At 41.9% G+C, this 288,358-nt stretch overlaps 4 protein-coding genes across 5 annotated transcripts in view; 3 read left to right on the forward strand and 1 right to left on the reverse strand.

Moving 5' to 3' along the window:
- The window catches only part of FLVCR1 (FLVCR choline and heme transporter 1), a 15,933-nt gene extending 11,354 nt beyond the window's left edge, over nucleotides 1–4,579 (forward strand). For both annotated transcript variants that reach the window (XM_063391026.1, XM_063391025.1), the window contains one exon: nucleotides 1–4,579. This exon is cut by the window's left edge and continues 576 nt beyond it. The gene's annotated coding sequence lies outside the window, so the exon portion shown is untranslated.
- An 8,841-nt stretch (nucleotides 4,580–13,420) lies between these two features.
- VASH2 (vasohibin 2) lies at nucleotides 13,421–48,133 on the forward strand. The gene is made up of 7 exons (XM_063391030.1): nucleotides 13,421–13,991; nucleotides 19,020–19,108; nucleotides 21,391–21,447; nucleotides 29,791–29,865; nucleotides 38,160–38,541; nucleotides 40,399–40,514; nucleotides 45,041–48,133. Exons 1-7 carry the CDS (start codon nucleotides 13,692–13,694, stop codon nucleotides 45,108–45,110), a joined length of 1,089 nt encoding a protein of 362 aa, XP_063247100.1. The 5' UTR covers nucleotides 13,421–13,691; the 3' UTR covers nucleotides 45,111–48,133.
- Nucleotides 48,134–48,356: 223 nt separating this feature from the next.
- On the reverse strand, nucleotides 48,357–63,863 carry ANGEL2 (angel homolog 2). The gene is made up of 9 exons (XM_063391029.1): nucleotides 63,638–63,863; nucleotides 61,606–62,042; nucleotides 59,210–59,463; nucleotides 57,936–58,005; nucleotides 55,786–56,207; nucleotides 54,681–54,807; nucleotides 53,964–54,024; nucleotides 52,229–52,392; nucleotides 48,357–49,133 (listed from the first exon to the last, which is right to left on the reverse strand). Exons 2-9 carry the CDS (start codon nucleotides 62,033–62,035, stop codon nucleotides 48,979–48,981), a joined length of 1,683 nt encoding a protein of 560 aa, XP_063247099.1. The 5' UTR covers nucleotides 62,036–62,042; nucleotides 63,638–63,863; the 3' UTR covers nucleotides 48,357–48,978.
- Nucleotides 63,864–66,367: 2,504 nt separating this feature from the next.
- Nucleotides 66,368–152,320, forward strand: RPS6KC1 (ribosomal protein S6 kinase C1). Its single transcript, XM_063391028.1, has 16 exons — nucleotides 66,368–66,932; nucleotides 71,490–71,525; nucleotides 75,825–75,945; nucleotides 83,518–83,633; nucleotides 85,582–85,675; nucleotides 89,307–89,366; nucleotides 90,159–90,521; nucleotides 104,339–104,457; nucleotides 111,889–111,981; nucleotides 122,776–122,823; nucleotides 124,401–124,533; nucleotides 132,503–134,080; nucleotides 134,352–134,441; nucleotides 145,711–145,793; nucleotides 146,490–146,585; nucleotides 149,702–152,320. Exons 1-16 carry the CDS (start codon nucleotides 66,828–66,830, stop codon nucleotides 149,810–149,812), a joined length of 3,246 nt encoding a protein of 1,081 aa, XP_063247098.1. The 5' UTR covers nucleotides 66,368–66,827; the 3' UTR covers nucleotides 149,813–152,320.
- The last annotated feature ends 136,038 nt before the right edge of the window (nucleotides 152,321–288,358 follow it).

The following is a 288,358-nucleotide window of genomic DNA, read 5'->3' on the forward strand; positions in this document are numbered from 1 at the left end:
TGTGTGTGTTTCATACTGGCATCTGACATTTCTTTTGCCTTGAAACGTCTTTATAGGCGTCAGAAGGCAGACAAGAGAGAACACTGTTCTTGCTATAGCTTCATTGTAGCATTTCTGGGGAGATTTAAAAAGTTTCTTGATAGATAAACTGGAGAAAAAACATTTCTTATTAAATACATTAACAAGGAGGACAAAGGCCTTTGATATCTCTGGTGTGAAATATTTATAAGCAGTGGAACACTACCACACAAATTTCCTCTATGGAATATTTTGAGTGCTTTCTCAGTTAAAGAGAGCAGAGTATGTGTTTACAAAGAGCCAGTGCCTTTACTTTGTAAAGAAGATCCCTGCCTCATCTTGAGTTTAATCAGTGCTGCTGAAGAAGTTCCATTTTGTGTGTTAAACCTCTGAATATTTGTGGAGTATCAGAAAATGTGTTCTGTCCTTTTTATGAATTGTATCACTTGTCGCATGTGAAATTCCTGTGCTTGTGTAACTTCAATCATGTCTTTTGCAGTTTGTTAAAAGCTGTAAGGATGACTGAAAGGAAAATAGTGATAGTTTCCCTTTCTCTGATCAAATATTTTCTTTATACCATCTTAGCTGCAAAATGACCAGACTTTATTAACAGTGACTTTTTGTTACCTCATTTATTTGTATTTGGGATGGAGGTTTCTCACTGCAGTGCTTTTGAAAATTTTCTCCTTTACCTTGTGCTCTATCTACACACCCACAGAACTGGCAGCACTACAGTAATACTGTTGCTGGGAAAGTCAGACCTGGATCAGTGGACTGTTTACAAACATTTAATTTTTAGCTCAGCAAACTGAGCATGCAGGTTCAGTGCCATCAATGATGCTGTGTCTTTGAGTTCCCACAGATGCAATGCCATCCAGAAGGTGGAATGCCACTCGAAGTTTTCCCCAGATTGTTACAGCTTGGGAGGGGGAATTATTTAACTCTGTGCTGGTTTCAGCTGGGCTAGTTAATTTTCTTCACAGTGGCTGGCATGGGGCTGTGTTTTGGATTTGTGCTGAACATGGGGTTGATAATACTGAGATGTTTTTGTCATTGCTGAGCAGGGCTTACAAAGAGCCAAGGCCTTTCCTGCTTTTCATATCTCAGAAAAGGTGAGGAGGCTGGGAGGAGACACAGCCAGGACAGGGGACCCCACTGACCAGAGGCATATTCCAGACCATGTTCAGGGTATACAGTGGGGGCAGAAGGAGGAAGGGAGGGATATTTGGAGCAATGGTGTTTTCTTCCCAAGTAGCCATTGCACTTGATGGGGATGGCTGAGCACCTGCCTTCTCATGGGAAGCATTGAATTAATTCCTTGTTTTTCTTTGCTTGTGTGTGTATGGCTTCTGCTTTCCCTATTAAGCTTTTATCTGAGATAAAGACATGAGTTTTCCAACTTTGACCCTTCTGATTCCATCCTCAATCCCATTGGTAGGGAAGGGAGCAAGCAAGCAGCTGCCTGGGGCTTGGTGGATGGCTGAGGTAAAGAACAACAAACTCCAAGATAGTCTCTAGGTACAATAAATATCATTAAAAGCTTTTTTTTGGTCTTGTTTTGCTGTAGACTCAGGAAAATCCTTTTGTATAAAAAGGGCCCTGAAACCTTATCTTTCTAAGCTTAGCCTCTAACTGCTATGATCTTGATTTAAACATTTTGTATGATTAATGCTTTAGGCAGGGGAAGAACTGTCAGAATAAACTAAGCAGGCTTGGAACACTTGCCTTGCCAAAGAGGGTTCATGTCTTTTGCCAGGTCCAGTGCTAGGGAGAAAATAAATGGCCAGGCCTTGCTGCTTCTGGAGAGGTGAGCTCTCAAAGAGTCCACGGCTGAAGTAGCTGAGTATAGGGAAAGTAACTCCTGGCTATTTAAATGGCAGGCAAGGGTATAGGAGTGAAAGTAGAGATGCTTTCATTATGCCAGTCCTTGACATGGAAGCTGTCCCCTCAAGGGATGGACACATTTTCAGTCTTAGTGAGAAAAGTGAAAGTTTCTGCCTTGTGACATGTGTGGGTGGCTTTTCCCCTTTGAAAAGTGATAATAACGTGCTGAAATATATATATTTCAGCAAGATATAGAAAATATTTATGTTCATGCCCCATGGTTGCTTTGACTTCTGGTGTTGCAAAATCTTAACAAGATAAAATTTTGTAGTTTGGGGGAATTGTTTTTGAATGTCCAGTAGAAAGTCTTTGTCAGTGTTCAGGGTATTTGCTGACCTGTTCAGTACACACTGTTCAAAATTAAAGATTGAGTATTTTTCTTTCTTTCTTAAAATTTATTTTTCAGTCCCTTTCTTCACTACTAGTTTCCAGTTTCTTTAGTTATGTTCAGCTGATTATTGAAAAAATATGGCTCCTTGTGTTTTTTATCTTCTGCCAAATTTCTTGGCTACCTTCTGAAAAGGTTGAAACAAGATTTTGGCTTGTTGGAAACCCTGCTGGGTCCCTGAAAAGAAAATATTCCTAATAATGAAGGCTTAATTATATCCTGGATTTAATATTCCCATTCTAAAAGGAGCTTGAAAGTTGGAAACCTGCAAGCTATTTTCAGGCAATGATAAAGTATTTAAATGAAAGGCTCAGCAGAAGAATAATGAGCAAATAAAGAACAAATCAGTATTTTTTATGTGATAGCCTTATCATCTGTCAAGAAACTGAGGTTCTAGCTCATGGCAGAAATAAATTTGGAGTAGTTGAAGCTTTGTGGTTTTTGCTTTTAACTTTTGGGTTTTAGCAGACAGCATCCACTCAGTCAAACATAGAATCATAGACTGTTAAGAGGTTGGAAGGGACCTTAAAGACCATCTGGTCCCAACCCACCTACCATGTGCAGGGACATCTCCCACTAGACCAGGTTGCTCGAGGCTCTATCCAGCCTGGCCCTGAGCACTTACAGGGATGGGGTATCCACAGCCTGCCTGGGCAACCTGCTCCAGTGTCTTACCATCCTCACAGTGAAAAATTTATTCCTGATATCTAAATTAAATTTCCTCTCTTTTGGTTTGTGCCCATTTTGTACCCTCTTGTCCTGTCACTACAATTCCTGAGAAAGAGTCCCTCCCGCTTCCCTGTAGTCCCTCTTCAGATAATGGAAGGTTCCTCTTCAGATACTGGTGAGTTCTCCATGCAACCTTCTTAGCCTGGAAATCCCACATGCATCTGGAACTGGAAATAGGGTTTCTGACTCTTAGCCTTGAGATCCTGGCTCAGCCCCCCAGCAAGAGTACAGCTGGGGGCTAAAAACCCTAACTTCTTTAAAAAAGTATTTGTATCATGAATGGGACTGCACATCAATTAGGGAGCAGATGCTGCAAGAAACCAAATGAAGAGAGGCATCCCAATCCCATGCATCAGCTTTTGCTTTTCAAGTTGCTTTTTTTCCAAGTGCTTCAGGTGAGCTCTTGAGGATGCAAGAGAACACACAAAAGTGGGTAGCAAAAACAAGGGGACTGCCCCTAAGCTCCCAGGAGCTCAGCAGGTTGTGCAATTGATAACTTTCAGCTACAAAATTCAGAGATTAGCCTAAAAATTAGTTCTTATCTTTGTGTTTCTTCCCAGCCACATTAGACTTCTGGTAATTTCAGTGGAAGAGACTCAGAGAATATTGACACATTTTTATTTAGGATTCTTACCATGGCCTTAAACCCCTCTTTTCTAGTGGCTGGGTGTAAAAACTCAGACCTGTAGGGCATAGTCTGGAATTGCTGGTAGGTAAGTCCCTCAGAACAAGTATTTTTAGATGGGTTGTTAGTATGTTGTTAGTAACATCTCTTTCTGTTGCTAAATTCCAATGTTTTACAAGGAAGAAAGTACAAGGGGAGAAGTAGCAAGAATACATGTGAATCATTTCATATGATTAATAGGACTTTTCTAACTTCAGCCTCTTGGTCATCTCTTTTGTTCAAGGCAATCTGTTGTTTCAGAGACAATCAGTGGAGCGTGTAATTAGAGCTGCCAGCCCAGGTTGCCTAATGAAAAAATGTTTTTCTGAGAAATATTTGGACTACCTTGTGCATGTACAACCAAGTGAAATTGGGTTGAGCTGTAAACATTTATCGTTTTCCATTTTGTGAACTCACTAGTTTTCCTGTGTGAATGGGAGTGTGTGACCTTTACAGTTGTCTTTCAGCACATGTATGTACCTCCTTCTCAAGTGTTACAGGCTATTAATGTTTAATGGAGCACAAGCTGTCATTGTACACAATAATATGTGATTGCCCCAGCCCTACCATTCGGTCTGAAGTCTGTGAAGAGCGAGAAGTGACATTAATGCAGGAACTAGAATGAATTAAGCAAAAAAAAATCCTAAGAGAAATGTATTTCTGTGTAAGACCCCTGTTGTTTACTGCTCATGTCATTGTTCTACTCAATTGAAAATAACAAATATTTTTTGCTGTAATATTTTGGTTTTGTTAGTGTCCAGTTCTTTATTTCAAGAGAAAATTAAAAGTTCTTAATGAATATCCTCTGATTGCAATACTGTATGTATGTGTATATGTGGATGGCATCATTCCTTACCATTATATGTTACTAATAAAGTGTATAATGCCTAAATTGATTGGAGCCAAGAGTAACATTTCTGACAGCTGCTAATACAGCTGCTAATCTAAAAGTGATTGTTTTTTTCCTTTAAACCTGTCTTTTAATGTAGGAAAATGTGTATGACTTACTGTGCCATTAATACATGTACATGTATAGTACCATGTGTGCAGGCTATAGAAATTTATTCTACATAAGAGTATTGGCATCCAAAGCAATTTTCCCAGGGCATGGAATTAAAGTACTAGCATTGGTAGTCAAGTTGTACTGCTCCAGCACAGAGATTGCTCCTTTGCTTTGGAAAAGGTCTGTGAGGAAAAGAAAGGGCAAGTTAACCCCTAAAGCAGAGTGATCCAAAGGCAGCTTCTTGAGGGTGGTGCAGATATTATTTTACTAAAGCACTTGGTTGCAGAGAGGTTATCTGGGGAGACAGGGTGGGATAACTTCTGAGGATAAAAGTGAGACATTACATTCAGGTATGGCTAAAATCAGAGTTGTTTTCAGTGGCAGCACAGCAAAACCCTTGTGAACACTCTGCAAGGGTTCTGTCACCTACCCTCAGGCATTTAGCCCAGGTGTGAGCCAGGCAAATTTGAGGAACCTGCTTCAAAGTAAGTAGAGTCGTGGTAAAAAACTCTTTTAGTTTTTTTTTTTATCTCCCTTCTCCACAAAGCTGGGATTCTCTCTCAGCTATTTTGGTGTAGGAGATTGTTCACAGAAGGAGGTTGCATGGTGCTGCAGAGCACAGCAAACACAAGCCTTGTGTCATAAAGCAACACTAATATGTAGTTCAACTGGGTTGAGCTTTCAGGTTGACTCTTAATTTTACAGCCAGGACCACAAGGTCATGTTCCTCTTATGGTACCTCTATGAAAGCTGCAGGCAATATCCCCATTTAGCACTGTAATTTAAACATTCCCACAGCTAGGAAGGAACAAACTCAGAAAATTATTATTGCCTTCAAGTTTCTTTGGCTTTGGAGTTTTGGGGTCGATGTTTTTTTTCTTTTTTCTGATTAGATTCTCAGTCCTTCAAAGAGAACACTAGAAACCTCATCAGGTGGATGGGAGATGTGAAACCATCCTGACTATGATTAGTCAGGTAATCATTTCTATAGCTGGGAGGAGCCCTGTGATCCAAAGCTAACAAGTATTACCCCTTCCAGAAAGTGATGTGGTTTGTGCATGGATGAAATAGGCAGATACCAGCTGCTTCCTGGGCTGGAAAGGTTTCTTAGAAGTCTGCTGGATTTCCTTCTGTCTGTGCTTCACAATGAACTAACCCTATCTGACCATGTTCTAAGTCAATATTTACAGCTCTATTAAACAACAACTTTCAGAAAACAAAACAATAATATCCTGAACTTTGTAGAAAGGACTCCAGCAGATATGTCACAAAGGCTAAGTATTGGCAATGGTTAGGCATAATTACTGATTTGTGAGTAATTATACATTTGTGAGTAACGAGCTAATATCTGCTTAATATCAGAGATCAAAGTTCAGCTGCTAGGATTCCAACTTCCAGTGCTTCCTCAGTAAACTGCTTCTGCTTGTAACACTGTTTAGACCATTAAAAAGGCAGTAAATAGTAACTAAAGGGCATTGTCAGTATTGTGGCCCTGTGTTACGAATTTCCAGAAATAGACACAAGGTTGTACAAAAGCTATAAACTCCATGCAGATGGAAAAATCCTGGGGAAGTATTGAAGGCTTCAGAAGTTTTTCTAGCCTGCATTAGGCTGAACCAGAGAGTTCCCACTTTTTTTTTCAGAATGGGACAGTCCTAAGGTTTTTTAGATGTTGATCACTAGTTTGGTTAAGGTAATAGAGAGACTGCAGATGACTGCGAAGTCAGTTACTCTTTTAGAAATCAGCTTACTGCCAAGAGAAAAAGAAGTTAAAACATAACAGCGCAGTTTCCAAGGCTGTGCATGGCATTTTCTCCATTAGATATTGGAAAGCAACTTGATTTTCTCAGAATAATTCATCAGCTGGTTCTGAACAACCCTGCAGGCATTAGACAGAACGTACATCCTGTGTGGAATGAAGAGCCACTGTCCCACAGGAGTGAGAATGACTCACCCAGGGATCATTAACTGGCTCCAGGAGACTTGATTTTGTGTTATCTTCTGCTCCCAATGAACAACTGAATTTTCTTTGGGCCCTCATGCTAAAAGCCTGAAATTCACATAGAGGTTGATACCTAAAGCCTAGAAATACCATGATTTCTCATCTTGTCATGCCCCACTGAAGCTTCAAAATGGTAGAGAAGCCCTCAAAGGCTCGAAAGTTGGATGAAGTTGTCCAAATCAGACTGTTGCCAGGGGAGATAGAGGTCCCCCAGCTTTTGGGGAGCAAAATGCCCCATGGTCAGTGTGATTTTTCTCTGACCTACTCCATCTGCTCAGAATGTGAGAATCTCGTGAGGGTTGAAATGTCTGTCTGCACTGAGAGCGTTAGGGAGTCTCCTTGAATTCTGCAGCTTGCATGATTACACAGCATTCCTGGGTTTGATTCCAAAGCCAGAAGGTGCACTGTAGGCTACAGTTTGCTCTGAAAATTACTATCATTCATGTCATGGCAAATAACGAAGATGGCTGGAAAAAAAAGTGATTTTTCTCAAGATGACTGTATTTCCTTTAAGAGCTTTTTTTAAAAAAAATTGACCACGGCATTTGAATTTTAGTGTCACCTTCAGGTGCTTCTGCAGCATTTTGATTACTCTTCCATCATTCTCTGGAAAGGGGGACTCTTAATCTGCAGAGCACTGTCTCCCAGGGATGCTTGAAGTGATGCTTCAGATCAAAAATTGTTTGATGAAATCATCAGTGTCGTGATGACACCTTGTAGCACCATGGCATTGAGAACAGTAAATCCCTCATTTCTCTTTGCAGGTTTCAAACAGCATCTCAGTTCAAAGGCTTTTGGTGTTTGGGTTTGTGACATGTTCTATTGCTAGGCTTAATAACTTTTCCAGTCCACTTCTCTTTCTTCCTGGAAAGAAAATGCATTTGAGGAACTTCAGTACATAGGGACAACATTTGGCCAGTGTTTCCTAACCAGAATCATACAGTTCCTAGAGGGCACAGCTTATCTCATAGCAGAACTAGATTGCATAATTTATTTCTGATCAGCAACAACAGTTGTGCTTCTAACCTCAATCAGGCAGAGGTTTATTGCAGTACATTCCTCTCTCCAGCAAGCAGGGATGACTCAGGTGCTCATTTGGCAGTGGAAGTAAGTCCTGACTCTCACCTTTGGTGCCACCACTGGCAGCTCCTTTGTGATAAGGCCTGTGGGTGCTGACGATTGCTGAAAAGAAATCTCATTTCCAGGTAAAAGATTTTTTTCAGCCACTGCCTTTCTGTATTACCTGTATTTTTGTTATGCAGTTCCACTGAAAAAAACAAAAGAAGTGATTGTGCTGGGTATTTTACCCTCTGACTAAAGGTTAGAAGTAATTAGTAAAAAAAAAAAGCTGCCAATATTTATGGAAGGTTACGTTAGTGTTTTCTTGTTTTTGTAAGCAGAGCTTGCTGCAGAGAACAAATCATGTGATATGGTGTCAGGTAAGACCTTCACAGCAAACTGTATTGATGTAATTATTTTCCCGAGCTACTGCAATGTTTGAGACAGAAACTTTGGAACAAGACAGGAGTAAGGCAGGCTAATTGAGATGCTGATATTGTACCACTCAGAAACAACACTTTCACCTGTACCTGGTGCCATCAGTTGTAGACCAGAGTGAGGTGACTGTAGGAAGTATGGAAAAGGCTATTTCACTGTCAGCAAAGGCTCAGGCAGGTTACTAGGACATGCTGACCTGCAGTGGGGGGTGGAAAGTGAAAATTTGCTAACCAGTTTTGAGGAAGGTCTGATTTATAGGCCTTTCATGATGCTTTGACTTTTTTTTTTTAATGCAAGGGAATCTTGCCTGTTGGACTAGTCTGAGCACAACTGGAGTCCATCTAGTCCCATCTAAAATAAACACTGTAATGATTTATTGCAGTAGAATTATTGCTGGAGTTCCAGGACTTGCTGAGGCAGAAATCAAAACACACTGCTGAAGTTCCTCATTGGTGCAGCCAAAGCAGCTGATGGCTCTTTTTTTCTGCTAGACCATTGCAAAATAAACAGTGTGTTAAGAGTTCTCAGAAAGGGCTACCTTGGGGAAAGCTCCAAGGAAGCACACCCTCAAGCATTTATTTTATAGCTTGCTTTTTTTTTTTTCCAAAGTCTGCATTACATATTTATTTTCCCAGTGATCACAGGGAAGTTTTATGAATACAGAAAGCTTTTCTTATTGGTTACGCAAATCACTCCTTCAAACTTGTACCAACAGCCGTGCCCACATTGCCATGGTTACATCCTTATCACAGTTTGACCTTTAATTTCATTCCTAAAAAAATCCCATTCCAGCATAACATTCAATTCAGGAAAAAAGCCCCAAACAAACAAATTTTATACTCCTCTCAAAGGATCAAATGAGGTGACTGTGGTCTTTTCAGGAAATGGGCCAACATTTTCATTGCAATAATGCCATTTACTTAGAGCAGGCAAACTTTCTTGACCTGTGTTTTTCTGCTGCCCTCTGCAAAGCTGAAGCACCTCTGTAGGATTAACCATTTTGGACTGCAGCCGCTCTGCAGGCTCCTAAATGCAGAAAAGGCCGAGGTACTAGAAAGGTACAGCCTTCTCGAACTGCCCACCACATACTCCCCCCTTGAACCCACTATTTTACCCCAAAGTTCAGAAACTCAGGCTTGTGCAGACCCCTTCTTGCTTGTTTCAAGAGCCCAGCTGTCTGGGCTCTGCACAGAACCTGCTGCCCAGAGTTAGCAGAGACATTAAGTCTCCTTTCAAGGATGCTAACATACACACCTTCAGCCATCAAATTGTAAAGGCATCAGGTTTTCTCTCACTGGGAATGTGCCCAGGCTTCAGGCCTTTGCACTGAGTGCTGCCAGCTGGAGGTACTGGGCACATTTCCTGTTCCACCAGTAACTGATACTGGCACAGGGACCTTCAGGGAGTGCAGAGCACTTAGTGTCCATTCTACTGACCTGGGAAACAGCCCAGGTCCAGATCTGTCCTTTTACCACCTGACAGAAGGAAAGAGTAAAAGATAAACAACCTTTTGCTTCCCAGCATTGCCTTGGATGGCAGCAGATTTGAACACCCCCTTTCTTGCACAAAAGAGAACTCCCTAGGAGAGCTGGAACAAAACGTGTCTCCTGCCCCTGCTGGCTGGATTTCTGGAGCAGCCCCGCTCTGCCTGCCTGCAGAGGCATCAAAGCAAGTGCACCAGGGCCAGCTTTGTGGCATGGCTGTGCTCTGAGCAGGGTGCCATTGTGGACTGGGACATGGGACATGAGGAATTGCCTCATGGCCTGGCTTGGAGGGGTCCAAGGTAGCAGAGCCAGGGCTGGTCAGGCAGGGCAGGGGCACGGGCAATCTGCTGATCAGCTCATCTTTTGCTGCAGTGCTGCTGCTGGTCTTGTTTCACTTCTGAGTTTGTTGCCCCCCGTTGTAGCTCTGGTAGCACAGAGTGGCATTTCTGTTCACAGTGAGAAGTATTTTCACATAAGAAGGTTTGTTGATAGCAGAGTCTGGGCAAGGCCTTACAAAGGTCTTACAAAAGGCTGGAGCTGTGCTGGCAAAAGATATGCAGAGCAGAAAACCCCTGAATTTCAAAGCAGCAAAGCAGGAGTATGAGAGCTCGCAGGCCATGAGACAGCAAATGACACCAGTCATTCGTGCCCCAGCCTGGCTGCAGCTCCCTCTCCTGAGGGAGGTCAGGCTGGAGCTGCTGCCCAGGAAAGCCTTCTCCTGCTGGCTCCTTGCCCACGAAGGGCTGTTTGGAAACAATGCGTAATAGAGGAAGTGTTTTCCCAGACAAGCCCAAATAAATACATGAATGAACTTCCTCTGCTCGATATCACAGGGCAGTGAGGGTTTGCTGTGTGGCCAGGCTGAATTAATTGGTGTTTGCAAGAGGATGCTTTCAGAGGAAGAGGATAGTGGGACTCCTTGTGGGGGCATGGGGGTGGCACCTTGGAGAAGAAGTCGACTTGGAAAAAGTGCTAATGCTGCTATCACCTTGCTGCCATGGTGCAAATTAAGAGCTATTAATTTTCCTGCACTTGGTTGTGTAATTGCACTGCAGGGCCTTTTGAATGCTGCATTTCAATGAGTCTGCAATTGGAAATAATGAAGGTTAAAACCCTCTTACATGATGATTGTATGATCAAATTAGTTCCTTTGACCCAGAAAGCAGCTGTGGTAGCAATGAGCTCTGCATTAGGAATAAGGCTGTAAGATCTGAGGTGCTGTTCAGAGCTAGCTTTAGAAAGGTACACCCATAAAGTGACTGAATTTCAAAGTCAAACAGGTCTGGCACACTGGGACAGAGGCTGGGCAGGAACCTGGTGTGAGAGGAAGACCTGCAAACAGAGCAGGGAGTAAGGCAGCTCTGCTGAGAGTCACGGTATCAAAATTAGGTGACCCCACAAGGTGAAAGCCATTGGATACTGGGGGCATGATGCATACCCCATCCTGCTTTTAGTCATCTTGAATGTCTGTTCATAACTAGTACTAGGGAAGACTTTGGCTAATTCAAAGCAGCATTATTCTATTTTTACGCTTAATTTGTAGCTGGTGAGAGGGTTATGAAGACTTTCCCCTAGTTGTAGGGACTTAGGGACTCTTATTTCCTTAGAGTGTTGTTTCAAAGTTGCCTTTAGCTCCAGGACCTCAGCTAACTTCTGCCCTTCCTGTCCAGCCCACAGCTGGCCTTGGACACACTGGCTGATCTCTGGGAGTTCAACTTGTCACTCTTCTGCCTGAGCATCAGGGAGGAACTGGTAAGAATTTTCTTTCTTTCAGTCCTGATTGGAAGTGGTGTGAATGCTTCAGACTGCTATGAACAGAGCTGTGGTGTCCAAACCTTGCCATGCCCCTTACCTGTCTGGCCAGGGAGAGTCCTTCCCTCTGGCATGGAGCACACCCTGACATGGTGGATACAGGAGGCTTTAAATATCAAAGATGTAGCATCACTGTAATCTTCACCCAGGCTGGCTAAGAAGTGGGTGGGTGTAGGAAAACACAATCTGAAGGTTCCTGGCTGCTCTGGGCAATGAAGCAGCACTGAGCAAGGCTGTGACAGCCTCAACATGGTTGCCTGTTTCAGCAGGGAGCAAGGCTCTGGGATATATGTGACTGCCAGCTCGTGTATCAGCATCCTTGAGGATGACATTCTGCTGTGTAATCCCAGCACTCCAGGCTCTGTCACATGCAGTGTGTGCCTCAGCGACTCACACATGGATGCCACCACCTGCACAGTCCCATTAGTTCTAAGAGCCAGGTCTGAATGATTTTCAGGCTTTCCCTTGGCTCTGCTCCAGTGAACTTGCAGACTTTCTTGGCCTTCCTTTCCTTGCACTGTCTTGCCTGAGCCTCCCTTGGCTCCTAGAGAACCGTCTCCTCTGTGTCTGCAGCCATCTGCAGTCTCTCTGGGTCTCTGTGTTTCATCATCTCCCATCGGGAACTCCTCTTGGTGCTCTCACATCTTGCTGATGTTCAGCATCATCTGCGCTCCAGAAGGAGAGACTGTGCTTCCCCTGGGATCCTGCTCCTGCTTCCAAACCCAGCAGGGTGAGGGGGTGTGTCTGTTCCCAGCATGGATGCACATTTTCCCTCCAACTGCAGTGTTTGCTTGATGATTGGGGAAATGCAGGACACCGTGGAGAGGGTGAAGACTTCTCAGAAGCTCTAAATCCACTCTGACCTTTACCCCATTCCCCTGGATTATGCTGCCATTTACACACAGAGCACCCACATTCAGCTCAGGGGTTTCCTACACCGAAGTCTCTTGAGCTGAAAGCTGAGACTGGGCCAGCCGTGTAAGCTGAAGCCCTTGATTTGCTTTAGCTGATGGAACAGCTTTTCGCTGTCCTCCTTCCTATTAACCCCCCTGATGAGATCCTGGCATGCCATGTGGCCAGGGGACAGCAGGGAGGATTACCGGCAGGACTCACAGAGACATCGGCTCCTGTGGAGAGTGATTAGCAACTCAACATACACTCCTGGCTCCCGAGAGCCTTCGGGAAGCTGATTAGGGCACCGCAGAAATTTATTCCTGTCTGGGAGCGGGGGAGATCAGAGCGGCAGCAGTATCTGAGCGCATGGGCAGGGGACGGGAGCACCGCTTTTCAGACTGTTTGTCTGATGGGGGGGTCTCTCAGAGCTCCAGGAGATGCATGACACTGACACTGTCGTGCTTGATGTGAAGAGCTGAGAATTCCCGTCCGAGCGTGCCAATGGGCATCAGGGCACGGTGGGCGCTGGAGAGCGCAGCACCGCCGGGTCCCTGCCCGGGCCTGGGGCGCTCCCCTGCCCGCTCCTCACAAGCGCCTGGTGCCTCCCTGGCAGCGCTGCGCCCTCAGGCCGGGGTCTCACTGCCACCGCCGCAGTGCCGAGTGCTTAACGGGGATCTTCCGGCTGTGTCGGGAAGAACGGAACAGCGCGGCTCTCCGGAGTTTCATCCTCTGGCGTCCAGCAGTGGGGACCAGGACGCACGGCTGGGCTCGGGCTGGGCTGGGTTCGGCTTGAGGGGATCGCCTCGGCTCGGAGGGGCCGGGCTCTGCTAGGTTCAGCTGGGCTGGGCTGGGCTGGGTTGGACCCGGCTCGGGTCGGTTCGGTTCGGCCGCGGGCGAGAGCGCTCGGACTGCGCCGCCCGCTTGTGGTGCCTCGGGCTGTCCGGCAGGGGGCGCCCCCGCGGGGTCCGGGCCAGTGGCGCCCGCCCCGCCCCGCCGGCCCCGCCCCTCTTTGTTGCGGCGGCCAATGGGCGCGCGCGGCGGGCGGGCGGCCGGCCGGTCGCGCGGTAACGCGCGGCATGGCGCGCGGCGCGGGGCGCGCCCCCAGCGCGGCCGCGGCCGGGGCCGGGGCCGGTAGCGGGGTCGGGACGGGGCGCCCGGAGCGAGCGGGCCGCGGGCGCTAGCGAGGGACCGCCCCCGCAGCCTCCTCCGAGCGCCCTCACGGGCACACACACAGATACATAGAGAGCGGCCGGCCGGCGGCGAGGCCGCGGGGCGCATCCCGCAGCGGTCCCGGGCTCGGGCATGGCCGCGGGGCCATGACGGGCATGGCGGGCGGCGGCGGCCGCGGGAGCAGCCGGCGGGCGGCGGCCGGCAAGGAGGGGGGCCGGTCGCGGAGCGCCCAGCCGCGGGCGGCGGGCGGCGGCGGGAGCGGCGGGGGCTCGGAGGAGGAGGAGCAGGAGCAGCAGCGGGACGGCGGCTCGCTCTTCCTGGTGAACAAGAGCGGCTTCCCCATGGACGGGCAGACGTGGGAGCGGATGTGGGGGCACGTGGAGCGGGTGCATCCCGACGGCAGCGCCGTGGCGGCGGCCATCCGGAGCGCCACCCGCCTGGCCCGGGTAAGGCGCGGCCCCCGGGAGCCCCCGGTGCGGCGGCTGCCGCGCTGTGTGCGCCGCGAGCGGCCGGGTGGGAGGGCGTGACAGCGCAGCCCGGAGGATGCTCCGGGACAGCGGGGACAAGGACGGGCCATCTGCTGTCCCCAGACCGGGGTACCGGGCTGCCGGGTGCTTACGGGCTGCGGTTGGTGTCCTGGGGAACAGGCGGGAAGAAGATTACTCCTTTCAGCTTGGGGAGAAAAAAGCAGAAAACAAGAGTTAAAAGAAATCTTCAGGGACTGAGTGAAGCACTTTGTGCAATTTAAAGCAGGTTTTTCTTTTCCTTTTGGAACACAGGCGTTTCCTTAAACACAGCGTTGCTCCTCAAGTGTAACAAGGGATTTAAAACTCAGACATTTCATTTCCAGTATGTGGAAAGATTCCAAATGCTTTTGTCTGGTACGTTCCTCCGTACAAGCCCCGAACAGCTCTGCCTCACCCAAGTCTTTTTCCTCCAGCCAGCAAATGAAATGTTGATGTCTGCTGTTGTTCCAAGGCTTGTCGACACTGTGCTGCATTACTGATCACAATGTCTTTAACACTCTCTGCTTTGGCAGACTTTGAGCTTGATTCACTCCTCGTGTCAAGCAGCGTTAATGTGAGCTGACCACTGAAGTCTGGGTTGATTCACAGCCCTCTGAGTGCTGGGTGAGATGGCTGCACTGCTGTTGTCCTGGTCCAAGCTGTCAGTGATACTGACATGAACCACATGCCTGTTCTTTGCTTGGAGTAGAAAGGAAATTCTGTGCACAGGGAAGTTGAAAGCTTATTGCGTAGGGCTGTACTGAGAAGGTGCTTGTCAAATAAGATGTGGGCTGAAAAGGCCTTTCATCTCTCTTCTGCCATGTTTAGGCCAGTGCAGGTGCAAAAGGGACGATCTCTCTCCACTCTGCTTTCCTTGCTCTGGAACCAGCCTTTGTTTGGATAGGGGAGCATATCCAGCTAAAGGTTAATCAGGTTATGCTGAGTTTGTGGTTCCTTGGTGTGGCTCATCTTGTACTTGCATGAGCACTTGAGGTGGAAATGAAGGGGCAGGGAGAGGGCAGAACTTCTTGTTTCAGCAGCCTGACCAGCCTATGCCAGTCTAGATGGCCAGCAAGCTCGTTTGGTGTTGAGATAATAAAGTATGCACTAGACTTGACTTTCATCCTTTGCTTCCCAGCTCTGGAGGCACTGGTGACTGGCACCCATGGTGACTAGCAAAGCATCTGGTGAGAGACATGCCGGTGTGCTGGCCTGCACGCTGTATTCCTGTGGGAATGTCCCCAAGAGCATTGCCTTCTTCCTCAGTGCCACAGCTCTGGGCTGACTCTCCGTAGCATGTGTGTAAGCTGGGCAGAGTAAGAAGCGTTTTGAAATCTGCCTGGCCAAACCATTTGATGGTGATGATCAGTGCCTAGTGCTGTAGGAGCTGTGCTGCACTTCCAGCACTGCCCAGAAGCAAAATCCCTGTTACAGTGATTAATTTCTTCAGGGGCAGGAGGTACCCTCTGACTAAGTAGCTCTTGCTGGCTAAGTGTGGGACCTTGGGGTCAGAGTAGTTTGAGGACTGCCTGGTCCTTATTGGTGCCAACACAGCTCAGGTGAGCAAATGAAGGTTAGGAGCAGGGTTTTTTTGCCACAAAGTGATAGTGGGGGATTACAAAGGTCTGATGGTAATTTCTGGGTTAGAGGAGGAATGTGAGTAGAGACTTGTTCCTTAAATGGTGGTACAAATTTTCTTAACTGCTTGTGCTATAGGGTATATGTCACCCTGCAAAAGACCAGGTACTGCTGTTTGGGAGTGATGAGGGATACTTGTGCCTATGAGAGGATGATTTATAATCTGCTTGCATTGATAGTTGGTTCAGGCTGAGTGAGTGGCGTGTACAACTGCTCCATTTCTGCATCTCATCTGTTCTTAATCCCTAGTGATGGGAGAGAGTTTTCATCCCCTCTCCAAGAAGCTCCACTTGATTGCTCTAATCATCTTGGCATTAGTCTCAGCAATCATACACGCAGGGTGGTAAGTAGCTTCTGTCTGTGTCGGTGAGGTTGTCCTTACTGGAACAAATGCAAACTGCAGAGGTGCAGGGCTGCGTCTCTCCGGGAGGCAGAGTCCTTACCAAAAGCTGGCTTGTCTGCAAGGGCAGTTTTGGAACCTGTGGGGTCCCCACCTCTGATTGTTGGCTTGGGCTCTGGGAATAGTGCAGGCTCAGAGTTTGGAAGGGTTGTGCAGTCCTTTGCCTGTACTGTGATCTTGGAGATCGTAGTAAATTAAACTCCTCAGCAGCCTTGAGGACTCTTGCCTGTCAGCTTCATCCGTGCTGACTAACAGTGTGCTTGCAGGGGGAGCTGGTAGAAAATTACTTTTCTGGTCATGAAGTGAGACAATGGAACCAGACAAGATGAGTTTCAGACAGGATGTCTGTGGTGAACTGAGACTACAGAATTTCCAGCCATGGGATGAGTCTCCAGCTCTGCCACGTGGTCTTGCACTGCAGCGGCTCCACTGTCTGGAGCTGCTATTCCTTGGAAAGACTGACATAAGGTCAAGGCTTTTCATCTGACTTGTCCCTGAGTTTCACTTGCTTTACAAATTCATGGTCTGCAGTGCTGTGTCTGCATTTCCTCTTGCCATCCATTACCTCCTGCTACAAACCCTTGCCTGCTCCTTGCTGCTGTGGATGCATACCAGGAGCTGGAGGGCTGCATCCTCAATCACAACAAAGCTGTGCTTTTCTTCACTTGTTGTATGGTGCAGCCCTGGCTTCTGCTGAGTGGGTGCCCAGGATCAGTCGTCCTGCAGCTGGGGCAGGAGTCAGGGAGGGAAAAATGTTAGGAAGGGGTGGGAGTGGTGTGTGGCTCCCCAGTGCCTGGCTGGCAGCATGGTGTGTGTACTGCCTGCCCTGCACTGGAGAGAGGGGAGCAGTGCTGCCCTGTGTGCGCTCTGGCTTAGGGACACTCCTCCCTTCTTGCCTGGGATCTGGAGGGGCTTGGGCCTCCTGGCTCAGCAGGCCTGCTGAGTAACTGGAATATGTTCTAACCAGTGGGAAATCCCTGCTTCTCTTTTCTAGGCTGTGCTCTGGTATCTGACACAATCATCCTCCCTGGATGATGTGATCACCTGCCTTGGAGATGGGGAGCACCTCACTTGGAGGTGTGAACCTGTCCCCTCTGGTGAGGGTGGCCACTGTGGGTTTCAGGAAGGGCTGTGTCCATTCACACTGGTGCTGTCCCTATGGGGTGCTGTCCTGGGTCCCACAGCAGGGTGAGGGCTGGGAAAAGGGTGAAATCCTCACCTCTGCAGCAGCCAGGCCCCTCACTCGCTGGGGCTCCCATTGCCTCAGTGTGTTGTGTAAGTGCAATGCATGCACCTAGAGCTTCTCCATCTTTGAAGGGAAGGACTGAGTATATTGGAGCAGAAATGGCCACCCTGGGAAGGTGTGACAGCCCCGCCATAATTCCCTTTGTCAGCTCCTTGCTGCCTCTGAAACTTGAGCCTTATCTGGTGTGTTGAGTCCAGGTCTGCCTTGGTGCTGGAAGGGACAGTGAATAATTCATCCAGCCCAAAGGGGCTGCGTGAGAAAGGAACCTGTGGAACCAAAAAAATGCCTCTAATGAAGAGCTTAGGCATGAAAATCATGATTAAGAAGTGCTAATGAGTCTTGCTCATAACTCCCACTGGTGAGAGGAAAAGACCCATGTGTGCCCCATGTAGCACTGGGATGTCGGGGGCGAGCTGGAAGCCTTGCCATCTGCTTGCCACTTACAGTATATCTGTGTGCCAGTAGTGTAGGAGTCTCTGGTTTGGTGTTTTTCCCCCCCTCTCCAAGGTGTATTTACTGTCTGACTGTAGTAACTTGTGTGTAGTAAGTGCTGGGTTTTGTTACCAGTACTTGTTCTCTGAAAGCAAACACACAATCTTAACAGAGGGGGGGAACTGGAGAGGAAAGTCTGTGTGGCAGAGATGACCCCATACCACCTAAACTTGCTGTTGTTATCAGTAATTGCTGTTTTGAAGTGTATTAAGGACAGTGATATGTCTCTTTGTGAGCTTTAAACTATCGTTACGATGATGTGGGCCCGCAAACACTTTTCTTTGCACCTTGTAACAGCTACCCAAATTGCTGGTTCCTGAATTTCAATCTGTTAATATCTGTTGATATTCAAATAAACTGCTTCCTCCACTGTGAGAATTATGCTAACTTCTTTTTAACTATGCTGCCCACTATAATATCTGCTGACCCCATATTTTGCAGTCTCACCCCTGAAATAAGTGGAGTTGGGACACAACTGTGCCCCTTTCCTGCATGGCTGCAGGCTCTGGAGCCAAATAGCTGTGGGGATTAAACATGGATTGAGGGCCTGCCTTCTTAAAATGCTTAGGCACAAGCAGATGTCTTATGAGATTTTGGAAAAATCCCATTATGTTGCCAGTCTATATCTTTAAGTGTCTTAATGTCATTAAATATTTGGGTCTCAGGTGGTCTTCTAGGTACTGTGCTCTCCCTCCCCAGCAAGTGTGCTGCAGACACATGGCAGATGGGAAATTATGCAGCCTGGGATCCTTGTCTCCTTTTATCTTTCTCTTGCTGTAAAGAAGGCGAAAAATTAGACTTGAAATGGCTTCCTAGGGGAGGAAGAACAGCAGAGTCAGTGCTGGGACTCTGCTCATCCAGATTGCCCAGTGCTGGAGGGGGAAATGGGAAGCGTAGGCTTTCTGTGCTGGCCTACCTGACTGCGTAGGGTGGTGTTTGAGGGATGCTGGCAGCTCTGAGGATCAGCCTGCCACGGCCTCTCTGTGCAGGGACGGGGCTGGCTCTGCTGCTGGGGCAGCCCCTGTGCTCAGCAGGATGACTCTGCCTGATGCTGGAGTTCACGTGGGGTTGAAGCCATCTGTGCTGCCGCGTTGTGTTGCACTGAGCACATGCCGCTGCTCCAGGAGATCACTTATCTGCTCTGCGGGGAGCCGTGGCTGTCTAACCTCTTTATCTCTTCTCTTGTGTCCAGCCCTCAGTGCCGCCAGTGCCAAACTACAAGCTCTCCATGTCAATCCCAGAATGGCTCCAGGCAATACAGACCTACATGAAGATGCTGCAGTATCCTTCTCGAGCGTGTGGTCTCCGGGAATAAGGGTGACTTGTGCCTGGTGTCAATTAACAGAGCTTTGCTGAAGCTCTAGCTGGTTGCAAGGGCTTGGGATCATTTGGGGGTAAAAGGATGCCTCCAGGGATTTGTGATAGCACTAGCAGCACTGAGCTTGTCATAGCAATTCTATGGGAGATGTAATTAACTTTAAATTATACTGAAAAATTTAACTGAAGTGTCATTGGTAGGAATAGAAGTGCTTATTTTGAAGTTGATTTATGAGGATATTATGATCGGATCATGATGCCTGGAAAAATAATATGGCATCTCGTCATAAAGCGCCTAAGGGAGAGCCAGTGTTGTGGCAAACCCTTTCTCCCTCTGCCTTGGCAGCCCCTGTGGGTTCCCTGAGTGCCCGTGTGCTCAGCCTGTGGGGAATGCTTGTCACTGGGGTGGGGGCACAGGCAGCTGTCCTGGCCCCAGGGTGGGCAGGCTTGCCTGTGACACAGGAACTGACCAAAGGAATCTCCCCTCCAGATGTCCTACCTTGCTTGGGGGATTCATCAGGGATCTACACATCTGTCTGGCCTCTCTGCCACTGCCCCACACCCAATTCCTGACTTGACAGATAGTTTCAGAGAAGCTTGCTGGCCCACATGCTGCTCTTCTGTTTCCCTTTTTTCCTGAACTCTGCCTTTTTGTGTATGTGTGTGTGGGGAAACTGGGGGTGAGGAATGAGTGCCAAGTCCTGGTCAGGATTAAGAGAGGATATGGGTGGCAGCTGGAAGAACATCCAAAAATAGCAGGCGTGGTTAGCTTGGTGGGGAGTCCTGGCTGGGATCAAGGTGGCAGCCGGGCCTGGAGCTGCAGCAGCTGCTGTGGGGAGGAGGCTGGAGCCTGCAGGGGCACGGTGCATTTCTCTTCTTTATGGCAGCCCCTTGGCTGAGACAAGGGGCTTGGTGCTCGCTGGGATTGTGCCAGAGAGGATACCGTGTCATACCGAGCTCCAAAAATCACATTATCCCCCACCTCACCCCGTAGTGGGTTTGAAATCCTGCGTTCTGCTACGTAGCAGGAGCAGGCCTTAGGCACGGGTTTGGGTCTGTGTTCAGAAAAGCTTCAGAGTGGGCTGGGGAGCATTCTGAGCTTCCTTTGAGGGCTGAAAGAGGATCTGTGCTTTGTGCAGAGCACCCCAAAAGGGCCTCATGAGGTAGGTTTTGAAGGCAGGAGGGAAGTAAAGCTTTGTTTGTTGAGCACTCTGAACTCTAACTGAAGCCAGTTCAGAGCATCCTGGTGAGAGCTGGAGTTTTTATTTAGGCTATAGTTATATATCCAGCAGCTGTGCTGTCTATGCCTTGCAAGTGACTCTTTGCTTCCATGGGGTCACCTGCTTGTGCCCATGTATTTGCTGTGGTATCATCAGTTTTACTGGCATGAACATTCTGATGGAAATAGAATTTGGGTACTAGGTTAGGAAAAAGATTCAACTGGAAAAGTAACCTAGCAAAAGTAAGGATGGTGTGATTTTTTCTTTTTTTTTTTTACAAAACTTTTGTTTTGGTTTTTTTTTACTGAACAGATTGTTTTCCTGGTCTAATTTATTGCATTGCTGCTTGAACAGTAATGCTCAAGGAGCAGGGAAGAGGCTGCTTTTGGTGATGCTGCCTCGTGGCAGCCTATGCTTCTAGGCAGGTGATGCTGAGATTTGGTTGACTGTCTGCTGGCATCATTTGTGATGAACTTTTCTACTATTAGTGTTAGCTGATGACCTTGACTTGCCCCCAACTGGTGGTTTTCATTTCAAGGCCATTGTATTCTTTAGAGAATGGTTTATAGTTTCTGAATGCGAATGGATCCACCAGCAATGGTTTTGGTTGACAGGTCATAGGTGAGCCATGTGGCTGATGGAGTTAAAAGACTTCTAAAGGAAATCAGTTTTTTCAGTCCATGGGTTATGTTGATTGGTTTGGATAGGCTATGAAAGCTTTCCCTTGCCCAAGTGGGAGACTTCTTTTCAAACTTGCAACCTAGTAGAGAGTGGAACCTAGTGTCATTTTAAATGGTCAGCCTTAATACCTGACTCTGCACCTAGTGCTGTTAATAGGTCATATAAAAAGACAAGTGAAAAATTCTGTTTTATTTCATCTGCCAAGTGTTTCATATCTGAGAGTCAATGGCTTTTACTGCCTGTTTTGTGTTTCAACAGGAACTCAGAACTGAAATTCACCCTTTGAGCAGTGTTATTTTATTGCTTGACTGTTCAAGTTACTTTCCTTTAACAGACAAAATACAGATACAATCATACAGGAACACAGTTCTTCGAGATCAGAAAAACCAGACCTCTAAGTGGGTAAGTGTCACTGGAATTGGTCTAGTGCCCTTGTATCACCTGGTATTTAGGCACTGCAGCACCATGGCATGGGAGGGCTGTATCCTCTGTGGCACAGCTCCTCTGGCAGGGCCAAAGCTCTGTTGCTGCCTTTGCAGGGAGTGTCCCAGCTTGCTGCTGGGTGCCAAATGGACCATCGAGACCAGTGAGTGGAAGGGCTGTTCCTGCTCAGCAGCTGCGTGGGAGCTGCTTGGCTGCAGGCCAGAGCTGCATGCACAGGGGTGGGAATACTCTCTGCTTGTTGGTGTTGTGCTGGGAGGGCTGGGCTGTTTTTCTGAAAACTGAGTCCTGATATTCTGGTTGTGCTGAAATGCCCTTTGTGGGGGTAGGAGGGGATTAGCTGTGCAAAATGCAGCAGGAGTTCTGACATCCTGGGCACTGTAGTTTTCCCTGAGGCTCACCATGGACTGTTTAAGATGTCTGTGCTTCTGCCTTGCTGCTCATCTTGCTGTTCCATCCATGTGGTGGACTTGTGCTGGTTGATGATGAGATGTGCAATGGAAGTATGAACATGGAGCCTGGCAGCAGAGACCTGGGGTCTCTTCCATGTTAGAACTGCATCATACTTAGGACAGCTCTTTAACAGAACCCAATAAATTAGCAGGTTAGGGCAGGAAGGGTGTTGACAACATTATGCTTTTATTTTAGGGTGAAATTTAGATAAGCAGAATATAGTTACTCTCATAGCCTGGTCTGTCTCTAGCTCTTCCTAGTTCTCTGGCATTAAACTCATGGTACCTCACTCTAAAATTCCAGTTCCCATCTCAGCTTTGTGCTTCAGGTTTTCATCTTGCTGAGAGCAATCTTTCTCACCTCCTTTATCTAATGTTCACTGCTCTGGTGGAACTAGTTTAAAACAAATCTTGTGCCTTGAATGATAGATGGGTTTATAGAAGCTTAAACCAATTTTCAAGCTGTTCGTTCATTTTTAAATTTGTCCCATTACTTTTTTCAAAGGATGAAAATGAATTATGCTCAGCACTTACCACTTAAAAGGTCGTTGTCTTCCTGGGCTGGATAAAAGCCTGGCTTATGAGGATGGTGCTCTTTCCTAGAAGGGAACAGATACAGTGACTGCAGCTGGAGATGTGCCTGTGGCTTTGAATCACCTCCCAAGTGGAGCCCTTTCCTCTGTTTATCTGCCTTAGTGTTTGCTTGGGGCCAAGTGTCTGACTCCTCTCCTTTTTACTGCTTGGAACTTCCTGGAGTGTGGTGGCAGGACTTCTGTGCAGTTAAGGATGGTGCCTCTGGAAATGGTCCGACCCCTCAGGGGCTGCCAGCTTTCCAGGCACAGTTGCCTGAATGTGCTGTGTGCTGGACTTAAATCGTGTAAAGTCCTAAGACCTCTGCTGTTTTGCTCCTGGATGGGGTAGATGGGAGTGCTGGGAGGAGTGGAGCTGCCAGGAGCTTGTGTTGCTGCCCCAATCCCATTGTTCTGCTGTAGGGCTCTTAACACTTGCTTGGTCTTGGTTTCTCCAATTTTGAGAAGGAGAATGTGTACAAGGCTGTCTGAAGTTCCTGTCATTTTTATGAAACCAAAATTCCAATTGTTTTTATGGAACTTACAGTTTCTGGTTTAGATTTGAGATCTTTTAGAATTTACCTGGCCAAGTCAGGAGGATGGGACCAGACACTGTTTTCAGTGGTGCCCAGTGAAAGGACAAGGAGCAATGGGCAGAAACTCAAAGTTCCATCCAAGTATGAGGAAAAAAAATTTTACTTTAGGGCTGACAGAGCACTGGAACAGGAGAGGTTATGGAGTTTCCTTTTGTGGAGATACACAAAACCTACCTGTGCAACCTGCTCTAAATGAACCTGCATTAGCAAGAGGGTTGGGCAGATGGTCTCCAGAGGTCCCTTCCAACCCCAGCTTTGGTGATTCTGTGTGAACAATGCATTGATTGCCCTGTAATGTTGAGGTGTGCACAAAAGCTTCCCTTTCCTTCATCTGGTGTGCAGGCCAGTTTTCATCACAACTGAAAAATCACCTACACCTCCAAGTTTTTTCTTCCTGGGAGGTATATCCTACTTAGGAAGAAATCTGCTCCCAGCGTGGCAGTGACAGGTGTCTTGTGCCAAGGTGACACCTGTCACTGTCACGGTGACAGGAGTTGCTCTGGGAAATTTCTGTGGTGTGAAAGGCCTCCCTTGCTGCAACACAGCATTTGCAAGTTGGTCGGGTGAGATGCTGAAAGCCTCCAATTGCCCCTGGCTCTTGAAAAATGAGGCTGTTCCCAGAGCTTTATTGACACTAAACATATTGCTGATTTCATAATGTGAGGGCTCAAAGCTAATGAAAGTATTACGAGATCTTTGGCAGCCTCTCTTCAAGACAGCAGTGGCTGGACACAAAGAAGCTGAGTACTAGATGGAATTTGAATATTCATAAATTCATCTGAAAGTGTCCTAAAGCAGCTGGGGCATATTAATGAGTTTTTCTATTATGTAGGGAGGACTAGACATTGTAGAGATTTAGTGCCAGCATCAGTGTGATGTATGAGAAAATAAAAATGCATGGCTGAGTGTAGGAAGAAGAGCATGAATTATCTATAGGAACTCATAAAGGGATATAGACTTGCTATAACTCAGTATTTACAATCTCTTTAAGAAAAAGTCACTCTTGTTATCAGCTTAACTTTTAGAGTGCCAGACACCACATGGATTTGTCTAGACTGCAGACCGCACTTTTGGAAATGCTACATTTCTGCTGTGCGAGTCGGGGTGGCAGAGCTGTGAACCTGTAAACTTTGTGTGCTGCTCCTGTTATACTGGCAAACTGTGTCTGAAAATGTGCCTGGGTCTCACCTCTCCTGAGTTGGCTCTATTTGCAGAAAATCCAAATTTATGGGTGTAGCTACATCCACCGAAGGAGTGCTTTGCTAATGCCTGGGACAGGTATCCTGGGACAGTGCCCTTCACAGGCTTCAGGATGTACCCTTGTGTACTAAATAGGTAAAGAGCACTCTGTGAAGTTCAGCTCTGCTGATCCATGTGTGTATGCATGTGATATGAATGTTTCAGACACCAGTAGGACTGGTTTTCCTTTTCCTATGAAGGATTATGCTGGTTAAACCTGCATTAGTCTTTTGTTGGCATGACCAGTCTGATAAAAAAATGGTACTTTTGACTGACATAGCCATTCTTTTTAAAACTTCCAGGCTCAGATCATGTAAGAGCTTTAGGAAAAAAGCGTATGCCTGGATGTCTAGTAAGATCTGTAACTATGAATTCAATGTCAACAAGCTGCTACTACTGGGTTTACAAGGAGAGATAAGCCCTCTGGAAGCTTCTGTTCTAGGATGCAGGCGTGAGGCACAAAGAGAAACAAATCTCTTTGTCCTCCACAGAGGATCTAGGGAGGTGCAGTATTGTCCTATTCCCTCCAGTTAAATGCCAGCTGAACAGGGGGACCTGCAACTGAAGCAGAAACTGATGTTTGGGTAGGTTCTGTGGTCTTTGAGAAATTAGAGCCAGAAGCTGCTCTGTGAGGAGGGAGAGACGTTCAGTGGCTGCAGATACAATGTGCAATCCATTGCAGTAATGCGATAGGAGCTGCCACGTGGCAGCGATGCAACCAAATAACAGGGAAGGGGAGATGGGGAATAATACTATTTCCACATACCATGTTATTAAGGAACACTGATGGGGCTGTAAAGAAAAATGGGCTTATACCATTCCAGACAATAGACTGCAGAAGGCATTTGAGCATCTGCTTCTCTCTTGCACAAAGGGAGAATGTTACAGATACGGAGTGGTGTTCAGCATGTGGTGGAAGTGCTTTTGCTGTTGAAACACTGTTTTTGAGAAGATTCATAAGATCCCTATCTGCTCTGTTGTTTTATCTCCTTTTGCTCTTGCTGGTGCCTTTCGCTTCTATCTTGGCTTCATTATCATAAATGAAACTGTCGAGAGCCTTAGGAAAACTTGGGAGAGGGAGATTTTATGGACCTCATGCAAAATACATGGGTCGGTGCAAGGAGAATTTTGTGGAAAAATGTGCTGGAATATCTCAATAATAAAAAATTTATTCAGTCTTGTAGGAGTCTTTCTGGTGAAGGTAATGGGGAGCCTCTCCTGAGCATGGTCATCCCTGAACGGACTCCAGTGTGGTCAGTGCCAGCTGGTGAGATCCTCCTGAAAACACTGAAAGAAATTTGTATCAATTAACAAGGAAATATCGCTGTCTGCCAAGCACTAGGTCTTGAGGGAGGAACAAGCTGTTGGCTACATTTGTTAGAGGCAGAAGTGTTCACTGTGGTCTGGAATAGAGGTCTGCCTGGCAGACATCAGACAGTGGTGTAAATGCCACAAAGAGGGGAGCTGCAAGGTGCTTCTCTTTGACTGTAGCAGTTTCCCCTGAGTTCCTGGAAGAGATGGGCTGTCCCCAGTGCTCACTGGAGTGTGGGCAGAGGGTGACTGTGGGCTAATTCCCAGCTGTCTGATATATAACACTGTAAAGAATAGCTAAATACTTGGACTCTTCTCAGGTAACTGTCAAGATTTAAAGAAAATCCCAGAAGCAAACCCTGCTAAGGCAGGGAATTGAAATACTTGATGCTGTTTTTTAATTATTTTCCACCTTCCTTAAATCTCCTTTCACAAGTTTGACTGCAGACTTTCTGGCCAGTATTAACATCTGAGACAGTGTGATAGGAATTTAGGAGTGAGGGGAAAGAGGGACAGGACAAATCAAAGAGCACCTGTAATGAGCTGTTTTCAAATGAGCTGAATGCTCTGTCATTTGCCATAGGTCATTTGCCAAAGATCCCTTAGAGAGCTGACAAGCAGCCTTCAACCATTAATGTTTGTGTTAGAGAATGTGAGGAGGGTGGGTGCTGGGGAAGACAAAGATAGCAGTCTTTAAAATGAGTAAGGGAAAAGATAAATCTAGGAACTTTGAGTTTATCTGCAGTTCAAGGGAAGGGAAAGGCAACATTAATATTGCTGGACACAGTTTGTTTCTGAGAATTTCCTTCTATGAATGTGTAAGAGCTTTTGTCAACAAGGGAGAAGACGTGGATGTAATAACTCCTTGTTTTAGTGTGGCTTTTGATAAGGCCACATCTTATCTCTGCAGATAAGGCAGGACCTGGAGTCTAAATAAAATTATTTTATGTATGTTTCAACCTGGTGAAAAGCAGCACGTAGAAAGTGGCACTTTGCCAATCTTGCCCAGCAGAGATTGTCAGTTGGGGTGGGCAGTGTCTGTCCCAGCTCAGTTTTTCCTTAATGTTGGGTAAGACTAGTTGTTTGCTGATGGATGATTTGCAGTCCAGGCTGGACAAGGTGACAAGGCTTTGGAAAGGGAAACTGGGATATTCAGAGTGATCTCCTAGGCTGGAACAAATAGGAGATAATTTAGTGAGGGCAAATACGTAGAAGGATTTGGGAACAACCAGCCAGCTTTGTGGAGAGCAAAAGGCTAGTTTTGCAAAGAAGAAGCTGAGCTTAAAAAAATGAAAGAAACTGAACAAAATTCACCAAACAAGTCCAGCCAGAAAATCCCCACCTCTAACAAAAAAACTTCCCAACCAACCCACAAAAAACCCCCACCAAAAACACCAATAAAAAAAACCCATAAAAAACTGCCAGAACCCGATTCAGGGAGGGCCAACTGGGAAAAGCCAACAGCACACTGGCTTGGTTGCAAATATGCACTGAAAGATGGATTCAGAAGGAAATTGGTCTGTTTGTACTGTTGTGGGCTTAGCCAAAGGACTGTAAGAAGTGAGTTGGTTGAAGGGATTGCAAAATTGAAAGAAACAAACATTGTCCTAAAATCATAACCTAAGGGGGAAGCTTTCAGGGGGAGTGAGGGAAGAATTAAATAAAAAATTGGTGTCTGCTTTCTCATTTTTACAGAGGAGAGGGTCAATTACAGTATTTTGCATATACAAATGTCTGTAGCAATAGGAGAGATGATGAATGGTCTCCATGCCCACTGTGGAGAGCAGAAACAGCTCCTGATTTAATTTGCACAATGAGAAGGATTTAGTTTAAACATTAAGGGACCTTCTTAGATGCAAGGTTAACTATAGGATAGATTAGCTGGTGGGTTCCCAGGCTTTTGAGAAGCCAGTTGAAAGTAGACTGAAAAATAATCTCTGAGGAGTGGTTTAGATTTGGCTTGTGCTGCTGTCAGGAGAGCAGTGGCTTGGGGATTCTCCAGGGGCTCTGCTTCCAATACAAACACAGGGTTTAAGGCCATGCTTCGACTCAAGCTTGTTAAAAGTGGAAGAAAAACTCCCAGTGGCTCTTGAACTGGGTCATGCACATAAACCCTGCGGTCTGTGCTGTAAAGGCAGAGAGAAAGCAAACTGTTTGCAGAGCACTCCCAGGGTTCTGGGGTGGATGTGTGTGAGGGCACAGCCTGCCCAGAAGTGTGGGTGGATGCTGCTCTGCTGACAGCTGCTGGTGCCTCCTGAGCGATGCTGCCCTCGCACAGACCCTCGGCACTGTCCTGCTCCACTGGTACCTCTGGGCTGCCAGCTCCTGCTGGGGCTCCTGGATCAAGGTGCGGGTTGCTGTGTGTGCCTGAGGAGGAGATGCTGGCCCTGCCCCTCAGACCATACTAACCAGGCATAGGTCACACCAAATGGCTTGCAGATAAATGGTTTTGCAACTTGACATTTTTCCTCATGCTGCACATTCATAATCAGCCTTTTTTTTTTTTTTTTTTTTTTTTTTTTTTTTTTTTTTTGGTCACTCCCGTGTAGTTAGAAGATAGGAAATGCAATGGATCATCTTGTTTATGGATACCTCCCTCATCTGCACATAACACTTCTGGGACAGAGACAGGGCTCTGCAGTGGCCACTGTGGTGACCAGCAGGGAGCCTCTGTGGGGGATGAAGGAGCCCCATTGTGTGCCCTCCCCAGGGCTGCTCTGTGCTTCCAGCAGTTCTCTGGGCTTCTGTGGCTGATTGTGAGTGTGGAGGAGGCAGGCAAACTCTAATTAGTCTTCTGTACTGCAGGCACAGTGTAAGGGGTGGTTGTTTACAAATGAAAAGATAATTTCTGACTTGGATAAATGGGACACGAAATGGCTGTGACAGGCTGTAATAGCAGTGGAAGCTCTGTTGTCACTTGCATTCAACACAAGGTTTAAAATGCATGAGGTGGGTAAATCTGCAAGTGGGGGAAACAGCCTCTGACAGTTTCAGATGCATATTTTCATAATCTTCTCTAATACAAATATTTTTGTTATTTAATGTTGTATTTCCTTAGAGTAGGGATATGTTTACAAAGCTCTTCCCAGAGAAAGGATATGGATAGAGAAGACTGCAAAATAAAAGTTATCCTTTGGCTTAGTTTTCAGCTGCACTTTTTTTGGGGGGGTGTTTTTTTGGTGTGGCATTGGATGTGATTCTTCTGGCCTTTTTAAGGCTGCTTCCAGTATTTTTTTTTTTCCTCAATCTGTCCAGGATTTCAGGATCTGTTTGTGGAAGAGGGAGTAGGTTACCTATTAGGTTAATAGTGCAGTGTCAGTCTGGCACAATAGCTTTCTCAGCTGACCTGAGGTTGCTTGACACATGTGTTGTCTCTATCAAATAATTGTACTCCAGAGATAGCGTCTAGATTGTAACTAAACTTTGGGAACTTGCAAAATCCTGGGCATGCGTAGTTTCCTGTACTCCTGCAGGAAATGGTGTGGATTTTTCCACTTTTCCTGTCCATAGGAGATGTGGAGCAGCAGCAAGACAATAACTCAGTTTGCATGGGTGTGAAGTGTCTGTGTTGGTAGAGCTTTCTGCAGAGCAGACTGATAAAAAGGCAACACATTCTGGTCTGCAGCTGTAGCTGTGGGATTATGGAGGCATTTGTGGCTTTTAGGGGGCCATGTAACCATCCTCTCTCCTGGCTGGTTGGTTTGTTTGTTTTTCCTCCAGAGGAGAGCCAGGGTTATTTTGAAAATAGGCTGAACTCAGTCCTGCTCTGGGATTTCCCTGATTGCCAGCTGGTGCGGTTCAGCGGGGCTTTGTGTTACAGTCTGAAGTGATGCTCAGGGAGTTGCTGCGAGGGGCAGAGAGGACTGCATTCCTTCTGTCCACCTTCAGAGGCTGGAAGGCACTGGGATGCCAAATGCCTTTTTTCTTTCCTCTTTCCTTTTTTTTTTTTTTTTTCCCCTAGTCATTCTCCAGAAGTTAACAGGACTCTGACAAGTCACTGAAGGGGAGAATCAAGTTCACCAGCTCTTGCTGAGATAAGAACTGGAGGTGCCTGGCTCTTGGTATATGAGAGGACCTTTGGATTCCTGTCAATTGCTCTAGCTGGAAGGACTAAAAACTGTTTTGTTTTTGTTCTAGGTTAATGGAGACAGCAAAAGAAATGACCAGGGAGTCCTTACCTATCAAATGCCTTGAAGCAGTTATCCTGGGGATGTATCCTTTCACGTACCTGTAACTTTTTCCACTGCAGCTCTGTTTAACACGTTGCCTCTCACGGATGGTGTTGGAGAGGCTTGCAGCGAAAGGTGAGTGCCAGCAGCTTGGGGAGCTGCCCTGGTGTTCATCACCAAGCTGCTGAATTGCCTGGGCCTGTAGGTAGGAGTTGGGATGCTGTGTGCCAGTTCACAAGTGTGGTTTGGCCATGCAGACTTTGCCTCCTGCCCTGGTAATCTGCCTAATGTCAAGATCTGACCCAAAGTGCCCAGATAAGTACCTGTCTACACAATCCTTGTTTTCTTTGTTAGCACTTCTCTGTTGGTTGTTGTTGGAGCTCGGTAACACCCAAGGAGCGTGGGTTCTGTTCTGTGTTTGTCTGATGTTTCCGTGGCCAAGTCATGTTAGCTTTTGTCTCTGAACCCACAGCTGTGCTTTGTCTGAAACGTGTATTACAGTGAAACATCTGAGCTTCCCCTTAACATAATGCTTGCTTCCTACTCAGTCTTCACTCATTTAGACACTCAAGTGCTTCTCCGCCCTCTGGTGCTGTCACTGATAAATCAACCTGCACCATCCTAAAACACTGGAGGAGGGCAAGGCAGGGCTGCAGGAACAGGTTGCCAGACACATCTTGTCAGAAATGATCAAGTTTCATTTAAAACAAATCCCAACTAAAAATAAGCCCCGAATCAAACCATCTCCCGGGATGTCTCTGCAGCGTTTTGCTGGCTGCTGCTGCCCCCTCCCGTGGGAGAAGGAGCTGGCAGAGCCTGGCAGGTAGTGCCTGTGAGAATCGATGGCTGCTGGGGGCTGGGAAGGGGATGGGCTGAGCAGTGTGTGCCAGGGATGGGCCTCGGATTGGAGTCTGAGTCTGTCAGCATTCCCTGGGAATGCTGACAGGCTCTGCATGCCACTGGAGGGATCAGGGTCTTGGGAGCTTGATGTCAACAAGACACTCAAATCCCCTTCAAAGCCCTTCCAGAAGGACAAATTATAGAATCATAGAATATCCTGAGTTGGAATGAGTCCGCAAGAACCATTGAAGTTCAGGTCCTGTGTTGTGCAAATGCTCCTGGAGCTCTGTCAGGCTGCCTGGTGCTGTGACCACTTCCCTGGGGAGGCTGTTCCAGTGCCCAACCATCCCCTGTGTAAAGAACCCTTTCCTAATATCCAACCTAAACCCTCCTGACACAGCTTCAGGCCATTCCCTTGTGCTCTGTCAGTGGGCACCACAGAGAAGAGATCAGTAACTGCTCCTTTGCCTCCCCTCATGAGGAAGTTGTAACTGCAATGAAATCTCCCCTCAGTTTCCTCCAAGCTGAACAAGTGAAGTGACCTCCGCCATTCCTTGTATGGCTTCTCCTCAAGGACCATCTTCATTGCCCTCTTTTGGATGCTCTCCAACAGGTTTATGTCCTTTTTATATTGTGAATTCCAGAAGTGCCCCCAGCACTGGAGATGAGCCCACCCCAGTGCAGAATGGGACAATCCCCTCCCTTGCCCGACTGGCAATTCTGTGCCTGATGCCCCCAGGACAGGGTTGGCCCTGCTGCCTGCCAGCACTGCTGACTCGGTTCCCTCTCTGTGGTGGTGCTCTCCAGCCTCTCATTCCCCAGTCTATCCACAAACCAAGTGTGCCCTGTCCCAGGTGCAGAATCTGGCACTTCACTTGTTAAACTTCATAGGCTGGTGAATGCCCAACTTTGCAAGTTGTCAAGTTCTGTCTGCAGGGCCTCTCTGCCCTTGGGAGAGTCAGCAGCTCTTCCTAATTTTGTGTCATCAGCAAACTCACTAAGCATACCTTTGAGTCTTGCATCCAAGTAATTTGTGAAGATGTTGAACCAGCCTTAAAATGGAGCCCTGTGGAACCCCAGTAGTGAGTGGTTGCCAGCCTGATGCAACCCTGTTTGCTCTAACCCTTCATGTCTGACCTGTGAGCCTGTTGCTCACCCACTGTGTTATGTATTTCTCTAGCTGTATGCTGGATATTTTGTCCAGGAGAGTACTGGGAATAACAGTATTGAAAGTTTTCCTGAAGCCCAAAAAGTTTACATTAACTGATTGCCCTTGAAGTGATGTCAGTGGATCTGTTACGCTTGTGCTTGTGTCAAGGTTGTGTCCCAAACTATTATTTGAGGATGAAAGGAATAGGGAAAAGAATCCCCAGGGGGAGTTGATGCAGCTCTGCAGTGTCAGTGTGTCTTGCAGCACTGTATTTCTAGCAGTGAACTGATTGTTCCACATATCACAGGAGCAAAGGGCAATTAGTGGCCTAAAGATAACCATGATAACCTGAAAGTGTTGTTGCTGGTTTTTTGCTTGCCTCAGACCTGACTTGTGGGTTCAGTTTGGTGGTTTGTGGGGTTTTTCTTTTTGAGAAGTGAAGGAAGCAAAATAGTCAAAAGCTATATTTTATACTATTTGTTGTCATTTGAAGTTTCTTCAGAGTTGTCTACGAATTTTTGTGTCTCTAGATGCTAATTAAAAAACCTCAAACTTAGGGCAAACTTTTTTTTTTAATTGAGAAGGTTTAGCCAGGGGAGAGTATGGAACAGGCTTGTCTTTCTAGGACTTCTGCTTCCTGTCTTGAAAGCCTCTGTCTGAGAGCAGGGACTGTCTGCTGGCTGGTGCTCCAGTACCAGATGCATTTAAGTTTACAAGATTCATGCCCTATAAACCCCAGGAATTTTGCTTGAGGTGTGGGTACACAAAGAGTGTAGCAGTGATGGGTCACCAGAATTTGTGTGCCTGGGAAGTGGCTGGTATGGAGCCTGTGCCCATAGGGAACCTCGTAGTGTTGTGATGCATGTGCAGCATGAGGGTTTTGGGGAGGCCTCTTTGGCATGGCACATGGGGAAGTTTGCTGGGTTTTGTCAGCTGTGAGATTCTGATCTTCATCATAGCCCTCTGGATGCAGCTACAGTGAGGCCAGCAGCGTTCCAAGGTCAGGTGCTTTCCAGGGAAGATGTGCTCACCCTCTCGCCTGAGTTTCCAGCCAGTGCCTTCACACAGGCCTGAGCTGAGCAGCCCTGTGTGGTTAACCTCTGGTTGCATTCGTGTATCTGGAAATAAGGTCCTGCTGTAATCGGTGTGCTGGCAGGCCTGGGTGTTGCTGGGACACTGACAAAGCACAGCCCACTCCAGCGGGCCCTCGGTGTGAGCCTTCCTTCAGAGCCAGCTCGCGCAGAGCGGCTTCGCAAGATGGGCTTTTAATTGAGCTGCTCGCTGGCTTGTGCATTTGCCTTCTACTGTGTGACTGCTTATAAAATGCCTCTATAATCCCTCTTGGTGCACAATTAAGTTTTTCATAATTGCCTATGCACTTGATCTTGAAGCATTTTTATAGGGCAGTGAGGTAAAGTACCCTGTCTGCAAACACCAAGGAAAGCAGCTGCTCTGAGGTGACCGAAAGCTCAAACAGATCTTCCAGTGTTATTTTGCAGCAGTCTGCACAGCTCTTTTTCTCTGTGTAGCTGTCTGAACTGGCCTCATATCTCTCTGCTTATGTGATCTGCTTGTCAGTGCCTAACCAGAAGCATTCCTCCTGCTGTCTTCCCCAGGGCATTTCTCAGTTCAGTTGTAAATCAGCTGAGTAATGGTGCGTTCAGCCCACTCTTTCTGAGCAAAGATCCAATTGATTTGAGCTCATGAAAAGGAATAGTAAACCTAAAAGTGCCAAGGGAATTTTATCTGTGCTGCATTCACTTTATTAAAACGTGGAGAGCAAAATATCAGAGGGGGAGGGGGAAGCTGCACACTGCATCCCTCCTTGGGGAGTCTCGCGGAGCATGTCTGCATTGGCTGAGCAGAAATCACTCCTGCTGTCTTCAGCATCCCTCTCCCAGTTCATGTGAGGTAACACTTGGACCTGTGCAGGGTATTAGAGCCCCTGGCCAATAATATCATTAAACAAGGAAGAGAAGAGCTGAAGTGTCTCAGGAGTGAGAAATTATTCAGTAGCTTCTGCACTATTCCTTCTGTGGATGCAGTCAGTAGATGGTGTTTATCACCACTGGACACCTAGGTCCATCCATCTCCTCCAGGCCAGCAGGTACATCCCTGGGCTGGCAGCGAGTGTTTTCAGTAAGGGAGAGAGTTTCTTGCCGTCAGTGCAGGATATTGATGTCCATGTAGGGCTCCTCTTTGCCTCCTGTGTGCTTGTCTTCAGCTTGACCCTCTTGTTAACTGAAATATGGGAAAGGAAGATCATACTGAATAGCTACAGTTCCTGTGGTGGCTGTAAAGAGCTGGGAGAGAGCTTTTAATTGCTTCCATTGTCATGATCTAAGCTTTAGCTAGTCACCTCTCACTGTAGAGTAGTTTCTCAATCTAAGGGATGTCACGCTGGCAGTCCTGCTTTGGGAAGCTGAACCAGCTGTTTGAGCCTTTCCTACATGGACCCTGGAGCTGCCAGGGGGAACTCTGGGCCCTCTGTGTAGACAACACCCACATGTGGGCTCAGCAGCACTCTGCCTCACAGTAAGCAATCCCAAGCCCGTGGGAAATGCTGTCTGACTCCAGCTGGGGAGTCAGAAACCTCTCTGAATGTTTATTGCTGGTGGTTGGGGTCCCTCTGAGCAGTTGCTTGGAAAAACAACTCTTCTGGTTTTACTGAAGCCTTATTGATGGTTTGGAAGTGCGAGATTTATTTTCCTCCTGCTCCACGTGCTGCTCTGTGCCAGCAGCTTCAGCATTGCTGATGTAACTAGAGCTGCTTCCTTGCTCCCCAGCCTGCTGCCATCCCTCCAATTTGCTGTTGCCCAGTGGCACTTGCTCATGGCCCCAGCCTATGGGAATGGCAGGAGAGGGGAGAACAGACACCCTGTAGTTTTCTGTGCTCATCTTGACCAGACTTCAAAAGCCCTACTTGCTGGGCTCTTAAGATATGAAGCACTGCCCCTTTTCAGGTATAGATTCCAGCACTTGCTCTTGTTAAACTTTATGTGGTTGCTGGTTGCCTGTCTCTCCAGTTTAAGGTCTCTCTGCAGCGCCTCTCTGGCCTTGAAGGAGTCAACAGCTCTTCTCAGTTTGGTGCTGTCCCCAGACTTACTTATTCCTTTGAGTTCTGTGTCTGTGTTGTTAATGAAGATGTTGAAGGGACCTGGGCTGAGGATGGAGCCCTGCAGAACCCCTCTAGTGACTGGGCTCTGGGCTGATGTTACCAATTTGTTAGGACCCTTCTGTACCTGACCTGTGAGCTTCTTGTGCTTCAGCTTCTGCCTGTTGCCCCTTGTCCTGTTGGTTGGCACCACTGGGAAGAGCCTGGCTCCATCATCTTGATTGTCATGAAGACCCAGGATTAGGAGGCCACTGAGCTTTGCTGCAGCTGCTTTTGCCCTCTCCTGCTCTGCACTGCTTCTCTATTGTGACATCTAATTCACTCCCTGACTCTCCATCCTGCAGTTACAGTCCCAGCTCAGAAGTGTGATTACAGCTGCAGCATTGCTGTGTGCTTGCCTTTTGTTTGCCACAATACAGCTCTCCTTGGGCAGAGCAGAAAGGAAAAGCTGTAATAATGATGCATGGACAGAGGGGAAGATCTGATGTGCCTTTCCAGCCCATTTGCTGTGTATTTCATCTCGGGTGGGGACTCTCATTAGCAGTCCCTCAGCAGAAGCAACCTGTACCTAAAGGTTAATTTCCACAGCAGTTGTTGCTGGGTTATTTGATGGTGGGTAATTTCTGCCCTCAAAAGATTCTTTTACTCCTAGTAAGTATTTAATGAGATTAAATTGCAACTTCTCTGAGCCCTTGTGGCAGAAGTGTGTATGTGTGGCAGGTGGCCACCAAAGCTTTGTATGGACTTAACAGAAAGTCACTTGGGGAGCAGAGTGAAAACCCTTTCATAATGAGGGGGAAAAATAGTGGCGATGTTTGAAAGCTTCCTAGGTGTTAATAAAAGATAGTGCTTTTTCAGTTACACAGAGGGATAAATACAATGGGCTTTTGCAAGAATCGATCTGTAGGACACAAATTATTGTAGCATGACTTTGATGTACACAGGATGCACCTTTTAAGGCCCTAAGCAAGGTGACCTTTTAACTGAGGTGAGTGTGTGCTGAGTTTTCCAGTTGACATAATGGTGCTGGGCCCCATTCTGCCCTTGCAGTGTATTTATAATCTTTAATTATAAATCATCTACTGGTGGTGGGGTGGAGGTATTTTTCTAGGAGAAGCTAGTCCTAAAGCCAGTGATCCACCACCTAAGGCAAATAGAGCTGTTTCTGTTCTGTGTAGGTGATGTCAGGGTGTCTGTGTTTGATGGCAGTGGGGCAGGAGGTGGGTGCACGTGGCCTTGGCTGGGTGACACGTGTGTGTGGTAGGGAGGTCTGTGCTCTGCTGGGCACAGTATTCCAGACTCATGGTCATACAGCCAGTGAAGTGCACTGTGAGCTGAGCCCACAGTGTTGTCTGTTCCTTTACCCTCTAACACATTTTCTCCAGGCTGCTAAAGCCAATGACATCTAGCACTGAATGCAGCTAAACATGTTTGACATGGAACTGAAAAGCTTCCCTGTGGCTGTTCTGGAAGTTCTGTGCCAATGTGTTTTTCTTGCCTATTTTTTTTTTTTTGTCTGTGAAACTCCTCACTCTTGACCTCAGATTCTGTGTAGTTCATGAATCTCTTATTAGTTGGTTTCTGCATTTACCCAAAAGCCAGAAGTTTGAACTTGTTAAATTCAACAAACAGTGGGTGAAATAGCCCCCTGAGAAAATGGTTTAGAGTGAGATGAGAACCACTGGATGCTTTTCATGCCTCCCTACAGAACAAAGAGGTGAAATGTGGGGTGCAGGCAGGGGTCAGCATCCCAGGGAGTCGCACTGGTGGTGAGGTGGTGGCATGTCAAGCTGGGCCGAACCAGAACTGAGCCCAAATTGTGTTTTATAGTCTTGATACAAAGGCTTTTTTGTGCTCTGAGTTTCCCAGCAGCTGTCAGGCAGCCGTGCTATGCAAGCAGGGGAGGAAGGCTGGTCACAGTAACATCCCAGGATATCTCAGCTGTGTGGTGGCTCTTGTTTCACTGCTGTTAAATACCTCCTTTTTGGGCATGAGCTAGGGAGAGGAAGGGATGCTGGTGATTCCCAGAGCAGAATCCTGGACAGAGCAGGTTCCTGCAGCTTCAGCAGGAACTGAGCCCACTCCTCCATCTGTCAGCATGCCCTGACACCATCCTGGCAGTGCTGCCTTTTGGGCTGCTGTATTTTGTAGTGGCAGAACCATGACCAGCTGACTCAAGGGATGGCTCCAAGGTTACAGCAGGTGTCTCTGGCTGGAGGAACCCCAGGCTGGAGTGTTTTGCTACAGCCTTTTCTGGTCATCCCTCCTCCATGCCCCAGGTGTGGGTGGGGGCCTCAGCAGCAGAGGGGAAGGGCACCTGCTGTCCCGGGGGCCAGGTGCCAGCACGTGGAGCCAGGGTGAGTTTCAGCTGTCCCAGGATTAGCAGCAGGGAGCTGTGTGCAACGTAGATGCTGACGCAAAGCTGCCTGTGCGAGGGATTCTCAGCCTGTCCTTTCCCTGGCACGGGCCAGCAGCCTCCCAAGGAGGTGACCTGCACGTAGCTCCCCTCTGAGATCACACCCTACCCTGCATGGAGCTTGGTCCTGGCCTCTGCACGTGGTGACTTTGAAATGGCCAGTCATTGGTTCCAGGGACAGGGTTTGCTTTTTAAGAGTGTTGTTTCTGACCATGCCTCTGTGCTTATCTAATTAATTATTCATCTTGGACCTTTCCTTTGGTTCCTCTCAGCAACATGTTACAAGGGTAACATGCTAAAACATTCTGTATGAGGAGTGGCAATGTTGAGGGCTAGTTTACAGAAGGAAAGGCAGACTGTCACCTTGGAGGGGAATGAATCCAAAGTTCTTGGTACTATTTGAAGAAAATAAAGCTCAATAAACTAAGTTGTATGAAACGCTCAAGAAAGGGAGGTAAACACTTTTCCCTTTGGAAGCGTGGGAGTTAGCTGTTGGTATCAAATGGGGAGATCTAGGGAGGGTGGTCTCTCTTTCAGGTGTGCTGACCTGAAAGTGTTGTGGTTTTTATCTTTCCCCTAAGTGGGATTAAGAGTCATGCCCTTCCCCTTCTGAACCATTGCATCTTATTGTCCAAGCAGTGAAATGAGCTCCGGCAGCACTGGCTGTATCTGGGCACAGTGAGAACAAGTTTGTGTTTACAAGACAGCCCTTTGCCCTGGCAGTTAAACCCCCAAACCTGCTGAAGATGTCTTACAGGTGCAATTGTGCCTGCTGCTTTCCCAGCACCGTTGTTGCCTTGATGCAGTGCACCCCAGCTACCTAACAAACGGGCAGCCCTCCGTGGAACGATTCCCCATCAGCTTTAAAACCCACTTCTCAGGGAATTACTTTCATCACGTGGTGCTTGGGATTTACTGCAATGGCCGCTACGGCTCGCTGGGCATGAGCAGGCGATCGGATCTCATGGACAAACCTCTCACGTACCGAACTCTGAGCGACCTCATCTTCGACTTCGAAGACTCCTACAAAAAGTACTTGCATTCAGTCAAGAAAGTCAAAATCGGATTGTACGTCCCGCATGAGCCGCACAGCTTCCAGCCCATCGAGTGGAAACAGCTGGTCCTCAATGTGTCCAAAATGATGCGCACAGAAGTCAGAAAGGAGCTCGAGAAGTTTGCCAGGGATATGAGGATGAAGGTAGGTCTGTGCACCCAAGGGTGCTGGGCTCAGGAGGCAGCTGTGCCCTGTCCCATCCTGCAGAGATGGGTTTTGCTCTGTGTCAGCCTGAGATCATGCAGGTATCAGGTGGGCTGAGGGGGGTGCTTGCATCTATCTTGGTGCTGCTTCCCCAGGATTTGGTGTGCTTTCCACCCCTTACAGCAGTTTAGTTGAAGGATCTCCACTTTAGCCTGGGAAACACTTGAACCCATACTTGTCCCTGGCTATCAGGGAGCTGTTGCACAGTTTGCTTTCCTCAATGACTCCAGAAGAAGGTGGTTGGGAAGAATCAGCATGGCTGGGGTTGGAACTGCTGGGAAGAGTGGCATGGTCGCAGGTAGAGGGGGTCTGCATTTTCCACCTGAGCTGCAGGAGGTGCCATGGCACATCTGTGTCAGTGGTTGCCTCTCCTTGCAGGACATGCCAGGGGCTGATGTTCACTACCCTCAGCTAATTCACAGAGTAGGTTATGTGGGAAAGACGAGTAAAGCAACTCCCTGACAGACTGGTGCTTCCCTGCTGGCTGATTGGACTGAAGAGCTCGTTGGGAAACAACGGGGAGACAGGGCAGGCTGCCAGGGGCCTGGAGGGTTTGGCTGCCCTTGGGCATGAGGGGTGTCCCTGACCGTGCCTCTGAGCCTGGCATGGGCAGGAGCTGTTTGTGGTTGTGGTGGAAGTGGATTTGGTGCCTGTCCAGCTGGCTGCCAGCAGCGAGAGCAGAGCAGGTTTGTTGCTAAGTATGGATCTGGCTCTTGTGGAGAGGTATGTGGCATCGTGTCCAAGTTATTCTGGGTTCTCGTCCCCTTCCCTGCTAAAAGAACGGCTCCTACGTAGCAGCCACATGCCTCTTTGGCTGAGGCACCTGCCCCCTTGCCCTGACCTTGGGGTCAGCCTTGCCAGGGGCATCATAGCCCCTATGTTCTGCTGCCATCTCTCCTGCCCTGCCAAAGAGTTTTGAGGGCCACCTTGTACCATGTTATCCCCTTAAGCATACAGGCTTGATTACTGATGTAATTGAGTTTGGGTTTTTTCCTTCTCTATTCATATGCTTTTCATATTATCCAGAGAGCAAACAGCTGAAGCAGACTTGAGTTGAAGAAGTCCATATGGGTGGATGACTTACTGAGTTTTGTACTTGCTTTTGATAGAGGGATCAGCTCTCTGTGTGCTAAGCTGTGCCACTGGGTCTAGTCCTGGTGAGTGCCTCAGGGCCAGGACCACAGCCCTGAGCCCTTGAAGGCTGAACGCCCTGCATCTGATCTTTCCCTCCAGTTACTACAGAATTCAGAGGGCTTCCATTGTGAGCAGGCTGAGTTTGGAGGATCAGGTCTTTAAAGCAGTCCAGAGTGTGAGTGCAATGCTGATGGCCCTCTGACGCTGGAGGGCCTGGAGCATGGGGGCAAGTTGGAGACCTACTGAGAAGCCTCAGTGTCAGAGTTCAGCTGCCAGCCTGAGAAATGGTCACCTCTGTTTGTTGAGAGAAAAGCTGGAGAGGGTGATTTGGCTGCCTGAGTTTCTTTCAGCTGAGGCTCAAAGCCATTTTTCTTATCTCTTGCTGTTGCCAGCTCTGAAGAAAGCCGTAGATGAGACAGTATTCATCTGGGAACTGAACTGGTGACACCAACTAATTTTGGAGGGGGCCCCTGAACAGCTATCACATGATAACAGCTTTGAGTTCCTCTTAACCTGAGCAGGGTTTGAATAAGCCCCAAGGGACTGAAGGCTCTTTGTGTGCCATCCCTGCTACTGTATGAGGCCCTTTATTTTAAATTTTTATTTGCAGTGAATCATTGCCTTTATTGAAGGCCGCTTCCTTCCCTCCCCCCTCTCTCACAGATTCTGAAACCCTCAAGTGCCCATTCTCCGATGAAGGAGAGATCCCGGGGTAAGTCGCTGTCCCCTCGCCGGAGGCAGGGCAGCCCTCAGAGACGGGCCTGCAGGAGAGATAAATCGTGAGTATCCATCCCTGCCACCGGCCCTGCTGGGGCAGGAGGGGAGGGTGCTGGTGTTACTTGGTTGTACAAAACTTCCGTGCTCACTGGCTCATACAGGAAAACTGCACCAGGTGCCTCAGTTACCAGAGAGGCTCCAGAAGCTGCTGGCACCACTGATGTCCTGCCATTGCGTGCTTCCTGTTGCCTGATGGCCCCTCCTTGCAGGGTCCTGGACTGTGCAGCTTACAGAGACGGGGAGAAAGTCAACTTGTCTTTCCAAAGTGGCAACATCACTTGAATTGTATTGTTTGATTTCAGTCAGCTTAAAAAAACCCCAGGCCACTTTCCATGTGTATTGTAGCTAAGAGTTGTTCTTTAGCTGTGTAGGGAAGGATGAATGCAATACCTCTAAATAGATAAAACTGTGCTTCCAGATCCACAGGCCTTTTACAGCCACTGGCAATTCACACTCCCCTACCTTAGATGTGGAAGAGCTGAGTTCTAGCTGTAGTGCTCCATGCCAGGAAGCTGACAACTGTGAAAGCCTATACGTAACCCAGATTAGTCTCATATTTATGATCATTGCTTTTTAAATAGGTTCCCCAACTACTGTCTCAGCACTTATTTATTTTAAAGCAGCTAACAAAGACATTAGACTAACCTTCTAAAGATAACGTCAAGATACATTAGCAGCAGATGATTTCGCAGCAAGCTTTTGTTTTTAAATGTTCATTCACACTCAGTCCACGATGCTGCACTTCAGGCTTCGTCACTGAGAGCTCCTTGTTTAGTGCATAGATAATTATAGTTCTAATGGGCTCAGCTGCTTCAGGCTTCTTCACCTCCCAGATTTTCTTTGAGGAACAGTTTCATTTTTGAGTTTCTGATTGAGCTTCTGCAGTTGCTGGAGTGGATCAAGTATTTCTGGAGAGGAGTGAGTATCACTGGGCTTGGAGACTCTTCAGTTGAGGTGGTTTCCTGAAAGAGCTGCTGGGCACGTGGCTGCTCTGCAGTGATTGATCTCTGCTTGGCAGCTTTGCTTTTCCAGGACAGAAAGATAGGGAGTGTACAGGTGGCCTTGCAGTGGCTTCAGCACCTGTTACCTGCTCAGTGGTTCTGCTCTGTTGCTCCGTATCAAGAGCAGATTATGTGTAACTCTAAAATAAACCCTGGGTCACCATGACAGAAGATGTAGGACCCAGACACAGTGTGATGAGCTGTGAGCCCTGAAGGGGGAATGGCATCCCCTGCTCAGGGGTGACACATCCCAGCACATGCAGCATTTGACGTAAGGCGAGAGACACAACAGGAGAAATGGGGTATTCTCTTCTCCATATTGATGGATCTCTGAGAACCTGATGGAGTGAGAGGCCTTTGTGTTACACACAGAATAGGAGAGAGTCAGGTTTGCTAGGCTTTAGGCTGGAATCCTAGCTACAGAATGGCTGTGCTTATCAACACTGTGTTTTGTTTCTTTGTGGATCTCTTACTCCCATGCTGTAATTACAGCTTTCTTGAGCTTGCTGGGGAGGGGGAGAGAAGTATTTTGCTCCAGTGTGAGCTGGCAGGGGCTGAATAACACATTCATTTGAAAGGCTTCACCTGCTGATGGCAAGCTGTTATTACAGCCTGGGTCACTGAAGGATATGTGGAGTGCTGAATTAGAGTGTCTTGGCTGGATTGTTTCTGGAGAACAAAGGCTGAAACTGTGCTTAAGGATGGAAGAGGATTTCACAGCTACAAACATTTAACTTCTCATCCTTGTTCCTTCAAGTTTATTGGGTAAATGTTAGTGGTAGGGGCCAGAAGCCCATGTAGCCTTTTATTCTGGAAAGGCAGCTGCGAGGCAGGTGGGGCACTTTGCAGGACAGGTGGCAATGCAATACCCAGTGCATGCCTGCCTAGGAGGCTGGTGTGTAGTCAAATTGCAGCTTGTTAACTGAGCTATGCAGCAGTCCATGTGCTCTTAGCCCACAGCTGGTGTGATCCTGCTTGAATACAAGAGGATATGGATAGGGCAGTGTGAATCTCTGGTAAGTCTGAAGCTTTACTGTGTCCACTTGCCCATCCTCTGAAGTCCCAAAGTAGGAGGGTGCAGTAAATTGCAGACCTGTGCTGGAACAGGCAATGCAGTGTTTCATCCTCACCAGGAGTGCTTGGAGCTGGAGGGAGTTGGCAGAGATGCTATGAGTTTGGAAGGGAGGGCCATGCCTGGAGAATCTCTGCTCCTAAATGTCAGCTCACCAGATCTGTTTCCTTTCCATTTCATGTTGAGGCTTAACGTGCTCTGTGAGTGGCATGGCAACACTGGCCTTGTGTGCTTCCAGCCCAGTGTAGCTGCTGAAAGGGAAATTCTGCTAGTCTGTTTTATCAGGATGTGCAAGGGGGCAGGATTACATTAGGATGTGTAAAATCAGGCAGCTGCAGTGCAGACAGCTCATGAATACTGTGCCCAGCAGCTGGACACAGCTTCCTCTCCTGTTCATGTCCAGGGTGCTTTGGACAGGAGGTGTGATCTGATGGGCCACTAAAGCAGACTCCCCTCGCCTCAGAGGGCACGTTTGGTGTAAGGTCATTTGCCAGCCAAGGAGAATGGAATCTGTGGTGCCTCTGGTCCAAGTCTTGTCTTTTCCTGAAGCTTATGGAAGACAGTCTGTTTGTAGCTAAAAGCTACAGACAATTGTGGATGTGTGGAAATAGGCACATCACCATGGGTGTACAGTGACTCCCCATCTCTCCTGGATAATCAGAGAAGGTACTACTATCCAGGCATGCTTTAATTAAAACCATATTGTGACCTTAATTAAAGGCAGGGAGAAAAAGGTGTGAAGAGGATCCCTAAATTGGAGAGAGGGAGGGATGAAGGAAGGAAGGACACTGGAAATTTCAGACAGTTCATCTCTTGCTGGTCTCTGACTCCTACGCATCCTACCCCTCTGAGGGATGCAGCTTGTAGCTTGTTTACTGTTTAGTCAAATCCCATCTGCTCTGAAGGAATAATCTGGAAAATGCAAACTATCTTAGAGTGATTTCTTTAAGTGTTATCCCTTCCTGCAAGTAAGAGAGACCAGTGAAGACTCCTTCACTTCTGTGAAGTACTTAAACTGAGACAAACACAGTGCAGGGCAGTACTGCAGTGAGGATGGTGGGCTTACTGAGAGAGGTGATTAGGTAAGTGGCAAAGCAACAGGTTTCACTCAATGTGCTGCTAGCCAGAAGAACATCAGCAACCCATAGCAATGCCCCCAGCTCTCAAATGCTGTGCAGATTCTCAGCAGGGATCTGCTGTTAGCAGTTCTGCTCTTAAAAAGAAAAAAAAAAATCCTCATTGAATCAAAGAATTAAAAAATATTCCAGAGGCTCTGTTGCACATGTGTATGTGTGAGCTATACACCCCCAGTTCTTGGGGCTGCAGCAGTACAGCTCTTCCCTGGTGCGTGCCCCAGCAGTGTGCCACAGGCAGGGCTGGGCTTTCCCTGGTTTCCAGCTGCCTGTGGCACTGCTGCCTGCCCTGAGCCGCTCCAGTGGGAAGGGGCTGGCAGCCTGCAGCGGGGAGATAAGCACCAGCCTGGCTGTGCAAACACAGGGGTCACATCTGCTGCAGAGTGAGCACACAGAGCTGGAAACCAGGGCTGAGGAGCTGAAAGCACTGGAGCCATGATCAGCCTCCCATTGTACTGCTGGGGCTTTAGCTGTGTTTCTGCAGGGAAGCAGACATGCTGTAGAGTACTAGAGAAATGTGTGCTTTAAACAATGTCTGTCTTTAGAAAAGCAAACAGACGGCTTAGTGTGAAAACAGCCGAGAGCCGGCAATAAGCTCTCAGATTAGACACTTCCACAGACTATAAATCAGCTGGATAGTTTTGGTTTGACAACTTTGTTGCAAGAGTTTTTCCTTTGCTTGCTAAAAAGAGAGAGACTGATAGCTCAAGGTTTTCTTTGCTTCAGGCTGTTGGGATATTTAAATGGCCTATCAGCATCCCTGTGTGTGTCATTATTCAGGTGGATGGTATCAGAATGTTGGATGCCAGGAGACTGAAGGGAGTGCACCCTGTGTTTTCTGTTTGGTGGGCTGCAGCCCTTCACACAGACCCAGCCAGGAGGAAAAGGCAGGCTGGGAGAGCCAACACGCAATGGCCATGTAAGAGGCCCTGCCTGTTTGCTCTCAGCTGTTCCAGCTTTATTCTAAGAGCTGCAGTCCTGCTCTGGGGTAGAGGACAGGTGGGGTGCCTGGTCTTAGCTACTCATTTAGGCCCTCTCTCAAGTCAGGAGGAGGGGGTGCTTCAGGCTCACATCCTGGATTCCAGCATGGCACAGCTTGTCCTTCACTGTTGTGTAGCTTCAGAGTTAACCCACAGACAGCTCTATCACAGATTTACAGGAGATTTACCAGCAGATTTACCAGGAGTGCATTTCAGATGACACCACCAGTTCTATTGAGCCCTCTGAGGCAAGCTCTTGCCCGTGTGACTGCCGTGCTCTCCACACTGCACGGCCGTGCGGGCTCCTGGTCAGCAGCGCCCTCTTCCCTCCCCTGTGCGCAGGCCGGCGGTGCTGGACAAGAAGGGAGACCTGGCTACACTCAACGAGGTGGGCTACCAGCTCCGCATCTGACACGGCCACACCTGGGCTCCAGAGGGCTTCCCGCTGCTGCCGCTGCACTTTACCTGCGCTCCCTTGGAAGGAAAAAGGAATGGGACTCTTTATTAACTTATATACTCTCACAATAAAAGTCTGACCTAGAAAATAGGGGGTAATTTTTTTTGGTGGCAGTATTTATTTCAATTTATAAAAAAGGCATCAGTGAAGAGAACCTAAAATTAGATTTGCCAGGATGAGATTTTTTTCTCTCCCATCATGTAGCAGGTGACTCCAGTGGTGTGAGTTTCTTCAAATATAATTTCCCTGTACAAGTGTTAATTGAACTTGGCCTTGTGCTGGGTGGTAGCATTGGAATAACTAATGAATCATATTCTTAGTATTAAGATGTGCTGGGGTGCAGTGCAATTAAAAAAAATCATATTCACTAAAACTCTTTAATTCAGCAATAAAAGCAAGCAGTGCAGAAGTGGCAAAAGTTTTTAAAGTATCAATATTACCTCACTAGACTTAATAGATATGCAAAACTGTCAGTATTATCATTTTCTAACTAATTTGTACTGTTTCCCAGCATTACTGGGAGTATTAAAACAGCACTGGATGTTTTACTGCCACCTGTATTATTATTTTCTGCATGTTGCCGAAAGATGTTAAGTAATAGTAATATGCAAGTGTATTCTTAAAACTGACATCTTGTTAGGCAAGATACGGGGTTTGAGGTTTTTTAAATGATGATAATTGATGAATAATGAATTTTTAAACTTTCGTAATTTTTTTTATACTTTTGTCACAAGCTTTTAGTCTTTCTGAACTACACCGCTGAAGCACAAAACATAGAGATTGCTGTTTTGTAGAGACAAGCCAGATGTCTTCTCATATATGTAGTACCTGGAATAAGGGAAAAACTGTGGGAATTGCTAACCTGAGTCTATGTGCTTTTTTCTCCACGTTTATGTGCAAATTTGAACCTTGTCTTGGAAAAGCTGAGCAGTCTCTGATGGTGATGCCTTGACACCTTGTATTAAATCAGGCACGGCAGGCTGAAGTTCTGCTGTGCTGTGCAGGGAGTTTTCCTGCATGTGTTGTAGTAACAACTGCTTAGTCAGCCTTGAATAAGGAAGTATGGCTGAAAGAGATGAAAATCAAGCTTGTCTGCTTCCTCCCTGCTCAGTTGTTTTGTTGTAAGGCTTGGCTAAGGGCCTGTGATGGACAGCAGTGTTCTCGAGTGACATGGTAAGACTCGCTGGGGTCCACCATTTGACTCAGTGAAGTTCTCTGGAAGCATTTGAGCGCTGCATTCCTGGAAATGTTTCATTAGGTGCCTAAATACAAACTGGATTATTGTACATGTCCAGCCTCTACCCTTTGTGCTGTGCTCATAGATGATGCTGCCATGGGCCTGGTGTACCTCCCCTCCTGGGCACTTACTTTTTTGGGATCTTGATGAAGATGGATGCTGTTACTGACTGACAGTAATGCTTATTCAAACGGAATGATTTAAGCTTCTAGAACACCTCTATCAGCCAGAAAATGAATGAATACAGAAGGAAAGAATTGCTTGTACACAGACCTCATTGCTCAAAAAACTGAATTTCACCTGCCTAGGACAGGAAGAAAAAGCCAAGACCCAGCAACCTTCTACAGCCAGTGAAAAGCTTTCTAATTTCTGAAATTAGGACTTCAGAAGCTCCAGAAAGAAAACTTCTCAAAAGTGAGAAGTTCACTTCTTTATCCAAGTTTACCATATCATGAACAGGAAGGCCTTTCCTATCCCTCTTTTCTCTAAACTTTTCCACTCCTGTGTTCACAGTAAGGATTTTTTTTGGTTAAGGAGTGAAGCTGAAGAGAGGGAAATACTCCTTTGGTAACAATTTTTGTGTAATTTGACATCAGCTGCAGAGTTTAGGTTTCAAACTTTGTGCTGCCCAGTGTCTTGTGACCTAAACATTTTTTTTATGACTTCTCATGGATAAAATGATGTGGAAAAAATTTTGATCAGCTGTATCCTATAGCACAATGTTACCTGATATGTTGCAAGTTTTTTCTATGAAACCATGGTTTACTTCAGCTCAAATAATGGGTGTATGTAGTTTCTACCCTTGTCCAGCACAATTTATTTTCTGTTAACTGATACTGAAGATTTTTAATGCTGTAGAGGTGTGTTGACAAATTGCTTTTGGTTCTTGTTTAAAGTTCTGGTGAAATACTCCCTTGAAACTTGCTTATGATGGAATTTGTCTTAAGTGTGGTTCAAGTGACAGCAAAGTGGTCAAATAGTATAGAAAAACATGCATGACTTTTTGGGCTTTTTCTCATAATTTGTATATGCACAGCATGAAATGTCAATAAAAGTATCATGGTAGTCTTTTTTTTATGACTTACTTGTTTTTTTGTCCTTGCTCTTAACAAGGGTTGCTACAACTGAACAATATTATTAGCTGTAACCTGGATGGACTTAGAAATCTGTTGCCTCTATCTAAGTAAGTATGCTGGCATCTGTGAGATTACTCAGGTGCTTGAAACCAGACAGCATCCAGGATTAAACATGCTGTCATCCTTAGCATCAACCTGACTGCTACCAGGTAGAGGAAAGGTCTACAAGTACCTGTGACAAAAGTAGCCCCCTCCAAATTCTCAGCAATGTAAGCTGAATGTTTTGGCAGGTGGTCATATTTTGTAATGGAACACTGAGGAACTCTTTGGTTCAAGGGGTTCTGTGGTTAGTACCACTGTACTTCCTGCATTATTCTCCAAGAACAAAGTAATTGCAGTTGTCTGCAGTCAGGGAAAGGGAACACCAATGAAAACTCCACTACTCCTTCTGGGAGACAAATGTGTCTGAAGGGTGTGGGTTTTCCAGCACTACACTGAAAGACAATTGTGTTACTTCAAAATTGGTTCTACATCCACATCCATGTGTAGTTTGACCAAGTTACAAGGTTTGTTTCCAGCCCCTCTGTTTCCTATTCAAGCAGTCTGGTGGTTTTTAAATTGTTTTGTAAACTATATTTTACACAGGATGTCTGTGAGTGCACAGTGAGAGTAAATACAAAATTTTGATCATTGGGTACCTGGGGATCTGGCATTTTTAATAACAAAATGGGAAAAACCCCACCCTGTCACCAGTTGCTCAATATGTATAAAACCTCAAGATGTCAAGGGCTAATATTTCTTTTCCTCCTATAATAGAACAATTAAGTTTCCTGTGATGTGCTCATTAAGTTTAGCTTTATTTCAGATATTTTTAAAAAGATTTCAGTGAATCCCACCTCTATTTAAGCCCTTAGAATTTTAAGCAGCAAGTTCTTAAAACACAAATATTTGCCTATATGCCTTTCTTCCTTTGAAAGTTCAATCTTGCAGCCTCTGCACTGAGGACACTGAATAAATTCCTTTGCAGAAGTGTTAAGATGGAAGTGTCCACAGAGAGCACATTTGTAGTAAAACATTATTTTCAACTCATTATAAAATGCTGCAGGCACACAAACACATTCCCCTTTGCTTGAAGAAACACACAGTTCTCAGAATAGTCCCTTTTACTGTGATTTACAATAAAAATCATTTACAACATATCCATGAAAAATAATGCCATTTTGAGCCTGGCACAGATGTTGTCCTTTATCAAAGAGGAAGCTAATGTAAAATCTTCTCTTTTTCTCCCTAAAAGACTTCATAAAGTAAATGAAAGAGCTTTGTTTTTTTTAAAAAAAGGAAATTCCCTTTAAAAAGTCTACTTTACACAACACTAACAAATCAGCATGCAGGCAAGCTTACTTGAACTGGACCAGCAGTGCTTGAATTAACCTTTAAAAAAATAATAATAATCATCCCATGAAGAAAGAAGGTAAAGGGAACTTTACCTACACCAAAAGTCCTTTGGATATTACCGTTCAATCAGCCTGAACTCTGCTAGCAGTGGCAGGTGGTCAGAAGAGTTTTTTTCATTGGGAAGGCCATTAACAGTCCAAAGGTCTTTCTCTGTTAGAAGTGCCAACCTGCCAAGAAGTTTCAGACCTCCACAAAAAGGATCCTCTGCTCCTGTTAGAATAAACAAACCAAAAGGAAATGTTCATCAGTGTGAGCTAAATATCACACGTTCATACAGATGTAGAAGGAAGAAAACAGTATGGCAGCAATAATCCAAAGTTGTTACTGTTCCATGCAAAAATCACCAAATGAGACAGTTCAGAAACTCTTTTATGACTCAGAGCAGAGTTTCATCAGTGGAGCTCAAAGTATTCAGGACACTATTTTGCGGAGGGTGAAATAGAAGTAAAAAGGAAAATGCATTTATTTGTTCATTGTAACTTCCCTGAAAAAGCTTCATATAATCCAGTCCATTACTTTAGACAACAGCATTGCTAAACAGAGCTGACACATGTAAAGGTAAGTATCTTTTTAGAGATACTGGTTCACATAACATTTTATTTCTGTATGCTCAAGCACACAGTTCCCCAGCAGGCAGGTCATACAGACACTTTTGCTCACAAGGACAAAGATATTCTAGCTTTCTATTCCCTTTCTACCTGTTCTTCATAAGAAGGGGATCTCCCTTATCTCCTGCTGCCTATTCCTATAACTACCTAAGAAACCCACTCCTCTCTCCTTCCCCAGACGAAACACCACACTGCTCATGCACGAGTGGAACGTGACTCGAACCTTCCAATTACCACACAATTACATAGAGTGGTTTGGGTTGGAAGGGATCTTAGGGACCAGCTAGTTCCAACCCCCTTGCCATGGGCAAGGGACACTTTCCATTAGACCAGGTTGCTGAGAGCTCCATCCACTCTGACCTTGGACACTTCCAGGGATGGGGCAACACTGGTCCCAATATTGACCCCTGAGGAATGGCACCTGTCTCCACCATTGATCCATTGACGGCAACTCTTTGTTTCCAGCCAATTCATGGAGTAGTGCAGCCACCAAATCCACCTCTCCAGCTGTTGGGCAGGACCGTGTCAAACGCCTTGCACAAGTCCAGGTAGATGGCATCAGTTGTTCTTCCCTTTTCCACAATTGCTGTAACCCTGCTGCTGAAGGCCACTAGATTTGTCAGGCACAGTGTGCCCATCGTCATAGAGCAACCAGTTTTTTCAGGTGGAGAAACTTCACTGGGATCCTTCCATGATGGGTAAAATTTAGATTTCCTGAGCTATGTATTCAAGTTAGACAACTACTCAGCAACCCTACCTATTGCTTTCAGAGTGCAGAGATGATACTGGGCAAGTGAGTGCTTTCAGAACCAGCACTGAAACTGCAGCTGTAACTTTTGACAGAAATACTTTCTGGGTGAAAAGTCTCAGCAAATTCAGAACTTCCTGGCTGAACCTGGTACTGGCTTCCCACGAAATACTGTAAAGGACTATCCAGAAACTGAACTCCTCAGAGAGTTCAACAGCTTCACCCTTTGCCATCTGCCAGCTTTCCAGACCTTTAGCAACCCAGCAGCTGTTTGCTGCTCTAAAGAAAAGCTTTTTTACTGCAAAGATCTCTTGGTGGCTCCAGAGCACACATCCACCTGGTCCTGAGACAAATTTATCCTTTGGGACAGCACCTGCATACGTACAAAGGAGCAGTCTGCCCACAGAGAGCTTGCTCTGCATGCAGTGGTTAGTGTCGCTCAGAACACTCAGCAAAATTGTGCCCTGCAGGACTGAGGTAGATACCAAACCCTGATTACAGGAAATCCTGAATACAAAACCAAATGTTTGACTAAACATGACAGAATAAAGCATGAATATTTTAAAATAAAACCCTTTAAATGGAAAAAAACCCAATCAGTGAGCCTAGACCATGTTTAAAATTCACTTGTAGAGACTTTGGCAACTTAAAATACAGAGGCCCAGGTCATTAGAAAACTGAAAATACAAACTGTGACTTAATTTCTAAGAGCTCATGAATAAAAACGATACTAGTTTAAAGGAGCTGGAATATTCAAGTTTGGTTCAATTGTGTGCTCTGATGTGGGAACAATCTATTTGAAAAACAAGTGCAAAAAGAAAAAAGTGCTGTATCTCTGCTGGGGCATTGATGGTGGAAAAAATATATCAGCAGGTGAATTAGGATTGAATTTTGTGCAGGGATGCACTCTGCAATCACACAGCACTCTGTTAAATCACATGGCATTCAGATGTCATTTAAATCCTTCCCATGTCGTGGTTTTCCAGTCAAAGCTTTTGTATTTGCCATTTTACATTAAGGTAGCATTTACTGTTCATGTTATGACAAATGAGACTTTTGTGAATTGACTCAATGAATTTTAACAATCTAGTCTCAAGTTACAAGAGATGAGGGTGGTGTTTTCATTCCACATACTGAAAACAATGTTAATTTATAAAAGTCAGTTGCACTCTACAGCAGGAGCAGGAATGGAATCCAGGTTTCTTTGCTCCAAGTTCTGCAGAGACATTTATGTGCTAGCACTGCACTGATGTTTGCTGATGGCATAAAACACAGAACTGGTGAGGGCACGGAAAGCAAACTGCTCAGAGGCACCCACGGAACGAGTCCCAGAGCAGCAAAGCACGGAGAAACACTGGGATACCCATCAAGAAATTCCCACAGAGGTACCGCGACTTTCTTGCACCATCTGGTGACTTGTAGCTGCAACTGCAAACCGGAGAGTGACAGCTGGGCCTGTGCCAGTGACCGTGCTCAGAGCAAAGGCCAGGAGCCTGTTACTTGGCAGAAATGACTGCAAGACAAGCCGAGAAGTAAATTGCCAGGAAACAGCTCGTTTATCAGTTTTAATGCACATCATAAACTGCTGTTCCCCATTGAGTTGATCAGACAATTGGGAATACTGCCTTGCTGTAGGTCTGGCCTGCATCAATGACAGCAGTGTTTCTCTGGTGCCACTTCCACTGCAGCTTTCCTGCACCTCCAGCTTGTCTCCATGCTGAGACAGGAGCTACAGAAATGCTCAGTCAGATGAAAAGGTTTGCCCTTTGTGGCACTACAAGTCCAGCTGTGGTGAGTGACAAGGCCAGCCACATTTCTCACGTGGCAGCTGACAATTCAAACTACTACTACAAGCCTCTGAGGTACTTCACGTGGATGAAATTACCATTACAAGAGTAAACAAAGAATTTTCTTTAGCATTTATGAAAATTAAAAGTTTCTTTCTTTACCTGGCTGGGCAGCAGTATCATCATTTGCTGCAGAGTAGAAAATATAATCCACGGTGACAGCACTTCGGGAATGACAAGTTGTCACTTCTGGTATCCCAGTTTCAGGGAAATAGTGAGAATAGACTGAGGACAATTTAAAATGGTGCCGCAATTTTGAAGACAACCTAAAGAGACATCAAAGAAAAGAATTTTATTTTCTTGCATTACCAAGGAGGAATAAGCAATGAAGAAATACCAAATAGTTCCTGGTTACAAACAAAATGAATTATCTGGATATGCAAACTAGGGTTTCTCTCCTGCAAGCCATCCCATGGCCTTTTGTGTGAGAGGCCTAAAACTCTGAAGGCAAAATGCAGGCAGCATTCTCAAGTAGAAGAGCTGATCAGAACTGGCTTAGTTGACACTTTAATTATAGACAGCTTTCAACTCCATATTCATTCTGTAAGCATTCATATGTCCCCTTTCAGCAATCTTCCCCTGACACACAGGCAGAAATGTCTGTGAAAGCAGCTCATATGAAAGCAACAAAACACAAACTCATCTAACCAGGCCCTTCAGCATAAAGAGAAATTCAGATTTTTAGAGATTTTTTTCCTCCCCCAAGCTAGAGGTATCAAGCTTCCAAGTTAGGCTATGCTTATGTCTTTCTTCCACTCAGGCTCCCATTTTCTGTCTCCCCATCATTTGTCTATTCCTCTTCAGTTCAGCCCATCTTGTCTCACCTGTCTTTCAATCTTGAAAGCAAACTGCAAAACTGCACCTTTCAGCAAAAGAACTCTTGTCTCTCAGACATTTGCTTCCATCATCTCTGCAAATCATCCATTCCTCAGCTGTACCTGCCTCATCTGGCACTTTAAACCTGGGCTGCAATGTATTCTATAGTTGAAACCCAAGCAATTAAAAAAAAAATCAGCATGTTACATTGCCTGATTCAGAGCAGAGAAAAACATGCCAGTTGGTACAACACAGACAAGTAGTAATTTTGGTAAATGCAAATATATTCTTGCTTTCAAAAAGCAGTTACATTTTTCTCCTCAGCATTCCAGCCATGGCTCCCTCCTTCTGAGTGAAAATTGTACTAACAAATCCATAATACCTGTTATTTCTCAGACTCAGGGAACTTAAATTCTCCCACAGAACTCATGACAAGGAAGATTTTATGACCTTTCCAGCTCCATTTCCTCTTTCATCCCAGTTTCACACTGTATTATAGGATTTTACTACATCCATAAACCAGTGTATGAAAAAGAATAAAATGACAGAGAAGTGCCAATACTTTAGCAGCTGGACAACACTCGTCTATTTTTTCCTCTCCCTCTTTTAAAAACATGGCTTCTGCAACTGGACTGAAGTTCACATGTTTCTTGCAATGTCCCAACAGAGGATGATGTTCTGTTTATGTCAAGAAGTGACAAAAAATGCCAGAAGCATTCTTTTAATAAGCAGACAGAAAGTACCCTCTAAGCAGCACTGACACCTCAGCCCTGCATTCTGAAAAAATATCTGCAAGTTCCTGAAAGGACACATATATTCCATTATTGCCAGCTCTAGTCTTTTGCTGTCTGATCAGCCTTTTCATGTTTAAATGAACAATGATGTTTTTTGCCAAAAGGGCAGACTGGGTTGGGTGATCATCAGGTATCCACAGCTGGAATCAGATATAAATTTGGTCTAAAACCAGAACCAACCCCCAAGTAACCAGCCAAGGGCTTCCATATTTTCCCCCAATACATACTTTTCAGATGCTATTGCAATCTCCTGAGTGTTGTCTGGTTTTGCTGCTTTCATTTTTTCTTCTGCAATATAAAAATAAATTCAATTTATATTTTAAACAGAATATGAGTGAGACCACTACTGAAGAGCTACAGGAAAAAAATGATCTTTGAGTATGCTTATTTTTTGCAGCAGGCAAGATACAATTCACCAAGCTGTATTAAATTCTCCTGTTCCACTAGTAACATCCCCTCTGAAGACTCTGCTATATTATGTCTCATTCACTTCAAATTACTTTTTCTGTCAAAGAAAAAAATAGTGGATGAAGGCTGTAGCCATACTCAGTGAGGAATCACTTGCTTTTCCCCACTGTTCCATGAAGTGCCAACACTCTAATTCATAAACACTGAGGCAGAATGCAGGTTCACACTATGTCCATGTGCTGCATTCCGTCACCTCCCTCCTCCCAGTCACAGCACAGCTGGCTTTCAGGATGCAAACACAGGAGTTTAAACATTATACACCAACTCCTGAAGGGAAATTTCTAGCTGTTATCTTGTAAAGATTAAAATTTGCAAAGTTTATGTGAATAAATCCCTTTACACTTTAATGAGCCCAACAAGGAAGTTTTGTAAGCTCAAGATTGTTTTTCCCCCACTAAAACAGAACATATGGTTTTCAGTACTACTGAATGATACTTTCAAAGGCTCACAAAAATGAATTAATCAAAAAAACTGACCTGCATTTTTTTCCTTTTGTTGCTGTTTGATTTCATACACACAGTTTTGTGAAATACCTAATTTTTTTGGCCAAATTGGAATAGATAAGATTCTTTGTCCCCTTGGAAACTGTTCTTGTCCAGAGACCTGAGAAAGACAAAACAAGCTTTTCTCAGACAGAAATCTGATTTTAAAAACAAACAAACAAACAAAAACAAACCACCAAACAAACCTGAAATAAGTGGACATTTTTGTAAAGTTTAAAGAAAAAGGCCCAGCCCCTTAGAATAATTCTTTTATAATGAGTCAAATCCCTGTAAAAGTAACACTCTTTATGTACATCCACTCTGTTTATCCTTAGCAAGTTCTTTGCAGGTACCAAATTTTTCCAGGTGGTTCTTGTGACACTGAGACACTTCCAAGGACACTTTTAGCAATGACAGCACTGGCTCAGCATACAGAGCTACCCAGCACAGCTTCAGGATGCTGTTCCTTCTGGGAGCAAGTCAAGTCAAATGGGGGCTTGAATCAAGTCCTCACTAGCAAAGAACACCCAGCAGGGCTATTTTTGTTGTTATGTTTTCTCATTTTATGTAGTTCAGTCACTCCTGTTACATAGCATGTGACACATCCAACAGCTGCATACAAGTGCTCACAACAAGACATCTCTTAACACAAAACAGTTGAGGTTGAGCATCTATTTGCAGCTTTGCTTTTACAATTATGTATGTAGTCACCAAGTTTATCTACAGTAAGTCACCTTCCCACAGAGCACACAGTAGGTTTTCGATTAAGTGGTTGTTTTATCCTACTTAAAAGACTGGGACACTTAAACACAGTGATAAAATCATCCAAACACAGTGATGCAATCATCCTGTGGCTTCACTACATTTCAGGAATGATTGTTGGTGAGTTTTTCCTTTCAGAATGCTGCGAGAGGATTCAATATTCCCTAAGGCACAGCTAATATATCCAAGCTTATTTAACTGCAGTAACTTTTGCTTTGCAGGCTGCAGAGAGGCACTAAGAGAGTCCCTGCAATTGAAACAATCACACCACCACTCAAATATTTCTCTTTAATCAGCATTAACCATTTTTTGGTGAGAAGTGAGAAGCAGAGCCTACCTTCCCTATAGCAAGTCCTTCGTAATTTAACTTTCCTTCCTTTATAAATCTGTACAGCGGGGAGCCAGGAACAGAATTGAAGTCCCCACAGATGATAATTGGGCAGAAGGAGCCATCCTTCTGAGGGGCAACACTGGCAATCTCTGCCAGGAGCATTGCAAGCTGGGTCAGTTTGATGTCCCCTCTCCTTGGGTTGTACAGCAGGTGTGTATTGGCAATACAGATGGCAGCACTGGCTTTACAGTGAAATCTGGGCTGCAGCAACAACACCAGTCCAACGTTGTCCCTGTCCAAGAGTGGGATATCACGGCGAAAAAATTCCACAGGGTTTGAGGAAATCAGGCTAAATTTGGAAGTTTTGAAGCAAATGGCACAGCCATCAGGTTTTCTGCCTGTCCTCATTTTATACTCACAGTGATACCCTGCAAGGAAGGCAATTAAGAACGTAAAATACTATTTTATCAATAGAGATTTTAAAACAATAAAAATCAGAAAATCTCATGCTGCTTTTCTCACATGACAGTGAAATCCCCAGTCTGAAGTACCAAGGTCTGTATGGACTCCACACAGACTCTCATGTGCACTTTTCTTTCTGCCCTAGTCTGAGCTGAAGGGAGGCAGGACAGGAAGCCTGGTCCAATACCTTTTGCAATGTGTAAACATCTGCCTACTCTAAGATACCAGTCATGTTCTTATCTCCTCACCTGCAAAAAACCCCAAAACAAAACAACAAAGAAACCCCCACAAGGCACATAAAAGTAGGCTTGTGCATTGAAGGTTTTTATGGATGTTACAAAAATCGTTTAGGAGTAATACTAGTGAAGCATCACCAATCAAAAGCCTTAATCTCACTAACAATGTCTAAAATGATTCATGGAACAAAGGTCTCAAACATATTTACATAATTATGCCATTATCCAGTGAGCAGCAAGTGACATGCTTTCACCAAGGAAACAGAGACACTTATCAAATGACAGCACTGGAGTTCAAACAAGTCTATCTAGAAACAGTGATTTGCCAATTTCTTTGTTTTATGAGATGATAGAAGATTTAAACAAGACCTGATCTATGTAAGGCAAAAAAAATAGATCTTGAAACAGTATCTAGTTTTTGCTATTTTTAAATGTTCTCTGCCCTGCCCAGACCATATGAATTCATGAAGTACAGCCTTAGTGAAGTAGTGAGCTCACACCAGTGTTGGAACAGGGGATTCTCATTCCCCTCTCCTAGATTGAGGCCATATTGTTCCTGCCACTTGTTGTGGCACTTACTGCTAAATCAGTAAGCCAACAGAAAACTAACCCAGAAAAATAAAATTATTCTGGACAGTATTCTGTTGGACTGGTGGATTTCAGTAGTGAGTGCCAGAACTGGCCCAGGATAAGGGGCAGGACACACATCTGGAGCTAGGGATGGGAAAGGAAGAGCTAAAGCAAGCTCCAGATCCTCCTGTACAGTAGCTACAAGCTCACTTGCCCCCAGAAGCCTGGCCTGACAGTGTTGTTTCACATTTCAAGTGGATTTCAGTCAGTATTGCCATTAACTCCCTTCTTTGCAAACACTCAATTCTGGGAGCTAGACTACCTCAACTGACCAAAAAAGAAAAAAGTATCAGTCCAGTGTTCCTCCTTTACCATGTCCTCCTGGCATCACACAAGAACCAGTGCCAGGATGGAAGCAGGGCCCTGGGACTGGAAGGTGGTGCAGGGCACAGAGGATTTAGATCAGTTTAAACCACCATGCAATCAACCCTTAGCAACATGTTCCTTCCACAAAATCACATGAGGGATAAGTGACAAGACAGTCTATTCAGACTGACTGGCAGCACTTGTATAAAAACCTAATGAATATATATTGACCATGGAGAACATTTAATGCTGATATTTAGAAGGTTTCAAGGCAGAAAAAACATGCCCTTGAAGAGCTACCCAACAGAAACCTTGGTAAAAAAGATTAAGATAGTTTGGGGAAAGCACTTGATGAATTTATAAAAAAGGATACACAACATTGTTGCATGTGATGGCAAAAGACTTGATTCTATATCCATGGGAGGGTTTTTTTTGAAGAAACTAGTACAGAGTTCCCAAAGGGTAACAAGTTACCCTTGCAGGGGAGAAGACCATGTATTGGCCCTAAGAGTTTCATCATACCCAGGGATTCCAAACTTGACTTGATCTCTGTTCTGTAATGGTCTTCTTGGACTTCTTGTAAGCAGAGCACCTAAGGCAAAGGTTTACAATTAAAATATATTAGTAAGTACATCAAAATGTTACAGCGTATCTCTGTTGGCCAGTCTGTACATTAAAAAACAAACTCAGAAGATTTTTGACTCCATAATCCCACAATAGAATTCACTCTTCTACAGAAAATGATTATGAATAAGGCCCCAATTCCTCCCATTCTTTTACAGACAGACATTTTCAGAGGTGAGATTAAATTCAATCAAAATAGTAACTTGCTATTCTAGCAGTTCAGGGAAAGGCTCAGGGAGAAGGGATGAAGAAGCAAATGGTGTACTACAGGGTGGAAAACAGGCTTCTGTGTTACAAGAGCCTGAACCAAAGATCAAACTCAAAATATTCATTTAAGAGAGTTCACAGAATCACAAAATATTTTGAGTTGGAATGGACCCACAAGAACCACTGAGTCCAACTCCAGCTGTGAGCATCTCTGAGCCTTCCCCCAGCACGCTGCAGTAACAGATTTACAACACCACTGGGATAAAGGACTGAGTTCCCAAAGGGGAACAAGTTACCCCTGTTTGCTGAACTGCAGCAACACATTCCACTTGCCCAGCTGACATTAGCTCATTCAAGGTCTCAAGGGAGAGTCAATTCTCAAGCAACACTCCGAAATCTCTACCTCACTTAAAGTTACAGTTCCAACCAATTGAAGAGTTAAAAATCTATGTCCTTGAGCAAGAAATTTCTCTGTGGAAAGGGCACCTGCATCCACCAGGGTGTGACAGCAGCTGCTCCTCTCAGAAAGCTATCTGAGGTATCTCATTGTAAAGATATACAAATACAGGATATATAGATTTATTAGGAAGACAAGGAAGAGCTTGAAGGGGACTTTAATTTCCAGATTCATGGCTATGTACTAACATAACTGCATTTTTCAAATGGTACAAGGTTGTTTTTCTGTGGCTTCCCAATACAACTACTTTTTTCAGTACCATTTTCTGACACAAACAGGATGGATTCTATCACTGAACTTTTGTTGGTCTGAACAACGATTGGAGCAACATTTTACTGACTTGACTTCCTGATTAAGACTTACAATAATTTATGTGTCCTCAAAACCAAACAAACTCTACAGACAACCAAAACCACAGCAGTGTTTCTTCAGACCCCAGTACAGAGTAGCAGAATTTGCTACTTCAGTTTATCATTAAGAAGTATCCACATGCTCATTTGCTACTCACATCTGCATCCAGCTCTTTGATTTCTTGTAGGATGTTGGGAAATCTGTATGTCCAGAACAGCAGTCGCTGCCTGCAGTGTTTGTACAGGTGAGAGTTGCCTTCCAACAAATTCTGTGAGAGAATATTGTAGGACATGACTGTGAAATCAAATGTTGCTTCACTTCCTGTACTGCTTTGGTCAGATCCTTTATTTTTAGCGATTTTCATTGTTTTACTCTGCTGACAGAAATATTCCCAGTGTCTTTTGATGGTTCCTGTTAAAAGCACATGAAGCAGAAAAAAGTTATGTTATAGACTATATGACTTCTTACTGCTCTTGGAAATCATTCTACTGACAACTATCTGTCTTTCAAATCTCTTAAATAATTCTAAAAGCATACTCAATTAGCAGTGATTCAGAACCTCTGTTTAAGATGGATTTTACATAAAAATCAGTAAAAAAAAATCAAACAAAAACTCCCAGCCTCAAAACAAACAGCACAAAAACATTATAGGCCCTGGATTCCAACAGTTTTGAAAGTGGGGAACTGGCATGTTCTAAGGAGATTGCTGCAATCAGACTACACCCCCTGCTCCTGGAGAAGGGCTGCCAAACTTGTGAGCCAAATCCAGTCTGTTGAGAGTCTTACACTGCCCTGTGCCACTGCCTCCTCAGCAGAGATGGTGCATGCCAGTCTGGGATACACTCCTTAGGGCAGCACATGGGCACTTTGTTATCTCTCTATCCATGACCAACAAAGGGTTAGGAATCCACTGGTCACCTCTAGCCTGCATGCAGTCTGTAAAACTCAGCCATAAGCTGCAACAGGGTCTACTACAGGAGTCCCAAATCAAATAATGAACCCAGTTTTCCTCAGTGAGTTGAGATATCAAGAAATTATTAAGGCTCAGAATTGCCACTTCCTTCACCTTTCTGCCATTTTTAATTTCATACTCACTATTAGTAGGAAAATTCATAACAACATCTTTGTCCATCATTAAGTATCCAATTACTTTTTAAGCATTTTTTTCCACTTAAAAACTCACAAAGATGCTTTTCACCCTTTATGTCTGACCTCATCTGGGAGTTACCAGGTCCAGTCACCTGTGCTAACAGCCAGTGGCAGAGTGCAGCTATAGCTGTCACCTCCTGTCCTATTTGGGTAGTAATTTTCATTGCTGTGCTTAGATTATTCAGGACTTTACAGTGTTTGCAGTGAATACAGCAAGGCTTTAAGTTCTGTTTCTGTGGTGGGAGAGAAGCCACACTGCTCCTCAGCAGGAATCTTTAATTAGCATCACCTTACAGAGGGTGACTGGCAAGGACCACAGTGCCAAGCACGCTCTCAGATAAAGGTATGTCAAGCAGGGTTAAGAGAGGGCTCAGTAATTAAGGCATGAAGCAAAGTCCCTTCTTTTGGCTCCCAAAGATGGATATGATGTTTTTAAGCCTTATGAGTATTTGAGTCCGAAAATCCCTTTGGGATGCTGATAGCATCTACTGCCCTTTTTAGTCATAATACAATTTCCAGTTTATTTTGCTAAGGAAGTGATTTATGCAAGAGGGCAACAGTTTTGACTGTGTCCCTGTATTTGTCTCACAGCAGACAAAACTGTAACCATACACAAGACTCGGTAAAATATTTGGATACTATGTACAAGATTGTATCTGTATTAAGCTAACACAGACACTTTGAAGTTTGGTGGAAGTTTGTCACTGAGCCCAGCAGACAACTCTGCACTTCTTCCTGCATTTATCTGGGTAAGCACACGTGCTGCTTGCTTTGTCAGAGGTGATCTGACACAGAACTTGCTAACATGCCAGTGGCAGAATACAGCTGTGAGAACAAAATCACACAATCACACTGGCAGCAAGCACCATTAAAACCCCCAGTCCATTAATTCTCAGTTTTCTAGGTCACGAATAACTCAACTGGTCTGCAAAGAAACCAGTTCAGGTCCAGTAGGGTTTATGAGCTCAGGTAGAGCAGAAGAAATGAAGCTATACAATTGCCAGCCCAGCCCTACAGCAAGTCAGCCAAATCTTTTTGCTTTTTAGAGCTTCCAAGTTAATAGACATGGCTTGGTGACAGAGACATGAGAGAAGGTTGTCTAAACATTCTTGGTTGTCTAAACCAAGCTCAGGACGCCCCAGGCTGGGCAATCCCTCACACAGCTGACTGTGTTCTACTGCCAAGTGCAGTGAACCTAGTTCTGGTAGACTGATAGCACAAAACACAAGTTTTCAGACCAAACAGCATTACAAAACTGGACCATTTTTAAGACATGTTTTCCTGAGAGGGGTGCCAAGAAAAACAGTAATTCAAAAGAAGCAGGCACTACTGCTAACTCTTAACTAATTTGGTGTATTTAGCATTACAAATAAACATAGAAAATGAGCAAAGAGCATCTTCTACCTTTCTTGCTGCCATGTTTTTCTTCATTCTGTGCTCCAGAAAGACAAGATACTTCCTTCTGATTAGACAAGTTTGTTTCTTGTTCAGGAGTTGAAGTATCATCCTGGCCACTGAGTCTTCTCTTCTTTGTCAATGGTTCTTCTCCCTCAGATTTCATACTGGGGCTGGGGAGGTGAAAGCAACAACTTTGTGTGTAGTTATCCAGATGCCAATTAGAATTCTGAAATTGTCTCCAAGGTCCAAAAAATGGAGGGAATCTCCAGTTTGCTGAAAAATCAGCTGGAATAGGGAGTGGAAAGGAGGCCCAGGGAGGATAGTGTCCGGCCCATCTCATACAGCTGGAAACTGGGCTGTTGAAGGCGAGTATCTGGGAGCCATTCCAGTGGGTGATCCAGTCTCTGCCCAGCCTCTGCACATGGCGGGGCAGCATGGAGTGTCTACCAAAAAAGCACAAGTTTCATTACTGGAACAAATACATCTGCCCATAGAAAGCTGTGGAGGCAAAGTCATCCTGGTATTTCCCTATAGGTTAATGCATACAAGATGTTCAAACACTTATAAACCAGGCACTTAAATGTTTATCTAAATAATATGCAAAATGGGATTTTGCATCCTCTTCCCCTCCCCTCAGATTTACAAGTGTCATTTAGTGTCCAAACCCTATCCATCTCAGTAACTATTTACAATTTATTTTCTGCTTTGTTCAATTCAAGTGTCAGATCTTTCAAGTGCTCAGAGGAATGACCTTTACAAAAGGCCATTTTTGCATGCTGCATTAACTTTATCATAAGGCTATTTGTATGGAATAAGAAGACCACTTTCCTGCAAGCAGGCAGAACTTTGTTTGGAAAGCCACTGATTTGGCTCAAATCCCAGTGCCAACACAACAGGGAAATAAAGGTACTAAGTCTCGAGACGTCACTAGCACCAGCCTAAGATTAATTCTGTATTCTTATTTCTTTTCCAGGAGAGCAAACCACAGCTCAGCAACTAAAGCCATGAAAAAAGGTGGGTTTTTTTCCTTTTTTTTTTTTTTCCATTAGAAGAAGAAATAAATCTCTCAACAAAATCACGGGAAGGAAGGCTGTATGACAATAATATCTCAGCTTCCTCACTGTTTAAATAAGGTGTATTTTAAGCTTATAAGCAAAAGATAACAAATCGTATGGCTGAAGTTTCACTAAGTGAGAACGCTCCAGCTGCCATTCAGCTGAGAAAATACGCTGAAATACAGAATCACCGAATCACAGAACACGCTGAGTTGGAAGGGACCCACAAGGACCATGGAGTCCAATCCCTGGCCCCGCACAGGACACCCCAGGAGTCACACCCTGTGCCTGAGAGCACTGTCCAAAGGCTCCCAGAGCTGTCAGGCTGCCTGGTGCTGTGACCGCTTCCCTGGGGAACTGTTCCAGTGCCCAGCCACCCTCTGGGTGAAGAACCTTTTCTAATATTGAGCCTAAACTTGCCCTGACATAACTTCAGGCCATTCCCTCGGGTCCTGTCACTGGGGACCGCAGAAAAGTGATCAGTGTCTGCCCCTTCTCTTCCCTTCATAAGGAAGTTGTGGACTGCCATGAGGTCTCCCTGTCTCCTCCAGACTGAAAATTACCTCGGTTGCTCCTCACACAGATTCCTCTCAAGGCCGTTCACCATCCTCACTGCCCTCCTTTGGACACCCCCTAATGGCTAATACACCTTCCAGCAAAACCCTGAGCTCGTTTTGGACGAGCTTGTCCTGAAATAACCCTTTTCCGGCACAGCGCACCAGGCACAGTCCGGCAGACACAAAAACAAAACACTCCCCCGCACACCACAGCATTACTAGGGAGCAAATAGAGGCATCGCTCCTTTACAAAACCCCCCTGAAACACTTGCTTTGCAGAAAAGCCCTAAGAAACTGTTCTTTCCTAAAGCCCCGGCCCCGCAGCCCCCAGCCCGGCAGCAGAACGCCCCACGCCGCTCTCTTTTACCGCGGCCCCGCTCGGCCTAATGGCGGCCATTTAACACCAGCGCGCCCAGCCCCGCTTACCTCCGGGCGGGCCCGGGCCCCGCACCCGGCCCCGCGCAGCCCCCGACGGGGTCAGCCCAGGGCAGCGCCAGCTCCGGCCGCCGCGCTCCGGCCGCCCCGCCACCGCCGCCTCAGAGCCCGCACGGGCTGCGGCCGCGCCGCGCCCTCCCGCTCGCTCCTGGGACTTGTAGTCCGAGAGCCGGGCCCGCGGCCATGTTTAGTGCGGGCAGCCGAGGCCCAGGCCCGGCCGCCATCTCGGCCCCGGGCGGGCGGCCCCCGCTCCGGAGCGCGGCGCACCCGGCGCGCCGGCAGCGTGAAGGCGGCTTCTGAGGCGTTTAAATGGCCGGAACGCTGTGTTCGTGCACAGGGATCTTCACCCAGAGGGTGGTCGGGCACTGGAAAGGGCTCCCCAGGAAAGTGGTCACAGCACCAAGGCTGCCAGAATTCAGGAGGCCTTTGGACAATGCTCCTGGGCACACGGTGTGGCCCTCGAGGATGTCCCGTGCTGGTCGAGGGGTTGGACTCTGAGGATGCTTGTGGGTCCCTTCCGACTCAACTCTTCTCCCTGGGATCACCGTGTGTTCCTGCAGGGTAAAAGGGGCTGGGAAAGAGCTGCCGGATATTTCAAGATGCCGTGCTATATTTCAAGAACAGCAGCACCATGCTTTGTGTTTGCAGAAAAAAACCAAACCCCACTCACCCAAGCAAGTATTCCAACCTTGTCAGATTTTAAAATGCAGCTGAAGGTGCTCTGCTGAGGAGAGCTGGCCGCCCTGCAGACCCCGCTGGCAGACCCACCGCTGCTGACCAGCTGTAGAAATCTTTCTGCCGATGTTGCTTGAATAAGTACTTAGAAAGCTTTCTCGAGGTCTTCTGAGGACAGGGGAAATGCTGGCCCTGTTTGCTGTAAGGAAGTGTAGCACAGTGTACATGAAAAATTATAGTGCAGATGCTGTGCAGGAACTGTAATCAAGTAAAACTCTTTCTCTGCATTCCTTTTATATCTGCCATAAAAGTGACTTTAAATAACATTTGAAGTTTTCCCAGGAGTGGTAGGGAAGACTGGAACTGAAATAATGCAGTGATGAGCATGCTAGTTAGGTAACATGCCAGATCCACTTTGGGTTTTCCATTTCTTGAGTGCAAGTTACTGGTGAAAGATAAAAATACCCATCAATTTTCTGTCAGTTTCTTCACCATATGAGAGTGAAACCACTAGCCCAATAACACATGTGTAGTAAAAGATCTCCCAACTGCATTGTCAAGACCATCTTGTTTTGGTGGTTTGTTCTTTTCTGAATTTTTGTATTCTAATCTTTTAGATGTATAGATGTATTTCTAGGACAGCAGACAGTAAGCCATAGCTATAGCAACAACAACTGCTGTTATTTCTAGAGGCAGAAGCTACACATAACATGCAGTTATTTTCTGTATTTTGACCTGCACAGGGACACCCAAATTGATCTGTCACTTCAAGGGTTTTTATATAGTAGTAATTTCAGTAGTGATGCTGGAAAAAAAAATAAATCACAGCAGCTTTGGGTTTTAAGGAAAATGAAGATGTGCTAAAAAGCATGGAAATTGTATAATAGACAAAACAGAAGAAAAAGACTAACCTATTAATATGATAGAAATTGTTTCACATCTCAAGTGCTGCTGGATTTTCCTGCCTTGACCTAGAGAAGTCTTAATAAGCCAGTAACACCTTATTTTGGATTTTTTATTCCTGTCTAATTACTATTTTGTGTTGGCCATACCATGTGAAAAGATATTTTGCAGAATAAGGTATCTCCAAATTCTGGTTTATAAGTAGAAGCCAAATTATTTTATGAGTCATTTGAGCTTTAGAAACTCCCTAGTGAATGGAGGCTACTGACTCACTGAGGGATGCTTTGATTGATGGCGCTGCACATAAGAACAGCCACGGTGGCTCAGATCAATGGTCCACTGAGCTCAGTTCCCTGCTTTCTAAACGTGGCTAGCAGCAGATGCCTCGAAATGTGCAGGGACTGGGCAAACTTCAAATGAACACTCTCCCTGCCTCTCGCTGTTTTCAGTTCCATGCATTTCCTAAGCCTGATGTTTTTGTCTCTTTATTACTCACTGACTCTCTCCCCCAAGCACTTGAATTTGCAAACTTTTGATAACTTATAGAATTTCCATGAACTTCTATGTACCGGCACAAGATGTAAAAGACATGTTCTTCCCCTCTCAGAAGATAAGCGAGAGTGATGAGCTGCTAACAACCAATGAACTCTTTCTTCCCTTTTCCTTAAGAAAATGTTCCTCAAAGGAGAGGCATTTGCTTACTATGAACTTCAGTACAAGGGACTCCCATCTTTCACAAAGACGTGCAATTAAGTATTGTTAAATGCTTTATGTCAAAAGTGTGCATGACAGCAGAGATATTCATAACCTGGTAAGGAAAAGCTGGGTTTTAACATCTGCAATTAAATGAATGAAAGCACAGTGATTAAAAAAAAAATCGAAACAGTTTATATAAGCTGAGGTGTGAGATCGGCATTGGTACAGACCCCACTAGAGAGGAGAAACTGAAGATATTCTTACAAAGGGACAAGGTCCTGTGGCACAGTTATGCTGCTTAGAACTGAAGCAGTGCCCTCAAACCCTGGAGATTTCCTAACACCGAAGTGTTCCGCAGACCTGTGCATGCACGAGAGCCCATCCGCAGGGACAAGTGCAGGTGCAGCTTAAAGAACCTGGAGGAGACACAACACACGAAACATGGGGACTCGATAACCATCAAACTTGCCTTTCTGGCAGCATTCCTCTTTAAAATCCGTGAGTCATTTCTGCGTTACAGGCCTATGGATTTAGGGCAGCATAGCTTAAAATAGCCCACGGTAGACGCTGGGAGCGGCGTACCAGGGGCTCATTACAGATTTGTAGAGGCCGCGGGCGCCCGTGTGAGCGAGGGGCTCGGCGGTCAGTCCCCTCCAAGTGTAAATACCCCACGGCCGTGCCCTTGCAGAACGCCTGGAACGGGGCTGCCACGTCCGGGCCGTGACACCTCGGCCTCATCCCTGCGGCGCGGGCAGAGAGGCGAGCGGGGGATCCCGGCACCCGAGCATCCCGCGGCGGCCGGGAGGGGCTCCCCAGGCCGGGCTCCGGTGCCGCCCGGGCGGGCGGGGCGTTCCCGGCGCCGCTTCCGCCTGTGCCGGGCGGGCGGCGCGGCGGGGGCAGCAGCAGGATGCTGAGCCCGCGGGAGCGCGGCGCCGACCTGGCCCGCTTCTACACCGTGACGGAGCCGCGCCGCCACCCCCGCGGCCACACCGTCTACAAGGTCACGGCGCGGGTGAGTCGGCGGCCGCCGCCCAGCCCCTCGCCCCCGCGGCTCCCCGCGCCGGCCTGCCCCGCGGTCGGGCTGGAGAGCCGCGCTGCGTGCGGAACAGCGCCCGCGGCCGCCGAGCCAGCCCCTGTGAGGGACACGGGCGGGAGGGAGGGTAGGCGGAACACGGCGGCCCCTCCCGAGCCGAGCCCCGGTCGCCTCCTGCAAACTTGCACGCTGGCAGCGTTGTAATGGCCTCAGACGCGCTTTGCAGTCCACTCTCAATTTCCCTGCCGTGCGTTGCAGGGCATGCGAGAGTGGCTCAAAGACAAGCAGCTCCTTCTCTTTCCCCCCGTTCTTCCGCCCGCGATCCCGTGGGTCGGTGGCGGTGGGGTTGCCCCTCGCTGCTGCGGGAGGAGCCGGCGGGGAGCGGAGCGGGGGCTGTGCCTGCCCCGCCGCCCGCGGAGCTGCCCGAGCCCGGGCAGGGAGGCTGAGCCCGCCCGGGAGCGTCCGGCCCGGCCCGGCAGAGCGCTCTGGGGAACTCGGGCCTAGCACGAGAGACAGGAAAGTTCTGCAGATGTTGGGAGAGCTGCTGTGGTGCTGGCTTTGATGGAAGCTCAGTCTGTTCTCCTGGGGAAATTCTTGCCTTCTTTTCTCTTCCACATTCCTGTTAAAGCAAAAAAGGAAGGCGAGTAAGTAAATGTGTGGAGATAGGTTCAAGAGGAGTGGCAGTTTAGCTCACAGGTGTGGTGGGATATATTGAGAGCATCAGAAAGTGTCACAGAGAGAGAGAGTTTCTTCAGGTGACCCGTGATCTCGTAGTTACTGCAGCTGTAGGCATCCTCCCCGTGAGAGCAAGGTATGCTTATAGGCACCCTCCTCTTAATTCAAAGAACACAGCGTTCTGTATATGTATAGAGATCATAATGTCAGGTTGGTAGCCTATGATCAGTTTGTATGACTTGTAAAACCAAACACAAGTATGGGACAAATACGTTTAAACTGTTCTTTTTAGTCCAATACAACTTAGTAATTGTGAGGAGGAAGAAAAGATCTGCTTTTTCCAGTAATGCTGCCATTTAAAAAGCCTTTCCTGAAATTGACGCAGAGAAAAAACCAGTGCTATCACATCCTTCTGCAGTTGCTCTTGATGGCTCAAATGTGTGTGTGTGTACTTGTCTTGAGTTGAAAAATGTAACCAAAAATCAAACCAAGACAGTACTGAAGAGCTGTGTCAGTGAAATAAGGACTAACAGAAATGAATCAAGACCTCTGCTGCTTGTTTTGCTCTGGTGCTTTGTTCTTATTGGCTAAAGCCATCACATTTCTCTGTGATGTTTTGGTTTCTGTAGAATTGTTCAAAATCAAATTGTGGCTAACTAATTGGGATGTCATTCTCCCTCCTTGTCCCATAAACTGTGGCTGCTCTGGTGCCTTTCCAAGTGAGGCCATGCTGAATCAGGTGGTGCCCTTGATTTAGCACAGAACAAGGAGCTGATCAGTCTGTGAGCTGTCCAAATTCAACTGACCTAACCAGAGATCATTATTTCTTTACAGCGTTTTGATAGCTAAAATCCTCAAAGTGAAAAATTATTTCTTTTTTTTTTGCAGCAGAGTATGCTTTGGACTCACAAGTGCAGAAATATAAATAGCTTTTGTTTCAGCAGGGCTCTGTCTGGTACTCTGTTGTGTAGTACTCGAAGTGAGGATTTGGGAAATTGAATAAAATGATTTAAAAAGGATTCGGTGTACATATCAGATAGCCTTTCTGTTTCTTTCCTCCTATTCCTCCCCTCTGCTCCTGTGGTGATCTGGCTCCGTGGTTGATATCATAGCACTCCAGCTGTATTTGCTGAGCATCAGCTCAGCAACTTTGGGGGACCGCCAGGAAAAAAGTGAGGTGGACCTTCCCGTTGTGTTGGATATCGTTCTGGCTGAGATCTAGGGTAGTCACTACGTGTTAGTGGAGGTTTGTGGTTCCTTGGTGCGGTATGTGAGTGAATCCTTTGTGAAATGAAGTTAAAGGAATTTTCTGTTTCAGTGTAAGATAGATAAAGAATCATGGATAAGAAAGCATTTTGTTGAGTGTGTCCTAAACATCTGGCTCGAGGCACAACTACCCATGCAGTCTCTTCTGAGAGAAGAGGGGGTCTATCATTATTGCAGCTTTGTTCTTCAAAGTTTTGTTTGTATAGCAGAGAATATTTTATTTATTTGTAAACTATAACTTAATTGTAAATGCTGACAAGATTAAATGAATACTGGCTTTTTAATACTCATTTCCAAATGCTAAGAAACAGAAAGATATTAGCAAGTTGTGATATGAGGAGTGTTCTTTAATGATAGCTGAAAATATAGGCCACTAATAAAAGTTTAGAGAATTTGGAAGATTACAATTATTAATGATAGTTAAAATTCTAATGAGTTACACTGGATATCTGCAGGTCAGATGAAGAGTGGAGTAATCTGAGATACTTTTCTTGATGTTGAGGATCCTTGTAGGATCTCTGTTTTCAGAATCTAGTGCAGTAATTACCCATTGCTTAGCTCATTGTTGGGTATCCTAATGATATTTTTGAAAATAGGTTAAAGTTGCTTGTGTTACAGATTTGCAGAAGGAACTGACTGCATTGATCCTTGTGGAAGGATTAAAAAAAGTACATGGAAAGTTTGCTTTGGGATTGGGTCATCTTTGCTAAGTCTCTGGGTTGGCTATAGATTGGATGGAAGGGGCAGACCTCTTTCGAGATTGACCTTCAGAAAAGGATATGAAGAACAAAGTAGGACAACTCATAAATTATTACATAGTGACTTAAAGTTGGCATGGCTGGGAGATATAGAAGGCGGTGTAACATAAGAACAAGTGGGAAACAGGGCCTCTGGGTTTTATTCCAGATTCTTACTAACTGGCTGGGTAATTACTCATCTCTCTGGGTCTCCTTCTGCCCATCTGGTAACTTACCTAGCTGCCAAAACTGTTGCAAGGCTTTAACTAAAGGTGAACTGCAAAGCAAAGCAGTTGGTGTCTGCCCTTTGGTGTTCTCTGTGATGTGTAGCCATGCCTGGGATATTTTCTTCCCCCAGCTCTACACACTCCTTGCATCAAGTACGCCAGCTATCAGAAAAGGAGGTTAGAATTATTTCACCAATTGTACTTGTAAACTGCCTGGTAGTGAATGAAAGAGCAACGGCCACCAAGGTTAACATTTGGTAAAGTTGCCAAATGTTAGATTACTCAAGAGTGAGGAAAAGTTGAGAAAGGTTTTATCAATGTAGACTGCGCTGGAAGAAGAGGACTTTGGTGTGCAAGGTGAGAGAAAGAACATAGAGCTGTGAAGGAAAATGTTTCAGGTCTTTTGGGAGATTGCTAGAGAAGGAAACGCTTCTCTTGTCCATCTTGTCTCCTCCAAACTGTGTGAGAGATGAGTGGCTGGGCTGTAGTAAATGGATGGTGCAAAATCCGGGAGGCTTTGGCAAGGATTCTTGCAAGATGGAAGGGAGGAAGAGAGCTAAGTTTGTGCGAGATATAAGAGGTGTGCTGTTGTCACTTAGCAAGAGGAGGGTGTGGGTTGGGTGGCTTCCCTCTCAGAGCAGCAGCTGCGCGGTGCCGCCGGGGCCGCGGGACGGTGCGTGTGTCTCTGGGGTGCGAGGCGCTCTGGGCTCCCTGCGCTTCCCTACACGCATCACCTCTCCAGGGCATCAATTATTCCGGGGCGTGTCGCTGAGCACGGTCCCACTTGGATTAGGAATGCCCTATTTTGCTGTAGGTTACAATAGACTAATTATTTTGTTAAACAGCTTTGGCTTTTACCATGAAGGGTATACTGACTCGCACAAGATAATTGCAGTTATGAATTAAAGATGTGTCTATTTGTTTTGTGTGTTTGTGGAGAAATGCTCTTACTGCTGTTTATAAGACCAGTACAAAACTTGGATTACAAAGGCTTTTGTGATCAATATTTATTTAAAGAAGAAAAAATCTTAACAAAATGCAGGCTTCTTTATGGTGCGCAGCCAAGCCTGATTTTCACTGCAATTTTCCCCTGGTCAAAGTCATTTATAATTAATTAGGCCAAGAGTTTTTAAGGAGAAACGAATACGCAAGGATAGTCAGATGTGTGTGCGCTCTGGTGACTGTAAGTAAAGTGGAAATACTGTCTGACTAAATACAAATCCTCACTTCTCAGTGAGGTTGTGTGCAGCTTATATTAAGCCAAGTAGCCTTACTGAGCTCCTGTTATTTGGAGTAATGTGGCCCTAATATGAATTAATTGGAAGAGACTGGAAAGATGATAGGAGATGTGTTCTATGTAGCTTTGTTTTGAGAGATGCCTTTTGTGCCATTCTGCCTAGAATGTACGTCTGTCTTTATGTGTGATCACAACTGACTGCTGCTGAAATCCCTCACTGTGTTGTCTTTGGGTATTAGACTTCTCTAAAACTAAATGAAAACTTTCTGAGTGCACAGGACCATGAAGCTGTTTGCCTTTTTCTCTTCAGCAACAAATCATTGTATGTTACTCTTTAACTTCCAAACTGAAAATCCAAGGACTTACGTGGTTTCATTTTTGTTTTGCTTTTCAGATTGTTTCAAGAAAAAATCCAGAGGATGTCCAGGAGGTAACAGTTTAAGCTTGTGCAAATTTATGTATCCCACTATGCCTTTTGAAGCATCTTTGATGTAATTTAGCAGTTTCTGTGTGTTTTGTCCTTGTAATTGAGCTAACAATTTTTGTATGTTTCCATTTTGCCTTTACCTTTCATAGTTAAAAACAGTAGCTAATGTAACATGATGCATTTCATCCCTCAGTGATGAATGGTGACTTGAAACAAAGTCTTAGGGAGTAAAGTGTCTTTTGATGACAAAACTGCTTTGATAACTTTACAAGCTCTTTTCTCGGGGCTGGAATAGGCAAATTGGTGGTTACTTAACTCCTACTGGTAAAATTAGAGATCAGTCCACAATTCAAGTCTTAGGTCTCAGCTGTAGGTACTCTTTTCCTCTTTAACCAATACTTCACTGCAAAGCCTACACCATTACTGTCTGCCAGTGAAGAGGGAGAATGGAGGAGTCTAGGAGTCATTGAGGGAGATTAGGCTGCAAGTCATATGTGTTATGCCTATCTCTCTGAGGCTCCTTTAGCATTTTCCAGTGATATACTTTGACAAAACTTCAAAATTGCTTATTCTTTGCCTCTTCTGAGGAGTCCATGAGTAAGGATCTGCTCTATTCTTGTGCCTCTTAAATACCTCAAAAGTCTGTCACAGGAGTCATTTACTGAGAGAGAAAAATACACCATGTATGTGTGCATTGTGAATTTTTTTCTTTTTAATTAAGAAATCTTCCTCCCCCCAGTTGATTTTTTTTCTGGACTAATGACTTGACATGGTTACTATTATACTATGTACCTGCAAAATCTTCCCTCAAAAGCACAATCTTATGGCTTTTCAGACATCGTGTAACACGTGCATGTGTTCAGTTTTGGTGCAGTCTCTTAGTACAGTGGAGGAGAACCTGCATAGTTGATGAAAGAACAGCTCATAGCTGAATTCATTGCATCTCTGTGTGGTCAAACATGAGCTACTGATTAGTGGCTTGGCAGAGGTGAGAATTGGCTAGTACATCTAACAACCCTTTACTGCATCCTTCTTTGAAATCTGGAGAATCAAGCAAGCATGAACATTTGTGCTTTTTGCATTTTTTTTGCAATCTCTGGGAGATTAAAATAAACCTGTCAGAATCAGAGATGATAATGGATCTGGTTTAGAACTGCATTACTGTAGTTTGTAGCTTGATGTTCACCTTTTCCAGGGAGACTCCTGAATTGAACCTGTCCATGTGCACAGGATTCTGCCATTACTTTAGTCTTCATTTGTGAGGAAAAGCACTTTATAAGAGCTGTTGAAGTGTCCATTCATCAGAAAAATATATTGTAAGTGTCTTTCAGCTAGAGTATTGCATGAATATGTGTTAAGTAGTTTTGACACAATAGCAAAACCATATCTTTTAGTTGTTGCTTTGATTTGTGGCTGTAGGTTACCCCTGCAGAGTTTCACATGCTCTAGACAATAAAAGGACATAAATATGAAATGAACTTCTTAATAGTTGCCCTTTTCCACCCCGCATTGTACCATATTAATTATTCTGCATGTGACAGCATGTTAGGTGCAGGGTGATTCTGTTATAGGCATGATCTGGAAATATCTGGTTATTACAAGGAATACCCTAGATGGTAGTTGCCATAAGGGGGAATTGTAGTCAGAAACCCCCATATATTGAGAGCTTTTCTGTTACATGGCTTCTTACAGAAAGAACTGTGGGGATATTTATTTTCTTTGAAAGAAAAAGGATATGCCCCTAAATTTACCTCAGTTTTCCAGAGTGCTCAATGAGGAATTCAGTGGGAAATCTTGTGCACACAACCTCCCCGTTTCTTTAGGATCTGCGACCCGCTTCCCACATCCATGTAGGACCACTTAGTTGTGCCTGCCTCCTCCTCCAGGTGTCTCTTAATGCCCCTGCTGTGATGTTAATACATTTTTTACATATGTACAGCTGCTCCTAAGGCTGTGTGCTGTGACCTCAGCTCCCCTTGCCAGTTTTCTGTCACGTCTTTTGGCTGCTCTTTGGGATACAAGTCTCTACTACAGCACCTCTCCCACTGCAGCCAGCTAGAACTCACTGTAATCCCTGCTGTTGCTGTTGGGGCAGGAGGGAAGAGAACCTTGTCAGGGCTTCCCGCTCGAAAGAATGAAAGAAATCAGTGTGAAGCTTTGTATGGGGATAGTAGATAAAGGCCAGAGGACCTACCTTTAATGTCCTTGCTTCTGGGGACTGATGGTGGCAATGTGGTGTCTAGAACTGCATCTAGAGTAGTCCTGTGGGTTTTTTTCCTTTTCATTCAGGAGAAAGGCTTGTTCATTGTGGAACAGATGAGGTGCATGAGTTAATAGAGATCTACTGGCTCTTGCCATGACAAGCACCTTATTGCATTACAAGTCTAACATATGTTTTATGATACACTTGCTGTGCTTCGTTGGGCCTCAAAGTACAATGTGTCCTTCCTCCAAATTTAATTTTTAATGAGGATGTTAGAGTGAGAACTTTGCTAGGCCACATGCATGCTAAGGCATGTTTTCCATGAGCTTCTGAAAGGTTTTAGGATCACCTTGACTGCTTTTTTTAATGCATGTTACTTAGGGATATTTATTCCTCTTGACTATTGAGTGATCACTTGAAGCAGTGAAAGATGATGCTTTTTTTAGTGGAATGAAATCTCATGCTCTTATTTTCTGGCAGCTTTTCATGTTGTCTCTAAGTACTGACAGTACAGTAACTTAATGTTTAAAGAATTCACCATCTTAAGCAATTTTGTGTTCTATATGCACACTGCTCAAGAAGTGCTAATCATCCACTCTGGCTATTGGATTAGATAAAAGTATAGCATTGAAAAATTATTATTTCTGATAGCAAAATGACTAGTTTGCCTTCTTGAGATTCCTCACTTGTGTGTTACACTTCACTGAGTACCAGCTGTAATTAAGTCATGAAAACATGTGCCAATAAGGGAGTCTGAATCAGGACTGCTGGTTCCAGTATAGCTAAATTTATAGGTGGTAGAGTGTTGCCACACTAAAGCTTTGCATATCCACTGTTTACAATCCTCTTACCTTATATCTGCATCGTTCTGTAGGTAGGACTTACACCTGCTGAAACTTAAAAGGCCTTTGATTGAAGTATTAAAAAAAACCAACACAAAAATGCTGTAAATCTAAACATTTTGCTTAGCTCTAAATCTGGATTGCTTGAAAAAAAATTCAACTTTTTCAATTATGATTGCTCATGAGAAGGCAACCTGGTAAATCATCCATCCAGAAATATGTGGAATATTTAAAGTTTTGGTTAGTTGTATTAAGTTACTTGAGACATTTGGCTGGTGCAACTATGGAATCAACTGCTGAATTCATGTACTCTCTCCTTGTTTTTTTCCCTTCTGTTCTACTTTAATCACTTTACATTAATGTTGAGGTTTGTTGTGATGGCTTAGTGAGTCTGACCTAAAATGAGGTCAGGATATAAAAAAAATCTTTGTTAATATCTTTTCCTCCTGTTAACAAATGCAGTAGCAGTCAAGAGTAAATTTTATTGTTTACTTCTTTTATTGGTTTGATTTTTCCTACTGGGTTCTCTTTCTTTCTTGAATGGAAAGAATGGGATGGAAGAAGGATAAGGTGAATGACTACTTTCTGGAAAGGATAGATCAGGAATAGCTGGTATAATGAACCAATGACATCTTTATATTCCTAAGATGAGGTTTTTGTCTATATTACAAAAGGAACATACTTTTTTTTTTAGTGTTTTTACAAAAAAAACCCATTTAAGATGGGGGCTTGCATGATCAACACTTTGCACACACAACTTAGGAGCTGTTTTGTAGTCCTGGGTGCTTAATGTGCCATCCCTAAAAATCCCTTGCTGGTATTGATTTCTCTTCCCTGTTTTTCTCTTTTGCTGTTGTGTATCTTCCCCACCTGCAGCTGCACCGGGCACTGCAGGTTGAATATTGAGTACTGCAATACTCCTGTTCAGCATTTTCTCCTCTCTTACTGGCTCCCTGTGTAGGTCTGGGTCTCAGAGTGACTGAAGCAGTGCTGCCTTTGCCCTCCTTCCAACTTCTACTTTTTTTTTTTTTTCTATGCACTGTAGTGTTAGCCAAAATGGGGGTTTGGGGACAGCTAATGACCATTTTTAAATGCTTGTACAGTCTGAACTGCATTGTTTAAATGCAGTTCAGACTGTATATTTTTATTAAACAAGTTTGCTGGAGTTAAGGGTCTGATGTGATTAAACCAGTGTATTTGTGGTGTAATATGAACAGTGAACCTCACTAATACTTCTCTCTGGTTTCTCTGCTTCAGATAGTCGTTTGGAAGAGATACAGTGACTTTAAGAAACTGCACAAAGATCTTTGGCAAATTCATAAAAACCTATGCAGACACACAGAGCTCTTTCCACCTTTTGCCAAAGCAATAGTGTTTGGTAAGCATAATTTCCTCCTGGCCTCCTGAAATTCTGTGATAACTCAGTATCTGTAAATACATCTTGTTTTGTAGCTGGATGGGAAATTTTCCTTGTGCTTTTATTACTTAACTTGTAGATGTGCTGGTATCATAACTTGATACATTTCTTTATTTTTGTGATATTTAAAAGTTATTTATGTCCTTGCCTCCATGTTAGACATAGCAGCTGCGATATTTATTGATGTATATGTTCTGTATCTTTACAACATGCATTCCCTGTTTTCAGGAGCAGAAAGTCTGTATTAGCTTTGTGAACAGCACTTGAACAGCCAACAAGTGATTTTATATATGAGCAGTCTGATTTTTAGTGATGAGCTGTATTAAAGAGTTAAATGGTTGTTACAGAAAAAAAATTTATTATGGGAATTTGATTGCAATTGCCAGTTTTACCTAGCTAGGCTTTTGAGATCACTTTTACGTATTTCACCAAACAGTCTGCAAGAGGATTGTGACTCTACAGGACAAACAAAAAGGAATTAGCTCTTACAGGTCTTAACTTCATCCTGATGTGTATGTCCTCATGAATGAGCTGTAGGTGGATTTCCAGTAAAGTGGTGTGACTGTATAGAATTCTACCTACTACACTTTTTTTTAACAGTGTTGTATTTATAAAATCACCTTTTTTAGTGTGTGTTCTTTGTGTTCAGCACAAACTGGTGCTACCTTTTTGGTGTGCATATATATCACACAATATCCACTGCATTTTTAATTATTTTTCAACTTTTTTTTTATTGTGCTCAGCATGTTTGGCATGTTTTTTGCATGCGTCTCCTCAGAATGTTTCTGAGGCATTTCTAAAATGTTGCTGACTGTTGCTTTTTGTTGTGCATTAACTACCTGCTTTTGAGCCTTATTCCCAAGAACTTTAAAGTTATTTTTTAAGTATCCAACAAGTGTTTGACATTTGTTTACCTGCATCTGTCATATGCATTTGGTCTGGTTTAGGATGAACATTTTGGTTTCTAAAGTGCTTCTGGGGTTACTAAGGCATTTCCAGGCACTTACTAGTTGTTTTAGTGTATTTTGTTTTTTGAAGCATTCAGTCTGTGGTGGTTGTAGTTGTGTTGTTTCTGTTTTGGGTTTTTTTGTGTAGCTGTGGGCGTCTAGCATGTTGGATGTTTTTTGGTAAATATCTACCATGTACTCACTTCTTTGGTGTGAATTCTTTCCTCTTTTGGCAAGATGTTGGTTCCTAGTGCATTGCTGCAGCATTTTCATGTGGGATTATTTTCCCACATGAAAATGGATCCAGCATTTCTTAGGTGTAGCTTCTTCTTTTTCATGCATATACTGCAGGTTGTTAAGCAGTTTTTAGCATTTTTAGTGAGTCCAGCATGTCTGACATTTTTTTGGCATATACCTACTGTGCTCTTTGTAAGGGTTTCTGAGCCATTTCTCACTCTGTGCAATGGTTTTGGTGGTACTTTTTAGTTTGTTGGGTTTTGGGAGCTATTTCTTTGATGTGTTTTTTTAGTGTCCAACATGAGTTTGGGCTTTCTTTGGGTGCATCTACCAGAGAGAATTACTGGGAATTTTAACAGGTTTTAAGTATTCAACGTGTTTTGTATTTTATTGGGATGAATCTACCACGTAGTGTTTTTGCTGTGTTTTTTTGTCAGCCTTTTTGGTATAGATATAAGGCATTTTTGTTGGACTTGTTGTTTTGTCAGGTGGTTTCAGGGTTACTAAGGCATTTCCATGGGGTTTTCAGCTTGGTTTGGGGTTATTTTTTTCATAATCATCCAGCCTGTTGTTTTTGTAAGAACTTTGCATGGTGTTTAGTGTCCAGTATGTTTGTTGTTTTTTGGCATGTGCCCTCTTTTTTGGCAGGGTTTCCAGTGTGGATCTGGACTGTTTTTAGGTGTGGTTTTGGTCCCTAGGGCATGGCTATGCTGTTATTTCTGCCCAGGATTTCTTTAGTGGTTTTTTTTACATACATACATAGTATAATTTTTCAGTGTCTTATTTTATGAGTTATTCAGTGGGATTTTTTTATGTATCCAGTATATTTGCTGAACCTTTTTAGCATGAATGCAGGCTTGTCAGAGCCTAAGGCATTTTGGGTTCATTAAAGCCTTTTAATGGTGTTTATAAGTTGGTTTATTTTGGTGGTTGCTTTGTTTTGTTTTTTACTTAGCATTCAGTTTGTTTTCTCTATGCACCTTGTAAGGGGTTTAGTGTCCAGGATGTTTGGCATTTTTTAAGTGCATCTGCCATAAGCTCTTGTTTTTTGGTGTGGGTTTTGGTTCTTACAGTGTTGTCCCAATATGCTTGGCATTGTTTTTGGTGTCTAGTATGTTTTGGCATCTTGTGGCATGAATTTCCAGTGTGCTTTTTTTTTTTTTTTTTTTTTTTTTTTCTCCCTAAGCTTTTTTGCACTTTTTAAAAAATAATTTTTATTCTTAGGCATTGCTGCAGTGTTTCCATTGCCATGTGTTTCAATTGGTGGCTCTTTAAACACACAGTACACTTCAGCATGGATCTTTTTTCCTTTTGCATCCTGCTACCACATCTCTTTTTTTTTATTAGTTTTTTAAATTTTTTTTTCCCACCCCATATTTTTTAGCATTTTTAGTGTTGAGCTTGTTTGGCAATTTTTTGCCACACCTCTAGTGCATGCTTTATGTGTATTTGCAGTTTCCATGTGTTGTGTCTGGTTTTTGTGTTCCTTGCCATACGTTTTTGCATGGTTGGGATGTGTTGTGCCCATTTTCGCACCCAGACAGTATTTGATGGCTTTTGGTGCATATCTGGTGCTGATTTTTGCAGGTTTTCTTTGTGTGGCATTTTTTGGCAGTGTTGGGCAGTCATCTGGACACTGTTTTCCCAAATTTTCTGTGTGTCTCAGCATCCAGTATGTTTCACAATTGTTGGCCTGCATCTATGAAGCTGAGTTCTGGTGCAGATTTTGTGGCTCTCTGCACAGAGCTGGTTGAAATTCCTGAGTTAAATTGTATTTCACGTCAGCCAAATTGTACCCAAGTTTTATGTAATTTTATTTTTGCTTATTTATGAAGTTGGAAGTGGGGTAAGTTTTGGTGCTATGTCAGAGCATGGACAATAATGGCTAAAATAAAGCATGGAGTATTAGTTTCATTCTGAGATTATTTTAAATCTGATTTACAGAGTAGGGTTCTCACTGGACAAATTATTTACAAAGCTAGTATTTGCAAAACATAATTTAATTTCAAGTAGAAGATATGATAGCTATTCATAGGGGAGAAAAGAGAAGCATAAAAGAAAATTAGAGTGGAAGAGAGTAAAGGTGTCTAATATCTTAAATAATTTAAAATTGCTGTAAGTGCAAATTAACAGTTTTTACTCTAGCTCTGTAAGCAAGGGAAGAATTGAGTGAAATCCCTTCTGAAAAACATCCTTCTTCTATTGTATTTAGTGAACAAAAGTGACTGAAATGTACAGAAATGTACAGGAAATCCACAGAAACATTCTATGCCGTTATTTATTAAAAAACTCTTTGAAATAAAAGCTAAATGAAAACAAACCCCACTACATTTAAATGAAACTTAGACACAGAAGAATACAGAAAAGTGGACGTCATGTAAAAACAAATTTTAAATGGTTAGCACATAGCTGAAAGGAACAGCCCTATCTGACTCTCCAATTTAAGATTTATTTTTGTTTTTATGACATAAAATTATAGTAACTGCCATATGATTTATTTTAATTTAAAATAAAAATCCTATTTTTTTTTTGTACTGGAGGAAAAATACAATCATACTAGATAACAAGGTTTTGATAAACTCATTTTCAGTCTCATTCTGTGAGTGATAACCTGCCAGGTCCATTTCTCTCAAGATCTTTTGTTTCCATGCTACTTTGATGGACCATTTCTGCAGTGTTGCTTCCCTGTGGTGATGTTACAATTGTTGCAGCTTTTGGACTAGTTTCTAATTAAACTTGTGAGTAGAATTGCTGGCAACTGGTGGGGTTTTTATTTTTTTTTTATTATTTTTTTGGATACCTGTGCTTTAAATAATGTATGTACCTATTGTTTGCAAAATGGACAGTGGTGGTTCTGACAGTTGATCTTAGTTGTAGTAGAAGGGTTAAACGTGAGGAGCATCTCCAGTTCGGCATTCAGAGTTTCAGGTGTGGAGAACTGAGATGTATTTAAAAACAAATGTGTCCTGCTGTGCTTCCATATTTCATGCTGCTAAAACTTGCCACAAAGTGTGTGTATTTTTGTGGTGTTGCAGTGGAGCTGCTTGAATCAAAGCAGAAAACTTGCTATGGATAGGAAAAAGAAATCATCTGACTTTCTCTGTACTTCACTTGAACATTTTCCACTTGCTGTATAGGAAAAACCTCTGAACTTGATCATGGAAATCTAAAATGCCCCAATATATCCAGCTGCTAGAATTATGCCACCTATATCTGGGACATGATTACTGTCCTGTCCTAGTATGCATCAACATAATTTTCTTCAGTACTTTCAAGCTACTTCTTTGTTGTTGTTGTTGGACAGTTTTAAGTGTTTTCATGTGTTGACCATCCCTGGCATTTTACCAGAATATGGATAAATCTACATGTACTGTATCTAGCAACTGCAGAAATGTTCTCTAGTATAAAAAATACCACACTCCTCCCTACCCACCAAAAAGGAAACATCCCCCCCCAGATATTGATAACTTGCCAGCTGTGAGTCAGAAAGATGATTTACATTATAAAGCTCACATAAGGATCCTGTTTGTGTTTGAAGACACTGAATGAAGTAATGTATTTATGAATTTTGTGTAACGTACAGTAGGAAATCCTCTGAGAAACTAACTGAAACATGAACACACGCTTTGCTGGGTGTTTAGTTGTTTAGGTCTGCTCCACCGAATTAATTGTGGATTCTTTTTACAGGAATTTACATTTGGTTTTTATGTAAATAGGAAATTTTGAATGGATCATTGCTTGAGGAGTAACAACTGTGTTATATACTAAAGTTATAGTTGACACTTCTTAAAAATATCAGAAAGATGTGATCCCTATCATGAATTTGTGTATGTCTGAGAGTTGTAAAGACTAGCAGAAATAATGTTGATTTAGATGCAGAATGACATCCTGATAGAAATGTTTGAAGAGTCAGCTGGCTGTGTAAGCCCCTTTGAGCATTTCCTTGAGAAGAGTGATAATGAAAGTGTTGAGCAATACAACATTGCTTGAAAGTACGAAAAAGGGGAAAAGGAGGAAGGAGTTAGTCAGGGTTGCCTGGGAATTAAACTGCCAGCACAATGCCAGGAGGTCTGTGAACTGAACCAGTTCTGAATAATCGTCTTCCTTCCCCTAAAGCCCTCTAGTTCCAGAAGCAGTTTTCCTGATAGTGTGTCATGATGCTAATGGGCTGGAAAATGCAACAGTGACTAATGTTTCAACAGCTCTGTTCAAACAAGTATTTTTAATTTTTTTTTAGCTCAGCTTCCTAAGGAACTAAGGCTTGTGTAATTGTGCCATTAGAAAGTTGAACCTCTTACTGATGTGGCTAATATCAGCTAAATTTGAGAGTGAAGGTGGTTGCAAATGTAATTACGCTTCTGCAAAGTCTGTGAAATGGCAGCTGAGTAAGAAGGGAGGATGTGTTTTGGTGCTGCTGGGGGCCAGGCAGGCTCAGCTCATACCTGTGAGGTTTGCAGCTGCCTGGCAATCAGTGAATGTACAGTGGTCAGCCTGGCAGGCCTGGTCCTGATGTGTCCTATCTGGTGCCCAATGGAGACCCTGAGAAGAAGTGGATAAGGAAAATTAGTTTTTATTGAGTTTGAGGAAATGAAACAGGGAGAGAATCTTGAGAAACGAGTTAAAAATATCTTACAGAATTTCTGTCTTGCAGAAGTTTTCTGTTTCTGGTATTGATAGGTGTTTGCTCCTTCACAATTGATTTTCTGCTGCATTGTAACAGCGTTTTGTGTGAATTTGTAGATTCATTTAGCTGGCTCATGCTGCTGTGCTTTGCTGAGGGAAGTTGTTTTCTTTCCATGATGTCCAATTTTGCATGGAATGAGCCAAGAGCCCTAATGCACCCCCAGTGTTGCTCTGAAGACTTAGGAAGTTTGGTGAGCAGTTTAATAGGGCCTGATTTCAATGTCACCACTCACCGTGGCAGCATTGCTTTTGCCTTCTTTCTGCTTGCTTGTTGCTCACTCTTTTGTACAGCTGCTCCTGTTTGTACAGCTGAAACGGCAGGGTGAGCAAGGCACAGAACCAGTCCAGCTGAAAATTAGCCCAATGATGTCTTTTCTTTTCTTTCATGGGAAAAAATAAGCCCCGAAAGCTTTGTTTGTGATCTTGTGAGTATGTGTGTGTCTTTTTAGTTTTATTTTCTTTTTTCTGATACCGCATGGGCAGGAGCTATTTACTTGAAGAATTTCTGGAAAGAATCCTGCTTTGATACTTTCTTCTGGGATTATTTTTTTGCTTGCTCTAAGTATAAATGATTTTTGCTTTTGTATTCAATGTTTCTTTTGTCCTCTTCAAAGGTTAATGCCACTGAGCTGTCACAGGTGGTTCTTATTTTTCTGGTCATGCTGTTATAGCAGTACTGTTTCTTGAACTTGTCTTCCCAGTCCTTTTTTCCCCTCTGTATAGCTGTTGCAATATCTGTTCTATTCTCCTCCAATTATTACTGTTAACCTCTGCCCTTTTTTCTTTTGTAAACTTGTAACTATTTCAACAACAAAGTGATGTTGATATAAAAAGCTAAAATAAGTTGCGTGCAATTGTGAAGGATGTGAATTTAAGGTAGCAATCCAAGGGTTTTCTCCCGAGAAGCAAATCTCTTCAGGTGAACTGTGGGATTGTTTTTTAAGTATGTTTTTTCTAATTGGAATGTTTTGGGTGCTGGGTAGAGAAAAAGGAAGGTTCACACGTTTTAGTAAATGAGCTGCTTCCCAGCTCTGTTTACCTCTTGAATCCAGAAGGAGATGAGACCCTGTCTGCATGGAGCTACTTCAGAGGAAAGCTTCAGTACCTGGTAGCAGGGCTTCACCATCTCCCCTACACTTTGTCTCCTCCATAAATGGCACCTTGGAATTGAAGATCTGTTTGGGGGCTTTTAGCAGTACTTTGTTTACTACCCGCTCATATTGTGCATTGTTCTTGAGAATATGTGAAGATTGCTCAGCTCCTTACAGGATTTGGGCCATAATCAAGGCTGACACTGACTGGCATATTGTCAGATTGTGCATGTATCATTTATTGTCAGATAACACTGGACATCCGTTAGTGTCTCTTGGCTAATCAAGAGTGTTGCCTCACATATTCTTACGATGAGAGGGCGAAGGATTCTTGTCGTAGCTGCCAGCTTTCATCATCCGAGCGGATTGCAGAAGACGGGACTCTAGGGATAATTGAGAATAGGAAGTTTGAAGATTTGCTATGTTCTCCTGAAGCGTTGGAGTGACTTTCATAGACTCAGGGCATTGTCTCCAGAAGGTTGCTTTTGTCTTGTTTGTTTTCTTTCGTTGTAGTTATTGTTGCAAAATAAATGTGTAGTTATTTCTAAAACTGTCAATCTATGTGTCTGTTCCAGGGCGATTTGATGAAACTGTGATTGAAGAAAGAAGGCAATGTGCTGAAGATCTCTTGCAGTTTTCTGCCAATATCCCTGCTCTCTATAACAGCAAACAGCTGGAAGAGTTTTTTAAGGTTGGTTAGTATTTGCAGAAGTATTTGCTTCTTACTGACGTGACTGAAGTATAGTGCTGATTCTGCTTTACTGTATAAACCAAGGAATGACGGGGAGCTGGTCTGTGAAGGGACTGGGAGTTTTCTGTTCACTCTGGAAGTGTGGCTTTAAAAAAACCCCATGCCACACCTCTCCAAGGCAGAAAGTTTTCCAGGAACTTCAGGTGAAGGGATTTGAATTTTTTTTACTGAGTGATGAGCAAAACTTGTGATGATAAATTCCAGTGGGAAGCAATAAAAATATTATCACTGTTCCTGTATTTTCAGTAGGTGTTTATAGTTTCAAGCCAAAGGAGTCAAGACTGTTTCCTTATGGTCTTTTGTGGACTCAGGTCCACAGCAACAAATTTGGCATGTAACTAGTCCAACGTGCTGCTTGTACAGTGTTGTAAGAACCAGTCTCCATAACCAGTTTTAGGGCAGTACATTGATATGAAGTACCTCTTTGTTACAGCTGAAGCAGTTTCTTTTCAATAGTTCCTTCAAACCTCTTTATTTTCAGTAGCTAGTCTAACGTTCTGCAAACCCATAAGTATAAATTTACATGTACCCATGATAGTAAATCTCTGAAATTAGGGAAATGTTCATCTGGCTGAGATGGGACTTAAGCATGTTAATTTATTTAGTATATTTTAATGTTTTATATATATATGCAAGGGCAAAGTTTTATCGAAGCTTAAAATTCTTCACTTGTTTTCATGATGAAGTTATTGCAATGTTCTTTAAAATACTGAAAATAATTTTCTTTAAGCTTTGATGTCAAGAAACGAGTGGGAGACCAAGTTGGACTATTCTACTTTTTGGTTTATTTGCATTTGCAAATTTTCACTTCTTTGGAAATACTCCTGTGATTTTGGGTACTTTTTCAGACCTCTCTTTCCATCCTTTGCTTAATAAAAGTATTAGTTTTAGTCTCCCAATGGACGTTTTCTAGCTTTGCAGGGAAATGAATGAAACTAGAAAACCGAGGGTTTTTAGGACAAATTATTTCTTCAAGGGGGGTTATGCAAATGCACTAATTTAGGCTTATTTGTTAGCTGATGTGGTGTCATGCTTTCCTGTGAGAGAGCCTTAGGTTTGGTCTGTCACCAGCTCAGCCTGAGTGCTTTTAGCTCTGTCCATGGGTGGTTTTGTTCCTTTTCAGATTTTTGTGCAAGTAGCCGTGGAGAGAGAGACTTGGACAGTGAATTCTTAGAAACATCTGAAGGGAGTGTTCTCTGCCTCTGTGTGTTACAAACTCCAGAAGAATGAGGTGGCTTGTGTGAAAATGTGCTGGGCTGGTTCAAGACAGATTAGCTGTGCCTGTTTGTAACAAGGCCTTGAAAGAGGAGCACTTTCTGTTAAAGTGGCATGGAAAGTGTGCACCTGAGATGTGAAGCAGAAATTGAAAACAACACCAAAAACATTCAGGTGGTTTCTAGTGCTATTGTTACTTCTCTTAGCTTTGATTCCTTTCAGGCCTGGGGAGGAATATCCTCCGTGTATCTTTAAGTCTCAACTACGCCTGAACTTAAGGTAGTGGCTCATGAGTGGGACATTGCATTAGTCTGATGGACAAACAGTCCTGTGCTTGGGAGCACCACTGAAGGGCACAGATTATGTGTGACACGAGAGATCAGGAGCATTATTGTTCTCTCCCTGTTAGGCTTGGGTGTGGAGGTCTGTGTGGTTCAAAATTCTGAAGCTGCAGTAGGCTAAGTACTTAGATATCTTGTCAATCTGTGGCAACCAAACATGGCTTAACCAAGAGTCCTTGTTTAATTTTGCAGGCTTATATGGTTTAATTGAATTCATTAAGGTAGTGGAGCACTCACCGATTAGGAAAGATTATTTTGGCTGTCACTTCTATACAATGAGAATTTCCATCGAGCACAGCAGCTGAGTAATTCCTTTCCCTCTTTCTTTCCAGGGTGGAGAGGTGCATGATGGCTCTGAACTGATTGGTCCTGTTGAGCCTCTGGCTGACTCTCTGGCTGACAACCTGTCTGACTGCAGCTCTGAAGGTTGGCCTTCTCTTCCCACATAACCTCATAGCATGATCTGTTTTAAAGCAGGTAGTGAATGACAAGTGACACATTTCTTCATGGAGCACTGGCCTCCAGTTTCTGTTTGCTTGTTATGGCAAAAATGTTGAGTCGGATTGGCAAGAGAGAAATTTGGCTCAGAGAGCTGTCTGCACTTCTGGAAGTTTTCTTCTAAAGGTGTACATGCTGACTTGGGATACCACGTGTAGAGTAATTTTAGTGGCACTTCTAATGGCACTTCACCTGTACTAAATAATAATATAGCTGTAAGGAAGGGTCAGTCAGCCCAAATAAATACTGCACTAGAGCTTCTTGCCTGCCTCTAGGCTGAGTCAGCTTAAGCATTTCTGTTTACCATGCAATCTTTTAGATATTTATGTATTTCTGAGTTATGCTTGGTCCTTGTGATTTCTAGGAAATTCTTCTCCAACTTCTAAGTTTTCCTTTGGAATTGCTTAGCACTCATGTATAAATCCACATTATTATACTTATTATTTATTAAGCTTATTTAGCAATTCCCAAATTTAGGAAGGGATCTGATCTTTCTGGCATAGAATTTGTTTTGATAAAACAATCCTTGCATAACAAAAAATGGGTTTTCTCTTCTAACAGGTTAATTGTTTTTTCTTGAGATTGTGTGACTTGTCACTGGGATCTCTCTATGTCAATAACTTTGTGCTTAAGTTGTGCAATATATTCTACGTAGGAAGTGAGCTTTGCATTTTATTTTGTAGTACCCCCTATGATGTTAATGAACTAATGTCCCCACAATGTTTTGTTCTCAGATGGGAAAGGTACAGAAGTTGTTTATGTATATAACATATATGTTTATATATAGCTGTTTAGTTGAAGAGGGCAGCTATGCTAAATAGCACTAATAGTTTTAAAGGGTTTTAACGATTTCTATGAAATTTAACATTTCAGATTCTGACAAAGCACTCACTTTACACTGTGCCCTATAAAATAAAGAGTGCTTCTAAAAGTGCTTAATGTGAACGTTTCTATTCATTATTCACAAGGGCCTCATTTTTAGCAGAAGAAAACCACTTCCTTTATGTCAGATAAAATACTGAAAAGAAAAAAATGCTGTAAAGTAGAAAAATTCTTTGATACCCTTCTGAATCGGCTGGAGGGCTTTTACCAGATACTTGGAACCTGTGAGCACAGGATTTGGAGATGCTGAATGTGAATTTTGTGGAGTTATATTTCTAAAATCCTATGTGTCTTCCAGCTCATCTCTTCTTATGTTTGAAAGCAGATTTTGGTGTGGGGGAGGCTATGGACAGAGGGAGACATCTATTTTTAAAACCTCTAGATGGCAGTGGCGATACTGGGCATTGAGTCCTCTCTCTCCCTGGCTCTCCTCACAGCCTCCTGCTGATTTTTCAATCTGATTTTTCCCAGCCTGATTATGGCAGTTAACTGTGGCTGGTTCACTGTGATCCTTTCTGTGCGCACCCAAGGGCCTCCACGTGGGCACTGCTCCTTCAGGCTCTTGTACTGAAAGTAGCAAATCCATCTCTCAACAGGTGCTGCTGTTTGCTTTTAAGGGTGGGTTGTTTTCTCACTTTTATCTGTTCTTTCTAGACAAAGTTCATTTTGCAGAAGGTGTGCACATTAATGGTGGAAGATGCAAACTGTCAGCAGCACAAATGTTTTAATACCCAAATAAGCAACAAATGTCTTGCTTGTAAAAGGAGTTTGGCAGTTTGTGCTTTCATAGGAATCTGCTTTTCAAGAGGCCAGGTTACCCAGGCTTTCCACCAATTTTTGGAAACTGTGTTTACTTTTCAGATACCTGGTGAAATTGCACAAGGCAGAGACAAGTACAGAGCTTTGTGTTCAATTTCAGCATCATTATTCTCATCTTGTATTCCTGACAGTCACTTTGTCTTCTTCTCTAAGTACATGGGGTGATGTTCAGATGTCCAACTTTCTCTTCATAAGTGTTTCTATATCAATTACCTTACCAGACTCTTTAGAGAACTTCATCAGGAAGTAATTTTTTTTTCATTCTCTTTTTTCCTCTCTCCTTCTGTTTTTCCATGTACACATTATCTTCCCAGAAATAAGCCTTGTGCACTTGAGATGCTTCCTACCCCAGGAGCTGACTGGAAATCCTATGACTGTTGTTGTGTGGTGCCAGCTCTGGGCTCTAAACCTGACCTAAAGAAAAGTTGAGGCTCTGTGCCATGCTACCTGTGTTCATACAGCTTTTGGTCCAGTTGGCTACAAGACAAGAGCAAACCTGGTTTTGTTTGGCCTGTAGGGATGGGAACTTGAGTCTGTGTGAAGTCTGCTGTGTGGATGGGCTCTAATTCATCTCATCTGGGTGGCCAGAACACTCTGCCAAATCCCCCAGCTTTTCCATTCATGCTTTTTCTCTGCCTTCTTTGTCCATCAATCAGATCTGCTTCCACCATCTGATACTTCTCAATGAGGTTTAATAAATGCTCAGTTCTCCACCCCCAAATTTGATACTGCTGCCCCCAAATTGAGCAGGTGAATGGCCCATTATTATTATGTTAGTTAATAAATCCTGTCTTCCTCCAACTTTTCTGTTGTGAGTTTTCCTTCTTTCTTGCAGAATTGGGGACTACACCTGCAGTTTTCTTCTCTCCCTGTACACTTCACTTTATGTCCCTTCCATGAGAAGATGAGGAGCATTGTCTTCTGTGCACCCTGTCCCTTCCTCTAAAGTAGTCTAGGTTATGAATATCACTGTCCCTTGCTTTTCAGACAATGGCTGGTAATTTGTTCTCCGTGTCTTTTTCCTCTCACTGGTGTTAAAGAACTGCTGGCTTTTAGAAAAGCCCTGTTTCCTCAGTGCCTTCTTACTCCTCTTCCATACATTGTAAACTCCTATAACTCTACAGCTGCAAAATGTAAAAGAAAGTTTGAGCTAGTTGCCTTTGAGTCACCTTCTTGCTGCTACCACATACTTTCTGAAAATGAGTCAGAACATGTTATCTGGAAATGTGGTTAAACTCTTCACTCTGACAATAGTATAGCAGAAAGCAGACACCAGGTTTTAGCTCAGAATTTACTTCCTCTGTGCATGCAAATAGCTAAATGTCTTGACCTTGTTGCCTGTTTTATTACCTCAGTGGGTACATGTGCCAAGGTGATAAAACAAACTGCTACTTGATATCCAGGTGGCACTGCCAAATTTGTGGCTTGCTCCATATGTCTCATGTAGGGTACTACTCTGGAATGACGTCTTTGAGACTGAAATCTGGCTTTGTTTTTTTCCCTTGGTGTGTAGGTACCAACTTTGAAAACTTTCCTAAGTCTCCTTAGCCATAAATCGTCAGAGCAGAGAGAGATAGGGACTATCTCTATAGTTTTGCTGCTGTTCAAATGGACTGGAGTGTGATGTTTTGTTTTTAAATCTTGGAAGCAGTGAGAAATGGCAAACATAATGCCCCTCTCCCAATTGTAATGGTGTGTTAACAAATGGATATCTCTGATAGCCAGTCAAAGAGCAGTGTCATATTATATACTTCTACCTGTAGGAGGGTCATGCTTTCTCATTCTGATGACAAGGGAACTTGTAATCTGTTGAACACATGGATGTCAGAAACATTTTTGTCCTTCTTCTTCTTCTCAGTTCGAAAGGATTTAAGTGGGCTTGATGACGTGACACTTACGAGCCAGTCGGAATGCGGAGGTGAGATATAGAAGGGGTTTTCATTACGTTTACAAAAATTAAATCATTAGAAAATCATAATTGAGTGAAAGCCTTTTGTGCATGATAATCCTTATGGAATGAAATAGTATATATGTAAAATACCTTTGTTGCCATTTATCCCCAAATAACCATGAAAAGTTCCTGTGGTTTAGTTACTGAAGGTCAGCTTGTAGTAAGGGTGTAGCGACTTATGGCAAATGTAAAATAAAATGTCTTAGCTCAGATCTGAGTGGTGAAAGAGGTGTTAAGTAATTTGTTTTACCTTGTGTTAGCAATGAAGGAAGATTATGTGTTACATGTGAGCTGAGTGCTGCATGATCCATAAGCTGACACTAACTCTATGTTAATTCAAACTCCTAATTTACTGTTTTGAGGATGCTTCATCTTACTGATTTTAAACAGTGTGCTGGGATTTCTTGCAACAGTGATTTGGCTCCTGCTGGTTGAGTTTTCTAATAGCACTCACACAGGTCTAGTTTTGTAATTTCCTGGAGCCCAATGGTGAGCTGCTTTGGAAGTTTAGGTTGAGTGTTAGATGTTGGTACTGAAATGAAGAGCAGTTGTTCTGCAGAGTTTGTAGTTAATTTTTAAGAATATGTTTCTATAGGTACTAAATTTTTTAGAGATAGCATTGCAATCAGGGAGTTTCTGTGGGCATTCTGAGGAAACTGCGTAAGTGAAAAGAGCTAAAACTTTGAATGGGGTAAAGAATTTTGAAGGCTTCTAAGGTATATGAGCATCTAGAGTAATGGAGGTCTTTCTGACTTTCAGGCTTCTCCAGTGACAGCGACCTGATCTCTCTGACAGTCGATGTAGATTCTCTTGCTGAGGTAGATGATGGAATGGCATCCAACCAAAGTTCTCCCAGTAGAGCTGCTGGCCTTTGTGGTACTTCTGAACCCCCAGTCCAAAGCACACTGGCATCTGAGCAGGAGTGGAGCAAACCCGAGGGGGAAAAGGAAAGCCATGGTTTGTTCACTGGAAGCTTAAAATCCAAGCCAGGCAAACAAGATTACTTGGAGAAAGCAGGCGAGTTAATAAAACTGGCCTTGAAGAAAGAGGAGGAGGAAGATTATGAAACTGCCTTAAGCTTTTATAGAAAAGGGGTTGATCTGCTTCTGGAAGGTGTTCAAGGTATGGATCTTCCCATGATGTTTGTCTTCTCCTTGGTTATGTGTGTTTGTTTGTGGCATTTCCATGGTTAACATCAGCTTACTGCGTTGCAAAGAAGTTATCTGAAATGCAGAATTACGTGTGCTTGGCTTTCATGTATGTGATAGCTGTGTGCCCGTGAGAGAGGGCAAAGCCTTTCTCTCCAAGACTGAATGATAATTTAGGGTCTCATCCTCCAAGTGCCCAATATCTCCTCTGTTGAAATTGCAGCACAACCTTCAACTTGCAGGTAAGTAGCAAAGTGCTCCACTTTTGCCTCTTTCCTTTTTATTGCCTAGCCATTAATTAATATGTGGCACTTGCAGCACTGTTGAAACATTATTTAATTTACATGGTTAAGTGAGGATTAATTATCCCCATTTTACGCATGGGGAGAGGCAGACTCAGGTTAACTTCCCAATCACAAGAGGATTAGATCTGCTCTTGTCTCACAGCCTCTGGCTTCTTCCACTAAACTGTTCTCCTTTTCTAGCTGAAGGATGTATAGAGACTTACATGCATGCATTGCTAGAGAAGAACAGGTATTTTTTTCCTTTTCAAAAGACTTTGGTCTGTTAGTATATATCTGCAAAAGCTGTTGTTAATGGACTGGATGCAACTACATGCAAATTTCTGCCTCCTTGCACCTTGTCAGTAAGGGAGAGAATTTCATCCCTTCTCTAGCTCATTCCCTTCTCTACTTCATATAATTTGCATTTTGTCCAACAGTGGCTTAAAACTATAAAGTACAGGGGAAGATTTGTTCTTCCCGAGAGTGAAATCAGGATCAGTGTATTGTGCTTCTGTCCCACACAGATCAAATGAGTGAGATCAGAATTGTGCTTTTGTTTGACACTGTACAGCACAGGTGCATTCTGCTGCTCCAGATCTGGACTTAGACGTGAACGTACCAAACACACACGAGCAAGAAGCCTTTGCTGCATCCCAGTAGGATGCACAGCAGTGGTCCAGGCCTTCTGAACAGTTCTAGCAATGGAAGTTACTTGCTGAGCTGATTTAATGGGACCTGGCAAAAAATAATGGGGAGATTACTGATGAGAACTAGAGGTATGAGCCAAGATATGTGCATAGCCTTTGCTTAAAATGTCTTATACTTTTTGGCAAAAGTAAATCCGCCTCTTTTCAAGTCCCAGTCATGCCAGTAGGGTTGCTGCTTTGCTTCTTGTTGAGGCTTTTCAATAGCACCCTACCTTTCCTTGCCTGTGTTGTCAAAATGTTTTTCATTCTTAGTGTTGAATATGCTGGCAGCCTTCTGTTGGAGAGCCCAGCTATTCTTTCTTTGCAAGCACACTTTTTCATAGACCTGTGGGCCATTCAGTTGTGATCCTCTGAAGCATATCCTATTTTGTCATAAATACTTAGGTCTGCCAGCCATGATGCAAGGCTGCCATGATGCTGTTTTGAACTGACAGTTCAAACTTCAACTTCAAAAGCTTTCTTTATTAAACAGTTTCAAACTGTTAGGGCATGAAAACAAGTCAGTCTATTGCACATCAGTTTTTCTGTGGTAATTACCGTGTATACTTGAGTTGTGGCAGTGGTTAAACATGTTGGCTTTGAATTCATGGTAATCCTTAGGGTGATACATTTGCTTTAAAGTTGTGAAAGACTTGTAGGTGACTTGCTCAGCTCATGCATACGAACTTGTTAAACCAGAGTGGGTTGAACTTCTTACTTATATTTGCCAAAATTTCCTCCAAGGATTTTTTCTTTTTTGCTGTTGACTAGCCACTCTTCCAGCTGCCTCAGATAACTGTTAATCCTTTTCTCTCACCCACTTATCCCTGCTTTTCAGGCTAGGAAGAAATTCAGGGAATCTTACTGTGATATTCTGCCCAATTTTCTAGATGCCACTTAGTGCAATGGGAGTTACTAATAAATTTGTAGTGATGGTACTTGTGTGGTGTGTGTCAGCGTTCCTGATGGATGAAGAAACATGTAACCAGCACCAGCACCTTTTTCTTTGCAGTCCCTGACATTGCATCTGTACAGCACACAAGAGGGAGCAATGGGAATGAGTTGCATTTTAGGAGGCATCTTATCCCTTGGAATAATTGTACACAGGCTGGTTCCTAGCAGTCAGCTCTTTTTCCATTTCTCTGTGTTACTCTGCATGGCTGTGAAGGAATATTCATTCTCTTCTGGGCATTCGCACTACATTTGGGTAGGTCCAGCTCATTTTGTATCCTATTCTCCTTGAAGCTGCTGAAAGCTGGCAAAGAGACACTGTTGCTCTCTTCTTGATGACAGGGCTGGTCCAAATGTCTCCCTAAAAATGTGCCGTCTCATGATCTGTGAAGACAGTAAAAAAAAGCAAAAAAACCCCAAACAAAATCTTTTAATGTAGCTGCTTTGTGAAGGTAGTGTGTTTAGCATTAATATGTGAACATGTAATGTGTATTGCCATAAAAAGCCGCAAACCTTCTCCGTAATCTCTTCAGTCATTTAAACACCCTTAGCTATGTATTTCACACGGATAATAACACACTCCTTTCAAAGATAAGGACGGTGCAATTATTACAGAACACTTTTGGTCTCCTGCCACTGATTCTTTTGCACCTATTCAGTGTAAATGAGACTCTGCAACAGCGGAGAGTGAAACACGGCGTCCATCGATCCGTACACAGCCTTGTCTCTGCGCACAGCCCCTGCAGGACGCGTGGCCTCGGGAACGGGCCGCAGGTGCCTTTTTCCTGGAAAATGCAGAAAATCCGGGAATGCAGGCTTTGGCCACGAGGTGGCGGCAGGGAAACAGAAATTGCCGCCCGAGGCTCGGAGTGGAGTAGTACCAGCACACGGGGATGGGGGAAGGAATGCCGCCCGTGCTCCATGCCTCCAGCCCGGCACTGGAGGCGCTCTGTGCCCTGCTGGGTGGGTGGGAAGGGTGAGCCTGTGTCTGCTCCAGCCGCTGCTTTGGCCTCAGCGCAGGATCTGCTGCTCAAGGCTGCCCCGTCACAACCACGCACCAGGAAAGTTCAGTGCTGCAGGTTTACAGACCCGTGCTGGTTAGTTCGAAGTAGGGGGCTCCCCTAAAGGTGGTTGAGCACACTTGAGCCTGTTATATTCCTGACGGCTTTCCAGCTCTCTGAGCTGCTGGCACTGGTGTTGGGCGAGGCCGGTGTCGCATGGTTGAGAAGTGGCCACCTTGACTTTGTTTTCAGCGGTGTGCAGGTGCTTTCAGATGTACGGTGGTGTTAATTATTCCAGGCAAGGTGCAGATGTGGTTTATTTGCTAGTCTCTTGCAGAGTTTACTACCAAATCCTTTCATGTCCTATTTGTAGTCCTACCAAGAGACCCAATTTGTGTCCCTGGGCTATGACTGCTGCCTGCGTGCTCTGAGACTGGTGTATACCTTGGGCTCTGGGCTTCTGCTCCTTACACATATTTCTGCTCCATACACATCTTTAATATGAAGCAGTTGTCAGTGGGAAGAAGAAGGAAATCTTGGACTTGCAGTATAGCCCTTGGACTGCACCTTTTGTGCCTTCCTATTTAATTTATACCAGAGTTGTCTTGCTTGCAGTGACAGGGAGTAGCTGCCATAATTTCTTTTTTCTTCTGAATATGTACCAGTTCCCTCTTGTCTTTTCTGGGCATTGCTGCGTGCAGGGTTTGGAAGCTTTTGGAGGACAGGTCTGTAAGAGTTGTGTAGGATGGTTCAGCAATTCTGTAGGAGCTGAAACCTAGAATTCAAGGTTTTCTGCCTTTTTAAGCATACCAAGTATGCTAACTGAAAGAAACTTTGCCTCACAATTATAGCTGTTCCTTTGTTTTGTTAGCATGTCAGAGCACTTTGAGGTCAGTGCATTGCTTCAGGCCTAGTGATGGAAAAAAATGCACTAATCAATAGCAAGCCACCAACTTCTAGCTGGAAGTTAACTCTGTTTTATGCAAAGTAGTGCATTCCCTGACTTTGGTATAGGGCATCGTTTATGTTAGGAATGAGCAGATCATGAGGCTGAAATTATGGAGAGTTTTTTGTAGTAAAGAAAGGAGTCCTGTTTGTATATCCTCTTCTTACAGCTGCAGCCATTCTTTAGTTACATCCATTATGGATCTGGGCAGTCTAGGATGTGTGATAAACAGAGTTAACACTGCTGCTTATTGCTGTGTTTCAATAACTTCAGGCATGTGAAGAAGCAAGAATGCTGCACAACATGGCCAGCCTAATTCATGTAGAAAAGTACAGGATGTCTTCCATGTGTTTTGGAAACCAAATGTGTTCATTGCTGGTCTGTCCATGTTGCACTTTAACATCCGAAGGGAGATGATCCATTTACTCTGTCTGAGTTTTGGGATGTTTATTTTCACATGTGGAGCAGCTGTGGCTGGGCAAAATGAATATTAATTTATTTTAGGCAGCATGAACCTTGTTGCATGAAGTATGTGATGCTTTTGGAGTGTCAGCAGCCACAAGCTGTTTTCCAGGTATCTCTGTTTTGTGTTAGGGGTCCACAAGTTCTGAATAAGCTGCTGGTGTCTTTGAAGGCAGGCTGTGAATGTCAGTTTTGCACTGCTCCATGCTATTTTAATGTTTATCCAGTAAACAGAGCTGGAACAAAAATTACACAAATTACTGGAACCTTGCTAAAATGACTTTGACTTTTAACCCAGAAATGCATATACAATGAAATGCTGGGAATACTTTGGACAACTAGATGATATTTTTGGATATACTGAAAACAAACCAACTTGTGCCTAATTACTGGGATTATGATGGGCTATGATTTGAACTTGTGATGGAGCCAGGGATGCAAACAGGAGCATGTTTGACAGAATGCCAAGAAGACAGTACTTTATGAAAAGGGAAACAGCCATGGCGTTCCACCAGCATATTTCTGGCTTCCTTTGCTTGTTTGTTGAATGGCACTTATGAAGACAACTTCTGTTACCACACAGCAGCTATTTTAAATTCCTTTCACTCATGAAGGCCTCTGAGTAGTGTTCCTTATTGATGTTAACAGTTTCTGAGTATCCAGCAGATGTGTCTGGTTGTGTCAATGTCTTTAAGGAAACAACAGTCCTGTTTTCTGAGAAGGGGAATTGGGGTGTGAGCTGATGTCTGCAGGGAAACCCTCAGAGTTTTGCTGGACTCCACAGGGTTGGTGATGGGATGGCTGATGGAACTGTAATTCCCCCTGCCCTGGTCTTAGGCTTCTGTGTTCCTGTGGTGTATTATCACTCAACCCATTTGCTGTTGTAGTTTTATACGTCCACTAAGGCTGGAACCAGTCAAGGCAAAAGCTTCCTGGCCTGGTTCCTACCAAAGGAGCCGAAAACCACTTCTGTTTCCTGCTATTGGACTGTGAGGATGTTGTAGAACTGTTTGGGCTGAGCTTTCTGAGCAATGATACAAAGTGCTCCCTCTCTCCTAGTGCTTCATACAACCTTGAAATCACAGCTGCTGCTTCACAAGCAAAGTGTGTGGCAGAACTTGTCTGTTGATCAGCAGCTGGATTAAGAATGGATGTTGGAAATCCTGTGGTTGGTTAAAAAAAGAAGTCATATCTCACTGTGCTGCCAGTGATGCTGAAACACATCCTAGTACGGACTATGAACTGTTCATAATTGGAACGTGTTGTCTTCCAAGACATACAGAGCTTCAGAGCAGATTGGTGCTGTAGGATGGATTACCCTGAGTGATGTCATTGCCTGTGTGAAAGTGCTGGGTTTAGACACCTCGTTGGGGCAAAGCAGTAAAATACAGCCTGTGCCAGTGAGGTATGGTTAGTGTATATAGTTAATGCCAGAAGCTGGTTACTATATCAATACAGCCAGACTCAGCTATGTAAAGAAACACTCAAGGCAAAGTTCCATTCAAACTGTAAGGCTTCTCTGCACCAGGGGAGTGATAAAGGTCTGAGATTTAATACATGCTGCAGAGCTTAGAGCCTTGCAATTCATGTGAAGGTGAATTGTGGCAATGCCTGCAAGCCAGTGTGTAGGGTGTGATGCAGAGATGACTCTGAATGTGGTTACTTAGCATGTGGCTGTTAAAGAATTGATGAATATGTGACCAGGTGAGCCTTAGAAATCTCATTTTTCTTCGCTCTTGGGACACAGCTAGCTCCATTGACTTGATGGTGTTCTGACCTTTCCAAGTCTCCTCATAGCAGTTCCTTGCCAGGTTGCTGCCTGCGCCTGGCCTCTTTGACAGACATCTCTTCCAGCCTGCACTGCCTTTTATCTCAGCTGTTGTTAGCCACAACACTTAGCTGCAAAGTGCAGGAATCTTTTTCTGACTGTAGCTGTGTGGGGTTTGTGCCTCCCATCAGGAGACGCGGTAGGGCTGCCACACTTCTTGCAGCGTGCAGGGTACACAGGGCAGACTGATCTCGGTTACAGTGCCGCTGCTGTCCGCAGGTGAGAAATTTGAAGTCTCTGGCTGCAGAATTCAATGCCTTAGGCACTGTAGGTGAATTGAGGCAAATTACTAGCTGAGATAGAAAAACTGCATAGGTAGGTTTAAGGGCATGAAGCTGCATGATAATCAGTGCTCTGATTCTCTCCCAAACAGTTCTTGCATATACAGCTTCTCTCTTTTCACATCCTCCTTTTCTCTTTTCCTGTCCTCTTTCCCTCTTAACTCTTCCAGTATCTTAAAATAGCCTCTTTAGCTTCAGAGCTCTGTAGAAGGACTAGTATAGGTTTGATCTCTACAAGGCCTGCTGCTGGCTTTTCTGTTTTAGAGATTTTTGTGATTGCTCGGGGAAAAATACCATTTCCCATAGTAGTATATAAAAGTACATACGAATTGCATTTAATACGTAAATATGAGCAGAATTGCATTTAATACATAAATATGAGTAGTATTAGACTGTCAGGATTTATGAATCTAATAACTGGGTTTTTTTAATCTGCTTTTTTTTTTCCCCTGCAGTACTCTACTTCAAACTGTTCTTACTTGAAGGGTTAGTGGTCTGTGGGCCTGGGTTCCCTCTGCTCTGAAGCAAGGGATATTGGTAGATGCTAATTCTAATTTGAATTTGTCCTTTTAGTCAAGAAGGAGGAGTGCAGAAAACTTGGAAAATTCCTCTCTCCCATGCTGGTGGTCTGTCTAACTTCTTTCCTTGCTCTGACTCTCAGTCCTCTTTCCCTGTTCCCCTGGTGCTTATGTTGGAGGACTTGCTGCTGCTGTCACCATTTTGTTCCCTCCTTTGTGCTAGAATGTGCTTGTCTTTCTGTCTTGAAACACTTACAGGGTTTATTGCCTTCTGAAGTAGTTCAAAAGAATGTTCAAGAATACTTGTCATGTTAAGCCTTATTTGGTGAAATACCTTCCAGTTAAAACTTACAAATATTAGCAGATAGATGGGAAGTTAAGAATTTCCTCCCTGAAATGCTGGGTGCTGTGACCATTCATTTCATTTTTTTCCAGGTAGTTGCACATGCACATGAAAAGCTACCACCACCTTTGTGTTTAACATGAGAGTTTCTCTAGAAGCACATGTTTATTGGTTAACATTTCTGGCAAGTTACATTTCTTACCTCCAGTTACTGACTCCTGTTTTACTGGTCACTCAAACACATTTCACCCACACCATTCTTCTGTGTTAGCTTAACTTTGGCAAATATGCCAACATTTTTTTTTCCCTAGAGAGATGTTTACCTAGACATTTACATGACAAGTGTGTAGCCATAGGTTTTCTACAGGATGCAGAACTGGCATAGGAGCTTCATAGGAAATGTAGATCTCTAAGGGTCTCAGGCAACCTGCAGTGAAGATGGTGTATGTAACATATGGACATAATAATTACCAGCACTCTGGAAAGCTGGAAGAAGAATTTGTAGGCATTCACTCACTGTCACAAATGTGTATCTTTAGTGTGAAAGGTTTAACTTTTGGGTAGCTTTTCTTCTTGGTTGATAGAGTGCAGTACTGTCCTGAATCTTAAGAAAAGCAAGAAAGAATGGTTCTGATACATGTGTTGCACATCTTAATAAATTTCAGCTCTCTCAGAATGTTAAGGAAAAAAAATAGGAAAAAAGATCACTTCAAGCTATTTTATCATAATGGGTTTAACCTTTGTCTTATTTTCTATTATTTACAGGTTTTTTTTCAGCTGCAGAATTTGATCAGCACCTCAAAGGAACTTGCTGTTAATATAATGTAAAGCATACTAGAGCTGATGAAGTAGTGGTCTTATTTCACAATTCCAAACCCCCACCTGCTGCTAAAATCTATAGCTCTTTCCTTAATGCTGCAGTATCTGTCTACCCCACCACCTGCCACATTTCACTTAAGTAATTGTTTGAAAATTAAAGGTTACCCACCCTCCTGTGAAAGTTGGTGGAGACTCGTTCCAAAATCAGCAGCTTTTCCCCTTCCTGAAATAAATTTTGGGGTTATAAAACAGTCTCCAAAGTCATCACAAACCTGTGCTGGATTATGAGTCGCATTGTCACTTACGGTGTGCCTGAGCTTTTGTTTGGCTAATATGGACAAAGGAGTCTGCTTCACATGATGTAAGAAGTGTTTGCCCTAAGAAGAACAGAGGTCCTCTTGAACCAATTAGGCAAAAATAACAGCTGGGCTACCCACTAATAAGGAAGGTGCTGCTAAACCTCTTTTCATTGTGAGAAGAAATAAATCTTTTAAGGCTTACTCCCTTGCATTTTTATAGAGAGCAATTCTTTGAAAAATTCAGCAATCCAGCTGGGTGATATGTGCAGGAAGACTGTGAAGAAGATAAAGAAACTTTTAAAAATAAAAAATGGTATTATAGCTGTTAGATTTGGCAATTATAAATGTCTCATTGAAGATTTCAGTATTTAGAGAAAGTTTTACTGTTTAAATTGTTAAGAACGTGGAGTTTGGGGCCAGCACAACAGGCAGTCTCGCACAAGTTCCTTGTACCTTGTTCTGCTAGAGGATATTCCTTCCTGGAGCAAATCTCTTCTGATATCTTCTTTAAAGGAAGGCAGCCCACATATATTTTTAGTAAGTCTGAGAGAAAAGCAGGAAGAGGAGGTCACAGAGGATTGGGACAGGTAATACTAACTTTATGGCCTTACTTTTTCTGTGAAAATATCCCTGTCCTGGCTAAGCACCTACTCAGGGAGGGAGTGCACCTGTGTTGCCCTGACAGATAAATTCTTGCTGAGGAAAACCTCTTACCACCTTAAGGGGCATGATTTGGAGCTGGTCAGGCACAAAGAAAGGAAGGGTTATCTGGAATTCCTGGGTCAGTGCTACATGTCATGATTTACTGATTATTTTTGGATTTTTTTGTGTGTATGTTAGTAGTGAGTGGCAACTAGGGCTATCTTTATCATCCAGAGAGAAACAGATTTTCACCATGACTACATCTTGGATCCTTGGAGGAGAATAGTTACACACCAGAGCAAGTTTGACAGCACTGCTATGCATCTGAGATGTGTTCTCTTTGTAGTATCCCAGATTGTTTGAGGAAAAAGGACAGATTTTTGTCCACAGTCTTTACTGACCAAATTTTTTTATTTGTCTAAGTTTATTGAATATGGCTCCTTTTCAATGGCGTTTTGCTGTTACTACCTAAGTATAAGTAATTTTCCTATATGATAGAATTACAGAAGATTGATGTGTGAGCAAGCATTTAACTGAGCTGAACACTTCAGCGTTGAGTTAGCTGATCTCTCAAAGGTGTGTCCTCTTGTGAGGTCCTGTGAAGTGTGAGTGAGGACTCCGAGCAGAAGACAAACAAAAACACTGCTAATTTTCCAGATGCCACGGCTGTACATTGTGGAAGTGCTGCTGCTTTGTGTTTCTCATGCAAATCAGGGCACTATGGGCAAACAATCAGACAAGTCACAGAAGAGCTCAATGGCACAATTATTCCGATATTTGTGGTTTTCCTCTGTCAAAGCCTCAAAATCATGTGAATGTTGTTAGGAATATCCATCTCTGTAAATATATTGTAGCTGAGCTGTCTTTAGAAAAATAAATTAAAGAACAAATTTGAAATCATTGGCTGCTGTCCTAATGTCCTGGCTTACTGTTACTTTGGTCAGCGGGTGGCCTGGTCAGCCTTTCCAAAGCCAATTTTCATTTTAAGATATTTTTATTTCTTTTGAAATACGCAAAGCCTTTGGAAAATGAGGGAGCAGCCTGCTTGTGCTTGTGTGTGTGGATGAAGGCTTATATGTGCAACAAAGTAGCTCTAGAGTTTTTTTATATTCTGTTTGCAGTAATAGTAAACAGAGCATCTAAAATAACCACTTGCACATTGCAACAAACACATCATCATTTGCTTAAAAAGAGTTATAATTACAGTTGACGAAGCATGGACACCATAAAAAATGCATTAGTTTGGCTTGACACATTAATTACCTGTTTTTGCAGATGTTTTTATATATTGTTGTGCGAACAGTTTACAAAATAATTACAGGAAAGTCATATGGAAAATAAACTAAGTGGGTGGTTTCTCGCCTTAATATTTTCATTCATGTGAATCTGTGTGAGGCACAGCTGCTCTGTAGCAAATGCAGAGGGAGAAAGAGAGACAGGGAATCTTGAGGGGTTTTTATTCTAAGGTCTCTATGAACAGCCTTGCTGCACTTTTATATCTTGCTTTAGCAGTGTAGTTTTTAAAAGTGTAAAATGACATTGCTGATTTAATCCCAGTGTTCAGGAGGAGGGAGAAGCTTTGATCCTGATCAGATGCAACATAAATCTTCTAGTATCTAGGAAAATAAATGAAAAATCAATATTATTTTAAGCAGGATGATCTTTTATGAGCAGTTGTAAAGATTCATCAAAGGCTTTGACACAGTTTAAACATTTCCTGTTTGCTGCCATTTAAAGAAAAATGCCTTTCAAGTTTAAATTGTAATTAGAGAGATACCTCTTTAGATTATTGTGGGCTAACCACAGAATGGAAATAGGAGCTCAATATGCTCACACAATATTTAAATCAAAAGTTCATAACTAGGAAAAATGATTATTATTTCTAATTTATTGTAAAATAAAATCGATGGTTTGAAAATACACATTTTGCATAACTAAAACCAATATTTCATGGCAAAATCTAACAATGCATTTAAAAAAATCCATGAAGTCTGAAGTACAGCTTTGACATCTGTCAGATATAAGGATTTGTTCTAGTACTGTGTTTTAGTGATTTATTTGGTTTTAAGTGAACAGTTCTATGACCTCGAATTTGGCATAAATGCTAAAGATTATTTTTAGCTTAATGGGGTCTTTATTGTTACTGTCTGTGCTTGTGGCTTTTTAAGTAGCATTTATTTGTTTATTAAATTTATATCCTGTATTTATTTACAGATTTTTGTGAGATATTGGCTGTTTAAATGGGAATTTGTATTGCAATGTAGTAACTGAACTGTTAAAGATCTCATCCAAAAATATGATGCAAAACTTGAATAAATGTTATTTTGTGAATCCACACCCTTTTTTATGGCTAAAGGTTTTAATGAGGGGAACAGTTTGCAAAGCTTATTTAACAAATTACTCGGGAAGGAAAAGTAGAAGGAAAACTGAAATTAATGTCTTGTGAAGGTAGGGAGAACAAAGACAGCTCTAAGGGGACATCCTAGATGGTTTTTGTTAATTACTGTAAAATTACTGAAGCATTGGAAAAATGCAAGAAACATCCAAACTAAATACACGTAACTAACAATTAAGCAGTAAGCTTGACTTTTATGATAGCCTTAGCCAGTAACCTGGCAGTTTTCTAGCAGCCTGCTTGAAGGAAATGCTGGCTGAAGAGTTTATTGTTGCTGTGCAGATGTCTTGTTTTCCCTGAGCAGCTGCAGCTTGGTGTGTCTGAGAGGAGATGGGTGCTCACCAGTGCCTTGGCACCAGGAAGTTTCGTGGTGCTTCAAATCTACGTGCAGAGATGAAAGCAGGAGTTAGCGGTGTTTTAGGAAATTGCAACACACGCTTATAAAAATAAAATACTGTGTATCTACTGTCTTTTGATAATGCCAACTTCAACTTCAAAGAGTTGAGTGATGTTATTTTTTTTTTATCCTAGGTGAGAGTAAGACTGGCAGTCTTATCAAGGGAACTTTTTACCAAGATTCCCTTAGGTCTTTAGAATGAGAGAAATTACTGAGATATTGATAAATATCCATAATATTGTATGCTGAAATGCACTGAATTTCTGTCTGTCTCAAACTAAGCATAGACAAAGGTTTTTGCAGAGCAGTCTTGTGTCTATATCCAAGGAGGGGACAATCACTTTTCCCTCCTGCTTTGAGGTGGATAGTAAAATTTACAAGAGATCACTTACTCCAGAACTTGGAGTAGACCCAAAGTCTCTTCTGCTTACTTTTGATGGAGTATGGGTGTGATGGTTCTGTGTGTTTGAGTAGTCTCTACTCGTGGTATGAAAGGAATGGGAGTCTCTGTTTTAAAACAATCCACCTTGACCCCTACCTTTAATTCTGCCCTTGAAAATCAGTGTCTTACACATAGCCACAATTGCCCCCTGAAAACCTCCCTCAGTAATTTCTGAATGCAACCATTTGTACAGTAAGTTCTCTATCAGAAATTCCATAACAAGCTTGCCCTTTTTTATGAGACTCGTTCTTGATAACCCACAGTAATCCTTTTTTTTTCCTTATCAGTTACAAAGTTTCTGGTTGAACTCCTTCAAGGTTACACTCGGGTTCCTTTCATGGCCCGGTGATCAGTGTCTAAGAGTTCCAGCCTTCGTTAATGTCTGTTATCTGCCGTTGCTTGGGGTTTGTGTATTTGTGTGTTTAATTTATTGCCTCCCCTGTTCCTTGCCTTGTCTTTCATGTGGAGTAGCTGTTGAGCAGGTACCCTTGCAGTTCCTTGCACTGTTTGAGCATCGGTTTGAGAGGTGCTGGCTGGCACCTGGCAGCGCAGAGCCCGTCACAGTCAAGTCTTTGTTTCTGCAAGCCTTGGATGGCCTCAGTCAGGGCTGGGAGAGACTGCCAGGGCCGTATCAAGTCTTTGCTGTCCTTCAGTCTTCTTCTGGGACAGTTGTCTCTGCCTTTTTTTCACATAATGATCTCCTGTCTCTGTTATAGCAATTGTGTCTCACAGTGTGGTATCTTTGCCTGGCAGTTGGCTGGTTGGGTGTTGCCATCACAGGTTCAGTCTGTTATGGCAGTATATCACTCAGATGTGAATGCCTAACCCAAACTGAAAGCTTTGGAGTGAAATCAGGGTTTGTGTGGTATCATGTGGTTCTCACCAAGAGTTTGGGTAGGTCAGAAATAATGTAGTGATCGTTTAGCCATCTGGAAAGTGAAGTAGTTGGTGCAAGTGCTTATTGCTTTCTTTCCATGTCACCCCAAGACAACAGGCTAGGAATATCTACCATTGAGAAGCTGTGGGCAGGAGTTCTTCGTGTCTCTCCTCAGTTGCCTTCTTGCTTTTAACAGCATTTCTAGACTTCATGTATAATTAGGAGAGTCCATACTGCAAACCTGAGAAAAAAATAAGTCTGTTTTTTGTTGTAATCATCCTATTCTGTCTTTCCTAATGATTTTGCTTTTTGGAATACAGGATTTGGATCAGTGGTTTGTTTCCATTCTTAATTATGTTACCACAGGAACATATACCAAATCACAGAAATATTAGGAAAGGTTTTTTATTTGCCTTAGTCTATAGCAAGGCTTAATTTGTTATTTTTGTAGAACTCTGAGATCACAGTACTGGATTTTTAGAGGATGCGTATCTTTAGGTTTGATTATGAGTAACCCAAAGGAAGTCAAAAAGGTAGAATCAAAGTAGTCATGTGCTTTGATACTTAGCACCTCTCTCTTTATAGAAAGCATAACTTTTTTTTTTTTTTTCTCCATTGAGGTGAATCAAGTCCAACTCGTCGAGAAGCAGTGAAAAGGAAGACTGCAGAATACCTTATGCGTGCTGAAAAAATTTCCAGTCTCTACCATAAAACCTCTGAAGATGCCTCTGTTTCTATGGTAGGCTTTAATTCATATTTTTCTGAATTAATTTTTTTCAGGAGTGGGTATAATTAGCAAAGCATATTCAAGCTTAAGGTTCAAAAGCTGTCCAGAATACCTCTTTTGGGAGGCCCAAAGGGTATTTTGATGTTGTGTTTCTCCTAAGTTGCCAGTCTCCCTGATTCTTCATAATGTTGCGAGGACTGCTTGGTTTAATACAGGACTGCTTTTCACATGTTTTCCTACTGCTTGTGGTTGATGATGTAGACATTTTTCATCTTCATGCTGAAGAATCTAATGTAAAGCAAAAAACCACACTAAGATGTAACATTTCATTTGACTTTTCGATGAGAATGTTGGTCAGTCCTGTAGGGAGTGAAAAACCTGTTGGTTTCTTTAGCCTAGCACATGGTGAGGTACCACAAGTGAGTCAAGCACAGGGTAGAGGGGATCAGATTAATTTTCCACAGAACAAGTTCTTAATAGAGCAAAGGTTCTTCCTGATCCTTTCAAATACCTCTCTTGGATATGCTTGTGTGATCAGCTCCTTCCTGATTTTTGAGATGTTTCTGTGTTAATTTCCAGTTTCTTGAGCAGAATACCCTTATCTGTGCTTGTACAAAAGACAAACAAGGCTTGTTTTAAGATACCCTCAATAAATATCTAACTTGCCCTTCCTTAAACAGTTCCTTTGGGATTTATCTGTTTCTTCTACTTTAGACTTTTACTGCAGTCGTGTTAAACTGTGTTATTGTCAATGACTGCCCTATTGCAGTAAGTATAAAAGCTACAAACTTCCTGACTCTCTAATATCAAGGGATAACAAAAGGGATAGAAGATTATTGCTTCTTACTTTGCACAGATCTAAAAATGCTTTAAGGAGACAACTGCTGCAAAAATTGGAAGCCTTCTAAAAGCTTTCCATCTAATAAGTAATTTTAAAAAGCAAAGACACTGATTTTTTAAGGGTAGATTTTTTTCATGTTGAGAGCCCACAAGTACAATTTTGAGGATGTTCCAAATGGGATATATTTTGTGAGGCTTGGAGTCTTGCTGTTGCTATGAACTGTACTTTGAACAATTTAATATTTTGGACAGATACGAACTCCTACTAGGTATTCTTTCTTTGGGTCAAACACCCCTGAAAATGGGGAAGAAGCTATATTGAATTGAATCCTCAGTGTGTTTGGAAACTGAAGAACAAGAGAAAAAAATCCACGAACAAGCTATTTTTGCCTTTTTATAAGTTTAAAAACTAACTGTGGTTGGGAAGAAGGAAGAAATAGGTTGCATTTTTCTGTGTGAGCTTGAGAGGTAAAGTATTTCCTCTTTCATGCTGTACTGAATAAGACATGCCTTCTTTGCAGATCCAAGGAAAATCAGATTTAATTGGGATAAGACAAGGGAAAAAAAGCAGATAGAATAAAACCCCATTTTCCTTCTGTTTCCTTCCAACTCAAAATTGACAAATTATGGGAAATTTTGTTTTGTACAAAGTGTTGCACCTGGCTGATTCCCTGTTTCTGAAAAAGGCCATGCAGCCATGATTTAGCTTTGTTTTTTTTCTTGTACATGTATTTTAGTGCCCTTTATTTGCTGCTCTTCATAATGCATAAATTTTACTTTTATCTTAGAGCTTCGGAATTTGCTGATATCGAGGGCAGATGGTGCTTATGGGTGATGATGGTTGTGGTGAGGAACAGCTTGTCCCTTCTTCATAGCTGAAAGTTACCTGTGAGAAGGACTTAATTCCCAAAATTATTGTGAGGGTAGTGGTAGGGACCACAAAGAATTGGCGTGCTCTGTGCTTTTGCTTAATGTATTAAGGAAAATGAGGAATGTGACTGTTCACACACGTTGGTTACTAAGCAGATCTGAATTCCTGTACCTTAGTTACTGCTTATTATTTTTACTGCCCAAGATAGCTTATATTGGAGTTTGCATGAATTATTCCACCCCATGTGGACAGTGATAAGTGCACTGAAAGAACCTACGTCTATAAACAGCGTGATTCTCGGGAGCTACCAGTGGCATCTTGCAGATACTTTGTGTCCTTCTCCCAAGGGCATTAAGTCCGTGATGGGCAGGGTTAGTGCAGTACCTGGGCCCCTGTTAGGGCTGGCAGAGTGCAGTTTTGTTATGGCAAGCATGGTTCAGTGCACAGAATGTCATGGGCAGTGGGGGTGCTGAGACCATATGCACCTCGGAGGAAGGCTAAGCAAGTGGGTGTGGGCATTTAAGGCCAGGTGCTCTTGTTCATGGCCTGGTGTCACAGGGCAGAACAGCTTTGTCACCCCTGTCTGCTGTAGGTGGCTTTGTGTTTCCCACTGTACCCTTAAAAGGAGCAGCCATGGGCATCAGCATCAGAACTAGGCTGACCTGTTCTTCTTACACATGGAATTTTTCTTCCTTCTCCTCCACCAGGCCAGCAAGGGAAGGGGTAAGCTCAGAAGTGCAGGTTCAGTTGTTGTCCTGCTCTTCTCAGCCTCTCAGATCTCCCAAAGGCTTGGGATGCCAGCCACGTGCTGAGCCACCTGCAGCAGTCTCAAAAGGCTGTGCCCACTAAATGTGCCCCAAGCCCCTTTGCCATCTGAACACCACGTGAAGGTAAAGCACAGGGGCTGGCTGTTCTCTGGGCCCTGGGGCAGGAGGAAGTGAGCCATTCTTTCATGGCTGGAGATGCCAGGCCCACTCCTCTTCCAAGACCAGATTTCCCTGAAGAGGCAAAAGTCTGATATTTGAGAGCTGAGAACAAAATTGTCTTTGATGTCATGGAAACCAAATAAAGAACAACTACTTTGTTACTTCTCAGCAGTGTAGCTCTCAACGATAGCATCCTTAGCAACCACCCTGCTGCTTGCAAGTGCAAGTGGGGAAGAGAGAAGCACAAGAAGATGGTGTTTGGAGAATCCTTGGCATTGTTAAGAAAAGGTTTTGGGTAGAGGGCTTAAAATAAACATAGGGAACTGACACAACTGTGACCTTGGGCTGGGAACTCATCTGCCTGTCTTGTAAACATTGAGAAAAGCCTTGCTATATGACCCGTAAGAGTAGAAGATGTGGAGACAGCTTCTGGAGCTTTTAAAAAGGCATATGAACCTTCTGGAAAAACAAACTGCAGCAAGTGCTGTCCTTTTCTTCTTACTTTGGTGCAGCACAGCAGCCTCAGGGACCGTCTCTTGGACAAGTGCTGCAGAGCTGTGTAAGAGCAGCACTGGGTCATTTTGCAGATTCTCAAGCTGCATTTGCTCCTCTGCCCCTTTATAAGTACCATCTCTGGGGAGCCATCCCCAAGCCTGAGCTGCAGCAACAGCCTCTGAATCACACTGGATTGACCAGAAGGCTGGAGTCTTGCATAGCTGTCAGCTGCAAAGCCCAGCACAGCTGCTTATACAGGCTGGGGGCCATGTTAACTTTGGTAGTTTTATAAGGCCTATTTTTTCCCTCTTTGAAATTAGTTCTGATTCCACTTCCACCTAACTTTGTATATTCAGAGTTGTTTCTTTTTACTCTGTTATGAAAGCGGTTGTCTTTTAGAATGTCAATTATTTTTGATTTTCAAAGCAATTTAGTAACAAGAGGTACATGCAAACCTGATGCCCAAACAGAAGAAGCAGTCTTTGTGGTTTCTATAAGATATCTTCCTAAAATTCTCATTAAATGTGCATGAAAATTGCATGAAGTATAAAGAAAAGGCACTGCTGTAGTTCTGTGAGATATAAATTTAACATAAAGTAAGAGATTCAGTCTCAACTTCTAGGATCACATCCAAGGTGTGTCCCAGCTTTGGGAAAGGTGCATTCCCCAGCTGGTGCTCACTGAGAACCTTCTGAAGCACACTGTAGTTCTGTCTAGTTCAGATGCAGGCAGAAATCCAATCTGGTTTTCTCCTGGTGCAGAGGGAGGAAGGAGCCAGGATGTTTGCCAGACCAGGAGAGCTAGAAGCACTGTCACACCCATGAGGCAGACACCAGTGTATCTGCATCAAAACTAGGCATCTCCTTGCTCCCAGTGAAGATCTGGCTGTGCTGCAGGTAGACAGTTATTGAAATCATCAGACTCAGACCTCTGAATGGCACGGGGAAATTGCATTTTGATGTGCAGATCTGCACTGGTGTTCGTGAAAATTCTTTTTTCTTATCCTGAGGATCTGTGGCGACTGATGTCAAAGGTGGCAGCATTAGCAGTTAAATTAGCAGAGCTTTCTGGGTGAAAGAATGAAGAGGGGAAAATAAAGATCAAATATTTAATTAGTGAGAAATCCAGGGAAAATAGCAGTTGTGCTGGGAAAACTTGGAGAAATCAGTGTGAGGGGCCTCACTGCTTGAGCACATGGACTGCTTTGAGCAACTAAGGAAGGGCCAGGACTCCACCATTCCTCATGTTTTGCTGCATCCCAGGAAGTAAAGGGGTGCACCACAGACACTGGGGTGCCCCAGCCTGACATGTACACATGGTGTGGTTTTTGGGGTTTCCCTGTGCCTGGCCAGGAGCTGGACCCTTGTGAGTCCCTTCCAACTCAGGCTATTCTGTGATTTCCCATCAAGTGGTATTTGTGTCACTGGGCTAGGGATAGTGCTCTTGCCTTAAATGAGCTTAACATGGAATGCTCTTTCTCTTGCCTGACTGGTACTCCTCTGTCTCCCACTGCTCTTCTACCTGCTGGCAGTGATGCCAAAGCTGAGGCAAGGGCCGTTGCCATATTCCTTGTGTAGCTTGCAAAACCAGAGCCTTCCAAAGGCAAGCAGTGGCCACAAGCTGCTGGATCTTTGCAGGAGCATCACAGTCAGCATCAACCTTTTCTACTTGAAATTTACTCACGGTAAAAGGTGATGGTGGAAGAGGAACTGGTGATGCCTGTCCTAACTCTGGATAAATCCAGCTGTGCAGCTCAGAGTGTAGTCTGGAAATAGAGATGGCCTGACCACAACAGAGAAGATCCTGGGAGACTTGAGCAGCATGCTGAACATTTGGACAAGCTGCCGAAGACCTTCTGCAGGCAGAGGTAGCCTGACACTTTGTTCAGAATATTTGTCTCATTTCTAAAGGCAAATGAAGCTTTTGGAGTTTTTTTGTTATCCTCCTTCCTGTATTTTTTGTGTTCCTCTGTTTTTTGATGAGAGAGACGGTTTTTAGTTATTTTTCTTATTGTTGCCTAGATGCTGAGCTTGGATTTTTACTCTATTCAGAGGAGCAGGCTGTTTCATAGAGTGCTTAATTGCTGTAGTTTTGGGAATTGTTCTGGGAATTTAGAGTTTGCTTCCAGCCTGCTTCACAACAGAATGTGATGCCTCCCCATCATTGGGCACTTCTATTAGACATTGAAACAGTGAAACCAAAGTACTGTAAAGAGCAAAACTGATAAAAATGGAGAGCCTGCTGGGAGCTGTGGATATGACTGTAAATCCCTTTAAGGTAAGAAGTGACTGTAGAGCACACATATGAAAACCAGTGTGTATACACAATATTACTGACTGCCACCACTGGCCATATTTTAGAGAGGGACCTAAAATATATATACTGGGGTTTTTGGCTCTTTGGACAGGATGGGTGCAGAAATCTGACTGTATAGCATTATTAGACAACTATTAACTTCTGTAGAGATGTATGAACTTAATTCATGGTTGAAATGTTATTCATAAGAGAATGTTTTAAAAGCGTGATTATTGAGGAATGATTATAAAATGTAATAGCAAGCAGATAGAAGTGAAAATCTTTTATAGTAGTCTAGAGGATTAGGAAATGTTCTCTTCCTTTAAATGCATTCCTTAGAATGCTTTTGAAATCTTGTCATGAATAAACTGTGTTAGCACAACTCTTTGTTTCAAAGGAAGTATTTCATTATTGCAGAAAAATTGCACACTCTCAAAATACTTACAACAGCTTGCTGGAATGTGGAACCGAAATTAGGTTTGGAGAAAAAAGTTTATGTAGAGTTTTCTTTTTTAAATTCTTCTTCCTGTTAAAGCCTTCAGTTTTAGATTGTAGAATCTGGGCTGTTTTCTCTTAACTGCTGTTGATATTCCTACTTGGCAGGGTTTACGTGACAAAACAATTATCAGAGCCATACAAAAAAATGAAGATAACTAATAAACTCCTAAACACTGAGCCCAGAAAAGCACACATTTCTCCAAGCTTTTTGAACATGTATTTATGGCCTTTTCTTTTGGATTTTGTGTGCAATCAGTACTTAAATAAGTACTGATTTTTAGGAAGGAATTTGGAAGAAGAGAATGTTCTTGAGTGAATGGGCCCAGTTTTGGGGAAGGCTTCGAGGAGTTACTTTAGCCTTTGAGGATAGCACAGTAAGGATGCCTGAGGGAAAAACAGGGGGCAGGAAATTGCCTAGTTCAGGATCCTGGAGTTTCTCATCACAAGGGAAAATAGTTTGATTTTTCCTGTTAATCATTTCATCCACACCATATTTGCTTACCAACCATTTTCCTCTGTGACATAGCTGTTAAATATTGCCTCAGAATGCTGATCTTCCTCTTCCTTTGCACCTTTGTGTGATAGAAATCTACTTGGGGAGGCCAGGTTATGCTTAAAAGGAGTTTGGCATTCAACAGCTCTGCAAATGAAGTTACCTTATTTGTGGGGAAGAATACAGGTCTGTGATTCTACTAGAAGCTACATGTTGAATTTCTGGAGGGAGATCTAATGAATTCTCTCAGCTGGCAACTAGAAACTGCTGAAAATATTTGTTCCCATGCCAGAGGTATCTGGGTTGCTTAAAAGGTTGATCTTTGTCCCAAAAGTCTTCCAGTTGAAACGTTGTTCCCCCCTCTGACATTCAAGCTTTGAGTTTGCTCTGAGAAACTACAAAACATGGTATGGACAAGCATCTATGTATATTAGCATATTACCTACTTGGATAGTTAGCAGCTGCCAATTTTCTTGCTGTGGTGTTAATTTCTGGATTAATCATACATAGCTAGCTACTTTTTTCTAAGGCAGCTTTAGGAATCCTTTCTGTTGTGCATCTTATTATTAAAAGGATTTCATAAAGCCCACCAGAGAGCAAGAGAAGCCTATTTATAATTCTATATTTTATGTTCTTCAGACTTAAAAAGCCTCTAATTTGCTTTCTCCTCCTCAGTGATCTTTGAATTATTTTGTAGCCAGAATACCTGTAAGGCTTTGATTGATTATTATTATGTGGCAAGAACTAAGTAATCAATTGCTGGGTTCCATTAAGCATAGAAAATATAAAAATTCATTGCTTTTTTCTTTTTTAAATTTTTGTTTTCAGTGTTATCTTGACTTTTATTTACTTGCAAGTTGTTTTTTTTTCCCCTACTAAGGACAAACAGAAAACTTCTCCTTTCATCTTCAGTCTCTCTGATTTATGATAAATTTAGCTTCCTTCGGCCTGGCATTTGCTTCAGCAGGCAGTCTTCCTTCAAGTACCACCCTGATTGATGTATAATCTTTGATATCTTCCATTAGCCTCCAGGATCACTAAGTTCAAGGCCCTCTTGGAACCTAAGGAGCCCTGCCGAGGAACTGAAGACCTTCAGAGTCCTTGGGGTGATTGACAAGGTAATTCTTCAGTGTCTCTTCAAGAATTCAGTCATAAATCGACTGCATGCTGACATTTTGTCTTTGAAGCTGTGGATCTTAAGGATATGAAACAAAAGGGGAAAATGACTCAAATGCATCTGCACTTTAAAATAACAAAAGTAGAAGAAAAAAAGGCTTTTATCTAAGCAATTCATGTAAGGTCATGCAAAATGTATTTGAGCTAAAGAATAAGGTACATGTTTGGTAGCATTCAATAGGGTGAGGCCTGTTGTTCAAAAATGAAATCATGGTTGCTGTTCTGGGGTAAGGACAAGTTGATGTGTTTTCAGTTGAGCAAGCTGGTGGATACTGGAAATATAGAAGGGTAGAAATTCTCACTTTTGAACTCTTACTTGAAATGGGAACTGGGTACACACACGACTGTTCTCCTTCCCTGAGAATTCGGAATTGAAATCCCTTGCCAAGACAGAGATTCAGTGAAGCCAGGCTTATTTTTGAGTCATGCAAATAATGTCTTCCAAAATCCCAGGATAATTCCCGTCTGTAAACAGTAAAGGACCATATGGATTTTTTTGCAAGCCTAATTAAGAGACCAGAAGAATTGTTGGGTTGTTTTGATAATGCTGATTAGTTACCACCTTACCAAATACTTTTAAGATGATGCATTATTCAGCAGTGTGACAGTGGCTAATGCAGACTGCAACGGCTCGTTTCCTTTTTGCTGTGCCAAATCCCTTGTGCCTTTTGATAGTTCCTTATGTAGTCCCTGGATTGTGCATGAGCTACTGATGCATGGTCAATTTATGCATTTGTAACGTGCATCAAAAACCTGTGGCTCATCCCTTGAGGTCTGTGTTTCTTGGTTTCTTTTTCTTGTTGGACTGAACCTAGCTATTGGGACTGGGTTTTGTTTCTCTTTGCCTGTTTCATTGTAATTGTGTACATAAGTTGATAACTTCTCCTTAGAGGGCTGTGTACATTAGGTATGGTTGTTTTTATAGCACACAAGGTTTTCTGAGCTCTGACTTCTTATTCCTTGTATCTCCTTTTCTCAGTTGTAAGTACAGAATTTAGCCTGTATTCCACCCTGTATACATATCAGAGAGACATGTTGGAAAGACCACCTATCTGTAGCACATTAGTAGGTGCTAACTAAGTTAGTAGCCACTAAATGGATGCAATGTGCATGGATTTTGTGAATTATTCTGACAGAATGAGCCTGCAGAAATACTGGAAATGGATCAAGAAAGACTTTCTCAGACGTCTCCATTTTTGTGTAATGCTAATGAACAGCTACTGGAAAAGATGCTAGATCAGAATGAAGCTTTTGCAGTCCTGGTGGTACCAGATCTCCTTAGCTCTCTGTGAGCAGTTTCAGTAAGCGTCCCAGGTGTGAGCTGAACATGTCCAGGTCTTTGAAGCTCAGCTGGGGAGAATCAGGGTTCCAATGATGACAAAACCACAAGATTCTCAGCGTTGGAGATGCATGCAAGGAGCAGCAGGCCTGTGCATACAGCTGGAATGCTCCTGTGTAAACACAGGGCTCAGAGTTCATGTTTAATTATTGTGTAGAAAAGGGAGCCGGGTTCTTTCAGGTGTCTTTGTGCTCTGCATTCCTGCTTCGAGATTCTCTCATCACAATCTGAGCCTCATTCTGAGTATGCTGCTTTTTGGCATATATGTCTAGGTGTTTGTAAAGTTGTGAGGGAAATGAAAACCTGCTCTAAGCCCAGAGAATATTTTATTGGGTTTTATAATGCATTTCACAAAATGCATATGAATTTGAAACAAAAGTGTGCAGATGTATCTGTGGGCTGGAGATGATGCCCCTGCCTTTGGTTTAAAGCACCATCTCCCTTCCTTCCTCACCATCACTGTCATTTCCCTCCTTCTCTGCTTCTTATGCCCTAAAGCTCACATCATGGAGAAATCCAATCAATGTGTAAGTACCCTTGCTGCAGCCAAGTGGATGACATAGCGTGCTTGTTCCTGAAAATGGGTTTTGATTTTCAGGGCCAGCGTTGAAGATGCTATGCTTTTGGGCACGAGGCTCTAACTGATTCAGCACCATGCAGAGTTTTGCCTGAAAATAATCTTCCATTCTATCCCTAAGGTAGCAGCAGAAAGTGGGGGTGTGGGTAGTAATGAGCCACTGGCATTGTAACTGCTGGCTTGACTAACCCTGTGCAAGACCGGCTTGAACACACTGACTTGAAAATGGTGTTGGTTGGTTTGCAGACTTGTTCTCCCACTGCTGCAGCCCAGAGTGGTGTCTGCCTGCTACAGTGCTGCCTCGAGAAAACCAGCTGTTAACCTTCCCTCATTCAAATGCTGGAAGGTTCAGTGCTTTCCCTTGCAGTAATGTCACTCTTTGTTCTTCTTTTGAAGCCTCTTCAAGTGTTTTGAATTGGCTTCATTTTCACGGACAAAATGCTTGTTGCTACCTGAAACTCTGAGTTTTTCCAACTATTTTAGACTAGGCAGCATGATTACATATTTAATTTTAGCCTAGTTTATTCCCAATGTGCAGTCTTTCTTTCCCTGTCTGCCCTTTCACTTTGCTTGTCACCTCAATGATTTTTGTTGCCTTGACCCTTTTCTGCTAAATCTGAGAGAGTTAGAGATCTTAGCATTACTAAATTACTACTAACTTAAGTTACTAAACTCCTTAAATTATTGTGAAAATTCAGGAAAGAATGCCTGTATCTGCCTTGCCTCTCATGTTTCTGGTTTTGCTCTCATGCAAAGGCTGTAGAATAAATCTGACTATTTTAGTAGACCAAAGGGGACTTATGTTTTGCTTGAGGAAGCCATTCTTGTGTGGGTTTTTTTTTTTTTTTTTTTTTTTTTTTTTTTTTTTTTTTTTTTTTTTTGAGTTCTGCTGCTGTGTTTGCTTGGTTCATGGTGTCAAAAGTTAACGAGGTGGTGTTTGCAGGTATTTTATATGTTTAATATGTGAAGAGCCTGCCTGTGAGTAGGTTTCTGAAAATAGAGGTGTGATCTAATTGTAAAGGTGGCTTTTGTCCTGCAAATGTTGTGGAATGTGAGGTGCTGCTGTTTGGGCACCAAAGCTTTTATTAATGTTAGCAGAGGTACTGCACTGAAAACAAATACCTAAATATTGTAGGTGTTGTTATCACCATCTACGAATGATCAATTATTTTATCAGCTCATGTCCCTTAAAGTAGAAGACTTCCTTTTTTTTGGAATAGGGAAGAGTTTTGCTTTCAAAATTTGCCTAATTAAAAATCAAGGTTGCAGGTTCTGTGCTGAGTTTCTGCCCTAGGCAAATCTTTCCTTTGAAGCTACAGCCGGCCCCTAAAGAAACGACTTTGTTACGGTGCTGCTGGATACCTTCACAATGCTGTTTCAAACCCAATTTCTTATTCTTTAGAACCTTCTGTTATTTAGATTCATTCAGTTTAAAGATTCATCTTGAAAGCAGAGTGCATTAAGTAATAACTATGCCTCTGTAACCAATGGCTGTCTTTTATGTCTCTTCTATCCCCTCCCCTGGTCCCCCATCAAGGCACACTCTCAGTGCTGGCACTGGCTGTGTTCAGTTCTTCCACAGCTGTCCATGCATTTGAGCTTGTTGTTCGATACACTGTTTGTTAAGCTTTATTATGAAACCTAAAAAAAAAATCACATACTCTCATCAGGGCCTTGAGGTAAAATTACTTGTGGAGTCTCTGAGATAGTGTTTTTTACAAAATGGAAGCAATTCTGTTGATTGTAAATATTGCGGGGTTTTGTGCCTCCCATGGTGTTGTGAGAAGTCCTAACTCTGGTGGCTGTACATTTTGGTGAAGTGACTTTAAAAAAATGCAGGAAAACCAAATTAATATTATTAATCATTTATAAAGTGTGATTACTACTTTTCTGCTTGATGAGTGAAAGTGCCAAAAAGCAGAAATACGTAGAATATACATCAACTTCACATGTATAATCTGCAGACCCAGTGTTGAATTCAAACAGGTTATGGCTAGTTCTAATGAAATTTAATCAGAGAGGAATAGGACCTTCTTATGCTTATAGGCAGCATGTGTGTTGTTGTGCATGAATAACAGACATAGCTAACTATGTCCTGTGAGTGTTTATTAGGAACTTGACTATTCAGCCTTTTATTGTGAGGTGAGATTAAAGACTGCTGCAGCTGTGAGACCGAGTTGACCGTAGCAGATGTTTTCTCTCCCCTGGCTCTCAGGTGCACTCTCTCGAGCATCTTGAGATCATCTTAAGGATTTGAGTGAGTGGCTGTGTGTGCCTAGGAGCTGGGGGGGAAAGGGGGCTGGAATGAACATGCAAACGGGGCATAATGGAAAATAGCAGTGGCAAAAACGCTGAAAATCTGAGGCTGAGTAATAACAGTAACTGTTCGTACAAATAAACTTTTAAGGGCTGGTTTTATGTTTTGATAACCTTTTAGTTTCTTGAGTGGCTTGCCAAGTCCTACAAAATCAAACCAACTACAGAGTTATTGTCGAAACTGATTTCTTGGCTCACTACCTTCCTTTCCCTACTGCTGTGGGATTATTCCTAAGCTACTGTCAGGTTTCAAGCCCCAAGTAACAAAGCTTGCTCAACTTAAAAACGCAGTCTCACTGCCAGCCAGAAAGTGTCCTGTCCCTTCTTCCCTGCCCCCAAACACCTGCCGCTTGTTTTCCTGAAATCTTTCCTTTTACGCAAATCTGAACATTTCTGAGTGTTTGTTATTGTAACCCTTAGTTTCTCTCTAGTATCTTTCTTGTTTGTCTCACTAGAATTTCTTTTGACTTGAGTGAGATTTGGTAGAGTAATGCAAATTTTGCCCTTGCCTTTAGAAAAATGAAATTACATTGTTGAACGTTCTTCTGCAGGCTGTATGTCTTCTGGCCTTTAGAAAGAAATAAATTATTGAGATATATTCTTTTAAGCCAAAATTATTTAAGTTTGTCTTCCTAACTGTTGCTAAGTTTCTTAGTACATAATTTGGGCCAGGCAATTACTCTGGAATGCCAGTAGCATTTCATATTGTAAAATGCTTTCACTAGTAAAACCTGCCAGATATATTTTCTAGGTTAATATTTCACCATTTGTAATTTATTGGCCAGTTTTTGGTTTACTTTAAAAAAATGGACTTTCCTCTCTGTTACCAACCAATGCAAAGTATTTAAAAATTGGAATTTGAATTTATGCTGCTTTCTTAGCATTTTCATTATTTAAAGCTGCCCCGTTTGTCTCATAAGTACACTATCATTCCAAGTCACAGAATATACAGGCTGTAAGTTCCTTAAAATAACGGTTTGAAAGGAGGAATAATTGCAAACTGAAGATAACTCATATTGCACAGGTACAAGGATAAGGAATAATCACATTTTTCATACATATTAGCCAAATGTAATCTCTTTCTGTAACGACAGAGGGAGACGAGTGAGAGTCTGGGTGGTGTAATCTAAAAAGTGACAAGAATAAATCTGTGTTAAGTAGATCTTTTAATCCTGGTGGCCTTGTGACAGCCAGCACAGCTGAGGAGAGCAGGAGGAATTGCACCCCTGCTCCTGCCCATCAACACAGCCGTGTCCGAGTGCAGCACCCAGCGGAGCTCCGGCCCCGGCTGGAGTTTTCTTGCAGTCCCAAATACTCATGCCAGGGATCAGGTGGACAGCTTGTTTCCTTCCTTGTCATCTGTCACTACGGCATTTTCCAGCTGGTGGGGCAAACTCAAGAAAAAAAATCCTAGATGATCATCTGATACATATTCAAGTTTGTAGGACTTTTGCTGGAGTATCTATCCTATGATAAGGGTACATTTGTTGAGCAGATAAGGGCCAGAGTTAATAGGTGGCCCACTGGTGACAATATTTAAATTCTTTGGTATTAAAGTAATCCCTTAGCTTTGGTTTGTCTTGGAAACCTTTCTACTGTCTGGTACTGCAGTAAGAGATCTTATTCCATTTTCTTTGATCAGGCACGAGCTATTTTTCACTTGTGTTAGTGAACTTAAAGTCACATTTTTGTAAGCAAATATGTTGACGTGTTTGTTTTGATTAGTGTTAAAAGCTGCTCTAGTAAATAAAAAGTACAGATATGTTCTGTGCTACATCCTGAAAGAAGAGAAACTAGGAAAAAAATCAGTATTGAGATGCTGGGCAGGGTAGAAGGAAGGGGAAAAATCTCCCAGAAAAGGCAGGGGAGCTGGGGAAGCAGATGTGTGCAGCGTGGCAGGGTTTGTGTGTTGGTGTTGCAGCCACCCGCAGGAGAGCAGCGCGCCTCAGCGCAGCCTCGCTTCTCCCAGTGCTGTCCCCCGTGACCTTGGCGGGTGCTCGGTGGGGTGGCTGCTGGTTCACCGTGCTCTTTTTTCCTGGTGGCTTGCCTGTTGCCTGCCCCTGGGCCTGTGCTCCCCCTTATGCTGACTTCTGCAGTATTCCTCCAGTCTCTTATCTCAGGGCTTTGATGCATATGTTCTGAAGGTGGCCACCGTGACTTTGGGTGGCAGCAGATGGTAAACCTTCAGGCTGCCACCGGCTATACTGGTGTTAAGTTGGAAACTTAATGTTTGATGAAGAATCAGTAGTGCATATGAAAGAGCTTTTACTGCAGAAATATCTTTTAATTAAAAAAAATTAGCATACCGAAACATTTGCTAATTTCCGTGCATTTAAAGGATCTTAAAATTAACTGTTTTCTTAAAGCTAGACTGTGGTTATTTACCAAGCAGGTTTTATTTTATTTTTCTCCAATTAATTGTATCTACTATATTGAATTGAATTTAATTTATTTTCCTCTAAGCTGCTGGATACACTGTAAATCAAATCTAAGAAGCTAATATTTTTAAGTAGCTGCTGTCAGCATCAGAATTAACCCTTGACTTAGGAAAAGAAAAAAGGAATTCACAAGTAAGAAATCCTATTTGGCATCCTAGAGGGCTATTGCTATCTGCGTTTTACTGAGATGCTGTCGTGCAACGCTGCTGCGTTCACTTGTTTTTTGGGAGACTCCTGAGAGCTCCAGTGCTTGTACAAAATTAGGATATCTGTGCTGCTGAAGACACTTGCTTACATTAGATATTTATTTGTGGTAATTGCTATTTGTGTGTCAGTGGTTTTGGCCGTGTTGAGGTTGTCATCAGTGCAAAAACACAGAGAAAGAGTGAGTAGGCAACAGAGCTGTAGGAGCCAGTGTGATACGTGGACCTTGACTCTGTTTGTCCATTAATGTCACAAATAGGATTTTGCCTTGTCTCCTTTTGTGTCACAGTAGTTGCTCAGTGCCCAGGAGTGCCCTGCTGTGCCTTCTTCTCCCTCCTCTCTGAGGCAGGATGCTGAATGTTCCAGCCGACAGCTCGTTGTTAGATGTTAAATATTACAACTTACATGGTGGAAGAGGTTCTGTCAGCTCATGTGAGCTAGAAGCAGCCTAGGCTAATGCCAGCATCTCTGTGTGATGTGCTCTGGAGAATTGCTGAGTTCTGTCCTAGGGAATGCTCCATGGAATCCTGTTTTGTCCCATCGTGCCTTTAGGGTGAGAGCTTGTCACTTTGCATTTTACAAAGAGGAATCTTACAACTACAAAAACACTTTTTGCCACTGGAGAGAAGTGTGAAGGAATGCAAACAGGAGATTTGGTGCACTGCTGTCTATAAGTTGTCTGTAAAGAACTACATGAGAGAGTAAGTTGGCACCTTGGTCAGTTGTGCCCTTCTGCAGCACTGTTGTGTTGCATCCAAGAGCTGCTGACCTTCCTCTGCTCTGGGTGACTGATAGAAGTCTAGCAAATATACTTGTGACCCTCTCTTTCCTGGACCTATCCCTTCCTGAAGTAGCTTTCTGATAGTGACTTACCCAGTCATGTTGTCCTTTAATTATTTGGGAGAATCTGGTTAAACCCCATCTTTGTAATAATGCATGCAGGCTGCTTTCCCTAGAAACAAGTTTTTGATTTGGTGGGCCCATGTGAAGTCTGCAGTCTGCCAAGGCCAAATGGACCATCAGTACACGAATTTCTGAAGTTACTTCCAAGGCTCTTCCTGGGCTCCTTGGAGTCCCTTTTGAAGTAAACAGTCTTTACAAAGGTTGAATCAACAAAGAAATGGTTGTCCCTAAAATGGAGTTGTAAATGAGGTGTTAGTCACTCAGGGAAGGTAAGAGGCTTAAAGGGAAGCAAAAAGAAAGGAGCTGGTTAGTTGGACTGAGTAGTCCATGTAGGTAGTTAACCTCAAAGGCACAGGGATATTAGTTGTTGTTATTGCAGGTGTAAAACTGTAGCTGCTGCTTTCATGTTGATGCTGCAATATAACAGCAGCTGAAGTTACCCTACAGGGACCCGCTGCCTGCTTTATTGGCGTTTGTGGTTGTGGTTCTGTTCCTCAACTTACTGGGAGAGGGCTCAGTAATCTCTTCTGTTGCACCATATGCTAATGCAGTGCTGATAAGCAAGTGTGAAAAATGAAAGGGAGGAATACATTAATTGTATTTGTGCAATAAGGTATGCTATCAAAGGTAATTATTTCATGACAGTTTTAGTTATAGCAGTTGTTTTATCATGGAATAAAAGATGGCTTTAGGAGCCTTTTATTGGAAAGACAATTGTACCAAATTAGTACCAAATTAGATTTTTGTCTTTATAAAGGTGAGCAAACCCATGAGCAGTTTTTAAATTGGTGTCTTCTACTCTACAAATGAACAAATCCTGTTTGAGGGTTAAAGAAGCTATTATTCTGTCCTTTATGCTGACAGCTTCATTACTGATTGGCCTACTGTTGGTATTAAAAAAATGTTTGGCTCCTTATGATCTTTGTGCATGCAACTATAATATTAATACAGACCACGGAACTGTTCATTAAGAAACGACTTTAAATGAGGTTGATGCTTGTAAATCTGGAGAGATGCAGATGTTAAATGCTGCCTTTCCTTTTCGGATACAGCCGTATGGCTAATAATTTCCAAGTGGCTAAAGCTCTTGTTAGCAAGAGTGCTGGTGTGTTAAGAATGGCCCTATAAATAACTTCAAGAACTGAAGTTGAAGGTGCTTCTTTTAAAGACTATTGTTAACTAAACATTATTGCCAAACAGATGGAAAGCATTCACCAGCCTGATGTTTTTAGGTCTAATTATATTATCGCCAGTCCTGTATGGCTCAGTTGAAGAGGTGTATCCAGAGGCCAATTTATAATCATTTAGCCAACACCTGTTTGGGAGATATTGACAGTCAAAGGGCACATTTAAAAAAAAAAAATCACATATGTTCTCGTATTTATTGCCTCAATGTGAACAGTGTCTGGTTGCAAACAAACTTGGGAGAAGAGGAAGGAGAGTGATTGTAAACACAAAGATGTTTCCAAACCATTTTTATCTTCTTTTGGCACCTCTTGTAAAGTGGCTTTTATTTTTCTCTTGTTCTATTGATTTTCTTTGGTTGGTTGGTGTGGTTTTGGGCTTTTCTTTAATTTTAATTTAACACCTTTTGGTTAAGCAAGGACAACAAAACCACGTTTACAGTTGTTATTTAGTGAGTTGGTTTCCACTGTTTCTGGAAGCCCTGTGTAAGAGGCCTAAAAAGTTGTTTGGCAAACTAAATAGTCTGGGAATATTTGCCTTTCCTTACTATGCCCTTGACATGGAAAGTGTGTGTCATTTCTTTGTCCAAATAATCTCAGTAGCACCAAGTTCTGTTGATTTTTTTCCCCCCAAAGATATAAAAAAGCTTTTAAAATTGTCTGCAACCCTAGCAAAAAAGAGGTCTTTGAAATGGGGAAGACTCTGTGACTTCATTTATTTTGGTGGAATATGGTGAGAGAGAGAAGTGATCAGTAGAGACTTCAGTTCTCCTTCTCGTGTTTGAGATGCAGTGGGGACAGAAGTAGGTTTTGGATGCTGCCATCCAGAGAGAGCAGAGCATGGCTGCATTGCTGCCCCTCTCAGCAGGGAGCCAAGGGAGGCTGTGTGGCGTTCTCCTTCTGCCACCTGATGAAGCCATGCTGCTCCTGACCTGTCATTCCTCTGCAAGAGGCTTTTTTGGATGCAGGCTGACCTGGTCTTTGCTGTGCCCTGTCTGTTCACTTGGAGCTGCTGCATCTTGTCTGTTAAGCCAGTGTTAGGTAATGCCAGTGCAGCATGGGAAAGAAGCCCTTCAGGAGTTTGATTTTGCAGCCTAAATATTTTGGTGTAACTGTATGTGAATGTTTATACTGGGAGCTTACAATGTCTGCTGTAAATAAACAATGAGGGCACACTCTTGTTCCTAGAGGAGGGCTGAGCTTGTGCTTGTGCTGCTCATGTGGCTGTCTTGCAGCTGGTGCTTTTCAAGCACATCTGTGTTCTTAGTTTGGAAACACTTAATTCCTGAACAGGGTGGCTTGGAGGCGGAGGGTTCTTGCTTTCTAAAGATGCAGTTTCCTAAATGTATATACACATATATATTTTTGTTTTGTTTTCAGCACATAAACAAATGGAGCTTGCTAAGAGTGTAGTTAGTGCTGTTTAGTGCTTCTCTAATTGCTGTGTTTAAAGTGCTTTCAGTAGAGGTGAGGCCCTGCTAAGAGATGCTCTTTGTAGCTGTAAGTGTTCTTCTCTCTGCAGCAAACCCATCCACACTTTTCTCTCTAAGAAAGTCCTCTTTTTTTGTTGTTACCCTAATTTTAGAGATCTATATCCTCAGTCATGTCTTCGCCAAAAAAAAGACTGCTTATCAAGTCTGTATGCTACAAGGGTTTAATTTTTAAATTGATTATATTACTTTCTTTGTAAGAATATTCAACATTAGATTTAAGAACTGTGTTTTGTTAGCTTATTCATGTGAATCTTAAATAAATTCTGATTACTTTTTCCTTAGGTTTTGCTTGTAATGGACACTAGAACACAGCAGACTTATATATTGAAGGTGAGTAAAATATTTTTTTGTTTGTTAATAATCTTTTATTATATGGCCTCCTAAATTACACCACCACACAAAGATCAATTTGTGTGTAATTTACAGAGGTATCTCTGCAATGTATTTTTATCATGGTAATACGTGTTAAGTGCCCTGGGATTCTTTTAGTCAGTGTTTGGTTGCATTCCTTTCCTTTCTCTCTAACATCCCTAGTGCTCAGATGTGCTGGTTTAGTCACCTGAGATGCCTCTGGTTGTTGAGGCCAACACCTTTCTGGGCTTTGGTAAACAATCACACATTTAATGTGCTGCTTAAAACATCTGTAAAGCCCTGGTGGCTCAGGACTTCTGACAGAGGTGAAAATTCTCCCTAATCTAAGCACATTCACTGCACTTTGTGTTTAGTCCTCTTTAGCTGAGGAATATCCTGCTGGCCAAAGTGAGTTCTGGATGAAATGTACAACTGGCCTTCTTCAATTTTTTTTCTTTATGTTTTACATCAATAGTCTGAGACCACTGAGTTTAATGTTACTAGCCCAATACATTTATGAACAGTTACTTGGTCAGAATAAATTTTTTGTGTTACTCTTTTATGTTTCAGAAAGTGTTCAGATCAAGACTCAAGTGTGCTTAGAGCATCTGTGATGCTGAGAATTGGTTTAGTTATGAATATTGTTTTTGTGGCCATTTACTTCAGGCTCCCCTTGACATGAATTCCACTGCTAGTGGCAGGAAGGATGGAAAAAAAGCTGTGTCCCAAACATGAAGCTTTAGTTACTTGTTAACATTTTGTAACTTTGCTTCAAATCTGGCTTACAACCCTCCTTAACTTTGTGCATCGGCCTTCAAAATTGTATGTGCAGGATACAGCAAACTTGTTTGTTTTTCATAAAGGTTCATTTGTGAATATTGTATATTAGAACCTCACATTATCTACTGGCAGATAGGGTAACATTGAATTTCCCATGTAACTGCCTATGTTTATCAATATTGTAATAGGTCACACTATTGACTTAATTTTTTTTCTCTTCCTCTCTCCCCTCCCTTCCACCCTCCCACATCAATTTTTTCACTTCTGGCAACTTCATCCCTGCGCTACCTCCCAAAAATCATTGCCTCTCAAGGAGACTAATCCTTTCCTTTTTTATTGAGGTTGTTGCTGTCTTTAGTAAAATAAAATGGAAATGTGAGGATTACCTGTGAGGCTAAGGCATTCTTTTGTCTTTAAGACTTGAATTGAATTTTTTTAATAGTGTCTTTTGGTCACACGCAAAAATAAAATTTTAAAAAAGGGTCACAGGGAAATAAGTGAGTGTCATCCTGATGACTTAGTTTGAGAGAGATTCTAATAAAAACATTGACCCATGTAATTGATTTTAATGGCAGCTTTGTGCCATCTTCTGTTCTCTGGAAATGCGCCAGATGCCATCAGCACAGCCTCGGGGGACCGAGGGGCATAGAGCAGCAGATGAGTGGTTTCTCTGAAGCCCAGAGTAACTCGGATAGATTAGTTTGGTTGATAAACACAGAGCACAGCAGGCTCCAAAGGCAACTGAGGGTACAACTGACCTTTTTGTTCTCTGTCAGGGTCTAAGGAAAAGTAGTGAGTGCAGCAGGAGCAGAACGACCATCATCCCCCGCTGCGTGCCCAACATGGTGTGTCTGCACAAGTACATCATCTCCGAGGAGTCTGTCTTCCTCGTGCTGCAGCATGCAGAAGGTTTGTCTCTCCTTTAAACACATCATTGAAAAGAGTCAAAGGTTTTCAGTTTTAATCGATGGTGCGTTGTCAAATTATTCTCTCATACATCCAGCTAAAATACTTATAGTGTGCCAGAGAGGTGTCGTGTAAGACACCCCACTCTGTTCCTCTGTCCCTCCCCCTTTTCCCCTCTCATTCTGCAGTAGATCTGATTCCTGCTTCAAATGGCCTCAAATCCTGATGGGTTACTTGAATTGTAGCAGTATTGAAAGCTTCCAACTGTTTATTTTCTACAGGAGAGGGAGTGCTTTGACTCCAACCACTATCTGCATTATTTACAGATTTTTCTCAGAGATAAAGTCTTTGGCTACTTTCATAAACTTTGACTACTAAATCTTTTTAGCATCTTCTAGTTAAAATGACAAGTATTTGCACAAGAATTTAATAGCTCTGCTAAAAACCAAGAACATTTTCCTGTTGGTTAATATTGCAGTGATCTGGATATTTAAGAAAATAGCTAGTGGCATCACACCAGAGTTCAAAGCAGAACCACGGAGTTGTACCTTCAAACTATTTATAAAATTCCTGTTAAATGTACAGGGAACAGGTGGCACAAAATAATTACATTTTGATTATTTTGTCTAACACCTGGATTTAAATATTCCCTAAATGTAATTACCCATATTTGTTTAGAATGAGTGCAGAATATAAATTTTGGGATTGCTAATAGTTATTTTTTTTTCAGAAATGTTAATAACTCAGACAGAATGAATATGAAGGAACTAAGCTGACTGATAGAGAAGATAATTTTATTACATGGAATATTATTTCTTTGTTTCCCTTAATAACTTAGATTTTGGCTTTTTCGTGAACAATTTGTCGTATGAGGTCAGTTCAAGTTAGCTTTGCCACAGAAATGAATGTTTCTGCAATGTGTGACTTGGTTTTGCTGTAAGCACTGATGCAGGAAGAAAAGCCTCACATTTCAGTAGTGCCTGGTGGTGATCTTGGGAGTTCACAGTGCTGCTCTGTACAGTGCAGCACTTTTTCTTGATGAGTGTGTATAATAATATACAAGATAATTGGGAGATTCTCACCTGAGCTGCAATCCCCACAGAAGCTGTTACATTTTGTTGGGAGAAAAAATATTTTTAAAAACCCACAACTAAAGAAACCCCAAACGAAACAAAAACCCTACCCATAACCCTTGTCAGATACCAGCTGCCCTGAAGGCTAGCACAATTACATAATTTAAAAAACTCTTCGTAATATTTCTGCAGTTTCTGAAGTCCTACGGTTTTCCTCTTCTCTTTAGGAAGAATGTTCTCCCTTGAGACAGATGGAAAAGTGAGTGGGGTAATAGTGGGGCAATAGTGGAATTTCGTGGGAGAAGTGGTCAGATGTAAGAACAAAAATTTCAAGGAAAGCCTAATGTGAGCAGTTGGCAAAGACAATCTTCTGGAAGTGTTAATTTTATTATGGTACCAGTGAGAAACATGGAGACATTGCATGATCAGAGCTCTTTCATTTTCATGAACCTACTGTCTGGGCTGAGAACAGGCAAAGGGAGAGGAGGAGTGATATATTCTGTTGTAAAGAGGGGTAGCTGGGGTGCACACTGGTGAGTAAATTGCTGGAGAATGCATGCAGAAAGTGTATTGCAGGTGTAGGGCCTGATCCCAAATCCCAAACTGGGGCAATGGCCACTGCACCTCACCCTGCTATGAGACTGATGCTGAAAAGGGATTCAGGAGAAAGGCTTCTAACTCTGTGTCAATAAAGGATAAATAAAAATAGGGCTAAAGTGATGCTGCATTATATGCAGGCTAGTCTTGCTCAACCTGCTGATAATGGTCTTGATTAGATTAATCTTATGTTAGTCTATATAGACAAACCTATCTTAAAATTTTGTCCATCTGAGACCAGATATGCTTGCAGTTGATGCTGGGAAAGGATAGAAATTTCTAAGGCAGTACTTTTTAAATAAGTCTTTTGAAATTTTATTTCATGACTTATGAATGCTCTAAATATTCATACTCCAAGTAATTGTATTCCAATAAGAAAGAAGATTGTGCTAGTCAAATTTGTAAGTGATGCTGTTTTATGATGTTAGGTATGTTAGCTACACCACTAGGAGTTTGAAAGGTAAAATATTAATTTGAATGGGCAGTGGCTCATATTATAGCAAATTCAGAGGTTTTAATGTTATGAATGGATGATATATGTTTGCTAAGCTGCTCACTGTCTCCTGTTTGTAGTAGATTTTAACTGTGTTATTAAGTGCAGCACTATTGGGTTTTGTATGGAATTCTGCAAGCTTGACCATAGACTCAAGAAGAAGACTTTGGTTGGTTGGTTGGTTGTTTTGGTAAATTGTAATCACATGCCTAGAATCAGTGAGTGATATCTTGGGTTCTCTTGGAGATTTTTCTCCTGGCCACAGTGAGAGGATTCAAGGATGCATCAGATGCACAAAAGTCCATAAAGTTATCTTGTAGCTTTGTTGGAAAGCACTTGGCAAGTTCTAGTGTGGGAGAGAGCCAATCTGATGTTAATAAGGCCTCGCTTCTTCCTGGCACCACTACCTACAGAAATTTTAGAAACAGATGCTTCAAAAATAGGCTGGGGGGCTTCCATGGGACATCAAAGTTTAAGTGGCTGTTAGAAGCTGTCAAATCTCTTTAAGCATAAACAAGCTGGAGTTCCTATCAATCTGGAGAGCACTCAAGAAACTTCCTGCTGAAGAGGCTCGCTGCACGCAGCAGTTGATAGACAGCACCACGGTAGCGCTCTGGCTTGCAAAGCTGGGGATTTGTTGTTGGGAGAGGAGATAATGCTTGCTGTAAATATTTGACAGCAATCAGAAAATGTAGGGAAGGTGATACGCTCCTTGGCAAGGGACTTTTTCAGGAGGCTGCTTTGGAATAATAGCTTTTGCTCCAAGTGCATTGGGAAGTGGGAGCTTTGCCTAAACCAGCAAACTTTGCAGCAGAGGTTCACAGCAGCACTGGAAGTACAGGAGTGCAGATCCAGGACTCTGGTGCTTGTAGCTGCTGTCAGGTTAGAGATTAGGCAGGAGGTCAGCTTCCCATTGACCTGCAGCTGCAGCTCCACTGCGGCTGCTGTTGGGATGCTGTGGAATATTGTTGTACCATGGCAGTGCCTGTGTGTCTGCTTTGCTTTTGGCCTAGGAACTGTGCAAGCCTCATTTTTTGTAGCCATTGCATTAACATGGTGAAGTTTACCATCAGGCATGTCTCTGTTCAAAAGGAGAACAGTGATTCTTTGAAAACCATGATATTGTTCCTTTTCCAGTAAGGAAGACTATTAATTCTCACAAGGTGCAAGGTTTAGAAATGGAAGTCCTGGCCATACATGAATTCTTATGCAGTGATGTAGAGAGCTGGGCCCAGTTTTGGAGAATAACTCAAGCATATGTCTTTCAGTACTCTGTTTTTCTTCCCTATCACGTTACAGTTATTTGGAAGCCTGGGTTGTTCACTTTGACTTTGTTTGGGATTTCCTAAATACAGTGACTGCTGCATTCTTACCCGCATTCCAGTTCTGCAAGAATTGCAGTACTTCATCCTTGGGAATAATCTCATGGGCCAGGCTAGCAAAAGCTATTGATTTATTTTGGAATATATCTCCTTAGTCAGCCAGTCTTTCAGGATGTGAAGCTGAAATGGGAAGTGTCTGAGCACTGGGTGAGGAAAAATACAACTGGTCCTGAATTTTTCTTGTCAGCTGGAACAAAAACATACTTAGGAGACTAAATTTGCTGATCACTTAGGTTTCATTTTATCCTGTTATGTATACTGTATAGTCTCTGTATTTTCTTTTTGGTGTCCCTACATTAGTGCTATTAATAAAAAAGCTGCAGAAATGTATGAAAAAACATAAAAGATTCCTAGTGAGCTTCATCACTTGGTCTCTTTATGCTGAATTTTCTGTTGATTATTTTGGACACTAACCTTTTAGATTCTGCCTCTAGAAGCAGAGGTATAGGCTCCAGAGTGCTGGAAATGTGGTCAAGTAGGGCACTGCTAATAAGTTTTTCACTGAATAACTGCAGAAGAATGTGGAACTTGATGACTTTCATGTGCTTATAAAACCAGAAAGATTGAACTAGGCTGGCTGTAGAGTCAGCTCATGGTAGAAGAAAACAAACTTAATAATTAATTACGTTAATAATATAGTTCTGAAATTGTATTAAACACTAATAAACTTTATCTTAATACTGTAGCTTTTATAGTTATTTAGTCTGTTGGACTATTTGACAATGACTGAAGCTTACTTGTTTGGATTGATTTCTGTAATTTTAGTTTTTATAGATTCCTGATACTGTATTAGTGTGGCTTGCTAATGGGTTTTCTTGATCTTACACAACACGTGGGGAGAGGGGGAAAGATTATTAGTATGTCATTCATAAAGGCATAATTACATACGCAGATACAAATATCACTTTTGTTTGACCCTGGATTGGACATTTTCAAAAAGGAATAAAATTGTTGTTTTTCACCATAGAACACAATTATTACATGGCATTTATTTACATATTTCCACTTGACCAGGAGGCCAGTCTTGAAATATTTGTATGTTAACATATTCGGACATATTTGTTTTGTTTGTTTTGTTTCCTTTACTTGTGTTTAACTCTTAAGTTGAAGTTGCAGTAAGTAGTCATTTCCACTGTGGTTTTTAAATACAAGTCATTAATAATGAACAACTTCTTGCTGAAAACCTAAGATAATAGATTTGCAAAAACAAATGAGTTGTTGCAGTTCTCCCTGTTTTCACAAGTGGACAGTGGTGAATTCCTGAACACTGTAAGAATAAAGAAATTTCTTTTTTTTTTGTCTTTTACAATTTTTATGTTTACTGAATCTCTCAAATCTGCTAGTGATTTTTCTGTGGATTTTTGAAGTATTGATCCCAACATGTCTCTTTTTCCTTCCTTAATCTTTCTTGGATCTGTCTTCTTAAGCTGCAGTAAACCAAGTAGAAGCCCAGATCTCATGGAGACTACATGAAATCTTGCCTGAGGTGAGGTGGAGGGAGCAGAAAGACAGGAATTATCCTGAGAGCAGCTTGACATGTCAATAAGTGAAAAACTTAAGTTGTGCAAGGATAAATCTTGCATTTTTCATATTGCTGGGCAGCCCAGCGCCTTCTTATCTTAGTGTAGGGACACAAAACATTTGGGTCAGTGAGAGCTGTTCAGGTGTCACATGTAAAAGCACACCTGGTGTCCGGTAATGACACAGGGAAAAGAGAGGTGACAAAAGATCACAGGAAGAAAGTTTTGATCTTTCTGTGTCCCTGGGTCAAAGCTCAAGGCAGGCCTCTGTGAGAAAGACCTTTCCTTACAACTTCCTTCAGAGCATGCACTGATGGTGCTCATATTGCCTTAAATCCATTTCTGGAGGCTGGGGTGGTGTTGTGCCAGGCACTTCCCAAAGCTCCAGAAATCTTTTGTGAGTCTTCATGGGTCATGGTGTGTGAACATGCTTTGACCCCTGAGATTTGTGTATTCATAACAAGTTTGTGAAGCACAAGTAATAAACACTAGTAATATGTAGATGAAAATATTTAACTTGTACTAATTAATCTTAATGCAGGTGGGATAGGGAGACTGTATAATTTTTTTATTAAATTATGTGTTTTATTAAATGCAGTAAGATTGTTGTTCGCAAATTAGATTTTATTTTTTGGTATGAAATGGACTTGAATAATTCCATACCTAGTTAATAAACTGGGCCAGGTTCTTTTATTATACTACTTGAAGTAATTTAATTGAAATTTTAAAGAAAATTAATTGTTATGGATAAAAGTGTGAAAAAGAGGATAAACTCTTTCACACATATATAAAAATTATGTATGTTCTTATTCTCTTTTCCTTTTTTTTACCTGCCTGCCATTTTAGAGCAAAAATATGAATAAATGTAGAAATGTAACATTAGAAAATAACTACTGGTGGTAATGGGATGGACAACTTTTATTTTCACCAAATCAGCTGAAGGCCAGTAATCCTGAAGTGCTGCTGCAGGGCTCAGAGGGCAGGGTGCCTTCGCCCTGCTGCTCTGCTGTGTGACATGTTGTGTTTAAAGCAAGTGGCCTCATCTGAAGATCCTGTACGGACTCCCTGCTTCTCACAGGGCTGAGCTGCTGTTCCTGAGGCAGCTGTGGCAGGGCCAGGGCCCTCGGTGTCACCAACACAGGGCCTGGGTCAGCTGTGCCCAGGCAGGCTCTGAGTCCATCCCTGCCCTGCCTCTCTGGGCTGAGGGGCTGCTGCTCTGCTGCAGGGAGCTGGGGGCTGTGCCCTGCTGCTGTGGCAGGGCACACTGTGGTGCACACTTTGAGTGCACCTCGGGGTAAGAATTCAGAGTGCTTGTGCCATGCAGTGGTCAGTATAGCAGTTCTTGTTCCTTTCTCTGTGGGCACTGCCTCCCTTTGCTCCTGTTGGTTTCCTTTCTCATCACACCCGGTATCCTTTCTCATCGCATTCTAGAAGGTGGCACGGGTTATCCTGACCTGGTGCTAACTCTGTTTGTACTTATGCCAGAAACCATGTGGATTACCAGACCTAAATTTTCATTTTTACCATTGGACTCAAGCTGTTAGAATTCCTTCTTAATGTTTTTAATATACTTACTTTCACCATAACCAGTGAGATTTTTTTTTTCCCCTTGAAAAACAAGTCTTGTCTTAGCCAGGGGGGATGGAGGGCAGGAAAACTTCACATTATATTATTCAAATTAATTTTTTAAAGTGTCAAGGTTTTTCTGTCTTTGATAAGTTTTATTTGAAATACCTGGGAGTATAGAAAATCTGTTCCTAGGCAATGATAAATAGTTTCTTCTTTTATTGTACTTTTTAAAGGAATTTTGCCCGATAAAGGGAGTGTTAAAAAACCCCCAAACTAATAAAGAATGTATTTTGGAAAAGTATAAAACTCTGTTTTATCCAAATAAGTAAAAAAAAACCCCAACAACTTTGCAGATGCCCAGTGGGATGGATACTTATTTTTTCTTTTACAAAGATTTTGTTCAAACTCCTGCATTTTCCAGAGTTTCTGTACAGTCTTTTAAGTTGAAATGTCTTGACATTGCATTTCTCCCTAAGTTATCAAAGGAGACTTTCTAGCTTTAAGCCAAATTCTTTCGCACATATAAGAGGTACAGTAACCTCCTGATTTATTTTGCTAAAATTATGTTGTGAAATCTGTGAGCTTTTTTTAATATGTGCAGCATTTGGAAACATGAAGAATCCTGGTTTGTATTTTTTCAATGTAACTTATTTTTGGAGATGTAATTTTCTTAGATGGTGTGAAGGAGCTGTTTGCCTGTGTAACTTAAAAGTACTGATAAATCCTTGTGTGGTGCAGCAAGGCATAAAAAGATTTTTATGAATTCTAAAGTTAATGGAAGAATTATATCAATATTTAACTAAAAACCTCAACTTCTTCAAAGACAGACACAGACCCTTAAAATAAATACCCTGCTAATATGGTAATTTCCCTTACTGATCTTGCTGTTCAGTTTTCAGTCCGTTTCCACTAATGTTGCTGATGAGTTTAGAGCTGTGATACAGAATTACTCCGTGTAGGCAGAAGTGGTGATGGGCACTAAACAATTTGATCTTCCCTAGTGTTTGCTTCTTTTGAGGCAGCAGGTGGAGAGTGGTGACCACTGTGCAACTTGAGATACACTCTGAAATGAGACTTTACTGGAGTTTAAAAACAAAAAAGCAGCAGCTTAATCTCAGATGCAGCTCTTTAAATATTTATGTAATAATACAAATCTACGTGAAAGGCAAGTTGTGGTCCCTGTAATTATTTCCTGCTGAGGTAGTGGATCCAAACAACTCTGTAGACATAAGAGTAGAGTGTATAGTGACAGTGAGGATATTTTCTTCTTTCAGAAAAAAAAATTCTGTTTTGAGTAAAATTAAGATATCCCTCCCTTTTTTCTTTTTTTTTTTTCAGGAGGGAAACTGTGGTCTTACGTCAGTAAGTTCCTAAACAGAAGTCCTGAAGAGAGCTTTGAAATTCCTGAATCCAGAACATCCAGTTCAACTAAAATTTACCTGGAGCAACCAACACCTAGTCCTAAAGAAACGGGTAGCAGCACCGATTCCAGAGAAAGCTACGGGGAGAGCATGCTGAAGGTGGTCCCACTGAGGAGCAGCCTGACACCAAGCTCTCAGGATGACAGCAGCATCCAGGAAGATGGTCAGGAGAGTTCCAAGTGGATGGACTCGGCATCCAGCTCAGAAGAAGAGTGCACCACTAGTTATTTAACGTTGTGCAATGAATATGGGCAGGAAAAAATTGACTCTGGCTCCCTAAACGAGGAACCAGTGGCTAAAGCAGAGAGTGAGGGGCTGCATTCCAAAGAGGGGAGTTCCTTGCAGAAGTGCAGTGTTGTTGGCAGTGACAGCTTCACCGCCCAGATTGCACCTCAGGAACGAAAGCTGTTCATCGATGATGCCGAGACGGAAATAGCCAGCCCTACGAGGATATTGGACTCGTTGACTAGATCCAAGAACAGCCCCATGGAGCTCTTCAGGATAGACAGCAAAGATAGCACTAGTGAGCTCCTGGGGCTTGAGTTTGGAGAAAAATTACATAATCTGAAATCAGAGCCCTTAAAGCCATTGTTTTCTGTCCCAGATCATGATAGAAGCTTAGATGCCCTGGAGAGCAAAATGGGTGTGAAAGCTCATGACACTGTGAGCAGGGGTTCAAATGACTCTGTGCCAGTTATCTCTTTTAAGGATGCTGCTTTTGATGATGTGAATAGCATTGATGAAGGAAGGCCTGATCTCCTAATAAACTTACCAGGCATGTCTGATGAAACAGAGGAACCAGCCGTGTCAAGGCCAACAAAGTTTACAAAATCTGATAGGGACGTGTCAGACGTTAAGTTGTTGGAAACACCTGATGTGTTGCAATTAAATAATTCTGCAGAGCCATGCAAAGCATTTGGTCAAGAGCCAAATCATGTGGCACCAGAGGTGGGTGATCCTGCCCACAAGGAAGCACATGAGCAAAGCAGTGTCACTCAGGGAGCTCTTGGGAGCCTCTTTACCTCAGACCAAGAGGTAGGTGCTTCAGAAGATGAGGCTCTGTTCCAAGAGCTTGGGGCCTGCTCCTTAAACATGACAAACAAAGAAGGAAGTTCATGTGTTTCCAACCCGCTCTCAGGTGCTCACGAGGTTAGCTTGGACACAGGCGTGCAGAGGAAGGAAGGAACGTCGCTGTTTTCCAGTCAAGCTGCAGAGAGCGGGAAAGAGGAGACAGACTCGGCTATGTCACCAGCAGCTGAAAGTAAAAAGACTGCACCAAAGAAGGAAGACAAAACAGCAGGAGCAGGGCAGAAGGAAATACATCAAATTTTTCAGGACCTCGACGAAAGATTAGCGCTAACCTCCAGGTTTAACATCCCAGAGGATTGCATTCAAAGATGGGCAGCTGAAATGGTGGTAGCCCTTGATGCTTTACATAGAGAAGGAATTGTGTGCCGCGATTTGAACCCAAACAACATCTTATTGAATGATAGAGGTCAGGAACTTTTGCAAATGCATTTCTTTTTATTCGCTGTTGCTTCCAATTAACTGAGTAGGCGTTTTATCTTGTAATTAGTATCTTCATTTCCTGTCTAGAGCTTCATTATCAGTGCAGCAAATTCACCCCCAGTAATAGCTTCTAGTACTTAATGATGCCATTATTCTTAATGATACTGTTTTTAGCTACAAAAGGAGTAATTACAGTTCACTTCTGCAGAAAATGGAAGGGAAAAATGTTTTGATTTCTCCTGTCGTTTTGTTTTTAGGACACATTCAGCTAACGTATTTTAGCAGGTGGAGGGAGGTTGAAGATTCCTGTGACAACGATGCCATAGAGAGAATGTACTGTGCCCCAGGTTAGAGCAATCACCTACAATGTTTCACTTGGAAAGTAGATTAGCAGCTTTCATTTTCTCATATAGTCTCTGTAGCATACAGCTTGAGATCATGCAATATCTGAGTTTTCTTTGCTTCTTTTCCTTAATGTCTTAAAAAGCGCGCATAACTGCTTTATTGTTGAACTGTGGTGGTGTTTGTTATGTCATTTCCATAACGTGTAATTGTACTGAATGTCTTATTTAAGCAAGTTAGGAATGTTCTGTTTTCTTCCAGTTATTTCCTGTGTGTGAGTACATCTTGGTAAATGAGAAGAGTAAATGAGACTGAAAAGGTGGCACTAAGACACTTAGAAATACAAAAATTTCTACATGCAAAGGACATGGGTGGTGTGGGGAGAACCACAGCAGTTTGAAAAATACAACCCTTATAAGCTCAGAGATGCCTCTGACATTTTTGATGAGCTACAGTGGGCTTTGAAATAGTTTAGAGAGCTCTTTCCTTAGAACTGCTTTCATCAATCATGAGGGTGATAAAATCAATATCTCTTGGGTTTTTATTGCAAGGATGGCTCTTGAAACTGAGCCCTCCCTCTTTTCCTTTATCCAATTTATTTTCTCTAATATAGTGGTCTATGATTTTTGGCAGTGACAGCCAAAAATCAGGTGTTTCACATACAGCTCAATATTTTAAAAATTTCATAGTTAACTTATGAAAACTTTGTTTAGAATTGAAATTACTACGTTTTTATTCGAACTTTGTAATGCCAACATAACTTTCTGCTGAGTGCATGGTCTGGCCCGGCATTGCAGCTTGGCATGCAGGTAGTCCTCAAGCTCAGAGTCTGCAAATGTGCTTAGAAAAATTTAGAATAAGAGTTACCAGCCATGGAAGTTCTGAATTTAGTTTGGCATCAGGTGTTTCTTCTGTGTTTTTGTTCTGCAAGTAAAACGCAGCAAGGAACTGCCTCTGTGAATAAAGTTGGTAGGGTCTCAACAAACTTTGAATATCAGCTTCTTGATATAAATTTTAAAAAAGTCTTTTCTATGTAAGTCAAAAGGGCAGGTATTACAGAAAACAATTCTTTTCACCTATCAAAGTAAATCCAACACCTTCGTTCTACCCTCGTGCCACTTTCATTCAAGAGCAGGATAATTGGGGAATCCCAGCAATTACTGTGTTTGTTAAATAGATGGTTGTCCTGGTTGCCAACATGTGTGACAACCTGTTAAAGAGAGGTGTTTTCCTGCCTCCCTAAGCCAGCCTCGAACAAAGCGCTCCCCAGTTGAGTTCCAGCAAAGATGGAAGTGCAGCCTTTTCCCACCCTGTCATCATTAATGAGCTGTGAAAGTCAAAGCTTAATTTTTCTGTGCTTTAATGAGGATCCAAAGAGAGGCTTTTTTTGCCCCCTAAGCCCCGACCACTCAACTCCTGGAATAATTAAGTGTTTAGGGAGCAGTTTAAATAATATTTAGAAGTCCCTGAATGCAAGAATAAAGTTTTCCACACCGTCATTATTTCCACCTCACAGCACAGGTGTGGTACCCATCCGGGCTGAAGTTGCCCTCTCCTCTCTGCCCTCTCTGCCCTACCCCAGGCTGCATTTGCTTTGTGTGTCTGCAACTGGTGAGCTGCAAGGTGAAGATTTGTAAGTGCAAGTATTAGATATATTCAAGGTGGATGAGTTGGTATTGCTTCATGATTCTTGCCTTTCATATTTCTTGATCTTAATGTTATCTCTGTGAATCATGCTTGTATTTCAGTGTAGCTGTTATGTGGTAATTTTTAGTAGGAGAGTAAAACTTGGTGTAACTTAGCAGCACAAAATATATTTTGGAGTCAAGAGCCATTCTGTTACGAGGAATGATTCTGTAATGGTGTGTAGCTGAGTCCACAGCAGCTTTCTTAGGGCTACTGCTGCTGGTAAATATTGCTTTAGAACTTTTGACCAGTGTTAAAAAAAAAGAATCACATTAATAAGCTTTCTCTAGGTTCCAATATTGCAGGGGGGAAAAAAAGCTTCATTTGGATGATATTTTTTTTTCATTTTGAGGAGTGTACCATGGCCCTGGAACCCCTTTGTCATGAAAGCATTGCTCCTCAAGCTGCTTCTTGGAATAAGGACTTTGAAATTATATTTGTGCTTCAGTTCAGTACACTAGGAATACGTTTTGAGATTTTAATATTATTTTTAAGTTTCTTTTTAATACAAGTTGTTTATCACAACTTGTTGGGGTTTTTTTTTCTGCTGAGAGAAATGCTGTAGTTTTGTAGAGGTAAACAATTACCTTCATAAAATTTTATCAGGTCTTAGGATTTCTTACCCCCATAAAACACGGTGTCTAAAATAAGTGACTCAAAACAAATCTTTCTCTTGTTTTGAATTTTCCTGGTGTTTTCAGGATTGTGTGCTGTGTTGCCTCTGGTTAGTCAGCCTTCCTTCTCCTTTTCTCTCCTGGCTGAAGGATGCAGTGGAACTTGGCTTGCAAAAATTTTGTGTTTAGCTTGCTGTGTCTTTTTAATAAGAGTTTGAGATAGAATAGATTTGTGTATGATACCTTTTTTCAACAATTTAGTACACTCTTTCAATGTATGTGAGAAATGGAAGGTGTCTGTCAATAAACATTGCTTTTTAGGGTCTGCTCTCAGAGACTGGGAGCAAATAATGAGTTCAGGGCTGCAATTCTTTTTCGGCATTGATTTTTGAGGAGCAAATTTTGGAGGCAGAAAAGGGAGAGAATGAATGTGAAATTTAAACATTTTGCAGGATAGCTTCAGCTTAAAGTAGGTAGGAATTCTTATTGCAGATTTATGTAAAAATTTTAAACGTACTTGAAACAGTTATGTCTTTTCAGTTCTTGAGGTTTCAGATGTTGCTTTTCTACAGTGTAATTTGTAAAGTGATTTGCACTGAAGGGCATGAGGATGTATTTAAATCTTGTTTTCTTTGTTGAAGAAAAACATAAAGTCTAAATTCTACAATTTATATACTGAAAGCTAATTGCTGGATGGGCTAGGGATAGTAATGTGTTAGTGTGGAAGCTTTTCGGAGCCAAGGGAGAGCAGAGGTCCACGTATGTGGAGATCTAGGATTTTGTGTTTAAGGTTTTCTGTATACCAGAGCGTTACCTTGCATTAAGGTAAAGCAAGGCAGTGTTAGTACAGCAACAGTGATCAGATCCCTGCCCTGGTGAAGTGCAGGGACTTGTTCAGCTCCTGTTGTCCTACGAAAAGTGGAGAGGCAATTTGATGGCGTACGTCAAAAAGACATTATGCAGCGCAAATATAAAACAAGAGAACAACTGCAACGATTATAAATGCAGAAGTGTCTAAAAGACGAGGGAAGAGAATAGCTGAAAAAGCTGCATCCCGCTCCCTGCGAGCAGTATAATTAGTTTTGTGTGAAATAGCAATTGTCGTTTTACATCGTGCCTAAATTACGAGCAGGGCTGCAGGAGTGGCACTTCCCCGCTGCCGACGGGAGGTGGCATTGTACCATTAATGGATGGTGCTGTCGCGCTGGCCGCCCCTAATTTGCTTAACTTCTCCTAAGAGCTGGGGACAGAAGATGCGGCTCGTTTGTGATGATGTGCACATCAGGAATTGTGCTCGCAAGCTCGTGTGGTGTGTTTCGGTGCTGTTGGATGTGTTGGTATGGCTGGGGAACTCTCTGCTGCTGTATAGTTCTGCTCGGTTTAAAAAAACAAAAGTTCCTGAACCAACTCTGGCGCCAACAAAGCTGTCTGCAGATGCTTAAAAGTAGTGCTTGTGCTGTACTTTGATTAATGGCCAAACTAAATCTTTGCTGTTCACCTATGATAAGTCAAATATTGTTTCTTTAATTCACAAGGGGAAACACTGCATTATAAATCATACCATATAAACTCAACACCATATAAAACTGTGGGGGGTTGGTCAAGAAAGACCTATTTGCTTTTAAAGAAGAAATTAAGCACATGGAACTGAGAATTTCTGCTGTGTTAATACAGCTAAGGTGACTATTGTGAGGTTTATGTGTTTCCTTTCCTTTAACTTTCCTCTTCTTTACAGTAATTTTGTTTTCTGAACATTTTAAAGTGTGCTGAGCAGCTGATGTCTGAATACAAAGTTATTAGCAGATCAGATGAGAATGATTCACTTCTGTTTAAACAGCCCTTTGCTCTTCATGCCCCCTGAGAACTCTTATCGCATATTTGTCCAAAAAATCCCTGCAAAAACTAACAAAAAAATCCCTTGCTTTATCCACCTGCCTGGTGGCTGATTGTATCAGCAATGTATCTCTTTATCTCTTGGTTAATGTGCCTTGGTATTCTGAAGGGGGGAAAATTCCAGTAACAGATTCAATTTACATGGACAGAAACTTGAGCAAATGCCAGCCTAGCAGGGGGGCCATTATTCTGCTCTATAAATAAGTTTAAAAAAGAAACACACACACACATACACAAACCTGTGAATCAACATGTTTTGGTCTAATTGAGAGAAAAGCAAGATAGATGAATTTTGAAATGCAAATTATCACCTTCTGTTATTTTAAGTATTGACTTTGCCAACATTGTGATCTTAAATGTAAAGTGTTGTTAACTTTTAAATGCAGTAATAATTGTATTCCATTCTTGACAGTCACAATTTAAAAAATAAAATTGGTAACTTTTTTAATAAAAAACCCTTTTCAATATGCTTAACACCTGTGAGAAAGAGAGAATTGTCTACAGCCATTGCCTAGTCAAGGGTAAAACAGATTTAAGTTGAGGATATTCTCATGAAGAGAAATCTTTAAGGTACTTTTTCAGTCTAACCCGTGAAGTGTCATGCTGTAGAAGCAGCTTGCTGGTCTGACATCTTGTGTAAATATGATGTGTGAATGAGATGTTTTATTTACACTCCCTGAGTTCTTGTTCCAGCAGCGGGGATGCTTTCTGTTGCATCCCTGTAGTGTTTTTGGAGGACGAGGTTTCAAACCTGAGCTGCCTTTAGAGTCTTTTTTCTTTCTTGTTTAAACAACAAGTTTTCACCAGACTGTGTTTACTAAAAACTGGAGATTTGCTGCTTGAGATCCTAAAGCCAAAGGGAGCTTAGCTTCATAGAAAATGTAAGTAGGAAACTGGCCATCAGTAATGCATCGTATTATTCTGATGCTTTCATAAGCTGCGTGCTATAATCAAGCCTTATTTACACAAACTAGCATTCACAAAAGCCTACACATAAATATATGGTAAATTTGGTTTTATGTAACCTGCTGTTACTTGTGCACAGTGCAAAACCTAAGCAAAAAGAAGGCTTTGTGTGGAAAGAATATTGTTCCAAAAAAAAGAGACAAAAATGTTTCAATGTGCAACCTGATTTTTGTACTCCCAAATGAAGATGTCACTTCTGCTCTTAAACAATCGAAAATACAGATGCAAAGTGCAGCTGGTCACCTAAAATATATGGCATGAAAATAAAAATTGCTAGTTGATATTATTAGCCTGCATGCTATAATTTTTATTTACTGAATAAGGAAAAAGATTGTTTGCCTCTGTTTACCAAATAGACATTTGATGCAGGAAAACCTGCATATTATTTGTGTATGTGTTTTTCAGCAGGAGTTTGCAGGCACTCATTAAATCTGCTATTCTGTATTATAGTAATTTAATTTGAGTAGATTGTTTAAGAAGCAAAATAACTGTGGTAGATTAAAGTGCCATTGACCCTGAGAGGTGTCGAGGGGTGGGCTGGTCTTGTGGTTATAGTGTAAGACTGGACTTCCTGCTTTTTATCTCTGACTGTCCTAGATTTTTGTGTGACATTAATGTCTCAGGATTATCCTAAAAAGAAAAGAAAGAATCTGGATAGGTGAGGGAGCTTTGGGCATCAAAATCAGAGGGATGGGCTAACTTGATTTGAAAAGCCCTGACAATAGGAAACAGGATCAAACATTAACATGAAAAATACATGGCTGGTGTGAATAAGGTCTGGAGGTGCAGAAAAAGGAGTGATTCCTGTAAGGCTGGGAGTAACAGTTTTACAGAACCATTTGGAGTGGGACAGATCTCTAGAGACCCCAGAATGTCCCACAGAAAACAGTGACAACTGACTGTTCCCAGAACAGCAAAATGTCAGAACTTGGAGTTGGTAATTGAAAACATAGGTTTGGGGAGAGGATCAGGTACTTTCTGAAAAAAATCTAATCTCAGGCTTGTTGTAAGTACACGACATGTTTCAGGTGAAGTACATGGTCTTGTGGTTTTTCTTAGACTCTAACTAGAGTATGTACCCAAGCTGTTGTAAAAACCTGCTGTTTTAGTCTGGTTGTTAACTCCAGAAGAAACTGTACTTTACCTGTGTTTATTTATGTCTAGTAGTAGTAGTAGTAGTATTACAGATGGGATTAAACCTTGAAGATAGTATACAAGATGCTTTGTGAAAATAAATGGTAAATGGAGCTAGCTATGAGGTTAATTAATGTTTGCTTTGTTTTGATAACAGAACAGTAATAAAACTTTGGCTCTTTTGTCACATGATTATTTTAGAGGAAGTTTTGATTCCAGAAGAAAAAGACATAGCTCCCTCTTTCTTCTTCTTTTTTTTTTTTTTTTTCCAAAGAGGAATATAGATGCTCATATGTTTTTGAATAACTCTTAAATGAAACGGCCTATTTTCATACTCCATTTGATCTTAGCAAATGTTCATTGGACTTGCCTCACTACTTTATTGTTTAAAGACCATGATAAACTTCCTATACTTAAATATAGATGGTTCAATACTATGCTTTATAAATTGCTGAAGCATTTTAGGCAAAGCATTATTGCCAGACTGCTTGTGGGTTGTTTTATTTAGTGACTGTATCTTATGATGTCTTGGCTGACTGAGTCTGATGAGAGTGAATTAGGTTGGAGTTACTTTATTTGATTCTCTGCAAATGTGTCTTTACATATATAGATATCAAAATATGGTAAAACAGTAATCTTTTAAAATTAAGTGAGTGTAAGGTAAACAGAATTTCCAGTGTCTCTAATGGTTTTTTGTGCAATGTTTATCTTAATGGCCAGAAAGGGAAAACATGGTGCTTCTTTTCAGGATGTTGAACAAGTCCAATTCCTCATGAGCCATTTCAGACACCTGATGGTTGTTCACATGGGTCTCCTTATTTTCTTACCAGTGCAGAAATGATACTTGAGAGTATTCTGTTTCTGCTTGCAGTGTGGGGTAAGGGAGAGGGCTTCCTCAGGTTTTGAAATTCTTAGCAATCTGCCCCTCTTAATTCCAAAAGCCATCTCAGTGCAAAGCCTTTCCTGACTCCTAGGTGTCTGGGGAAGCACTACATCCACCTAGAGCCGGTTTTCCTGTGAGCTGGCCGGAGATGCAGGGTTTTTTGGTATTACAGTTTGTCCTACAAAATTTTTGATTAAGTTTTTGTTCTTGATGATTCACAAGCCATCTGGCCAGAGTTGCACAGTGAATTTCTAAGGCCTCCTGTAAGCCTGGCTTCTTCCATGTTAACTACTGTGTGCGCTAGTCATGAGGCATTATTGTCAGCCTTGGAAGAAACTATTTTTGGAAGAAAATGTGGCAGGTGTGGTAGTAAAAGCCTTTGAAATCCATTAGCAAGAAGGGTATCTATTTCAAGTTAAGGTGCTGTGTAAAGAATGAGAAAATAAGCCTTGGTTTGCCATCGATAGCTTTATTGAGAATGTGTGGTCAGGAGAGGGGAAGTTCTGCCTTTTCTTCAGAAGTGGCACCTCTGTTTAAAATACAGAGTGTTGTCAGCCATGTCTCCCTTATAAGGAAGTAAGGTATTGCTGTGTATAATGCAAATATTGAGATAGGTATGGAAACCATAAAGAAATGGCCTTTCAGTTGAGAGCAGCTGCTCTGGAAGAAGAACAGTGTAGGGTAGTGAAGGTGTTTACCCACACCATCTGTCTGCCTAAACCTGATAGCATTTGACAAATCTCCCTCCCTTCAGTTATCCCAGCGGCTGCTATTGGAATTGCGTTGTGCTGGAATTTAGTATTGACTTGGGCTACTTGGTGCTGGATGTCATGGCCATGCTTTGGGAAGGGAGAAAGAGGAAAGCTCTCTCTTTAATGAAATTGCAGTAAAGTTGGAAGAGCTATTGACTTTTTTCACCCTACGTTATTATTTCTCTGATTTTCTATTTGAGGATGATATGAATGTTTTTTTCTGCAAATGTTGTTCTGCCAGTCCTAGAAGCACCAACACTGTATACATGTGTACACATGTTTATTTTTGTACAATTCCGGGTAAGGTCCTTGATTTCAAGGTTCATGAAGGAAAGATTTGGCACAAATATCCCCATGTTATTCACTTAAGCTTATGTGTCACTACCATTTATTGTCTAAATTACTTTGCTGATGGATTGAGATGAAAATGTTTTCTTAGTGAAGGCAGATATTTTAGTTCAGATTTATTGCAATATTGAAGCTTTAAAAAAAGCATATGCCCTGTGTGGTATATTACATTAGCCAGCTACTCTGTATCCTTCAAAAGCACTTCATAATCTACAGTTTCTAAATTTTCCCATGATGTTTAGTCAAAATAACATGCAGTAATATTGATGTGGTATCCTGGACTTATTATGATCAGTATTGCATAAGAAGTCGTGTGACCTGTTCAAAGTAAGGAAATGTAAACAACACATGTTTATTTGTAGTATACACAGTGATTTTATTTTATTTTTTTAAGGAAGACATTTATTTTGACCTGAAATAAGGAAACTTTGGAACCTAGGGAAAGGAGCTGAAAGGCAGACACTGAATAATACGAAAAAAGTTGAGCTGAAATTTAGTTTTTGTAAAAAAAGGGACTCAGATGTTGTCCTCAGATGAGTTTTTCCATTTTCTGCTCTGTGTTGGTTCAGATGACTTGTCTTGCAGGTTCTGCTTGTGCATGAGAACCTAGGCAGAGCCCTTCAGCCCTGGGAGAAATCTGTGTTACTTGCCTGTTCTTAATTTATTCCACCCGTGTCATTTTGGTTGTGGCCAAAAGTGGATGGAAGAGTTCAGTGCTGCTCCTGTCAGAGAACTGCAGTGACATTTGTTTTGGCTTGGCATACATTGAAAGTGTTCTTCCAATTGAAAATATGAGCTTGGATTTTGAGGAAGTGGACTCTGGTTTGCTTTTTGACTCTTATGCTGTATCTGTCCATTTTCTTCATCAGTGCTGCTTCCTGTAGTGAACCGTTCTGTGAAAGAAGGCAGTGTAACTTTGGTTCTTTAGAGAACTGGATCAGCATCTCTGATTGCCAACATAAAGGGAAATAACGCCAAAACTGAGCAAAAATTTTTTTAGTAGAATTTCTTTTTCCTGTGCTCTGAATGATGCGTTTTTTTCACATTTAGGTAGTTTTCTGTTTGGCTATAACTCATGAAGCCCATTTCCACTGAACGCCTTTGGGAAAAATTGATTATTTCCTTCTGTGGCATTATCCTAAAATTTAAGGTGTGTCGATATGGGATGGTTAATGGAACTGAGAATGTAGTAGTCAATCGTATTAATTCTTGGCTTTGCCATCCTTATTCTGTAATAAGTGTATAATTTAATTTAGAAATAAATCTTTACTTGTTGGGAGGAAGGCTCCCTTGAACTGAAAAGGCATTTCCATTTAGTAGGTTTCACTGAGAAATGCTGTGAAAACCTTTCACCAGCTGCTTTGTGTGGAAAGGCCCAACTTTGGGATGTTTTTGTTTTTCTTTTTTCAAAGGATAGTTACCTAGAAGGTCTGCCTTTCTCAAGGGCTTTAAAATGAAATTGCAAGAACAAATTTTGATTTTTACACAAATTCTCTCTATTTACTGTAATTTCAGCTTCATCTGGGTGCTCACATGGGATCTTGAAACATTTTAAAAATGCATATAATTATCCTGATACAGTTCCTCATGTGGTTGCTGTTACATCTTTGTAAAAGTTTCTTGGTGCTGATAGAGTATTAATCTGTGAGGAGTGGAATAAATTCTGATGTGTGGCACCCTTATAGTAACGTATCGGTCATTCCAAGGCCATTAAGTGTAGTAAGCTTTTCAGTGTGAGGAATGTGCTACCTCAAGAAACAATGACTGAGCAATCCTTCCTTGTTGCTCTTGCAGCAGCAGCCTGAGCTAAGTTCTGTGAGGTGCTGAGCCTCTTCCAGCTTTTGTGGCAGCTGCCTGAGCGGCAGCCCCCTGCACATCCCTGAGCTCAGCGTGGCTGTGCTTCCCTGCCTCTGGGGAGCTCTGGGGTGATGCCTCCCTCTCCCTTACCCTGGGCTGGGACCCATCTGGAGCTCTCCTTGGGCATGCTCATGCTAAGCTCCATAAAATGATGAGCAGGATTTTTCTGCCCATACTGCACCACTTTTCCCAGCAACAGCTATATGACTGTATGCTAATTGTTGTCCTCTGCTGGGGAGCTGTTGTGGCTTTTGCCACCAAAGCTATTTTAGTGCAGCTTCTGCATTTTTTGACAGTCAAAATGAAGATTTCATCTTCGTTGCAATCTGGTTTTCTGCCTGTTTTAGAGCAGACAGCGTGGTCTGTCTGTGTTTAATAATTTTTGTGGTTTAAAGCCTGAGTCAGTGCAGGCCAAGTTTTCTGCATGCATCATGCTACTGATTATGTGTGTGTGTATGGCCGGGACTGTCACCCCCATCTCCCCTCCCTGCTGTCCCTTGTGCCTGTGCAGCAATAGCAGTGTTGGGCTGGATGCAAGGGGAACCAGCTTTTCATCCCAGTGCACAGTTTGGGCTGGAGCAATACACAGTTACTGGCTGTGGTTATGCTGTGGGAAGTAGATTTGATATCTCTCTGTGGGACCATTGTGAAAAGCCTCCCGTGGTATTCCCAGTAAAGGGTGTGGGTTAGCCATGAGACAAGTCCTGCCCTCTAAGAGAAAACTGAGGCGTGCAGTACACTACTGCACCCTCCCTTGTGCCACTTTTCTGGATGTTTTAGGCCACTCTGATCTGTCCTGCTCTTCTGGCCAGGGTAAATTCTCTGAATACGCTTCGCTTTACTGTCTGTCATTGTCCAGTTTTGTCCAATATAGAAAAACAATAACTCTAAAGCCTACAAGTCTTGAAAGTGCCTATGTATGCATGGAAAAGACAAATTATGCATGAAATGTGTGGTGTTGCTGTGCTTGAACAATGCAATCTGTAGGTGGCTAAAGGGCTAACTAAATTGCAGGCATAATGAAAGCTCTGTGGTATTTAGTATATGTTCTGTCAGCATTAAATAGTCACCTTGTAAATATATGTTAATTTTGAAGGTGTAACTGACCTTTTTAATATTAATTGAAATGTCTCATCTTTAGAGGTTGGTGCTATCCTAGAAGAGACAGAAGCCTGTGACTGGTGGAGCCTGGGTGCCATTCTTTTTGAACTCCTCACTGGGAAGGTAGGGCTGGGGGCAAGTGACACCATAAAAGTGACTTTTTGGCCAGTAGTTTCTCACCAGTGGTGTGCCCAGGTGTGATTCTTATGATTCTTTCTCAGATGAGCTTTGCCAACCTGAGCACTCTCAATTTGCTTAGTCTGTGTGGGACCAGAGACACAAAACATGCTCAGCCTTCAGCAGAACAACTTAATAGAGCTGTACCAAACTAAGGACTAAAAATCAAAGCTATGCTGCCCTCTTAGCTGCAGTGAAGTCCAAGTTCTCTAACATTCTGTCTGTACATGAACAAAACTTTTGCCCTAATTCTTCCAGTATTATTTCTGAGACTGTATAGAAGTCATATGTTTCTGTTACACATTAATTCAGTATTTTGAGACAAAGAGTGCTTGGCCAAATCAAATTGGTGATTGGTCGACAGCTCTGCATGGAGAAAGCAAAGTCCACCAAAAGCCCAGGCTCTTCAGATTTGAGCAACAGAACAGAAGCTTTAAGATGTAAGTGTTGTAAAGCTCTATCTCAGGGAGCTCATCAGCACCTGTAGACATTCCTTCCAGAACCAGTACTCCATACTAGGGAGCACTGAATTTTGGCTTTGTTAAATTTGCGTGGATATTAGGACATAATCCAACACTGCAATTTTGAAATTAATAAATATGCCTTCCTGCTTTGATTTATTTTTTTCCTTTTCTCCTCCAGTCTCTGGCTGAGTGCCATCCATCAGGAATAAACACTCACACTTCTTTGAGTATACCGGACCATGTATCGAAGGAGGCCAGATCACTGATTCAGCAGGTAAGGGAGGGGAGAAGTTGTTTTCTCTATGTACATGTGTGGATGAGACAAACACTTACCCACCTAACTTGTTCTGGTGAAGTAAATGTAAAGCCAGAAAGCTGCTGATAGGAACGTGGATGGCTCTTTCGTCAGCACTGATGAATTTTGCCCAATTGTCTTGTTGCATTTGCAAACTTTGACTTCTGCTGCCAGCTGGGTATGTGGAAAACTGGAGTGCTTTGCCATTTCTTCGAAGAACAAATTGGGCAAGTGCTTTGGAAACACCTACTGGTGATGCGTGAACATTTTAGGAATTCTGCCCTAAGTGTTTGTGGAAACATTTGTAATGAACTGAAGTAGAAAATGCTGATGCCAATTCAGCAAGATAGCTCAAAGTACGATGAAACCTGTAGCACACTGATTAGAAGTTATGACCTCGCTGTGTTTGAAAGTCTGTAGCTCTCCTCCAGGAAACCTTTTGGATGCCATTTGTTAAGAAAAGTACTTTAAAGGGTGAGTCAAATGACTTTTCTAGTCAGAAGATAAGTGGTAGGTTGGACAAAAGGCAAAATTGTAAAATATAGACAAACTTCCAGACTGATACACCATTTTTAAATTAATGGGAATAGTACTGTTTGATGGTTTTAGTTTACTCTTAGCTTTAGGTAGTCATAACTGAATTTATTAGTACAGGGTCTTGAAATTCAGTTAATGCAATCTTCCTTGTAGTTAATTTCGACATAACTGTGGAAGTGGTGCCTAGATCTGACCTGTTCCACTTGAGAAGAATAAGTGATCTAAGTGAATTGTGCTGTTCAGCTTTGAAGAGTATCTTGCCTGTGGATGCATAAATAATGTAGTTTTGAACAGAGCAGAGTGGACAAAGTATTTCTTGAAGAAAACAAAGGGAACAGATTTTGAAAATTCAGTGAGTGGAAAGACCTAGCAACAGATTGATTTCTGTGCTGTTACTGGGAAATGATTAGTGGAAATGGAACTGTATGTTTGGACACCACCTATTTTGACTAAGTGACGTGAAGTCACTGAAGGTGAGAGTACATGTCTATGTGTTTCTGGCAAAGGTAGAAAGGGAAACGACCGAAGAAAAATGCCATTTTTATATAATCTGCACTTCTGTAGTTGGATGGTAGCAAATTTTTACCCTCACCCACAGATGCTATAAGAGACAAATAGCTGAGGGAAAGCAAAATCACATTTAATGTCGGGAATTCTTCCCATGAAGACTAGAAGATAAATGAAGTTGTCCAGTCCATGTGTCCCTGCCAGTGCAGGATTGTGTTTTGCTGTAGACTAATGTAGTGCCTATTTTCACATATGCCAAAAAATGTCTCTTTTGCCACTGGTGGGTTTAAGTGGCAAATGTATTTCTGCCACTCACAGCTGTGTTACAAGGCCATGTCTGTTCAAAGAATATTCTCCCCAGTGCCTGTTAGGTCAAGCTCTCTAGTGTAGGATGGTGACTTATCTGGTGGAGGTTTGGCTATATGAAGCAGTAAATCACATTTTTGTTGTGTGACTATCCAAGGAAGCTGCCATTCATTGTTGAGGAAGCCTTGTCAGGAAAAGGAAGAGAGCTCTCATGGCATGGATAGCAATTTGTCATTGCGACTTTCCTTCCCCCCACTGCCAAGGGTAAACAGGTCAAAACATCACAGAGTAACTCTCCGGGATCAGTGTTCAGCTATACAGAAAATTGTGTCAGGCGTTGTCTCCTGCTGTGGCTTCCAGTCCAGGTGACTTCATTGTAAACATCTTCTTCATTTAGCCAGCATCGAGAAAACAGATCTGTTTATTTCTGCTGAAAGATAAAGTTCTTTTTTGATGTTGGTTTGGTATTTTGCACTCAGGTTTTTTTCAGGACCCTTCAAGTTCTACTACCAATAAAATATGCAATGTGACTTTGCAATAGGTCTCTGTTTTAGTTTACATTTGTTTTCTGAGATTAAAGTTATTCTGGAAGGACAAACTCCAGAAAATAACTGACCATGCAAGACTTCCCTGTGCTGGTGCTGCCTGTATTTCCAGGAAAGCCAGAGACACCCTGGCTGCATCTGTGGCTTGTGGGAGCTACCAGAGCAGCCCCATTCACTGTCAGCAAGCTACTTTTACTGTGTGACACTATGACTGCAAGTAGCAGAGCCATCTTAAAATGTGTAAATTCCTATGTTTATGGATGTAGGCTCACTTAGATGTTGACTGCATCAGTATATGAATACACATTTTTCCAAGTGACAACTGGGAGAAGTTATCCTATTAGCTGTTGAAGAAAAAGCAAGCATGAGATCGTGCCTTTGTACTGGCTGTAATTGAATAGAGGATAAACAGTTCTTGAAAACTGCAAAATATGTTTGTGTGTCTTTATTAGTCTCTTTGGAGTTTACCTTTGCATTCCCTTTTATATGGATTGGTATCTTTAAACAGATGTAAATATTGTGATTTCCTTTTCACATGAATTCAGCATGTGATGTACAACTAAAAAGCAAACGAGGTGCTGAATTTTAGGAAATTTCCATGAAGCCATTAGGCTGTTTTGTTTCTTTCACTGGGGTTTTGATTTTTCAGTTTTAGGCCATTTGTAGGACTCTTTAGAACTCTCTCTTTTTTTTTTTTTTTTTTTTTTTTTTTTTTTTTTTTTTTTAAGGAAATGGAGAGCTGGCTATGTTATCCTGATATTTTTTAGGACCAACTCAAAATTTATGAAACGGAAAGTTACAGACCACTATCCCTGATGTAGCCATAACACAGTGGTATGAGCAAAGGTTAACATGAAGCAAATGCAGCGTCCAGAGTTCTACTGATGCAGGCTCTGGCTGCTGCTGTCTCTTTTTAAAATGAGGTTATACTTAAAATGAAGTCCCAGTGTGCAGTGCTTCAGGGAATTGCATGCTGTGATCAGTAGTCTCTGAAGACTGTAAGACTAAGACTCAAGGAAAGGAGAGTCTTCTTCCATTTACTGGATTTTAGGAATTTCAAGTATGCTTTTGCACTCTTGAAAGTAATTCATAGAGCAGGAAAACGGTAGGATGTCCCTTACCTTAGACCTTTCTGGAACTTTTAAGCGGTTGTTTTTGTTCTTACTCACTGAATCCTGTGTATTTTTCTTTTATGTCAAGCTTTTGCAGTTTAATCCTGCGGAGCGTCTTGGTGCTGGCGTTGCTGGTGTTGAAGACATCAAATCTCATCCATTTTTTGCCCTTATAGAATGGGCAGATCTGCAAAGATGAGAGACACGTGCCCTCTGAACAAACTCAGGTCAACTGGACAAGTTTCTCTGGCACAGGAGCACCCTGACTCGCTTCCTTTGGATGTCTCAAACCACTTGGACATAATGGCTGAAGGATGCTGGAGCCAAAAGTGAAAACTTTTAACAGGAATCACTGGTTGTACAGGGTGCTGGCTTATTTTTACCACAGCTGGTTGCTATGTGTGTGAGTCCTTTCGTCAAAGGAAGGTTTGTGAGGCAACTCCTGGGCAGCATGTTTGGCACTGCCAGCTTTCCAGATAAGCAGGGGCAGGAATGTCCTCCTGGTGCTTTGGCTGGTGATGGAAATGTCTATAGACTGTGCCAGTTGAAAGTATTTTTTTATTGTGTCAATGGACCATTTCCCTATGCTAAGTGCAGCTCTTGGGGGGTAGGGAACGAAAAAGCAAATAATTTATTAATGGTATATGCTAAAGAAAATACTAAATAAAATACTAAAATGCTTTATGCAAAAGTTGACACATTAAAAATAATATATCCATTAAAAATTAAGAAAGCTGTTGCATAATACTGTGGAATGTGTCTTGAAAATAGCATATCATTTCCCACTCTGGAAAGAACATATAAAAGGCAAATAATGCTGTCAAATGTTGTATTTTGTTGGCTGGCAATGTCTGTTTAAAACTCTTGGCTCTGTTGTGTTTGATGAGCTACATGTTAAAGTCACTACAGAAAGGGAAATCATCTTTTCCTCAGCTGGATAAACACTGCTTTAGCACTCTAATAAGGAGCAAGAACACATAACACTAAATAAATATATAGATAAAAAAGGAAAAACTCTTCTCTCATCGCTGCAGCTACTGCTTTATCACTTAATGAACTTTACTTCCTCTAAGTGTCCTATTTTTAGCTGCTACTTCAGGAAAAAAACCTTTCTGCTCGTGTTCTTGTGCTTAAGGAAGCTTCTGAACTCCCCTGTTTGTTTGTTAATAGTCTTAATAAATCAAAGAAAGCCTTCACCCACTCTGCTGCTTGGACAGGAAGAAGCCTGGGATTTGCTCATGCCAAATGACTAAGTGACATCTCTGAGCAAACCCTAGTGGGTAAGACTTGGGCAGGAGCCAATTAGCTGACCTGTTTGTTTGCTAGAAGCGTCTGGAGAATGGGAGTAGAATATAAGACAGGCAGAATATTTTGCTGACTGCTGCTAAGCAGCCATGCCTGTATGGGTTCCTGATGTACAAACGCTGTACACTGCAATGTACAGATTATGGATCCATGGGTTTTTTCCTAAATAGTCCCTTTGCTTGCACTCTTTTTTTCCTCCCCTTTTCCTCTTCTGCCCAGCTTTATCCGGAGAACAAAGGGCAAATTCCTTTGGGAAAGTGAGGTGACAGCAACGATTATTGAATTTACAACTCAAAAAAAAAAAAGTATCCTTCCATTTTGTACTTTAGCCGTGTATTTTATGGGCACTCCCAAAAGTGCATCTGTACAGTCTCCATCTGTTAGACACCAGGTCGATGTATTCAAATAAAGTGGAAAAGGAAAATGCTTCACTTAAACAAAGGAAATCTGGAAACTTTTTTTTTTCCTTTTAAAATTATTCCACTCCCCTCTTTTTTTTTTTTTTTCTTCCCTTTCTTGTGATCACCAGGCCAGCAGAGGGGCTGTCACAACACTGCAGGTTGTAAGCAGGTCACTAGTATCACTGCCTACCCAGTGCCGTCCAAGATTACATCACTTGCAGAAACTGCGTTTCAACCCGCCACCCTCTGGCTTCATAACAGGAACTCCCTCAGGTGAGCCACAGGAACAACTTCCTGTGCCGAGCGGGTCGGAAATCTCTAATGCAGAGACCAAGCTGATCCCGAGCTTCCTTCCAGCACTGCCCTGCCTGTGACTCTGGAGAGGGCTGGTTGCTCAAGGAAAGCCTCCCTCCCCTCGCCACCTGACTGCCTCCCTGGGGCTCTCTAGCCCAGCCGCCAGATAATGCTGCTGCCTGTGGTGATCTGTCCCATTGCGTGTGCCTGGTGATAACTGTACAAAAAAGTATTTTCCATGTTACTTTGAAATGCTGTTGTGTTCAGGTTGTGCCTGTGTGCTGGCTGTAAACAAAGGCAGGATAAGATAGCACGGGAGCACAAGCTGCTTTCTGTGAGCAGCAGAAGAAAACCCTGTTCTGGCAGAAACCAGATGATCAGTCACTCTCACTGCAAAGCATTCGGTTTAGTTAATGACACCAAAATATATATATATTTTAAAGTATGTTAGTAGTGAGGAAATTTAGATCTTGGAGAGTAGAAGGAATGGCAGTATGACTCGCCAGAAATGAGCTTTTGAAATGCTACAAGTATTTGTAACATTACCATTGACTCAGACAATTGTTTTATCAAGGGAAGCACGGTCTGGAGCTAATTGCACAAAACCAATCCTGCTTCTATCTTTATTTTTTTTCTCCTTGAACATGTATTATGTTGTATTGGTGTTTACATGTATTACTTTAATAAACAAAACCTTTTAAACCTAATTCAGACTTTGCCTTTCTGAACTTCCCACGTAATTCTTAAAGACTGACCCTACCTGATCAGTGCGTTTTGTCTCTTGCTTTAATGTATTGAAATGCTCTAGATACTTTCTTTTGGTGCCTGTTGCAAAGCCCTGTGGTGCACATCTCCATTTGGATGACTGTTCATTCCCACTTCCTTCTGTTACACCTAATAGCTAACAGCAAAACAAATCAGTGCCTTTTTTTTTCCACAGGAGTTAGCGACAGTCTATGTAAAACACAATAAAAAAACCCCTGTAGATGTTCCTGTTCTCCTGTGGGTGTTAAGGTACAGCGGATTACACACTTGGGGCATCTCAAAGTGGTAATTCATTGCACCCTCTTGAACCACCCTGTAATATTCTTTGTGTCCTACTAAGAAAAACTGGGATACAAAATGTTTGGAGTCTTGCCCTGGGTAGAATTGCTATGAGGTGAGCCTGGGCCCCTGCCCAGACCTACAGGAGAAACTGCATCTCATGAAATAGAAGGGGCATAACTTTGAATGGCTGTACTCACAGCTTCTGTTCTTGTAGCACAGCTCCCGTGTCTCCTGTGAAAATCACCTCGCAGACAGCAGTCACTGTCACGCTGACTCTGGGCGCACCTTTGGGATGCTGAGTTGGCAGGGTTACCCGTGCCGGAACATCCCCCCGGCTCCTCTCTCCAGTGCTAGCCTGTTCCTTGGTGTGTCCCCGCAGCGAAGGGCACTGGGATGAAGAAGGATGGGGAGGTCAGCCCTCTAAACGAAGCACTCAGCATAACAAGGTACAGAGAAGTGCAAAGTAAACCACTGTGGGATTTTTTTTTTTTTTTTTTTTTTTTTTTTTTTTTTTTTTTTTTTTTTTTTTTTTTTAGTGTAGTGTCGTTTGTTTTCTCAAGGACACTGAGTAGAAAGCTGGAGAAACAGAAACTTTCCCCGTGGTGAGATTTATGGCCGGGATTTTAGCACTAACCCGAAAGAGTACAATTGTTAGTTTCTTTGGGTTTGTGCTTTCTGTGAGGGCTGTGCTGTGAGCTGAGTGCTGTGGCTCCTGGCTGCTGCCTGTTCCCCTGCTCCATGTGAGAGGCCATTTCCTGGGCCCACCATGGGGCCTGGGCACCCATGGCTTCCAAGTCAGAGCCACACGGCTTTTTGCAGGCCCAAGAGGTTTGGTGTGTGGGATTGAAGGTTGCCCATTCCCTCCCCTCAGCAGCTTGTTCCCTGAGGACTGCAGCACTTGCTGCGTGGTGTCCTGGGGGACAATGGGAGCTGCTGCTGGAGAGGCCCTTGTGCAGCCAGGGCCTGTTGTTTCCCTCAGTCATGCTCCTGCCCAGCAGCCTCCCACGGGCTTCGTGGCACCACGGACATTAGTGGTGGTTGTTTGGCATGTACCCACCAACAAAGGGTAGGCTGGGGTGTAGTGAGGAGCAGATAGGAGGCTTTGTCCTCCCTGGTGCCTGAGGGCCTTCCACATGGTTGTGCCCCCAGGGCTGGGCCCCCAGGCCTGGCCCCTGTGGATGTCACACCGTGGCTGCACGGGGACGAGGGCTGTGGCAAGGTGACCAGGCTGGGGCGTAGCTCCCGCCTAGGGGAATGGCTCTGGGGGCATGGAGGGGGAGTGAGGGACTGGGAAAAGCAGCACAGGGCTGCTGGCAGCCCCCAGGACAGGGTGCCTCGTGTGGCTCCAGCTGCCATTTGGGAAGGGGTGGCAGAGCCAGCTCCCAGAGGGGGAATGGGACTTGCTTTAAAGGTGCCGAGCAGCTGCTGCTGGCAGCAGGGCTTGAGACTGGCAGCGCAGGGCTGGCCGCTGCGCCGCGGGGCCGGTGCAGCGCTGGTCGCTGCCTGAGCCATCTGCGTGAGCAGAGCTGGGGAGCCCTGGCCCAAAGGTTGTGGTGTCCTCAAGAAAATCCCAACTTGTGAGTGGCAGAGCTGTGGAAGTGATCCCAGCGCCTGCTAGTGCTGTGCAGTGAAATCTGCGCCCCTGCTGCGGGGCAGAGGAGGCTAATCAGGGTACAGCAGAGAGGATGCTCCAGACTTCTGGCACTGGGTGACAGCTTGATGTGCTGCCCCAACAGGACCTCACTGTCTCTTGGCAGATCAGAAGCTCTCCTTCTCCAAAGGCTGCTGTGTCTCCATCTTCTTGGCCCAGGGACTCATCAGGAGGGATTAGTGCTGCTGCCAGAGGACTGCAGTGGCTCTGTGATGCACGGGAGGGCTGGGGACACGTGCAGCTCTGGGCAGTGGGGAATTGCTGTTGTCTTGGATAGGCTGTGGGTGGTAACCTTGATACCTTGCTGTTGAGATCTTAAGGGTGGGAAGTTTGAGAAAAGTCCTTTGGGGTTAATAAGCTAGACTAGGCTGTTGCCAAGTGGTGGAGCTGGATAAAGACGGACCAGGAAAGGAATGAGTAGTTGTTGGGGTCAGAGGTTAGCAAGGCTTTGCAGAGCCTTGCTAACCTCTTTCTGCTTTGCCTTGGAGAGGAGACATTTTGCCTTAATACAACCTCACTTGTGCCAGTTTCTCCCATCCTCTTTTATGAGCTGAGCCATTTATTTCCAGGGTGTTTTCTAAGTTTGCTCAGCTCCCTCCATCCGTGTCCTGTGTTACTCAGCTCTCTTCATCCATGTCCTTCAGCCTTGGTCACAGATTTTCTTGCCCTTTCTGTGCCCCTGATTCTGAAATGCTGCCCCAAAATGCTGGGACACAGGAGCAGATTATTAAATGCAGCTGTTATGCTTATGTCCTGGTGAAGCGAAGAGAGAGGGTTACTCCCACAATATGAAAGCACAGGGGTTGGAAAAGCCTTAGGAAATTGGTTCCCCCAGCAGTGTGTGATTAACCAGAGTTACAGCACCTCATGCAGTGGTGGGATGACAAGGAAGGAGCCTCCATGAGAGGGACTGGTGGGGTGCCATGATTTAGAGCACGGCTCTGGCCAGTTATGCTCCACTTGGGGTCTTGCGTGGCTCTGTGGTCTGACATTTGCCAGCTCTTAATCTTCCTTTACAAACCAGGCATGGAGAAGAGCTACTTCAACAGCATGGATCATGAGCCAAGTGGCACATACCCTTTCTCCAGATTTTAAAATTTGCTACTCTGCTGCCTTGGTCTCTGTCCTTTCCAGCCTCATGTCTCCTTTGGCTTCAGAGAACTCTCCTGTGACCAGCCTCTGCCAGGCCCAGCAAACACAGTAGTGTGAGGTGAGAGGGGAGTTCCCCTGAGAAGGACCCAGGCTGCTCTGGCTCCTTGCAGACCCCTTCACGGGTGCTCTAGGATACTGCAGAGTCCTGAGTTAATCACCTTTCCAGCATAAAGCAACTGCACAGTGTGAAGTCCCAGCCCCATTAACATCACCGGGAGTTTTCCCATTGACTTTTCTGGGGTCAGGAGCTTACCCTTCAATTACAGAGAGAAGCCAATTTCATGGAAACAGGTACAGAAAGCTTGTTTGCTTTTCTACTTTAAGCACACCCATGTAGTTTCAGTCCTGGTGTTAGTGAAATAAGCATGGGGGATTTTTGTATGTTTGTTTGTTTGTTTGTTTGTGGTTGGGTTTTTTTAAACTGTTGTTTTGGTTTATTTGCTGTTCTGGTGGATGCAGTTAATCTGGCTGTTCAGTTACTCTCCCTGGCAGGGGTGAGGTCTGCTGGCCTTCCCTCAGCCTTTGCTGTGCCTCTGATTTACTGTGGGGGCCTCCCTATAAAACGGGGACGGCATTTTGCATGGTGGCAGAGATGGGAAGAGTTAGCGAGAGCCTGCCCTGTGTTGTAAGGCTCAGAAGTCTTTGATGAGCAGGGTTGCACATGTCCTGTTAGGGTGACTGGAGCACAGAGGGCTGAGAAAGGCAGGCATCTGGTTTCCTCATTATTTCTTTTCATAAATAATCCCTTGTCCTTGCACCCTGGACTCTGACAGCATTCAGAATATGCCGGGTGGGTTATTTTTCTCCTCCTCTCCGAAACTTACTCATTTGGAGAGCAATGAAACAATAGGTTTTTGTCTAAATCTTTACCAGTGAAATTGTCAGGAGAGATTTCCGCCCCCCTCTCCCGTCTATCTTCCTTTTGTCTCCTTCAGTTGTCGGGGTCAGGATTCGCCGCCAAACGGAGCCCGCAGTTGCTTTTCCAGGCCCCAGATGCCAATATGTGGCAGCATCTGGCTGGTTGGCAGGCGCCGGGCAGTGGTGCTGGCTGCGCTGCCAGGCGGCGGTGGCGGCGCTCAGTGGGCGCCCTGCTTCTTTGAGGATGTGGTCCCAACCAAGAGCAGGGATAATAATTAAATCTGCTAAAGGAGGTGAATTATCGGCTGGGGTGGCGACTGTCGGGAGCTGCGCCGGCTCCCGGCCCTGGGTTTTTTTTGTCCTCATCGGCAGCATCCCGTGTAACCTCACCTTCTTGTGCTGTGAGCGTTTCAGGTGCCTTAAGGCATGGAGCTCCTTGAAAGAGAAATACAAATCACTAAAAATGTAGAGATAAAACCTTCTCCTTTGAGGCCATGTGTTTGGCATGGGAAACACACGATAACAGCTTGCTTTAGAAAGGTGACATTTCCACTGAAGGCTGAATAATAAAAAATGCATTAGACTTTTGTAATGAAGACAGCTTCTGGGACCGGGGAATCTACTGCTTCCTTGAAATATATGCGTGGGAGCTCTCCCTGGCCCTAATGGGTGTCACATGTGGCTCTGGCTACATTAATGTTGCAAGCTTTATTAAAAGGGATTGTCAGTAGCCCTTCACGTGCGGTGAATCAAAGCTGTCTTTCCTTAACTTTGCTTTAGCTCAGGCTTGTGCGTGTAGACTGACTTGCCCAGGGTTAAGTCACTTTTAATATTAAGATGGATAGAAAAGACTCTTAATACTTTTTTTTTTTTTCTTTCTCTCTTTTTTTTTTCCCCTCTCCCTTTTAATTCAGAGCTTGCTGGTGAAGGACTCTGGAGGGATGGGGAAGGAGGAGACAGCCAGGCAGCTTAAAGAGGCCTCTGAGGGTCATGTTGAGTCTGTGCTATTATGTTCCAGAGAGGAGAATAGCTTTATTGACAGACAGCTGTTTGACTCCTGCAGCCATACAGTATTTGCTGCAGAGCTGCATAAATACCGAGCCCATGTTGACAAATTCCTCGTCAGTGCAGATAGTTAAACCTGCTTGTTTAATCATTTGTGTGCTCTTACCTCTGCTGCTCTGAAAAGAATGAGCTGCTGTTTTACAATACAATGCATGAGAAACCTCTAAGTGCTCAGAGCTGTTTCAAGTGAGGTTTTCAGGGTGTTTTTTTTATTTAGACCCTCTTGGAAATGCAGCACTCTATATTTTTTTTGTTATGTCAATTAGGTTTTTCTCTTTTTCTCTCTCTCTTTTTTTTTTTTTTTTTCCTCTAGAAAGTGTATAATTTTTAGTTTTCAAATAAAAAATCTGGCAAACTGTCTTTACAATGGAGGTTGCAGTTCTCTTGGCAGACCTTAGGTCCTGTCTGTGATGTGACACCAGCACTGGCACGGCCCCTTTAGGAGTCCCACACCTTGGTTTGCAGCACGTGTGCACAGGCACGTGAGGGTTTGTGTTTTGGTTTGGATTTTCTGGCACAGGGATATGGAATCTGTGCTACTGGTCACCTCCTGTCCTCCTGTAGCTCAGGGGTGGCTTTTTGACCTCCCACCCATTTCACAGTAATATCCACCTTCATACCAGCATACTATCTTGTCACATTGTTGGCCTCATCTCTGGAAATGTAGTATCTAAAATTAAAGATTTGTTTCCGTTTTGGAAATTTTCTGTTGACCTTTGCCACTTGAACAGGTAGAGAGCTGTAAATCAGGGCTCCTGACACACAGTCAATGGAAAAAAGAGAGATGTCTTTTGAGATTTTCTTTGGACCCTCTTTACAGTGTGCCATCTCTTTAGTCCTTTCAAAATGTTTCGGGTGTGTGAGTGATTTTCTAATCAAAAGGTGTATTATTGAGTGGTGACCAAAAGAGAAGGCCTCACTGAATATGGAACCTCAGTTGTATAAAAAATGTAAAACTGTCAAGTTAGTTTTTAGAGAGATGGGTCACTGTATGTTTATGTGGAAGTGAAGGAGACTTGCATTTCTTTCAGGATCACAAATAATGCTTGAAGTGGCTGGCACAGGCAAGCTGTCTGTCCTATTCCTCTGCAATTACTTACAGAGCTGAACCTGGTGCTGCTGCAGGGTTTTGAGTCTTTTTATCAGGTTCCTGTCAAATGCAGGCAAAACCAACATTGTCTGATGTTTTCATTTTTTTTAAGTCCTGGTGTTGGTGCAAGACATTGGTTATATTGAGATTTACACTTGTGTCATGATGCTTGTGCCCTGTGGAAGGTCACTTTACCAGGCCAGCTACAGAGATCAACATGTGAAGAAATCAGGTTTCCACTGATTTCAGAGAGTACAGGTAGGTGTTTTTTTATTGATTTAACAATAAAAAAAATAAAGCATAAAATACAGTCTTAGGAGTATGGCACAGCTTTGCTCATTGGCTGGACCAGGCACCCTCACTCAAAGCCTTAGGAGCCTACATTACTTCCAAAGGAATACCTCCTCCTTCTCTCTCCATAAATGTGCTTCCTGAAGGGGTTCCATTTACAACCAAGTCATTCACTGAATGTTTTTATCATTCACATGATAGCAGTTTTGACTGTATTTTTCAGTCCTTTTCTAGATGGACTTGGTTCTGGCTTGTCTCCTAGCCACCAAAAAGGTGGTTTCCTGCAGAAATGTTGGCTTTCATTCCATTCTAACATTTTAAAACCATATTCCTTTCTTTTTAGTATATCCTTATGGCTTGTACGTTGAGGCCCAAGAGCTGTACAAGTTTATGTTGATATTAAAATATTTCTAGAGAAATGAGAAATATTTAAAAAATCCCAATATGTGAACTAGATTAGGAGCTTTGGAAGAATTAGAAGCGCTTTTGGCTTAGAGCATAAGTCAGCCTTCAGCTAGAGGCCTCTTTAAACAAAAGCTTTCTTTCTGTCCTTCATCTTTCATTATTTTGAGAGACTAACTGCAGAGCTCTGACACACTCAGTTGAATTCAGAGTCCACCTTCAGAGCTGGGTCAGTACAGCTTCCAGAAGATGACTGAAAGCAGATTGTGTTTCTTCAGGTTTCCACCTTTTAACCCTGCTGTTGATAGTATGAATGTTGTTCCCACTGGTCTTTTTGAACAAGGTTTTTTGGCTGGAGGCTAACTTTTTATTATGCAAAACCCAAAGCACCAAGAATTCCTGCCAGTAGTGGGGCTGGTATAGTCCCCATTCCAACTAAGTGAGAATTGGACCAGCTGGAGAAGGACACCAGCCCAAAAGTCTGATGGATAAGAGAAAAAATCCTGTTCTGTGTTCAGTGAGGTGGTACTGTTTTGTTTTTATGCTGTGGTCTCATACAACCCAAGTGGAAGCCTGAAGGAAGGAGCATCCTCAGCCCCAGAAGACTGACAGTTCAAATGGCCTCCCATCAGAGGGCCTGAAAAAAAATGGGGCTGAAGCCACAGTGTTTGGTACCACTGATCCTGCTGGGACTGAGCTCTTCTTTGGGTGCTGGATATTTCCCAGATGCTCCCCAGCCCATTGCCATGGTCACCCGAATAAGAAAGGTGCAGATGATTTATATCCACCACAGCTTTCTTGCTTGTTTTCCTTGCTCCTGAATGATGAGGACCCCCTGTGCTGGTGTCCAGGTGCTGCTGCCATGGGAGTCCCAGAGGATGAGCTACAGCACATCCACCCTGAGCACTGGGCAGCTCTGCTGCAGGAAGTCAGAGATTTTCTAGCATGGAATACAACAGGCCTTTCTGCAGTCATCATGGAGAGAGCGTTTTCCTTGGACGTGGGCAGTTCATTTGTTACAGAGCAAGCTGTGTTACTGGTGTGCCACTCTGTGCACAATGCTTATTTATTCCAGCCCTTAATCAGAGCTGGGTCAACTCCCTCTAAGGAAAACATAAAGATCTTACAATGGTTTTTGTAGGAATTAAAGTTGTAACTCCTCCTCTGAAGTCTTGATTCAACAGCATTAATGTCACAATACTGTAAGAAATAGCTATTATCAACCAAACTCAAACCAGGTAAAAACCACTAAAGGAATTTTGTCTGCAGTGGTCAAATTTCAGTGCAAACACAGAGGGTCAACTTGTGACACTTGGCTCCTGTATTCTGCTCGTAAGCATCCCGGTGTATTTGCTTTCTCTCCCTGTCTTTTTCCTCCTCTGTTCCCCTGTCCATATATCAGTGTCAGGGAGTTCAGACATCACAAGGGCCGGTGGTTTTTTTATTATTTTTGTAACACCTAATGTGGAATTTTGCATGAGCAACACTCCTTCCTGTCGGCTCTTGGAAACTCTTTTGTGTTACGTCCGTCCTTTCTCTGAAGTAATCGCTCAACTATTTCTAGCAATAAAAGATTCCCCTGTAGTGCCATCAGATATGTTAGAAAGATTAGTGCAAGATCTGAAAGCCCTGTCCAGGTAAATTCAACAAAACTTCCATGGGTTTCAATGCTTTCCTTTTTTTATTTCACTGCAGATATTGCCTGTGGACATGGAGTGGGAAAATGGCTCCCAGATACTCCCTGAAAGTCACAAGTTATGTACTCTGCAGAGAGGCTGCACACTGTCTGTGACATGCCAAGGGTCAGGAACAGCAGTCTGTGCATATCTACAACCTTCTTTTCTGTATGGTTTTGTTTGCTTTTTTTTTTTTTTTTTTTTTTTTTTTTAATTAACTTTAAAAACACTACACCAAAGATTTATCTAAAAATTGTTAGGCTACTGGGAACGGGACCTGCCTCTTCTGTTGGCTGAAAAGGCAGTGGGGTTTTTATCTCTGCACTGCTGGAAAAGTGAGGGGAGAAGCCATTCTCAGGCAGTTTGAAAATCTTACTTGGTACCTAAGATGCATTTGGGAGAGGGAAGGTTTTCCTAAGACATTTAAACATTCACCTGACTAACAGTTCCTTTGCTCTCCGCTCAGGATTTGACACTAGCTGAAGTAGCTTTGAAACTCCTGACGATTATTAAGAAATCCTTCAAGAATGGAGAAGGGACAGAATTGATGGCCATACTGTTTTCTGTGTCACCAGTTGCACCAGCTGCAAGTGTGCATGCAAGCTGAATTTATTTGCAGTGGTTGCTTTGACCTGACTTTGGGAAGCACAGAGTGGGTTTATCAGCACTTGTTTGTGGAAAAAACCAGCTCCTCTGGCTTTCACAGGGGAATCAGCCCCTCCATGAGTTACAGTGCTAGGGATGAAACAGCTGCTTGTTCTTTGGCTTTTCTTCAGTCTTTCTTCAGCTGGACCATCTGGGGAGGCTTCCTCCTGTGCTCCAAAGTCTCTGCTTCCTGGGAAGGAGCCATGTGTGTGCAGCTGCCCCTGGCGTGGCAGCCTGACTGCCCCACTCGCTGCCTTGCTCCACACTGCCGTCTCCTGTGGCTTTGGCACTAAAAAAAAGTTTACTTCAGATTGGGGGTATTTTTGTGCAGCACCTTTTTTTTTGTTTTGTTTTTGTTTGACAGCCATGACAGCCTCTCCTCATTATTATGGAAAATATAGGGTTGGTGGTAATTACTATCTGAGTATGAATGGGAGCAGAAGTGGGCATAGACTGCACTGGCCTTTCTTTGACAAGGTATAACTTTCTTCTGAATTTCCGTGTTAATTAATGCTTATTTAAAAACCACTTTAATTGGCAGTAAACATCTCAACTTTTTGTACTCATTAAAATGCACCCATTGATGTGTGATGGATTTTTTAAAGCTTAATTAACTTTCTTCCTGTATATATAACCTATAATAATGACAAATACTGAAAACTGCCTCCCTTTTCCCCCTCCCCTATTTTTTGCCTTTCCCCTGACATTTTTATCACTTGAAGAAAGGCTATAAAATGTATCCCGTCTTGGCCAGGGTGGGGGGTGCTCCCTGGGCACAATAGTTCAGCCCCTCTCAGAGACCCTACAGAGGCTGAGACTGGCCAGGAGCCTCAGGCAGCTGCCCTGTGTGCCCATGCCCTGTCCTGTGCCTGCTCTTGCAGCCTGAGATGCTCACCATGCCCTCACTCTCCTTGCTTGTGGTCAGTGTTGTTCTTCAGATTTTTTTTTTTTTTTTTTTTTTTTTTTTTTTGTAAAATTGCTGTGGAAACTTTTTCTCAGGTAAGCTTACAGACCTTTTGTTCCCTGAAAAAAAACAGACTCTTTCAGTGAAAATTGATTTTTCTAGTGCACTTTTTTTTTTTTAACATAGATTGAGATGGGTTTCTGCATGCATGTGTGAATGCCAAGTCAAAAGAACCAAGGAGCCTCTTATAGTGCTTTCCTCTTCCTACATTTTTCAGCCCATATCTAAGGCACTGAACAAAACTTTCTAGTGCAAAACTTTCTAGTGCAATGAAGAGAACAATGATTTCAACTTCTAATTTTTAAGTGTCTCAGCAATTGAAACTATGAAATTAGACTCCTGAATCACTTTTGAACATGAAATGTTGGTACTTTTTGCAACTGTGATCCTTTGTATACATATGAAATTACCAACAAGCAGAGCACATTACAGTAATTCATGAAAATATGCAAATTGCTTGGTTCAGCTATTACACACAGATCATTGCCCAGTCTTTCTTTGCAATTTATGAAATAGTCTTGTTTAAGGTGGGTAAATGAGAAGTTTTAAAGTGGGCAGTCTGGTCTGTGAAGTTACTTCTAGCGAGTAAATTTTAAATGCATGAAGCAATGATTTAATTTCCACAAGTGCCTAATTTCCAAAAACTCCTAATATCTTCATCCAAATGTAAACCTGTTTAAAATACCTTGTGAAATGCTCTTCATTCTCCTTTGCTCTGTGTGTTTTCTCTTACCTGGCTGATAACTGTGCTGCTGCCCAGTTCCTTCCTCTTTACCTGCCTCGAAGAGCGATTAGGGTGACTGTCAAAATTCCCCACCGTAATAATAAATACACCAAGATATTCCCTCCTGCTTTGTAATGTGTGGCCAAGCTAGCACTGATATTTACTGGCAATTATATCTTGTCTGCTTCACAGGAATCTTCCACTCCGTGGTGACCAACACAAATCTTTACAGACACAGCTTATCATTCACCTAAATTAAAGGCACACTTAAAACCATGGAGCTTGCTGAGTTCCTCCTGCTGGGTAGTTTTCCTGTACAGCTTGAGAATAGGACAAACAAGATTTGCACTGACTGAGAACTGGATTTCTCTCACCTGCTCAAGGTAACTTAATTAGAGTAACAATATTTATTTATTATTTTAAAATATACCTGCATCTGAAAAAATGTAGATGGCATGCAGTATTCTGAACACTAATGCTAACTTTCTTCCTGGGCTGATTTCAAGGCTATCATTAAAAATAAATGCTGCTGCCTGTTAATTTGACCATGTCAATAAATAAAAATGTCCATAACACGTGTATGAGGCTAATTAGGATTTTATAGCTGTGTTGTTTTGGTTGATAGCTGTGCTGTTGGCTTGCTGGGTCTTTATGTTTCGGTGATGTACACCTCATTGATGCATAACATGTAACACCTGTTGATGCAGTAAATGTTTAGTCCTGGCAATTGGCCCTCACATCATTTCTGGTATGAGAGCTCTGTGTAGCAGACTCAGGTCTCATAATTAGGCTACCTTGGTTTGGAAGAGCTTTTCCTAAAGGAAACCTGAAAGCTTCTGTAACCCTGGTGCAGCTCCCTAAAGTTTGTGAAAAAGGAGAACACGATTCTCTGTCACAGAGGAGCAAGTTTGTAATTGTAGGCTGGTTTGGTCCTTGCCTGTGAGGCGGGGCCACTCCTGTAACAGGATACTGAAGGCTCCAGGCACAGCTGCTCTTTCTCCCCCTGCACATCCCAGAAAACACACAGCACCAGTGATGCAGCAGCATCCCCAGCTTCAGGTGCCACACAAAAACACAGGCACTCTGAAATAAAATCAGTACTCACTGCCCTGAGTGCCTTCTCTTTGCTTTTTTTTTTCAGCACTAGGCTGCCTGAGAATTGCATCTCTGTAATAAAGAACCGTGACACAACTTTCTTGTAGGTGGAGTTCCCTGAAAATTCCAATTAGTTGCAGACTTCGCTTTGAAATGTAAAAGATTATACACATCTTGCCTTTGTTTATTTGAACAGCTTTAACTAGATCTGCTTGAACTGTTGTTAAAATTTATTGGGTTTTAAATATTTATTTATTGTTTTTAAAATCCCATTAATGTCTTGGTTTTAAGGGGATTTTGTGACTGTGGATTGCACAAGCCCATTTGACGGCGTGCTTAACGAGAAATGCTGTCTTTTGTCTGGAGCACTGCCTCCCAGGCTCAGCTCCACAGCAATTCCTGAGTGTAGGAGAGTCACCCTGTGCTAATGAAGGGGGCAGAAGCACCTCCCAGCACAGCTAAGGACGACAAGAGTTTCAGAGCAGTGGCAGCCACAGACCTTGGAATTTTGGCTTTGTGGAAGTTCTGCATGAGTGAACAGGTTCCTTTGTTTCCTACGTAGGAACATTAGAAATATATTCTATTAATTCCATTATTATATATTTAAAAACTATTAATCATAGCATTAAAATAACTGGTAATTAACAGGACAACAGTGTTACTCACCAGGAAGAAAAAAGCAGGTGAGCAACCCAGCTTGGTATCAAATTCAATAAACGAGCACAATAAATAATTCCAGGAGCTTATTATCCCTGCCTCAATCTTATTGCTCTGCAACATTTTGAAACTTCATTTTTGAGAAAAAGCATTGTTACTAAATGAAAATAAAGCTGTTGCAGAGGGCTTTACCACTATATTCAGCACAGGAAAAACATGGAGCTGTTGGAGGAGGTCCAAAGGAGGGTCATGAAAATTTTCATGGGGCTGGAACACCTCTGCTGTGCAGACAGTCTGAGAGAGTTGGGGTTCAGCTTGGAGAAGAGAAGGCTCTGGGGAGACTTTATAACACCTTCCAGTACCTAAAGGGGCTACAAAAGAAGCGGGGACAAATTTTCTAAAAAAGCAGGTAGTAATAGGTCAAGGGGTAGAGGTTTTAAACTAAAAGAACTTCAGATTAGATAGAAGAAAGATTTTTTTACGAGATTGATGAAACCCTGGAACAGGTTGCCTGGAGACGCGGCGGGTGTCCCATCGCTGGAAACATTCAAGATCCCATTAGATGGGGCTCTGAGTAACCTGGTCTGGCTGAAGATGTCCCTGCTTACTGCAGGGCTGTTGGATCAGACGACCTTCAAAGGCCCCTTCTGACCCAAAGCATTCTAGGATTCTGTGATATTTCTGTTGGACACAATGGCAGAAATGTGTGAGAAGACAATGACTAAAACACACAAGTGGGAGAAAGACTTGAATAATTGATTTCAATGCAAGGTAGATGTATTTGGGTGTTTTCGCCTTTGCTTTTTGGCAAATGTGCTCCTATTAAGGAAAGACAATGTCTTTGACTGCAAAACAGCTTGAAGGGAAAAATGTGGATCTAGTTTCAAAAGCAGCTCATGAGATAGTGGAAAGTGTACTCCTGAACAAACTTATCCCTGATTTGTGCTTCCTATGGGTCTTCCAGCACCTGTCATAGGAACATGGCCATGGGGGCAGTTTCTTGGTAAGACTTTTCACTGGACAGAGCCAACTCACTTCTTAAATTAGGGTGTCTTCTCATCTCTATATTTATCTGTACAGGTTATATAGAGTCAGTTTGTACTTGCCTGTGATATACTTATCATCAAGACATTGATGACTCAAATTCAGAGATGTGTTGACTGCCATGATAGTATCACAATCCCAATTAACACCTGGTAGGCCAGCAACCAACCCAAACCAAGTACCTGCATTTATGGATCAAAATACAAACCCTATAGCCCCCACTTTGCAAAATGACTTCCTGAGAAGAACTGCTGGATTGACTGGGTCAGGATAGTTCAGGAACCCGTCTTGGCAATCTTGAGACCACCAGTGTCACTAATTTTTCAGATATTTTGCCAAAGCAAATTGGTAAAACTTTTGAGCTGTGAAAAGTGGAAGACAGTGGTTAAATAATTTCCTTTAAAAAACTCTCTATCCCAGGCTAGGAAGTCAAAACCAGAAAACTAGAGCAATGACATTTAAAAGCAAAACAATTTGGGTTTTTTACCATGAAACTGGGAATGATTTGTAAAATAAAATTTCACTTTATAGAAATAAAAATTTTCTTTAAAAAATTTTTGTTTAACAGGCCATTTTGATTGATTATTGTTTTTATCTTTCAATGGCAAGTTATTTACTGTTTACTTTTCTCCCCATTGTGTGGCCCCAGGCCTTACTAAATGTGTTCTATTCAAACCCTGCTTGTAAGACAGAAATATTAATTTCCACATGGGCTTTTCTATAGAACTCATCACTATGGTAACTGAATGTTTCATAAACATTAATGAACTTATTTTCACTGCACTGCAGTGAGGCATTGGGTGGTAGTATTATCCCCATTTCATGATGAAGAACTGAGGCAGAAAGAGATTAAGTACAAAAGTGTTCGCTAATTTTAAGTTCTCCATCTGAGATGCATGGTCTGATTTTTCAGAGGACTTAGTTTGTTATCTGTTCAAAGCACAGCTCCCATTGCCTTCGGTTGCAGCTGTGAGTTCAAATTTCTTTGTACTTTCTGTACTCGGATAGAGACTGCTTTAATCTTGAGCATACATGGCCTTTTTAATTTCTTTTCTTCAACATAATTAGAAGGAATTGAAACGTTCTAGGTCCTGACCATATAGTTTTTCTACATATTAACAGAAATGACAATGGTTTATGTAATTTTACCCAAACACCAATTCACAGCTTTACTGTTACTACTAAAATAATTTATAAGAGAGTAACTTAACTTCTCAAAGATTAGAAAAGCATCTGCTCTGGTAGAGTTCAATTTTTGTTTTTATGATAGAGAGCAAAACTCTTGGGAGGCCTTTTTTGAGGATAATCTGGGGACTACTGATATAGCTACAAACAGTTAAATTAGAATCATGGATTTTTATGCAGAGTCACTAATTTAAAAAATGAATCCTACCCTCCCTAAAAGCCAAGATATCAAACAAAGTAAATGTAGTAGTTATATTGTTGTATTTGACTTTTCCAGCAGGTGAATCAAATATCTTGTTTCAAATACACCTGGACTTTGCTGAAGTTTAGATTTGCTGTGATTGACCCACCAACATATCCCAGTGTAGGAGGGAATCTATTAAAATTGTTTTCTGTCTTCTGTCTCTAGGCAGAAGGGCTTTTTAGTGGCTTGGGATATCTTGGAATATCTGGAAGAGGCAGCCCTTAATTTGCATCAGAATATGACACAGGATTTATGGATCCCCTCATAATTTTGCAGGCTCCACTTCCATTCTTTTCTTATGACCTGTAAGTTGCAGAAGTTTATAAATGCAAAGTCTACTTTCAGGTCTTTCCTGAGATATTGAATCCTGGAGTGAATTTCTGTAGATGTTTTTCTGAAGCCTTGATTCAGAAAGCAAGCACTGACCCCCTCTTAACCACAGAGGTACAAACAGGCTGCTGCAATATCATGTTGTTGAATTTTCCTTCCAGTGCCGAATGAAAGAGCTTGCCCTTTTCCTCAAATCTCTCCCTGATCGAGAGATGAGTGAGCTGGTAGCTACGATATCCAACGGCTTCACCAAGCTGAGAATGTGATGTCTGTGTAATAATGCTCAATTTTGCACACTTCAAATCCATTAGTAGCAATTACCTTACCTGAGGTGTTTTGAGTTAGTTTTAGTACAGCATTCTTGCAGTTGGTAGATAATGAACATAATAATGTATACAGCATTTTCAAGTCTCTGTTTTTAGCTACAATAATGCCATTAGGATTCTATTTAGCAAATGTGTACTTCACACTAAAAGTTAAGACTTTTTTTGTTCGTGTTTTCCCTGCCATGATTTTGATTGCATCTCATGTCCTATTCTGTGCAGTGCTGGCTTGCCTGAAAGAGCAGGAAAGTGTTTTATCCACTGGACCTGTGCAAAGGCAGTGAGGCCTGGCATGTTGAGAATAAAACAAGGACAAAGCAGGGTAGGGCATTGCCTGAGCCCTGGAGCAGCCTTCCGAGCACCCCTGGGCAAGCTGTGTGCCTGCACTCTGCTGTGTCCTGTTTGCCCAGGGGGTGAGGATGCTGACACCTTCCAGAAGAGCACAGCAGCCGTCCTGCTCACCCCAGGACTGGACGTGACACTGCTGAAGCTGCTGGTGGACTCCATGGAGGTAAAGATGCAGGTGGGCTGCTTGGTGCTGAGAGAGGCAGGCGTTGCAGCACACTGCACAAAGGGATGCCAGCTCAGACATCTGTGTTGAGGGTCCTTGGGCACTGCAGATGTGCTGTGGCTCTCCTTCCCCTCTGAGCTTTTTTCTCCTCTCCAGAAAAACAATGTATAGTCCATATGAGGAGTTATAGCTGAGAAGAACTTAGCTTGGACCTGGGTGATAATAAGGAGTGGATGGTAAAGCAAGGGTGGCTGCAATGGATGTTGTTCTAGGCCTGCTTGTTTCCAGAAGTCAGTGATGTCAGAGAACTCTGATGTCAGTGAGATAACCCTGCCCTTGCTCTGGGTTGAGGACTATCGTGGTACTCTGTGGCAGTGTGTTAATTTAATCGGTTAGGCTTTCTATACTTTTGTACTTGTTGGGTTCCCTGTATCCCACCCCTCGATTGTTCCTTTGTTTAACTCACATGACTCCGGCACCTGTCATGAGGCACACGGTTAGCTGCCTGTCATTTCTCCCGCCTTTGTAAATCCCTCCTATTTTTCCCCTGATTAGTCCAAGCGATGTTCTATTACACCTGTATCCCCTGGCAACCTGCCCCGGTTGGCTGGCAGCGGCTGGCCACCCCCTTTGTCCCCCCTCCGAATCCTTCGGACAAAAACCCCCCACACCCCTCTCCCCCCGAACAGTTTCAGGCTGAGGAGGTGTTTGCAATAAACCCTCTGTTCGTCTGAAATTGTTTCCTCCTTTCTTTCCACTGCCCATCGAATCTCCATCACTCGCATAAGCCTCTACCAGGCAAAGAACCCACAGGGTCAGTACTGCCTGCGAGCTTGCAGACTGACCCCCTAACACTCTGTCGCTGTGTCTGGGCCAGCGGTGACAGAGCCCGTTGGCTCTCTGTGAGCACACCGATGGAGTACTCCATCCTTACAAGATCCTTCTTCGTCCCTTGTCTTTGTAGCGACATGATTATGAAAGCTTTGGATTGGGAGAACCAGTACTCCCCCAGGTTTTCCTTTTCTCTGCCCACTGAAGGGAAAAATAAGAAATCTGGTTTTGGGCTATCATTTGAACCAAGTGATAATGCTAAGCTAACACACAGAGTTTTCTAAGAAATAAGATTTCTTTGATTGTATCTTTCCAAAGAATTCCTTACTAAAGAAGGAGAAAGGGATCAGGAGGTATAATTGATGCCTCCTTTGCAGAGGTCACTGCTAAGGTCTATGGCATAGATAATATCAGCACCTTAAAAATAGTTTCAAAATGTTACAGTGCTCCTTTCATATTAAATTGACCAAACTCAAGAAGCAAGGAGTATTTGGGCATCCACACAAAATGCTTTGGGAAAGTAACTTGTGTTTGTTGTTGATGTGTTTAGAAACGTACAGAGTAAGAGCTCAGAGAGCTTTCTCTGTCTTAAACTGGAACATGTGAGTCTGTCTTTGTCTTCCCTCTAGCTCTTCTACTCATACTTAGATGATCTTTTGAAGAAGCAAATTGATTTTTCTGGGACTGAATTGATCTTTCTCACCTTTTAATTCCCCTGGCACACTGACCACGGGCTCCTCCCATGCCACCTTCTACCTTTGCGCACACGTTCACTACACGGGCATCCAGTACTTGAGGCAGAGTTGTGGAGAGCTGTCCTAGTAATGCTCCGCAGGGAAAACCAAGATGAATTTTAGCACCCCAGGGACAAGGACAAAATGATGGAAAAGCACTCGTCTGCCTGAAGACAACAAAGTGCTGCTGGCTGTGGGGTAGGCGGGTTGAAGGGGAGCAGGGCCTGTGCCCCCTCCTCTGTTGCTGCCCCTTCTCCTTGCCTGCACCACCTCCTGCCCCCTTCAGCTGCGAGAGTGACTGTCACCTCCATCCGTCTGCTGCCCCGGGTGTCTGCTTGCCTGACAGCAGAGCCCAAAAGCTGACCCCATCCGCAGCCTGCGCACTGGAGGGGAGCTGGGGGAGGCAGATATCACCTCTCAGTCACAACGTGCCCGGGCTGCTCCGGGGGCAGCACAGAAAAGCGCTGGCCCTGATCTTCTTGCATTGCCATCACCTACCCTGAAATTAGTAACAGCACGTCCAAGGTTAGTGGCAAATTCAGATACCCAAGCTACACGGGGAGGGTGAATAAAGGACAGTGGTTGTGCACAGTGTAAGCGGTTGCCTTAGACAATGCGTGACCTCTGAATTAAAAGACCAGGATTAGCAAAGAGCTTTTTTGCATTATTGGGCCCATTTACAAAAAGCTTTAGCCCTAATTGTATGGTACCACAGAGCTTTAACTTGAGCACATATTGGTTTTGTAACCTGATCCCCACATAAATCATAGTTGGTGAGAGCAGAACAATTAGTGCCTTAATCTACTGGAACTACACAGTATCTTTAAATCTGAATTTTCCTGATCATTATGGGTATTACAAGAGTCAATTAATTTATATTTCACACAAAATGTAATTAAATCCCACGATAACCTGACTGTGAAATGAGGAGGGGGGGAGTGAGGAGAAGGGTGGGAAAATCCTTTTCTTATGGAGCTGCCATCAGAGACCATGGTGTGCTCTCGACAGAGGCAAGCTGCCTCCTCTTCAGTGCAGAAGTTTTGGGGTGAGGGGTGTTGTTTACTGATTTTGTACTGAGCAGCCCTGTGATCACAAGAAGTGTTTGCTTCCACATACTTCCAGCCCAGCCTGCAAGAAGAGATCCATGGTTGCTAACCCATATAAGTGCTCAGGAAAGGGGAAGGCCTTGATGTTCCAAAGAGCCCAATGCCTGTAGTTGGTCACCTAAGGGAATCCACTTATGACTCTATTACCCAGTAAATTAGCAGAGTGGTTCAGTCAGGTACATTTATCATGAAGAGAACTGAAGATAATTAATACACTGCATTGAATGCAAATTGCACCCACAGCACTTATCTCATTTTCAATTAGCACAAATGTTACAGCACTGCAGGCTTGTTATGGTTTTACCATGGGCTGGGTAATTAATTTCTGTGAGCTACATATCAGACACCTGATAATGCCGTTTATTAATAAATGTCACCCCAGGTATCTGTTAGGAGAGGTAAATAAATTAAATGTTCAGTTGTCTGCCCTGTGCAAATCTATTCTTACACCTCATTGCATCTTTTCACTTGTTTGTTTATCAAGGAGAATGACTGCCGAGATTACAATGGCAAACAAAGGAATATGAGGAACAATAATCCGCACCCCAAAGCGGAGTTTGTCTCACCACTGCTGATGACAGGAGCCACGTCACTGTCCCTTTCCTGCTTGGGGACACGGCTGTGGGTCACTGATGTGACCTCCCTTCAGGGCTGCCCAGGACCCACGAGAGCAGAAAAGCGAAGTGCCCTGCAACTCCTCAGTTTGAAGGAATTTGCCAACCCCTCATTGGGGTATATTTCTGTCTGTCGCTCTTTCCCTCAGAGTGTTTAACTGCCCCCAGTTCTGGAGCCAACACCCCCACAGCTGCCTGTGGCACTTGCACTCATCAGCTCCTGAGCAGATTCAGGTTTGTGTCTTTCCCTTTCCTTCCAAAACTTCAGAAAAGGAGGGTGGGGTTGGGTGAACCTGTTGACTTGTACCTACCCCAGGGGGGCTGTGGCCCCTGGTGGAGATGAGGGCCCCTCCAGCTGCCTCTGGGCCAGGGGTGGCAGGGCATGGACTATGGAATGGATTTTTGGAGGTCTTGCCCCAGGAAAACAATAGTAAGATAATAAGGAGAATGAAACAGCCATGTGTTCTTTGATCTGTTCAAAGCTTTGGGAGAAGAGTGGAGCAGGAGGTGGTGGAATTCTGACAGCACAACGGTGGATAAAACCAGGTAAGGCCCTTACGCGTGGGTATGGGAAGGTCAGGAAATGCCATCTCCCCCAGACCCTGAACTGTCTTCTGCCGAGTGGGTAAATCACATCTGGCAAACTTTCTGGCCAATTTTCCAAAGTTTCAACACAGGTCTCATCACCTTTGAGAGGAAAGGTCCTTTGGTTTCTTTTTTTCTCCCTCTCGTTTGATTTTGAAATTTGGGCAAGCCACGCTAACAAGAATAATTGAAAATGCTCCAGCTAATGTGAACTTCTCCCCAAGGAAGACCACAAGCAGGTAGCTGCAGTGACTTTAAACAAGCCTTGTATAATCTGTCTTAGATGATGTTAACCTAGTTAAATTAAACCACTTTCACTACGTGAGTGCAATTTAGTTGATAGAATGATGCTTTATGGTAGTGATTTTTTACTTACAACACAAGTAGATTTGTACTTTATGAATATTCTGGTGTACATTAGGCACTGCATTAGTTTGAATACACTGGCAAAATAAATATGTCTAACTGACCATTACATTGGCAGAAATCTCAGCATGGAACAAGTGTCAATCTTTCTTGAAGGTAAAGAGTATTTACAGCAAAAAAAAAGTAGGTGCAACACAATGCTCAGTTTCCCAGATATAAATATACTTAGGAAGAACCATGAGTTCTTGTAAGTCAGCTGTGGGGAAGAACAAGAGACTCTCGCCACAACAATTTAATCAGTGTGAATTTCAGTGAAAAGTGCTTCCATCCCTTATGAAGGTCTTTGTTATATTTCAAAGTTTTTGTACTGTAAATAATTTCCACATGCTTCCTGGTAGTGTAACTGCCATCTTACCATTGTCTGCTGTGATTTTTTCAGATTTCTGAGACTGAGAGATAGATCAGTATTTGAATATGGGATTTACAATACTGCTTTAAAAATACTGCAGCACTTGAAAAATCAGTTTTAAAAAGCCTTATTTGGATTAAAGTTCAGAGAAGAACACATGATTTTAAAGGCCAAATAACCTTCCAACATCCTTTAAAACCATGTTTAATATGCTGGGAGGAATGTATAAACTCTCAGTTTAAACAATTATCCATCCTAAGGAACTGGCAAGGTATAGAATTAATGCAAACTACTTATTTGAACTGGAACCATATTTGCAATAAAAATAGAAATGGTGGATGCACTGTGAGACAGATCTGGTTTCTTTCCAGTCAGATCCAAGCTAAATCCCAGGCACTACAGGTCCCACAGGGACTCCTGGCCCGAGTGTGTGCCCTGCACACTGGTTCCCCCGGAGTGGCCACCTTTCCCTGTGAGGGTTAGCACCGCTGGTGCCTGGGTCATGCCAGGCCAGCTGTACCATGCCCACCAAGCTTTGGCTTGGCTGGTGGGACCGGTGCTACCTGCAGAGAGAGAGTCTCTCATGGGGAACAGGCACTGTTGGTGGCTGGAGTCAGTGGTACTGGTGGGGAATGATCTCATGTGGGTCATGCTCATAACAGACAGCTCCCTGCACCATACAGTGAGCCTTGTACCCGTTCATCAGTTGCTCACTGATTCCCTCTCCCACCCTCCTGCCACGGGAGAAGTGGTTGTAAAGGAGCATCTTGTTTCTGTGTTTCTGATGTTATCATATATACAAGTCAAATATGCCATATGATGGAGGGGAAGTTTGGTGAAGGTTTACATTCCCTGAAGGCCTTCAGTCTACAAGCTGAGGGCTCTGGACATGATGTGTGTGATTCTTTCTGCTGAGAGCTCATAGGGCTGGTGGAGTGAATCTGTCAAATGTTTCCATCGCTGCAGCTTCATGCAGTGCTAGTGTGATGAGGATGATGAGAATGAAGACCATGAACTCAATCAGGAATTCCACAGGAAGCTGATGTCAGGCCCAATGCCAGGTTTGATCTGCCTTTGTCACTGAAGAGATGCATTGCAGCAGTAAATGAAGTTTTCTAAGCATGAATGCTGCAAGTTTGCATATTTCAAATGACTACAGTCCAGCTGAGAAGTGAAATAGATGTGAATAACGGAGACAAGGTCAACACCTGCCAGGGTGGCACAGAGCCTCCTAACCAATGGAAAATAAGTGTTTCATGCATGGTTGCCATGGGAAAACTTAGCATCACTAGCAAATCCAAGAGCATACCTAAATTATGAAACCAACACACCACTTGGGGAAATACACCATCCAGCCAGGCATAGTGCATTCAAGTGACAAGCTCTTAGAGAAGCTTTCCTGTCTCCCATCTGTCTTATCTCTGTTTTGCTTGGATTTAACCAGCTGTTTTTCTTTCACTGTCATGTTGGTGGTAGCAGTGTGTGTATATACAGAGAAATTTAGGTGTAGCTGTATTTCACCTTCCTACTTCTGGCAATTCAGTCCATGCCATATCACTCAGCAGCTTCGTGTAGAAACAGGGAGACACCACAAAGAATACAGATCAGGAGACTCCAGGAGAGAGGAGTGTAGTGCTGGAGATAACACTTCTTCACAAGTCAGGAGATGTGTACCAGCGGGAGTGATTCTAAATAATTTTAGTACATTACCCTGGACTTCTGCCACACATCAGGTGAGACAGCAATATCTCATGGTTAATGCTGAAGTCAAGGAGGATGAGGATGGATGCCTGCCCTCTCTCCACTGTCAGGAGGGTGTCATCCATCAATGCCACTTAAACAGTTCCAGTTCCATGTCCTGGCTTTAATCCAGACTGTGACAGATCAAAAAGATTCACCTCTAGTAGAATTAGTTCAAGCTGCCCTTTGGCAAGAAGTCATAGGAAATTTCCTGGTAATTGGGAACCCTCTTGGATATTGATTAGGAAGAACTCATGTCCATAGGGTAGATTTTCTCAAGGCTAGGTGACAGTCAATTCCCAACATGTTGGTAATTCCCCAGCTGGTGTTCCTCATCTTCCCTGTTTCAAGACTTTGACCTTCTGGGTTGGGCTGTGGAACAATCTTGGGCAGATGGCAGCATGAGGAAGCCAGACAACATTGCCATGTTAAATCCAGGACAAGAATGAGTTCTGAGGTGTGGTCGCTGTCCCCGAAAGCCCTATCCTGTTAGCGCACTGCTGAACACTTTTCCTCTGATCAAAGAGGTGAGAGCACTTTATAGGATTTTCAAATGAAGGTAACTTTGGCCATATGTGAAAGAATGCCCACTGGTCCACTGCACTTTGCCCCAGTTTGCAGCACATTGAGCTGTTCTGGCTCTGCTTGGTTGCTGTGGAGGCTGGGTAAGCCCAGAGCTGTTGTGCCTCTGTACAGATCAGTGCTGCTAAAGTGCCTCAAGAAGAGAATTACAGAAAAGGGAAAGTCTATTAGCTTTTTCATTTGAGCTCCCTGTGATTATTTGTGTCTATGTGTAAGATTTCTTTTGGCTCCTTGGTTCCCTCTGGCTGTTGGTATTGTGATGGGGATCCATGGGGATGGTTACCATGTACCATCAGGTCAGGACTAAACACACTTGGGACTGAACAAAAATAAACACAAAGAGCCTGAATATGCAACAACTTTTTCCTTCCTACATTATGGATCATTATCAAAACCTTTAAGTCTTTATGTCTGAGTAGTTTTTTCTGCAGCTATGTGTTAATTACATGTTTATCTTCTTAAAAATGGGGATTTACATTTACCTGTGTTTCAAGATGATTAGTGGGTACCAAGCAACTGATTACATTTGCAGCCAATCCTGTGCCATTAACAGTGAAAAATGGCAGGCACTGTTGTTTCAAATCTCATTTGGTTTGGCAAGGGTATGATGGTAAAAAAAATAACAGCTAAATCAATTGCTTGAATATACACGGTTTTTCACCTTCAGGCATCTTTATCAGCATAGCTTTGATTAATATCTGTACACTAGCTGGCATTTTCCTATTGCCATTAGAGAAAATTTAATAGGTTGTTCACTACTTTTCTCCAAGAGGTGGATTTTGGAATTTTTTTTTAAAATTACCTAATGTTTATATTTAGAGTAAGTCAGTCAATGTTGGTGATCCTCATATTTGACTCGGAATCTGAAGAATTATTTGAGAAGATCTGTGAGCTATTTAGTTTTCTAAATTACAATACTATGTTTATTTTTATTTAACAAACAAAAATTCCAGCAAAGTATTGTTTGCCCCATTACAAACAGGTCAGAGCTCACAATAAGCACACATGTAATGAAGGTAAACTAATATTAGCCAGCAGAGGAGAGGGTCAAATGTTTAATCTGAAACTGATTTCTTGGTTAAAACATGTCGTTTTCTGTCAAACAAAGAGAGTAATGAATTTTTGCTGCTTATATGGAATTATTTCAATTTGGGGAAAAAAGTTTAAAAAAAGCCAAAAAACCTGTTTCATTTCAGCATTTCTAAACATTTCAATATGTTCTACAATGAATTACTTTGATTTCACAACTACAAATATTATTTAATTTTCAAAATTGCATTCAGTTTATTAAAAAAAAAAGTAAAACGAAAGAGATGAAATATAAATTAAACTATTTTGAGTGAATAAAAATTTTTTTTGGAATGGTATAATTTGGTAAATTTTTTTTGAGCTATTTTTTTTTTTTTTAAACAAAGGAAAACTTCTGGAAATTTATTTTGGGCCAAAGCAACTAATGTTTACGTATTATCTTTTGATTTGGCTTTGATTAGATTTGGCTGCTTATAGCTCCTTGAACAAAGCTTGAAGGAGGAAATGTCAATTTCAAGTTTCCCAGTTCCTGGGAACAGGTAAAACATTCTGACTATTGGAACCAGGTAGGAGAGTCAGTGGAATGGTGGGGACTTCCATTTCTCTGGGCTCAGGAGCTTTGGAGTTTAAGCTGGCTACCATGAAAGTCAGTGGAAAAATGTGTGTGCAGCATCTGTCCTGCTGTAGCTAATCCTGGGAATCAGAAAGTCTGCAGTCTGAGGTACTTTCCTGGGCTTGTTGCTAATGAATCTGGGGTATAAGAAAATTACCTTGACCCTGTAGTGTGTGCACTTCTTTCCTATTGCAATGCTTTTAAGGTCCTTGCAATCCCTGCTGTAGATATCACACTTCACCACCTAAGGAGTTTTTTTTTTTATAATCTTTGCTCTAACAAGGAAGCAAAGGTTGTTGTGAGTGAAGACAAGGGTGGGGGCGGGGAGGTTTTCAATCAGCAAGTGATCTGAGAATAAAGAAAGGTTACCTGTTTGTTTGTCAACTGGATGAAGTAAATAAGAGTTAAAAAAATCGGAGACACCAGTCAAAGGCAATCAAATATGTATTTAATTAAAGCAAACATAAAAATTAAAGTTACATGTTGAATCAATAAACAGCACTTTTTTCTACATGCATTTTGAACAAGACAGATCAGAATCTTGCATGATGAAGACATAATGTGTCATAATAATTAGGAACACAGACAAAAGAACAGCTAATCAACATGCAAATTTATGCAGTTCTGGCGATTCAGATGAGGCAGATTTCTACCTCTTTTTTTGCTTGATTCATCTTCATTGCTAATCATCTGAAGGCTGCCAAATGTTCACTGACACTAATGTATTATAGGTCAAGAGAGGCAGGTCTTCACCTATTACCCCCACAAACAATATGCTTTCCTTCCCTGTTTCCTCTTCAGGATTTTCAGCAATTACTGCCAGATGCAATCAGACTCCTTGAATAGGAGCAACTGGGGCTTGTTTGTGGCTTGGATTCATTAGAATCAGGAGGATGAAGAAAGGAATAAATTACTTAATTGCACAAAAAAGTTGCAGCCAAAGTGATGGTGAGAGAAGCTGATTGTGTAGTTGCGTATTAGGCCACTCTTGGAATGGAGGATCTTAGAATAGCTGGTAGTTTGGCCTTCCTGATTCAGACAGATTTGGGTGTCCTCCAAAACAGATGGCTCCACACACCATCTATTCTTCTCTTTGTCAGGTTTTACCATTTATTTGATCTTGTTCATCTCTGATGCTAGTTGTATTAGATGTAACACAAATATGCATTCAGATCATATCCATTTAGTCTTGCATCCCAACTTTTATTCTTTTAGCCTTGTTTGATGAGATGATCAAGTTGAACAAAGCCCTTGTTGTCCTCTTCCCGCACAACATCCATACATAAAACACCAAAACCCGTGACTAAAGCCTTGCACAGACAAATAATCCTCCTGTGTCACAGGTTTTAAAGGTTTATTTCTCCCCATTTTACCAAGCAGCTCCCAGCTCTGACAAATGATAACCAGACACAACAAATAGTTAATTTTTATTTAAACCCCTAGAAGCAAACGTTTGCATATGCCCAAGCAAAACTACCCCCCTCCCATCCTTATGCTGAGACCCCTGTTCAGATATTCTCTTCAGGTTCCAGGCCATGTGTTATGCTTGTGGGTGGTCTTAAGATCTTAAAGAAAAGCTTTGCTCTGTGAAGTCATGCAGCACTGTATGTAATTAAGAGGCTTTTTTTTTCTTTTTCTTTTTTTCTCTAACCCCCTGTATGTTTCCTGATTTCATTGTTGTTGCAAATGATCAACACTTTGTGGAAGAGGAGTCTTTCAGGTAGTGGTTAACATTAACTTTGTAAAAATGAGATATGTGGTTAGGGATTCACTTCCCAGTGTCCTGCTGAGCACGGTGCTGCGCCGCAGTGCTGCTCACTCGCAGGGGCTGGAGTGGGGTCACACATTCTCCTGATGGCTGGGTCTGAAGTGTATGCTGCTCTCTGTGCATTTAGAGGGCAGCCTTGGCAGCTGCTATTGGTCTTTCATCTGGGGCAGTTGGGGTATCCCTTGTTTGCCTGATAATTGTGGGGCTCTGTGGTCAGAGAGGGGCAGTTCTTTATGTAATACGACATGATCCTGGATTACAATGAACTTTCTGGGTCTATAGTCATTTATATTTTGGCCTAACATCTGCTGCAACCTGACAGATGCCCAAGAATGATATTTTACTCTGCAATGATGTTTATGTCTTGAGTGCACAGCACTGGATTTTTGGGTACCTTTGAAGCCAAAATTGGAGATTGTGAAAGCCTTCAACATTTTTCGAAGTAAAATGAAACACCCATGGTAATGGCAGTGTAGTTGCAGTAGTGGAGGGAGAGCTCAGGCTCACAATTTCCAAGGAGATAAACTGGAGACACACCTCTTGTGAAGGCTGGCATCTAACAACTGATTGTGTTGCCGCCGGGGGGACAGATATTCCAAAAAACCTATCTCCTGTAGTCTTTTTAGAGGCCCTGTGTTGATACTGGTTCATGGAGATGGTGTACCCTTCAGATGGCAATTTTGGGACTGAAGCTGATGGAATTTTTAGGCCAGAACATCTGTTGCACAGCTGCCAGTGTCCATCTTGTCCTCCTTGTCCTCCCCTCAGCTCCCCCTCAGTGCCCATGGCCCACCGTGGCTTTGGTCCCAAGGTTTCGCCACTCCTCCTCCTGTGCCAGAGGGGAAGGACAATCATGCCCCTGGGGAGAAGTGGGCTTCACCTGATGGTTCCCCTTGCCCTGAGCAGGGCAAATCCTGTGCCAGGATCATTTCCCCTTCCTGTCAGTGAAGACAGAGGGCTAGTTATGCTGGAAAAGTAGATGCTCTGTTCCATGCACTGCTTTCATTCCCATGATCAAGTGCGGTTTTTATTTGGGGTATTTCATAGGACACTGGTGAACATATTTTATTGCAAGTCTTAAGGCTTAATTTTACTGCTGTGTCACTAGGGGGAGATTTTTGAAGACACAATTGCATTTAAGTGCTTACTCTCTTTTGAAAGTCAACAGGATTTACATGTCTAAATGGCCTTTGTGTGTAAGGGAAATACTGTGAAATGGGTAGAGCCCACATATCCACATATCTGTTGCAAGTGATAAAGAAAGCCAATGGGTGAGGCTACCCTGAACTGGTGGTGTTTTTTTTTTTTTCTTTGTGTTTTAAATTACCATCGCATCCTTCATTTCTCACAGTCTAGGAATTGGTTTGTTACAAAGCATTAAGATACCTCATCTCCTCAGTCAAAATCCTCCTAGATAGTTTTGTGATAAGAAGACTGAGAAAATCCACACAAGGAACTTGTCTTTGTACAGATGATACCTGGCTGCTTTTCTGTCTAAAGTTATAGAGATTCAAGAGCTGATGATGTCTTACAAAGGCTCCCTCTATCCAAGGGTCCCCTCAGAATGGCGGGGGGAGATTTCCTTTGACAGACTTTAAAGTCTGTGTAATCTCTTGCAGAATGGCCTCTGCTTTCACAGCTCCTCATGTTGCACCATGTCCTGATTTCTACACTTGTATTTGTCAATGAAACATTGCCTGAGCTTGGGTGAACAGTGCTCAGTCTGAGTGAGGGCTGCTCACTTTGGGTATTTACCACTTTTTATTCTGTTGTGAAACTATCCCAATGCAGAGTATTATCTATAGCATCTGAATGAGTGACTAAACTGTTCTGAGTGGAAACACGAGGGAAGATGAAGGATGCAAATGAATACTCTTGTGGGCCTGGAAGGCAAGAAGCACTGGCAAAACCTCGGGCAAATAAAAAGCTATTTGTGCCAACACTGGTGGAAAAGGTATAGACACAGTCAGAAGCGAAAGGCCTCTGCAATGTGCATGCTTGCTTTGGTTGCAATGGTGCTTTAATTAGGTCTGAACGCCTATGCTGGACACTTGTGGCCATCCAAATTTGCTGTTAGCAATACTCTTTAAATGCTACTGTTTCCTATCAGAGGCACAGGCTTAGAAAACTGATTTTTGTGTGGAATGAGCATGCCTATAGGCAGATCACCATCCTTCATATGTGTGAAAAATGGAGGTTAAAAAGGTTGCACTCCTGTTGTGTCAGGAGTGGCAAACGTCACCTGGCTGGTCTCTGAAGGCTCTTGAGGAACTTCTGCCGATTGGTGAACTCATTCGTTTTGACAGTCTATTGCCTCCTTTGTTCTGACATATTTTCACTCTCCTCTTAATGTTTCCTGTTTTCATGAATCTTGCCCTTCTGCTGCATTTTCCTGTGTGTGTTTTTTTTCTCCCAGATGTTGTATGGCTGGCTATTTCAGTAACTCTTTGTGTACTACAGAAAAAAAGGCAAGTGGAAAAACCCCACATTGGAATGATAACACATTTTCCATGCGTGTGTCACACGCTGGCTGAAACATGTTCAACTGAAACGTTAAACATCTATCTAAAATACTGCTGTACAAAGAGCTTAATTATTGTATCCATTCAGGGCATGAGTTGGCATCTGCTATTTTGAAAAGCAAAAGGTTCTTTTAAAATAGCAATGATTTGCTGGCAATGATGGATTTAATATTTGTTCAGTGCTTGAACCTGTTTAGGCACAGGTTTGTTTGATGTAGGTAGTTTAGGACTATAGACTTCTATGGAAAAACAAGATGTACTTATTAAATGGCCAAAATACACAGGCATAGGGCAGAATATTTGAAGATGAACACAGCAGCTCTTATTCTAACTTCTGAAAATCAACTTATCAATTAAGGTGACTAATTATGTATTTGTACACTTGAAAATATCAGCCTGCCTCATAAAGCTCAGCCATGCCAACTCTTTGCTTACCAAAGTAATTATATTTATATCCAAGCAGACTTATCAGGGTCAGGTTCTCTTCCTGTATAGCATAGTTTATATGTGGTACATCCTGGTGCTAGTATGTAGTGACTGTGCCTGGATCTGAAATGGGATGAGCTTCTTAATTTTACATACCTGTGATGTTTGTATTTGACAGCCCGTTCCTGAAAACTTTGCAAAGGTAAGTACATATAAGCCTGGGTTCTAAGCTCCAGAAGTCTTGCCAATTTACCTCTGAGATTTAATTGCCATGAATATGTGTCAAGTCAAATTTCACATTGGAAAGGCATAACTGATGTAAAAACCAGGTTATTTGGAGCTGACAGCAACTATCTCTGTCATAGTCCTGTCAGCCTCCCCCTCAGTTCTGCAAGTGAGCATTTTCTGAGTAAATGTCCTTGATGCACGTTTCTTCCCCCACTTCGCTCACTTTATGTGTGGATGTCACTTGCTGAAGCACTTGTATCTACAAGTACACTTGGGAAGATTTTCTCCAAATCCCAACTGTTGGAGTGACACTTTAACTAGTATATGCATACTTGGAAAATGTGGTGAATACCCTATTGTTCTTCAAAAGACCCAGGGTGCTGCCTTTGAACAAACAAAACAAAGTTGAGTCCATTGCTACTGAGGACCTTGTAAGGCTTGTTGTGTTCTTACCACCAACTAGTTTCTCTGCGTACAAGATATCCAAAGTTAAGCCCATGGCTCTGCTACTGCCCACTGCATCTACTCCTGGTTAGAGAAACTCTGTCTGGCCTAACCTCTCTGCCACTTCAGTAGTTTGGTGATGTTCTCAACCGAACATGGGCATAAATAACCTCTGAGAAAAACCTTGCCACAAGAAAGGTCCTAGAATTTCTTCTTAATCTTCTTCTCTGGTCACTACCTGGGCTGCCCAGGATGCAGAGGATTAGAGGAGTTCAATCTGTAAATGCAATTAAATTCTTCACAGCATAAACCTTCCCTTCACATGCGTTGTGGGTCAATGGTGGCATTCTGTCCTTTGCCCGTGGAGCTGGGAGCTGAATTCAAGAGAAGAGCCCCCAAGCTGAGACACTGGTAACTTGTGACATGCAAGGCAATTCAGAGTGGCTTGTAGTGTGCCATGCACAGAGGTGGAACACTTGGGAAAAAGGATTTCAAAGTTCTTGATTTAAACCATGTCACAGATGGTTTTGGAGGATAATGGCAGTCTCCCACAATCTCTTGTTACTTTTTTTTTGTATTTTGAAAGTGCCACTTGATGCTGTCAAGTGATTGGGGTGCTATCAAGCAGTCACCAGATCCCTTTGCTAGATGGGTTTGTTGGATGTGTTGGGGAGTCCAGGAGTTTGGACCCTTGATGGCAGCAAAGTCTTCTTCTCTTTAAATGTATGTATAACATGTTTTCTATGCCCTCTTAAAAGACAATGGTACCTGGGACTTCTTTCAGATCCAGATGGAAAGCTTTTGTTAAAAGAAGTGGTAATGAGGCTTAGTAAGATTTGTTTTTTGTTAAGAAAAGATCATCTGGTGCTTGCTTTTGGAGCTGGTTGCTCATGAAGGTTTCTAATTCAGGGTCTTAATTTTTGTAAAGAGTGAATTACAAGAAGTCAGAAGAATGATGCGAAGAGCATTTAATAATGCACATTCACAAAGAAGTGGTGTAACTACATTAATTAGGCAAGTCTTGCGTAAAGATGCAATGTAATTATATATTTGAGACAGTTAATTAGGGAGCTACTTGGAAATTTCAGTGAATATTAAGGTAATTATACATAAATACTATAACCATTAAGACTGCACCCATAATGAAAGCAATAACTAATTACATAAATAACAGCATACTTATGTTTTTACATTACCAATACCTAACAATTCTTTCTCTCTTTCCCCGCTCTCTTTGCCATGCAAATGACAAAACTTCATTTTTTGATTCAGATATTCTTGCAGGTTGTTGAGGAAACAGTGAACTTTCCTCTTGTCCTCTTTCTCTAGAGAAGACTGGACAACAGGAATGACACACACCTAGAAGGAAGACAGTCAAACATATTGCACAGGTCTGAAGATTATATGCTGAGCTTTTGGTGACTTCTCTTGAATTTCATACAAGTCCAGGTCTGAGAAGTTTAATAAAGAAATTGCATAGCTGTAAGGATACTGTTTTAAACTGTTCAGGCAGCTTTGAGTGAATCAGTACTGAGGGTTAGGTGAATGGCTGTCATAGAAAAGGAGCCCTGCATTTTGTAGAGTTGGGCCTGTAGACAAACACCAGATCTTTACTAAAACATTTCCTACCATTTAGTTCTGTCAGAGTTTGAGGTATCTGTCTGCTGTCACCCTCATGTTCACCTAAATCTACTGGCTTCCAGTGACAAGTGTGACAACACTTACTATTTTGTGGACATTGCTGTTGTTTTTCCAAGTTGCCTAAACAAGGCTGTACCTCAGGCTCTTTAAACCCTTAAGAACTACTATGCTGAGAGCTTTATATGAGGGGCAGCCTTACTTACTCAGCTGAAAATCAGAATTGCTGCTTCTTAACGTACTTACTGAGTCAATGATAGTTTCTAGCAACTCTCACCTAAGGATCTGAAAGTCTCAGAATGAGTCTGTGATTATGTGTACTATCATGATGGAGACTTTGCAGGTGGGGAAACCGAGGCACAAAGCACTTGAACGACTTAGCAATGTCATGAAGGACATCCAGAGTCCCACTGTAAGTCTCTCTGATCTGTTTTAGTCAAAGTCATCCTCTCTCCTGACAGAAGGATGTGGTTGCTACATAGTTTGGGGTCTAGTGATGGGACTTTTTCCTCTCTTTGTTAATATTGTCTGAATAATTAAATTGACCTGGTGAGACTGTGGAGTTCACAAAGGAATGTAATTTTCAGCCAGTTGTCCATATTATTTTGCTTCCGTTAACATCACAAGTAGCAGACTGAAAAGGCCCATAGCAGCATGGGCTCAGTGCATGTTTGTAATTTTGAAGTTACTGTCCTGCAGAACACAAGGTCATAACTAGAGAGGGGCTGGCACCTGGGATTTGCTGAGGCAAAGTTAAAGATGATTTAGGACAACACAGTAAATTTTTCTATACTCTGACTGCATACTCTAGGGCAAGTAGCTGTATGCAACTAAATGGTGTTTTCTTAGCTCAACAACGGAGACCGATGATAGTTCCTGCCATAAAATTCAAAACATATCAAAGGCTGATGGGACATTTCAACTTATTTTGATTCTAGACAATTAGTGTCATAATTCTGAGGTGGCAAATCCTTTCAATCTCTATAAATGATGTTATTGTTATGGGTTTACATAATGGCTCATGTTCCAAGGCTGGTCAGTTCTTTCTTATATATTTTTTTGCACCAAGTAATGTCATTAAGTTTTTAAGATTCTTGTTTCTAGCAGAGTGAGATTAGGGGCAGCTGATCTTTTTTTGACATTATAATACACGGACACGGAACTTTGTGTAGATCTGTTGGAAGAAAGATTAATTAACCAATGCTATAGCTGTAGAAACCTACCAAAGATAAATGATGCTACATTGCTATGATAGATTTCCCTGAATTTCTGACCAAGAGAAATACAGTAGTTGTAGTTCATCAAGATTTCTATAAAATGTTTAATACAGTGGTATATGGAAGAAAACAATTTGTGCTGGAGAAGATATGGCACAATAAAGGTAAAGAAATGCCTAAGGAAAGATTGCTGAAAACTGAGCCAAAAGAACTGCCACGGGGCAAGAACAGTAACTAGCCAAGTTTATTAATGACCAGTCTTTTAACCTATCTGAACATTTTTATTTGTAGTTACAGCAGAAAATCTGTGCAAATACAAAGTCTATAAAGAGACAGAGCTGAGAGGCCTTGACAGTTCAGAGAAGGACTGACCCTGACACCAGGAGAAATGGAAAACAGATAAAATGAAGTACTAATAAACCACAAGGTCATGCAGATGTTTTTTTGCTCTGAGCAGGAGGCTCATCAGCTGGAAGAAAGAGAGAAGTGTTTTGCTGAATCTCCCAATGATTGACAAATGCTGGCTCTGCAGCAGCAGGGAAGGGAAGTATTCCCTGAGATGTTCTCCTGGATGTTGCATCAGGGGAAGCATATCCAGGAAACATGTGGGATTCCTGACTACTTTTGTACAAGGCACTGGGGACATCCAAAAAAAGACAGACTCCAGAAGAAGGGAAATTAAATTGAGATAGGAAATGGGGGAAAATGGACTGTGCCTTTAGTTTAGCAAAACTAAAACTGAGTAGAGGTATATTTCTCCCAATAAATATATTATCAGGGTAAGTGGAGAGAGAGAACTGGTTAAATTAAGGGTGTATTGAGTGCCACAGGAACAATTGATAGGAGCCAACTGAATAAATGTTCTTTGGAAAAGGGATGAAGGTTTTAATAATGTGAAGTTTTGGAGCAGCTTTCCAATAGGAGTCACAGGGGCAAGAAAACTACCGAATTTCAAGAAAAAACTTGAGAAATTTATCAATGAGATTGTGATGTTGTGATATCAATGAGATATGATGTGTCAGACGTAGCAGGGGATGACCTGGGAGGACTCTTCCAGTCCTATTTCCTATGTAAAACTATTCAACAGAGCCCCTGGTCTCCAGAGTATTTTTTCTGTAAAAAGACTTCAATAGCAAGCTAGGGAAAATGGCCTTTCCTTTGGATTCTTTGTTTGCCCTTATCTGTACAGGAGACATAGATGTGATCAAAGTGCCAATGAATCTTGTGGTAGGTTGGATGCAGATCTCTATTATCTATGTGACAATACCTTTTAGAGGTCCTGCTCATTACTGGGGCCCAGCTACTTTCCATGACCTGACTTTTATGATCCCAGTTCATCTCTTAGCTAAATTCATCTGAAGCTGTTTCCTTGATAGCCCCTTCAATATTTTACGGGTTTCTTACAGTTCTTGTGTTCTTGTAACCTTCTGAGGTCCTTCAAAGAAAGCCAAACAATCTTCTACCTCTCACAGTGCCATCAGCTAGCCAAACCCATGAGTAGAACCCTAATTCTCTGAGATAAGATCAATAGCCCATCACCCTCTTCTATCCTAAAAAGATCTGGCAACTGAAGTCTAGATGTAGCAACTGAAAGAATTATTAATAATGGATGATGGCTGACAAAACTCTTAGGTGTGAAAAGAGATTTACCAGGAGCCTGGTGTTCATGCACAGTGCTCATTGATTGACAGTTCAAACAGGTTAGAGGTTACCCATGGAATACAGTCTTGATGGCCTAGGATGAAATGTTCCCCCTGACCCTTCTGTAAGCTGGTGATACAAAGCACTGGCTAACATATCATTAACTTGCGACACCACGATGATGGGATTAAGACCCAGAGGGCTTTATCTCTACCTTATTAATGGCAATTAAAAGCTGCGTGACAGTTTTAAAACTTGTTGATGTGAAGAAAGTTAGTGCCTGTCTTATAGTGACACAGTAAATAATTGTCTGGTTGCTTGGCTTTTTGTAATCTGCCCATGCAGATGTATATTATCTTTATTTCGCTGCAAATACAGCTTTTCGATTTATCAACAAAAGACCAGGTAAGGCTCTATGTAAATAATGATGAAGGACACGTCCAGGTTGGATTTTTTCCCATTTAGATTGCTGAGCATGAAAGAAGCAGAGGATTTTCAAAACTAATGACAGTATCTGTTAGACCTCTTTTTCAAAGTCTAATTATCCCCCAAAAATGTTAACCCCAATTGTAGTTACTGCAAACTTCACCTGGCTAGTTCATAGGGCAGGTATTAAAATCTCTCTCAACCCTTCTTTATATGGAAAGGGATATTTACTCCTTCTTGGGTATTTACCATTGTTGGAGCTGTACTGATTTGTGGCAAGAAGTTTTGTATCTTTTGGCCTTCTGAATTCAAGACAATGTGACTACTTCCAGAGCAATAATGTGAGTGCTGTGAACTAGAAATAGCTCTCTTATGTGCTGCTTCTGTTAAAATCTCAGTCTAAATTGAAAGAAAGGCTCAAACCCAAATATATGCTCTAACTGGAAAATCATATTTCCCTAAAATATTTGGTGACTGTTCTTGTGCTCCTAAATATCCTGATTATCTTCTCTGGTTGTGGCATCTCACTTTTCATATTGTTTTCTGAACAACCTTCCTCACTTCTATTTTTCTTTGCAGATGTGTATCAGCTCCTTTTTCATGAGAACTGGCCGTTTTGGGGGGATCTTATATACTATGACTCTTTCTTGACCTTCTAGGAAGCATGGTCAGATTTTTGCTTTCAACAGCTAATCTCAACTCTGTGGAGTCAGAGAGTGGAGAAAAAAGTCATCAGTGCAGCTCCCAGAGAGACTTCTCCCCACTTGCTCCCCTGCAAGCAAGAGGCAGAGCCACCAAGTCTGCCTTTCTCTGTATTTTTACTGCATTTTTTCCAGGGTTATAAAGGCAGGAGAGTCTTTATGCATTTGGTGTTGCTCTTGATTGCTTTCAGACTAGAGAAAAGGACTCTCAGCTTTTGCCACTGCTGTAATTTCAGAGGTGTTGGTGGCTGTGGCAGCCTGCAGTGGCCTGTGCCTGGCTGAGCCACTCCAGCTGTGCCGAATGGGCTGCAGGACTCCTGCTGGGTCCTGCCTTCTCCCAGCTCTCCAGAAGCTGTGGGGCTGGGAGACGTCGCCTGTCATTTTAGCCTCTTGCCACTCCAAGGCAGAGATTGCCTTACACTTGTAGTTTATACAGCCCCAAGCACAATGTCAGCATTACACATTAATTAATAATAGTGGCTTATATTGCTAATCACTTAATTATAAATTATGTCTGCTGGTTATGCCTGCCATCACATATTACTTTGTAGTTACATAGATATACACATAGTGTATCTGGGCTTTTGTAAATCAGCTTGTAGTTTTCAATGATACAAAGGCTATGCCAGCACATAAATCCGATGTAAACTGCTAATCATTTTTAAATGGAGACAAAGCAATCTGAGTTTTAAATCCATAATGCAAGAGAATTACAGTGCATGTGCCTGAAATTTAGGAAGAGAACTTGCTTTGCAGACGTTTCAATTGTAAGCAAAATTCTGACGTTATGCGCATTACATGGTATTTTACTGAAATCAACTCAGTGGCAGATTTGCATAAATGAATGTATTGTATTTTTTATAACTGTGAAAGCTTTAATTACCTAAACTCTAATTAGGCTTGCATTTTTTAGAAAACACAAGATATTAGCTTATTTTGTAGTTGGCTCAACTTTAATGTTTTCCCACATTTGTAACTCATACGTAATAAAATTCTATTTAAAAAACAGGGAAAACACAGAGATGAAGGCATCCCTGGAATTTCTAGAGCTGATTGGTTGTTTCTCCTCTTGGTGCATTTAAGCCTCAATGCACTGAAATTTTCTTGAATGCTGCCCTGGGGCCAAAATCACACCTGATATAATTGTGTTGCAGACAGATTTGGTAGTGGCAACAAGGATGAATATAAACAAGTATATTTTGATAATTTCTAGGAATAACGATGTTGTGTGAAAGGAAGTTATTGATGATATTATTTTATAGTGGAATTTGTTTGGTGTTCTTGGAATTCTTGCAGAGTTCTACAATGTTTTTTGTAGAGCAAGATGACAATACAGTCTGGGCTCTTGGCCTGCTGGGATTGCCACAAAGATTTAGGCACACAACACAGATTTTAAAAGGTTTATCCCGATCAACTTTCACATGACACCCACTGAGTCGCTGTGGTGTCTTTCATGAGGACGGAAAAATTAACCAGATAAATTGTTATTGCCCCTTTTGCCTAACCTATGAAAGAACTGCAAAGACATCTTGAGTTAATTCTGCTGGCTTTTCTCTTCTGCTTCCATATGAACACTCCTCTTGTCTCTCTGTTGGGTTGTCCAGATTGTGCTCTTTTCTGTGTCATAAAGTTGTGTCAGTTCCCTGTGTGTTGGTGTGGGCAGGCTGCTGTAACTTGCTCAAACCAAGCTACTTCTGCAGGCAATTGAGAAGCCTGTGCTGTATCCGAGCATCCAGCCCACTGTTCACTGAGGCCGTGCTGCTGGGAGTGTGCAGCACCTCTGTTCTAACCTGCTGCTAAGGCAGGCCTACATGCTGTTGACATGCTCATTGTGATGTGTAGCCTTCCAGATGCTCAGGAGTGCTGCTTTTTTAAGTCAGAGGGAGGTGAAGATGCCTCACGTCTTGAAGGACTGTGTTGAGAGAAATTGTATAAATCCTTCGGTTTTATTCAAGGTGCTGCTTGCAGCACCTGTCAGGTAGAACCAAACAACACTGCAGCTGCACCATTGCCAGAACAGAAAAGAAAGACTGTTAATATCTCACCAATTATTACTACGTCGTAAGGGTCGAGCCTACTGTGAATGGAGTCTCAGACCCACAAGAGGAATTGTACCTAATTGTTATGAACCTGGACAGAATTAGTTCTTCTACCAGGGGCAAAGCATCAGCAAACTCAAATAAAGGGTGGTATGTACCTCTCTACCTTTTAGGTTCTTAGTCCGTCTCAGCAAATGAGACTTTTTGTGTCATATCCTTCTGGATTAGGATTCTAAACAACATGGATAAAGGTGGGGAAAGAGAACTGGGCCTTATGGTATATTATTTGACATTGATACTGCATATGTTACTGTTTCCAGACATTTTCAGACTGACAGAAGAAAAGGGGTAGACCTTTTACTTCAGAATACATGGAACATGTATATTTTGAAGAAGCAGCAGCAATATTGACATTTTGTGTTTAAGTGGAATCTTTTTCTTAAAACCAGAAATGAATGTCAAATGACACAGTCAGCTTGAAATCTGTATAAACAACTGAATTACAACAGGTTCAGTTCCTAGACCTGCTTCTTAGGCCTCTCAGTAATTTTTGGGTATTATGGCTTCCAACTCTCCTTGTCCTTAAGTAGTTTTATTTTCTTTGTTGTGTGAAAAACACCAAGGAAAACTCAGCTATATAATGAGAAAACACTGAGTGGACTAGGAACTAGTCCATCAAAAAGTTGATGTGTTAAAGAAGATTGTATTAGAGAAGATTGTCCCACCCTTCTTAGCAGAATTTTGTTTGCAAGTGTGTGTACAAGAAAAATGAATCAGCTCCAAGAAGGAAAGCTTGATCCAGTATTCAAGTCTCAGCTATGGCACTGGGACATTTGGGTTGATATATTTTATCCCTCTAGAATATTTTCATTTTCTGTCCTAGTTCTGCCAAGTTGTTTGGCCCCACCACACAGATTCAACACTGAGCACCACAGCAGCAAGTTTCACAACACCTTTCTCCAGTGGGCAGAGCCCACAGTGAGATTGGCAGCCTGAAGGTGGGTGTGCAGGTTTATTATAACATCTAGATGGAGTTCTGGAGCTGGCCAGGGAGAGACCATTGCAAGGTGCTGCAGGCACAGAATCTTTATCTGGCACTGTCACCCTGTACCCGGGCTTAGCTCAGTGTCTGACTTTTCTCTCCAGAACCAACAAGGCAACAGCAGTAGTTTGATACTTTACTGGTATGTACATTCATCCAAAACATCAGAGTTCACTTGCTTTTTCTCCTGCCTTATTTCCTTAATCTCTTTTCTGGTGGGATTAGATCCTACACGTAAGTGTCTTGGTGTGGAAAGACAGGTATCTGTCAGGGAAAACTGGAGTTTCCCTTGGAATGGAGAATGTAACCCACTCCCTCTAAATTATTATAATTTTATAATTAGGAGCTTTCAGGCAAAAAATATGGGAATACGAATAACAGTTCTTTATTAAGAATATAAAAAATACAAATGCAGTAATAATTAAAAAACACAAAAACAAAACAAAAACAAACAAAAAAACCCCAAGCGAGCAAACAAGCAAAAGTCCTAGAAAATCCTGACGGAGTCAGGAATAAGACCTGATACCCTGCTGGCCAGGATGTTGGAAGCAGTCCAGATAAGTCTTCCTGGAGTGACAGATGTGGTTCTGTTGGAGTAGAAATGATCCTATAGACAGGTTCAGTGGTGGTGACATGAGTCCAGTTTTCATCTGAGAATCCAGTGGAAAAGAGGATCCCTGGGGACTCTATGTCGCCATTTTTATCTGAGTAGGAATGGTTGGCTCCTCCTCACTGGGTGGAGCATCTCACAATGGGATGTAATGTGTCATGTCACTGGCGAGCCTTAATGGCCCATTAACAGAAGATATCCCCCTTGGGATGGGGAACAAAGTTGATGAAAGAGATAAGAAATACTGCCCCACCTGGTTTTAACAGCTGATCTATTATCAGAAGGCATCCACCCTCCTCCCCCTGGAGTTACAAGAGAAAGAAAAAAGAAACCATCTCCCAACTGCCTTCTACAGATGAAATAGAATACACTTTTTTTTTGTTTGGTTTTTTTTTTTTTTTTTTTTTTTTTGTTTTGTTTTTTTTTGGTTGTATAACCCAAGACTTCAAGCTAGCTTAGGCAGGATTAGAAGAGAAGACAATTCATGCCTCTTCTTAAAACAATTCTTGTTGTAAAATTCAGGATTAAAGGGGATAGAAAAAGGATGTGAGGATAGCCTAACTCTGTAGCACATTAGTTAGACACCTACTTAGGAAAGGAAGGTTGTGTATCTAAAACTGTGAAACATGTAATAGGAATCCAGTGTTGCCATTACTGCTAGGTGTACCTTCCTCCTGTAGTCCTCGTGTACAAGAAATGGAGAGCTCTGTGGAGATGGTTTTGTGTGGAAGACCCTTCCTGCAGATGTTCCAAAGGCACCTATAAGACCAGGCTGACCTTCTGAGGTAGATGGAAGTGTGTGGATGCCTGCTGGGGCAAAAGCACTTGATCCTTATAGAGTGACTGGGCCTTTTCTCTTACATGGGTACATGCCTATCAGAATGTCACAGGATGTAACAGGATACTGGGCAGCAACACTCCTGGCTTCTTTTCTAAGCACACACTGTCACAGGCAGACCATATAAAATTCAGCACAAAAACACATCAGTATGGCATGTCCAAAACACAGGGGTCTGCTCTGCTTCATGTTAGAGCAAGTAAAAAAAATCCACCTTGTTAAACTTTCAGTCATTCTACTGGCAAAATGAGGGGCTTTGGTGGGAGCACAAAGACTTTGTTAGAATGCATCCCAGTTCTGTGAGGTTCCTCTGCTGTGATAATGGGGTTTAAAAGGTCTCACAAATGACATGTAACAGGGACAATTCCCCATCAGGGACTGAAAAATGTAGGACAGCCAGTAAGCCAAACTTCATCTGACTTCAACCTGAAGGACTCACTAAAACAATATCATAAAAGGGAAAGCATCTTAGTCTGCTGGTCTAGCCATGTGTGGAAACTGGCAAAACGTAATGTAATTGATTGATGTGCCAAAAGACTTCTGGGTGTTCTGAGGCTTATATCTTTGCCATGCAGACTAGTTATAGCTTTCCAAGCACTGTTGTGGGTCTGGTCCAGAAGCATTGAGTTTTCTACCAGTAAACTGCAGAAAATAACCTTATCTCCCCAAGGAGTTCAGTTACTCTGCCCCATTATCAGATAAACAGTTAACATAAAAAGGACAAAGGAAAGTTTAACAGTATCCCTTTCAGACTGCAGGCTGCTAGGAAAATGTAATTCCAGCTTGATGTGGGATGTTTTGATGGGAAAAGAGGAAAAAGGCAACATTTCAAAATTGAAGGTAATTTGTGAGGAGATGAATTTGTGATTTTTTCCAAACTTGGTTCTGAATAGTCCTGAGAAGCCAATAGCAACTACTGATTCCCAGGCTTTCTGAGACCAAACCCTAGGAGCTGCACCTGGGTCCCCTAAAAATGGAAGATTCTGAGATCAGTGTGAGAAAAAATTTTGGCGGAGTACCCTATGTCACACAGTGGGCTTGTGCCGAAGCCAGGGCCCAGCATCCTTTCTCCAAGTTCTTGTAACAATAAGAACAACCTCCTCAGCAATTGCCTTACAAAAGGTTTGAACATCAGGTTACCCAGAGACATGAGCAGATAGTAGAGCAGTGATGTACAAATGAAAGTCCTACACTTTGACCTCCAACCACATGAAGCCCCATTACAATAAATATCCAACAACACATCCCTTTCCACACCACATGGATGCTGCCTTAGGTACAAAGGTACTAAAATGACTGTTCCATGTAATAAAACATGGTGGGAGAAATTATGAAGTATAAAGTGAGGTTATTGCCTTTACTGCTAATTAAAGTTTACTGTATCTTCTTGCAGCTTTGTTTAATGGGCTCCTACATATCATGGGGTGTTTCTTTAAAGAAATAAAAGAAAGCTCTTTTTAAGGTCACTCACTTGACCTCAATTCATTGTGTTGTGAATGCAGTATTGTAGTAGCACATATTGTGTGGGGTACAACACCATGTGCTGCTCCAAGACTCCTGTGGTAGCTAAGCACAAAGGGCTGCGTTAACGATGATGTGTCAGCCTTAGCTTTGAATTTCCTTGCTTGAGTGCTAGTTTTCATTACTGACACATAATACATGGTGTTAACCATTTCAGCACTGAACTGTGCACAGGGACACACCATCGTTTGTGCTTGGAAATGGCCATTTCTGAAGTGCCAATGATCTGAGGTACAATTATTATTTTATTACTTAATGGCACCAATTAGGGCAAGCACTGTCAACTAGCACACAATGATCTCAGCACCACAGTGTGATATAACTATTACAATGAGTATCATAGCCTTATACTTATGTCATATGGGGTATAAAAAGCTTCAGGCTTTTTTTTTTTTTCTTTCTGATTTGGCAAAAAATCTGTATTCCGAGATTTTCACTTTGTTTCTTTGTGCCTTCATTTCCTCGTCAGATAAATTCTGTAAAGCTCTTTGAATTTTGCTCATACTTTATGTAACCTTTATGTTTCCTACCACAAAAAATTCCTAGTAGTAACTCATACAGCTCTGTTCTTTGATGGCTAAATCCTTGCTTATTTTCTGTTTTCTCTTCAGTCCTTTTCCCAGCCTGCTAGCTGTGTCTAGATCCGTGTTTACATCATACATCTCAAGCTGCAGCTGCTGTGGACTCTCTTGTTTGGTGGAACTCTGTTACTTTGGTATCTTGGCTCTTTATCTGGCTCGGGTTGCTTCCTCCTCAATACATGTTCCACTCATGAGGCGGGTGATCCAAAAGCCCATTGAAGTAAATGGAAAAATTGCTGTTGATTAAATTATTTCACATCTGCACTCCCTGGCTCTACCAGCTTCTTCTATTGTCCACACATCCTGATTCACAAATGTTTTAAATGACAGCTTTAGGAACATGAAAGCCTTTGGGGCAATGGCCTAAAGAGACAGCAGAGGGTAAAATTTGTGAGCATTATAATGCTAGAGCTGTAGTGCTTCCATTAGTCAGTGCTGAGCACCAACTGAAAAGCCTGCTTCAGTCAGGCAAGGAAGGCTTGCATTTCACACACACAGGCACACAGGCAGCCCTCATCTCAGAGTGCAGTTCATCAGGAGGATTATTTCTTTCCAAGTGCAAGCTGAGCATCAACTATTCTTGTCCTCCAGCCCTGGAAATTGCAGTGGGAAAAGCCACACGTGGAGAGAGGAAGCCAGTTCCTGTACCTGACCTGCTATCAGGATCACAGACTCATAACAACAGGGTGCCCACACCCTTCATTTAGGTGCTGCCCCCAGTTACTTCATTAAAGTGATTCCTTGTGGGGACCCTTAATAGGACAGGTGTAATTTATGCTGGAATTTCAATGGACTTCTCAAAATGGTTAAAATGACAGTGAGACGTAGATCAGTAGACCACATTTTCAGATGACAGTAGTGGAAAGTACATTTTCAAAATGAAGGGGCTTTTTACCAACATAATATTTGGAAGCAGTCAGGATGCCACGTACAAGTATGGCAACATTTGGTAAAGGTCACATGCCCTTAACTGCTCAACAACTCAAATATCATTCCCAAGGTTTTCTCAGTTGTTCTTTTTATTCCTCTTTCTCTCCTTTGCCCCTGTGCCCACTGTCTCTCGAGGTGGAGTGTTATTCCAGGCACAAAGATCATGAGGTAATTACATGCAACAAGCCCCAGATGTGGGGATAGAAATTCAGCATTCTGATCTCACCTGTCTTTAGGAGAAAGTTTATAAACATTTGGAAGCTGCTTAAAAGCATTTACAAATCTTTTGATGTTCATTGTCTTGTGTTAAGGCATGGATTCAGCTTTACCAATGGAACAGATGCTGGTTTGTATGCCTGAATTATATAACTTTGTACCAAACCTTTCCGTTCATTACTAAAAGAAAAGCAGCATCATTAGAGTTATAAATATAGTTACCAAGGAAACGAGTTTATCATAATTGGTTACCCTTGTCTCATTCTTTATCCCAGTCTCTTTATGTTCTCTATCCCATGGCACCTGGCTGCGTTTTCCCCCCCAGTTAAAAGATATGATAACCTGCTATCAGACTGGCTAACTTGTTGATCCACATCTTAATAGAGATGGATATACCTTGCCTGCCAAATTTAAATCAGGTTTTCTTTCTTTTTCCACTTTAGTTTTTGGGGTTCTCAGGGGAACTGGTCAGTTTATTGAGCCCAAGCTATTGAGAAGTGCCCTGGATTTCTAGTATTTCTGAGTTCATATGCTGCCACTGAAAGCACAGTCAAGGAAAAGAGGAAGCAATTCTTGGCTAACAGTTGGAACTAGCTCCCCTGAAATGTTTAAAATAATCAAGAAAAAGAAGATGCAATATTCTGTGGTAGAGGAAGGAAAGGACCTGGCTTTCTTTGCCAGGACCTCGAGGCATTTCTTTTCTACAGCAATTGTCTGCGGTGATTTTGTTAGGTGTCTTTGGTCCTGATTTTCTACCCATGTAGCAGGTGTAAGCCATGCCATTGATGAGATCAATGACATTATTTGCACAAACGGAATGAAACACTTTGTTCTGTGAAGGCTGATGGGAATGCTCCCTTTCCTTGAATTCTTCAGCATTGTCATTTTATTGAGATAGGTGAAAGCTTTAGCTTTAACTGAATGTCACATCAATTTTATCATGTCTGTAGGCGTCTTTGTTTTTAAAATTCATGACAAGTTCCTTGCAATACATTTTTACTACATTACAGCCACCTGTTCTACTTTGGTGGGTGGCTGTAAATCTGGGACTGTCCTTTCATGTGCGTGTACATGAATGATTGTTTCTTTATGCAGGGTATTAGGAGCTTCCAAAATATATTCATAGCCTGGACCATTCTGGGGGCACATGTTCATGTTTTATGGATTGGCTTTCCTTTTCTGCTACCACAAAAGGATCACCTGAGGTCCCCATGAAAAACTTCTTGTCCTTCCCATGGGCCACCATATGCATTTTATCCATTCCTAGCCACAGTCTATTCACTTGTCCTGTATGTTGCCATTAAAATAGTTTGGTCCTAGATCAGCTTCAAATAAATAATTCAGATTGGTGTGATTCTTGACATGTCTGTACACTTTATTGTCAATATCTGGTTTACCCAAAGAATGTTCACTATATATGCTATGTCTTAGGAAAACATGCAAGCACTTCTTTAATGTCCTTTTGGTGTTTCTGTGGTTGGATTCCGCAAAAGCACTCAACTTCCACAGAGTTGTTGCAGACAAATTGGGACAGGGCTCTATTTCTTTCTGAAGAAAACCCACTTCACACTGTTGTTTAAGGGTGCAATTGGTTTGTGGGGCTGAATGTGAATTCAGGATGATCAACCTTCTGTCCCTCTTATCTAGGTCAGGCTTGGACCAACCATCTCACATCAATGTGCCTTAGTTTCCTAATTTTCAAATGGAGATATTGATATTTTCTCTCTCTGTTTTTTCCTCCTGTCAGCTTACTTGCTACTCTTCATGGTGGTGTTACACCTGAAAACTCCTGTGAAGCTGTTTGCTTTAATACTGTAGCTTTTTGACAATGTTCAAATGCCAGAGGCCTAAAAGATAAGTGCATTTATTTAATGGGATGAATTACAAATAAACAAACTCAATACACTGTTAGAATCCTGGGCTGATTTCAGGTAAAGGCTTATGGGCTTGTTTTTTTCATGGCCAATGGAAGCTCCTAGGGGCAGAATCTTTTCCCTCTGTATATTTGTTTTTAAGAGCTGTAAAATAATATCATTATGCAGAGGCTGTCCAGTTCCTTGTACAATATTGTAACCCAAATTCGTGGGCCACATAGAAAGCTCATGATGATAGAAAGCGGTCTCAAGAGTCAATGCTGCAGGCTAGTCTTTTATTAATCTCCTGCAGAATGAGGTCCCACAGCAGCAAATCACCCAGTGCTGACACATTTAGTGCTTGTCTTCCCTAGTTCACATAAGGGGAAGAGCTCTGCATCCCCATTTCTGCGAGAACGAGGTGCAGCATGCGCTGTGTCTAAGGAAGAGGTTGGGTTTGCCAAGAGCACCAGATGAGACATTGATGAAATCCTGGGAGCGCCTGTGTACTTCTGGTGGTGTGGATTGTAAATCACAGTAAGGGATGTCGATGCTTTAATTATGTGTATGTGATGGTCTATGTGTTTGTGCTTGTGGGTTTTTTATAAGTACGGTAAATGGAGAAGAGAATCTGGCCTGGCTCTGAGGCTGCTGCTGCTACTGGCGAGGCAGGAGAACATTTTGGCAAAGCAGTATATTTATTTTTTTTTAAACCTCCCTCCACAGCCCCTCCTGCTGTACTAAATTTTTTTTTTTTTTCTGGGTTTTTTGTATTCCTTATCTGAGGTGCTGCTGGGACTGGCCGTGTGCTGCAGCTTAGTGAGCTCTTTCCCATTTATCTGGTGTGGTTCCCAACCTATGATTTAACCATGGTGTGTGCAACAGAAAGAGAAAAACAATGTTTGATCTGCTAAAATGTACCTTAAGAGTAAACACACACACATTGATGAAGGTATCAGCTGGGTTCTGCCCACAGTTATGTCAAACAAAGTATGCTAGGAAGTGCCAACTTTCCTTTTGTGCTGTGACACCAAGCTCTGCCAAAAGATATTAAAAAGCTTGCGTGAACTAGGTGATGGCAGCTGTAACTATCTAAGTTATTGCCTGGCAGCTGTAATGCTTCTTCAGTGCTGCTGGCTGCTTTTTATATTTGGTTCCCCATTTGTTTGCCCTTATTCTAGCAACCGATACCACCAAAGCAGGCAATCAGTGTGTTACAGCACATGGCCACTTGCTACTGCAAAATAGGCAGCTTAGTAGTGGCAATTGAGAGACTCTCATGCAGCAGCTGATATAAGTCATATTTCTTTTGGAAGAGAACCAACCTAGCTTTTTTTTTTTTTTTTTTTTTTTGTTATGTGTCAGTGTGAATCCAAGAAACCTTAGATGAGCTGATGGCAAAAGGCAAACACACACACATGCACGTACACACAGACATTCACATGCATACACACAAAAAAATGCAGCTTTCCGTGTTCTTTCCGTGTTGGCTCTAAATGTGCTAGAACAATATAGCCAGCTCCCAGCCCCTGCCAATCCTACATCTGCTCTCTAAAACCTCCAGCAAATAAGAATTACTGTGGGGTTGTTTAACCAACGCTTACAATATACACACTTTTCATTTTTGCGTTGCTTCTATCTGTGCACTGGTGGCAAAGGTTTGAGAGATAATGGAGAATGATACCCACTGGGTGCTTGTTTTTTCAGTGCTGTGAGGTGGGCAGTAGCCACCCAGATCTCTCTGCTGGCATGATTTGGGGCAATATAAAAGGTTTTTCATTGCTGTGAGCTTTTAGGAAATTGTCTGTACAGTGGGGAGTGGGTATCTGCTGCTTTTAGTGGGTTTTTTGGGGTTTTTTTTGTTTGGTTTTTTTCCTGAGGGGAGGGCTTTATATTGTGTGTTCTTCTTTTGAGTTTCCTCTTTTCAGTCATCTCTTAAATAATTCCTACCATCCATGGATGCAGTATTTCTGGGAGACATGTTATTTCTTTTATCCTTTCTCAGACTAGTTTTGCAAGTCCTGCAACATGATAATGTTTTCACAGCGTGATCAACCTCAGAGCAATTTCTTCAGCATGGAAAATGGACTGAAGTAGTAGTTGCATCTTGTAGAGGATAGGGCAGGAGATCTCAGTGGAGCTTTTAAATTTTTCTTCCTTTTCTGTTTAGGCTCAGCTGTTACAGAGACCTGAGACAATTGCATGTTGTCTCACAGTAATAAGACACCATAATAATTCTTTCCACCAAAGAGTCCCAAAGCATTCATGAGTGTTTAATTACCTATTCCATTTCACAGATGAGGATGCTAAAATGCAGAGCAGTTAAGTGATGTGACAAAGGACACCTAGGTATTTGATAATGTAACTTGAAAAAGAAACATCATGTTATTAATCCATTTTGAATCACGGAGACTAGACTGTGCTTACCATGATTGTGATTAAAGAAATCTCATTGCTTCTGAGCCTTGTTGCCAAATTAATTGCTTAGCTGTTGTTTTTTACTCTCCTAGTATGCTGTGAGTTTGAAAATCCCCAGTTAACTCTAAATCTATTTTGTCTGTGTATTTTGCAAGACAAATCATCACTATTACTTCAAAATGCTGGAGAGATTTGCAGAAAGTGCTGTAAATGGTAGGGTGTTGGTAGGACTAGGGGAAGACTCACATCTGGCATTACAGATTATATCAATCCTATAGTGAGTACTCTGGTGCTAGGAAAGACCTGTGTTGACCCTCTAAATTTTCTGTTAATTTCTCTCTGTAAGGAGAGATTTCTGATAAAACTTAATTCCTGCCTTCTGTTGCAGAAGTTGTACCTGCCTGTAGTAATGAAGTATGCCAGAGAAGAGGGGGTTTATTTTGAGAATTCAGATGAGTTCTGCTACTTCAAAGTTCTCTTGGATTAGGTGGAAACCTGCGCATAATCTTAAGTGGAAAGTCTGGCATAGCTTGAGGAGAGAGATGACTTGTGGGGTCTGTGAAGCAGCCCTAAGTAGCTTAACCTCATGCCTGTCATCTTCCAGAGGATTTTCTTTGCTGAAATAAGCTGACCTGTTCTCTAATTGCCCCAGCACTTGCTTTTTTTCTGTTACTTTTCTGGATAGAAAGCAGTGCTCATGAATCAGATGTGTATGTGGGCAACAGCTCCCACAAAGCACCAGTGGAATGAGCCTGTGTCTTGCAGACTGCAAAGAGCGTTACTCTTTATATCCCACACATATCAGAGAGCCTGGGAACACCCACCTATGGGTTCTCAAACCACTCCTGGCAGTGGGAGATGTTCTTTACCTCTTGGTGTTCTTGTCTGCCTGCAGAAAACATGTTCTTCTCATTCTGTCCCTTTACTCCACTCTGGTGACAGCCCACCTGGAGTACTGAGTTCAGCTCTGGTGCTCTAAGTGCAAGAAAGATATGGATCTGTTGGAGCAAGTCCAGAGGAGGCCACCAAGCTGATTAGAGCGATGGAGAACCTCTCCTACGAGCAAAGATGAGAGAATTTGGGTTGTTCAGCCTGGAGAAGAGAAGGCTTTGGAGTGACCTAACTGTGGCTTTCCAGTACCTGGATGGAGCCTACTGAAAGATGGACAAAGACTATTTACAAGAGCCTGTAGTGACAGGATATGGGGGAATGGATTCAAACTGAAAGGCAGTAGATTTAGATTACATAGTAGGAGGAAGTTGCTGTGAGAGTGGTGAGGATCTGGAACAGGTTGCCCAGAGCCTGTAAGTGTTCAAGGTTAGGCTGGATGGAGCTCCTGAGCAACTTGGCCTAGTGGAAGGTGTCCCTGCCCATGGCAGGAGGGTTGAAATGAGATGGTCTGTAAGATCCATTCCAACCCAAACTATTCTATGACTCAGTGAATACCACTCTCAGCTAAGGGATCTGAGGTTCCTGTATTTAGAGTTGGTCACCCACAATTGGTGGTCTGTTCATTGAATCTTGTCTGAGATGCTTTAAAAGTAGTATCCTATCATCTAAATTAATTACCTAAGAGAAGGTGTTGGTAGGGAACAATTACTTTTGTCTTCTTTTCAGTATTGTTGCTTTCTCTGTGATTATAGAACAATCCAAATTAACTTTCCCCATTATTTACCATTGCTGAATGGAAAATAGGTTACTTGGAGTCTCTTGTATCTCCATTTCTTTTTCTCAAATAGTACCACAAAATCAAGCATACAAATGCTTTCTTCTGACACTCTTATACCATTGTCAATCTCAATGCATTCAGTCTTTTTGTTGTTGTTGTTGTTTTGGTTTTTTTTTCCTGGAGGCTGATTTGGGCCATTCCTTTCCTCAAGAAATGCATGCGTTTGTGTGTGTGTGTGTGTGTGTGTGTGTGTGTGTGATGGAAATGCTGACAGACCCTTAACTATAACAGCACGAAAGGCGCCACTAAAATAACAGTGGAACAGATGCTGTCACCACTGCCCCTGGTGGGGAAAGAAGATGAAACAGAAGGGCATTAGAGTTGGTGGATGGCAAATTAATCCTATTGTACTAGCAGCTGCAACCACCAAGATGCTCGCATTCATGCTTAGACACTTCCAGTACACCAAGCTCTAGTAGGGGTGGTTGGAAAGGATGAGGCAATGAAAGGTCACTGGAGCTGTTTATATCTGAACAAGAACAACAGTAATAATCATAAAAAATGTTGGTGTATGTTCTCTACTGTGACTAGGCTCTTTTTACTGTGGCAACCCAATCTATCAATCTGGTATTTTGAGACTCTCAGTATGTCTCGAATGCTGAAGTATAATGCCAATGTAATTTTTGTTTTCTTTTTCCCCTGCACCCAAGCTTCCATATGCTCAAACTCTGATTTTAGATCTCTTTTTTATGCTTATATTATCAGGAAAAAAAATAACTGTTATTTTTAAACAGTGAGTAAGAAAGTTATAATTTTCATTCCTAAGACAATCTGGTTGATTTTGTGGGGGTGTTGTGGAAATTGAAATTCAGAAAGACCTGTGACTTTAAATGGTTGGATTAAAAAAAGAAATCTTGTTTCCAATGAAGTGGATGGTGTAAATCAGAATTTTAGGGGCTCAATTTATCTCTACAGGATTTTTTTTTGGTGAAAACTTGTTGAAGGGAGCTGTGCAAACAATAGCTTGTGTAAGCCAAAGCTGGCATCTAGCAATTCTTAATGTCTGAATGAAAGTGCTTTTTTCCTCCCCCCTCCTTCACAGTACGTGTTGCCAAGAAAACAAGGAGTAGTTGCTTTAAGCATTTACAAATGGTAATGCACCAACAGCTGGTCTCAATCCAACTGAGCTATTGTAGGGGTATTAAAAAGACAGGCCAGAGTTTGAGATCTACTGCCAACCTCCCTCGTGGAGTTAGGGAACATTTTACTTGGAAAAAAAGGTCTTCTCTTCCTGCAGAGATCCACGGCTGTATTCTCCTGCAGAGCCTGAGCCCTGCCTGGCAGAGTAGGCAAAAATACATCGGTAGGCCAAATGCTTCATTGACATGAAAGTGTAGAACCTAATAGGTCTCCAGCTAGATTATTTATCTCAGTCTAATATTATAGTCTTCATCTGTGTTTTTCACATTTTGTTTGTTAGATGAATAGTTCTTTCACATGGCAATAGTTTTATAAATATTCTTGCTTTCCTAGAAAAATCTTTCAACTAAGTGAATATAATACTAGTATTAAGGAAATAAAGTTAATTATTTTGAATTGAAGGATTGTTCTAAAGGGGGTTTAATCTGAAAGACTTTTCTGCCTTCTGCAAAAAGTACTCACAATCTTTACTCCATCCAGCAGGAATTGTAAAATATTATTTGATTTCTAGGTTTGTAGGTAACTATAATACTTTTTTTGAATATAATTACAGATGAACTATGTTTACAGCAAATGTCCTGGAAAGAGCAATAAAAATTATTATTTTTCATGCTAAAGGCCTCTGCTATTAGCAGTACATTTCACATATATTACCTTTTCTGAATAGAAATGCAATGTTTGGCTTTTCCTTGAAAGATAAATGAACCCATTTGTTGATGTGGCACACTTGAGCTGGACATTTATGTGAAATAAAAGGGGCCAAATTAATTGTAAAACAAAACATCCTCCTCCAACAAGAACAGGCAAACAAACATCACATGGGCAAATATGAAAAATATAACTTTTTCTTTCTTTCTAGAGATATTTGCATTTCAAGGGTGTTCACAGAGTGGCACAATGCCCACTTGTTTAGGTTTGTGTGTGTATGTTTATTTATTTTTTTACAATCATATGGCTTTGTTCTGTTTTCCAGATCTTGTCTGAGAGCTGCTATTCGAAATAAAAATGTTTGTATCCATTTCCTCATTAATCATTGTAATATAACCTGCTGCAGCTAAATGACAAAACAGATGCAACGATGAAAATTAAAAGTGATGGATACTTATCTTTGGCTATAAAAGCTGCTAACAGTTTAGAGAACTAGAGTGCCTTTTGGACCTGGAATGTGGCAAATGAGAGAACAATAACAGGACGAAAGAGTTTACTGTTTGTAAACCAGATAACTGTGGGGAGGCTGCATTGCTGCCTAGCACCTGTTTTATGTGGTTTGTCTTTTCTATTGAGTAAGATCAAGTGAGGTATTATTTTAAAGTCTGATATGTATAGCATTGTTGGAACTGGATGTAACCTAACCCCAACAAAACTGCTGGAAACATGACCTTGCTTTTGTATGGTGTTTTGAACTTGAAAATGGGCCTCTTTCTTTTTCTCTACCACACACACTGTCTTGGCTTGTGAGCTTTTCCCTGCAAAATTGGGTCCTTTTACCTAATGAGAGCAGACCTATCCTGATATGAAATATGCTTTTGAAATGTCACACTCTAAATCTAAATTCCTTACTTTTTTTTGTGAAAGTGCCATTTTTTGGGGGTACTTACCCTGAAGGGTGTAAAAATACAAGGGCTAGAGTCATACAGTGAAAATATTTACGGCAGCTCCCTTGGGAACTCCGTTCTTGTATGCAGTAAGAAGTATTCTCTTATCCAGCTCTATCTGCTCTCCTGCTGCAGCTGGGACATTTATAGGTTGCTCTATGCTGTCTTGTGTCTGTGATTTGGCTGTATGCTTCCAAAACACTTACATGCGACTCTGAAATTGCAATCAGAACCTTCAGGTGCATGCAGTGATTGTCCTGCATGAATATTTTTAAATGCACAAGGAAGTGTGTGTGTGAGCAAGGAAGATGTACAAATACTTCACATTCACCCATATTTCAGAGAACTGGAAAGAGGGCCTCTGGGATGACAGAATATTCTGGATTGGAAGTATTTGATCCACTTGGATCATCAAATTCCAACTCCTGAGCTGCACAGAACACTCCAATAGTTACACCATGGGTCTGAGAGCACTGTCCAAACACCTCTTTAGCTCTGTCAGGCTTGGTGCTGTGATCACTTCCCTGGGGAGCCTGTTCCAGTGCACAGCCACCCTCTGGTTGAAGAACCTTTCCCTGATATCCATCCTATACCTCTCCTGACACAGTCTCAGGCCATTCCCTCAGGTGCTGTCACTGGGCACCACAGAGAAGAGATCAGTGTCTGCCCTTCCTCTTGCCCTCATGATGAAATTGTAACTGCAATGAGATCTCTCCTCAGTCTCTTCCAGGCTGAACAAGCTAAGTGTGGCTTCCCCCCTAGATCCTTCACCATGTTCATTGCTCTTTAGATAATTCACCCTGGGAAATCTAAGGTGGTGAGTTTCTACTTTTCAGTAAGGAAGAAGTGTTATCAGATACTGAGCAGGAAAGAAGAGAATGATGTGCATGGGAAATTATGAATAGGAAGTGTCAAAAGATAACAGAAGCAGAAAGCTTCTTATTTTACTTCCTCATCTGTCACTAGGCATGTTACACTGTTTTAATTCCTTTCAGATCAGTTCTGAAGTTGCTTGTTTCTCCATGTATCACCTGTGGCTTGAAACATGCTGATGGTCTTACTCCTGGCTGCAAAACCAGAAAATCTTGCCTGGAAGCAGGGAAGAGAACATCCCTCTGGATGTGCAGCAACTGTACCTGTGGATGAAGAGTGAAACATGCCTTCATGTTTGACTTGAACTTCTGTGGATATCCTACCTGCCATGGCAACCTGCAGTAAGAGACGTCACAATACCAGACTTCTTCCCATTTGCAAATGTGTCAAATCATGCCTGTAGCCCTGTGTCAGCAAGCACCTGTGGTGCTATAGCCTGGGGTGCACTCAAGCTTGGCTCCAATATCCCTCTGGGAAAAGAGTGCCTGCTCTTATCCTTAGCAGCACTGCCTTCACTCGGGTGTAGTCAGAGAGAAAGTCCCGATGCTCGGTGAAGCCTTTCCAGGGTTAGCTCATAGTGGGTAGAAGTGTCCCTGCTGGAAGCTGCTGCACTCAGATCCTGCTCCATGAACTGAGAGCTAATGCTTTGCATGGTTTTCCCATGCATAATGAAAGGAGCATCCAAGTCACGCCACGGTGTCCTTAAATCTTTGTGTATTTATCACAGTTGAGTCCATTTTGTGCACTAATCCATGGCTCACTTGCCATCAGCCTGTCCTGATCTGAGCTGGTTTCTTCATTCACACTATTGGACTAAAATCTGCCAATTCAGGTATTATGGTGTGACGTATTCCTATGGGTTATTTATCTTATTTCTTAAAGTAAGTCCAAACTAAATGCATCTTATTGGCACTCTCAGGAACCACATTCTTTACAGCATCTCGCTATCCTTTATCTCATCCCATAACTTCTGATTTTCTAGTACAAGCAATGACACTTGCTTGAAAAAAAAATCCAGAGTTGTGTTTTTCTGAGATTCAGCAGCAAATTGGAGCTGACTTTTAGAGATTTTGTTCCTGCACAGGATATATTTTTGAGGACAGAGAACATTTCTGTTATGTGAGTACATGCTTAGCATAAGAGACACCCCAGATTTACTGGTCAGCTTTGAAGAAGAGTCAAAACATAAAGCAATAAAAGCATCACCTTCTTAAAATTTAGAGGCATCTCAAAGATTTACCTTCCAAGATATCAACAACCAGGACTTTAGAAACTTTGTAAACTTCTGAGTACATTGTATTTAATAGTGCCTCATCAATTTATTTATCTATTTATTTTTCTAACCCCTTTTAGAACCCATTTATACTTCTGTCTTTCACAACACCCTGTGACAGCAAATATCAGAATTTGTGTTGCATGAAGAATATTTTTAATTTTTTTTTGCATCTGATAATTTCACTGAGTGTTCCCAACTCTTTGTATTAACATAATCATTCCCTGTTCACCTTCTTACTACCATTTGTGCTTTTGTAAACTTTATCACAGTCTGATGAGCTAGTCTCATTCCTCACTGCAAAAAAGCTCTCCTGTGGCTATGGTCAGCTATTCCACCCCTCCTCATAACATTTCTATGCATTCTGTGTTCTGAGATAGAGACTGGAAGTATTCAAGATGCAGGTGCGCTGTGGATTTATGCAGCAAGATGGATTTTTTATTTTTTTTCATTCAGTTTTTCTCTCATTTTTTCTCTCCTAGCAATTCCTAAAAGCCCCTCTGGGCGTTTGTGACAGCAGTTGACACTGAGGTGACCTTTTATAATTATTCAAAGTGACTCCAAGATCTTTCTCCTGAGCAGTGCTGATCACTGTACCTATAACTAGTGTTCTATTTCCCCACACGTGTGAGTTGCCATTCACCACCACTGAGTTTCATCTTAGCTCATGACACCCTTCAGCAGCTCTTCACAGCTTCAGCTTTGGCTGTTCTGAACAATGCCGTATCGTCAGCAAACTTTGTCACCCCACTTGTACTGCTCCCCCAGGTTGTTTACGAATGTAGTGAAGAATGTGCTTGAAACCTTTTTCCATTGGGAAAACCAGTTGTACAGTTTGATTTCTGCCATTAATTTCTTATTCTGGGATGGTTTGGCTTCACTGCAAGTGGAGATGTTCACACTGTTTTGACTCAGTAATGTCTTAGTCCATATGCTCATTGAATACTTCAAAAAACTGTGAGGAATGACTCCTTTTTGCAGAAACTGTTGGATCTTTCCCCAAAACATCAAATTTATTTGTGTTTACTGATTTTATTAATTATATTGGTTTCTAGCAATTTATCTGCTGGAGAGGTCATGTTTCCTAATCTCTCATTCTTTCAGTCTTCTATGGAGCCCTTAGGAAACACACCAATATTTTCACATTTTTTGCCTATTCTTTTTTCAGATGTTGAGGCAGAATCGAGGTCTTGGTTACAGGCCTCCATCAGTAACTTAGTAACATCTTTCTTTAGGAGCTCTTGACTATGTACTTTCTAATCCAAGTGACTGCTTAGTATTCGTTTATTGATTTATTCTAAGGACTCTTCAACTCACCTTTTATTTCCAGCTTAATCTTTTTTTTTTTTTCACTTTCTTTAATAATTTTACATGAGCTTGGCATGAGCTGCTAGGGGCTCTCTGAAGGCCTGGAAAGCAGGAGGTGTTGTCCCCAGTAAATTGGGAATGTTCTGGGCCCTTTGTGGACATCTGTGCTTTTAAGGGTAGTGATTACTGCAAATACTTCATTACTCTGAGCAAGGTCTCCTGTCAGTCTTTCTCTGTTCCTGAGGAGGATTTTGTAACCTCACAGTCTGCTTGTGCTTTTCAAGAGAAATTACGTGTATCACAAAGTGCTGTTTTGTCTATTTTCTACACAGTTCAGCGGGGACTAGAACATAATCTCTTACTTTTTGCTCATTTTTTTCATTTGGATATTGCTTTTAAGTTTAATGCCTTTTCCAACACTGCTGGAGAAACCAGTGTATTTTTTCATCAAACACTTCTCCAATAAGTGATAAGTATATCCTATTTTGGTGTTTAATTCTGTTCCTCCTCTAGGCTGTCTTTCTACAGAATTATTAACTATCTCTCTGTGGTTTGGAATAGACTCATTTAAATAAACAGGAGATCTGCACTGTTATGTGTTTTATATTTGTTTACATTGCATTGGTGTGAGATGGATCCTTCTCCAAATGTGCAATGGGATTTTTACACCCCACTGGCATTCCACTCTTGGACTATATCTTTGCAAATGTAACATTGCATGATGAGAAGTAAATTTTTGAAACAAACTCCCCATTAGTTTCAACTTGGCTTCTACAGTTATTTCACTCCTAAGCAAATTCTACGAGGATTTAAATCAGCTGTACACAATTTCCAGTATCATCATCCTGATCTTCCTGCTTCATTTAGGGATCTTAATGAAAATGCAGTTGGCTGCTCCTCGTGCATAAAGACAGGACCTAATCATCCTGAAGACACATCTTTTGGCAGAACAACTGATCTAAGTAAATCAGGATCTCTCTGATGTTGGAGAACTGATGATCCATGTTTTTACACTGATCAAATATCTGCTTATAACTGTACTTTACATCAAGCAAAGTCACTTTGTAACATACCCTTAATGATGAATCTTGCCAAACAATTTTATTTTATTAAGAATTTCTAAAAATTCCCCGGCATTTGACTTATTTTGATTACCCATTCAGACATTCTGTACTGACCACATCAGGTACCTTATCATATTTCTTGGGCCAAGCTCTCACTAGACAAAAATGGGTGGAGAAAAGCTTGCATATTTTTAAAATTTATTATTCTTTGTCTTTTAAAATTTTTTTATTTGGCAAGTATTTGATCTTAAATTAAGCTTGCACAGCTTGCAATATCACAGCCCATGCATTAACTCCTTATTATAGCCCATGGCAGTTAAAGACTAAGAGAATATTGCCTGATATCAACCCTCATTTAGTTTTTCTACAATAATGCCTCTGTAAATAAGTGAAATATTTCTGTTTCTTAGGATTTCTTTACTAAATGTTTCTTATGTTTCTCAGTGCCAAAAGGAATGTTTTGACTGTCAAATGAGCAATTTTTCATGCAACTCTTTTTACACTCCCAAATGACAAAAAAGAAATGCTTCCAACTGTGGTCCAGTGCTACATAAAAAACATAAATCTCAGGCTGGTAAGAAAAGAACTTCTCTGCCTACAAGATCAATCTTGAACTTGTTTGGGCTTTCCCAAAGCTTCTTCAGAGCCTGTAAACAGGTCCTCTTTTGCCTTGAAATTGCTCTTTCTAATCTTGGTAATTTACACATCAACTCCTGACAAGTGCTCAAGAATCAAATCTGTCTTTGGCCTAAGGGATTCTCTGCCAGTAACCCTGAGACTTATTTAAAAGTAGGCAAGTCTGTCTGTCTTCATACAGACATAGGAATGAGGAGGTATTGAAAATAAGTGATTTACAAGGGAAAACTCTGGTGATAATATTGATATTCATAGTTTCCTGGCTTTCAGTCCTGTAATTGAATCTGTAAACAATTCTTCTTCTGTCCTGTAGTTGTGCTATCCTGGCTAAAAAGAGGCCAAACTATGAGCCTGAATACCAACATCCCCAGAAATCAAGAAACAGTCTGTAGATTCTCTCTTAAACACCTTCAGTGTGAAGTAAAATATGTACAGATCTCTAAATGGTAGTTTGAGTTTTTATTTTCTCTACTAGTTTTTATTTATATTTTTGATCTACATCTGAACATGAAAATGTTTGTGAATCTGGAGAAGGGCTGGAAGAAGTGAATAAGTAGGCTGGTCACCAACCAGTGACTGACAGCTGTGATGAGAAAAATTCTGATGATAACTCTTCAGCTGGGCAGCCTTGGAGGAAAAACAGATGAAATCACTTTGGCTAAAATGGATGGCTGTAGCTTCATTAAATCTCTCACAAAGAAACAAACCCTTCCCTGATAGTTTTTACAAAGACAGAAGCAGCCAGAATGCCAAGAGAAAGCTCACTCCAGACCAACACTTCAATGGTATTTCAGTGCAAAATTGCTGATTTCCTCCTTGTGCTGGAAGAATCAGGAGCAATACAAAGTTTTAGGCTTAGAATATTTTTAAAATATATTTTCCCCTGTTACAAGTCAGCTTAAACTCAAACATGAGGCGAATGCTGGATTTGAAAGTGCAGCTTTCAAAGAGCAGTGAATCTGGCATCCACACAGTGCATTGTGCTGCCAGTCCTTTTTGATGCAGCAACTCGTGTGCTTCCTCCTGCCTTACGAGCTGGGGCTCTCTGTGCCATGATGTCGCTGTTGTGACAATGATATCACCAGTTGTCTGCACCATCCCATCCTTTCTGATTTGGAGTTACAAGGAATAGCAGATTGGAGAAAACAAGTAAATGTCAATGCTCTGGACTTAAAATTCATCCTTTCTTCTGAGGATCTCATTGAACTTTTTAAGCCTAGGCCAATATCCCTGGGAATTACAGAATTAGATGTTCTCATCTCACAAGTATGAGGCACCACAAGTTGGGTAGTTTGTCTGGGAGAATACCTGAAAGGTTTTGACTCCAAGAAGACATTCACCCATACTGTATGCTAGCCAAATAGCTATTCTTGTCCAGAAGTTCTCTGAGCTGAGGCCTGATGAGTCTAAATTATGAATCCAGTCAACTAAATTTTGCTGTTGCAGGACAGCTTTTAAGGGGAAAGCAGCTGCCTTTGATCAATGTGAGACATGATCAGGAGCTTAGGACCTTTGAAAATCACGACATCTGCTTGCACATACCATCCTGCGCTCAAATCCAGATTACACTAGATTGGGATCTCCAGTTCAGCTGTGGAACAATTCTTGTATGCTCTAACAGTCATAAATGCTCTAACAAGGAGGTAGAAAAATACTTCTACTACATATCCTGTGCTGTTGTCTTTTTGAACCTGGACAGCTCATTTGTCTCTCTGGGTCCTCATGGATTCAACCCTTCCATCATACTATTTCTTTCTCCTGTTATTTGCAGAATTTGTTCTTCCCTAAGCTGCTGGTTACCCACAGTTACACATGATCTACTTGTTGGGCTTTGGGTTTCTGCTTTCCTTCTTCCCTGATAATTCCTTTCCCTCCCTCTTTCTCCCTGTGCAATTTCTCGTCTGGTCCTTCCTTTGCTTTTGTATCTTTCTGCCTTGTTTTTTTTGTGCTGTGCACCTCTTCAGTCCTCCCTGCCTTCACCCTGGATATATCCTGTGCCTTCAACCTGTCTCTTGAGGAAGGCTGAGCTGTGGTGATGGCACATTCCTTACAGAACCTCACAGTTACTCAGTGTCTGGCAAAGTCTTCTCAAGTGCACTGAGAAAGCTGAGGAAGTTACTGGAGCAGGAGGAAATCTCTTTGAGCAGAAAGTTGGAGGTCAACTAACATTAGTCAGTCTGTAGTCATGTGGTAACAGAGATCTGCAAGCTCTGTGTCTTGTGAGAACACCCACTGAACCCCAGCTAAACTGTTTTGGATTTTCATACTTCCAGTGTGCAGCAGCCCAGAAAGTGGGTTAGGCAGAGTATTTTGCAAAATGCTCTGAATAAGTGAACTTGTATAATTAGCAAATAAACTTTTCCCCAACTTGCCAATAACCCACTTCACTTCCCTGCAGTGGTTGCTGAGGTCAGCTGCAAAAGTAGTCATTTCACTTGAATCTTCCCCTGATAAGCTTTTTTTCTCTGATTAGTATTATGGTCTTCTCTCTGGTCCCTGGTCACTGTCCTTTCTCTGTACAGCCTGTTGGCTTAGATGGTTTTGTTTTTATTTGCAGGGCTGCATATAAACACCTGAGCTAACCTATTAGCTTAGGTAGTGAAAGCAGTTTTTACAGATCACTGTGTTACATTTCCAGGGCTAACAAACTCTCTCTCTTTGTTCTTTAACAGGTGTGTTAACCTGGGAAATTGTTTCTTGTGGCTGTGCTGGAGCACTGAGAGTTATCTTGAGTTTGGGTCCTTACAGAATTATTGTGCCCCATCCTTGTCTCCACACCCATCTCTGAAGCTTCTTTCAGGCTATTCTAATGGCTGGCTTCATATTTCTCTTCCTCCAAAACTCCTCTGAGAATTCACTTCAAAGACTCTTATAAATGACAGCTTCAATGACAGGTAAAGTAATTAACCTACTAATAAAAGTAATTAATAAAAAAACCTAAATCATGTTTTATATTCTGAAAACTGGCCACAATCAGACTAATCATTTGCTGTTTTTCTGCCTGTATTTCTATGTTGTCCATTCTTGTCTCATCTAATCTACATCATGGCTGAGTCCATGCTTACTTCTGTGTATTTTTGTGTATTATTAATGCGCATGGGAGTCCTGATAATACAGCATGTACATGTGATTTGGAAAATATATGCATGTGAATATTGCCTTCCAACTGAACTAGATCCAGAGAGAGAGACATGGGAGGCAGATCTTCTGCTCCCACAGCTAGTGTGTATATGCAAAGCACCAGACTGAAGGAGCATCTATGTTACTGATTGCTCAAAGCAGCAGAGACTCTGTCATACATAATACAGAGACATCATTACTAATATAAAACACTGCTGGGGAGAAGGGACACATGGGCGGGCCAAGATGGCAGATGGCTTTTAGTGGCATGCTGCTTTCAGTTCTTCTACCTTTGTAATTTGTGCAGTTTAAAGCTTTTGGTTACTGTTTTTAGTCTGCTGTCCATTGGCCCTTGTGGGAGTTTTTGTTGTTGTGTGAGAATGCAGTGTATTTTTAGTGAGGGCCACAGCCAATCGTAAGTGCTGTGTTCTCTCGGTGACTGGTGGTACAAAGGCAGCCTAGTCAAGAATAGCTTTTATGATCAGCTGGTTTGCTGAAGAATTGATGAAAATAGCAGTTGTCCCGGCCATAGAAGCTCTGCTCTGTTGTACTGCAGGGTTTTGTGGTTGCTCTGTAAGGCACTAGTACTGAGGTGGAAAGCTCTTTGGCAGCTAAAGAGGGATGGTGGACATAAAATATACCTCTAAGAGAGGCAGTTTTTAAGTGGGGAGAGGGATGTACGAGAGCATCTTCCCTCATTTGCATAGCTATGGAAAAATTCTTTGAGGGGTCAGGAACATGAAGGAGCCAGGGGGCCCTTCCTGTGCTTTAGGAAATTTGATTTTACTTCTGGCCCTGTTATGTGGCTTAGCCTGCACAGAAGTGCTTTTAAGGAAGATACTGCAGAAGGGACAAGTAGGAAATGGTGGAAATTTTGTGAGGCAGCCTCTCTTCTGCTCTAATTTCTAGACTGAAGAAATTATAAAAAGCTTGGGGAAGGTTTAATGGAAGCTTCTGAACTAGAAAGAAGCTCAAGATGCAAAGCCTGCCATTTGGATGTTTCTCGCTTTCTTCTTTTTTCTTCCTTTTTTTTTTCTTCCCAACCTTTCTGAATTTTCTGATACTTGCTTCCACCTCTGATTTTTATCTTTTATTTATGTGAGGCCCTCTCTAATTACAGCAGGTAAAATCAGCTCAGCTAAGCATAAGCTTTATTGTAGTGCAATGTGGTTTTAACCTTTACACAGCGTGCATTCTCAATGCAGTTTTATTACCAAACTGTATTTGCACAGGTAAAACTCATATGCATGTTACCAAGTGTAGGATTTCTTATACTGAAACGCCAATGCTCAAGCAAGCAGTCTTGCCAAGGACCTTGGTTGCATTTCTGTTGTTGAGTGGGGTCAAACCATGAGAAATAACAAGAACTTTTGTTCAGACTCACAGCTCAGAGGAATTTTGAAATATCCTTTCCTAAGTATGTAAGTTCTTTTGAGCTCAGATGATTTTTCAGCTGGGAGCCTAGGTACCAGATGAATTTCTGAAATTCGTTTCGGAATCTTCTAGGCAAGCTTTTGGATTAATTTTTAGATTCCAGTTTAGTATATTTTTATCCATTTCCTATACTATCCATGTACATTGTAAGTGGATTTTTTTTTAAATAAGAATTTGAGTGAACATGAAGCAGGAATGTAACAGCCTATTTTCAACTCTATATTCAGGAGCTGTTATAATTCACAATGCATACAGTAGCTATAAAAAGACACATTATATTTTCAAGGTCTGTCACATTATTTACAATGTGAGAACATAAAAACTCCCTGATGTTTCCTGATAAACAGTCAGACCCAGTAGCAGTGCTGAACAACGGGTTAGGTACCTCAGGTGCACAACCAGCTTCAGGTAGAGTAAGAAGCCAAGGGTATGGAAACATACTCTTTTTAGAGGACAAGAGGGTACTCCAATATCTGCAGTTTCAAATGCCGGAGTATATGGGTTAACAGAAACATTTCTGGTATTATGTGGTCTACCACTGCTACCTTCCAGGCAGTCAGTCATCTAAGCAAAATTTCCACATGAGTGGCTGCTGAAAAACACAATGCCCCTTACCCTAGGGTGAATCCTAGTTTTGTTAAAGTCAATGACAAAACTGCCTTTGACTTCAATGGGGTCAGGACTGGTGAGATCTGATTTCCACTTCAGTTTAGGATTGGAGGTATCTTGCAGGAAAACAACTCAGTCTTCCACTTAACAATTTGCAGGTTTTTCACCTTTATTATGGCCAAAGAGAGTTTATCCTCCTCTGACTCTACATGCCTCCACAGAAGATATTACTGTCCTCCTTTTCAGAGGTCACTGCTTCCTAACAACTCTTTAAATTGTTTTAGGGTCAGTTACACAGCTGGAAATTGTGGTTTCAGCTGGGATATTTAACCTGGAGTGAATTGGGGGTTGCTCACATATACTGCATAGACCACGGATAAAGCAAAAACCAGGAGGTGCAGATTTGGCTGTGTGTGTTAAACACTGTGTCAGGAAAAGGACATGTGTCTGGAGTTTAGGTCATTAGAAGAGTGCCACTAGCTTGTGGCTCCTTCATGTGCTGAAGGCCACCCCTCAGCAGAGTTGTGTCCACAGCTAGTTCCTGTCAGGAAGAACCTTACAAGGATAGAAGGCCATGTGGGGTTTGACAGCTTGCCTGAACCAAATCTTTTTCTTAGTGCTAAATGAGAACTTTGATCTCAGGGTCTTACATTCATGTTGGAAAAGCTTTTCTTGTGCTTCTTCTCTGCTGGTCCTGGTATTCCCACAGAGCTGCTGCCATAGGCTGAGGCTGCTGGTGGGATGAGTTGTCAGTATGTGTTCTTGTGCTGCGTACTCTGCGCACCTTCAGAGGGTGGGAGGTATCTCACAACAGCTGTGTTGTGACAGCCACATTTGGCTTTTTCTACCTTAATGTAGCTTTTGTTATCTGCTTGGTTTTGGTAGTGCTCCAAAATGACATTTCAAACAGCAAACTTCCCAACTTTTGATACAGCCTTTCTGTACTTATGTTTAAGAGCCGCCCTCAGGCCTACTAGGTGCTCACAGAAATCATGTGTGGTTACACACACACCAGAAACTGATTCAGCACTTACAATGAGATGCTTTCCACAGGTGGAAAGGCAAGCAAGGCCCTGGTGGGCACAGCTGTGCTCAGGTGCTGGTGAATGCTCTGGTGTATGGAACGGGACTGATGGGTTGGTGTCTGGTATCTGCCATTTTCATGCCCCTGCAGTGTTTTGTTTATCTCTAAAATGGATGCTGCTGGGCTCAATCACTGGAGAATGGTATAAATCAGACAAAAGCAGAGCAAATGGAAAATATAACAAAATTGCTGGAACAGTATAAAAGGACTTCTTCAGCAGGGCTCAGATCTTTAATTTATTTCAAGAAAAATGACTGATTCATTTGAGCAATAGCCGTTCTGATCCTTCACATGTGCAAATGGCTGACAAAGGCAGGCTTCTAGATTTGCAAGTGACAGAAATAGTTTTGCTATGCAGTATGTATTGAAGAACTGCAGGCTCAGATGTGTTTTATAGAAAGAGATTTCCCCTCATTTTTATTATATAGTTCTTCCACACTAGAATGTCCTCTTTTTGTTGTGTGCTGCATACCTGTGTATCAAGTAAACAGTTCCGATGGCTGACCATAAACTCTTTTGGTATCTCTGATCTATATCTCCCCTTCTGTGCAAGAAATCTATTCTTATTTACATGAACATTTATGTAGCATATAATTTACTTTCGAAATGATTTCATAATTCCATAATTCACAAGACTGCACCACTTTGGTGCCAGCATTTCTTTTGCATCTTGTTTGTTTTAAAGAAGATCCTTCTGGCATTTTGTGAATTATAAGTTAGAAAACAAGAATTTTTTTCCTCTCGACTTCAAAGCAAACACAACAATAAAGACTTTACAGGTAGATCCTTGTGGGAAGCCAGCTGACACCTTATTTAGTATCTGATTTTAAATTATGAGAAGAAGAGTGCACTTTGTGCCATTCAAACTCTGCCAGGTGCCGTATCCTATTAGAGCAATGAAACTGTGGCCCTTGTGCAATGCGAGGCAGCTGGGATCTTGAGGCTGGGCTTGTGGTAAGTGTGCCACAGCTGTACAGTGTGAGGCTGTTCACCCAGGAAGGTCCTAGAGCTTAGATGGAGCAGTGTGCTCAGCCCAGAAGATGGCAGGGAGAGCAGAAGTAATGCTACACTTCATTTTGTGGTAGCTTTTGTGTTGAGCAGGTAGATCTGCATGCTTATTTCCAGGACAAACAATTGAAACAGCAAACCCACAAGGGATCCTTTGGATTCTTCTGTCAATGTTTTTAAGTCCAAATTCAGCAGTTATCCATCAGACAAGGTGTAGGTAGTTGATCTTGCCTGGCTGCAAGGAGCTGGACCAGCAGTTCTCTTGAGGTTCCTTTTGACTGTTAATTTACCTAATTTCATTGTTATAATGATGAAATTTAGGGTGAGAACAACTGAAAGGGAGACAAGAAATTCTAGCTGAGAAATAACAGAAAATGTAAATGCTTTTCATTTTTCCTTTTTCTGTCAGGTGATTGTTTTTAAAATCAGCAGTTACTGTAATACTGTCATCCTTTCCATTATAATTTGCTTTGTGATTTATTGGTGTTGAGTCAAAAAGTGACCCAAAAGATTGGTGAAAATTGGTGATTTACAGCTGGCTCCACCAGGGACTCAACTTCTCAGCCTCAGAAAATTCAAGAGTGTTTTGTATGACTGGTTATATTTGCAGCTGTGATCTAAGTGCATCAGAGGGCTTGGCAGCACATCCTTGAAGTGATCAGCTTTTGGGCGGTTCTGTGCTACTGTACTAGGTTGTTGCACATTTTTTGGTAGAGAAAGTTTTATTGCCCAGTTCTGGGCAATTTTGATTATCAGGTGAAGGCAGTTGAATTGTGTTGAAGGTTGTGGCTGAAGATGCCACAGCTGAAGTGTCAGGATCCTGCCTGGTTGTTGGTGCAGAGGGTCAGAACCAGATTTGAAGGTCGCTGTTATGGTGGGCTGGACTTGGCCTGGAGAGTGCCCTTAAACTCTCAGGGTGCAGCAGGCACAATGCACACCAGCATCCAACCTGTCTGACATGACTGCTTCACATGAAAGGGAAAAAACAGCTACCAGAAGGAGGTCTTTCCACCCTCACGTGGACACAAGGTCAGCCTGACCTATTATCTATTTCTGTCTGAGGTAAACAAAACCACTTATTACCAAATGGCAGCATCCACACAGGTGATCAATATGGGGACATCTGAGGCTTGTTCCTTTTGTGAATGTAACAGTCTTCTCTGTTTTCTTTCCTTTGATATTCGCATCAGAATAATTCAGTCTGACAATGTTTTTAAGTTACTGAGAACAACCAAGGGATAAACAGTTCAGTCACCTTGGCCTCTTTCTTCTCCAAGTATTAAAGGAGAGGCTAGCTGTTACTATGATATAGTATTTTACTCATTGACTTTCTTTTGAAGGTTCATAATGTGGAAGCTGTTTAAAAAATCAATTTGCATAAATGCTTTTTAACAACAAAAAAAAGTTTACTCTTCCTTGACTTATTAATATTTTTTTACATAGCAATTAGATACAAAATCTTGTGTGCTTGTGCAGATATATGCATATGTATTCACACACACATGCACATATGTATGCACAAAACTTGTCTCCTGTAGCTGGAAGCAGTTCAACTGAGAAAAATTATGTGCACACCAAAACAATTGTGATTTTTCAACAAGATCCCAGTGTTTTCTTTGTAAAAAACTAGGATTGGAAAAACATGAGGTTTTCCTGCCAGATTCCATTCATTTTCAGCAGGAACAATCTGCTCCTCTCAGCTGAACGTTTTACAGCAAGAATGGCTGGAACTGAGGAACCAGCTCCTGTTTGGAAATAGTAATTGTTTTTAATGAAAATGCCTGCCTACCATTTGGAGCTAATACCAGAACCACGATTCCACTAGGACAAAGCATCAGCTGGACAGAAATATACAGTGCAAGAGGGCAAGATGTCACATTACCAGGAAAGCAAAGGAGAAGGTCTTTATTTTTTTCCTGCTTTTTCTTTTTCTCTCCTTTTCTATTGGTTTCATCTGTAGTTCCCTAAGAGATACCAAATAATAAAAAGGGCAAGGGCCAAAAATCACCTGGTGGTGACTGGAGTCATGCCAAACCATTGTATGTTTGAAAACAAAACTGATGGTAAAGGAACAGTGTGTTAGACCTCCCTGATAGTTAGGGTTTGCTTGGAAAAAAAATATAGCCAGCTTGGCAGAAATAATCTGATGTACCAGAAGATGGATGCGATTGAAAAATCCTGGGAGTTCTGCTTTGTACAGTCCTGCCCACTCATTGCAGAAGCCAGCATCTTAAGATACAGCAGAGTGTTTAAAGTAGATTCAATGTAGTGGAGATTCAATGATTTCTTCGTTATCTCTATTTAGAGCCAGATTTTGCTGCAGTTCTTATGACTGGATACAGATTGGAAAATCACAGAAGCTGAATATGTTTGGCTACATTTAAAGCCAGATGAATATTTACAAGAACAATGACTCCTGAAATCAAAAATCTATGGTTGTGCAAGCCCATTAATGGAAATAATGGCTTTTACATAACATGCTTTCCTTGTCCATCTCAGCTTTCTGCCCTCTAAAGTAATGGGCTCTGGCAAGGTATCTAATGCACTGCATCTCTTCCTGTGTTTTCAGTGGTGTGAGTCACCAGCACTACTAATAAGGACATCTCCCAATTAACAACAGAAAGTTAAAGCTGACCCTTTCATCCAGCCTTGCTGTTTCCAAGGTTTTCAGCATTTACTGGTTTTGCTGGCTCAAGCTTGGCTGTGAAGACCAGGTTTCTCTCTTTTATTCTCACATAACTTTCCTGCAATTCAGTTTATACCAGTTAACAAGCTCAGAATATGGTCTATTAGCACAAGAGATGCTTATTTTCTATTACTTATTTAGGTTTTATTTTGAATGGAAGTAGTATATTAGTTAAAAAGGCATGAAGTATAGAATTATATCCATGACAGTCTGAGAATATTAGAGAGGGCTGAAAGATTTGAAGGGACAGGTCTTACCTTTTTCAGGTGAGCTGATACAATACAAATAGGTTATAATAGAAATTACAATACATGGTATTAAATATAAAAAATTATAATATAATATTCATAGGTTATAAAAGAAATATTATTAATTTATTTTTTCAGATAGATAGAACTTGCTGTTTTACCAAACCAGTGAAATGGACTGTCTAGAACTCAGATTATGATTCCATCTACTAGGGAAAATATCTATTTGGATACATCTCAACGATGCCTAATACAATGATGACACTATCTATTTTCACAGCACATGCAGGATGGCTTTTGATATCAATGACCATAGGGAACAAAGGCAAACAGAAGCATGTTACCCCAATAATGCCACTGTGATAACACACAGGTTAATGCTGAAAACAATTCAGGTCACTGTGTGAATCTACTAGACCCACAGCAGATTCTTTACAGGCATTTCAGTTTATCATGCTGTATTTCAAGAAGTAAAAAAAATACCCCTTAATTTATAGATGCCACAGAAATCTCTCCCACTGAGAAACTGGAGTTTCACCTAGAAATCTTTGAGTTGTCTTCTTCTACATTCAGTGTGTGGTGGAACAGCAAAGGAAATAAAGGTTGTAGCCAGCTTTGAAAATGCCCAAATTTGATAGCACAAAGTGTCAGTCTGGTCTTGTGGTGGAACTGTGTGTACTCTTGTGATGTTCCAGAGTATCCAGCTCGGATGGCTTCAGCCTCCTTCTTGGAGATCTGAATGGCTGCATGTACTGGAGTATTAGAAATATATCCTAAATGGTTACACGTACTGGAGTATTAGAAATACATGCTAAGTTGCCTAATTTGCCTAGCAGTTGGCTATCTTTTAGCCATTGCAATGGAAAGCTCTTGGCACAGTAGCTGTGCCAATTTTTTGAAATCTGCCGCTTGGTAATAAAGAAAAATTCTGAAATTAGGAAGACAAACTAATGCCTGGGCAGTGTAGAAATGAGACAGAAATCCTTTCAAGAGTCATCCCCTCTATTTCTGAATTTACTGGCAACACAGACGAGAATTGTGGGGGTAAGAGTAGACACCCTAAATTTGTGACTGCTTTTTAAGAGGGACTTACAGAGCAAACTGCCTTTAAATGTGGTGCTTATATTTGCTTACAAATCTGATCTGTTTATTAGGATCCAGGTTTTGCAATTTAACCCCAAAACCATGGAAAGCTGCTCCCAGAAACCTCTAGTTGAACATACTGATGGGCCAGATGCAGTGACTTGGCAGGAAGGGCTCAGATGAACAGAACAGTGTCTTGGATTGAACTGCTGTCTTGGATTCAGAAGGAAGACTTTTCAGCCTGGATTGCATCTGCAGCCTGCTACATTTGGCAACTAAAGAATTTATGCTGTAAAACCTAGGTCCTGTGTTCAGATAAGATGTAGTATTATGGAATATACATTTTGGTTCAGCTGCTTGAGGTAGATCCCTGAGTTTGAGTATCTGAATACCATAAGACTGAAATCTTGCAGCTTATCTTGTGGGCAAGCACTGGATAATAATTTTATTTTTGTTTTGGTGAATGCTGTTCATCTGGAAAGAAGTTGTTCTGCTGCCCATACCTGAGTCAGCCGTCCAAGGAGGATGAATAAATAAGGGTTTTCAAACATTATCCTGTATGTTTTGTTAATAAATCCCAGTTTATTAGTTATTTCCTGTTTTTCCCCAGAAAAAGGCAAAAGAATCTATTAAAAGCCTATCCATTTATTTTTAAATGGGAATAAGAAAAGATGATAAATTGTGCAACTGTTTTTTTAGATTGAAGGAATTAGATCTGATACTATTTTCTTTTCTGTTGGGCTTGCTGTAAATGGGTATTTCTGCACGGAGTGCTTAGAGATCTGTCATTACTGAGCATGTCTAGATTCATTAATAATAATAACTTTGTGTATGGAACAGGTTTATTATGTTAAATGCATTAATCTTATTCTTTGAAAGTCTGTGGTAGATTTTGAGGAAAACAATGGTGCAAAGTTGCATGGTTTTATGCATAACTTCCATGGGTGTTCTTTGAGTTTTGTTTGCTTCTGACACTTTTACAAAGGTTTTGACCAACATTTATCATAAGAAAATACCTTGAGGTAATTACTAGTCAATATAGTTTATTTATTATTTTCCTATGACTTTGTTGGAATCAAAATTCTAATTTCAATTTAAAAGGTACATTTTTCATAGTTCGCCATTTTCTTTATTTCTCCTCACTTCTTTTTGATTTTTTTTAAAATTTCAAAATACAATTTTAAAATGGAAAAGACAAAATAGAATCAAAACTTCTAAAAAAATTAGAGGTAATTGTGGAACACTGGAGTTCAATCCTTTGGATGGCCTTCAGGAAGAGTCTGTTTCACCTCTCTCTATTGATTATGTAGGGTCTTAGTGTGGGTACCTGAAGTTAGACTTTTAAGTTAGACAGTGTAAATTCCTCACATACTCTTTCACATTTATGCTGAATTCATTTGTGGATCAAAGCGTATGGCCATGGCCCTTAGTTAGACAACTTTAAAAAAGTTTCTGTAGAATAGCAGGCAAAAGAGAGGATATTGTACTTTCAGAAATATGGTTGTGAAGTCTCAGACATCATGGGAAGGCTCAAATAGAAAATCCTGGACACAGCCTATTATGCTTCTATTAAATTATGAGAACATTTTCTCAGGTTCAGGTTCATATGGATAGTTCTGTCTTTTTACCTTAGGTATTATAAGCCCAAATGCCCTTCTCTAGGCTGCTTTCACTACTGAATTTGCTCTCTGTGGACTAAATCCGGGTTCATGCTGAGGGTTAGGATTATGAAGTCCTTTGTTTTCCAAATGGCTCTTTGTGGACAGTACAACTGTTTTGCAGATTTGCCCTTTGCACTGTAATTGAGTCTTCTTACTGACACTATCTCTGTACTTAGCCACTATGTGTCAAAATATGCTTCTGAAGTTTGCTTAATAAAAGTTTTACATGGCCAAGAAACAATGAAATCAATGTAGACAAGTATTCCCATATCTTTAGTACTACGATAAAGCAATATGCTTGAACATAACTATAACATATTTGGGAGAACATGGGATGTAGCCCGTTATTCAGCTGTTCAGCTGAATGGGGCTACTATCCTTCAAATCAGCTCAAAGTCCTGAAATGCTTGGTGCTATCACACAAATGTCCTATGAAAGGGCACATGTACATGGGTGCTCTTTTCTGGGCATTGTAAGTCCTGCAGCTTTCTTGCCTCCAGTAAGAAAATCAGTCAACCCTCCTTTAAAGTCTTTGGCCCTGGGCAAGTGCAAAGTCGCATGGTAGGTGAGGGGTTAATGACATGCATGCAGCTGCTAATACTTAACTTCTGAGGCAATATGGTCTTCAGGGTAATTTCCAGGCAGGCTCTGACATGTCACATTTACCATCAAACACAGCTAGGGCCATCGCACATTCTCTTAGGGCTATCAGGAGCTCCTGTTGGCCTTCTTCCTTTCTGTCTGCTGTACAGATTTTCATTAACCAGTTGGATTCTATTTCCACATCTACTTCTGCTGAGTGTCTGTGCCCATACTGGTAACTCCAAGTTTCCCTGACTGATTAGACATGGTTGTTGTTACTTGATGACTTATCAAAGAGTATCGAGTCCTATTTCCCCAAGATGGAGGGGGTCAGGAGAAGTAATTGTGAGAGAAGGTTTCAGTGACAAAATATGGAAGGCCAGGTAGCACTAATTGTAAGGGGAGCTCAGGAGATATTTGAAAGTTTAAATATATGCCCCCCCAAAAAAACCCAGAGAGTTTTTGAAGTTAATTAGAATGTACGAATATTGACTGAAGTGGTTCTATGGAGCAGTGGAAGACAGCCCCAAATTCGTCCCTAGGCTGTGCCTCTGCTGTGGATTGAGGTGGGCAAGATGTACTTGCCTTGCTACTCTAGCCTGGGGAGTAGCTGGTTTGGATGAAATTCCCAGGAAGGCAGGGGGCTCATTTGCAGGTGCCAGAACTCTGGCATTCTTATTTGGCCTATGTTGACACCTGGACAGTGCATACAACTCGAGCCCTTTCATGAAGAGGAAGTCAGGAAGGTCCTGCAGTCACACCCCTGACCGCAATGCAGATATATCTTCCCTTGTGCCACTATCTGCTCTATCAGCTCTGCTCTCTGTTACTGTGAGGATAAATCCACAAGCACTCTGACATTCAGTTTGTCACACAGACCAAGAATTAAAAAAATAAAATGAATTAGAATAAAGGGAAGCAAGGTAATTACACTCGTCTTCACAATATTCAATTCAGCTCCATCCAGATCTCTAATTTAAGGTCAGCCCAATAATTCAGTGAACAAAATAGAAGTGGATGCCATTAGAAACGGAATATTTACCAGGCTTCAGTGCTCACTGAACATAGCATAGTTCTTTACCTTGGTAATTTATTTTCTTATTTGCCAGGCTAAAAAACTGGAAAATTTTCCAAATACAATACACAAAAAATATAACAGTTTGGATTTGAATGGCACCAGTGCTAGTTTCTATTGACTTTCACACACAAGCTAGTAATTTCTGCTTAATTCTAAAGGGGAATGTTCACACCAATGCAAAGAATTTTCTCAGTACCTGGATAGTTGGGGATGGATTATGGAACCATAGCCTTCCTGTGAGCCTGAAATTTGTTACACTGTATGAAGGTTAGTCATTGAGTCAGGTGAATGAATGGGTGGTCTCTGTTTAATTTTTAATCTGCACATTACTTTAGCTGCTGTCTTTGATGATATTCTCGCCAGGGAGGCCAGGGGCTAAGCAGGTAATGCAGCAGAGCAGAATTTTTCTACATTAAAATTCCTACTGTTACCAAATAGGTCCAAGCACAGCTCCCAGAAGTAAAAGTGATGAATAAGCAAAGCAATGTCATCCAGCCTGGAAAACAGAAAGACTAGAAGACATAACCATAAAAATGTTGGAAGTGATGAGTGTCTTGTCTACACTAGAGTTCCCATCAACAGTAACAGCCATGGGAAATTTTTAGGAAAATCTCGGTGATATGGAGCCATTAAAGTTGGTTCCTGTAGCTCAGGACCAAGGAATGTTTCTGCAGGGCAGTTTCAGACAGGACTGCTTTGTTTCTGGATTATCTACCCTCTGGATAAATCAGATTTTGATTTTCTTTGGTTCAAGTCCATTTATGCATTCATCTACAGGAGTTCATCTATAAATTAATCACAGCATTAATCCATAAAGAGTTTAAAGCTGTTAATTAACTGAGGCATGGCCCCTCTTCCTACTGGTGTGTCAATGAACTTCCAGTGCTACCTGGCTGTGACATTTAAGGTGGCTCTTTGCCAGCACATGGTTCTGTGGCACAGGCTGGACTCTGGCTCTCACTGAGAGATCTAAATGAGGGAAGGGGAGGCTGAGGGGAAGAGAGAACATACTCAGGTATTAGCAGCACCAATAATTAGCAAACAGTAAAGAGAAAGCAATATAGAACAATAGGTCACATGTGAGGCCTTTTATTCCAGAACTCTCTCTGTTTCAGCACTTGTTGCAGTGTGAAAGTCGAGCCTTTGAAAGCCTTGGACAAGGAATCTTCCTGGTGAAAGATAGTGTGTCAGATAAACAGGACATAGGAGACTGGCTATAGTCTCAGGTGGTGCTGAGCAGATGATGCCAGCAGTTTGGGGACTTCAGTCTATAGCAGGGAAGCTCCTTGCCCCTGCAGCTTCAAGAGCTGATCAGAGGTTCCCTGTGCTCAGAGCTGGTGTCCAAGTGCTGCGCCACTAAGCTGTGTGAGGAAAAGTGTGAGGCAGCCCATTTAAATGGAATCACCTGTTGTAAATACAGACATTTGAATTTTAGACGGATGCAGGAACCTGTTTTCTGGCTCAGCTGACAGAAAACAATCCCCTGAATCCCTGGAAAAAAAGGGAGGCAAGAGGTTTTTTTTCCCCACAGCAGTACATTTGTGGCATTCTGAATCTGAGTGAATGGTGCCTCTGTATTTCCTCTGGAAACCAAAAACACACTTCTATTCCCCTGAATATCAGGGCCAAACACAGGTGAGGAATTGGTTTTATGGGATGAGAGGCAATTTTTTTCCCTATGGGGTATGTCTGCATATATATTTAACAGAAACAGGGCTGATATTTCTGTTAGCTCCTGAACCTTTTGAGTCTGTAGAAAGACCTTAGATGCCTCCTAACAGTCCCTAGATCTTCAACTGTAGGTACTGGAATGGTTTAAATTGTTTGAAACTATAATTTTGGCTGCAAAACCACTGAAGTATTTAAGGATTCCAGACTTTCTTGGATTGGTACTCCCTTTCTTCTTTGTTATTACCACCAGATAAAGATAAAGCAACAGAGCAAGCAAACAACTGAGTGCTCCTTGGGCCATGCTTGCTGACAAGACACTTGCATTTCTCTCTGTACCTCTCTTTCTAGATGTCGAGGCTTTACACAGTAGTTGCTCTCAATGTGGGTAAAGCTGACCATATGGCAAGCAGAAAACAGTGCTGGAAGAACTTTCACACATAGCTATTGCAGTGCTTTCCCTGCTAAATGAGGATTTTATTCCTTAAGTCCAGATTTCACACCCAGATCTCTGGGGTGATGCATTAAACCACAAACAAGGCTGAAGTGTTTGCATCAGCCTGTTGTAATTCCTAGGAGAAATCCACCTTCTCCTTCTCTTTTGTGCTATGGGGGTGTTTTGTTGAAACCTCTCTGCTACAATTGATATGGAAGCTGGGGGAAGGAAGAACTCTGTTAGATTTGCCATTAAATCTACGCCAGGTTCATCAACAACTTTGTTGCCAGTATGTTCTCTTAACATTGTCCCTGAGGGGTTTCTCTGAATCCTCCCTCAGTTTTGCTTGCAAAAGTTCATTATGCTTCTGTAAGTTTCACATTAATTTTTCCATTTCTCAGATCTACAAATTGTTCCTCTAAAGCTCCTGTTTCAGCCAAAGCATCTGTTGGAGTGTGATTGTGTATACAAGTTTGTCTTTGTATGACTTAGCTTGTCATATTTCTTTCAATCTCTCTGTGGTATCAAACCATCCACGTGTCAAGCTGCAAACCAATATTGATTTCAGAGACCATATGCTATCCTGATGTCTACAAGCATTTCTCCTGGTAGTATCAATGGGAGTTCTTCTTGTGGAGCCAGGGCTTTCCAAGCTTGGATGCTATTCTTGATACTTCTTGTGTTGGCTTATTAACTTTTCTTCATGACAGAAATTCAGGTGCAACTCAAAGTAAAACTTTGTTAGTCAAATAACTACTATTTTGTTGTGAATCACAGTTCTCCCTTTAGCAGTATTTAACTGCAAACTGCATGAACAAAATGTATATGCCGTAGTAATCAATGTAAGTAACATCAGTACACGTCTTTTGGCCAGTCCATATTTGGTGCCTGATTTAAACCTGCTGAAGTCAACAAGAAGATGAAGGTGTTTTTTTAGAAGCCAGGTTTGTAGTTACCTAAACCCTCTAGTTAGAGGAGCAGGGTATTTGGAAGCAGTGCTTCTTCACCACACCCTGGCACAATTTAGGAAGTCTGGGCTACCTTAATGTGAGTCTGGCTCTCCCACCATGGCCCCACTAGCTACAGGTCTGTCTCAGGTGATACAATCTTGCATGAGGCCAGCCTGTAATGAGCCCCACAAAGGTGTGTCCAGGCCTGAGGGTGTCGAGCACCTCCCAGAATGGCTTAGAATTGTTTCAAGATGGCTGATCAAGTGTGTTTTGAAAAAGCAAAATGGTTTTAATAAAAGAGAAAATAACACAAAATACAAAGCAAAAACAGAAGCTGTGCATGGTGCAGAGAAGCCTCTTGCACTGGCTAAGACACATCAAAAAGCACTGAGAAGCTCTGAGCTCTTTCTTATGTACTAAACAATCTAGGAGGGGTTTTTTTTGGCAAGCTGCCCAATGGAAACAGCTACGGGTTTTGAGATACATTTCAAAGACCCAGTAGGTGCCCCTAACCTGGCACAGAGCCAACCATGGCAAGAAGAGCATAGACCTTTCTGGCTCATCTTCCTTATATGTTCAGAGGTAAACTGAAACTCTTTTCCTAATATGGAAAACATCCACTTGGTTGTGGGAGTGCAGTGCAACACAGGCTTTTGGGCAGTCCTCTGACCCTGCTAGCAGGGCTGGAGCTTGTGAGATAGTGTACGGACGGCACATGCACCTCTGTGGAGCTCAGGGACTAGTCAGTGGGACTGATTCTCCAGCAGTTTTTGGGTTGTTTTTCTAAGAGCGTCAGCCGTGTGGGTTTCCTTCATTATTCAGCCATGAATAGAAACTGTCTTGAAGGTCACAAATTAATTAGACTCTCTTATGTATCACCCTCCTCAATTAAAGAGTATATTAGAGTGCCATCTTCCTCTGTGAGTGCCTTTGTGCTAAAAGATGAGTGAGACCCTTCCAGTCCTGTCAGAAAGGTCCTCCAGCTACCTCTTTTTTTTTTTTTTTTTTTTTTTTTTTTTTTTTTTTTTTTTTTTTAATTTTTTTTTCACAAAGAATGCTGTGGTCTTCAGTGTTGCACTTCTGTAGCACTTGCCTAATTTTAATGTGTTTGAATCCAATAAATGTCAAGAAATTAAAAAAAAAGAAAAAAGGCGTTTCTCCTGACACAGACCTTTAATTCACTGTCTTTTAGAGACAGCTTTTTCTCAAAAGAGATTCTGGAATCCAGGCAAAAATCTACCACCTGCAAGTGCTGGCTGGAGGATGGCAGGCCGTAGCATAGAATCACGGAATATCCCAAATTGGAAGGCACAGATAAGAATCATATATTTAATAACCAAATAAATGTCCAAGCATAGACACAAGACCCAAGTGTAAAACTTTGGAAAGAATCATGCTTCACTTATCCCAGAAGAGGAAAATAGGGGGAAATGCATTGGTTCTAGCCTCTCTCTTCAACAAGGCAAAAAATCTAGTGCTGAATGCTTGTACCGACCCAGCTCATGTCACACCTAGCCCTTGGTCATAGCTACTATTGTGGATATTGCAGCTGTAAAAAAATACAGAGGCTGAAAACGTTGGGTGAATACAGCTTTAGTCATGAAAGTCTGTTCAATCTCGATTTGTTGCACTGTTGTGGAAAATTCCTCCTAGACTCTTGCTGATAATTAAACTGATACTTCTTTGTAGCACACAAGTGGGCATCTATAGGTGTTAGTCATTAACTTCAGCTGTGCACAGGCCTGTATGCAAAAGGCTGTAAAATAAAACTTTCAAAGACAAGAACTCCTAAAGCGTTTCTTTCTGGGTTTCATCACCTAGTCAGCATTAAGCTGTTAACTTGTAGTCTGTTGTTTATTGCATTTATACTCTCCATGTTTCTATGGTAGGCAAGTACTGTATACAATTATATAAGAATGTTATATGAGAGCTAAAGAGAAACACATGTAACCTGCTTAGTTTATTTTAAAACATCTCTCAGGTTTACCCACTGTATCTGAGGTGATGAAATGAAGCTAGGATGAGACAAAATCTCTGTAAAAGGCAACACATCTCCTGGTTACCTCTGTATGAAATATGATGAAAATACTGTCCTGCTTTTGCTTATCTTTGCTATCCTTTTTATTTCTTTATCTGGTTAAAGAAAGAGAGTGCTGGTGGTGGAGGAGGAGGATGGGGTGTGTTTGGGAGATGGGGGGGCAGGGAGCAGACCTACTGAATAACATGCTCAAGAGCTCTCCTGCACAATGAGATTAGCACGATGTGATCATTTTGGTGCCAAGGTGCTAACACAATAATACAAGCGAGTTTGCCAACTTTTCAAATTGAATGTATTTGATTATTTGCTTTTAATTAGTGTGAGTTTTGGAGTATGTACAGGATTGTTAGAGATACATGAAAAGCCTCCTATGGCAGGAGAGTGTATTCTCAGTAAAGATGGTACAGCATTGTTCTTTTTTAGCTGTGGAGAATGAGATTTAACAGCTATGTTAAATGTTTTAGCCCGTTTCTATTGTGCCTCTGTTTCAACCTATTGGCAAGCCCAAGTGATACGAGAAAATAAACCTCTCATTTGATCTGAATGTTGGGCACTTTGCTATAAGAAGAATTTCCAGCCTAACTTCAGGATACAGAAAATATCACTCTTTTGTTTACTGGAGGGTCCTCCATTTTTCCCCCTTAACAAGATCTTGGGTAAATTCATGCTGTCATTTTTTTTCCCATGCAGTGCTCTCCTTTATGTTCATTTATCTTGAATGTTGCTGTCAAGAGTGTAGGTATTTAAAAATCCTTTTAAATGGCAGAAAGAGATTGCAGCTCTGGAGGAAATACAATAGGACAAAATATTTATTTTGACCTCTTTCTCTTGTTTTGAAGAAGGAAGGCAGAGCAAAGGCATCTCAGGGGTTGTTTGGCTGATTTAGCACTGTCTCAGTTCATGACTTGCCAGTCACTGGGAGTAACTCACCTCCCTGGATCAGGAGATGTGTCAGCAAAAGGCAGAGTAACTCTCCTTGTTTGGCACATATTGTAGGTCAATGTCCATTTCTCAGTTTTTAGCATTACCTGCCTTAACCAAGTTCAGACTTCTGGGCTTCCAACATCCAAAGAACAGGAATAAGAAAGACTCAACACATGCTGTGTGTAGTAGCAGCATCTTCTACCTACACTGTTCTTCAGACCATTACACACAGTTATATATGCACACACATATATATATTTTAAATACTCTCCCCTTAAACAATAGAGAAAAACAAATGGTTGACAATAACAATGGCAGCAGCTCTCCAACAAAAGCATGCAATTATTACAATTACACTATCCTTGATTAGGCTCCCATGCATTGCATTTCAATGTAATTGATGTTGTAGGTTGACACATTGGACACCAAATATTCTCGCCTGTCCCTTCACTCTTTTGTTTCAGAGCCTGATTTGCATTTTCTATGCTTTTAGTAATGAAGACTTAGCACTTTTCCTCCATTAGAAAAAAAAAGAGAGACACAATAATCTGCAACTCGGCACTTGTTTAAGGATTCTGACCCTCAAAAATACCACTTTGCTTCACACATTAGCTGCTTACAAAGAAGGAAGCTAATGTATCATCTAATTGGGCAAACCACTGCATCTGATTTCTCTCAATCAGACTATTAGCTTCGTAATTACCCATCTGCCTCATGTGGAAAAACGGCAAGGCGAACACCCAGCTAATAACATTCTCAAGAGCTCTCTACCACAATGAGATGAGCATGATGTTGTGGGATATAGTCCCTAACCATTTAAATGCCAAGGTGGTCTCACAATACGATGGGAGTCTGCCAACCTTCACAGTCTGAATGTGCTTAATTATTTGTCTTTAATTAGTCTGAGTTTTGGGGTCTGTTCAGGATTGGTGATGAAAAATGAACGTCAGGAAATAAAGCCTCTCGAGCTCCCTGGCAGTCTGTTTTGCGTCCTCCTGTCTGCTAAAATAGTGGTATGGATAGTAGGATTTATCTCCTGACCAACTCAAGTTTCTTCTCACTTTACTTTTTATGGATTAGAAAAAATTTTCTGGATACCTAAGCTAGGGAACTTTTTCAGAATTCAGATAGAGGATGCTCAAACCAACTTCAGCCTTCTATATTTTATTTCCTGCAGTTTTACACTCTTGACCTTTATGGAATTATTGTCAAACCACACTAATTTAAGTGAGGAGATGCTCAGATCTCTCTTCAGCAGACAGAGGTGCCATTCTCTACTTCTAGTCCTGGTTCTGCCCCTCCTGGATAGTTCACAGTATCTCTGAGCATGTGTCCCACTCGGTCAACTTGCAGATTGCAAAAGGCTGGAATGCCCTTGCTACCTGACTCCAAGGTTGAAACCATATGGTCAAGTCGCAGGTGATTCTGTGAGAAGGGCCCTTGGCTCTGTTTTCACTCCCACATGTGGTTTAGTAAAGCCCACATCTGGTTGCTGGTAGAGTGCAGAGCAAGATACATCTGCCTGATCTGTGTTCTTTTCATTGATTTGGAAGCTTAGTGGAGATTCATTAAGGAGAAATCAAATATTGATCCATATCGACTAATTACAAATAATTGAGTTTCTTTCATGTGTCCTACCAAAAAAGCATACAGTATTCCTCATCTTATTGTAATTTATTCTTTTGTTCTTGTACCTAGAATGCTGGTTATGGGCTTGATCATAAAGTGCTGATGATCCCAGCAAGGGAATTAAGAACTCTTACAGACAATCTTACAGGAAAGGGAAAAACACTCACCCAGTAAATAATGCTTAAAATTTCTTAAAAGAAAACTGACATGTACCAAATTATTTTGCATATCGATATATTTCCATTCAGAAACATTCATGCTTTGGCCTTTCCAGAAACCAATATCCAAAATGCTGCCACAACTAGTGTGACACAATAATATATAATGGTATATGAGGTACAAATGCACCTATTCATTAGTAACTCGATATTCCAACAATCCTCTCTGCCTTTCTAGCGGCAGGACTAGCAAGATGTGTACACAGCAAATGGAAACAACCAGATGGTCTTGCAGTTATGACCCTCACTCTCTTCTCTCCCATTGTTTACTGTTATCATTCATTGTACTACGTCCAAACCCCTTTACAGGTCTGCCAGCATGGATTGCTGGATGGAGGCCCTAAACTGCAAGCTCTTCACATGCCCATTTCTGATACTGCATAAACACGGCTTGGGCCATCACAGATGATCTGGGAACTTCATCCTATAACGCTTAGTTCAGGTAGTAGCTTTTTGTCACATGAAACAAAGTATTTACTGCCACGGTTGGGTCATGTGAATAACTTTGTTGACACAGGAAATTATTACATGCAATTTTGGTTCAAGGCTTCTCAGCAATGTAGGCACCACTGAATACCTATAGTGTGACAGCCAGGAAATGCCACCCCTGCCCCTACGGGGAAAGAGGCAGGAGAAATGGCCTCAATGCAGGGTTGATTCCAGTGATTTACAACAGGTTTGGGAGAAGTGGTGACTCCTCCTGAGGGGAGAACCCTCTTCCTCTCATCAGTGGTGAAAAATACCCTGAGCATGAGATATTTCCCTTGGAGACAGAAAAAGCTGGTCTGGCTTTCTGGACAATTGATGCAGTGAAGTCCTTGTTTGCCTGTTTTGCTGTCCCTGGCAGTTTGTTGCCACAGACAATTGCTTGCATTGCTTCTACACAGAAACAGCTCTGGTAATTTCGTGAGGTTCTGTGGGTTTTTTGCTGCTTGGTAATTGTGTCATATTAAATAATATTTTTCAGTTGAAAGGCACATAGCATTTTAGCTTCCCAAAACCTTCACCAGATATCATTAAGGGTTTCCCAGCTGCATCTCTGTGAAATAGTGTCCCTGTTTTATTGTCTGCAAAACTGACACGAGGCCTTGGGCAATGCTGTGTAGTAGTGTAGTTCTGTGAATTGCCTGAGCATTTACCTGTTCATCAGAATGAGTACAGGGCATTAAATAATGTCAACTCTCTTATGTATGCATGTTGTCCTCACTCAGGTGGCATTCTGATCTTCAGGGTATGGCTTGCCTGAGTAAGGACTGTGGGACTGTTGCTTCAAATGCCTGTGTTCTCTGTGTTTTACCCTCACCTTCTCCCTAGTGACCTCTTTGGAGGAAAGATGTGCAATCTTTGGTGAGATATGTCACTTTAGTTGAGGTGTTGGCTCACTTATGGCTTCAGATTAAAGTGGTATGACTGAAATGTCAGTGCCAAGCCAGTAGCCCTTCCCTGTGCTTCCTTCTCCTACAACTGGCTGGCTCCAGAGGGGATGGCCCAGCAGCTCTTGAATTGCTTCTCTTTATCATCCAGAATACTACAGCAAATTCGCACTGGCTCCAGTTTTCTTTCATATGTTGGCCTGTAAAATGCAGCAGTTCAAGAGCTGACTCTTTTCTGCTCTGAGGTTATTATTCTCAGCCACAGACTGGATAATCCCAGGATAAAGAGGCCAGGCATGTGTCCTAGGGCAGGATCCACTGCACTGTCCCTGCTGAAGGTGTCAGCAAGTGCAGTTCCTGCTGACTTGCTCTGTTTGTTGTGGCATAGACGTGTTGAGCCTGTACCAGTGACGGTGGTTGTTTAAGCATGGAACTGTTGCTTGGAAAGATTCTAGACTGAGTTAAGAATGACATTAAAGATGACAAAACCATCTTGTTGGACCGACAAAAATTTCTTCTGAGCCACTCTCCAGAAGCTGCTGCTGAATATGGGTTCCCTTTTCAAACATGCATGCACATTAACTGGCAATAATTCAGAGGGAAAGCTGATGGGAGCTGTCTCGAGTGTCTTGAACTGCATGATAGGCCGGTGTTGTGGGTGTTGTGAGGGGAGAATCATTGATGACGTAGAAGAGAAAATTTTCTAGAAGACTTAAAGGATGACTAAGAAACCCTAGGAACACATCTTAAGCAGGAAGATGCTTAGGTTTTTCAGAAAATCCTCTAAATTAAGTTTCAGTTTAAATATTTTTCTTGGACATATGTTTGCTATCAGGAGGTCTTCCTTGCTAGAGGAGGACTGATTCCTTTCAATTTAGATTTTCATTGCACTCATAAGCAATAGTTTACCTTTCACAAAAAAAACACCCCAAGTGACTTTTTTCTTCTGTTTTCTTGTCTCCAGGAAATTAATTTTACTCTCCTTTTAATGAATATGGGATGGGCTGGCATTTATAATTATTTCTTACAATTCTTACTGCAAGGCAGTAGTTAATTTTCTCTTCTGGCTCTGAACTGCCCTATTAGTTTCACTCTCCACTGACCATCAGTATTTCAGCTATCTATGACCTATTCCCTAAATCTCTGCAAAGTTACACCACTGGTAGTTTGGTTCAGTTCCCTGTTTGACCATGGTGTTTCAGTGTTGTCTTGAGGTCCCCACTGAACTCTTGATGCACAATAGTGCTTGTACTTTCTTGGGATATTATATGTTTCATGTAGTTGTGAGATTTTCAGATGCTGAGGTAAAAAGGATCTTTGATATGCTTGGGACAGGTGAAAATGAGCTCCCTTCAGAGGTAGTAAATGTACAGGACATAATCTGAAGGGGATTCTGTTATGGTGTGTGTGCTCCTGGAATCCCTTGTCTCTGCTGCTTTCTGTGAGTTTCTGCAGGATTTGAGCACATTTTGTACCTCTGGACCATTGCTCTAGTCCACCTTAGAAGATCAAACACCCTTATTGCCCCCAGATTTTCAGGGAACAACATCTCAGCAGATCCAGTGATGTTCTTGATTAATTTAACTCACACAGCACACAAGTGCAATGAGGAATTGAGTCAAATGAAAGTCTTTTTCATCATTCCTTTTTCCTCTTACAACAAAGCTGGCAGGGTAACTGCCCAGCACATATGAATCAATGTATTCATAGTTCTGGGAAGTAATGTCTTATTTTTATCGTTAGAAGCTCTTGGTTAACTAGGCTGAAATACAGACTAGACAAAGGAACCAGAAGGGTGTGTTTTGACTTTGGGCAGAGCAATCCAGGTGCTCTTCCCAGGGAGAGATTAGCAGCTCTCTTGCTGAGAGATTCTGGTGCACAGCCAGCTCTGAACAGCCAGTACTGCATGCAGCCACCTCTGGAGTAGAGAGAAAGTGAATTTAGGAGAGGAGGCCAGGACAATTCTCTGTTCTTTTAAGTTGGGCTGTTATGCCAGACACTATTCTCTGTGGTGCTTTATCGAATTCAAGAAACTATAAAAAAAATTTCCCAAACCTTTGCTAAGATTTGAACAGTAATAAGGGTATTAGAAATACCAGACTAAAACAACAGATGAAACCTTCTATGCTTCATTTGAAAGGACTTCTTCCTTCCATGATTTAGTTTTTCTAAAAACTGCTAATACCCACCCCGTTTTGTCTGACTACATGGGATCCAGTTTATTCCACTGAGTTTGTGTTCAGTGTCAGGCTACAAGATCACTTCACAAAAAGAGGGCACTGTCTCTATCATAACCTAGACCTATTTGCAGTTCACCCCTTTCACCTTGGCTGCACAGCTGTTTGTTCTTGTCAGGACATAAGCTGAATATTTATAATAATAAGCTTTTATTGAACGGTGGTGTCCAAACTCGTGGTATTACTTGCAGCAACACTCGGGGTAATGAAGAGTTCAGTATTATCAGTCACAGACTTGGTTTTGATAGCAGTGTACTGACTTCTGCTATGTGGAGAGACTAATGTAGCTGGACTGAAAAGGACTTTATAAACAGTAGTTTTGCTTAGGGCATCAGCTGTCAATCACTTTCTGTGAAGCTTCCAAATGAGGTTAGTGTGGTGGATAGGCATGTTGTCTGTTGTTTAATCAAGTCCTTGATGCAGTTTTCATGGTCCTTCTAGATTCCTGGAGGAGACTCTGGACAGGGATCTAAAAAAATTGTCAAGAAGTGCACCTGGAATGACAAAGAATGATAGAAAACTCCAGTCAGATGACATCCTCAGAGAGGCTAGCAAGCTTGACTTGGTGACAGATGAACTGGAGAGTGATGTCTGAGTTCAAAGAGAATAACTTTTACATTTTTTGTCTGACAAAGTGAAACTGAGTGGATTGGAATTTATGAAAGATAATATTGATAAAGTTATTTTAATCTGTAATGTCCCATTCCATTAAGTAAAAATCCAAAGTTTACACTGCAAATGGGCTGCTATTGAAATTGCACTGCTGGGTCATTAATTAAAGTGTGAATGATTTTTATGGTAGCTAAATTAGAGAAACCTATGTCTCCATATTACAGTGGCAGCTACTCCCTTCTTGGCCATGATGATCAATTGATGGTTTTATGATACAATCCCATGGTTTGTACCATCTTGGTCAAGCTTGTCCATCTCCCGGTGAGGGGAGAGCCTTCCTGTAACACTCTCCTTTACTGACAGATAAGGTGGGAGCTGTTGCTCTGAAGACCAGGGAAGCACACAAGAAATTTGCCAGTTAGGTCTTGTGAGGAGGTAAAGAGCTCAGCAGGCAAATTACATTTCACCTCTGCTTAATAGAAGAGGCTGAAGCTGTATTTCTTCATCTCCTTCTGCCCTGGTGCAAGTTCTTGATAAGCTCTTATTTAGTTGCACAGCAAAAGTGGCCTTTTAATCTTCACGCAGGCTCCAGGATCTTTAATAGTAAGAATCAATTTTTAAAATAAAATCTTTACCACAAGCCTACTATTTTGAATCAGAAAGGACTACTTGTTGGGAAAGCAAAATGCATTTGGTCCCCTTTGGCCAACAACATGGAATTGCTGCATGCCTGGTGCAAGGGGAGTAGCCAGGAGCAGTAACCCTTGCAGTGGCTGCACAGTGGCTGGCTCGTGGGATTTGGAAGGGTCTCTGCCCAGTTTCAGTGCACAGGTGTCATTTCCACACAGTCAAAAAAACCATCCTCTGAAGCAGGCACTAATTGGCCCCCTTGTTGGCAATCTCAGCAGAGATGCCAGAGAGAATGGGCATGAAATCCCTCTCAAACCCTTCGTGGTTTTCTCCTCAGGTCAAGGTTGAGGTGCTTTGGCAGACAAGTGTGAGGAAAGCTGACACTGCTGCTGTCAGTCTCCAGGTCTGTCAAGCTGCCACCTTTTCTAAGCACTGGAACACAGGGTTTGGGCTTTTAAGATGTGTTTTTATTACTGTGTTAAACTTTGTGCTTTCGCAAGTGTTGTCCTTTGGGGGGTTGTCAATGCCAATGAACAAGGGAAATTTCTAACCTGCTCCTAAGGCAATATATACAGAAATTTACTGCTTACCTAGAGCCTGCCTTCCCTAACATTCCAAACACACACCATCACAGCCTGCCACCATCTTTTATCCAGAGCAAGGGAGATCCCACTCCTTTATAAGCAGTTTTTGTGACCCAGAATAGTTCAGGACAGTAAGTTACACTTGTTTAATAGATGCTTCATAAGGCACGAGAATTTATCTTCTAAATAGAACTTTCATCAAATACATTACTTCAGCATCAAATATATCGAGTGCAGAAGCTTTTTAAGGCAGCATAATGATTTTAGGGAATGTAATTCAAGATACTTGATAGTGTACAGCATAGAAGGACACATGTAAAAAAGACTCACTAATTCTTTAATGCACACAAATGGTTTGTGAGGTATATAGGCATTTAAAACTCCTCCAAAAGATTGTATTGCACTGTGTAAAGGCTTTGCTTTGGTTCTGCATTTACATGCAAGCTAACCAGGGAGCCTGTGGGAACAACACACAGAGCAGTCAGTCAGCAAGACCTCTGACACCAGATTTGCAGGGCATGGATTCATCCCTGCAAGTCATTTCTTAGAAAAGACAAACAATCCATTAAAATTATAAGCATCTTGACTATATTCCTGTTTTCTGAAACCTTCTTAGAGAGGCTTATAGTCACTACTAATGCTGTTTTAGTACAAATTTCTGGCCCAGGCCCTAAGGGCTCTTTACTTGCTGTTGGATTTTTAAATTATTATTATTATTTCTTTTTTTCACTAATGCCTTGCCAAACCACAGAGGGTATTAGCCCATCTGAGTCCAGGTAATGTTGCAGAGGGAACCATTTTTAGTGTCATTTTCCTCCTTAATGTTCTTTAAAGCTTTTGTGCTGCAACTAGCTGAAATAAGCACTCTGCTCCAGAATTTGTGCATATAACAGGTTTCCCCAAACTTAGTGCTCCCCTTACAAGAGCTGTACATTATCTATATCGAGTGTTTTCCTGCAGATTTTGATCATCTCTTTTTTATGCTTCTAATCCAAGGGAACCAGTGAGATGGAAGGCCTGCCTAAGGAGATGCTGCATATGCTCAGATTTTGGTGCTTACAGGTCTGCTGTGGCTTCCCCCACTGCAGCATTAGCAATACAAGTGAAATAAGCCTCAAAGCTGCAGAAAGCTGCTTATGAGCTGCACCTGTGCAGGGCTCAATTCAGGGCAGCAGTGGAAACAAACCAAGTGCACAGACTTGCCTTTCTTAACAACTTCTCTTTCTGTTTCCTTTCACCTGGCTCTTCTAGCAGCCAACTCACTTAATGTGATACTGGGAATCTGCTGAGGCTCCAGCAGAGAAATTCTGGATTACAGCTGAATGTGGCCAGAAGGACAAATCCCTTGACTTGGAGAGAGGAAAAAACTTACAGGAAAAACAGCTGCTACTGTGTCTGCTCCAAGGAGCCGCACTTCACTAGGAAGTTAAAAAGCTTAGAGTTTAAGGAAAAATGGCAGAAAGAATTACCTGAAAATGGAAACTTGGTTTGGAATGAGGCAGCAAAGGAATTTAATGAATTTTATTCATCAAAGAGAAGGCTAAACAGAGACTAATATATATACCGAGTAAAAAAATACAAGTACAGATGGGAGCAAAAAATTGTAAAAGAGTCCAGGGTTGGAAGGTGAGGCTTGGCTTATTCAGACTAGATATAAGGCACATTTCTATCATGAGGATCATTAACTGTTGGAACAACTTAAGGGCTGAAGTGGTTTCTCTATCACTGGAAAATATTGCTGTGTTGTGCTGTAAGATGTGCTGCAGTTTAATCATGGCTTTTGGATTCAAAATGAGGGATAATAGAGATTCAGTCAGTATGGAAGAGGTGAAAATGATAACATTGATGCTTGCTTACTGGTAATGCAGTTTATCAAGTCTCATTTGCAGAGTATGTATTTTTTCTTTCAAAATTATTGGAGGAATCAAAAATTTCCTTTTGTTATATCTTTATATTTTAAAATTTGTTCTGTGACATACACAGCACTTATACTAATCTGAAAAAACAACTTTTGAAAATGAATTAGTAAAGAGTTTACCTGTTTTATTGTCAAACAGTTTTAAAGCACCCAAACTGGAGAGAAGATTCTGTTCCAGGAGGTTTAAGTAGCCACTGGCTCAGTCTTTTTACAATGAAGTGCAAAACCCACCAAATATAATTTTGTATTTGTATATTCACTGTAAATATTGACATGTTAGAAAAAATACCAATAAAATCCTGAAATTAAGCTCTTCATAATTTCATTAAAAATTAAATTGTGCCTTTTTTTTTTTTTTTTTTTTTTTAATACGAGACTTTCACCAACATCCACTTCTTTCTTCTGTTTGCACCAGGATGGCAGGATGGCTATGTTTGTAGGAATACCAATGTAACAGTATAATTTGGAATAATTATAAGTGAGGCTCTTTTCTTGCATTTGGAAGAATGTGACCTGTATTCTTGCTTAGCTTTGTCAATTTTTAAAGCAAATTAATACCAGTTTTGAAAAAGAGAAAAAAAAGAAGTTAAAAGATGAAAAGCTAGAGGATATAAGACAGAGGCTGGAAACTATGATTGTGAGGCTGTAGTCAGGTAAATTTAAATAAAGGTCAATTAGGCAGCCCCAGGGGAAGGGTTTAAGGGAATTGTTATGATCCTGCTTGGTCAGAAGATAAGCAATGATGGTTCAAGTCCTCCAGGGTGTGATCCATTAAATGAATGCTCTGGTAGTGGTATAACTGCCAAAAAAATCCTCAAAGTAGTATTTTCTCTGAAATTTGTTTTTTAAGTATTTATGTTATTTACAGAGAAGTTCATACTTTTTTCATTCAAAGTCTTTGTCTGTTCTTTTCCTTGAGCTCAGATGTATGATCAGTTTGCCATATATTAGATGGGCAGTGGTCATCACTTTGGTTTTAGCTGATGTGTTTCTACCTTATTTTCCATGGCAGAGGTACCTATCTGGTCAGCTACCACAGAGTGGCAATACTAAGGATCAGTTACTCCTGTTCTAAGTTATGCAGCAGAGTGGTACATTGCAAAACTTCCATAATCTGTATTTTGGTCAGAAGAATCCAAGGATGTTGTCTCAAAGGTCAGTGAAAGGGATTTAAAAGTAGGTCTGACTGACAGTTACTTGAACTGTGAAACTCTGTGAGTACAGCTCTGTATTAGCTCTATAAAACAAATAATTCAGGTTAAAAGAAAAAAAAAAAAGAAAGCAAAAGTTTTACTGGTGATCAGTAAGCATTTAAATAAAATTAAATTTCTATTGATTTAAACAGATTTAAACATAGAAATGATATGAATTACATAAGGAAGTATAATAGGAATTACACAGCTGCATTAATTTTATGTACTGGTAAATGTATGAAATATAATTTTATTATGCAGTGCTGCTGGGTATAGCACCATGAACAAACTCCTGTGCTGCAATGCTTAAAAGACTCTGCCAGTCTACTGATATTTTGAGTTTGCTTGTTTAACTGTCACCTCATTCTCTCTTGTCTTTTACCTCCCCTCGTGTGTATTTTGTCCCTGCTTTTGGATCTGGTTTGAGCCTGGATTGTAAATTATCTGATGTAAGAGGCCTTCCACTTAGGAATTGTGTGGATAGTGGCTCAGACAGTGGTGTACCACAGCAATAATGCTTCACCAGCAGGGCAGTGAGGTGCTGCAACAACTTGTCTGGAGATGTTGCGGCTGCCCCATCCCTGGAACATATTCAAAGCCATGCTGGGCAGGGCTGGGAATAGCCTGGTCGAGTAGGAAGTGTCCCTGCCTATGGCAGGGGAATTGGAACCAGCCAGTCTCAAGATCTCTTCCAACTCAAACCATTCTATGTTTTTTTGAATAATTATATAGGCTTGTTGGAGCCTGAGAAAGTGCTAAGAGAGCTCTGCCCAAAGACAAAGGTTTGTAGGATTGAGTTGCTAATATCCAATAGAATCCACAGCATTTGGGAAGGAGAAGCAGATATATGGGAAGCGTTGCCCAGAGCATACAGTGTTGCCTGAAAAGGTCAAGGTAAGTGAGCAGGGCTTCTTGTTAATCTCATGACTTTAGTAATCCCATTTGGATTGGAAGGAAATGGCTTTCCTTGAGGTAGATGATGGATTTGGAAAAGGATGTAGCAGAGAACAAGATAAGATCTAATTTTCTATGCTTCTAACCCTATACAACTGAAATCAGTGGAATATTTACCTCTGGTGTCCTCAGGACATTGTGGATCTGGTCCCATGGAAGGAGTGCTGCTGATCACTCCTCCCTCTATGGCTCCTGGCAGTCTGAGCTCCTGCACACCAAGATCACATGGGATCATTCCTTTGGATAGCGAAAAGACCACAGTGGTAGCCTTCAGTGGGGAAATATAGCTGAGCTGCTCTAAAATTGTGAATTAAGTTGGGAATTTGCAACTTTTCCTCATTTAAGGAACTATGAGAAAGAACAGGGCAGGGAATCAGCAGAATCACTAATTCACACAATAATTTTGGAAGGCCTAAATATTGAGAGACAGAACTTCTGAAGCAGGGGAAAATCATAAGATAAAAATATCCTTGCATTTAGAGCACAAGGTGGGGCAAGAAAGTAAAGGTAGAGGAAGTTTCTAGATAAAGCATCCTTTAAAAGTACTCCAATTTTTGATGTGATAAACATCATACAAAGCAAACAGAACAGCTGCAAAATATGATAAAAATCACTTGAAAGTTCATTGATTTTGCAGTAAAACTGTAAGTACTTCACTTTATAATAATTGTTCCTCTCATGCTTTCAAATCTTCTACTTGAGCTACAAGAGTATTCAGGTCAGGGCTGTATTCAGAAAATAGGCACAAAAAGACAATGAAGCTCAACTAGAGAGATACTTTAATCATGAGCTGATTTACAAACCAAAGCAAAACAAAATCATTTTTGTCTAAGATTATTAGAAGATGCTAATTTGCTGCCTAAAATTATCTTTTTCTGTAACCTACCAAAAAAAAATTAAAACCCAACTCTTATCTTCCTAATTAAATTTCGTGACTTGGCTTACATGGTTGGTTAGATTTTTTTTTCTTGTCTAAGGACAATATGCATGTGTTATTCAAATATGAGCTCCTCTGTAGTATAAACTCATATAAACACTGTCCTGATGGTGCTAAACTAATGATAGTGCTTTTTCTAATCATTTTCTCTTGGCTTGTAGCTATATTTAAAATAAGTGAGCAGCTTTTATGGAAGGGAGACACATGTGAAAATTGAGCTCTGCTAAGTGTATGCAGCCTTGAAATATTTGTAAGAGACTTAAAAACACCCAACACAAAAGAAGCAAACACACCCACCACACCCAGCTGCCCTCCTCCCCCAAACCTAGCAATTTAAAGCAATGTTGGGTAGCAGGAACATTTCTGTGATCATACGATAAGAACACAAAGTCAGAACTAGGCAAGGTAAGAATAGAGAGTATTCACTTTAATTAAAAAAGTGAATACATCTTTTGTTATCTGTAATAATTTTTATTTTCTGGAAATATTTATGAGAGCGTTTTTTCCTTAAAAAAAAAACAAACACAGGATGGTAATTCTGTGTGTGTGCACACAAAGAATGTACACACAGTTGTTTGGAAACTTTTTATATGAATAAATGTAAGTATTTTTATGTACATTTATAATGTAAATGATTTATATTTTCTTCAGATATGATTGCATAGCCTTCTTAAAGGCTCACTAGGGCCTTTAGACACGTCTTGTAGCTATTTAGTGATCTGTCTAATAAATAAGTGCATGGCTCAAGAGTCTACTCCTTTACCTAGCTTAGACACAGGCTTAATAACTTTGGTCTTGTGGGGTTGGATATCATCCAGCCTGGGACAGTAATGACATCATCCACTCTAGGACACCCTTATGCACTGTGAGCAATGGGGTATGGGAACTTAGCAGGCTATCTGCATGCACTGTGCACAGGAAAAAAGTATTTTGCATGAACTATCAGCCAAATCTGCACCACTTCACCCCTCCCAGTTCATGAGCACCTGAGTGTGCTGGCAGGAAGAGGAGAGGATGGGTGAAATGACTGCCAGAAGCGATTTGGTTTCTGAGTGCTTTCAAGTTTTTTTAAATCACAAAGCCCAAGAGCCATGTGGGATTTTTTATGATTTAAAAGCTTGATGGTGTTCCGTTCTGTCCTAAGTATGTAGCTATACAAAGCAATAATATACACTTCAAGCCTTTCATATTAATAAAGTTCAAACATTAATAATACAGCCCTTCATTTCAAAAGACTGTGCTTGCACAAAGGCAAATGTCAGCAAAGGTAGAAGCCCATTATTTTTCTTTTTGTTTTTTTTTGGATACCTCGTGGTACCCTCTGTGAAGCAGCTCATCTTGTTTTGTGCTCCTCTTTGTTTACAGACCATGCAGGCAGTGCCTGCTGCAGCACTGGCGCTCTCGGTGCAGTATCACCACCTTCCCACCATGCAGGGCAGGGATGGACCTAGACCCTGCACCCTGCCCGAGTCCTGGGGACTCCTCCAGCTTTGTCTTGTCTGATTTGTTGTGACTGCTGTGCTGCCAGCCAGGCCTCTGGGTGCCCTGAACTGATGCCCCCCTTGATGACTTGCCCATTCTCCTTTAGTTTGTTTGTTAATTAGTGCTCTCTGGATGTTCCTGTTTAAGCAACTGTTCCCTAAGTCGTTGATTGCTTCCTGTTTCCACATTTCTGGTCAGTTCTTTTAACTGTATACATCTGATCACTCTGGTGTACTCTGTAAAATACATCTCCCATTGCTGCTGTCAGCAGTCTGCAATCCTATCAGTGCTGATTTGTCAGGTTTCTCAAGGGGCCAGTAGTTTTTTAATGCTGTTATGTGCACACCAGAAGAAACAACAATGCAAGTGAGAATACCAGGTGTTGGAGCATTACTGTTGGGCTGCTGGTTCTGCTCCTTGTCATTTTGACCTCATGGTGATGCCCTGTGCACCAACTTTCACAAGTGAAAGGTTGTGATAGGCTGAAAAGAACCTTTGCAAAAATGTGTTTAATACAGTACTGTTAAATCTGGGTGAGCCTGTGTTTTTATGCAGAGAAGAGAGAGGAATGGGACTATTACCCAAGGTCATCTGTGTATTTGTCCTTTTGTTTCAAGGTCTATCTGCAAACATTTGAGGGCAAGTTTAAATTATGCTGCTGAGCCAATCTTTGCATCTCTTTTATGAAGCAAGGGGTTTGACTGCCCTCAACTAGCATAAAATGACTACTTTGGGAACAGCCAAATACTGCCTGGTCTGCAGTGAAATCAGAGTAGCAGATTTTTGAGAAGAAGTGTGCTATCACTTCTGAGTCAGGAAGCTTTCTAATTTTCCCTCCCTTTTATCTACATATTTGAGTTCTTCTTAACGTAAACATTTGTACTCTTAGGGTTTTTATTCCTTTTAATTTGATCTTAGCATGTGTAATACTGAGTAATACCAGTGGAAGAACATTTCTCAATGCATTCTTCTTTCTGCTGTCAGCCAGTGCATCACACTGATGACACAGCTAACTATATCACATTGAAGTTCTTCCACTAGACTGGCCTATATCTACTGTGTGCCTGAGCTTTGTTCTGTAACTAAAGAAATTAGTTGAACCAAACCCTGGTATTGTGCTCACATTGTCCTTGTAGGCTTCCTGCTGCAGGAGGAAAATAGGATTTGTAGGCAAGGCCAAAGCCTGGGCTGACTTTGTAAAAATGGCCCTCAAAATGCAGATAAAGCATAAAGGAGACTTTGGAAGCTTCACTTCACAGGGATGGTGTTCTTGGTTGCCTCTAAAAGCACAGGACCACCCCAGAACTTTCTTCAGCACTTCCTGTGAAGCTGTGAAAGAACAAGTTCCAGACTATCAGTCTGGGCAATGAGTAAATTTGCCTCAAAGCCATTGATAAACACAAGTGGCCACTAAGTCCTCACACTGCAATGACATAGCAGGACACCAAGGTGGTTGGTGAAGAGATTAAAACATCTGTAATGTGTGTCAGTTCAGTGTTAATCCCACACCATTGTTGCAATAGGACTTTGGCCATTGTTTCCTGGAGTGCGTGTACGAGTCACTGCAGATCGGTCTGTCCAGAGTTACCTCTCTCTTCAGGGATCTTCTCTACAGTTTCCTCTCACTTCAGGACTGAGGTGTGGTCAGCATCTGTGTTTTAAGAGATTCTCAATGTGTAAGACTGTCCCTGGAATTATTCATTTTCAACTTCAGCAAATGTTGACTCTCCTTTTTCTCAGTTTAAAGGGATAACTCAGCTGTTGATTCTTTCTTCTGGAACACCCAGTCTCCCAAGGTTTTCAGAAATTTCATGAAGCTAGCATATGAAATCAAAAGCTATGCATTGTAGTAACTCTGATGAGAAATTATTAAGATTCAGTGATTAATAATTTTGTAGCTTTTTGACTTAACTGTCGCTGGACTGTTTTCTGCTGGATTTATTTTTGGATCTCTTGTAATTCATAACCGGGTAGAGTTTGGTTCATTAAATTGCAAAGTTTTCAAGCCAATGCTTACATTGTCCATCAATATCTTGGCAGAATTATCCATGATTCTTCTTAATTGAGGGAAGCGGTGAGAATGGGCATCCAATTAGGGCATTCATTGTCTCAAACATCCATTCCTGTTTACGCTTCTTGGAAGCTTTCTCAATGTGCTGTGTTGTACTGGCCTGAGAATCACACTGGTCCTGACCTACTTGGCCTGCTAATCTCGCTCATCCTCTGTCTGTCCCTTTGTCCGACTTTTGTAGTCCGGGATTCTGGGACAAAATATGTAGATGTCTTTGTCTTTTGGATATTCCTTGAAATGCCAAGTTTCTGGACACTCTAAAATGGGGAGTTTAAAATGCCAGTGAAAAGCTGAACATCTTAACCATTGCTTCCCATGAGAACAACTTCTGCTTTAGGAGGTATTTCAGGAGCACCCTGAGGCCCCAGAGCACAGTGCAGTGCCCTGCAGAGATCACCTTTTTGCTTGTGGTGTGGGGGCCAATGTGCCTTTTTTTTCCCTAAATGTTGAATCTCATCTCAGGTCGGATGGCTGTGCACTGAGCTGCACATGGCAGTGCTGCTGTGCACTGCAGGGACGCCCAGGGACCTTTGGGCACAGTTAATTGCTGATCACCTCCAGCAGTCAAACAGCCTCAACAGCATCTCCCACCACAAGTTCACCAGGATACAGGGATGGACCTTAACCTTCCTGCCTGGCAGTCCATCCCAAGGCGGGAATGTGGTTGGCTACGCCTATCCACTCCTCAGGGGTGGTCTTTTCTGAACTAAAATTAACATGTTGGCACTAGTATGCCCACTTTTAACAAATGCATTTCTGCCACAGTGTCCTGGCTTCTGTGATCGCAGGGCTGGGAAGCTCCTTCTCCTTGGGTCACATTTGACATCACTGCAATCAGCATTATGTCCTTCACCACACGTTTGATCTGCTTATTTATGGAGATTCACAGGTTAGCAAGATTTAAGACTCTTTATTCCAATAATAATAATAATAATAATAATAGTGACTCCCCAGTGCTAATTTCTGGGCATGTAATGAAATCACAGCAGCCTTGTGTTGAAGGGTGAGGAATGCTCTTAAATTGCATCAGCTTAAGGCCTCTTACTGGAGACAGCCTGAATGACTGTGGCAGGAGCATTGCCTGGGCAGAGCCCCAGGGTAGATCAACAATTGAGGAAATAGATTTGACACTACCTTTTTCTCTTCATCCTATTATTTTAGGGTATTTTGCTGGTGAGAAACAGGCAGCATACACTCTGTCTGTACCCTGGGTCTGTACAAGTGAAGCCAGATTTGGCCTAACAATGACAACCCAACCACCTGCCCATAACCTTGTGTTTGAAAATGTGACTGCAGCACGGTTGTGTGGAGCTATGCAAGTGTATTTTGAAAATACATCCATTTGAAATGTCCTTCTTAAGTACAGAGAGAGTGCTATAGTTAAGGGATCTTGGTTTAGAGGAGGAGGATTGATTAGAAATAATAATAAATTCTGTAGAATATGTGGCCATGCCACATTCAATCTGGTAAACCTCTTATGTCTCACAACCCGATCACGAATTTTCTGTGTCAGTGGGTGTGTAATCACTCTTAATACAATGATTTACAGTTTGTGTGCAGACAACAGATAGACACACTCAAATTAGGAAAGACTATCCAAAAAAATATTATATTTGTAATTAAACAACATTCCAACATTGTGTGTGCAGTACACTAAAATCTCTTCAAAGACAGTAAAATGTAGTAGTAATTTTCATCTGAAAATCTGCATCATTAAGGAATTGTCCAAGATTAGACCCCTACAAGCATTAGCTTGTGAACACTGGGGAAAAAAAAAAGAGCAACAGCTTTAAGCATTAATGTGGTTAATCCCACAGCGTAGCACTTGGTTAGAGTCAGGATTTGGAATTACAGCTCAAATGGTGATATTTCAAGGGGAAGGTCAGTTTGAATCAGTGATAATACTTTGCGTTTTTGCTGTGCCTTCCGAATAAGAACCTCAGAGGGGTTTATAGACATTAGTGAATTAAGGTTCTCAGATCTCTGCCAAGACTGCAGTTTTATCCCTGTTCTACAGAGGGGAAAACCGAGTCATGAAGAATTTTAGTGGCCCTGCTGAAACAGCAAAGGGTGGTGCTGTGTGGGGTGCTCATGGATCCCTGCAGCTCTGTCGGGAAGCATGGACACAGCTGTGGGGAGCAGAATGTGCCACTGCCTGCAGCAGGGACAGTGGTGAAGGGGAGCCTTGGGAGGATGAGTTTGGTGTTTTGTGGATAGGAGTCAGCAGGTTTTTTCCTCTTGTTATCTTGTGATATGTTTTACTGCAGCTCCTCAACATGGACTTCTTATGCTTTTTCTGCCCATGGTGGCCGAGCTGTTCCATCCTGTTCTTTGTCCTGGAAGACTTAATTTGTCAGCAATTCTTTCTCAAAGAGATCCTTAACTACTGGAATCTGGTGGGAGACAGGTTTCCCCCACTTTTTTTTTTTTCTAAAGGGATTCTGTGCTGAACAGGTTTGCTGTTCACAGCAGGAGGTATGGATAGGAACTGAGAACAACAAGCATTGTGCCTCAGAGTTCCGTATTTCATTTTAGATAGTGCTTCCAGTATGTGGCCTACAACACAACTTATTGTTCAGATTGAGACTCAGTTGAAATCAGCTGCTAATTCAATTTATGTCTAAATTAATAAGTCACAACTATTCAGATCATGTTCATATGAATAATTTCCATTAAGAGAAACATAATTTTTAGACTGTGTATGTAATGAACCGTGTTTTTGGATAGAGCCAGTAGGACCAGGGCAGAGATTGCCCCTCTGTACTCAGCACTGGTGAGGTCACACCTTGAATACTGTGCTCAGTTCTGGACCCCTCATTACGAGTGACACTGAGGTGCTGGAGTGTGTCCAGAGAAGGGCCATGCAGCTGAAAAAGATTCTGGATCACAGATTTTAGGAAGACTGGCTGAGCAGGTTGGGTTTATTTAGCCTGGAGTAAAGAAAGTTTGGTGGGGGTCCTTGTCACTCTCTACACCTACCCGAAATGAGGGCATAGCTGGTGGGGGTCAGCCTCTTCTCACAGGTAAACTAGTGACAAGACAAGAGAAAATACCCTTAAGTTGCACCAGGGAAGGGATATTAGGGGAAACGTCTTCATGGAAAGGGTGGTCAGGCATTGGAATAGGCTGCTTAGGGAAGTGGTGGAGTCACCATCCCCAGAAGTGTCTAAAAGGTGGGTGGATGTGGCACTGAGGGACGTGGTTTAGTAGTGGACTTGGCAATGTTAGGCTAATTGTTGGACTCAATGATCTTAGAGGTTTTTTCCAATCTAAACAGTTCTATGAAATTCTTGTGACAATTGGGACTAATAGAATATGTTAACCTTTATTCGCCTCAGCTTGACACCACATTAGACCATGAATTAATTTATAAGTGCTTAGAAGAGTTTCATAATTAAATAGCCATTGTGATTCCTTTGGCCTGTCAGCTGAGTTACTTATCCTGGGTCCTTTCTTTGGAAAGCAGCATTCAAAACAAACCAACAAAGCTCTGTGAAACACAAACAGGGTGCTCTGTTCTTTGCTGTCCCTCTGCCTGTGCAAGCAGTGTCCTGGGCAGTTTGTGTCAGTGCTGGTGAGATTCAATTACGTGTGTTGCCTCCCATAAACACTTCAGCTTGGCCTCCTTTCTCCCCTCCCTCTGCCACAACCTTGAAATTAAGAACTGGGAGCTTCCAGTCTCTGTGGTTCTTGAATATGTGTAAGTCCTAAAAATTTCTGCATGCTAAAAATATGAATGCAGATGTGCTGTCACAAGAGAATTCCTGTGTTTACTACTTTTGTCTATTTTGCACTTGCATTGCTGAGGAGAGGGCTTGGGAACAGTTTCTCTTTGGCAAGGCTAGAAGGCAAAACCAAGAAATAGATAAGAGGGAACCCAGAGTATTCAACTTCTGAATGCTTTGCAAATACGTTTACAGGGAAGGGAAAGGCTGCACACTGGAAGCCAGATCCCTGTGATATCCCATGACTAATGACTGGAGTCTAAGTCCATGCAGTCCCATGGAAAGATTTCAAATCCTCCCTGCCGTTTACTAAGGGACTTTGATTAAGGACTTTAACATGTCTTGTTTCACTCTGAGGAACGTAATCCCTGGCACTGAACAGTTAATAGATATTTCCAAAGAACAACCTTTATGTTCTAGAAGAAAACAAATAATAATAGCAACAAAAAGGCGAAGGAAACAAAGTAAAAGTGTTGAGCTTTGCACCTTAGAAAATATTGGATTCTCATGTGGGAGTTTACCTGCCAGGACCTGCCTTTCTCAAAATTTAAAGAAGTTTCAATAAGATCTTCCATCAAGTGCTATTCCTCCTCTTATTTTAAATAACAACAAGGTATGACAGGGTTATTATCACAGGCCAAATTTTACAGCTGTAGAAGTAAAGTACTAAGGAATTTCTCAAGTCTGGGGAGATGATCCCCAGTGGTCTCTTTTGCAGAATGTCAAGAATTAGGGAGAAAACAAGATATATGCTTATTTATTTCTAGATTCTTTTTACTAGCCCAGATGTATGACAGCAACAATGTTTTGTAGCTGTTGCTTATATTCTATAACAGCAAGTAATAAGGCCACAAGAAAATGATTTGCTGAGTAGGAGGAAGAAGGGCCAAACTTGTTAAGGAAATAATGTTACTTTCAAGATTCTCTGGGGATATTAGAAACAATGGAGAGTAAAACAAATACTAGAATTGCATATAAAAGGTACTTGACATAAAAATGTCAAATGGCCCAAACCACATTTCTGCAGAATGCTGTGATGTTACTCTATTGGCAAGGATACAAAAGGGAGCAGGACTAGAAGATGCCAGCTATTCATTTTATTAAGTCAGAGAACAGAAAAATGAATGGGTAAATTAAATTGTAATAAGAACTGAAGAAATGGCAATGCATTTAGTTAGTACAGCCCGTTTAATAACAGAAGTTTTATAATTAAAGTGATTCACCCTGCAGTTAACAAGAATGTGAATGCAGTGCCACTGCATGTAGTTTGTGTCACAGTATTCATGGAGTTGCCACACTCTCTACTGAGACTTGTCCACGTAGAACGAGAAAGCTTTCTACCTGTACCTGTTAACACAGTTTCTATTTCTGTTTCTGCAGGTTCTCTGCTTTTGTGCCACAGCTTCTGATTCAACTCAGTAATGCTTCAACCACAACCCTTTAGAAGATCTCTGTGTGAGCAAACACAATTTAAAACCAGATCTGGTGATGGGTGGGAACAGCAAGCAGTATGGTAGTGTCCTTTCTTCAGTGATTTTAAACAGGACTGCGAAAATAAGAGTTCAGATATAGGTACTAATGGAAACAACTCTGCCTCTTTAAGGAATATTGTCCCATTCCCTGACAAAACAGAGTTTTTGAAAAAGAAGCTGACCACCCCGTCCTGTCCTGTTCACAAACTGACACTGATGTCTTAATAGCAAGTTTGTCTTTGCATGTAATTTCAGGCCCTGAAGTAAGGTGGTCAAGCAACATTGATGAGACCGTGCAGGGTTGGTTGGTTTTTCTGGATGCTTTTTTGTTGTTGTTTGTTTTGTTTTGCAGGGTTGTTTGGTTTTCTGGTCTATTTTAACCTTCAGTTATCAGTTTGTTTCCTTTGGAGTCCAGGGCTGGTAAGTGAAGGAAGACAGGTGTCGAGTAATTCCTTTGGTCAGACTCAGGTTGATGCAGATACCATGCTTTTGGTGTGGAGAGCAAGGGTTTATCCCAGAGCTTTCAAGGTATGAGCAAGGCAGAAGTGGGTAGGACATAGAAAGCACGCTGGCCTCATCCCCATACACCTGCCACTGGCCAGAGGTGTCAGGCTGTGCGTGTGGCAGGGGTGACTGCACGCCGTGAGACATCTTCCCAAAGTCAGGGAGAGCAGGGCAGAAAACTGACTTGCTGAGTTGCAATCTGCTTTTGGCAGAAAAAAGATACACAGCAGCCCTTGCTCAGAGCAGATTGTACAGTTACCTTTTAGCCCTTTGCTAGTTGTTGACAGAGTTTGTTCTGTTCATGCTCCAACACAGGGACACTAGTTCACCATTTCCTTTAACGTTAAATCCAGAAGTGCAAAAATAGAAAGCAGATGTGAAGATTCCGTAAATACACTATAATTAATTAATTATATCAAATATATACCTATTTTATATCACATTATCGAAGGATTATTAGAATGCAGGTGTCTGTCTACACAGTCTTGGAGACTTGCGTTTCCATCTTTTCCACAGGAGGTGGCCTGACTTTCAGGACAAATATTTGTCACTAATGCTGAGTTTCCACAGTAGTTTTAGCATGGATGTGCTGGAATCACAGAATCACAGAATGTCCTGGGTTGGAGGAAACCTTAAAGATTATCTAGTTCCAAACCCCCTGCCACAGGCAGGAACACCTTCCCCTAGACCAGGCTGCTCAGATTTTCATCCAACCTGGCCTTGAATGCTTTCAGGGATGGGGAACCCACACTTTCTCTGGGCAAGGTGTTTCAGTGCCTCAGCACCCTCACAGTCAAGATTTTTTTCCTAATATCTAATCTAAACCTACTCTTCTTCAGTATGAAACCATTCCCTCTTGTCCTATCACTGCATGCTCTTGTAATGGAGCACTAATACGTATTTGAACCTACAGCAAAACTGTTCACTCAACACAGAGGATCCCACTGTTTCCTTCTGTGAAGTTGGATTCTCTATTTACTTGACTTTTGTCATTGTTAATTGATGCCCTCTGTTAATATATGTTCAGTTAATTTACCTGTCAAGCGCTTGATAATTTATTTTTGATATAGCATTATTTTTGCATTACATGTTGGGCCAAATTTTGCTTGATGATGAACCTCTTACATTGGTGGAATGAAGCTGACTTTCCCAGCAGCAGGGTTGCTTGGAGTTATTTCTGTTTTTCTTACCCGTGCACATCAAGGAGAAGCAATGGAAATAGTTCACTTTGTCAGTTTTTGGCCCTTTCCAGGCTGTGACAGAGGGACAGTTATATAGGAAATAACAGTGTAAATGCAGTTTTACATTCATTTTACTGAATGGTCTTCTTATTTTTCTCACATTTTTTTGTATCAGCTGAGAGATTGATTGTTATTTGCTGTGCTTTAAACCAACATCTTGTATTAAAGAGCCATACTATTGCTTCCAAATAGAAGAAAACAGATGCTATTTTTAAACTGAGATGTTACATTCTGGGGAAAAAAAGGGATCATCCATTTTATGAAACTCTTTCCCTTTGCTTTTTCCTTGGGCTTTAATTTATGGTCGATGTGCATTCACTATGGCTGTGAGATGGAAGAGGAAGGGATGGCCATAAATGCTCTTGGTAATTGGGACAAGGGGCTGCAGGGGTGCAAGGAGGGGAAGGCCTTCCTGGATCAAAGACAATTTATGCAAACCTAGTGCCTGCAGTGTCACCCATAGCTGATGTGATTGTTGTAGGTCTGGTTTTGTTATGGAGGTTGACTAACCTTTGGGATTATCTACATTTCTGTATGGAAAAAGAAGAAAAACATTACAAACTAATAGAGCTAATTGCTTTGCTTTGTACAGATTTGAAGCTGCACCTTAGAAAGGCCCAAATTCTTGTTGCAGTTAGGTCTCTACATCACCCTTTAGCCTTGAAGCAGGCCTTATCCACTGCACCTCAGCATTCCACCAGCAGACATGATGTTAATTTAATATATCAGCAAATATTTCAAAATTATTTGAAAAAATCCAACCCTGTTTTGTCAGTAATTACTAATCTTATGCTGACTCTCTCCTCCCTTAGTTTGGGAAATGCTGGGAGCTGGGGTAGAGGATAAGTATTTGTTTCACCCTGAAGCTCTGCGTCATGCTTGGAGGGCTGTAAACACCTGTTCTGGGGCAGCTTCCTCCTGTGCTCTCAGGAAGGAACTGCAGCACAGTGTTACCAAACCAAGGGCATGCTGTACTTGAACTGTGGTAGATCTCCCCACATGCTGGGCATCTATGACCTGTGCCTTAGCCCAGATCCTCTCTGCCAGCCAGGTTCCTGCAGCTCTGAGCCAAGACTGAAAAAGGAGAATTCTTTGGCCTCTGTGTTGGCAAAGGGGTGCTGGTGGTCTGTACCCCAAATGTGAGCACCTCTGAAGCTCACAGCGTGTGGAGCTGCCCCTAAGCCTGGCCGTGAGCTAAGCTATACACCCAGCTGCTTCCTCTAGCTTGTGATAATGAATTTTCATGGCAGTGGAATTTAGAAAGGAATTGCTCTGATTCTAAAGCTCATTGGTTGCTAACCATAATAACAATAAAAAGAGCCATTTCTTAAGGACTAAAAACTAATCAGTGAATGTGTAGTTTCTGTGTCTCCTGCAGGTTCTTGTCTTGTGGGGCTGCCAGACCGCCTGAGTCACGTGACTGGCTGTCTGATTTCTGACTCAAGCTTTTCATTTCCTAAATGATAACGGATAAAAGATAAAATCTGGCACACACAGGTAATCTTTGCCATCTTAATATTTGTTAAGCTTTTTGATTTACTGAGAAGTTAAAGTCACTGCAGGTCACAAAACCTGCACATTAGATCTGCTTCATAAAACACTGTGAGTGAATGCTTTAGTCATTCATTTCACCATCTTTAAACCAATGTAGCTGAAGAATTGCACCTCCAATTTATAAATCTTTTAATTTATTTCTGATTCTGGTTTATAAGATGGGACTATATCCAGCTTTCCCCAGCCATTTGTGCATAGCTAGAGAAGAAACCTAACATATTTCTTGCATAATGGAGACTTGATCCAGCTTACATTTGTTAAATCATCCAAAAGGAAATATTCTCACTGGGAAACTTTTGCACACAGTTAATGTAGCCAATCTGATACCTGTGTTTTAAGTTTCTGCTCTTCTGCTGCACATATACTTCTCTCTCCTTCCCCAGCCCAACACACACACACTCACCCCTCCCCTCTGTAAAAGAGAAATATGATTATCATAGTGTCTCTGTCGCTGCTTTGCACATCTGCCCCCCACCCCTTTTCTGAAGGAGACATATGATCCACAGAGAAATTAGAGATTATCTGAACCATTTTGGATACCTACTGCTAGAGGTTGCATGGAGGCCCATGGGTAGCTCAGGTTTCACATGTGCCAGCTTTTCAGAGGATGTGATCAAGGGCAGAAATAAGCGGATGATAATGATGATGATGAAGGTGGTACAGAAACTGGTATGAAGGAAATGGGATCCCTCCTCCCAGAAATATGTGTGCCCCCTAGCCCAAGCCAAGATCATTTGGATGTAGCAGAAAGGCTAACACAAAGGAAAGTGTATTTTAGATAGTGCATTATTTAAAAAAGGGAGCCTGTGTCTTTAAAATACAGCATCAGAGTTAGAATCTGCTTTAGATTTGGGCATGGTCTTTGACCTTGGAACGCTGACAATGTAAAAAAGAGTGAAATGGGTCAAAGAGTCTGTCAGACAAGGTGAGAGATACTAAGCTTGCCTCTGATCTCACACCAACATGCAGTGGTGTAACTCCATTGCCCTCTGTAGATTTATGCAAACATATGGAGAGAAAAACCTGCCCCAGAATGATTCAGTACCAAAATAGACCCTTTTTTTCTATGGCAATGTAAAAGCCTTACAGGAGGAACACACAAGATTCCAAAGGGCAAAATTTTGGCTTGGATTAATACTGCTTCCAGCCACCCCATTGCAGAAACTTCTCTCCAATTAGCTGACCTTGATGGATAAATTCCTCCTTTTCATCTTCCTCCAACCTTTCCCATATTCCATCTCTTCTTCTCCTTGATCCTCCTGATAAAGTCAGGCTGTCCTTCCAACTGTGATCAGCAGAGCCTTTAGCCAGTGCAGAGCTCGCTCTCCAAGGACTCCTGATGCCAGGGGCTCCTTTCATTTTCTCTGCAAATACTTTTTAACAAATTCAAAAGGCCTTATTGGGAAAGGAACAAAATACATTTGTGTGTAGTGATATATCTGCTAAACGGTGTATGCTTTTCCCCATGCAGCTCTCAAGGGACCTTTAGGCACGTTCTGTGGGCAGAGCACATGGAATTGCTCAGATGTATTGTTTGCATAGTGCAGTATTTCTCTGCACTATCAGATCCTGGGAGAGAATTAGGAGCACACATCGTTCTTACAGACTTCCTGGGCTGAGTGGGCTAGATTCACACCACCCTGTTCAGAGCCTGGCTTTGCCTTTGCAGTACAAAGCAGATGAGTGTCTGCCCCTCACAAGGAGGTTCAGAGTTTTTCAGCCAAGTGTCCAGGCTCCCTCCATTGTCAGTGCAGCCAGGAGACAGCAATTCATCATGTGGCATCAGTCAGGCACTTTGGGTAATTGTTTTGGGGTTGAGGCCTTCAGTCCAGAGTTGGTCATGCATCTGCCTTGTCTGGTGGGCCAACTCTCCTTGCATACTGCGCAAAGAGAGGCAAGTGCTGGGCTTTAAGCACAAACAAGAAAAACATTGCTTGAACTGGGAGAGTTTCAGCAGCTCACAACACACACATTCCTCTTCTTCTTGTGGGAAAGAGGATGTTAATGGAAAACAGCCAGTGGAAGAGATATGAACAGGCATCGGAGGGTCTCTGCCTTTCAGATGGGGACTTGTGTGTCAAAAAAGGGATTTTGTCTCTTTGGATAGGAAGAAAGAGGGAGATAGAAACTTCAAGAAATCTCTTGATGGCATAAAGAAGTATGAGCATGTTTGCTCTAGGACACATGTAAGACAGCTATTAGGTGTGTCAATCCCAGGTGCTTTCCCCTGCTGAATTGTCTGCTCATGCTATAAAACCACTTGATGCTTTCTTTTGTCCCTTCAAGATATAACAAAGAGGCATTTTGTTTGAACCTCCAGATTTACCTCTGAGCAGTTTAGGTAGCAAAAAAACCCCTGAGAGTTGTGGCTGTACATGTATGCAAGGACAAGAAAGCAGGAAATGTACCAGCTGCTGGGGAAAAAAAGAGGAGAGTGCTTGCAGTCCAGGAAGGGCTCTCATATTTCTTTTCCATGTATTGGTTAGTTCACTGCTCTTTGATATCTTTCCCCCAGCCACCGCTTCCACTAGATTTTCTACCATTTTACCAGCAATTACCCTTCCCACAGCTTTGATGTTATTGTTCCTCATACACTCTTGTTTTGGGTTCACAAAAACATTTACTGTACTTTTATTAGTCTTAGGTCTCCTGAGTTCTCCTGTAAGTTTTTATAATCTTCACATTCCAATAGCACAGGCCAAATTTGTTTGACCCTGCCCTCAGTTTCTAATAAAATATCTTTTTCCCCAAGGTGCTGGGAAGAGAGTAGTATCTGGGGTGGAATCATGTGAAATTAATTCATTTTTTGCATGTCCTCAACCTTAGATCAGGAGGTATCGTCTCATGGTGTGTTTCGTTCTGCTTCTTCCTGAAGCTACAAGCTGCCCAATACCCTATCTGGATAAAGTGAAATTCAGCCTTGACATTGGATTGCTGAAATTTGGCCCTACTTTCACTGAAAAGTTTGTAAACATAACCCAACTTTTCATTGTGTAACATGCCTCAGCTCAGAACCTGTTTTGGATTTGTTGCAAACCCTCCTCATGGGTTTAAGTAGTGCAGGGGACAACTGCTTCTCCTCCTCCTTCCTTCTCCTGGTCTCTGCCTGGACAGTGGGTAGGTGGTTCTGTGATGGGCTGCTGGGGATGGGTGCCAAGGGTGCTGTGGTTCCCTCTGTGCCCAGATTTCCTCCCACTGTGGGGATAGAGAGGGCTGGTGTGTTCCCTGAAGAAACACGTCCAGGCAGCTGCACGTCCAGGTTAGATAAGGGAATTACCACTGGTCCCGTCAGGCTGGATCATATTTTGGGGCTGAAGGCTTGGCATGTCTGTCTCTCCTCCTGGCCTGGCTTTTGCCATGATGGGGCTGATGTGGGCAGCTCATAGACCCCTTCCATGAAACACACATGGCACCCCTGAGGTGAGGCTCTTGGTGAGTTAACCCTCAGGTATCAGCAAAGTGCTCTGTCTTGATATAGATGACTTCTTGCTAGCATTCCTCAGCTTACTGGAATTAATTCTTGGCCTTCATAAACCAAGATCGATATTGATTCTTTTCCCCCCAGCTAAATGGTTCCGTTTTACGGAATACAAACACATGAGCCAAAGGAGAATCAAGCAGGTAGAAACAGTGTTACTCTGGCTCTCTTAAAAAATTCAGAACAGAGCACTAGAGGAAGATAGGAAGGTTTACCTTAGATTTTCACATCTTTAGGAATATAGCTTCAAGATGGAAAATATCCTGGAAAGTCCTATGACCATGTTTCAGGAAAGTTAATTCATCTATTCTATTTCACACAGCAAGACTTTTTATATGAAGACGGTTTTTCTGAGCTCCTGATGACTTTCACTATTAAATGATTTCTGTACCTCAAGGTTTTCTTCTTCTGTATCTCAAGTTTTTCTTTGTGGCAGAGCATTTTCAGGGACTCCAGTGATCAGCAAAATCACCCATTTAACATCTTCACATAAATGAATATGTTTCTGGCCCACAAAAAAAAAAAAAAAAAAAAAAAAAAAAAAAAAGAGAGAAAACAAAAATGAAAAAAAAAGTAAAAAACAAAAGTGTGTTCATGCAAGACCTCTCCAGGTAGCTTTCAAGTCCTTTGTTTTCTGCTTGGTCTTGAGTTGTCAATGTTACTGTTCATTTGCATTTCACATCTCTTAGTAAGACAATGTCCTCAGGGTTCTGACTTGTTATTGGATGCCAGAGCTAAAAACTGAGCCATACCTTCATGTTCTATTGTATTTGATGGGGGATTCTCAGCAGTGCTGTGTCTCTTCCTGTTTGGAGGATATCTCCTTTCCTGACAAAGTTTGATACCTGCTGGTGATCAAGGTGTATCACAGAGTTAACCCTGTTCCTGCCAAGCAGAACGCTGTTGTCCTATTCCACCAACATGTTTAATGGAAAGTGAGGGAGAGAGATGCCTCTCCTGCAGAGAGTTGTAGCTGATGGATTCTAACAGTCTGTTCAGGAATTCCTCTCATTGGCAGATTTACTCAGGAAGGATTTTATTAGGCACTGATCTGTAGCAGTTTGGACAGGAAACTTTGCTGTGCTGATACAAAGACTCTTCCTGCTGTTCCTAGATGAGCAGTTTTGTTAAAATACTGTTCGTGCCACTTCATACCTGAAGGTGGACAAGAGCTATTGCTCTGTGGGATATAATAACGGAATACATTCTAAAAGTTTGCTGAGGGATTGTTAACATCAATATAGTTTTTGTTGCAGGCTTATGTGCCTGAAACTGCTCTGTTAGAATTCTAGTTTACTGAGACTAGGGAAGCATGGGAAGAACCAGGGAAATTGTTGGTGGAGGAAGACAGTGGAAGATTTTTGCAAACTTTGTTGTCTATGTCTGCACTGAGAGATTATGATTGATGGGCTTTTGACTCTCTGGCAATAAAGGACTAATTTACAGAAATTTCAAGTTAGTAATAGATATCCTCTTCATTCCTCTAATAGACATTTCTCCATGTACTTTGCTGTGCATTTCTAAGAATAATTCTTAAACCAAGATGCCTTATTAATTGTTTCAGGTAATTAGTCCCACCATAAAAAAGAAGAATATTACCCAATGGAAAATTACATAGGCAGAAACAATATTGCTCCATCTTTCTGAGTATTTAAGACGAATATTTAGTTCCACTCTACTTTCATATGCATGACATCATTTGTTTTGTTACTAGAAGATACCAGAGAAGAACACATCCTGTCTTGTGCTTACAGAATCACTGTGATTCCCTCAGTTTGATTTCTATAATTATTTAATGATTGTTAATTCTCAGTTCCAATGACCTGCAAGCTCACTTGCTCTACCTCTAGGAAAGCTTCCATGGTGAAAACTTTCTGAAGCAGTGACAGGGTCTGCTGATCCCTTCCTGAATATCTCAAGGAATTCAGTCACTGCTCAAAAGATAAGACATTTCTCCTCATAGTGTTTTAGATTATGATGTTTTTACAGAAAAAGCCTTTGGTTTGCAAACACAGAAAAAATTTCTGTGGAAATATAAAATGGAAATCAAATTGCAAGGCTAGCATGGACCTCACCCTGCAGCTGTCCTGGCCGGACATTGTTTCTGTGCTCTGTGCAGTGGGCATGTGTCTCATTAGAGCAGAGACAGTATTTCATATGCTGTAGAAAATACATTATTTAGAAAAAAGGGGTGGAAAATAGTCCTTTAACATATCTGTAGGATATTTTCTGTGTCCTGTTTGGTGTTCCATACTGTCTTTCTGTACTGGCAGGTATCCCTCAAGACACTCCTTTTGGTCCCTCCAACTACCAGATACTGTAACATCACAATCCTTTTGATATATTTTGCTGTTTTATAGATTAACTATTTTGCTGTATCCTCTCTGGATCCTTACCTTATATTTGACTTCTATTTTCACTTATCATTTTATATCTATTACCTGAAACATTCTATTGTATTTCACCCAGATCCTCCCCTTATTTTTATTGCTTAAGGACCTCCCAGAAGTACAGGCCATAACCGGACACACTTTTTTCAGGTGTCCTAAGAGACTTAGATGCTTTTTAAACATCTTGTGATTTAAAAAAAAAAAAAAAGGCAATAAAATAATAATAAAAAATGAAATTGAAGAACTTTTGTATTGAGATTAACCCAACTAAAAAAAAGCCCTATTGAAAAATCCCAAAATCACCAGTCTATCATATTTCACTTGGTTAATTTTTAGCATGAAAGGTGCTGTGGCATTTTTGTGTCTCTTGCATCACCTAATTGTTCCACTGGTGGTATGGAAAAGAGAAACATAGATTTGTTGTAAATGGTACTTTTCTGTGAGAAATATAGCAGTTTGATATTCCCAACAGCAGCAGTTCCTCATTTGATTGGGGAACTCAGGGTGAACTTTGTGGAGAAGCTTGGGATGGCCCTGCACAAGGTTATGCATGTGCTGTGCTTCACCATAAATTAGTAATGTCAGGTGTGTTGCCCTTGAGGAGTGGCTACACATGTAAACAGAGGTAGATTTATGAACATGATTCCATTTGTACTTTCCTCTGTTAATTTATAAATTCACACATTCTATGGATTTATTTTTTCTTTTTCCCTGGATTGTCCTATCATTACTGAAATTATGATCATGTTGATTTTAGGCTTCAATTCTAACAAGATTTTGTTTTCATAAGGGCAAAACCCCCATGTTTTTCTAGACTGTTAGAAGTAGTCATATTGGTGGCAGTATGGGTTGTGTGCACATTTTCCAGGATAACAAAGTTTGTAAAACAGTAACATGATTTGCAGGTATTTTCCTGATCTTTGAAAAACAATTAAAATTTGAAAAGTACTGTATATAGAGTCCACATTAAACATTTTCATTATTAATTTATTGTTTGTAATAAGTTTAACCCTAATCCAATGTTTATTAAAACTGGACAGGATTTATTAAATTGGTTCAAGATTATCAAATATGTGCAGATCTTTACATATATTACATTAATTCTCTTTCTAAATATTTGCAAAATTTATTAAGTCTTTGTAAGTCTTTTAAAAATGTTACATGACACTCAGATTGGCCATACTCATAACATGGTCAGAATTTACTGATTAAAAAAATAACTGAAAACAGCATCTGAAAAATGAAACAGCACAGCATGGTGATTCCAAAATCAATTTGAGATGTTAAATTTAAGAAAAAAAGAGTTTTTACAAGGGGAAACTCCTTTGAAAATTTCAGTGCAACATCTCCTTCACAGATGGGGTGAAGGTGCAGCTACGTGTGCACTCCACTTTGTGTCCTCCTGGTATAACTGGGAACTTTGCCAACTCCAGGGCACAATTTAGTCAGTGCTGCAGCCCCAGTGAGCCTTTCCAATGTTTAGTGAGGGCATTGGATTCAGACTCAGGGGATCTGGATTCAGAAGGTTCATGGAAATATGGATTAGTAATACTTAGGTGTCTTGCACTGTGTTCAACTCCAAGATAGTACAAATCACCCGGAATTTAAAAAAAAATCTTAACATTACTCTTCCTGTTCTGTTTCTTCTCTGCCATATAAGGAAGAGGACACAATCCTGCAAGTCAGAGCAGGTGGCATGGAGATGAGCTGATCATTGCTTGTAACATTTTTGGAGAGTATGTTGATCACATTCATGTAAGTACCTTTCAGATAAAACAGATTTTTTTGCCATTATCAAAATATTTTCAGTGTAAGGAATATTTGGTTTGAGACTTGAAAGTTTCATTTTGTAGAGCAGTTCCTGATGTTTACCAAAGTGTGAACATTCAGTTTGGGGTTTTGTTTTTTGGACTTTGATGATGCAAAGCCATGGTGTAGAACTGCTGGTGGCTGTGACCTGTGCCCGAGGTCCAGCCCAGGCCAGCCTCAGGAGAGTGCAGCAGTTGTCACTCAGTCCTTCAGAGCCTTTGGTGGGCACACCCACACACTGCTTGGGATGCTTGTGGAAATACCAGAGGTGATGTTAACTTTCCAGCTGAATTTTGCAACCTGAATTTCCCCTGGTGGTATAAACAAGTGGAAAACACATTAGGAATCCTGAGAACCAGCTCCTAGAAAGTAAGTTCTGACTCAATAAGTAAATAGTTGTTTGGAATTGTAACATTCCACTTTTATTTTCTCAACAGAACATCAGAAATATTATCCAAGAGACTTCCAGAATGCAAAGATAATTTTCCTTTTTTGTAATATTTCTTTTAGACATCTCATTTAAATACACAATGCATTTGTCTCAAGTACACAGGGAAATATGTTATGAACAAGATCATTGTCTGATGCAAACCAAAACAGGACTACGGAATTTCATTAGAACCATGGAAATTAACATGAACTATGGTCTTGGTGTTAATGCTGAATTTTAAGTCTGTTTTCTCTTGTATTTAACCTTTGGGTAGGCTCGTTACAGTAAGCATTGTATACATCTTTTTCTGAGCTATTCATTTAAACAGCCTGCTGTGGAGTATGTGAGCATTTTGCTTTGGGCAAAGAAAACACACACTTAACATTTCTGTTCTGAACTGTATCTCAAATGAACCCTTCCGTACTTATGAAATATGTAATTAAAGCTGTAATCCAGTGGAGCACTGAAATGTACACTTAAGAACCTGTACAGTCTTATAGACTTTCTAGACTTTCTAGGTCTGTGTGCTGGGATTATATCACTCCTGACTTAGCCTACATTTTGTTTCCAGGCAGCTGGTACCATGGCATGAAGGGTTTTTTTGCAAGGGAATATTTCATCCAGCTGTAGGAAATTCTCCTGTTTAATTAGAGGCTAAGGAGAATTCCTATCAGCCAAACAGATGATGAAGAGGCCAAACTGGGTAGCAGGATGTTCCTGAGGTTTTCTGCATTGGTCATATACAGTTGGATAATTTGGAATGCATTTCTACCTATAAAGCAACTGATTGAAATTTTCATTAAAGAACTACAGCTCTCTTTCAAGAAAGGTGTGGGGTTGCTCAGGCATCTGTGGGCAGCCTGAAACAGTGAAGTGGTCAGTCCCAGGAGTGATGGCAGAGCTGTGATCAGTTCATAGGGTCCAAAAGAAGTATAGCAGGGAGAGTTTAGGTTCTAGGCAGGGAACCACTTGCAACCTAACTCCTGAGACATTATTACCAGCTGGTAGGAATTGCAGGCAAGGGGATTTGTCTGGGACTATGAGCTATGGTAACAAATTCAGCACCACAGGTGGGTACCTCTATAAATTACGAATTCAGAGTCTTTTTACAGACAGAGAACCTTCTTCTTTTAGAGAGGTGAAGAGGAAGAATCTCTCTCTGACAAAATTCCAATGACTGTGCTCTCGTACATGAAATGGAAGGATGAGTTCTAGTTTACTCATGCAGGTAGCATTTGGTGCCATATTTTTTACAACCCCAGAATATGTATAAAACAGCAAGCTGTAAGAATTTCAGAGGACAAAACCCCAACCTTTTTTCATCTCACAAACCTGTTAGTGAATTGAGAACTGAAGATACACAGAGTCAGATGTTGTGGTGCAGAAGGTCACTCCTGTGGGAGTGAGAAAAATCAGTTACACTCTGATTTATAGTAGCTAATTATTGACTTGTATCCAGAAACTTTTCAGAAGGAAAGGATGAGCGCCCTAAGCCCTCTTCTTGCCTAGCTGAAGAGCATAACTACAAGATGAGGATCAGATATTTCTGGAGCAATGATTCTTCCATTCCTGACACCACAGCAGTCTGAAAGTTTTCTTTATCTTCATGGTTTGTGCACTCTCATGGGATTTAAGTTCAAAAGCCTCAGGCTGAAGTGAGGCTCAACATTTTGACTTCACAATTAGGTAAGTGCTGTAAGTGCCAGACTATTTGGCAAGAAGTAGTCACCACTGATGGTGTGAATGATTAGTGAGTGTTTGGAATATACCTAACTTCTCCAGGGATTTACATGCTGAGTTTTGTCTTTCCTAAATCCCAAACAGCTTTAAGCAGAGATGCCCAGGTGGCCAGCTCAAAAAAAGATGGATATCCTTTGGGACATCCTCTGTCGTACAAATATAGCCATAGCTCTCTGCGTAAATTCCTGAACACTTTGTTGAACGCTGACCTAAAATAGTTCATTGTAATATCAGAGGAAGCCATTTAATTTCATCCAGTCCCTTCTTCATGGAGCCATACAAATTGCTATTTGGCTAGAACATATCAGCCAGAAAGACATCTTGTTTTCATTTGCAGGATCAAAAAGACAAACCCACGATTTCATCCCTTTATTGACACTCGTGTTAAATTATTCAGTTGAATTTGCCTGGCTTTCATTTGCAGATGATAAGGAGCACGGTCTCACGGAGTAGCTGCAGTGGCTTGATACCAGTTGTGGGAATAGTTTTTCAATCCAAGCATTTCTTAAAAACTGCAAATCTCTTCTCTTTGGCTCCTTTGGAGGTCTGTAGCTTTACACATACAACTTGTTTACTAGAGCATTCATTTGAGCGGAATATCACATCAGCAGCACGTGTGAGTTAAACAGCTACCGGTGGAGTGGGAAGTTATTGTTTATTAATTGTTCTGTGTTTGTTAACATTTGATCTCCTTTAACACCTTATAGAGATACATTTTTGGTGGCACAGCTTGCCCCAGTTTGGATAGATCAATCTGGTGTATGTGAAAGGCAGCTTCATTTACTGTCCTTGACATAACTAACCTTACGTTAACAGGAACACTTCTTCCTAGCTAGACTTACTATTTATTCACAATCTTAATAGATGGGCTTTGTGCTTGGAAATTTTTAATGCTGCTTATCCTATGTTTTAAGTCAAAGTGTATATTTCTGTTGAGAATTCTCCATCTTCTTTTTTTTATTCTTATTTTTACAAAAGAGGTAAGTGTTTTCATTCACCTTTTGTGACTTACAAGCAATTGAGTAGCACTTGTTGTGTTAGAATGTCACATTATATGTATTATAGCTTATAAAGAAATGTCATTTTCCCTCTATTGCTAATACCCTTTAAGACACTTAAAAACAAGATGTTTTGACTGAAACTCTTTGTCTAGCAAAATATATTTAAAATAACATCATGAATTTGTTGAAGAAGATCAAATCGTAGAGATGTTCTTCTTTCCCATACATTCAGTGTGATGATTCCCTCTAAATTAGTAAATAATTGAGAACTGAGCTGTGCAAGGCATGTAAGTTGGGAAGGTGTTTGCCTTGCCAGATTTTCTAGAGATGCCTGTATGTATATCTACACACAGTAATCATTCCCTGTTACTGAGCTTCTGGTAAGCCATTCCAGACCTGGAGATTGCCTCCAAACTGTGTAGTTTAGCTCAGTGGGTTAGAGCACGATGCTAATAACGCTGTGGTTGCACAGTCAGTGTGGTCCAACCAGCAAACAGGACACCTGTGAATCTTTTCTATCATATGCAGATAGGATGGGTCCATGGCCCAAAGTCAGAGTATGTTTTCTAGGGTTAGACTTGTCACTAGTGCAGATTTTCTCTCAACTTTTGCTATTCATCACATGAAGGTGAATTTTAATATCCTGTTTCTTTAGTGCTTCAGAAAACTACTGAAATAGGTGCCTTTCTCTGTGGATATTAGAATTAATAGTAGAGCTTCCTCTGTGGGCCTGTGCCCCTTGGCCTAGAAATACAGAGAAGTTCTGATAATGAGAGAAATGGCTGGGACTGGCCTGGTTCCCCATGACACTCAATGAGCAAAATCATAAACAGGGCTAGCAAGGCAAGACCTGTTCTCTGGGGTCCAGGACAGCTGGATTTATGTGCACTCCCACCTCATCCTTTCCTATTCAGGAACTTGTGTCTTCCTGTAAGGAATGGGTAGTGCAGAGTGAGTCATCCTGGCACTCAGCCACCTGGCATTGCTCCTTTTTTTTGAGAAAAATCCCCCAGCTTTTGTAGGGCACTCCTGAGACCTTGCACAAAGGGGCCAGGATCTGGCCCAGGAACCATAACACATGCAGCTCGCTGAAACTGCTTAACTCTGTCCCACAGCTACAGCACACCATTGTCTGCCCATTGTATCTTGTGGAAGCTCATGGTGATTTTTTCCATGCATCTTATCCAACTGTATGTTGTTATCAAGTGCAGCTTCTGTTTGTTAGTTCCTTAGATAAAGGCCTCCCTAAGTCTGATCCTGTGCCTCTTCCTATACCCCTGTATGTGGTGCATTTCTTCTTTTATGTCTCTTCCAAAAGTATCTCAGAGCATCCATCCGTCATCTGGTGATAGGACTTGCTCATTGTGATTATTCTCTTTTCCAGAAATAAAATGTATGGCATACATAGTATTTAGCAACATTGTACAGAACTCTGCTCTGTATCATAAAGAGATTAGGGCCTCTTAATGTTGCACAGATTCCAGCTGCAGCCATAGACTGTACTTTTATTAACTGAAAGGTATGTATAGATGTGTCCTGTTTTCATGTGTTTTATTTCTGGATTCTACTCTTTTCAAACTTATCCATGCCGGGTTTGCTGGGGCATATGTGTGTGTTTGTAGATACCTTGCAATAGCCAACAGACTATTTCCAGGGAAGGCCTGATCACATCCTCAGACATACCAAAAAAGTGAGACACCAAAGTGAGCAAGTGAGTAGGTTTTTATACATAGGGCAGAATGTTTCTTGAATTTTTTGTTGGTTTTAATAGCATTTGTGGTGTATTCATCTGCTATAGATGTAGCAATATCATTAAAAACTTTCCACCACTTTAAATCTCAGGATTTATCGTGACATACTTTTCATGATTTGTTTCCCATCTTTTTAAAATTCTAACACTGTGAAACTGACATGCATAGGGATGTGGTCTTGTTGGGTTTGTGCTGGAAGAGTGCAAATTTTTGAGGTTTTTTTGGGTTCATGAGAGGTACAGGTTGGGTTATCTAGGAATGAAGTCACATGCCCTGAACAAGCTCCATATGGGATGAAAGGCTGCAGCATTTGTTTAGCAACACAGGTTGATATGAACACACAAGCCTGGTGTGAGTTCCCTGCCCTGGTTTTTCAGTCAATAGCAAGGTAAAAATCAATGGAGCACTGGTAAGGAAAATAATGAGCCATTTTTTAGAAATATTGGCTCTGAAAAACCACTGTCTTAAGAACATTAGAAAAAAAATACCAAGGCAAAAATAATAATAAAACAGTCATTTTAGACATGGAAATCTTCATGCCAATTTTTAAAATTTTGGTACTGTTGTTATAAGTACAAAGTAAACAAATTTTCAGTAGGAGTGACACCCATTTTCCCTAAATTTGACACAAGTTGCCTTGTCTATCATATTTATATATCCAAAACATAAGTCCTGGAGACAGTGACTTAGATCTCTCTGTATTCCTGTCTGTACATGATACCTGTAAAGAATGAAGGATCTGAAAATGAGGGCTACTGTAAATTATTCCTCTTGGGGCTTTTTTTGGTTAGGGTCTAAGGTGATGTGGTTCTTGAAAGCCTTTAACTTAGGGGTCAGCAGCAGCAACTGCCAGGGCTTGCTACATAAAAGAAGCCAGTCCTGGCATCTGTAATCTTCTTGAGTGAGCTGTAGGTTCTATACAGACTGAGATCAAGCAGGGCCCACAGCATTTGGATAAAGTGTGAGACTAAGTCAGAGAGCTGATGCTAAATGCATGTGTGGAAACTGTCCACACCTCAGTACTTGTCACTGAATTAATTGTTGTTCAAAACTGGGATAAGAGATCAGAAACATCATGAAAAATAAAAGCTAGACTGCCTTGGATTATATGATGCTTGGGAATTAAAAAAGTCTGATGGAAATATACAGTCACATCTCTAGGCTTCTCAGCTGGTAGATTTTGCATGTAGACAGTATTTGCAGAGGTGTTTTAGGAAAACCAATAGAGAGGTATACTTTTAGTGAAGTTGCCTGAGCTTCTCTTTGAATTTTCATTTTAGGAAACAGGTCCAAATGGTAATTTCTGAGCAGCTCAAACTCAGGAGCAGAGGAGAAGGGAGGAGCTGTGGACAACACCTCAAATCTCAGCGTTTTTGTGGTTCCTTTGTGGCTCGTGGTCTGCCAGGTGACTGGAGGAAAACTGCTTCTCTCTCCACCGACTTTGTCCCTGGTTTGGCCCTCTGGGTTCCTGTGGTCTGTGGGCTTTATAAACTCTGTAAGCACTGAAGTTCACACTCGGGAAATATCAGCACAAGGTAAGGGCCCAACAAACGTATAATTGAACTAAGCACGAGTGGTGTGAGGTCACCAGCGTGAAGGCTTTTGGAAGTTTTGATGATGTGTTCTTTGTTCTGTCTGTCTGTCTGTGTAGGCACACAAACACATGATAGATTAATTGAGTTAAATATATCCCAAAGTTGTTTGAAACAATGCCTATTTAATTTTTTCAAGAGGCTGCACAGAAGTATAGCATTGTACCACAAATAAAAGTGTTGCCACAATGCCTGTAAATCAGAGCTTTAAACTATGTTTCAATTATCCTTCTATTATCCAGCTGGTGTTTAAACATGTTTATTATTCAAATCAGTAGAGAATGTGCTGCTGTTGTGTAAACAACTGTCAATTGCTGAAACAATGATTACAAGGCACCATCTCTTTCAGGTGTACTTAGAGGTACTTATACCTCAACCACTTGTATTTAAATAACATGCAAACACAATGCTTGAGTGACTACTTTCACTCCTGTTTCCAATACCTCGTGCCAATTCTATTACATTAAGAGGGAAATCTATTACATTTTTCATTTATACACATCTGTACTCTGTTTTTAACCATTGTATCATTAAGGCTTGAGTTAATATAATAGATAAGCCAAGAGATGCAGTACATATTGAGAAATCCTGTTCAAAATAAAAGCCAATTTCTTTGTATTATTTTAGGGCATTTGAAAGCTTTCATGAAAACAATAAGAAGAAAATTATTTTCTGAAGAGGAAGCCTGAGAAATAAAAGATTTAGTTGTGGAACTCTGGTATCCTCCAATCTCTATTTGTTTTGATGTAAACAGAGTACATTACAAGTTAGTTTTGTGGGGGTTTTTTCAGATAGGCATTAACAAAATATAATATTGGTGTCATTGAACTGTCTTTTCCTGCATGTGACAGTATTCAGTATCTTTACACACAGTGCAGGGCAAAGGTAGTTTGACAAGCAGTCTTTGCCAAGTGAGCTTTTGAGGCAACTCTCTACTGATTTGTCACAAACCGGAAGGGAGACTGTATTAATAAACTGCATTTGGTAAAATGCTGATAGGATCCTCAGAAACAGTAACTGAAGGAAAAATTTTGTGCTAATCTCAATGAAGCAAAGAGAATCTTTGTCTGTCTTCTAGCTTCTAAGAGGACGAAACCTGGAAAACAAAAGCAGATACTAAAAAAAGTAAAAGAAGTGAACCTTCTGGCACATAGCCATTGCTTCATGCACCTCCCTCCCCTTTTCCTGTCTTTTAAGTTAGATGCTTAAATACAAAGCTACCACAAGGATAAGCTGTTGTAGTGTGCTGATAAAATATGACATTCTTTTTCAGAACTTAATAGAGATGCTTTGACTGTTGTTCTACAGTCAACAAGGCTGGTCTAATTGGTGGCCATGGCAACAAAATCAGGTCATACAGAGGTTCATACCGAGATCAAGCATATGTAGATCTTCTTGTTCAAATATACATAAAGATAAGAACCTTTAGTGAGAGTCCACAGTGAAAGGCTGAAGATGGATGCTCCCACGCACATCTAATATTACTTAGAAATATTTACCTGTTTGTAACATAATGATGTTATGCAAAACAGAAATAGAAAAATCCTTCTTGGCCACTGGAAAAAAATAATTTTTTAAAGTCAAAGTAGAGTGTATGCATGCACATTGGTTCATAGTTGCTTGTAATTTGCTCCCTGGAGTTTTTAGTGATCTGACTTATATTTTAGATGTAATTAAGTAATCAGTGGTGTACACTGTAAAATGAATGTTTAGGCTGCTTAAGGTTGAATTTTCACAGCCTTGGCAGCTGCACAGTTATGGTTCCTGCCCCCACCTCCCTTAGTACGGCCATCCATTTACAATTATTACTTGAGTTATTTACATAGTGATGATATTTCATAGAAATGAAACAGCAGCTACCTGGTAACGGCGGGCAGCAAATATACAGTAACTCTCATGATTGCATCTCTCTTATTTGCCTCTAAGTGCACTAAGGTGTGCAAGGCTTGGGTGGTTGGTCCCCAGGAAAGCTAAGCCCTGCTCAGGGAAGCCAGCAGCTACTGGCTGTATTCATGCAGAATGGAGTCTGATGTCTTTAACAGATCTCCTCTCTCTCACCAAGTGCATGTATCAGGTCCTCCATAGCCTTTCAAATTCTCCATCTGTATTTATGAGCCAGGGTTGCAATAGTTAAAATTTATAATCTTACAATACTCAGCAGTCTAGCAAAAATATATAGATAGTCTTGGGCAGGTACGTCTGGGACAAAATCCACAGCCACACCCAAATCAATGTCTAAAAATACCCTGCTGAAAATGCTCCAGGTCTGAGTTCTGAATCCAGCTGATACATGAATGAGGCAACACGTTGATGGAAAGCCCCTTCCATACTCTCCACTCTCTCTGAGGGGATGCACAACCAGTACCCACACTCTCAGCTGCATTGACTTTCTCATAAGCAAAAGATTCACAATTTGAGTGCCTTTTAAAATAAGATTTTTAGTAAGTTGAAGTAGGCACACCAGGGTAGAAAGAGAGGAAAGCATTTTGAGGTAATTTCCATCTCTTCTGGACAGCTCCCCAGAGGTTTTGCATCAGGGAAATATTTTACTGATTTCCTGCTTCCTTCTGGTCTTTGCTAAAGATACATGTAACCCACAGATGGTGGGTCTGTGTGGTACTGGTGGAGCTTCTCTTGTTCTTTTCTCAGCTTCTTTGCCTGATATTATCAGCAAAGCCCTGCCACCAGCCCCTACCCCCTCCTTCTCAGCAAAGCTGTTTTCTTAGCTACAAGGATATGCAAAAAAATCTGATTTTATTTATGTGTTCTGCTAAAGGCAAGGATTAAGATTAAGGTTTAAATTTGTTGCTTTTTTTTCCCCTAGAGCAGAATGCTCTGGTCCAGTCCCCGTGCATTCCCGAGTCTTTCCACAGTTTCTTACGAAATCACGTATTTTATCACCACTAGCTAGCGTGTGTAAGTCCTTTTCCTCTTTAAATCGTGGCATTTCTGCATGCAACAGCTGCAGGGATTGGAAACTCTCCCTTCCCAAACACAGTTCTGAAAACACATTAAACTCTTCCGTGATGTTTCACATCACCTTCATTTCTTGAAATTCTTTTCCATCAGCATAAATTGTTGTTACTTTAGAAGCTACAAGAATAAGCTTTACTCATGAAGCTGAATGATAGGTGCATGTGGTTAAACCTCATCCATGAAGAGGGACTGATCTAAACTCTGAAAAATAAAGTCCATAGGTGAGGTTTGGAGTGGTGATCCATGTGGATAGGGAAATGTGGAAAGGAGAAGAGATGCTGGCATGGATCTGCAGCATGTTGGGAGTGCTTGTGAAATGAACGTTACATTTATAGGCCCTTAGCTGGGACATGAGCAAACTACAAGGTTTACATAGACTTGCATTAAATATCTGTATAGGACCATGGAAGAGAAGTGTCTTGTCTGGGCAGTCAGTTTTCATCTCAGGGGGCATATAGCTCCTTCCCTTTAGACATACAGATCTAGAAAAATATTGAGGTGAAAAGCCACAGAAATACTCCAGGCTTGACCCAGTGTCTGCTTAAGGCACAGGACGATGACTGGGCCATGGGCTGGATATACTTTCAGGTACTGCTAATCCCTCACGGGGAGTTAAACAATTCCCTTGTTCAAGTAGTCCTTTTCTGGCACGTAAGTGTCAACAGGTGTGAGCAAGAGCACGGAGGTGCAAAGTGCCAATGCCTCGCTGCTGGCACCGAGCGTGGCCTTCATGCACAAGAGATGACAATTGCAGTGTTGTGCAGTCTGCCCATCAAAAAGCATTGTTGCCTGGCACCTATATATCATTCAACTTGTGAGCAGGCACCGTGCCATCAGAACAGATGGTAGGGAGAGAAAGCAGCCAAACTACCTCGTACAGGAGATGCATTAAAGTATAGGTGTGGAGAGTGATTTCCAGCCAAGAACGTCAAAACAGCTCTCCTCGTCTTGAATTTACATGCCCAGAGTTAAGGGGATGGGCAAGCATTTAACTGCTCTCCCAGCTGGATACGGTTCCATACACACACAAAAAGCTTCTACTTCAGCTCACTTCAAGTGACATTTTGGCCCAGCTGAATTAGGCGGGGTATTGGAAATGACAGAGAGAAGCATTTTAAAGTGATCTCCACCTTTTCTGGCTCTTCTCTAGACGTCCCCCTCTGTGGAATAGGTGAAAAGAAACTCTCATGGCCAATTGTTATTTATGGAAATTTGCAGGGTGCTGTAAAGTACTCTTCGCTTTCTAGTGTAAATGTCTTTACAAAGAAGACCATAACACTTAGAAGTAATGGCATACTTAAAAAAAAAAAGAAGAGCAGTGCATTGTTGCTAGGCCCTCTCTTATGGACAGACGCACATTCAGCAAAAAAAAAAAAAACCAAACATTTTCAGATAAAGACTGTGGAAATGTATGGTATTCTTCTCTGGCATACATATTGGGAATGTCCTTTCATGCTACTAAAACAAAGAAACATTAATGATATCCTAAGATGGAGGGGAGGAAAGTTTTTTAATGCACTTCTTCATGAACCATTCTACTGAACCATTCTACTGACTCTTAAAATGGCACACCGCAGCCCTCTATGTTTGCATCTTTGTGCTTTCTGGGGCAAATTTACTTAGTTTATGAATAAAAAGACATTGGTTTGGTTTTTTTTCAAAATTCTACCTAGGAATTTAAAGTCAGCCCTCATCTGCCGTCACCATAAAGAACTCAGGCTGAGTTCTGTCCCCATTTTCACTTGTGAACTGTACTGTCTTTGGATTATGACCTTCCTCACACCTGAAGCCTCATTGTTTTCAAGACGAAATTTTACTTCTTTTTTGTTGTTGGCCTGGTTTTCATTGCAGTGTGAAGAAGGGTGTGTTTCTCTGAAAAGCTGCAGGTGCAGTAATACTTTCATTTAAGTCTCTAGAGCTCTAATAAGCACAGATGAAGGGAAAGGGGATTTTTTTTTTTCAAAAGGACCTTGTATTCTGTGGCTGCTATAAGACTGCTTAATGTCTTTCAGAATCAGCCTTTAAAGCTGGCACTGACTGGAATTTCCTTAGTTGCCAAATGTGTTTGGAATTGGGGGTTGGATTCAGCCCTATCTGTTGAACTAATGAAGTGAATCTTGGTCTAAGAGGAAGAGTGGGAGAGGGGAATAAATAGGCTTTAAGAAGAGCAAGACATTACTGAAGATGAATTCACACATTTTAACTAATTGTGGGAAGGTTAAGGGATTGACAACAGATATTTCTCTTTTAATAAGGTGGAAGTGAAGAGCCCTCATCTTCTCATGGGCAAAACCATTGGACTCTCTTATAGGAAGTTTATTTTGCATGGGATTCTTATGGGAGAGAATAGTTCCCATTGTTACAGAAAACCTTCCTTAAAGGACACAAAGAACTTTTAATTTCAAAATTCTGATATGATAGGTGTTTCTATAGTTCACTGATTTCCTCAGTATTTGATTTCCTCAATATTTTCCTTCTCAACTGTTCTTCGCACAATACCATTTCAGAAAACAAAGGTGTGTGCTACGTCCTTCTCTTAAGTTACGGGATCTTGATAATTCTATGCTTTAGTGGAGAAACAATTTTAAGTCTTAGTAATGAGTGTGAACAATATGATAAAGACTTCCTGGACCTCAGTTTCCCTTATGCAGAACACAAGCAAGAATTATCTTTCCTTGACTAGGGAGACTGCAGATTCTTCAGGACAAAAGAAATCTCACAAAATCCTACAAAACTGGGATTTAAATGGGAGTTAGTGCAGGAGTATGAGCCTTCAATGCAAATTGAAGCTGAGATGTTAAGGGAAATGATGATTGAAGGGGTTGCACATTTGTGTGCATACTTAGAAGCTGCTTAGAGGTTCCTAAGTGCCCTGCCCCTGTGGAGACAGTGGCAAAAGGAAGCCCAGGGTGACCGCAGTCCTCAGTGACACGTGGTTCTAACCTGCCATGTAATGTAGGCATTGTTGTTGTTTAACCAGCCAGCACCTAAGTCCTGTATAGCCCCTCCACAATGGATAAGGGGAGAGAATCAAAAGAGTAAAAGTGAGAAAACTTATGGGTCGGGATAAAAACAGCTTACAGGTAAAGCAAAAGCTGCACACTCAAGCAAAGCAAAACAAGAAATTAAATCACCACTTCCCATGGGCAGGCAGGTGTTCAGACATCTCCAGGACAGCAGGGCTCCAAATGCCTCCCTGCTGCCTTCTTTCTTCCCCAGCTTTATATGCTAAACATGACACCATATGGTCTGGGTTATCCCTTGGGTCAGCTGGGGTCAGCTGTCCTGGCCCTGTCCCTTCCCAACTCCTTGTGCTCCCCCTGCCCACTCGCTGGTGGGGTGGGAAGAGAGGCAGAAAAGTCCTTGGCTCTGTGTAAACACTGCTCAAAAATAACAAAAACATCCCTGTGTTACCAACACTGTTTTGAGCACAGATACAAAACATAGCTCAATATTAGCAACTATGAAAAAAATTACCACCATCCCAGCCAATACCACATGGTGATCTATCCAGCAGATTTCATACCAAAACCAGATGAGAGGCAGTTGTCTTCTCTTTAGGTAAATACTGATGATGCTGTGTTGACTGAAATGAAGCTGTGGGGTTTGTTTCCTGAACAGTGTGAAATGGAAAAGGTCCTATTCTAGCTGGGATGAGGGTTGCTGTGCCTTGGTGCTGAGCTTGGGTAGGCATGGGTGTGTGACTTCACTCCCATACACCTCTCATGGGTGTGAGACTTTCCCTCTGTGCTCCTCCTTCACCTACCTGCCTGCATCAGCTGCATGTAGGAGACTGTGTCTGTCCAGTAAAGATTATTTTGGTTGGGACTAGTGACATAAAGGCAAAAAGACACTTAAGAAGAGAGTTTGCTATCTTTTAAAGCACAAAACCTAATTGAAAATTTTTCTGGGTTTTTTTGAGACAATCCTCTGATTTGGGTAGTTTATAGAATTTAAAAAGTTATTGACTTTCTTCACCTCTCCTGGTTTTTTTGACAAATAGGATTGAAAGTGGTGTAATTCAGCATCATCATAGTGTGAGTGTACCTGCCAGGCTCACTGGATTCTTCTCTCTGGTTTGTGTTCTGCCATTCCTCCCTGCCCCTGGAGGATGGAGGAAACATTAGGCACGTGGAAGAGTTGTGATGATCCAGTTTCCTGGGCTGGGATGGATTTCAGCTTTTGTCTCAGTTAAACCCCTTTTCCAAATCACTGTGGCTTCATTTTGAGATATTAGGAGCATCCCAGTTCAGATGCAGCAGGGCTAAAGGTGGCTTAAATATCTGGCGGAGGTCATGGCTTTGCCAGCTAAATTTTCCTGGTTTGACAATGGTTAGTTTAGTAGGAATCTGACAAGCATTTCCCTTCAGAAGCAAACATGGAGAGGCTCATGGCCCTCTATTGTACAGTTTCAAACACAGTTTTAGGTAGATAGAGGAGATAAGAAGAGAAAGATCTCGAGACAGTCTCTGAGCTCGTGCGTCTATGTGTGTGTATGCATCACACACAGACAACAGAGCAGAGCTGGGACAGTGAGAGCTGAACCCACACACTAAATAGCTCTTGTTGAGATTTTAGCCTTCAAATGCAAATAGGAGGGAGGTATAGTGGGGAGGGAAAAAGATGTGACAGAGCAGTAAACATGAGTGATGTTTGCAGGATAAATAATATTATTAACTTACATTTTATTACCGTGGCTGCTGTGATAGCAGAGGGCACTTTTTACAGACACACAAGTAATAATAGCCCAGAAAAAAGCACATGGTCCATCAAACCCTTCCCTCTGGCAGCAGAAAATACAAATCACCAGGTATGGTAGCTGACCATCTTATGCACAATTATCTCTCTTATGACTGCATGGCTACATTCGCTCCCTGCTCCAAACGTATTCAGCTCCCTCTTGAACTGATGCTCACCATTTACATCTATTACTGACTTCAACAAAAACCATTTTATTCTGTGCAATGACAGTCCTTTGCAGAAGGTTATTCTGCCTGAATTTCTCATACTGCTTTTTGAAGTCTTTCCCTTGTCAATGTCAGTCTTTGTGACCTCTTGTTTTGAATGATAAATTTTCAGAAACCTTATTTGGCAGTAATCAATTCTTCTCCTTACAGGATGCTCTACATTTTGAAATAGCTTCTCTACTGATTCTTCTCCTTTCAAAGCCAGTGTACATTGACAGTCTTCATGTACAGTTTGTCTACAAAACCACAAATTAGAAAAAGCTTTAAAAATGAGGGATAAAATAAATCATTGCTGACTGGCTGAATGGCATTCTTCTCATTTAACATGGATATTATTGAAAGGAAAATGTGCATTTAATATAAAAAGGTGTTCTAATCACTCTGTCCAATTACAGCAAAGCATGAATGATGGTAATGTTTTTCAAGCTTCCAAATAAAATGAGAAACATTAACCTAAATGGGATGTTGGTATTCTGCTGCAGACACCTTAGAGTTTCTTCCTTCAGTAGCCCTTCTTTCTGCTCTTATTTCCCAAGGGGAATGTTGCACCTCCTGAAACATGGGTAGTAACTTGATGTTCTACCTCAGCTGATGGAGTTTTTTTGCTAGCCTAAGACCTATAATGGAGGGCTGGTTGTCTGAGAATAAATAATTCTAAAGAGCACACTGGAAATGCATACACACCCCTCCAAATTGACCAATGCTGGTGTCTCTATTTCTGTTTCAGTGGTAGGATTGTGATGACAAATGCTTTGTAGGCTACTCTTGATTGTCTTCTGATGTGTTCAGCCCCAAATACTGTTGTCTCTCTTTCTGGTTCACAGCAGTATTCTGATGACAAATGCTTTGTAGGCTACTCTGATTGTCTTCTGATGTTTGCACCAGATAAATATTACTACTACTACTACTTCTACAAATATTTAGTACCATCAATACCTGGTGCTAATACTAGGCACTAGTAATACTAAATTCTAGATAGAATTGCTGCCACTGCTACCCTCTAATACTAGTTAATAAGGCTGCTAAATATGCCATAGAATATACAGTATATTTGTGCTATTAAATTTAAAAGAAATCCTTTAGATAAAGACACTTCAGACTATGGATTCTCCAATGCCAATAATATTTACCCTTTTCTATAGGTAAATCTAGGCTAATCCTGTAAATCCACACATGTTGTTCAAGAGAGATATTACAATAAGTTCCATCCATTATTTTTAGCCTGATTCCACTATGTTGAAGTCTTTGATTTCCTGTTGGACTCCATGACTTCAAATTTCATATCTGGAACACTGCCTGAACACTGTAGTGCTATAGTCACAGTATGGGCAGATCTTAGGGCTTTCTGTTTATTTTAAATTTTTTACCAACCCATCTCTCCTAACTTAATTAAAACCAAACACTTGCCTGCACTTTCTTGCAAAATAAATGATTTGTTTTAACAGCTTCCATTTTCTTGTTTAGTGAAAGACCCTTGGCATTACAGATAAGAAATTATTTCAGATAATGAAAATTCTAAGTTTTAAGTTCAAGGTGAGCTAATTCAAGTTATTTGGGTTTGCTGAGGAGTGAGAGTCCACACACAAGGGAGGAAGCTGTTGTAAATCAGTGGTTGTGTGGTAACTAGGCTGTCTATTCTCTTACCCTATCATAAATGCAAGGTGGTTTACTCTAAAGGGAAAGATGAGGGAGTGCCCTCATCGTGACTGTGAGAATATACACTGGTAGTTACCCCAGAGCATCTGACATGTGGCAGCTGCTTCCCTGTGTACACTGCATTGTATGATATATGTGAGGTAATTTAAAGGGAGTTTATCCCTAATAGGTGACTCCAGGATTGTCACTCCTTACAGCATGAGAAACTGTAGTATTAGATTTGAGCAAACAGGGCCTCTTCTTTGGCAATTTTTATTTACAAGGGTTGGTAGGTCACTCAAATCATGGTACTGTATCATTCCTTCCCTCTTGCTGGGTGTCTGAATTGAAGGTGGCAGTAGTTCCCATGAGAAATTCTGGATGAAAAACCTCGGTGCTGAAATCTTTATCTTTTTGGAATTTAAGGTTATTTTTATGAAGGCACAATTCTTGTCCAGCACCTTGCAAATAATAACACATGTGGCTTTAGAAAACAGTAAATAATCTAATATCAGGAAAATACTTACCACACTGGTTTTCAATGACAGATCCCAGCTACAAGAAAGAAAATCATCTATTATCAGAACCCAGTTTTCCAACTGTTTGTATGTGTTAACTTTCACTCTAATATGTGAACTGAAATGCTGTGTTTTCCAGCTACTGTCTTTAACAAACAGATCTTTTAAAGTATTTTGAAAATAATTGAAATCCCATAAAAAGACTATCAGAATCCTCCTTTTCAAGCTGCATATAGCCTTTTCAAACATATGATTTAAATTTTTTCTGTGGCTGGAAACTTTTTCAGTGAATGGAAAACAATCAAGAAATTGGTGACTTTTACCCCTTTTTTTAGCATTTTACCCTCTTCATGTAGGTTACTTTATTGTTGCTTGCAAAGACTCTCCACTTGCTTTCTGCATCTCAATGCCATAAAAAGTTTTTGTATGCCTACTCAGAGTAGATTGTCTTCCAGTTGTGGTTAAGAGAACCCTCTAAGTCTCTTATCTCTTTGAGACATTGTAAATCTTTGTAAAGTACTTAGATTCTCAGGATGAGAAAAAATATCGAAGGCCAAGGCATTATTTAGTTCAAGTTCTGTTGACTATTTTATGTTTTTCTTCTTCAGAGAAGTTCAGGGCTCAGTAAGTGCATTATAAAGAAAGATAAAAGAATTTTGTGGTATGGAGTCTAAGGAAAGAAGTGTATGTTTTATTACTTTTGAAACGAAAGTAAAATTATTGTCTCTAGAAATGCAGATAACACATTAAATCCCTAATAGGCTGTGTTTCATGGAGAAATATATTGCAGTTTGAGAGATTCTCTCTTTGAAGTTATCTGATAAAGGATTTTAATTGAGATCATTTCAATATGCAAATATGGTCTAGCCATTACACATCATTAATGCTTAGGCTTAGTGTAAATATTCCAGTCTAAAGGCTGGCTTTCTGCATGTTTCCCACCTACACAGAGAGAGCTTATCATAGGCAATTATCTTACCCAAATAAAAAATGAAAATGGGAAAGTTAAATAAATAACAGAACATTCTGATGGAATCACAGTAATGTGCTTCTTGGTTAACATTAGCCCTGGCTTTCGGACAGCTGGATTGGTTAATGCTTGTCCTTTGCTTTTGCATCAATCTCTGTGAATCTTCCTGTATTCCACAGTGAGATATGCCTAGTCATATCTTTTCTGCCTTACAAATAAGCCACTGAGATAACAAAGGTGGGATCAATATGGAAAACTATAGTCCTAAGAGAACATAATTGTGATACTTGGTCTTGATCCGAAGTAAAATCACAGAATAAAAAAGTAATAAACTGAACTCCCTCTGGAATAATTGATAGCCTTTGGATTTTTGATAGTGTATGAGTTAGAAGGTATTTAGGAATCCAGCTCTGTCCTTTCCATAAAAATACGTAATTGCATATAGGCTTTTTTTGGATGCACAAAGAGCAACAACAAGAAAGGCATCCAACTCTCAGCGACAGTTGAAAGGCTTGAGATGCCAAATTTTCAATTGTACTACTGAAAATCTCCCCTATTGTGGCAGAGTTCACATATGCAGTATTGGGAATGTAAGTTATGTTCTGTCTCTCAGCATGTACTTAAACTGGCTGCAATGAGAAAATCCAATTCTCAGAAATTAAAGCTGTTACGAGCAGCTGATCCAGGTTATGGGTCTCATTCTGCATTAGAAATGCACAACTTCTCAAGGTCTTCTAGAGCTAGAAATTCATTCTGTTTGGAAGCTTAATATAGCAGTTGTAACATTCATAACCAAACCCAACCTGTGATTTATAGGTTATGGTTACTAATTTTAATGTGGATACACTTATTCAAAGCACAGTCTAAATAAAGGTTTAGTGTCAATCACATTTACAAACACTACTGTTTGAAATAATTAAAACAAACAGATGGAAAAAAATACCTGCTAGTTAATTCCACGTATACATATATTTATTATTATGCAAATTAGGGAAAAACCTTTTCAAATGGTGTCATCTCATCCCTTAGCAGCATTTCCAGTAGCTGTATTGAAGCTGGTTCTCTCTGCTGCCTAGGCAGTGGGCTGGAAATCTGGAGGGCCACTTTACTCCCCATTTTTGCTCATTCATCTTTAGTGAAGACACTTGGTCCTTTGGCAGGTCTGTTCCACAAACAAATAAAATGAGAAATACCCTCCTCTGTAAGACATTGCGAGAATGATGTATCTAAATCAATCACCAAGCTTTTTGTGTCTGTGGTGCTTTCCGAGCTGTTTGTTTCTTCTGCCAGTGACGTACAAGTGGGTGCATGAGGGGGTTTGTAGGAATGAATTGGCCATGGTCTAAGGCCTGTCCAGTTAATAAAGACCAAATTCCACAGCTTCTGTAAACCAGATTGTTTCATACTGCCTCTCCATCTACTGTCCTGTTGGTCTGTCGTGCCAGATTTCATATTTTTTCCACTCCTATCTGCATTTTCTTTCCAGCCTGTCCTCAGTGGATTCTATGAGAGTTGTCTGTTGAAGTATCTGTACTGCTTTTCTTTCCTCATCTATAAAATTTAATCTAAAGGACCATCATAGTACATTTCAAAACTCAAGAAATTACCAGAGCCACTTGCAGATGAGCTGTGGGAGAAGGAAGAAAGAATCCTATAACAGAGAGGGGTCACTGGGTTTTGAGAGCCTTGGAGGCTTACTTTGGGTGGATATAATGATCAGTGCTGCCGGACACATCCAGGAGTTTTGCTATCCACAGCAGTATTCACTTTAGTCTGCCCCTGGCTCTCTGTCCACATGTCCTGCAGACAAGGGGGTGATGACAGACTTGTGCAGAAGCCCGAGCCTCAGAAGTGTGTGTAGATGCCTCAGCCCTGCTGTCCATTGTGGGCAGGGGTTGATCTGTAAATTCAAATAGCCACTCGCTGCTCAGACAGGGCTCTGTGGGAACATGTGTCCCTGGCTGAGGAAGAGGACACGCCATAGCTGTGCTTGTTTGATGGGCAACCTAGATTCAAATGGGCTGAAAGCAAATGTTTACCTCAGATGTCCATGTGGCAGCTTGGTCCTTTCAGCTGTCCATTAACAAGAAGCCATGCTGAGTGTAACACACTGTCTCAGTGTGCCCCACGCTTCACACAGGACACTTCCTGCTACTGGCACTACCCTTCATGTCCCGGGGCTCCTGTCATGTAAGAGACAGCTCAGCAGTGGTTGTGCAGGGGTATTTGCTCAGAAGAGGATGAAATGTGTGAATTAGCAGCTTAACTTGCTTGTGCACAGGTCCTGCTAGCTGCAAATGCTAGCTGAAATCTGGTCTGTGGTGGTCAGGATGGCTAGGGACAGGAAGGGCACAGGACACAACTATTCCTCCCCATCAGCTCGGACCCTGTAGAAATGAACCCAGTGACTCCAGCTGTTGCAGCCAAACCTATATTACCTTTAAACTGTGAAGACAAGACACAGTTGTCTTGTTGACACAGAGGCCTTGTTTTGGGCAAACTTTCTCCCTGTTTCCTTTGTTTCATGGGGATCATAATTTCACCATAACTGTGGTGCTAGTAGAAGTCACATTAGCTAATTTAAAGCTAGCTCAGTTATGTCCACAGAATGCCAAGGCTAAGGCAACATTTGATCCTGTTTATCATGATGTACTGCAGAACGGCAGTGTGTACCCAGGGACCATACAAACACAAGGCATTTAAAAATCACAGCACCATTTCTCAAAGATCTTGAAACTGTCACGGTTTCTTCCTGTCTTTTCTGAGCAGTTTGAAAAATCCTCTGGAATTAATGAAAATTTTGTGCAGGTGAAAGTCTAGGAAGGACATGCCATCTCAGTATTTAGAAAGGAAGGATTCATTTCCAGTTCTACTTTAAAATAATTTTTTTTTTATGTTCTATACTTTAAATGTCATGAGTCAAAGTAAATTTTTTTTTGTAGCATTTCAGATTTTGGATATTTTGTTTTGATTCAGAACAAAGCCAGTGTATAAAATCCAGAACCAGAAGTCTGCTATTCATGAGACTTTGCCAGATGCCAACCTTTGCCAAAATCTGGGAAAATTCATCTGACTCTCATAACTGGACAGAGTGTTCACAGGGCATGGGACCAAAACTCTAGATCCAAGTGCTGAATCTCTGAAAATATTTATTCAGGAAAACTTTCTGTCTTGTCTTTTTCCTTAAAAATTTGAATTGTAAATTTCAAAAGAATTCTGTAATAGGAAAGAGGTTTGTGTACTGGAATGAGGTTAGAAATTAGAGCTTCTTGCACAGAAAACTGCAACAATTTGATTCAGGTCAAAGAGGAAAAGAAAGAGAGAGAGAAGAATAGGGAAGAGGCAAGAAATAAAACAGAATGAAAGAACTGGGACTGAGGAGGGACTGGGATATGGAGAGAAGGTATGCTGGTGAGGAGCAGAGGAAGAAAGGGGAAAAGAAAGAAGGGGAGAGGAGGGACAAGACAAAGAAATGGGGGAAAAATAGAAAAAGTACAGAGGGCAGAGAACAAAAAAGACAAGAACTTAGAAACAGAAGGAAAAGCTGCAGGGAAGAGGGTTTATTAGAGAAAAAAATTCCCAGCTTGCTGAAATAGGGTTGGCGTAGAAGATTTTTATTTCATATCCTGCTGCCTAGGCTCTGATGATTCCTAGGCTGAAGGTATATGACACTGGTAGATAACATACAGGCAGCTTCTGTGCTCTTCTGAAAAGCTTTTTGTGTCCCTGACAACTTGTTCTAATTGCACAAGTTCAAACACTTCAGATATTCTGTGTGGCTACAAGCACTTTAGAAAAGGTTGGTATAGAAAAACTGTCTCTCTGTAGTATCCATGGACTGACTTTTCTTCACAAGTGCTTATGTTGATAGTTAACTTGGATAATTAATCCAAGCTCAGAGAAGATACTGCTAATATCTTGAATTAAAAAAAAAAAATAGATTGTAGGAAATTTGTGGGGAAAATGAAATTTGCTTCTGTATTTTTGGTGGGACTGTCTCTATCTTTTCCTGAACTAAGGAATGTTTGTTCAAGCCCTTCCTTCAGTCTGCCTCCAGCACACCTAGGCTCTTTTTCCAAGCCTAGCTCAGCCACATCAGCCGCTGACTTAACTTTTAATGAGTAATAGAAAATGCTTTCAACTTTCAAAACCCTGAGAAGTACATGAAACTTATTATGATGTGACCAGGCAAAGAATAGTCTATGTCTCACCTGGGACCTCATTTGAGGTCCTCTTGGGAACTGATCATGGAAATGGCAGAACTGACTGGAGCTGAAAAAGCAGCATAATGGGGAAAAAAAGGGGGTTAGCAAGCAGAGATGGGCTTCTAAGTTTTAAGGCTCCTTTCATTGCTGAGGGGAAGAATTGGTTGCATAAAGGGATTTTGGAGGTAGGAATTGTTCAGAACCAGAAAGCAAAGGTTGCAGATTAAGCTGAAATAATGTTCCAAGAGAAAGGAGGCGTATTTAAAGGGGAAAGATTATGTGGGAAAGGAAGCAGGAGACTAGGACTTTGAGTCATTGAGACACTTCAAACTGTGTATATTTTACTCTTATTTCTTGTTGCTGGCTTGCATCACTTGAAGTGAAATCCTGGAAGTACACGCTCAGCTCATTTTGTATTATAGTGTGAGAGAAGACAACTACAGAAGATCTTGTACACAGAATAGCTTCTCTATGTCTTTGTATTTAGTTGTTTGGGCAATTCTTAAAATGAAGACAAATCAAATAGATTAAAATGCAGGAGAGGTAAAGGCAGGCAGGGAATGTATGGTGTTTATTTCCACTTTTTTCAGCCACACCTAATTTTCAGGCTGAGTGGAAACGAAAACGTCTTAGTCAGTTGAGGTGGGAGAGTGATGTATCTTCGTAAAACATTCTGTGTGAGGCTGTAGAAGCAGAACACCCAGGCTGTACCTAATCTGTCGTGCTTGGCTGTGCAGGTGTCTACCTTGCAGACCTGTATGTGTAGTGTTCCCATAACACCACTCAGATGGAAGAATTGCTCTTGCAGACACTCTTCACCGTTCCCAGGTAACTCACCATTGGGCGGACACGTAAGTCACATTTGGGCTAGACAATACATTGTCAGTCTGGTCTGTGCTTTGTCAGAGATCTGGAGTTGTGTGCCATAGGAACTGTAGCTTTGTAAAAAGCCCTGACATGGAAAAAGCAAGAAAATACTCGTTTTCTTGAATTTCCTGCAGGATCGTTCCCCAGCATTGCAGTCATGGTAGCACACAGGAGATCCATCACGTGAATGTGATGTTGGGTCAGAGAATGTAGACTTGTTTGAGGCTGTGGGGAGGAGAGGTGACCAAGCACATACAGGGAGTTGAAATGAGTGTGATGATTTTAGTTTCTGGGAAACAAGGCTCCCTCTCTTTTAAACATCTACTAAAATGATCTTTACTTGACACACCCACACAGGAAAGTTGGCTATTCACAAATGGTGGGGGGAGCTGGGGAGAGAGATGGGCCTGTAAAAGTTAATCTATAGTTTAAACAGTCCAGCTACTCATAAAATCAAAAGACGATAACAGCACGATTTTTCTTCCGCCTGTTTACATTTGTTATGAAAGGCACTACAAAGAGAACAACAGTGGTATATTCTGACAGAGTGCAGGAGCTGGCAGATGTTTGTTAATTAAAAGAATTCAGGTAATGAAACAGTACTGAAGGTTCACAAGAGGCCACACTTGCACATGCCAGTGCCTGTGTGCCTCGTCTCTCACACACCCCTGTTCACCAAGCAGCACCTGATCAGTCACTTGTTTGTAGGCCATAGTCAGCACAGAGAGAAAAACATGTAAAACCCCTTTTGAGACAAGTGTCCTTTGCTTGCAAAGATGCTGCAAACATTAGCTGGGTTGAACTCACACAACAACAGCTCTGCTTGTCTGAGGAGTCTGGGACCCCTGGGTGCCTGTGCTTCTCAAAAAAAAGGAACCTCACCTGGTTTGAGGGGTACTGGCAGGACCGAGGCCACATCTCACAGGACTGCCAGACCTTCAAGTGAGGGAACAGCATGTAGTGGCTTGGGTCAGAGTTGGTTTAGGTCATAGTTCTTTCCCAAAGTCCTTACAGAAGATGGCAGTCATATATATCATGTCAACAGTGGTGTCAAAACTGATATCCTTGCATACGCCTTCCTGCAGGCTTCTTTTTAAACAAACAAACAAACAAACAAATTAAAAAAAAATAAATTCAAAGGGGGCAAAGCCTGACCTAAGCAGCAGAGCCTTCTGGCTCTGTCTTCAGGTGCCACTGGTTTTTGCCATCCAGAATAACAAAAATGTTTTTTGTCAGTCATCCAACTTCAAAGAACTTTTGTATTTATGTTTTAAGTAGTAATTTCCTTTGCACCGATGGGACATACTTCTCCACAGACATTTCAAAAATACATGGAGCAAGGTTTCAGGTGAGTTCAGGGGACACCTGGAAATGCCCAACTCATAGTAGGTGTTTATCCCAGTTAAGAAATAAGAGTTACCTTATTCCTGGTTGGTTGTTATTTTATTTTGTTCCAAACTGAGATACACAGTGAAAAGAATCAGAAAAAAACCCGCTGAATCACTTGAGATAAACTTCTAAACTGGGTTTCAGGGACAGACTGGGGATTAAGAAACTTGAGTTAAATCATACCTCTGCCATAAATTCCTTTGCCATGTTGCTTAGTGTGGCTGTTCTTGGATCTTCTAGTTCCTCACTTGCCATATGAGCTCATGGCTGTTTCACAGCAAGCCTCATAGCAGCCTGAGATTAGACTCATCACATAGATTAAGGTGCTTGGAGACCTTTGCTTAGTATATGCTGAAAAGTCCAAATTTATATTGTGTTGAATATTTCTGTTCAAAAAGCTGATATGCAACAAGTGATTCATGGCATGTCTTAAAGGCATTGTAGTTAATCTAAGCATAGTTTGAAACTAATTTTCTTTGTGGTTTCTTGCCACTTCTGCTTAGAATTCCAGCAAAAATCTAGAACTGCACTGGTTTGTTAATATACTTTCCTGTTGCAGCCCAAGTTAAATATTTATTCTCTTTTTGTGATTTTTACCTTACTAAGAGCTCCATAAAGCAGATACCTGTGCAAACTCTGCAGGAAAAATGATTGTTTGTTCATTTCAGGTAATTTTGGGTGTTTGGAAATTCATCATTCAACTAGACATGAGTTATGTTTGCCATAAGAGCAGTGAAGACTCAAAATGTGTTCAAATTTACTGGTTATAGGTAAATGTGGAAGGAAATTCAATATGTGGCTAATTCTTGTTGTATTACAGCCCCTCAATTTTTCTCTTAAAGCAAGTATTTCTCAAGCTCCTACAGAATTTCTGTAGGAGTCCTGTATTTTATCTTGGAATATCTGCATAACCTAAAAGTGATACGACAGATAATCTCATTTAGGTGAGTGAAAGAAAATCAGGTCTTCCCAAATACCTGAGTTATCGTGAAGCCAAAAGAAGACCTCTGTGGAACAAGCCAGTAAGTGTTGAAAACACTTTTGTGGTAATTTTGGGGGTAGCTTTTGAAAGTCCACATGAAACCATATCCTAATTGTTTAAGATCCTTATGGTGGGCCTGTTCACACTGGTTATTAAAGTTCAATCTGACACTGGGGTTTTGGATTACCCTAAAGCTGAATGAAATCCAAAATTCTTCAGATTGTTTCATTAAATTAATTCAATCATCCAAACTGTGCCTGTTTCAGGACATAAAGCAAAAGCAGTACATTGGAAGTGAATTTACAGCAAGCTGAGATGTATGGTGACACATCTCCTCATGTCAAACTCTGATTACGGAAGAGCCATTTGTTCTTATGCCCTTCCTCAAAGCCACATGCACTTTGAAAAATTAGGTTCTTAAATATTTCTGTTGAATAAGTCTTATAACTTTGAAGACAAGACCATTCCAAGAGTTGCTGTTCATACTGGTATGCAGACAGAATTTCTCCTCCATTGATAAGTGAGAAGGCAGGCCAAGACAGGGTCCTTCTGTCTTAGTACAGCAGTTGTGTCAGTAAAAAAAGGCTGTAAACCCCACACCAACTTTAGTGAAGCAGTGCTCTGATTTGTACCCTCCCCTGTGCAGTGCTGCCTGAGCCATGAGTGCTACTGGAAGATTCATGGTAAGTTCTGGAAGGATGTCTTGGAAGGGCTCTGACTCTGTTTGTGTTTGTGTTTTGTGGCCTTTTTCTCCTTAAGAACTTCTTCTCACATTCACCCAGCCCATTCTAACAAGTGCAGAGGAAACCTATTCAAATGGGTCTATGTTCATACATGCTCATATTTCTGTGTTGAGTTGGAA

The sequence above is a fragment of the Prinia subflava genome, chromosome 2 (assembly GCF_021018805.1).
Source record: "Prinia subflava isolate CZ2003 ecotype Zambia chromosome 2, Cam_Psub_1.2, whole genome shotgun sequence".
In the NCBI taxonomy this organism is placed as follows: Eukaryota; Metazoa; Chordata; class Aves; order Passeriformes; family Cisticolidae; genus Prinia; species Prinia subflava.

Excerpts from the sequence above, each read along its gene's own strand:
- RPS6KC1 (XM_063391028.1), top strand. The coding sequence starts at position 66,828 with ATGCTGAGCCCGCGGGAGCGCGGCGCCGACCTGGCCCGCTTCTACACC. Across the intron at positions 75,946-83,517 it reads TGCCAAAGCAATAGTGTTTG|GGCGATTTGATGAAACTGTG; the intron begins GTAAGCATAATT and ends TGTCTGTTCCAG. Across the intron at positions 122,824-124,400 it reads AGCAGACTTATATATTGAAG|GGTCTAAGGAAAAGTAGTGA; the intron begins GTGAGTAAAATA and ends GTTCTCTGTCAG.
- VASH2 (XM_063391030.1), top strand. The coding sequence starts at position 13,692 with ATGACGGGCATGGCGGGCGGCGGCGGCCGCGGGAGCAGCCGGCGGGCG. Across the intron at positions 13,992-19,019 it reads GCGCCACCCGCCTGGCCCGG|CCCTCAGTGCCGCCAGTGCC; the intron begins GTAAGGCGCGGC and ends TCTTGTGTCCAG. Across the intron at positions 19,109-21,390 it reads ACCTACATGAAGATGCTGCA|ATACAATCATACAGGAACAC; the intron begins GTATCCTTCTCG and ends GACAAAATACAG.
- ANGEL2 (XM_063391029.1), bottom strand. The coding sequence starts at position 62,035 with ATGCTGCCCCGCCATGTGCAGAGGCTGGGCAGAGACTGGATCACCCAC. Across the intron at positions 58,006-59,209 it reads TCAAAGAGCTGGATGCAGAT|GTGCTCTGCTTACAAGAAGT; the intron begins GTGAGTAGCAAA and ends CCTTTGCCTTAG. Across the intron at positions 54,025-54,680 it reads ACAAAAGGAAAAAAATGCAG|AAGAAAAAATGAAAGCAGCA; the intron begins GTCAGTTTTTTT and ends TTTATATTGCAG.